The following is a 254,579-nucleotide window of genomic DNA, read 5'->3' as shown; positions in this document are numbered from 1 at the left end:
GGCGAGACCAACTCCCCCCCCCCCCCCCATTTTCTTATTCTTATTTCTGTTGCGTTAACAAAATATAGAGAGGGGCACCAGAGGGGGACGCGCCCCCTCTCGATCCGCGATTGCGTCAACCGCAAACGTCAAAATTGGATTAACCACAAATGTCATAAGACGTCGACCACTTAATAATGTCAAAATTTCCAAACGTAGTACTGCAAATGTCATAACGCGTCACATGGGCGCATCCAGTAGTTTCGTAAAGAGGAGGCGCCTTTACAAAAAGCTGCCGCAACCCTTCCCCCATTTTTTCTTTTTTTTTCTGCTGTTTTAACCAAAAAAACAAAACAAAAAAAAAACAAGATAGGGGGCACTAGAGGGGGATGCACCCCCCCCCCCCGATCTGAGATTGCGTCAATCAGAAGTTAATGTCAAAACCCATTGTTTGCATTCCAGGAGCGGATAAAGGATTTCAGGAGAGGGGAGCCGCCTCTACAAAATAATTATTATATGGCTGTCGCACCCCCCTTTTTGTGTTTTATTTTCATTGTATTGGGATGCGCCCCCTTTTCGATCCGCGATTGCGTCAACCACAAATGTCAAAACTCATTGCTTGCCTTATAGGGATGGATCCAGGAATACCGCAAAGGGGAGTCGCCTTTACGAAATCAAGGCTGGCGAGATCCCCCCCCCCCCCCAATATTCTTATTTTTATTTCTGTTGCGTTAACAAAATATAGAGAGGGGGCACCAGAGGGGGATGCGCCCCCTCCCGTTCTGAGATTGCGTCAACCACAAGTTAATGTCAAAAGCCATCGTTTGCATTCCAGGGGCGGATCCAGGAATTCAGTAAAGGGGAGCCGCCTTTACAGAGGGGGATGCGCCTCCTCTCGATCCGCGATTGCGTCAACCGCAAATGAAAAAATTGGATTAACCACAAAATAATGTCATAAGACGTCGACCACTATTGTAATGTCAAATTCCAAACGTACTGCAATAATGTCATAACACGTCACAGGGGTGGATCCAGGAGTTTCGTAATGGGGAGGCGCCTTTACAAAATTAAAGCTGCTGCAACCCTACCCCATTTTTTGAAATAGTCATAAGACAAGTTGACATCGGTAGTGTTGTATACAGAAGACCAGTCGATTTCTTTTAAACTGTTTTGGAGACTTGTAAGATTATCTGCAGTAATCTTACGACGCTTATAATAATTATTTTGTTTAATCAGTTTAATTGGAACCTGAGCAAATATAGGAAAATGGTCAGTGATGTCTGAGAGGACGATGCCAGACTCAGGAAGTGGAAAAACATTACAAAAAATGTTGTCTATGAGGGTAGCCGATTGGCTAGCGACACGGGTAGGCTTGGAGATTAATGGTAAAAACGAAGCAGACATTAATGTTTCTATAAATTCTTTTAAACTGTTTTGGGAGTTACATTTCATGAGATCGATATTAAAATCGCTTATCAAAAATGTATCTTTATTAAGTATCATAGGATTTTGTAGTAAATCCTGCAAAACTGTCAAAAAATCATTCAAATTCGAACGAGGGGGCCTGTAAATTACGCCAATCATAATGTTTTTTCCATGTGGATTTATCAATTCAATAAAAAGGGATTCAAGTACATCGCTCATAACACTAATCTCCTCATGTATAATATATTTAAATTTTTTCGAGATGTACAAACCAACTCCACCACCAACTCTCTCGCTTCTATTTCTAAATACAAATTCGAATCCGGGTAAAGAAAATAAATGACTGATGTTAGAGTTCAACCATGTTTCTGTTAACCCTATGATGGAGCAAGATTTATGATCTGGGTTTTCTAAAAGTAAGCGCAACTTATCAAATTTTTTGTTGATACTGCGTATGTTAAAGTGAGCTAACAAAAATGCTTCACCAACTGTATTCGTGATCCGATTTTTATACTGATTTTCGGTCAAATAAACACACGATGGACTCTGGACTGGATCATTTGAGTCAAAGTTATATTCAAATTCTTGTGCTGAGGTATTGTATTTATCGGATATGTAATCTTCATATACACTGGAAATAATATTTACATGATCAGATTCAGAGTGCCTTACTGTGTTATAGAATTCATCACTATTCAAAGAATTAAAAGCAAAATTTATTGTGTTAGCCATGGGTTGAAATATAAAACATTCGGGAATTAATAGCTGGCTTCCCGCCTGGTCCTAGCTCAGCAGCTACGTGGGGGTATGCAGACCTGTAAGAAAGGAAACCGAAATGCGTACAGAGAAACATGAAACACACAAAAAACAGGGAAACGAACATGAACACAGATGACACGGAATCAACATCGTTGCGGATGGTACACAAGGCCATGGCCTCGTGTACAATGCCTAACATGAACTTATTTAACAAGCAAGGACGTGTGCTACACGTACTAGGCAGTGGAGAGTGGAAGTGGACAGAGCTCCCACTGACAAGAAAAAAAAAATGTAAACAATCAGCTATTTACCGATATACATTTGCTTGGCAGAAAAAGAAATCATCCATATTTATCACTGAATTATTCTTCAAACATATCAAACATTTACCTGTATATGCATATATAATTATCTCGCAATCAATAATCACTAAACACCTCCGGTCTCCTACGTCACAGAAATCCCAAGGGGGGGGGGGGGGGGCGGCAGTAGCCCATAGTCATTTCATACGTTTCGGAAAGTATAACAATCTCTGCTTTGTAATTTCCCTCATGGAAAACAAGAGCAAAGAGACAAACTAAAATACAGCTAAGTGATACGCAACTTGGTATATTAAAATTAACCTAGGGATAAATACCAGTCGAACACCTCATAAGAGGTGAGCACCCTCTGAAAGGGTGAAACTTTGCAGCCCCATGTGCAAAAGATTGAACTGAGCAGCTTTGAATAGTAAGGCAACGACCAGCCAACCATAAATTTGATTGATTGATTGATTGATTAAAAGGTCTTTATTCAAATAAAATCTGAGTCGGCGACTAAAAGTCGAATTACACAGATATACAGAGATTATACAGCAAAACAGATGAAATAATAACATAATCATAATACATAAAAAAATACATTACATTCAAACATTCTGTATACACAACTAATACATTTTTAACGCTACAGATTGTTATATAAATACAAAAAGAAAAAAATGAATGGACATTTTATAAACAGTAGCGGTACACTCCTAATTTTTTTTTCACAGAAAAAAAAAGAAAAGGAAGAAACACTCAGGGCTACTCAACTCATTGTCGAAAGAAGAAGAAAAAAAAAATGTAAGCTCTTCTACAGATACAAAAGGGAGTACAGGAGTTTGCAGTGTGGTTGGAAAGACGCGTCAACAACCTACACTATACATTGCACAAATACTTGCAGTAACATTATTTTGTTGGTGAGGTGATCATCCCCCTCCCCCGTAATGTACACACATTCACTACCCACTCATACCTAAAGCATTTCTCACTGGCATACTCTCTCTCTCTCTCTCTCTCTCTCTCTCACACACACACACACACACATGCACACATACAGTACTGTACATTGATGTGTAGATCGCATATCTGTACAACACTCACAAACGCGCATGAGCATAAACACAGTGCACATGCTCGATGTACAATACAACGTATGTACACACTCACATTCACGCGCATACATTTACATACATATACACTATACGTACACACAGGGAAAACACACACACACACATATTGCAGCTACAAACACACACACATAAACATACACACACATACATTACTCACACACACACACACAAGCACCGTCATGTCCACAAGACCACACCCAACACACGCCCATACAATGTACCTGTGCTAAGTGCACGTTTAAAGACAGGCCCACCTACATGTATTGTACATTGTGTAAATGTCTAACAACTAACTTTGAGTGCAGTATGGAAAAAGTGGGGTTTCCTAACATGCATAAAATACATAAAAATTTCCTAATCAAATGTATCATTTGTCTTCCCTACCCACCACGCTGCAAACTCCCATACATATAACTATATAAATAAATTTACCAACACATTAGACAGTAGCGAGAATAAAAAACTCTACTAAGAGTCATTGCAGTAATAATCATTCAGTATATCAATAAAATACGGTATTGCACTTTTCTTAAACCGATCAGTTTTACAATGCAGTTGAGAATATTTTGTAGTATTTCTTAAATTGATTTTAACATCTCTTTGATCCGGTAACCACAATGAATGATTGGGGTGCTTTTCTAACTGCAGAGCAAAATCTAAACACAATTTCCTTCTCCTTTCTTTTAAAGATAATAAATTGCACACTTGTAAGGCCATATCATATGTAACATAATTACAACCTAATATGATTTTCAATACACGTTTTTGAATCTTTTCTATTACCTCTGTGTGTTTTTTTGTAAGACTCGAATGAAAAAGTGGGGCACAATATTCTAGAATTGGTCTGATATATCCTGTATACACTGTAATAAGATCAACTATTGATAAATTAAAGTGTTTCAATTTGCGTAACATGAACAATCTCCTATTGCATCTTTTCACCATTTCAGAAACATGTGCATCCCATTTGAGATTCTGCTGAAAATACACCCCTAAAATCTTAACAGTGCTTGTTTCTTTCAAAAAAATTTCGTTGATACACAAACTTTGCTGAATTGATTGCTTCATAAAAGAAATTGTCATAAAAACACATTTCTGAGGGTTAAGTTTCATGTTATTCAACAATGACCAACTTGCCAGTGCATTAATTTGTCTTTGTATCTGAGATGGTTGATTTCTATTCCTAGCCTCTACAATAGTCAAATCATCAACATATTTATAAAATGAAAAAGGACAATCTTTACAAGCATCATTTATCATAATCAAAAACAAAACCGGTCCAAGTTTTGTTCCCTGCGGAACCCCTGCATTGCATTCTCTAATATCAGAGATACTGCCATTGTATTTAACAACCTGTTGTCTGCAATATAAAAAATCCACAACTAATGAAATAACAAATGGGCGCACATTCATAAATACCAACTTATGAATCAGAATGTTATGATCAATTCGGTCAAATGCTTTCGAAAAAGCTGTTAAAACCATAGTTGATACATTGCTTTGCTTTTCAGCATTTTTATACAAGTTATGAAGCATTGCAATCAAATAATGACAAGTTGAAAGACCAGGGCGGTTACCAAACTGATTGATATCGATTTGGTCCCTAATGCCTTCTAACAGCCATTTAACTATGAAAGACTCAGCAATCTTAGCAAAATAAGAGGTCAGAGCTATTGGTCCAAACTCAGATACTACTGGGGGAAAACATTTGGGAATTGGAATAATTTCAGCATATTTCCACATTTTTGGGAAAGTACCCTGCTTAAAGGCAATGTTGATAATATGGCATAAAGGAAAACATATCTCATAAGCAAATTCTCGGATTATTCTCACTGGCAAATCATAAGACACAGTTGATTTTCGTAAACTCAACTTACGTAACTTATTGAAAACATCATGTGGTTGTATGACTGGGCATTCATAAGGTGAAGGCAGATATGCAGGTAACTGTGATCTGTCCAGTTTATAAAAATCGGTTGTTACAGATAAAAACAATTCATTAATATAATTTGCTACATACTCAGAATTGTGACGTTCTTTTTCACTAATATCAGGTACATCAATCTGCATTTGACATTGAACTCCATGAGTCATCAATTTAATATGTTTATACCAATCAGCAGGATTGTTAATTTTCAACCTTTGTATTCTTTCATTATAAAATTTATCCTTGGCTACTTTTACTGCTCTTTGCACTTTGTTTCTAAAATATTTCCATAATTTAACATTCTTATCAATAAACGCTTTTTGTCTTTTTTTCATCAATATTTTAATTTCACAGTTCATCCATGGTTTATCATTCTCATAAATACTTATTTATACTTATTAATGAATAACAATGATGTGTTTTACGTAAGACTTCGTTGCCAAAAGATATACCGTATGAAATATGTTGGGCACGTTAACTCTCACTTTTCGAATAGATTTGTAAATGGCGAGAGTCATTGATTTGAGCTTTTCTATCGAATCCAGGATGTTACGTATACATAATGCCCCAAACGAAAACTGGCCTGTTACACGTGATATGCAAAGATGATACAATGTTTCGTGTCGACGACCGTGTGTTCGGAGTAGCAAAAGAACAATATAATATAACAGCTAAACCAGGGAGCTGGCCAAACAACCTGTTAGCTATCAAACAACAATGCTTTGTTACGTATTACGATGACACGTGTCCCCATTTTAGCACACAATAGTAATGTTACAATAAACGAAATTCACGTTTGAATCGCAAACGTTTCGCTCTTGGAGCCGGGGTAGCAAAACTCAAAAGATTGTTACGTAAAAGACTCTTCGTGGTGTTCAAGCCAGTTTTTACACGTTTCAGAACGAATAAACAGCATTGAAATTAACGAGGGAAGTGGAGCAATAACCCGTCAACTCTAAATCATTGAGTCTATTTTTACGTAAATTACAGTGAGCGTCTTTGTAATGTTTGTGGAAGAATAGCCAACAGCTTTTACAGCTTAGAGGCTATTATTTGTGAGTGGCGGGAAATGAAAATAAAAGGATCAGATGAAAAAACAAAACAAAACAAAACAACGACTTCAAGGAACGTGACCGTCGGAAGAAGCAATACAGTCTATGGAGGACGGTTGGGGCGAAGACCATTAACTTCTATAATAGCTATGCTATATATATCGTGATTCATTGGCAAGTTTTAGAATAACCCACATAGAATTACTTAATAAAATGGCTGAAATAATATGATTTTGAGTGGCTAATAAAAAATAATTGTTTCTTTTATAAAACAAACATTCAATTGTTTAACAGGAGTAACATTGGAAAAAACTGTTCTACTGTAAAATTTCCTTATCATAATTCATTTCGCTACGTATATATTAAAAAAAATTTAGAATTCATTCACAAAATCAAAGACTTTATGAGTAATAGTAGCTATATGGCAACGATCAACCTGACTGTGAGCGACGATGGTGTCTTACGTAAGACTTTATTGCCAAAAGATACTATGAGGTATTGCTGTACACATTGACTCTCACTTTCCAAATAAATTTATAAATAACGAGAGGCGAGGCCAAGATATTGTGCGTACATAATGCCCCAAAAGAAAACAGACCTGTAGCACGTGACATGACAAGATGATAAAATGTTAAGTATCAACGACCATGTGTTAAGCAGAGTAACAAAAGAACAAAATAGTGTAACAGCAGAAGCCAGGGAGCAGGCAAAAGAACCTGTTAGCTATCAAACAACAATAATGCGTGACATAATATTACGATGACGCGTGTCCCCATTTCAACACACAGTAGTAATGTTCCAAAGAACAAAATTCACCTTTGAATTACAAACTTTTCACTCTTGGAGCCGGGGTGGCAAAACTCAAAAGATTGTGACGTAAGGGATTCTTCATAGTGCTCACGCCAGTTGTTACTTCAGGTTTCAGAACAAATAAACAGCATTGAAATTAACGAGGGGAGTAGAGCAATGACCCGCGAGCTCTAAATCATTGAGTCTATTTTTACGTAAATTACGATGAGCGTCTTTATAATGTGTGTGGATGTGTAGCCAACAGTTCAAACGGCTTGGAGGCTATCGTTTGTGGGTGGCGGGAAAAGAAAAGAAAAGAAAAGAAAGCAATTGGATGTACAAACAACAACAAAAAAAGAACTTCAGGGAATGTGACCGTCGGAAGATGCTATACAGTGTATGGAGGACGGTTGGGGCGAAAACCATTGACTTCTATTATAGCTAACGTAATTCACTGCCAAATTTTAAAGTAGCCCTAAAACCCGCTTTTAATAACAATTGTTTAACAACAGTAACATAAAAAAACTGTTCTATTGTTACATAGGATTTCCTTATCACGAGTCATGTCACTGTGTATGCAAACACAAGCACATTGGACCTACATCTTCAAAAATTAATATACCAAAATTTATGACTTGCAAGGCATTCAGTGTTCATGTGCAAAGTCGAGGACTTCATACTGTAAATAATGTTAACAGTCTAAATATATGATGCAGCTGGGGCAACGACCAGCCGACTGTGAATGACGATGGAGTGTTACGTAAGGCTTCGTCGCCAAAAGATACCGTATGAAACATTTAATACACGTTGACTCTCACTTTTCACTTTTCAAATTGACTTGTGAATGGCTGATAACCTTTCTCACTAAGGCCTGGATGGTACATACATTACGCCTCAAACGAAAATGGCCTATAACACCTGACATGATGAAGGTGACAAATTGTTTCGTATCATCATGTGTTTCAGTGTTAAAATCACGGAATTTTGCTCTTATTCCGAATGTGCACCATCTGTGTGTATGTATAAAGTCTCGTGAGGTAGAGCTTAGGGGAAGGGGGATTCCCCCGTTTTTAGAATTGAAATAAAGCGATCTGGGTATAGCCACAGTCTACTTCTATGTATGGCGGAAGGGGGGGGGGGAGGGGCGGGCGAGCAGGGAGAAGGCGTGGGCGAGTGTTATCTCCACCCTTCCCTTCCGATGGAGCTTTTGCCTTTTTAAGGTTGAAATTGAGATATCTCGTATACGCATATTTGATGGAATCAAAATTTGGGAAATCACACACACACACAAAAAAAAAACTGATGGGGGAGGGGTACTGAGGGAAATTCCCCTTACAAAATTATGAACATTTTAACAATAACAAATACACCACATTTCTCTATGATTCATTCAATGCAATATACTCAATATTCAAACTGCAATACGAACCAACAGCGTCCTTGGAAGATGTTTCCTCGGATTCCAACGTAAAAGACAAACAAGACTGACGTATACACTGACAAATGACAAAAAAGGAGGACAGCTTCCCTCGACTGGCGCAGCTAGGACAGCGCCATTGTCGCAGTGAGGGTGCGCCAGCCTTTGATTTTGTAAAGGCGCCTCCCCTTTACGGAATTCCTGGATCCAACCCTGTGACGCGTTATGACATTTGCAGTTAGTTTGAAAATTTGGCATCTGTGATCGACTTAATTGTCATGACATATGTAGTTAATCCCCAATTTTGACATTTGTGGTTGACGCAATCGCGGATTGAGAGGGGGCGCACCCCCTTTAGTGCCCCTCTCTTTATTTCGTCAACACAACAGAAATAAAAAGAAGTAAATTAGGGGTGGGGATCGCGGCAGCCATTGATTTTGCAAAGGCGCCCCTCCCCTTATACGGAATTCCTGGATCCGCCCCTGTAATGCAAGCGATGAGTTTTTCCATTTGTGGTTGACGCAATGATGGATCGAGAGGGGCGCATCCCCCTCTGGTGCATCCTCACTATGTTAGGTTAAACCGACAGAAACAAAAATAAGAAAATGGGGAGGGGGGACGGTCGCGCCCGCCTTTGATTTTGTAAAGGCGCCTCCCCCCCCCCCTTACGGAATTCCTGGATCCACCCCTGTAACGCGTTATGACATTTGTGGTCGACGTGTTATGACATTTGTGGTTAATCCCCGATTTTGACTTGTGGATTACACAATCGCGGATTGAGAGGGGACGCACCCCCTTTAGTGCCCCTCTCTTTATTTCGTCAACACAACAGAAATAAAAAGAAGAAAATGGGGAGGGGGAGGGTCGCGCCAGTCTTTGACTTTGTAAAGACGCCTCCCCTTTACAAAATTCCTGGATCCGCCTCTATAATGCAAGCAATGAGATTTTCCATCTGTGGTCATGTGGTTGACGCAATTAATGGATCCAGAGGGGGCGCATCTGGTGCACCCTCACTATATTAGGTTAAACAAACAGAAACAGAAATAAGAAAAGGGGGGTCGCGCCAGCCTTTGATTTTGTAAAGCCCCCCCCCCCCCCCCCTTTACGGAATTCCTGGATCCGCCCCTGTGACGCGTTATGACATTTGTGGTCGACGTGTTATAACATTTGTGGTTAATCCAATATTGATATTTGTGGTTCAATTCAATTTAATTCAATCCAATTCAATTCAATCATAGTTTATTCCCAATCAACGAAAATCAAAACGTAGTACAAATTATAGGCCTACATGTCATGAAATAATATTGTTCAAACATTTGCAAAAGATTCATGTAGTATCCGAGATAAATCTCTGGTTGACGCAATCGCGGATTTAGGGGGGGGGGGGGGCGAGGGTCGCGCCAGCCTTTGATTTTGTAAAGGCGCCTCCCCTTTATGGAATTCCTGGATCCACCCTTGTGACGCGTCATGACATTTGCAGTAAATTTGGAAATTTTGACATTTGTCGTCGACGTGTTATGACATCAGTGGTTGATCCGATTTTGACATTTGTCGTCGACGTGTTATGACATTAGTGGTTGTTTTGACATTAATGTCGTCGACGTGTTATGACATTAGTGGTTGTTTTGACATTTGTCGTCGACGTGTTATGACATTAGTGGTTGTTTTGACGTTTGTCGTCGACGTGTTATGACATTAGTGGTTGTTTTGACATTAGTGGCGATTTTGACATTAGTGGGCTCTGCAGCATGCGTCTGGGCCAGGTACCGCAGGTACAATGAAAACAGATCGGTTTCGAAGCTCTCACGCGTGTCACACTGAATACACGCAAGTACTAGTATAACAGGATGTTAGTACGCGTCTAGCAGTAAGACGTAAGTATACGGAACTCGCTAGCCCGACCAGACGCCGTTTTTACAGCGACTGGGCTGCGTATAGTTAGGAACTCGCCAACATCCTTGTCCGCCCGCAGAAAATTCTCCTGCGTGCCGGAAAATCCCAACTCGCAACAAACCCTCGTAGCTTAGGCCCTACCCGGAAAGGTCTGACAGCTCAGGGCCTTCAGTGTTGTAGTTTCCATGAGCGTCACCAGGGGGGTGCGTTGGGTGTAGTGTGACGGGGCCTTGAAGGCCCCGTCACACTACAGCGTATAAATCAGCGAATGCCTAGCGGATGGGCAAAATTTGGCAAAGTCCAGATACGCTCAAATCCGCTCGAATTCGCAAGCAAAATGTGGTTTTCGAACGTTTACCTAACGAATGATGAGCATATGCTAACCGTGTTACGAGCGGATAAAGTAACGAATAAAAGCGAATGCGTACAGTCCAGCCAACGGATGCTTTGCGGACAAAGCGAATGGGCAGCGAATGCCCAACATGTGCAGAGCGATACTGCGGCGTTCACGTGACGGATCTCGGCTGACGCACACTTTACCAAATCATTTTGAGCAGTGACAATGTCAGGTAATCTTGTGACTGTGAGAATGGCCCCCGAAAGAAGGATGCAGAAGTCACCACCAAGTACTAGTACTCTTGGGGGGTGTTTCATCAATTTAGTCAGCGCTGACAAGTTGTCAGTCTCTGACAATTTCAGCAAAATCATCGGTTTTGATTTGCTGAGATCCTCTGATCACTGACTGTTACTATGGTGATTGTCAGAGACTGACAACTTGTCAGCGCTGACAACTTTAATGAAACGGTGCCCTGATGTCACTACCCTCGACAGTCCTCAAGATTCCCCTATTAAAGTGCACTTCCTTCTGATGAACACGTTGACGCATGATGTTGGTAGTCCAACATCCTCCATTGCGTCTGGTGCCTCCAACTGGAGTCGAACTTTCACAATTCCAAATTTCCATGCAGAGATTCTCATTTACTACAGGTTGACTTTTATAGCAGCGGTTTAGAATAATGTTCTCGATACAAGTACTACAAGTGCGGTTATCTACCATTTATTACTTAATGCCAGAATACGTGTAATGAAATGTCTTGTAGGGGGTGTGCCACAGCGGATAAGACTCCCGACTCCCGAACCGACGACCCGGGTTCGAATACCGTCCAGTCCTTACCTCCTTAGGCAAGATGTTTTACCTACGATATCCTTCTCGACCCAGGTGTAAATGGGTACCTGGCAACGCTAGGGTAATGATAATACCAGGGCCACTGGTAGAGCAGTGACAACACTGAAGAGGCTACCCTGAGTAAATAAGACCTTTTTCTTTTATTGTTATTATTATTATTATTATTATGTGTGCTAAGAATATTTATTTGTTTTTTCCTAATATACGTTAAATTAACGTGTGTTGCTGTGCAGATTTGGTGGGCGAATTTGGACGAACTGCGGACGAATAAGAAACGCAGGCAGAGCGACCAAAACTTTCGATCAGCGGATGCTAAGCGAACACAGAGCGGATTGTCATTCCGTTCGTCATCCGCTCAAGATTTTGGACATGTCCAAAATCAAAATTTGGCTCTGGCGGATCTCTGCGAATCTCTGCGAACAGCTAGCGGATACAGCGAACGTCAAGCGGGTCACGAACGACGAGCAACGGATGTGAGCGTATCTCCAAATTTTCGGATCCGCTGGGCATTCGTTGGCTCGATCCGCTCTAGTGTGACGGGGGCTTCAGATCCTTAAAAAAACAAAAAAACAAAAAAAAAAAAAAAACAGTCAGCGAGCGACCTCAACGCCGGACGCTAAATAATTATTCTTTTCCATTTTTTTTTTAATATTTTGCACCGGGGCCAAAAAATATAAAAAATATTAAAAAAATCGTCGGCAAAAACAATTCGCACCCCTGGTTCTGGCAGCACTGATTTTATACATATCTACTAGTATTCTACAGTGTTTACTATTTATCGACCATACTGCACATCCGTACGATACAGAGTACTTATACACGTTTGCATGTACGTGTGCTACTTACAAGTATGTAGGGTCTATGTACGTTACTACGTTATGGAATCCTGGCATGGGGGAACTGCTGTACAACTAGACTTAATTCTTTATTATTGATACAGAAAAGAGCTATACGGATAATTAACTTCGCCACATTTTTGGAACACACTAATGTCTTATTCTTTTCCAGTAGAACACTTAAGATCCAGGATTTATATCATTTCAATATCGGGTCATTTATGTATCAATTAAACTCAGGTGGTCTCCCTGATGTGTTTTCGTCGATGTTTGTCAAAAATACTGAACTTCATTCTTACCCTACTAGACAAAAAGATTCTTTTCATCTTTCTCCTGTATCCACAAGGGTTAAAAACTCAGAGAATTCGTGGGCGAAAGACAACAAGAGACCCGCGGGTCTAGCGCTCACCTGAGTATCGCAAGTTCACCTTTCACGCAGTCACTAATCTAAATTATTCACAGCTCTACCAAAATTTGACGAGGCATTCTCAAGTGGAAGATGAAAATGTACAATAAGGGCCATATTTTTTCAAGATTCCTTAATTTGGGGGAATTGGGGCCCCCTGGGGCCCTCTGGGTGGGGCATGGTGCCCAGTTTGATAAATTGAGATCCTGACCACCTAGGGATGCTACCTGCCAAGTTTGACAAAAATCCATCATGAGGTTTTCAGGAAGAAGATGAAAATGTGCAATTCAGGCCCCCATTTGGACCCTTCCAACCACCCCCTACCCCTACCCCCAAGAGGGGCACCCCTGGATCTCCTATGAACAAACTTGAAACTACAGTCATTAATGTACTCACTCATAGTATTATCTCAGCTCTATAACTTCTGATTCTAGAGAAGATTTTTAAAGATTCCTTCATTTGGGGGGTTTGGGCCCCCTGGGGGCCCCCTGGGCGGGGCATGGTGCCCATTTTAACAAATTGAGATCCTAACCCCCTAGGAATGCTACCTGCAAAGTTTGGTGAAAATGGGTCATGGGGTTCTCAAGAAGAAGATAAAAATGTACAATTTAGGCCCCATTAGGACCCCTCCTCACCCCCACCCCCCCCCCGGGTCCCAAGGGGGGCACCCCTGATTCTGCCATGAACAAACTTGAAACTACAGTCATCAATGTGCTAACTCATAGTATTAACCTAGCTCTATCACTTCTGGTTCTAGAGAAGAAGGTTTTTGCAGATTCCTTAATTTTGGGGGGTTTGGGCCCCCTGGGGGCCCCCTGGGTGGGTCATGGTGCCCATTCTAATAAATGGAGTTCCTAACCCCCTAGGGATGCTACCTGCCAAGTTTGGTGAAAATGGGTCATGGAGTTCTCAAGAAGAAGATGAAAATGTACAATTTAGGCCCCATTAGAACCCTTCCCCACCCCCCTCCCCTGGGTCCCAAGGGGGGCACCCCTGATTCTGCCATGAACAAACTTGAAACTACAGTCATCAATGTACTAACTCATAGTATTAACTTCGCTCTATCACTTCTGGTTCTAGAGAAGAAGATTTTTACAGATTCCTTAATTTTGGGGGGTTTGGGCCCCCCTGGGGGCCCCCTGGGTGGGGCATGGTGCCCATTTTAACAAATTGAGTTCCTAACCCCCTAGGGATGCTACCTGCCAAGTTTGATGAAAATCGGTCATGGAGTTTTCAAGAAGAAGATGAAAATGTAAAAAGTTTACGCACGACGCACGACGGACGACGGACGACGGACGACGGACGACGGACGACGGACGACGGACGCCGGACGAAGGGCGATCGCAATAGCTCACTTGAGCCTTTGGCTCAGGTGAGCTAAAAAGCTTTAAAGACAAATTCAAGTTCAATTATATTAGTATGAAGGTGATTCATTGATGCCAGAAAATATATGGTCGGTGGTAATGTCTGATGATCCTAGGCCTACTATGGCGAGCTATCACATAAAAGTGACGGTGATCAAATCAAAACTAGCCGTGAGCAAACCGAGTTTCAAGTTTGGAAGTTCAATTTAATAACGATCCTGAATTCCAAAACCCCAAAAGGGGTGAACAAGGATACAACAATTAAAACAAACAATAATGATGGCAACCTTGAAGCCGTCAGGGGCCTACGCCCCTGTGGTTCAACGGCCCATACAATGACATTTTGAGCAAAGATCCTACACTATGTTGATTGGAGCACAGCACTGGATCTAAAAACAAATGCGATAATAATGTGAGCCATGTGCATATAAATTAGGGGAGGGGCGGGGACCCGGTGGCCACAAGGTCAAAATATATATAACAAGATTACGAGAGAATACATTGTAAGGACCGAAAACCATAGGCGTAAATCCCAAAAATCGAGGAGGGGGATTGCCTGTACAATCATCCCCCCCCCCCCCCTTGAAATTTTGAAGAAAAAAAAATGGAAGAAGCAGAAATGTGATTGTATCATTCTCGGCATATTGCTTGTCGTTCTCTTCCCACCTCACTGTTCTTACGCCCGCCTTCAGAGAGCTAACAGAGCTTAACAGTATTCTATCTTTTACGATGTGTACATAATTTTCTCCAGTGCTCTCTCGCTTCGTTCGCTCGCGAAAATAGGCCCAGTTAAAGGCATATATGGTCCAGACGTTTATAAGGTCAATTAATGATATATATGCTTACATGTATACATGCTATGACCCGCGCAACTATGGACTATCTGCAAATTCTACTTACTAAAACAAACAAACAAACAAACAAACAAACAAAATATACCGCCATAATTGACGACCCCCCCCCCCCCTCCATTTCTGAATAATAATGAGCAAGCGACGATGACGCTGAAGACTCAGTCAGGAAACATCTATGGGCATACACAGGGATAATCAGGGGCGTCGATCCTGTAAGAGGGGGGAGGGGGATGCAAAGGGGCATTTACCCTGCCCCATGGAAATGTTGAAATATGCAGTGGCGTCGATGGGAGGGGGGCATGGTTCCACCCATAAAAGTATTGGGGGCAAACATATCGTTTTGCTTCGCGTATTTCCCGAGATGTGGAAATTTCTTGCTTTTTTGATAGAAAACTGTCTAAATATTTAAGCCAAAGACTGCTGAATTTTAATTCTGAAAATACAAAATCTCCCTAGCGTGAGAGGGGGATAGGCCTACCCCCTTCCATACTTAATATACTTTTAGTTTGACAGATTTCCAGATGTTTCGTCTAAAGTGTGCAACAGGTTTGTCACTTCGGTTAAAACAATGCAAAAGTTCCGTCGGGTATAGGTGTGAGGAGATATCTAGATACTTTTAACTGACGGAAGGTCCCCCCATAGTTTTAGTACACTTCTAGGATTGAAATTTTCCCAGATTCCATCATAAATGTGTTAACGAGGTTATGTTCATCTTAATTTCTGTGAATATTTGTTTTTCTCACTGTTTGATAGGGAAAAAAATCCAACAATTTCACCCAAAGTGTGTAACAGATCCTGAATTTCAGATCTAAAAAAGCAAAATCATTCTCGTGTGGGAGTGGCAACAGTCACCCTCCCCCCCCCCCCACACACACACACACACATTCTCCTATAAAATTCAATTTAAAAATTAAAATCATTACTCTTTTCATAAAACAAAACTCGAATATCTCACCAAAAGTGTGCACCATATCTCGGAATTTCAGGAATGAAAATGCAAAATCTCCTTTATGTGAGAGGGGCCTCTCCCCCTCCCACACCCTTTCACAGCACATTTTCCTGAATACAAATGCTTCTTACTTTTTTGACATAAGCAAAACTGGAATATTAAAAAAATGATGTGTGCACCTAGATCTCTGAAGTACAGGTCTGAAATTGCAAAATCTCCTTCATGTTGGAGAGGATAACCCCCTTCTCATGAAAATATTTGAGGGGCAAACATATATATCATTTTGCCTTCCCCCCCCCCCCCGTAATTCTCGAGATGTGAAATTTTCTTGTTTCTTTTTATAGAAAATTGTCCAAATATTTCACCCAAAGTGTGCACCAAATTGCCGAATTTCAATTGTGAAAATGCAAAATATCTCTCGCTTGGGAGGGGGGATACCCACCCTCCCCTATTCGGTCCTTTTCCAGGAGACTTAGTATTATGTTTAGATTGACAGATTTCCGAATGTTTCATCTAAAGTAATTTTCATATGAATTCTAAAAATGCAAAAGCTCCCTCGTATGCAAGGGCATCGATCCTGGGCAAACATCATATTAGCTCCCCAATTATTCCCGAAATGACGATTTTTTTTTTTTTAATATCTCGCACCCCCTCACACGCCTTACCTCGCCAAGAATTATTGGGAGTTCAGACTCACGGTATGTGGCTAAGTTTAGGTCTGTTAGCTCGCCACTACCGAGGTGAGGGTCGAGTTAACAAATAAACCACCGAAAAAAAGAGAGAATAATTTAGAAAATTAATTAGTTAAATACAGTCAAATAAAACAGTTTGTGGAAATTAATTTGGGATCACAATAATCAACTTTATTCACCCGCCACCCAGGCGTGAAATATCAATGACAGACAGGTTGGTATAAATTATTTAACAAAAGGTGATCATTTCAATACATAACCAAACGGCAACTTATCAATTCTCACACACATCACACTCTCAAACACACTGACCTTTTAGTTGTTTCTATTCGGGGAAGGGATAGGGAAAGTTAGTGGGGAAATGAAGTTAATATGTGTGGCCACTTACTATTATTATTGTTTGACGCGAGTGTCCAAATGTCCGAAGTAATGTGCACAGAAAACATGAACGCGAAGGTCCTCCTTTGACGACACGGGTGACAGCAGGGATGGGGTGTCTCAACTCCGGGGATGGTGCATCTACTGCAGGGAGGGGGCGTCTTCAGGGATGGGGCGGCTCTGGGAGTGGGGCATCTCAGGAACAAGGCATCTGCTGGGCTGGATTTCCTTTGCTCGTTGTATACACGTTTAACACGGGCGTTGCCGATTGGGGTTCTTCTTCTTTGAATAGATGTATTAAATTAATGAAGGCGTGGAGTTTCGATGAAATAGTCCCGTTGACAAGACTGGTATTATTTTGTTGTTCCGAATGAAATTACTGGCGTTCACAAGAGTCCGATTTTCGTTGCTTAGGTTACTTCGAAGGAAGTTACTGATGTTGATAATTACAAGTTCAATTTCCAGTCGAAACTTGGACTATGTTTCAAAGATATGCAGCTTCGGAAAAAAATTAGTAAGTTACAGATGAATAGTGGAGATGAACGGGAACTGGAATACGGGAGCCGAGATCTGGGCTGGAGTTGGGGCTGGGACTGGGACTTCGGCCGGGGCGGCTCTGGGACTGGTCTCTCTGCTTCTCGACTCGACTCGACTCCACACTACTTTGGATTTGGGGTAAAGGCTGGGGATATATAGGTCATTACACATTCATTAACACACCCACTAAGACATCTCACTTCACGCCCACATCACTCCTCATCTTAATCTTACTCTTTATATTTCCATCCCATAATGATTGCTTTTTGGGGAGGTCCTGAGATTAGCTTAGAATGATTGTCATCTTGGATAAGTTATCTCATTGGTCCTAAGTATCATGATCCGCCTACAAGGGATGACAGATTAATACAAAAAATGTTCCAGGAATTAACCAAGTTGTCTTGGACATTTAAACCACGAGTCATTAGAGGGCTCCATTGGGATAGTGGTAAAAACAGATGTGTGGCAGGTTGGGAGACAGTCGACGCCATCACCACTCAATATGGAACAAAAATTTGGCAGAAGTTTCCTCTTGGAGTTTGGGATAATTTATCTAAATATCAACACTTTGGGCTTTCAACATTGCCGCTTGCATCCGACGGTGGATGACGCACAATGGCTGTTTCTGGCTAATGTTATGATCACTCCGGCCAGTCCATCTGAGCTGCCTGTCTATAAATCAAAGGGTCTTTGTTTTGGGGAGTTACGTATAAAAAGGGCAATGACTGTCGAGGGTCAAGAACCTGCTGGCAGAAAATTTAACCTTGCACGTAACAGAATTGGGGGACTAGTCTACAAATTCAGACACAAGAGGGGGTATATGTCTGTCGCCTTACATATAGAAAACTGTCCAAATATGTAATCCAAAGTGTGCACCAGATTGCTGTATTTCAATTCTGAAAAAGCTAAATCTCTCTCGCGTGGGCCCACACCCTCCCACGTTCGGTCCTTTTTCAAGAGACTTACGATACTATACGCTGTATTTAGATTGACAGATTTCAAAATGTTTCATCTGAAGTGTGCACAAGGTTTGTCACTTCAGTTAAAAAAAAGTTCCGTCGTTGCTGTCTTGGTTTCACTTTAAAATCTTTATTACACTTTGGGAATTGACACATTTACGAATTCCATCAAAAATGTATTTACGAGATATTTTCATTTGTATTTGTATTCTAAGAATGCAAAAGCCCCCTCTTATGCAGGGACGTCAATCCTGGAGAACGGGGATGGGAGGCAAAAATGTCATTTTGTCCCCCAATAATTCCCGGAATGAGGACAATTTTCTTGCTTCCTTTAAGAGAACTGTCCAAATATCATTCAAAGAGTGCACCAGATTGCTCGGAATTTCAGGTCTGAAAATGCAAAACCCCTCTCTCTCCACACCCTCCCCCGTTCGGTCCTTTTCCTACTTAGACTTGCTACACAATTAGATTGACATACATTTGTATTTCAAAACGTTTCATTTAAGTCTGCATCAGATCTATTACTTCAGTTCTAATAAATTTAAAAGTTCCCTCATCCTCTTTTAATTTACCTCTCCCCGCTCAGTTCCCATCCATTGATTCAGACTCTGCACACTTTGGGATTGACAATTTTCCGAATATTCCACAAAAATGTGCATCAGCTCGCTCTATATCAATCCTAAAAAAAGCAAAAGCTCCGTCGTGTGGGAGGGGGCTGCTCCCTCCAACACTCTCCCCCTTCCCCTGATAACTTCCATGTATCATTTAGTATGCCTACACAGTGATGTCGCACACGCGGTACAAGAGCTGAGATACCATGTACGATTTAGTCCTTCAATTATCTGTGAATATTTTTTTCTTGCCTTTTTGATAGGAAAAAATCCAAAAATTCACCAAAAATGTGCACCAGATCGCTGAATTTCAGATCTGAAAAAAAAAAAAAATCTTCCTCGTGTGAGGGGGATACCCCCTTCCCACAATCTCCCCCTGCTCGGTCGCTCCGCTCCCTCGCACACCCAACACAAAGCCCCCCCCCCCCGTCCCCCATCGTGAAAACGGATCGACGCCCCTGCCCCTGCCATCCCTTCTCTCTCTTGTTCGCTCCGCTCTCTCGCACATAGGGTTTATTTTCCACGTTTTTGCCCCACCCCCATCGTTAAAATGGAACGACGCCCCCGGGGATGATTGCTTGAATGGACGTAAATCAGGAAAATTGAGAAACACAATAGCTATTAAAAGGAAATATCTACTACATTATTATAGGCTACATTCAATGCAATAGATATCCATATTACCATTTTTATTGATTTCATTTGTGCATTATGCGCAGTGCGACGCTATTATACGTTTTTGAAAGTGGGGGGGGGGGGGGATGCCAAAATCGTCTTTCAAGCAAAAAGAAAGAAAGAGAAACAACAACAAAAAATCTTCATATTTCTGAAGTGTGATTTTCCGCCGAAAGTCGGCTGACAAGCAAAAACTCAATTCAATTCAATTCAATTTCGGTTTTATTAAAAAACACAAAATAAAAGTCCGAAGACTAACCATATTTGGTTTACATTAAACTTTACAGCTTTACAACAGGGAGACATAAAGAAAAGAAATAAAACAAACTGACATTTTACACAACTGATTCATATGGACCCCCCCAAAAAAAAAATGACAAACTGTAATCACATTATCATAAAAATTGATACCAATAATAAAAACAAAGATAAGGCATCAACAGAAGAGAAATTGCACACACCCTCACATACAGTGTACATGATATATGCTATATAATTCACACATTAAAAAACGTTAAATATTATCATATTGATAAGTAAATATTGGATTAAAAACCCAGCAACTGAAAATGAATGCAGTCATACACAGATATTCAAATTAATTTCATCCAACTGCAAATAAAGTTATGGGAAAATAAAACCCAGCATAATGTGAACATCATAATGTGCCATGACAAAAAAAAAAAAGAACAAGGAAAAGTAGAAATTACGCAGTGCGTAATATATGTCCCTGCCGGAAGTAGCATTTTGTAGCAAAATGTACAATATAGGTCAAAAATCAAGGTCAAAGGTCAAAGAAGTCAAAGGTGAAAATTCTGTGCAGAAGTTTTGAAGCGCTCACCTAGTGCCATCACATAAAGCAAACGGAATCGAAATCGGGTTAGAAATGGCAAAGGTAGCATTTTGTAGCAAAATGTACAAGAAAATGTAGGTCAAAAATTAAGGTCAAAGGTCAAAATTCTGTGTAGAACTTTTGAAGCCCTCACCTAGTGCCATCACATAAAGCAAACAGAATCGAAATTGGGTAAGAAATGGCGAAGGAGTAGGAGTAGCATTTTGTAGCAAAATGTACAATAGAGGTCAAAAATCAAGGTCGAAGGTCAAAGAAGTCAAAGGTCAAAATTCTGTGTAGAAGTTTTGAAGCCCTCACCTAGTGCCATCACATAAAGCAAACGGAATTGAAATTGGGTAAGAAATGGCGAAGGAGTAGCATTTTGTAGCAAAATGTACAATACAGGTCAAAAATCAAGGTAAAAGGTCAAAGAAGTCAAAGGTCAAAATTCTGTGTAGAAGTTTTGAAGCCCTCACCTAGTGCCATCACATAAAGCAAACGGAATCGAAATCGGGTTAGAAATGGTGAAGGAGTAGCATTTTGTAGCAAAATGTACAATATAGGTCAAAGGTCAAGGTCAAAGGTCACGACTGAAATTCTGTGTAGAAGTTTCAAAGCTCCCATGTAGTGCTATCATATAAAGCAAACAATCAAAATTGGCTCATAAATGACAGAGAAGTAGCAAATTGAAGATTTTGATCACACACGGACGCACACACGGACGGACACACGGACGGACACACGGACGGACGGACACACGGACACACACACGTACGGAGCCCGTTTCATAGTCCCCTGCTCGAACTCGTTCGGCGGGGACAAAAAAAAATCAAGGATATCAGTATTCGAAAAGAGAGTGAGAAAAAAAAGAGAAGAAAAATCAAGGGAGTTAAATAGGAGATGTTGGAATAAATATTCGCGAACAGGTGTGGAAGCGGATAAGAAATAAAAAGAGGACAACCAGAAAAAAGAGAGAAAGGGAGAGAGAAGAGACTAGCATAGGGATCATGAAAAGGAGGGAAACAAAGCGGAGCAGAGCGAAAAATAAGTACTCGCGAACAGGTGTGAATAAGTATTCGCGAACAGGTGTGAAAGCGAATAAAATAATGAAAGGATAGCAGCAACATATAGATCGAGAGGGAACGAACGAAGAAATCAAAGAGAAGGGGTAAAACAAAATGAAACAGAGAGGGAGAAAAAGTAAAAAAGAGCTTAGATAAATCTTTCAAATTGATTACAGATAAAAAAAGTACCATCACCAGCAGCAACGAGTTACACATATGAAGTACACATACGTAGTGCCACATGTGCATTTAGAAAAAAAAAATAGAAAAGAAGAAGAGCATAACATAGGAGGTAATCACAATGCGGATAACGCTACATAACATGAGGGATGTGACCGAGCGAATGCTATAGCAATTGCCAACAACAGTATACAATGCATTCAACCATTCTTATTTAAAGAATTATGATTAAACCATGAAATTATTCATTACTATTAAAACAAACAAAAAAAAAATGCTTGAAGTGAAAACTTCCTGACGAAATTTCCAAGAATTCAAATTTCAATTGTAATTGAGCTCGATACTGACGAAAGAACGAAGAAAAAAAGGGGGAAAACTGAAAGAAAAAGTGTCGAAATGAACGGAGGATGGACAAAGAGAGAAAGAAACAGAGGGAGAAACTGATAGGATGGAACAGACCACAGAAAAAGAAAGAATGCAATGCGTATTCAGGGGCGGATCCAGGAATTTCGTAAAGAGGGGGCGCGTTTACAAAATTAAAGGGGGGCGCACGCACCCCTCCCCCATTTTTTTCGTTTTATTTCTTTTGTTTCAACAAAAAATGAAAGGGGGGGGGGGCGTGCACCAGTTGCGGTCCTCCCTGGATCCGCCCCTGGTATTTCACATTTACAAAACAATTCTAGTGGGTTGAATTAAGCAGACAAACCAAAGAGGGCACTGTAGATTGCTGGTAGCTCTGTGTTCTACAGCATGGTAAAACCAAATAATGATCATTTCTAAGACTACATAGCGCGGATCTTAAGAGCGATCTCGCACCAGTTTCAACATTCATATTTTTACAAAACAATTCTAATGAATTGAATTAAGCAAACAAACTAGAGAGGGCACTGTAGATCGCTGGTAGCGATGTGTTCTACAACATGGTAAAATCAAATAATGATCCTTTCTACGATTACATCATGCGGATCTTAAGAGCGATCTTGCAAATCATATTTCACATTTACAAGAAAAAAACAACAACTAATGAGTTGAATTAAACAGACGAACTAAAGAGGGCACTGCAGATCGCTGGTAACGCTGTGTTCTACAACGTGGCAAAGCCAAATGATGATCGTTTCTTATAGATTACGACCAGTTTCAACATGCTGCGCGACAGTGGCAAGAGATGGCAGTGTCGTGCGGATAACCAAATCGTGACAGGATTTCAATGCGACGATCTGCAAGGGATTGTAGTTCAAGATGATCCAGAAGGTCATCATAACTAGCATTATAAAGAAGGGTATATATATTATGCGAACTACTCTCTAAACAAAAACAAGAAACAAAATCTTCATATTTTTGCTGCCACTTCCTTTCCACCTATTTCATGCAATGAAAGTGAGGGATACAAACATTCGATCCCTGTAAAGACGTGAGTGTGTGTGTGTGTGTGTGTGTGTGTGTGTGTGTGTGTGAGGGGGGGGGGGGGGGCAGCTCCGACCAAGCTCAACCCCTCCCCGCGTTGCGCCGGTCCGGTTGTGGGTTCGTAATCGTGATTGTAGTGATGGTGACATAATTATGGCCGATCATCCCCCATGCACTCCTCTCCTCGGTAAGGATTTACGCCGTTGTCGAGAACACCATCATTATGTCAAGGGATACTAGTAACTAATAATGAAAACGTGCACTACGCTATAAACAAGATAACACATTAGACAACAACAAGAAAAAGAGCAAAAGAGCAAACAATGGCAAAAGCAAAATAGAAATGAGATAAATCACTTCAGTTTCGAGGCAGCTAAGTTTTTCATGTCATCTAATGAGGTTGGAAGAGAGGATGCATTGTGAATGTGTTTTGACTCACTAAAACATTTAGAGAGGATTCCAAGAGCAGTGGCGTATCTAGGGAAAACGGTGCCCGAAGCATGCGCGAAAATTGCGCCCCAAATTTCTGAAAAAGTGTTCAACCTCAACCCCATCCCAGTACGGACTTTTAAAAAAGTCCACATGATATGCTTTTTCAAGCACTTAAGGGGTCTTTTGAGGGTGATTTAAATGTAATAAATTGTGATAACTTCTGGCGAGCGAGCGCAGCAAGCGAGCCGAACATTTTTGTATATATTTCAGCTTACAAAACATGGAATTCTTGTAATTTTTTGGTTATTAAATCTTACAATTCTAATCAAGATATAGTGACGGCCCTATATAGATAACGATTTATACCAACAAACTGTGGACTTGAAAAAATACTTTAAATTAGTACGAGCGAGTGAGCCGAAATTTGTATATTTCCACGTCATCATTACGTTTTGTTCTTATCTTGTTAGATTTGGTTTTTTTGCGCTCCCCCCCCCCCCCGTATGTTCGAAACCTTTGGCGCCCTCTTTTGATCCAATCGGCTATAGCTTCAGAACGAAAGAAATTGCAGTCGCTGCTCCGTGTAACATTTTGCCTGCTAATAATATGAAATGACATGTGTGAACACAATAGACATTGTCATTTTGTTTGCGTCATCATCATGTTTTGTTCTTATCTTCTTCTTTTTTGATAAATTTTGGCGAGTGAGCGCAGCGAGCCGAAAATTTTTGTATTTCAGCTTACAAAACATGGAATTCTTGTCATTTTTTGCTTATTAAATCTTACAATTCTAATAAGATATAGTGACGGCCTTATAGATAACGATTTATACCAACAGAGGACTTGAAAAAAATACTCTAAATAATTACGCGCGAATGGGCCGAAATTTGTATATCACGTTTTGTTCTTATCTTTTGTTCTTTTTTTTTTTTTTTGGGGGGGGGGATAAATTTTGGCGAGCGAGAGAGCCGAAATTTTTTGTATTTCAGCTTACAAAACATTCTCCAATTCTCCCTCCCCCCCCCCCCCCCCCCCCCGGTCCGGCGAGGTTTGTTTGTTTGTTTGTTTGTTTGTTCACTTTTGGCGCCCCCATGGAGTGGCGCCCGGGGCACGTGCCCCCCTTGTCCCCCCCCCCCCCCCCCCCCAGATACGCCACTGTCAAAGAGGGAAGTTCTTTTTTTGGATAAATACAGGAACAAAGTGAGATTCGTCACCGATCCCTGAGTTACAAAGAGTACACAGGCCTACTAGGCCTATATGTACTAGCCTATTTTCTCTGTACGCGATCAACTCAAGGTTGTTCTTTCCGCGTTCCATACATTTGCTAATATAATGGTGCGAGCCCGAAAGCGTGTTTTTTTTTAGACGGCACAGATTGGGGAAACTACAAATTTATCGGGGACCCTATGCCTAAACCTAACCCTAATCCTAATCCTAACCCTAACCATCAAACCCTAACCCTAACCCTAACCCTAACCCTAACCCTAACCATAACCAAAAACCCTAACCCAACGTTTTTCCCATAGGTTTAACACGCGCCATGCCCCAATCTGTGCCGTCTTTAAAAAAAACGCAGCCCGAAAAGCGCAGGCACTTGTACCAACTCGTGCCAGGATCGCAGCGCAGGCCGTGCGCAGGTACAATCCCAAGTAGGCCTAGCCTACGTACAGGTAAAAAGGTCGGAGCTTCATACATTGGGCATTGAATGAGCGTTCTGCCCAAAGAGTGGTCCAGCCTACATCAGACACAGCTCAGAAGCTGAGTTAGAACACGTACGTCATAACGTCTAGTCAAATGATATTTGACCTATACGAAGATGGACTCCAAGAAGGTACACATCTTGCCAACAAGCAAAATTCCAGATGCAGTGTGCTCATTTGTGGCTGAGGCAAGCAGAGAAGCCATTGCGAATCGTGGGGCATTTTATATAGGCGTGTCCGGGGGCAGCGTGGCCAACTTCCTGGGTGACGGACTACCCCATTTGACCGACATCCATTGGGAAAAATGGCACATCTTCTTTTGCGATGAGAGACATGTTCCTTTTGACCACGCTGACAGCACATACAGAATTTACAAGGTAACACCAGGTTGATACAATTTAAAGACAAAGTAAACATGTACCGTTGACTCGACTGGTGTTGTTTTCACCGAGGATTTAGCCTTTGGTAACCCCGGCCCCGGGGCGCCCCATTGCACTGTGGAGTCGAGAGCGGTGGTGGTGGTGCACCGGTACCGTGTGGGAGCCCAAACGCTAAGCGTTCGGGCTGCTGGTCGCAGTTAGGGTAACCTTGAGGTAACTACTGAGTATACACAACCCAGTCGCTTACGGGGCGGGCGCATCGCAGCAGGGACACAACCCCCTGCTCCCCACCCCCCCCCCCCCCCCCCCCCCCCCCCCAGCAAAAAAACACCCCAAAAACCAACCAACCAACCAAACAAACAAACAACAACAATAACAACAACCAACAAACACGCACACAGGACAACAAACACACACGCATGCATTTCTAAAAAAAAAATAAAAAAATTGGGACAATCTTGTTTGTAATTAGAGTAAGTCACAACATTAGTGCCCGGTATTTTAATCACCATGCCCGATATTTAAATCACATCCCCTGATTTCCAGCCTAATAATGCTAAAGCTCCTTACTGTGGCAGGGGGAGGGGAATCCCCTCCCACACCCTTCCCCCCTGGTCCCTGTACTTCACATATGCCAGTGAACATTTTTGATTGACTATGTACTATATTGTACACTGTACCATTAAGCAGAGAAACAACTTGTCTGTCATGTACTTTGTCAAATGAATTGCTAAGAGAAACAAATGGCTAAACTAAGCTCAAGGACAAGGTGGATGAATTTAGTGTTTTCCCCTTGTACTTAGATTGTGCATGGCCATTTGAATTGATTATGCATTAATGCACATTGCTTCTTTGAAGACAGATTTTCTTGTGATTTTAACCTAAATGGACAAACTTGTACAATTTAGACATTGTTGCCAATGGAATTCTCTCATGCATTAGTGTCTTACCTGTGGAATTTTTCCAATCACTGTTAAAGGAAAAACTAGTTGGAAAAACCAACCTTCAAGAGAGTCAATTGTATGGCATCAAGCCAGACATGTCTGTTGAAGATGCAGCCAAGGACTATGCAGAGGTGGTGAAGAAAGTTCCTGCAAGTAGTGGGGGATGTTTGCCAGTGTTTGACCTCCTGGTACTAGGAATGGGCCCTGACGGCCACACATGCTCCCTTTTTCCAGGGCACATGTTACTAAATGTAAGTATCTGTGATGTCATTTTATCATGTGTCTTTGTTTAAATGCATATTGGAGAAAATGTAAAGGAGAGCTATATACAGTTATCATATTACACCATTTATTGTCATTGCATGTTATAAATTTCCCAGTTTTTGGCAATGAAGTATTTGTTGCACTTGATGAAATCTCTGTTATTCATAAAGAGTGGAATTAAACAAGATGTCATGTGACATTGCCACTTTTCTTTCCAAAAATGATATGGTGTGTTGTATAATACTTATGTCTATATATATAAAATACATAGGAAAATACATTACATAGATCAGTTATAATGCACATTGTATGTTGACAAGATTGTCAATATTTTCATTATAGATACATAGGAAAATACATTACATAGATCAGCACATTGTATGTTGACAAGAATGTAATTGTGTGACCTTGTGTGGAACTACATGTACTTTTAATGGCTCAATTTTCTTTTTTCACAGATGTGTCTGTAATAACATGGATTTGTGTTTGTGTGAAAGTTTTTATAGTGTGTAACTCTGTAACAAAATTTTATCATTTACATGTCTTTAAAAATAAAAAATAAAAAATCAGGAGACATCTCTAATTGTGGCACCTATTTCTGACTCGCCGAAACCCCCGCCCTGTCGAGTGACTCTGACATACCCTGTGATAAACGCTGCCAGGAGTGCCATGTTTGCTTCAGCCGGTGCCGGAAAGGCAGTCATCCTCCAGGTTAGAAAAAAAAAAAATGAAATGTGTGAAAGCCATATTAGTGCTATGGAAGAGCAACTAAGCAGAAACAGACAAAAAGGGGCAAACAATACCCACATGCAAGCAAACCGTAGATACTATATACTGCAAGGTTTTTCTGTTTTAAAGGGATCATATAGTTTTGGTTGAGACCTAATTTCAGGTTTCTAACATTTTTCGGTGAGATAATGAGAAACCTCTTATGAAATATGAAAGAGCATGTAATTCTATGAGGAATGCAACGTTTATTTGATGAAAATTGGTTTTGAAATGGCTGAGATATCCAAAAAAGGGCGATTCTAATGAAGTGTGGGACCCACACTTTATTACGATCGCTTTGTTTTACTTTGTTTTTTGATGTTCCAGTCATTCCAAATCCGATTTTCATCAAGTACTACAGTGTATATCATAAGTGTTTTCTTTGTATCGCGCAAAAAGTTAAAAGCCCAATTCTCATCTCCACCAATACTGTACCATCCCTTTAAGATATATCTTGTACGAATGATTGGCCATGGGTTGTAATGAAATTATACATGAACTCACACGACATGACCAGTTTTAATGTTCCTTTACAAAACCCTAGCACAACTTGCATGTGAGAATATCGTTTTGTTTGTTTATGTTTGTGTTTAAGAGCATGTTGAATAGTAATTTTGTAAACATGTACTGATAAAAACTTACATTTCAAGCATCCAATATTTTACTCGGTTTATATTGTGGTCTACATGAATGTAAACATCGTGTGTGTGTGTGTGGGGGGGGGGGGATGTTCTTGCTTCCTATGACAAGCATAGTAGAAGTGGAAGTTGAGATGTGCACCTGGTTGTGAATCCTCAATCATTCCCCTCCCTTCCACCATCCGTATTTCACTCATATTAAACAGTCTACAGTTTCACCAAGGAGATTTGAGAAATGGAGTCACAACAGTCTTATTCGCTTTGATCCCATGCTCGAAGCCGCCACTCAAAAATATTTGAAGTACAACTGTATGTGTCAAACTGGATCTGCCGCTCAGATGCAAAGACAATTGACTCGTGTCTCATTGCATTTCACCAGCCACTTTCCAAGGAAGATACGGAAATTACTTTTCGCTATCCCTACTTAGAAATGATGGGCATTAGACAATGGTAAAGGCACGGGGGTGCGCGAATAGAAATTGCTCAAATATTGCTGAAATAGATATCAAAATTACTCGACTGTACGTGTCTCTACGCTAGTCTGACATATTAATTTATAAAGAACTATTGAAGATGATACCATATTAGTTTCATTTTGCTGAAATAAGGAGAAAAGTGATAAAACCGGCTTTCCATGAGGGTAGAATTTAAAACACTTTCACAAAATACAGCTCAGATTTACACTTTTGCACATATTTTCGAATGGAATTGACTTTTGTCTTATATGCTTTATCATTAGGTGAAATTTCATTGCATTTGATATATAAACGAGCAGCATATACCCGATATTATGTTAGCGTTAAAAATGAATCTTCAGATTGCTCAGAAAGATGGCGCCTTCAAGCATCGAACATCAAAGGCACAAATGCACCTGTGGAATTCTTTTGTCCATCCATAGAAAACTGACAGCTGATTGAATAATTATAGTCAGTTGTAACTCCATCTCTGGAACCTCCTTGGTTTCACTTTGCACATGAGCAAAAAAAGGTCACTGTAAAATTAGGCATGTTGGTTTTTTTAAATTCACTGAGATCAGCAGCTCAGGAATGTAATGATAATTGTATCCCCCGGACAGAGTTCGGAGGATACTGTGGATTTGGCCTCGTTGCACCGCGTCCGCCGCAGAGATTTTCTTGTGAGCGCTCTACTGGCTGCAGTTCTTCTTCGATCATCTTCAAATTTGGCATGAAGGTGTATTATGGTAATTTGCAAAGACGCCTATTGTTTTTGGTGATGGCGCCCTTGCTTGTTCCGTCTTTATATCTGAAAAGGTAAATTTAACAGGGTCTGCTTGTATGTGCGACACTGGCCTTGTTTCTTGACCGATTTTTTTTTCAAATTTGGTATGTAAATGTATTATAGTCAAATCTATACACTTATACCTATTGATAATGCTGCCCTCACTGTTCCATATCATACATGGTCAAAGGTCACCCTGATCATGTCAAAATTTGCAAAAATGCTTATTTAGGCAATAACTTGATTGTTAATCACTGGATTTTACTCAGACTTGCTAAGGAGGTGTATGGGTGGTCATTCTACATGAAGGACACAACAGTTTGTGGTGATGGCGCCCTCGGTCTTCCGACATAGAGGCCATTTCACATTCTGGTATATGCTCTATGAGCCACATTTCTTATCGGATTTTATTCAAATTTGCTATGGAGGTTTGTGGGGGGTTATTCTAGGTAACAAATGTTTCCATTGACAGCGCCCTCATTGTTTGGACTTTTAAGGATGCCATGTCATATTTCTTGTATGCGCTATACTACATGTAACCTCATTTTTCATGGGATTTTATTCAGACTTGCTAAGGATCGGTGAACGGATGGTCATTTTACATGTACATGTAGGAGACAACAGTTTGTGGTGGTGGTGCCCTCAGTGCTCCAACTTGGATGCCAGTCACATTTCTTGTGCATGCTCTATCATCAGCCACATTTGTTGTCGGATTTTATTCAAACTTGCTAGGGGGTTTATGGGGAGTTATTCTAGGTAACAAAAGTTTTCATTGCCAGCGCTCTCATTGTTTAAACTTTTATAGGATGACATGTCATATTCCTTGTTTGTGCTACTACTAGCCTCATTTCTGGTCGGATTTTATTGTATCCTGCGACAGTTGCCATATTATACAACATTCTGGCCTAAAAATTAATCCAGATGGGTATGGGAGACGGGTTCGGGGGATACATGTGCTCAAATGGGTCTCCTGTGCGAGTGCTCTAGTTAATGTAATCCTTTCGAATGGTGTTTCCTATTACATCCACCTGACAGCAAGCTTGATACAGTATTTGGCAAAATTTATAGAAAAATACATTCAATACAAAACAAGACAGATGCCTGTTGAAGTGTCAATTGACATCCTACCATTCTGGTCATCTGGGGTCTTTTCACATGTACCAAGTTGCTTAATTACAAACTTCATTACAAACTTGTTTGCGATTAAGTTTCAAATCACAGTCTGTTCACACACAGAAAGGAGCTTTGCAGATTCTGCGGTTTTGAGTCTTTCAGTGCGAGGAGGGGAGGTGTGGCTTCTTTCCCAGTGCCCATCAATCACTCTTGTTTGTAGCCTGTGTAGTGGTGCAGATTTTCTCTGAAAGTAGTAGTGGTTGATGGGTCAAAAAAAAAATCAATTGGAGGTCAATCACGTTCAGACGCTAGTTTCGTTGCTTAATTCTGGTGAAACTTAATTGAAAAACACTGATTTGAAACTTAATTGTAATTTTTTTGTTTCAAATCACCCTCCACAATTTCAGTTTCCATTCAGACAGCAAATTTACTTGATTAGAAAATTGATTTGCGTTTGCTTAATTACAAGATTATTTAAATTAAGCAAACTTGGTACTTGTGAATGCCGGGATGATATAAATGAAAATTCCTTCTGTTTTTTGAGCATGAATTCCATACATTCAGATTTGTCACATCAGGCAAGCCAAGTATGCAGTGTGATGTTTTGAAAGTGAGTAAATCGCCTAATCAACTGAGAAAAAAAAAAGGGTCATTTCTACAATGTACCTATGTGCACATTAGCTTATTGTGAACTGGCTTTTTGTAATGAATGAAGCAAGGTAGGGAAATACGATGTACCGGTACTATTATATATTATATATATTTTTTTTCCCGGATTGATGCGCTTAGAAACGTCAGTATTAAGCGCTATATAAATGTTATTCATTATCATTATCATTATTGTACGGTGTACCAATAACATCCCCCTTTTCAAATCACATTAAAGTGCATGAATTGAATGGCGTTAGAAGACATGGGGCAGTGACTGGAAAATTGAGCTGTACTGTATTCCTTATCAGCGAGTTGATAAGTGTGCAGAGAAGTAATGTGTCATGTTCTCTGTGTCAGTACAGTGAAACCCCATTATAACGAGGTCCGTGGGACCGGCGATATTACCTCGTTATAACCGGTACCTCGTTATAACCGTACGCATCAAAAAGAAAGAAAAACATAAGCACGACATCATATACCCATCAACGAAACTTAAGAACATCCTTTGCGTTGTTATTACACAATTATGGATCATTATCATTGAGAGAATAAAGGGAAATTATTTGTGATTTGGACGAAGAAATAGGGGCTGAAATGAGTTAATTCTTTATTGTAATTCTTGTTTGTTAAGTTTTTTTCTAAACACCAGCGCAAATAGAGTAACATACAAACATTGTTTACCGTAACTTGCGAGGTATTTTTACGCTGTTGGTGCTCAGCGGGAATGCGATGATTTCATGAGTGATTTCGGCTGTAATCTTGTATAATGTATGATCGTTGCGCCCGAATGGATTAAAAATGCTTTCTTTATTTTCTTCCGAAAAATCTCTTCGGGTTTTGTACAACCGTTCTTGAAAAATATGCGACAGGATTGAATGTGGAAGGTTGTCATCCTTTTATGCAAATCTGTACCTGGTATAGACCATTCTGAAAGAAAGAAAAATCTTCATTGTGAAATGCAGTGTTAGAATTGTGATAATGAACAAACCAAGATCTATTCAAACTAATAAATGCGTTTGTTCCTTTTACTGATTTAGGTTAACATGCGTCATTCAACTATTTACGTTACTGTCACCTGGCGAGATCGCGATGATTTCAGAGTAACATACAGGCGTTGTTTACCGTAACTTGCGAGGTATTTTACGCTGTTGGTGCCCAGCGGGAATTCGATAATTTCATGAATCATTTCGGCTGTAATTTTATACAATGTATGATCGTTTCGCCCGAAGGGTTTAAAAATGCGTTCTTTATTTTCTTCCGAAAATCTCTTCGCTTGTACATCCGTTCTTGAACTGTTGAATGCGTTTGTTTCTTTTTCCGAACACCGATTAAGTAGGTTAACATGCGTTATTCAACTATTTTTACGCTACTGTCACTCGGCGAGATCGAGATGATTTTATCAATTATTTCGGCTTTAATCATACACACTCATATTCAAACTATCATTTGTTAAATGATAATGAACAAATCCAGATCTATTCAAACTAATAAATGCGTTTGTTTCTTTTTCTGAACACCGATTAAGTATAGGTTAATATGCGTTATTTAACTATTCTTACGCTGTACTGTCACCCGGCGGGATCGCGATGATTTCACAAATTATTTCTGCTTTAATCATGCACACTCATATTTCATCATTTGTTAAATGATAATGAACAAATCCAGATCTATTCAAACTAATCAATGCGTGTGTTTCTTTTTCTAAACACCGATTAAGTAGGTAAACATGCGTTATTCAACAATTTTAAAGCTACTGTCACACGGCGGAATCGCGATGATTTCATTATTTCGCATTTAATCATCCAAACTCATATTTGCTAACCAGCAAAAGAACTGGAAGTCGGAACTAAAATTGGAAAGGATATAATGATGAGCTTCACACGCATTCCAATTGTCCATTTTTGGCCACAAGTGTCGCTACATGAAAAGTTTTTGAATGCGTTATCTAATTTTTTTCTCGTTGCGCTGTGGTCTGACCTAATATCACGAACGCGTTTCTCACGAAAAAGAAAATCGAATGATTATGTTCAGTAATTTAGTAGGAGCATCGGAAGGCATTCCTGTGTTTTATCGCATGATTTAGAAGGAAACACGGAAGGAACGGTTCTCTGCAAAACGGGAAAAGACGTGGATAGCGTGAATTCGGTTTTCAATGTTTCGTTTGTCGCGTGTTTGAAAGCGGCAATTTAGTCAAGAAAAGGAACCTTGTTATATCCGATCAAATTGCTCATGTTTTTCTTTATCATGATTTACTGAAATTGTCCTCGTTATAACCGAACTCGTTATAACCGATTCGTTCTGCCATAGGTTTACACACAAAGGAAAATGGGACCGACGCGATCACCTCGTTATAAGCGGTTCCTCGTTATAACCTAACTCGTTATAATGGGGTTTCACTGTACTCTCTCTCCTCCAAGCCAAGCATTGTATTCTCAGAGTTTGGTTTGTTTTGTTTGTTTGTATGACATACAAATGTAAATTTACACCAAACAATGTTACTCATGTCAGTTCCTCACTTCTTTGTCTTTCAGAGGGTGTTAGAAGGCAAGGATGACCCACCCCTTCCAGCTGCCAGGGTCAAACTCTCTGAAGGAACAGTACATTGGTTTATAGATGAGTCTGCTGCAAGCGAACTCAAGTCATCCTACTGATATCTCCAAGTGCTGAATATGAACTGAAAAAGTGTTACATCCCTTGGCTCTGCACTGAATTTCAAAGGAAAGGAAAAATTTTCTTGATGTGTCAAAGGCATTGGTTCTCTGCAAAGCAAAGGAATTTTGTAACAGTGAACCCTGTTACATTGAAAACAATAATTGCTTTACAACAAAATCTTGTCAAAGCAGACACCCATAGGTTGCTATATGCAATGCATACATGTGGGACTTCAAAAGGTAGTAAGAAATTAAGGTCTACTTGCAGTTGAGAGATTAATTTTGTTAGCATATTTGTGTCACTACATTTACATGTATGTCAATATACCACTGTATGTATATGTATTTTGAAGATTTAGTTGAAGATTTTGCAGAAAAATGATGGGTCCATTTTTTTTCGATTTTTTTTTTCAAATCAAGATTTTTTGTTAAACTATGTTGCCATAGCACACAAATGATTAAAGGCTTGTTACAAATTTCCGTTACCTACATAATAGAAGTTCTAATTTTCTGGAAAAATATACTGTATACGCCGTTATTTTCGCAAGGGTTTTATTTTTGCGAGTTTCGCGAGCTTCGGGCTGATCGCGAAATTAAAGACACGCGAAAATATTACCCCGTCATACCTTATGTACAAATTGATGACAAAATGCATCCAATGCTGGCTGGACCAGAACGCGACTGTTACACCGGCCAGTACAGTATGTACACATACTATATTACTAGTACCTACGCTACAGTGCGACCAATTGTGGAAGTGCAGAACGATGCTAAACATGCATTAAAAATGTGCAATCTCCGTGCTACGTTACCCTACGCGAACGAACACCGGCTCGACGTGGTTGATGGGTGAGGCCTAGGGATGCATGTAGCCCGACCAGATGCCGTGTGCGCTGGTTAGGATGCATGTTAGCCCGACCAGACACCGTGCGCTAGCGCGACACTTGTGTATGTACAGCGACAGGGCCGTGAATAATAGGATGCATGTAAGACTTTCGCTAGCACTAGCACAGCTCTGAAACTTTGTCTATTTGTTGCAACATTTGGTAGGTAGGCCTACTGAGTACTTGTGAATGCTGTGTGTGAATGTCTCACTGCAAGTTCCCGTAATTGTTTCATTTTATAAATCTTCTACTGTGTCTTTTCTATTTTCACATTTGGGAAGTCACAATGCAAATGGAAAAACGTTACGAGTACGTGTACGTTGGCAAGTGTTTCTCGGGCTTGGCAGTAGACCCTACTACTACCTATACTAGTATCAATCGCGAATTTAACAACACGCAAAAATGCCACTGATACTGTGATTCGCGAAAATATGTGTACGCAAAAATATTGGCGTATACAGTACACTGGTCAAGAGGGAATGCGAAATGTACTTTTAAATGTATTTTGTGACAAAAGTTAATAAATCCACTTCTTGTTTTGCTGCAAGAGCTTGTTTCTAAGTCAACAGTGGGCAGTCATTAAATATGGCACATTTGGTGTGGAATGAAGATGTGCATGACATATTTGTTCATTTTTAGAAAACTGGGCTTTATGGTAACAGAATTGTAATGGCAATAAATCATGGCAAAATATTGTGGATCAAACTACTTTCGCACTTTCGAGCAGTGATCATGAATTTGGCGGTTCCATGACATTTGCTCCTGCGACAATTGCTCCTATTAAATACAATGTATCTGCATGCTAAGTCAAACATAAATTCCACCCACAAACATAACCCAAACCTTAATCCTAAACCTGACATCAAACTAAACCTAAACCCTATCACAACCCTAATCCTAAGTCCTTGGAGGAAAAAAAAAATCTGCACACTAAGTCAAACATAAATTCCAGCCACAAACATAATCCTGACCCTAATCCTAAACTTTACATCAACCTAAACCTAAACCCTATCACAACTGTAACCCTAACCAAGAGTCCTTGGAGAAAAATAGAAACAGAGCAAATGTCAAAAGAGCAAGTGTTGTGTCACTGAATTTGCACACATAATGGTCTTGGGGCAAAATTTACATTGCTTTTTAGCATTCCTCCCCGTTTCCAGCATTTCCATACACTTTCAACATTCTGCAGTCTTATACATTTCTTTATTTTACATTGTGACGTAATTTATGCATTCAATTTTTGTAAAATGTTAATATGTTTCTGCTGGAAATGGAAAAGATAAATGAATGAAATGAATGAATGTGCAAGAGATATTTTTAATGTGCCAGAAAAAATATTTTTGTAAACTCTAAAACCAGATATACATGTATCATAGATATATTTGGCCTAACTTAATTTCAAAGCTGTTCAAATCTAGGTTCAACATGTTGCATTATAGCAGACAGGTCATATAACCCTTGACCAGATATGATTCAAGTCTAAAATGTATGCTGCTAATAAAGTTAAATTCCCCATGATACCTGTGCGGCTCTGACAGATTCTCACGATAGTTCAGACCCGCACTGAGCTGGAGTGAAGGAAAGAAGCACTGATCATGAGTAATAAAATCGAAGCAACCTAAGATGACATGTCTGCATGGATCATTTTGAGTGAAATGCATGACTGTAATTGATGTGCATGGACAGCGTTGTTGTAACCATCTACCTACATTGACTGATCGTAAACCACTGTATCGAGACTGAATCATCGAATATGTAACAGTGCAAACCCCATAAATGTCATCTAGTTTTTCCCGTGGCAAAGTAATACTGTAAAAGTGGTTTCTTTCGTGGTGGTTTTATTTTCGTGCTTTTCGCGCTTCGAGGCTGAACTGCAAATTCAACACCATGCCAAAATGTTTTGAGAAGTCGCGCGAAATTAACCACACAAGGAAATGTTTTGAACTCGCCACTAGTGGCAACGCTATTGCGCACATGCACACACGAAGATTCCGCGCATTAAAGGACAAGTCCACCTTCATATACATAAAGATTGAGAGAATGCAGCAATATTAGTAGAACACATCAGTGAAAGTTTGAGGAAAATGGGACAATCCGTTCAAAAGTTACGAATATTTTAAGTATCTGTGCAGTCACTGCTGGAAGAGAAGACTACTACAGTGCATGATGTCACATGCGTACAACTATATAAGGAAAATAAAAAGAGAATTTCACAAAACTTTACTTTTTGAATAAAGTGGACATTTCTTCGACTTGCTACTGACGTATGTTAAGGGTAATATTATTCCCCCTGCCTTCTGAAAGAGAGAAGTCGAGTGTTTTTTAGTTATGCGAGAAAAATGGAAATATGTTGAATTTTCTTTATTCTTTCTTTATATCGTTGTACTCATGTGACATCACAAGCTATAGTAGTCTTTTCATCCAGCCGCGACTTAGCAGAAACTTCAAAAATTCATAACTTTTGAACAGATTGTCCGATTTTGCTCAAACTCTCATTGATGTGTTCTACGAATATTGCTGCATTCACTCAACCCACATGTCTATGAAGGTGAACTTGTCCTTTAAGTGTATTGATGGTCAACACACACAGCGATACCGCGCAATGTAGGTACAAGCATGTCATAAAGTACTCAGGAGACGGAATTTCAGGTAAGCCTGCATTTAATTCTAATTTCTATTTAATAAATAAAAGAATAATTGGATTATAGATTGGGTTTTCATGTGCAAAATAAAAACAGTTTTTGCTGACCATGAATTTAAACGCGAAAAAGTTGGCACCGATGGAAACCGCGAAAGTATCTGTACATGAAAGAAACCACTTTTACAGTATGCATCGATCTACTGTGGTATCCAAATGAAACCAAAAGAAACTCCAGTCTTGACCTGGGCAAAGTACTGACTTCTCAGGGTGAATTACAAACCCAAACTCTGTTAATATATTGGTGGAAGCTGAAACAGCCCTTTGGAATTAGGTAGCGTCCTTTGATCTCCCAATTATCAGAGTCTCAAATGGTTGTATCGCATAACTGCATGCCCTTCTGTCCGAAGCCGGGTAGACTATTACGAAGGTTCTTGTATTAGTACAGTTTACTTTGCCAATAGAAACGCAAGTACTTTCTCTATGATGGATAGATGGGAACTGAATAGTATGCATCTTGCAGATCAATCGGTGCGATGTAGCATGATATTCTTAGTACATGTAGTTAAGAGGTTTGAAATCTCTTCTTATCTGACTGTTGAGCTCTGAACTGCGAGACAAGTTATACAACCCTTTTTCTCTAAAAGTGGAGAAATTTTGGGGATCAAATTCGAGTTTGTATCCAGCATTCAAATTGTACGAGTCTGAAGTCATGTTATTCCATTTGTCAAAGAATAGTTTTAGTTTTCCACCCATCATTGCTGCACTGACCCTGACTGGAGGAATGGTCTGGTCCACCTCGCTGATCTCATTCTTTGGGACCGAGTCTTATTCTGTTTGCGGGAAGGGTGATACTGAAACTACGACTGCAAGTGTGAATAATACAGTGGAAACTCGATATAATGAGATGGTCGGGACCGAGTCATTTTCCTCGTTATAGCCGATATCTCGTTATATCAGTAGGCATAAAAGAAGGCATAAAATAAAGACATTAATTTGCACATGTGGGACTACCCATCATATTTCAATCAATACTGATAACTTGATATTGTGTGTGAGGGAATTACTCACCTTTATGGGTAAGAAGATGTTTTTCGCCAAGGAAATCCAATATCAAGAATGTGTTTCTCATTAATTGTAGATGTTTGAATTTGTAAATTTATATAGCTTGCGATTGTATCAAGATCGTCTGTGGATTGGTATGTGGTTATCGTATGGGTGTGTGTTGTGTGGAAAGCTTGAATATGGTCTGCACAATGCTGTGTGTGTGTGTGACACATTCTGTACATTATGACTGAGTGTGTGTGTGTGTGAAGACGGGGAATTCCCAAAGTAGAAGGCCAATCACGGCATCAGATTGCCTCACACCTGCTAAACGTCATGATGATGTCATGTATACACATGGCCGTCCCACCACATTTTCTGCATACAGTGTGCGTGCACACACACACATCACACGTACAACATGCAGTGCTAGCTGGAGTGCACTGAAGAAAATGATTATGTGTGTACAAGACGCATCAAGCTTTATAATCTCGGAAGATGATAGCACAGGCGAAGTAAAGCACTACCGAAGGCATTTTGCTTTACCTCGCTATAGCAGGTTTGATTTACTATGTTTTTCTTTGTTTGGAAGTCACAAAATTTATCTCGTTATAGCAGTTATTTCGTTATAGCCGATCTCGCTATAAGAGTAGCATTTTACATAGACTTGTGTGGAAGGAAATTTGGGACCGAGAAAATTTCCTCGTTATAACCGATATCTCGTTATAGCAGTGTTCGTTATACCGAGTTTCCCCTGTAATAATAATAATACATTCTGCTTATATAGCGCATGTTACACTTAAGTCTCTATGCGCTTTACAAAATTTTCTATAATAACAATACAATTAGAAAATACATATGTAATACAATACAACTGACTACAACAACAATAAAGAAATTAAGAAAAGTGATCAAAGTATTGATTAAATAAATACGTCTTTAGTTTAGTTTTGAAAGTCTCTTGTGTTGGTGCGGTGCGAACAGAGTTGGGTAAGGTGTTCCATAGGGTGGGTGCCATGACAGAAAAGGAACTTGAGCCATAGTATTGCTGGCGGGAGTTCTCAACTGGGAAAGGTTTGGGGCCTTTCACAACACCAGCAGCTACTCCTTGTTCCTCCTGAATGTCTTTGACTTTCCTCACCAAATTGTCCCCAAACAGCTGTTTCGTCACAGGATTCTGAGGCTTAACAAGTGAGCAAACTCAGCATTCAGACCAGGCTTGACGAGGCAGTATTTGGACTGTCTCGGAAAGGTAGGTGACTTTCATGGGCATTTTCATGTTTAAAAGTCAATATTTGTATGCAATATTGTCCAAACCCAACACTCTGTTCATCATTTACGAAGTCTTCGTGTTGTGGATCGCCTCGCTGTCGCATGGTATGTACAGTATGTATGTACCATAACATACTGTATGCATTGCCTGCACATGTATTATTATAATGTGTGTGTGTGTGTGTGAGAGTGCATAGTTACAATGTGGCTTGTACGATTACTTGAAGGCATGGAGAAATATCTTTCATATACAGTCAACCTCGCGTAAGTCGACATAATCGGGACTGAGAAAAACACGTCGACTTACGCGTAAGTCGTCAATTTGTCGACCTATAAATGAAATCTAATTTCCCCCATACAGAGTGAGATCACGATGCGGATCGCTACCCAAATCTTACTCCTTTTGCCGCCAAAACATACCTACTGACATTAACAATTATGTTTTAGTTCATGCATAAATCTCGCACGGATTAGTAACGACAACGCACAATTCCCAAATCTCTAGAGAGATTTTGAGAGAGCGGGATCGGAAACCTGGGTCCGTTTCTAGACACTGTACGTTTTGAATTTGATTTGAAAAATCAAACGCATATTCCCCAAATTGCATGCAACTTGCGATTTAAATTCAAATGCGTTGCTGCGAAGATATGCGTGTGAATTCGTATGATTCTGTCGAGATAACTTTTCAGTGCCGACTGAGTTGAAATATGAAGTGTGATTTTCCTTCCCTAAGTCACCATATTTGTTTTGCTTAAATTTCTATTGCCACACTCTGAAAATGAATTGTTCTCGCGCTCCGATTCGCAACATTACCGCTCTGTTCGGCGCGGGCCAGTCTTAAATAAAAAGAATGACATCTCTCGGATTACTAACCTTCGTAAAAACAAATCTCTTCCCAACGTCGGAATAATTTAACTTTGGTCTGAGATTTAAACCTTCGGCATAACGAACTGTAATTTGCTACTATATTTTCATTGACATTTCGTGAAGCAGCATGCGTTTCGGTAGTTTGAAACGTGTAAATGTTGCGATGTCTTTCCCCTGCTAGTGCAGACTTAAGTTCAGTCATGGCGAAAGTTCCGTTACGAAATAAAAAATAATGCAAGTCTTTTCAATAATAACGCACTTCCGTATAGATTTTTATGCGTTTAAACGCAATGTCTAGTTTCGTACAAAAACCGCAAGTCTTTTCTGCAAGGCTCTTGCGATTTAAATACAGCGTTGCTTGTGATTTGATGGACTTGCATTTGATTTTTAGAATTGCGTTGAAACGCAATTGAGTTTAAGTTTAGTTTCGGATGATTATCAAACAAGTCTTTTCAGCGTTCCGTGTGATTTGATGGACTTTCATTTGATTTCCGGGGTTGCGTTTAATTTTTAATTTTGCGTACGAAATAAAAAATGATGCAAGTCTTTTCAACAATAACGCACTTCCGTAGATGTTAAGAGATGTGTTTAAACGCAGTTTCTTATAGTTTCGTACAAAAACTACAAGTCTTCTCTGCAACGCTCTTGCGTTTAAACACAGCGTTGCATGTGATTTGATGGACTTGCATTTGATTTTTAGAATTGCGATTAAACGCAACAGAGTTTTTAAAGTAGATTTCCCTAAAATTTCCTAGTTTCGTATGATTATCAAACGCAAGTCTTTTCAGCGTTCCGTGTGATATGATGGACTTGCAATTGTATTTGATTTTCAGAGTTGCGTTTAATTTTAAATTTTGCGCACGAAATAAAAAATAATGCTAAGACTTTTCAACAATAACGCATCTCCGTAGATGTTAAGAGAAGCTTTTAGACGCAGTTTCTAGTTTCTTACGAAAACTGCAGCGTTGCGCGTGATTTGATGGACTTCATTTGATTTTTAGAGTTGCGTTTAAACGCAATTGAGTTTCAGGTTCAGACAACTATTTTCTAGTTTCATATTTATGATTATCAAACGCAAGCGTTTCAGCAACGCACTTGCATTTATGTGCAATGTTGCACATGATTTGATACACCTGCATTTGATTTTTAGTTGCATTTAATTACATGTAGTTGCATTTTAATCAATTTTCTAAAAATGGGACCAGATTTCTAATACCGCTTCGGAATAATCAACATAAGAATATTCGGATAAACGGAAACACCTATTTTATGTTCTGATAATGATTCTCTACGAGGACCTATAGGTTTACAAAATTTGGGCGTTTTGAGAATAACGAGAAGGAGAAAAGGGGGAGAGTGAACTACTTTTGGTACATGTAATTCTCCAACGTACTAGTAAATGAGTGTATGCCCTTTCTATTCTGGCGTACAAGACAATGGACGCATGGCGCGAACGCTACCGCGCCGTACACTAGCGAATTACCGAGTAGAAATGCTGCGAATCGGAGCGGGAAAACAATTTTTTTTTCAGAGAATGGCGATAATATTTTGAGCGAAAAAATTATGTCGACCTAGACGAGGGAATTAACACGTATTTTAGCCCAGTTGGCACTCAAAAATCAGGTCGACTTACATGAGTTGTCGACTTATAAATGTCGACTAAGACGAAATTTTCAAGGAATAACAAAGGCAAAAATCGGGACTTTTTTATCGTGTTAACTTAAGCGAGTTGTCGACTTAAGCGAGGTCTACTGTATACGCATTTTGTTAACATGTAAGACATGAATGTGGAAACAAGTCATTTTGTCATTGATGTTTATCTCTTCTATCTTTCAATGTATGGGAACAATATCACTTGAGCATGTCAACAAACCTGAACAAAAAAGAGGCTTGGCCAACGACCTAAGTTTTGTTTTAGCACATTTTCAAAATGCACTTCCATTTAATGACTCATCAATGAAATTCAAGGGAAGTGCACACAGTTAAAAGACAATATTCACGCTTAAATAATGACAAAACGCAATAAGAACATGCCTAGAAACAAAAGTAGTACAACACATATGAACATATAACCATGGACTGAATAAGTTACAGAAAAAAAGACAAAAATCCAAGTCAAACATATAAGACTATCGTGAGAGGCTAATATCGCTCAAGTTGAAGTACTTTCTCCAATCCCAAGGACCTCAACTCATGCAAATTTTAGTGTACAATCACATTTGTTATCTACTCTTGGCAATGACAGTTTCTTTTTCAAAGATTACAAACTGAACTGATAACACGTCTACTATAGTAGATTTATGTCATTAAATAAATAGAGATACTTACAGTATCACCAGTCAACGGTAAACGGGGTGCATGGACATACCTAACACGTATACAATGTCAGTGAGGTACTGTAAATCCAAAAACATTCATGAGAAAGTCATGAAAGTTTGGTGAATCGCTACTGCACTGAACGTACTGAGTAGACAAGCACATTCACTCACTTGCATTTTAGTTGCGCAAATATTGGCTCATTGCAAAATCTGTGAAAGCTTCATGAACATGAAAATTTCTGGGTTCACAGCATGGATAAGATATGACTCCCACAAGGCAACCATTTCGAGCAAGGCATTTGTTCCAAGTGTCAAAAGATACAAAGGGTGAATTATTCCAACAACGACTGAATGATCAGAACAAAATATGAGCGTATCACATAACAAGGCAAGTGCCGTAATGTGTCTCGCCCACAAACGTACCACACCTTTTTTTATTTTGTTCACAAATGGACCTATGGATCAAAAGTTAGGAGTCATGATTAAATGCACAGTACATTGGGCCCTAAAATTTCATTGACCCCTGTCTGTGACCTTTGACCTTGTGGTGACCATCAACTCCCCAAGGTACATCTACCATCCAAGTTTGGTCACAAACAGACTTGCGGATCAAAAGTTATGACTCATAATCAAAACGCGCCCTAAAAACTTGACATTGGGCCCTAAAAGTTCATTGACCCCTGTCTGTGACCTTTGACTTTGTGGTGACCACCAACTCCCAAAGGTACATCTACCATCCAAGTTTGGTCACAAATAGACTTACGGATCAAAAGTTATGGTCCATAATCGAAACACGCCCTAAAAACTTAACATTGGGCCGTAAAAGTTCATTGACCCCTGTCTGTGACCTTTGACCTTGTGGTGACCACCAACTCCCAAAGGTACATCTACCATCCAAGTTTGGTCACAAATAGACTTACGGATCAAAATTTATGGTCCATAATCGAAACACGCCCTAAAAACTTACCATTGGGCCATAAAAGTTCATTGACCCCTGCCTGTGACCTTTGACCTTGTGGTGACCATCAACTCCCCAAAGTACATCTACCACCCAAGTTTAGTCACAAATAGACTTATGGATCAAAAGTTAATGACCCATAATCAAAACGCGCCCTAAAAACTTAACATTGGGCCCTAAAAGTTCATTGACCCCTGTCTGTGACCTTTGACCTTGTGGTGACCACCAACTCCCAAAGGTACATCTACCATCCAAGTTTGGTCACAAATAGACTTACGGATCAAAAGTTATGGTCCATAATCGAAACGCACCCTAAAAAACTTAACATTGGGCCGTAAAAGTTCATTGACCGATGCCTGTGACCTTTGACCTTGTGGTGACCATCAACTCCCCAAGGGACATCTACCACCCAAGTTTAGACACAAAGAGACGGATTGAAAAACTTATGACCCATAATCGAAACGTGCCCTAAAAACATAACAATTGGGCCCCTAAAAGTTCATTGACCCCTGCCTGTGACCTTTGACCGTGTGGTGACCATCAACTCCCCAAGGGACATCTACCACCCAAGTTTAGTCACAAACGGACTTATGGATCAAAAGTTGACCCATAATCGAAACGCGCCCTAAAAACTTAGCATTGGGCCCTAAAAGTTCATTGACCCCTGCCTGTGACCTTTGACCTTGTGGTGACCATCAACTCCCCAAGGTACATCTACCATCCATGTTTTGGTCACAAATACACTTATGGATAAAAAGTTATGGACCATAATCGAAACGCGCCCTAAAAAACGTAATGGGCCCTAAAAGTTAATTGACCCCTGCCTGTGACCTTTAACCTTGAGGTGACCTTCATACTTGGTAAAGGGTAAAACTTTGTATGACCATTCTTCCCTTCAAGTTTGATTCAAATTGAAGCCCAGAGTACAGAGTTATTCAAGTTTTTATAGCGTTACAGACGAACGATTGACGGACAGACGCCGCAGACGATCCTTAGTCTCCCCTCACCTCCGGTGGGGCTTGACAAAAAACTGACATCTCTAAAAACATGACAAACCTCCACCTCCATTGACATCTTCAAAAAGAAACTTAAGACTCATTTATTTTTGGAGCAGAATTAATGATTATGTAGGCCCTGTATGCATTTGTAGTAAATTATTTGTTATTCTAAGCTGATTTGTATGTTTGGTTGTTTAGCATTGTAAAGCGCTTAGAAACATGTTGTATTAAGCCGCTAAATAAATATTTTATATATTAACAATCCCATGGCCCTTGATATTCAACTGGGTGTGTATGGGGGGATCATTATGCATAGAAGATGATATACACTTCCAATTCAAGAGGTTACCAATGCTGGGTTGAAAAAGAAATAGTGTGAATTGATGACAGCGCAGGGTACTTAGTACTAAATAATATCAAATTTGAACATTGCTGATTCCATTCAAAACCTATTTGGTGCATCTGTTAGCATCTACACCTTGTATGGCCAGCTGTGGACTGGCTCCTAGAACTTCTACTCAGAAAGTAGAAATAATGCCCAGTCACATGGCAATCATTTGATGAAAATCCAGACCACATATGTTACATGTATGGCATTTTAAACTTGGTCCACCAATATGCTACTTCCAAGACTTAATGGACTGACTTTGTATGAACATGATACACTACTGTACCTCTTTCGCTCAGTGTGAGAAAATTATTTCCTTTTTTTTCAAAGATGTGTGCATGGCTTTGGCAATTACAAAGAGTAAAAAGTCTTAAAATTGATTCATATTTACAATAAATATTTGTTGTTACCACTCTGTGCATTGACGTTCTGGAGTTCAGGTTGGAGGGGAGGCTCCCAGAGAGCGCTCCTGATTATCTTTGTACTTGATGAATCGCCCAAGGTTTGTCCTCGCATTCATGATAATTGGCAGGTGCTCCCCTAGCGTACCTCTGTTTTGACGTAGCTGTGTAAAAATAAGGCAGCATTAGGAAAACAAAATTAAACCCCATGTTCAAATTAAAGGACATATGTCATGCAAATGCACATAGACTTGTGTTGACTCATAATACCCATCATCACTGATGTGGATAAATGAATGTCTTCTGTGTAAATACATGCCACATATTTTGTAATAATTATTCTACTATTTTTCCTCAGATTACTTGGACAGGCCAACAGAAAAACCCTTCCAAACAAAGATTCTGAGAGTAACATCGTCATCTGTCAATCATTGCTAAAGTAATATAAATTATGACTATATAATTAACAAAAGACATTGGAATGCACCTGTAGTGATGTCAAAATTTTATACAGTACTCACTGCATAACCGTGAAAGGCTGGTAGCAGCAAACACAGCAGGCTTCTTAATTTTGTTCTAATATGCCTACTGATGGATTTCTTTCTCTATGATCATTCATAGCTTGGGCATGTAGGATCTTCCATATGAATCCATATCTTATGTCATATTTCTCTGACAATTATTACAAGATCCTGCTCACCCATGAGCAGTCAATTTACTGTGCACATGAATACACTTCTAGCTGGGAAAGCAACATTCCCTCATCACTCAATATACAGGGGAATTCCGTAATAATGAGAGATATATAATGAGAGAATAATAACCAGATTGGTAAAAACAAGAATACACTATTAACGAGATAAATCATCCAGTACCGACTAACTTTGCATGGTAACCTATGGGAATACAACGTTCCATTAATAGTTAGATAATTTTTAGGCCTAAAAACAACAAAAACAAAGACAAAATTGTGGGGATATAACAACATCTTTTTTTTTTTCTTTTACCGAACTAAACCAATGGGCAAAATCGCACACTGTTTTAAAAGTGGGAAAGGTCAATTCTCATATAACTGTTTGAACTATCATTGCGTGCAGGCAGCAACTAACATCTGTCAGTGCCAACAGAATGCAATCAAGGAGCACATGAAGTCTCTTTCTTAGGGCTGAGATGGAACAGCATAGGAATATCTAGAAGCTACAATGTATAGCCTTTGATAAAGAATGGGCCTACACTTTATCACAAACGCTACAATAGATGTTCTTGTTGTTTTTTTTTTACTGAAACAAGAAGAAAAAAATTAATGTATTTATGTATCCCACATGTTAAGTGACCTTTTCTGCAAAGATACATAAAGGGAGTACCTGACCTAGAGCGGAGAATTTTGATTATGTTCAAAATTTCTTTGTGATAAGTAAAAACTGGTTGCAACAAAAAAAAACTGTTAAGTTTGACTGCAACTATTACCGAACTCTGACGAAATCTAAAATTTGCTACAAATTTGCTACTTTTGCAAACAATAGCTACTTTGTTAGGTACCCATTTACATATCTTTTGATTATGAGAGAAATTGAATACAATGAGGTCGTATGCTAAAAACAAAACAAAACATTTAACTAACTCATGTGTATCTAATCTAAACACTATTTCAGTTGATTCTGCGATCAACAGTTAATGGATAATAGTTTTTTGTTTTCGTAAATGGCATCCGTCAATCTCCTCCTCGGGTAAAACATTCGCGCAAAGCATGTATTCAACCTGATGCATCGCAACAAGCTCGAAGCACATGGCGCTCTGGCAGTAAAAGTAATCTGGGTAAAGTATGCATTTCGCGGATTGCACTGTACAGCAATAGCGAGAGAAAAATAGGATGTTGGGCATGGTTTCCTTGAATGAAATAAAGAATGAGAGTGATGTAAACTTTGACCATAATGCATGTGAGTTATATCAACAATTTGTCATAAAATGAAAAAGGTAACTTCAGACTTTTAGTCACAGCTCTCATCCACACAAGTTACGCTAAACGCAGCTCCCATCCTTAGCAGTTATGCTTAAAGTAGTCATCACATAAAAAATAGCTTGATATTCATAAATACAGTGAATTATACATATCTTGAAATCTTAAGTCTCTGTGAATATGAATAATTAAGTTTCAGAACATGAAAACATCTCTAGAACGATGGAGAGATGGTGTTTTAAGACCCTTTTCTGATCGCTAGAACCCGATTTGACAGCGAAATTTTGGGGCCCGAAATTATGACGTCATGCAAGGAACAAATCAGCCCTGCGCTAATGCGCTGTTGCTACACAGTGCCGCGGTTCAAAATGTGGATTCTGTACGTCTCTTCACAGAATCAAGGACAAGTTGGGAATAATTTTTGCAAATTTTTACTTATTGAATCCATCTTGCTTAGAATTACTAGTAAGTATACACATGATATCTTTTTAGACTTCTACTTGCACTTTTGCACATTTCCGCCCCCCCCCCCCTCGACGTTTCGTGTGATAACTCCACAACGCATGATGCTCTCGCCGCGACATTTGATGACTTTCTTCTTTCAAGTATCGCGCAACTTTTGAGACCAAATTTGGCACTCTCGGGCATACCGTTTAGAAGCCATGCCCCTTTGAAAAAAAATTTGTCAACCCCAAAATTGCTCAAAAACATGATTTTGTGTACAAATCCAATGTAAATTGTTTTTGCAATTAATACATATAAAAATAGATATTTTTCCTTGCAATGGCTGATAATGATTTATTTCAGCCTGATTATGCTTTAAAAAGTTTCTGCGACAAATTTTGACGAAAAAAAAACAAAAACAAAAACTAAAAAGACGAAGAAATACATAAGAAATTCAATAAACAATAAAATACATAAGAAATAATTATGAAGTGCAATTTTTGCTTCAACATTATTGTTGAGGATATTGAAAAGAATATGTTTAAAAAATTAGAAGTCTTGGAGCTTTATTTTTTTATTTATAGGCCAAAAAAAATCACTTTTACATAAATTAGCAGAAATTTATATGAAATACATAAATTAACATTTGAAAAATCTAACTATACAGTCCTGTAGGTTACATTGTCCTCTACCTTAGGGTAAATTTTTGTGAGGATCGTGCAAGCCATAAGGGGGGGGGGGGGGGGGGGCCAGGGGGGCCAAAAAGCCCCCCACCCCGGTGGTTTCAAGTCCCTCAAAAAAACCTGGTGGGATTAGGGTTAAAGGCAATCAAGACAGGACTTATTTCTTTGGGACCAAGAAATCATGTTGATATCGTCGGGTGCCCGTGCATTGGCCGCTAACGCAATACAAATTGTATTGCGTTAGCGGCCAATGCACGGGCACCCGACGATATGTAAATGCCTATGTCCAAAAAGAGTTTTAGATGTCAGAATATTTTGATTTTGTCAACTTGTGTGACATCAATTTATGCAAAGGTTAACATATCTGCAAGATTTTTTTTTTTGTCATGTTCCTTTGTAAAAAAATCAGATATTTTCAAAATGTTCATCCTTCAGAATTGTTCACCTTCCCTTTATTTGGTATTACGTTGTATGATCTCCTATCTTTTTTTTTCTTTTTTTTTGGGGTAAAATAGTTGTTTTAATCAATGTGCTTTACACGAATAGTTGAATAGCTGCTGTGGTGTATATCCTTCTGATTACTTCATTCCCAGTTAGACTTACCTTAGACTTAAGCTGAGGGACCAGGGCTTTCAGGCGCGCTGTAAGTCCAATTTCTACGGCGACGTGGTCTGCAGTAAGACCATCAGCAAAAGTGTCAAAAATGGCATCAAGAGACTCTGCAGCCACCCAGAGAGATGCATCTTTGGTGGCAACCTCTAAAAGTTGGTGGCCTACAGCCTATTGAGAGTTGAAATCAAGCAGACATTCAAGAAAAGTATTACCACACATGGCTTCAGCACACTATAATTTCCAAGCAAGAGGAAATTGTAATTGTATAGCAAGGCAAAAGACATAGCACAATTTTAACATTCATCAGAATCAAATTTCCCCCTAATGTAAGTTTCAAACATCCTGTTTTTTCATAGTTACAGTCAAACCCGCCTTAACTCAATGGCCCGAATTCACGAAGGTGGTACAAATGAAACCATGGTTTAAACCATGGACAAAAACCATGGAGCACCAAGTGTCCCACGGAATATTTCGTTACGAAATTGGTCATTTCATCGACAAAATGACCGTTTCGTAAACTTCATGGACGAAATGTTAATTTAGTTACAAAATGTTGTCGTTTCGCTACAAAAGTAATCATTTCATCGACGAAATGACTGATTTCGTAACGAAATATTCCATGCGACACTTGGCGCTCCATGGTTTAAACCATGGTTTCATTTGTACCGCCTTCGTGAATTCGGGCCTTTATGTGCCACGTTCGCACATCCGACTCAGCCGACGGCGTGCCAACTTCACATATTCCACTCAAATGCACAAACCCGCCCAAACCGATCGATAAATCGCCAAATGCCACAGTACGATGAAAGCGTTTCTCGTGATTTCTTTCTTGCATGTTATGTGGTGATTGACTAACAAGCAGTGTTTTATACTGGATTTGTGTGCAAATTCTAAGTTTCTGTCACTGCTTTGTGTGCAAAAGTCATATATCTACAGTAATATAGCTACTGGGTATTCGAAAGAAAAGCAGTTATAGATTTGTCATAGAATTTACATAAATGCAAAGCTTGGCATTTTCTCTCCAACTTTGCTCACTTCGTCTACAATTTAACAGAAATCTACAAAAGTTGTCAAGATTTGAAGAACATCATGTTTTCTCAACGCATGACTACGTTGGTGCCTCAGAATAATGTGGAACATGGGGGTTTCCACCATGGCACATAAAGAGTTAATAGCAGACACCTGTCTATCAGTGGCCATCTGCCATATTCAACCACTGAAAAATGCCCCCCGAGAGAAAAGCCCTGTTAAAGGCCCTGTGTGCGGCGGCCAACTGTCTAACACAGCCAGCGGCCACAAATTTTATTTTCCGTTGTAGATTTTAACCTGTCTGCAGCAGCCACAGACCCACATGGAGCCACAGCCCAGCAAATAATCTAGCGTGTTTTTCTGCCTTGTAGCCATGCCAGTCATTCATGGGTAATGGTCACTGATCGCCACCACTGCATTCTTTACTCACTCAATCATGATAATGCACTAATGTAAAGCTTTCTTCACGATTGTACAATTGCTACTGCAATTGCTACTGCAAAAACTAGATCAGCACCGGCATTGTTCAATGCATGAAACACACGAGTGCATAAATACACAAACATGTACATGTACACTGTAAGTACTTAGAGATGTACATGTATACAACGATGATACGCACATGCACATGTAGGCAATGCACACAAAAGTCGGATAACCTGTCTATAGCGGCCACCTGTCTATAATACCCACTCTTTTCATCTCCCTTGGGTGTCCAATAGACAGGTTTGACTGTAATTTCAAATGAGTACAAAAGAGGTGAGAGAAGTGCCATGACTAACAGTGAGAAGTGACTCCGTGTCTTTGCGTTTGGCCAGGATGCTGCCAATACCTCCAAGGATCCCAACAAGATTTACCCTGATGTGGGGTGAGGCGTTCCCTCCAGCAAAGGAGCACAGCTTGGACAGATGAACCTCTTTGAGTGCCTACAAAAAAGAAATGTGTACAAGTGAGGCACAAGATACATTTCACCTTCACAGTCACCCCAGTATAACAAGATTAGCTTTTACTAGATACTCCATTTCAAATGGTTTCTGCTCTGTTTTCAGTGTCTCACACAAACTTCTGTGTATTGCAGTACTTGAAATGAAGTGAGTATAGAAAGATATTGGTGGTAATAAGGTGAAACTTAAGCTTTTCATACAAAGATAGGACATAGTCTCTGACCTGACAGCAAGATAAATTCTCATACTAGGCAATCCTTCTTGGGGAAATTGACAAACTACTTGGTACCAGTACTACAGAAGAACTGCAGTGAACTACACGCTGATTGGAAGCATCCTGTCTGCTCTTGATCACAATTATGCAGTAGTAGTTGCAAGAGGTGAATAAATAGCCATTCACAGCAGGTTGACTTCTCTTGAATGAAACGTATGCTGTGTAGGCTAATGCTGTATGATACATGAATGAATTATGTGTGTATGACTCACGCTCGTTTAATTAATGCCCCAGTCACATATAAACACGGATGCTCAAGGATCTACACGGTGATCCGGGGAGATCCAGGGACGTCCGAGGAGATGCGGGATTTTGGTATGACTGTACACAGGGTATCAACACGGCATCTACATGGATAAGGCTGGAAGAGTGCGGCATCTACACGGACAAACACGGCATCTACACGGATAAACACGGCAGCTACACGGATCAGCACGGCAGCTACACGGCAGCCACACGGACCACCCCAGATTGCTCTGCCAACACGGCAATCCCCGGAAGACGCCGGATCTTTTTGACCTCCAAAAGTTGCCGTGTTGGCCTCCCGGCGTCAACACGGATCTCTCCCCAGATCAGATCCGGGGTGGTGCGGGGTGATCCGGGATGTCTATGTGACTGGGGCATAAGCACATTCAAAGAACCACATGGGACAGCACACAAGTTCCTTTGCTGAAATCTGCTGGCTAAGTGACTATTAACCAGTTTTAATTGTTGCTTTGCATGGACTTGCCTGCTGATTCAAATTATAATATATAACCATTCATAAACCGGATTATCATAACAAAACATTTTGGTACATGCAAATGAGAAAACAACTACAAATGTCCATTGCCATCCCCCTGCACTAGCAGCAGCTTTTGCTTCATCTGCACGTTTGAGCGAGGGACAAAGATCCCCTCCCCTTCTTCAAACATGAAGGTGAATATTGTGAAACTAGACACAGCTTCACAAAACAATATCTTGTATAGAGTATAATGCATCTGTATACAAAATTCAAAAGTACTATCTGAAGATACGTCACCTGCATGCAGAGTGGCTACAGGATAGCCGCTAATGCCCCAGTCACACAGTTGCTCAAACAATGCTTTGCGTCCGGCGTTGCATTGTAAAAAGTGTAATTTTTAATGGATTTTTTGGATGCAACGCCGGACGCAGAGGATTGTTTGAGCGACTGTGTGACTGGGGCTTAAATTGTGAAATTTGACCATATACAGTGAAACCCCGTTATAATGAGTTCGGTTATAACGAGGAAACCGCTTATAACAGGTGATCGCGTCGGTCCCATTTTCCCTTGCATGCAAACCTATGGCAGAATGAATCGGTTATAACGAGTTTCGGTTATAACGAGATCCCGGTTATAACGAGGACAATTTTGGTGCAATCATGATAAAGAAAAACATAACAATTTGATCGGATATAACGAGGTTCCATTTCTTGACTAAATTGTCGCTTTCAAACACGCAACAAACGAAACATTGAAAACCGAATTCACGTTATTCACGTCTTTTTCCCCGTTTTGCTGAGAACGACCGTTCCTTTCATTTTACTTCCAAACCACGCAATATAAGAGCACACGGAATGCCTTCCGATGTTCCTACTGAATTGTAAAACATAATCATTCAATTTTCTTTTTCGCGAGATACACGAGCGTGATATTACCGGTATAGGTCAGACCACAGCGCAACGAGGAAAAATAGGATAACGCATTCAAAAACTTTTCATGTAGTGACACTTGCGGCCAAAAATGGACAACTGGAATGCGTGTGCAACTCATAATAATATCCTCTCCATTTTTAGTTCCGAATTCCAGTTCTTTTGCTGGTTAGCAAATGTGAGTGTGGATGATTGAAGCCCAATTAATGAAATCATCGCGATCCCAGCCGAGTGACAGTAGTGTAAAAATTGTTTTAATAACGCATTTTAACCTACTTGATCGGTGTTCAGAAAAAAGAAACAAACGCATTTATTAAGTTTGAATAGATCTGGATTTGTTCATTATCATGATAACTGAATATGAGTGTGTATGATTAAAGCCAAAATACTTAATGAAATCATCGTAATCCCTCCGGGTGACAGTAGCATAAAAATAGTTGAATAGCGCATGTTAACCTACTTAATCGGTGTTTAGAAAAAGAAACAAACGCATTTATTAGTTTGAATAGATCTGGATTTGTTCATTATCATTTGACATATATGATAATTTAAATATGAGTGTGTATGATTGAAGCCGAAATAACTGGTGAAATCATCGCGATCTCGCCGGGTGACCGTAGCGTGAAAGATAGTTGAATAACGCATATTAACCTACTTAATCGGTGTTCGGAAATAAAAACAAACGCATTTAACAGTTCAAGAACGGAGTCGATGTACAAATCGCGAAGAGATTTTCGGAAGAAAATAAAGAACACATTTTTAATCCCTTCGGGCGCAACGATCATACATGGTATGAAATTACAGCCGAAATGATTCATGAAATTATCGCATTCCCCGCTGGGCACTAACAGCGTAAAATACCTCGCAAGTTATAAACGGTAAACAAGGCATGTATGTTATTGTTACCCTGAAATCATCGCGATCCTCGCCAGGTGACAGTAGCGTAAACAAAGTTGAATGACGCATGTTAACCTAAATCAGAAAAAGAAACCAACGCATTTATTAGTTTGAATAGATCTGGGTTAGTTCATTATTACAATTTTAACGCTGCATTTCACAATGAAGATTTTTCCTTTCTTTCAGAATGGTCTACCAGGTACAGATTTGGGTCAAAAGGATCACAACCTTCCACATTCAATCCTGTCGCATATTTTTCAAGAACGGATGTACAAAAACGCGATGAGATTTTTTGGAAGAAAATGAAGAATGCATTTTAATCCCTTTGGGCGCAACGATCATACATGGTATGAAATTACAGCCGAAATGATTCATGAAATTATCGCACTTCCCGCTGGGCACAAACAGCGTAAAATACCCTCGCAAGTTAACGGTAAACAACGCATGTATGTTACCCTGAAATCATCGCGATCTCGCCAGGTGACAGTAGCGTAAAAAAAAGTTGAATGACGCATGTTAACCTAAATCAGAAAAAGAAACCAACGCATTTATTAATTAGAATAGATCTGGGTTTGTTCATTATTACAACTTTAACACTGCATTTCACAATGAAGATTGTTTCTTTCTTTCGGACTGGTCTACCAGGTACAGATTTGGGTCAAAAGGATCACAACCTTCCACATTCAATCCTGTCGCATATTTTTCAAGAACAGATGTACAAAACGCGAAGAGATTTTTTGGAAGAAAATAAAGAACGCATTCTTAATCCCTTCGGGCGCAACAATCATATAGTTGATACAAGATTACTGCCAAAATGATTCATTAAATCATCGCATTCCCGCTGGGCACTAACAGCGTAAAATACCTCGCAAGTTACGGTAAACAAGGCTTGTATGTTACTCTATCTGCGCTGGTGTTTAGAAAAAAACAAACAAACTTCACAACCTAACTCATTTCAGCACCTACTTTTCGTCTAATTCACAAATAAGTTCCTTTTATTCTCTCAATAATAATGATCCATAATTGTGTAATAACAACGCAAAGGATGTCCTTAGGTTTCGTTTATTAGGATATGATGTCGTGCTTATGTTTTTCTTTGTTTTATGATGCGTACGGATATAACGAGGTACCGGTTATAACGAGGTAATATCGCCGGTCCCACGGACCTCATTATAACGGGGTTCCACTGTATAAGGAATATCAGGGAGAGCATCAAGAACTGTGGAAGAGTAAACTATGATGTACACTATATATAATCTGGAAGAAGTAAGTATAAAATGTGATTGTCAAGTGCATGCAAGAAAGTGCACCAATATGCGACATTTTACCTGTAAAAGATGGAACACTGGGGCAGCATCAGAATAAAATTAGGTAAAGTACATGTATGGCACTCCTTACAAATCGTAATGGAATCAACTGAAAAAAAGTGATTGCCGGAGAGGAAGCAAGACAAAAATTAAAATGTGATACTTGTCCCTATAAAAAAAAAGAAAAAAAAGTGGATCCATAAGATAGAGCATTACATTAAGTATAGACATGTATGTAGATTTGACCAAGATAGACCAGTTTCTGAAAAGTTTTTGTGTGATTTTTTGTTTTTGCAAATTGAATCTGATGCAATTACAAGTGCACTATTACTCTATTAGGCTCTGGAGCCTTAGAAAACTGATGAAAAACTAGAAATGTCGCTATGGCGACTGATGCCTCCGCCATAATGCATGATTCTCCCAATAGGCGTATAGTAAAATGTCTTCACAATGTGTGATCCATGACAGTTTCACATAACAAATATTGAAATGACAGGTTTGTCAGAAATGTCTTGAACTGGGTTTGCCTTAATTTTCTAAGAGTGCAGGTACACATATTTGGGGAATTGAGAATTTTTACTTGAATTCTGACAGACCTTTTTACAAGTTTATGAATTGAGTAATTTCCAAGGTATGAAGAAAGAGTGTAATGACGGTACAAAATTCATTTTTTTTTTTTTTTTTGGGGGGGGGGGGAGGCAGGGCATCGAAACCTGGCTTTTGACCCTTAACCTTTGACCTTTGACCTTCCGGCTGGAAATTTCCCAGAGAATCTCCATTAGGTAATGCATGTATTAAGTTTTGAAACTAATAATGCAAGCATTGCATATACTAGTATATGAGGGAAATTGTAAAATTTTGAGATGACCTTGACCTTCGACCCATGACTATTGACCCATGACCCCTAAATTCCCTAGATAATCCCTGCCAGTCAGTACATGCGTATGTACCAAGTTCCAAGAAGATACATTGAACCATTTGCAAGAAAAGTGATATTGCAACATTTTCACCTACCCTTTGACCTTTTGACTTTGACCTTATGACATGAAACTCTCTCTGGAGAATCTTTACGCAGTAGTACATGTCCACACCAAGTTTCAAGAAAATACCTTTGGGCATTGCATAGATATGGGGGAAATTGCAACATTTGTAGCATTTGACCTTGATCTTTTGACCTTTGACCTCTTGCCAATGTCACTAAAATCTACTCAACTAATTGTCCCATCATACATCATCCTTGGACCAAGTTTGGTGAAAGCTGCTTCATCCAGTTTTGAGTTATCACGTAAACAGATAAAATTAGGATTTGACCTTGATCTTTGACCTTTGACCTCTGTCTGATTTCACTGAAAAACTAATCAAGTAATTGTCCCATCATACATCATCCTCCAACAAAGTTTGGTGAAATTTGCTCTATCCAGTCGAGTTATCACGTAAACGGATACAATTTCATGATTTGACCTTGACCTTTGACCTTTAGCCGATTTCACCCAAAATCTAATCAAATAATTTCTCCATCATACTTCATACTTGGACCAAGTTTGGTAAAATTCCAGTGAATATTACTCAAGTTATCGCATAAACGAAAGCGGACGTACGGACGTACGGACAGACGGACAACCCGAAAACATAATGCCTCCGGCACCACTTCGTGGCGGAGGCATAAAAATTGTTGCAAAAAATTATCCACTCCAGTGCATTTGTTTTCGCTCAAGCTCATCTCTGCAACCCTGGGGTCACAGTAATACCCGGGGGTCACAGTAATACCCAAATGTCTGACCAAAAGACTAGTATTCATTTCATTTGCATATAATTTGCTTATAAGAGGTATTAGGAAAGTCTGCTATGTCGAAATATTGGATCCCATGAGATTTTTGTGCCAAAATTGGTTTTTTTGGCTAACTTGGTCAATTTCGGGGTGCTGAATCCAAAAAAACTTTGGTTCCATTTTTTCCGACGTCTTCAGCCGCAATTTTGAATTTCAAAATGGCCACCATAGCAAACTGTATTTTGACCCAATTCTCATAATGTGAGCATCATAGAAAGTTCAAATTTGATGCAAGAAGCATGTTTATGATGTCAGACATTCTGATACACCATTTTCTGATATTGTAGATTGTTTTAATACAATCTGTAGGCTGCCATCTTGAAATTCAAAATGGCCACCATAGCTAAATGTATTTTTACCCATATCTCAGGTTGTAAGCATTATTGAAAGTATGAATTTGGGGCAAAAAGCATGCCTGTGATGTCAGACATGCTAATATATACATTTTTTTTGTTTTAAATGATGGATCATTTTGGTTGGTAGCCATCTTGAAATTCAAAATGGCCACCACAGCAAATGTCATTGGGCTTATATCTCATATTGCATGCATTGTGTAAGGTTTTATTTGGGGCAAAGAGCATGCGTATGCTATCAGACTTTCTGAAACATCTTTTTCTGAAATGATGGTCCACTTTGATATCATTGATGTTGAACATTCAGATGAACTTTTCCCCTCCCTCAAATTGCAAATCATTTTTAGGCTGCCATCTTAACATTCAAAATGGCTGCTTTTCAGCTAATATCTCTGGTTACAAACAACTGTTAGGCATATCAATGTTTATGGTGGCGTACAGTGTACATTCTTTTAAAAACACACACACATGATTATATACATTCTGTAATAACAGACTATTCGCATTGGCTGCCCCTCTTGAAATTCAAGATGGATTTCAACCCATATTTGGTGCTGTAAGATCTTTAAACTGCAAACTCAACCATGCTGGAGCACTCATGTCTAAGTCAATCATTTCAATGAATAGTATCATTATTGCATACGCGGGACTGTTTCCTGTAAACTTCCATGTTGAAATGCAAAATGGTTGCCATGGGAAGCATTCCTTTAACAGCATTGCACTTGGGTAAAATTTGTAAATGGGAAATCATGTGATTCTGGTGTCAAAACAAATAACTTTCAGAAGTACCTCAATAACTATGTCTGAGTGACTAAATGCCCCCATTTAGACGATTTGGGGGCAGGGTTTAAGTAAACAATATTACCCGTATACCGGTACTCAAAAACTCATGGGATACCCACATTTAGTTGATGTCTTCAAGACTCATTCCTTGCATGTGTTTTTGAAGTCACAGCACTTACTGTATATAGGGCTGTACATAGGGGAGAATTGGTTCTAAATTCTTCCAGAAACAGTGAATGTTGCATTTCTTCCCATCGAACATGATTATGAATTCTGTGGCTATATACCGTTGGTGTAGGATGCTCAAAGCATTTAATTGCACAATTTATGTATATCCTCTGGAAATAACTACATAATATTCCCCTGTAGTAAAAGCACAAATTAGGTTGTGGTTAGTTCTCTGGATGTGTTGTATCGAGACTCTACGAGGGTAAAGTGGGAGATTGTCCTGGTTGAAGTCATCCATGGCCAACTTCTAGAAGGCATGAACTGTATCATTGGACATTCTGCAAGGCTTAGATAATTCTTGGTCCATCTGCTCTTTGAGACATCCTCAAATTTTCAACCTCAGCTGGCGCCACAAAAGACATGACCAAGCAGACCTTTGTTTTTCCGTAACAAAACTGTAGAACGTAATCTCTTAAAATGTCAATTGTACTTTATCATTTCCTTTTCCAGTGATGGAGCAGACAACATGCGATGCAGTAAATAAAGCAAAGATCCATCAGGAGAATGAAAAATACTATTAATGTCAGTGTAGATACATAATAATCATCAATACAAATATCTCTGATTTTTCCTGTTGCTCCTGAAGAAGCATCTGACACATGCAATGAAATGAGGATATCTCCTTCCTCGTGACGGGTGACAGCTCCCATGGCATCTTTGGTGAACCCTTTGCTTCTTTTCTTTTCATGATGTGGTATCTGTGTCAGATGGAATTGACTGCTCAGTGTTTCAACTTTCAGGCTGATTATTTGGCTCAATTTTGTGGGTTTCTTAGGCATGGGTATGAAAAATGAAATTTTGTTAGTGAGAATTAGGCGGCCATAAAATTAGAAGATGACGAATGATTGTGTAATTACTTAGAACTTATACCTTCCGATAATTTATCGTCTAGCAATGACTGGATAATGACAGGTCTACCAGACTGTTGAACCAGTGGAAGTGTTATGAGAAGTTAGCGATCCTCTTAAGCTTAAAGGACAAGTTCACCTTCATAGACATGTGGGTTGAGTGAATGCAGCAATATTAGTAGAACACATCAATGAGAGTTTGAGGAAAATCAGACAATCCGTTCAAAAGTTATGGATTTTTGAAGTTTCTGCTCAGTCACGGCTGGATGAGAAGACTACTATAGCTTGTGATGTCATATGAGTACAACTATATAAAGAAAGTATAAAGAAAATTCAAGATATTCTCACTTTTCTCACATAATAAAAGGACACTCGACTTCTCTCTTTCAGAAGTCAGGAGAAATAATATTACCCCTAACATAAGTCAGTAACATGTCGAAGAAATGTGCACTTTATTCAACAAGAGACCCGCGGGTCTAGCGCTCACCTGAGCATCGCAAGTTCACCTTTCACGCAGTCACTTATCTAAATTATTCACAGCTCTACCAAAATTCGACCAGGCATTCTCAAGTAGAAGATGAAAATGTACAATAAGGGCCCAAATTTTTACAGATTCCTTAATTTGGGGGGATTGGGGCCCCCTGGGGCCCTCTGGGTGGGGCATGGTGCCCATTTTGATAAATTGAGATCCTGACCCCCTAGGGATGCTACCTGCCAAGTTTGACGAAAATCCATCATGAGGTTTTCAGGAAGAAGATGAAATTGTACAATTCAGGCCCCAATTTGGACCTTCCCAACCACCCCCCCCCCCCCCCTGCCCCCAAGAGGGGCACCCCTAGATCTCCTATGAACAAACTCGAAACTACAGTCATTAATGTACTCACTCATAGTATTATCTTTAGTAGCTCTGTAACTTCTGATTCTAGAGAAGATTTTTAAAGATTCCTTCATTTTGGGGGTTTGGGGCCCCCCCCCCCCCCCCCCCCCCGGGGGCCCCCTGGGTGGGGCATGGTGTCCATTTTAATAAATTGAGATCTTAACCCCTTAGGGATGCTACCTGCCAAGTTTGGTGAAAATGGGTCATGGGGTTCTAAAGAAGAAGATAAAAATGTACAATTTAGGCCCCATTAGGACCCCTCCTCACCCCCCTCCCCTGGGTCCCAAGGGGTGGCACCCCTGATTCTGCCATGAACAAACTTGAAACTACAGTCATCAATGTACGAACTCATAGTATTAACTTAGCTACATCACTTCTGGTTCTAGAGAAGAATATTTTTAAAGATTCCTTAATTTTGGGGGGTTTGGGCCCCTGGGGGCCCCCCTGGGTGGGGCATGGTGCCCATTTTAACAAATTGAGTTCCTAACCCCCTAGGGATGCTACCTGCCAAGTTTGGTGAAAATGGGTCATGGGGTTCTCAAGAAGAAGATGAAAATGTACAATTTACGCCCCATTAGAACCCCTCTCCATCCCCCTCCCCTGGGTCCCAAGGGGGGCACCCCTGATTCCGCCATGAACAAACTTGAAACTACAGTCATCAATGTACTAACTCATAGTATTAACTTAGCTCTATCACTTCTGGTTCTAGAGAAGAAGATTTTTAAAGATTCCTTAATTTGGGGGTTTGGGCCCCCCTGGGGGCCCCCTGGGTGGGGCATGGTGCCCATTTTAACAAATTGAGTTCCTAACCCCCTAGGGATGCTACCTGCCAAGTTTGATGAAAATCGGTCTTGGGGTTTTCAAGAAGAAGATGAAAATGTAAAAAGTTTACGCACGACGGACGACGCAAAGACGGACGCTGGACGAAGGGCGATCGCAATAGCTCATTTGAGCCTTTGGCTCAGGTGAGCTAAAAAGTCAAGTTTTGTGAAATTCTCTGTTTATTTTCCCTATATTGTTGCACGCATGTGACATCATACACTGTAGAAGTCTTCTCCTCCAGCAGTGATTGCACAGATACTTTAAAAATTCATAACTTTTGAACGGATTGTCGGATTTTCCCCAAACTTTCACTGATGTGTTCTACTAATATTGTTGCCTTCACTCAAACCACATGTATATAAAGGTGAACTTGTCCTTTAATGACTTTGGATCCAATCTCACATGGTGTACAATATTGCAAGAGCTGAATGTCTGGCCTGTCTCATATTATCCCAGATAGATTTCTTTTTAATTCTTTCAGATACAAATTCTTAGTACAGAACATGAAAACTTCCCTTTTCATCTCTTTCTATTAATATCTCCCTTGAATGTTTCAGATACCTGATTGCCAAGCACCACATTCATCAGCTTTTGCAGTTACTGTTTTTGTAGATTAACCTCGTGTGATGGTTTTATAAATTGCTGAGGAATTCTGATGCATCCAAAGTGCCACAAAACTGGGCTGTCATTGCTCCTTTGTAGTTTTAGAATCATTGGTGGTACAGCAGTAAATATCCTGATAATTGATGACCCACACAAGGGCAATCAGAAAAAAAAACCTATTAATTCCTTATTCATTCTGTGTTATTCCAGAATACATCCATCAATTATGAGCTCCCTGATGAGCTGTTTCAGTTTGTGGACAACAGGCTTGTGAATGAGATGTCTGGTAGGGTGACCATAACATGGCATTTTTTGCCATTGTGAGACTTTTCCTCGTTTGTCTTCATTCTCTCTAGGCAATATCAAGTTTTTGAAGATCACATTCAATCGTATCAATGCTTGCTTTTGTACAAATATTTTAATAACTGGGGTTAAATATAAAATTGATGAGGTTCCAAGATGCCAAACAATGTGCTGCCTGAGAGGTAAAAACAAATCATGTGTGTATAAAGCACATAGCTGTGTAGCATGCAGTATGTTAACTGTATAGGCCTACACCCACCTAGCTACTATGGGACTTGGGATGTAACGCATACACGTATGCCCACACCGGTCATATTGAAAGTGGTATGGACCCCCCCCCCCCCCCCCCCACACACACACAAAAAAAAAACAAACCCTTTTTTTGCCCCTCAGCATGGCTTGATGATGTCATTGGAATCTCGTCCTTACATTTTGAATTTATGGCAGCCATTCTGAATGGAGAGATGGCTGTCATTCTGCGTGACCTGGAAATTAATTTGATTTAACTAGGACAATTTTGTCAAATTCATCTTAGGTGCTTACCACGGTATCATTTGTTTTTCTATGGCCACCAACTTGAATTTCAAGAAGCTTCAAATTTGGTGCAAAATGCATAGTTGTGATGTCAGTCACTCTAATATATTTTTTTCTGATATTACGGATGATCCACAATTTTGACAATTCTTTTCTGATATTGTGGATGATCCACAATTTTGACAATTTGACAAAATTGTCCTAGTTAAATAAAATTCATTTCCAGGTCATGCAGAATGACAGCTATCTCTCCATTAAGATCAGATATTTAATGATCCACAATTAGGAAACAGCTGCACTGGAATGTTGGAAACAACAGGCATGTGCATTCTTGAAAATTTGATGCTCTGATAATATCAATTGCAACCTGAGATATGGGTAAAAATTCTGTGGCAGCCATTTTGAATTTCAAGATGGCAGCCTACAAATTGTATCATACAATCCACAATATCAAAAAAAGATATATCGAGTGACTGACATCACAACTATGCATTTTGCACCAAATTTGAAGCTTCTACAATGCTCACCATATGAGATATGGGTCAAAATACTGTTTGCTATGGCGGTCATCTTGAAATTCAAGATGGCAGCCTACAATTCATATCAAAACAATCCACAATATCAGAAAAAGATATATCAGAGTGTCTGACATCACAACCATGTATTTTACACCAAATTTGAAGCTTTTACATTGCTCACTTTATGAGATATGGGTCAAAATACAGATTGCTATGGCGGCCATTTCGAAATTGAAAATGGCGGCTGAAGACGTGGTCAGAAAAAATGGAACCAACTTTTTTTTGGATTCAGCACCCAAAAATTGACAGAGTTAGCCCAAAAAAAAAAAATCAATTTTGGCACAAAAATATCACGGGATTACATAGTAGCCTCTATTATGTCTAATTCAAGAAGATATAAATATGTTCGCCATCAATAAAATCACACTAAGCTTAAGAACAATGTAATGAATCTCCATACACAAGTCGCATGTAAGCGCAGTGTGACTTTGGCAAGTTATTTGTAAATACAACTCTTTGTGAAACAGGGTCCTGGTCTCTTTTTAATAGCATTTCACATGGTACATGTACCAGTTACAACAAGGTAAAATCGCCTTCATTTTAACAGGTTTCCCCAGTATGTGATTAGCCTAAATGAAAAGTAGAAAAACAGAAATCAGATTTTCCTGCAACTCCATACCCTAGTGTATAAAACAACAACAAATAAACAAACATACATACACAAGAAACAATATATAACTCACAGTATTTACACTATCTAAATCAGATATTGTATACAATGAAAAACGAGATGACAAACTATAGACATACCTGACTACACCATGCAATATTCACTCAAGGTAATGAAAGGTTGAAAAGCAAACAAGAAAGAAATTTTTACATTTTGAGTGGAGTGTAAAAAGAGCGTAAGCAATTTACCTCTGGTACACACTGGATTTGTGCCATCTTTTGAAAAACAGCCCTCAAAGCACTTGTCAGAGCTTCTATTAACTCATTGCCCACTGGAGCTGTTGTAGAATAAAACAGATACACACCAGCAAATATGTCGGTATTCATTCACATCCACAAATATTTCTCAAAGGGAAATGGCCATTATATTACATTATTCAATAATTTCTCTGCACATTCTTTATGAGAATTGACAAAGTCACTGCTCTAATATTGCAGGTAAATGTCAATTTCATATGTGTTCTCTTCAGCCAAGTTACATACCTGTATCTGCATCAGTACTGTCAATACATTTTACTGGCATTAAAATTAGAGATCTTCTTTGAAATGGGTTTCTAACAAAATTACAATTAATTTCAAATGTGTGACATCTTTGTCATTCCATCAGTAAACTAGCTTTAGTTTCACGTAGCAGTATAGGGTTTTGCAATTCATTTTATTTTTCATATAGCTACATTTTTCCACTTTCCATCTTCACCTATTGAAAATGATTCATCTTTATTTCTATATGATATACTTTTGCAGACTTTGCTAATCTAGACTGCTAAATGTATTTAAGTATGTAATAACGTATGATAAATGATCAAAGGGGGTGTCGCTGGATGCAAGCTGAATTAATTAGAGCTTGTCTGTACAAACATGGTGTGATAAAGAAATAACCACAAACCAAGGTGCATGCAATCTTCCAAGATGACAAAAGCATAAAATTATGGCACACATATCAGCAGCATACCAACATATATTTACACACACACACACAAACACATACAGTAAACCTCGCTTAAGTCGACGTCGCATAAGTCGACAACTCGCATAAGTCAACCTGATTTTCGTTGCCAACTGAGCTGAAATACGTGTTAATTTTATCGTCTAAGTCAACATAATTTTTCGCTCAAAATCTTATCACCATTCTCTGACAAAGAATTGTTTTCCCGCTCCGATTTGCAGAATTTCTACCCGGTAATTCGCTAGTGTACGGCGCGGTAGCGTTCGCGCCATGCATCCATTGTCTTGTACGCCAGAATAGAAAGGGCACACACTCATTTACACTGGAGTATTAAATGTAGTACCCAAAGGCAGTTCACTCCCCCTTTTCTCCCTCTCGTTATTCTCAAAACACACAAATTGTGTACACCTATAAGTCCTACTAGAGATTCATTATCCGAACATGAAATAGGTGTTTTTGTTAATCCGAATATTCTAACATTAACTATTCCGCAGCGGTATTAGAAACCTGGACCCGTTTCTAGAAAATTAATTAAAATGCAACTACATTGTAATTAAATGCAACTAAAAATATCAAATGCACATGTATCAAATCACACACAACTTTGCATTGAAGGGCAGGTGCTTTGCTGAAAAGACTTGCATTCGATAATCATATGAAACTAGAAAATAATTGTTCAAACCTGAAACTCAATTGTATTTAAACGCATCTCTAAAAATCAAGTGCAAGTCCATCAAATCACACGCAATGCTGTATTCAAACGCAAGAGCGTTGCAGAGAAGACTTGCAGTTTTTGTACGAAACTAGAAACTGCATTTAACCCTATTCCAACTGGGGGAGGTCAAATTGACCCCCCCCCCCTCGACATTTCGTGCCACGATTCCGCAACGCGCAAAGATTTTGCAGCGTCATTTCATGACTTTTTTCATTGAAGTCTCCCACATATTTTGAGACCAAATTTGCGACGTCCAGGTACACTGTTCTGACGTTACGTAATGTTTTGCATATGCATGTCAACCCAACAACGGCTCAAATTTATGCTATCGTGTGCAAATCCAATGCAAATTGTGTTTTTTTGTTAAATTGATATGAATCAGATTATTTCAACTTTTAACCATTGAAATTGATCAATTCTAACATAGATAAGCTTGAAAAAGTGCCTGCAACAAATTTTGGCAAAAAAACTATAGAAAACAAAAGGTCAAAAGAACAATAAAATACATAAGAAATTAACAAAACAATAAAAATCAAAAGAAATTAATTTTGATTTCGCTATTTTTTTAACAAGAAAATAGTTTGACGTGTCTTGAGGAACTCTGACACAAAAATTTAGGGATCCTTCAGTCATTCTAATGGAGTTATAGGTGAAAATGATTTCATGCATAAATTTGCATAATTAATTTACTAAAAATAGAAAGCCAATATTTTTCTATTGTATGACCATATAATCTTGTAGTTGACATCCAGCTCTATCTTCAGGCAAAATTTTGCAGCGATCGCCAGATTGGCGGCCGAGATCTGAAGGGGGGGGGGGGGGGGGGAGCCAAATTGACCCCCCCCCCCATAAAAACTTGGTCTCAAATAGCCCAGTTGAAATAGGGTTAAAAGCATCTCTAAACAATTATGAAAGTGCGTTATTGTTGAAACGACTTGCATTATTTTTTATTTCGTACACAAAATTAAAAATCAAATGCAACTCTGAAAATCAAATGCAAGACCATCAAATCACATGGAATGCTGAAAAGACTTGCGTTTGATAATCATACGAAACTAGAAAATTGTAGGGAACTTTTTTTTTAAACTCAATTGCACTTAAACGCAACTCTAAAATTCAAATGCAAGTCCATCAAATCACACACAATGCTGTATCTAAAACCGCAAAGAGAGTTGCAGAAAAGACTTGCGGTTTTTGTACAAAACTATAGAAACTGCATTTAAACAAATAAAAATCTATATAGAAGTGCATTATTGTTGAAAAGACTTGCATTATTTTGTATTTCGTAACGGAACTTTCCCCGGAGGTAACCAAACTTAGTCTGCACTAGCAGGGGACTAGCATCACAACATTTAAACGTTCAACTACCGAAACGCATGCTGCTTCACAAAATGTCAATGAAAAAATGGGAGCAAATTATTGTTACAGTTCGCTATGCCGAAGGTTTAAATCTCAGTCCAAGGTTAAATTAGTCCAACAATGGAAAGAGGCTTGTTTTTACGAAGGTTAGTAATCCGAAAGATGTCGTTTTCGGATGAACAAACTTTTCTTCTTCTTTTTATTATTTCAGACGGGCCCGCGCCGTACAGAGCAGTAATGTTGCGAATCGGAGCGCGTGAACAATTTATTTGTTTTTGTTTGTTTGTTTTTGTCAAAATGATGTCGCAGAAACTCTTTCAAGCATAATCAGGCTAAAATAAATCATTATCAGCCATTGAAAGTAAAAAATATATTTTTATATGAATTAATTGGAAAAACACAATTCACAGTGGATTTTACACAAAATCATGTTTTTGAGCAATTTTTGGGCCGACAAATTTTTTTCAAAGGGGTGTGGCTTCAATACAGTATGCCCGAAACTAGAAATTTGGTCTCAAAAGTTGGGCGATACTCGAAAGAAAAAGGTCATAAAATGTCGCGGCGAGAGCATTATGCATTGCGGAATAATCAAGCAAAACATCGAGGAGGGGGGCCAAAACTGCTAATCCAAATCTATCAATTTCTATGGTGCAAAGATGCTTTTGTGATGATGAAGTTAAAATACAAATGTATGATTATTTTTACTTGATTCCTATCCCATTGTTTGACGCATCTTCATTTCACAAATATTTTGCAATTCATATTTCCTTATTTCGATGTTACCTCATTTTATTTTTGTGTCTGTGTATCCATCTATATCATTTTACATAATGGATACATAATATGTACCTCTACTACATATTTATCAATAATCAAGTAAATTCCTTTCAATACCAAACATGTATGAGCTCAAACTTTATCCATGAAGTAGAACACATGGCTAGTGCTACCTGGCTCATGCATGGAGATGGACAAGAGCCTGTCCAGCAGAAGATTCATGGCTTCTGGTCCACCAAGAGACTCCAGCTCCATGGCACCCACCATGTTGTGCAGACACAGCAGGGCTCGGCTCTGAACTTGCAACAGCCTGTTGAAGATATCAACATAAAACATGTATCAATCATTCACATGACAAATCAGTTTCCACATTGTTTCTGATAGCCCACAATAAAATCTGCAACCATTCCTTTATCCAGTGCCCAACTACCTGTCATATGTTCTATCCTTCATGCTTTATGACCCTGCTACCTCTGAAAAGGACTAGTGATTTCTGATGTACATTTTAATTCGTAATTCTCCGTACAGCATAATATAAGATCCTGCTCACGCATGTGCCAACAATTTGCTCGCAATATGGCGTCGTTCTAAAATGTCTCTCGCCGACTAGTTTTCTAAATCGTGTTCAATCACCGTATTCCCTTGACATCAGCATTATTTTAAGCTCCTACGTGTTTGTTTGGATGCTAGTAGTTTATGTGTGAAGCTGATTTGATTATATTCGTACTGTATACAGGAAAATTTTTCGTCTGTTTGTTCGGACTTTTCAGCTCGTATGGAAGGGAATGCAGCAGCGGAAGTTTAAGGCCAGCACAGCCGAGCTCTACACCGGGAACTTTGGCCCAGACGCCGGCAAAGCCAGGCGCAGGCGCAGACAGCACGAAAAGCAAATCGACTGTGATGCATTCATTAGTGCCCACGGCAAAAGCTAGTGATAGTAAAGGGAAAGAGCAAACTGGCAAAGGAAAGAGCATTTCTGCTGCTACAGTGGTTTCTTTGGACACTTCTAGTATGGAGAAAAGACTTCAGAACCTGGAAGGTTTGCTAGCAAAAGTGATTGACCATCTCCCATCTACTCCCTCGCCTAGCAGCAGATCGGCTTCAAGCTCACGTCTCTGTGGGCCACAATGTCCACTGCTCTGCCTATCAAGGAGGTGCATATGACTATGAAAGAGAGCATGACAGTGATTATGATGATTAGTACGATGAAGAGGAAAGTAGTTCTACTATTTCTTTCCCCACAGGAGAACATGAGATGGATCCTGATGCAAGCGTGCCCTCTCTCGCCGCAAAATTTACATGCCCACCCCAGGTCGGTGAGGTTGTTGATGTCAATGTCGCACAATAAGTCACGTACATGCTTACTCATCAATTAGAAGAAAACTCTCCGGAAGAGACTGCCAAGAAATATCCTTCCCCTATCAACTGCAGCATGCTTGATGAGAGTTAATCCTCCTATTTGGGAAAACTTGAAATCGGGCACTAAAAGCAGACACTTGAAACTCCAGCAGGTTCAACACTCTCTCTCCAGAGGTCTTGTTTCCTTCATGTGCACGATTGACTCCACATATATCTCAGAACAGCAGCAGTTTTGAGCTGAGCTGCATCAGAAAACACCTCATCCACCCTGACATGAATTCGCGATTCACACATTTGTGCAAACCCTCAACACCAATCGAGAAATTTCTGTTCGGAGATGACTTGCCCAAACAATTAAAGACCTGCAAGAACAAAAAAAGGCCATCGCAGGTGTCAGGACAGCAATACAGAGATTTCTGAGGGCATCGCAGATTTCACCCATATTCTCGCAACAGATATCAAGATGCAGGCTGGACATCCCACAGGGATACGCCACAGTCATGGACCTCAAATCAGCCTTTTTTAGGGGCACGCTTTCAGGATCAGACGCACAGATGCCAAGCGGCACCCCCAGCCACAAAGAGCAGACCTCAGCCCCACTCCTCACAGCAGAGGCCAGGGTCAGGCCAGGCTCCAAGGAGAGTCTAACGGGAGCTTGCCTTGAAGAGGGAAGTTATCCAAATTCTCAGTCTATGCATAATTCTAAAGTTGGAGGTCGACTGAAGCAATTTTATGATGAGTGGTGCAAAATAACATCCGACCTGTTCATTTTGTCAGCTCTAAAGGGGTATGAACTTGAGTTTGACCCAGAACTGGGACCACCATCAAGATCCTATCCTATCTTTGAATATCAAAAAGACAACAAAGAAAGAAAAGCCATTCAGGAAGAAATACAAAAACTTGTGGCTAAGAATGTGATTGAACCATGTAGGGTACACATGAAAATGGAGAATTTGTGTCTAACATTTTCAAGAGGCCTAAGAAAAATGGCAAGCCTCAGAATATTCTAAATCTGTCTGATCTTAAAGTGAAAACAAAGTTCTGGTAAGGGCTTGAGAACCCGTCTGGCATCATTTCATATTTGCTTGCAATATATCGAAAGAGTCTACAAAGAAACTTACCTGGCTGGCGCGGTTTGCCGGAATGATGAGTTGTTTTGGAGTATTTTGAGAAAAATAATAAAAGTAGGTAGACTGACTTTTATTCCAGAAGGCTCCAGACTAACTCGGTCTCAGGGAAAACTCGACCCTATTTCAGACAATTTACACACAGTTCGTGATCGCCATGTTCATCAGTACTCTATAATACTACGGGTACCAAACGAGGCCTTACTGAGCAGACAGGAAAGTGTGTGCTAATCCTGTACAAAACAAATGGACAGCGCGCGGTCCTCAAGCTTACTAGCATACGCACATCACCTCAGTTGCTGAGACGCGCGGTCTTTGAAGTTTTTGTTGTTGTTTATCCAGCGTCTTTGATTGTTTTTAGAGGTGCTTGAGAGGCGCACACTAATTTTGCATGCGCGCCAAAGAGGTTTTTGATGCGCGCGTTGTAACAATTCGAACCATTACTGCAAGTAGCCAGAACGCTACAATGTAGTTTATACAGGCTGCTCCCATATGCATAGTACAACACTGTACAATCCAGAGGGACAACCAATACAACTCATCCCGCCGTCAAGCAAAGCGAGGCCGAGTTATCCCCGAGTCCGAGTCTAGCCTGACCCCGTTCGGGTAAGTTCTGAGACTGAACGTTTTGGTTAATATTTCCCATTTTCGTCGTTGCCCATCGAATATCTTATTATTACAGCGTTATTCCGCACATTTCCTAGGCATACGTTCACATTTTGGAGCAAAATTTGACAACTTTTGCAGGCGTACCAGAACTTTGTTTGGGCTTTAATAAGTACTGTAAAAGTGGTTTCTTTCGCGGTGGTTTTATTTTCGCGCTTTTCGTGAAAATGTTTTGAACTCGTCACTTGTTACAACGCTGTCATTACCGACCTCAAATTTAAACACACGTGAAAAAGTCGGGCACCGATGGAAACCGCGAAAGTTTCTGTACACGAAAGAAACCACTTTTACAGTACATGAGTTACCAACATTTCAAAATGGATGGTATTTACGTAGCCATGGATTTGATCTCGTCCAGTTGTTTCCTTGCTTCAGTCAACCTCCAGGATGCCTATTACTCTGTCCCAATCCACCCTTAGCCATAAGAAGTACCTGAAGTTTGTATGGCAAAAGCAGTTTTATCAGTTTAAGGTTCTCCCAAACGTCTGAGCACAGCCCCGAGATTATTCACTAAACTCTTCAAACCAGTTTTTGCTTCCCTGCAGCAGGAAGGGCATGTGGTTGTCAGGTACTTGGACAATACCATCATAGGAAAAGATGCAGAGCTTACTCATAAAGTACAATTTGTTCAAGCGACTACAAGCTTATTTTCTCGGCTTGGTTTCCTTGTTCACCCTGAGAAATCAGTACTTCAACAACCCAAGTGATTCAATTCTTAGGATTTACTTTGAACTCCCCTCTTCCCTCCCTGGGATTACTCAAACTTCAGTAAGTTCTTGTAGTTATCTCCTGACAGGTGCGCCGGAAGCAGTTTTGGATTGGGGGAGGGGGGGTGTAAATATTGGAGGGGGCTCATGATAGACCATACATATGTTACACAATATACACATACACACACATACATTACACACACATACACACACATATATATATATATAAATAAGAAGAAAGAGTCTCAAGTACGCCATGGATCCAACGAGAACTTTTTTATTACAAAATTTTCGCTCTGCCTCAGACCTTCGTCAGTGTAAAGACATATATATATATATATATATATATATATATGTACACTGGCGTACCGTGGGAACATTGGGGGGGCACCTTGTGGAAAAGTAATTTTGAGGGTGTGTATGCTTGTGCGTGTGTGCGTGCGCTGTCAGTCTGCTAACTTAATGGGACTACAATACATTACAGAATGTGATACATTCAACAATGCAGTCATTGAGCAACATTGTAAGTTTTCCTTACATGATTATGGAATGACGGTGTGTGAAACGACAAATTACTGTCAGCAACATCAGGAGAATTGCATAACAATAAAATGCAAGCGAGCGGAGCGAGCAAGCTTGAAAATTTTGACATTTTACAGTCAAAAACTGCCGTTTGTAGCTATGCTTTTCGCTTTGGAAATTAAGGGGGAGGGGCACTGGGCTCAACTGCTGGCAATTACCGGCGAGCAACGTAGGAGAATGGCGAGGAGAAAATGATTAAATGCTAGCGAGCTTGAAAATTTTGACATTTTACAGTATAAAAACTGCCGTTTTGCAGCTATACTTTTTTCACTTTGGAAATTAAGGGGGGGGGAGGATGCATAGGGCACAACTGCTGGCAATTACTGGCAGCAACATCAGGAGAATGACATGGCGATTGAATGTGAGCGAGCTTGAAAATTGTGACATTTTACAGTCCAAAAACTGTCGTTTGTAGCTATATTTTTTCGCTTTGGAAATTAAGAAGGGGGGGGGGGCGGTGTGGGCGGGGGTTAAAACTATTTTCTGGGAGCGCTACCTACATCAGGTGTCACGTTAGTAACAACTAGCGGTGGAAGAGGGACGTATGGAAGATTTTTTTTTTTTTTCTCAAGGGGGGGGGGGGGGGGCACACATATAAAAATTACAAAACAAAGGAGAATTCTTTAAAGTTGCTTCAAAAGGAGAGTTGGCATGGGCCAGTTATGCCTGCCTCTATAGTCTGGTAGGAATGGGGGTCCCCATGCACCCTCCGAACACATTTTTTTAACTTACTTTTTTGTAACCCTTAGGGTGTCTAGTTAATGAAATTTTTTGTTCCCAAGAAAAAATCGTTGTCCCATGGGGGTCATTGGCGGCCATCTTGGCAGCCATCTTGGATTTTCAGGGAAAATCATGAATTTCCATAACTTTTGAACTACACAGCATACAATTACAAATAAAGCATTTATTCAGGATAAATGTGACATGAGGAATCAATTGAAGTTGTTATTTACATGATTAAAGCAAGTTTGAAATAAGGAAAAGCCTAAAAATATGACAATTTCAGTGTCATTTACACCAAAAAAATACCCAAATAGTTTTACTTTTGAATTACATAACAAACATAACAAAGAAAACATTTCTGCAGAGTAAATACGGCATGAGGAATCGTTTGAGATAGTTATTTACTTGATTTAAAGCAAGTTTATACTAGAAAAGTCAAAAATAAGCGAGAAAAACTAGTGTCTTTTACTCTAGAAATTGACCAAATAGTCCATATACATAGTACATGACAATCTCATACCTCATAAGAGTGACTGACCTCTTTGTCTTAATAGTCTTGTAGTAAAGGGGGATCTTCATACACCCTCCTTTTTGGTATCCCTTAGGGTGTCTATTTAATGATTTTTTTTTTTGTTTCCAAGTAAAAATCGTTTCCCATGGGGTCATTGGCGGCCATCTTAGATTTGCGTGAAAAATCATTCATTTCTATAACTTTTCAACTTTCCAACATACAAGGACTGAGAAAACATTTCTTCAGGGCAAATGTGGCATAAGGAATCGATTGAGATGGTTATTTACATGATTAAAGCAAGTTTGATACAAGAAAAGTCCAAAAATATGAAAAATTCAGTGTCGTCTTTATCAAAAAGTACCAAAATAGTTCAACTTTTGAACCATACACAACATACAGGGACACATAAAACATTTGTTCAGAGGAAAGGTAGCACGAGGAATTAATTGAGGTGGTCATTTAAATGATGAAAGCAAGTTTGATACAAGAAATGTCCAAAAATATGAAAAATTTTCATGAAAACACAAAATGTTCAGTCGATTTCAAAAATGTAGCTGGCAAAATGTTTTTATTTAAACTTATCTAAGGCTGGGTTATAGAAGCAGTTCATTCAAATGTATTTGTTTAAAGCTTATCGTCCGAAAACAAAGAGCAAATTTTCACTTGACAGCCGGAAATCTACCCTGTGTAAAGGGACTGTTATACCAATGTTGATTGCTGCTACTTTTATTTAGGAATATTTGCATATGAATCGCTTTTCTGCTTACATTCTGTATTCAAAGTCAACAAAATACAGTTCAAATTGATTGGAATTAAGTTTTTTCTTTTCAAATTCTGTTAAAAGTTGTCTGATACAAGACACAATATTTAAGCTGTTATCAGAAGACAAAGTGATTACATCTGTGACGTGTGTATATGCTTTCCATGAAGCATGGAAGTAACGTATATTGAAAAAATAAAGTAACACAGTGTGACTTCACTTTGCCAAACTATTCTGAATTCTCATCCTGTGTAACTGTACAAACAAAAGAAGCGGTAAGTGTTACGACCAAAATCACTCTGAGAAAGAAAAAAGAAACAATAAACTAATGTTCAGGCGGTTTATTAACAGTGATATTGTGGGTACAGACTCGTAATCGTTTTTAACATCAGTACAATAATAATCAATATAAACAATTATGTATCAGTAATGGAATCACTTACATGTATTACAGCCAAATCTCAAATCACAAAATCCATGTAATCTCCTGGAAATGTCCAAATACGATGCTCAATGCACAGATGAATGATCCGCGATTCACCGATGAATGATCTGTGACTCACTGATGAATGATTCCTCCGACGTAAATCCAGAGGCGCTGGTTACAATTAATAGTCCACATTAAGTATATCCAGGGTATATGTCCACAGCGAAATATGTACAAAAATCCAACGTTATGACGACCGCGTCTAGTCGATGCGTTGAATGATGATTCACTTTAATAATATCCAGCTAGGAATCCAGCCCGTCACAGCTTTGCCGTAGCAATGTCCGTTGACATTAAAATATGGAGTCTATCTCAAATGAAGGCAAAATAATTATCTACAGGCAAAATGTCTCCCTAGCCTAATCTCCACAAACACAGTTTGTATAGCAGGTCAGCTGGTAACACAGGAATGACTATAACAAGTCGCTTCAGAGCCAGAAGTGACGTAACTCTCAGAGCAGAGGTGTTGGGTACTCTGCCTACCTCAGAATTTCCCCTTCTTACAATACTATCCATTCACCCCTTTCTTGAAGATTCTGTAATTTTCTCCAACCTGGGGCCACACACTTGTATATACTAGCAAGTCCAAGACGGTTCTAGAAATCCGAGCTGACTCACTGCCTAACTATGTGCATAACAGCCTACTAAAAATAACTACCAATCACATTGGGCTACAGGGACAGTGCATCACTCAGCCAAATATGTAAGCACTTCCTGGAACATTCTAGATTGGGTGAGATACCATTCTAGATTGAGTGAGCTATAATGTACATGTATTTCCTGTCACATGCATGTACTGTAGCTACATTGTATACCACCTAGAAAATTCTCCACTAATCTGGTCAGCCTGTATGTACTATATCTATACCAAATAGAATGTTCCTCTGGTCAACCTGTGTACATACACATGAAAACAACCTTGCATACAGTACATCATAATAATTATGTACATAACTACTAGTGTGTATACATTTGTGACATAAGCGATATGTCAGCTTTTCGTTTCACACTTCTGTAACAGGGGCGGATCCAGGAATTTTCTAAAGGGGGGGGGGGCGTGACTAATATTTCTGGTGCCACTTCCGGGTTTCATTTCATTTTTTTTCTTTTTATTTCTTTTGTTTTTAACGAAAAATAAAGGGGGGCGTGCGCCGCTTGCGCCCCCCTCTGGATCCGCCACTGTGTAATTTCTAGTCATTAACAAAACCATCATCGTAATCAATATCTAGCTCATCCTCTTCATCCTCCTTCATCTCCTAAGTAATTTTCTGAAGCAAGTCAATGAGGGAGGTGGGAAAGATAGGGCCACTTGACCACACTGGCTCCGTGATACCGAAAGCTGTCTTCTGCCATCCTTATCCAGAATCAAAGGGGTCATGCAATACAGAGCACCAGAAGATTGGCTGGTCAACTCTCTTTAAGATGTAAGGCGATGGATCACACATTAAATGTGTGAGATAAGGTTGTCTCTTCAAGGTTGGAGCATGGAGAAATCCACTTTGGAGTTGATCGTCATTTGTTCGCCTTCTCCCACCATCTGTTTCAGGATGATGCTGCTGTTAATAGACTTCTCCCAGGCCTCGTGGCCATACATTCGGCATGCGAACGCTCCAATCTCATCTGTCACCTCTGGCTCTACAGATCACCAATCACCAAGATTTATGAGGGGGGAAAAACATTGGCACATTATAAAGTCATATTCTAAGATCTTAGCAGTGTTTATCAAATGTTATATTGAACAATTTAATACATTTCAGTAAAATATTGCTGAAATTATAATATCAGACTACTCTCACCTGAATGCTGTGTGGTACATGGGGTGGCTTTGTAGATTCTTTAGGGGTCCGACTTTGTCCCTACCCTTGAAGGCACTTGTTACATCTTCCCCGGCAAACACTTGTAGTCCAAGTATTTTGGTACAGTAGTTAGCTCCCTTTGATTCTGTATGCCAGTTCACCGACATTTACAATCTGGCAATGTTCGAAAATCCGTTTATCAAGGAATATAGAGCGAGTGACGGAGTGAGCATGGTGCAAGAGGATCAAGAAAATGTCTGTGTCTGGCGTCCTCACCACAACTGCTTTGTACCCATGCTCAGTGGAATACTCAAGGTAGAGCACTACCCTGGTGTCCATCTCCTGGTTGGACAGCAGCTCATGGATAGAGCTGATTGTCTCCTGGGACGCATCATTGTGTGAATAGAAATAATGTAACAGGAATCACTTGAGCTTCAGAGAATGTGATTTCTGTTACATTCCTTTTGTTTACACAATATGTTCCAGGAGACGATAAGCGATATCCATGAGCGGCTGTCTAACCAGGAGGATCAGACGGACACCAGGGTTGTGCTCTACCTCAAGTGCGCCCCTAAGCTTTGGTACAAGGTAGCTTTTGTGAGGACTCCTGACACAGACATTTTCGATCCCCTTGCTCCATGCTTAATCCATCGCCCTCACTTCTACAATGTAGTATCTTCCTTAATAAACGGACTGTCAAGTATTGCCAGATAGTGAATGTCAGTGAAATTGAATGCAGAATCAAAATGAGCTGACTACTGTACCACAATACTTGGACTGTATGTGTTTACCGGGGAAGATGTAATAATCAAGTACCTTCAAGGGTTGAGCAAGGTACGTTGGACCCCTAAAGAATCTACAAAGCCACCCCATGTACCACATAGCATTCATGTGAGAGTAGTCTGATATCATAATTCCAGAAGTATTTTACTGAAATCTAGTAATTTGCTCAGTATTATCATAATAAACACTACTGAAATCTTAAAATATGACTTTATTATGTGCCAATGTTTGTTTGCTTTTTCCTCAGAAATCTTGGTGATGGGCAGTCTGTGGAGCCAGAGGTGACAGATGACATTAAAGCATTCACATGCCAATGTATAGCAAGGCCCGGGAGAAGTCTATTAATGGCGTCCGCAGCATCGTGCTGAAGCAGATGATGGGAGAGGGCGAGCAACTGATGACCAAATCCAAGGTGGTTTTCTCCATGCTCCCACCTGGCAGAGGCAACCTTATCCAACACTGTCAATGTGTGAACCACCACTTTGCCATCTTTAAGCGAGCTGATCAGCCAGTCCTATGGCGCGCTAACCCCTTTGATCCTGGACAAGGGTGGCAGAAGACAGCCTTCGGTATCATGGACCCGGTGTGGTTAACTGGCCCTATCCTTACTACTTCCCTCATTGATTACTTCAGAAAATTACTGCGTAGATGGAGGAGGATGAAGAGGAGCAGCCAGACATTAATTACAATGATCGTTTTGATGATGACTAGAAATTACAGAAGTGTGAAACCAAAAGCTATCATATCGCTTACCGCTTCTGTGTTTTGTATAATTGCACAGGATGAGAATTCAGAATACTTTTGACAAAGTGAGGTCATATTGTGTTACTTTTCTCGATATACTTTAAGTCCATACTTCATGGAAAACACATACTGCAGTACACAAGTAACAAAATGTGACTAACCACTTTGTCTGTTGATCAAAGGTTAAATATTTTGTCTTGTATCAGACAACTTTTAAAAGAATTTAAAAGAAAAGTTAATTTCAAACAATTTGAAATTTCTTTTTGTTGAAATAGAATACATATGTAAGCACATCAGCGATTCGTATGCAAATATTCCAAAATCAGTTGCCGCAATCCACATTGATATAGCAGTCTCTATTCACAGAGTGGATTTCTGGCTGTCAAGTGAAATTCATATGTTTATTTTCAGACAGAAAGGCTTTGAACAAATACGTTTGAATGAATCACTTTTAACTTAATCTTCAATAAGTTTTAATGATAAAATTTTGGCACCTAAATTGTTGAAATCGGCAGAGCATCTTGGCAGAGTGATTGTTTTCATGAAAATACCCCAACTCAAACTCTTCATATGCAAATTAAGTGAAATAGAATGCACACAAAAAGTATTCAATTTCATTTTAGGTTCTATTTTTGTCGATTATCAACGGTCACTTTCACATGTTGTGATCAAAATCTGTATGTTCACCTCTTTTGATCTGCTATTTTTAGGGTATTTGCATATGGATTGTCATAGTGCTTACATTCTTCATTTGATTTCAACAAGTGAGAAGTCAGAATGCTTGGAGTTGATTTTTTAAAGATAATGTTGAATGTTCTTTTTGATGCAAAACACCAGATCTGAGCTATGATCTAAAGACAAAGTGATAAGTCACTTTTGTGAAGTAGTTTGTGTCATGTATATAAACGGATTATATAGTGGGTACTCTACAGTGTAAACGACACTAAACTTTTCATATATTTGACTTTTCTTGTATCAAACTTGCTTTAATCATGTAAATAACCATCTCAATCAATTCCTTGTGACACATTTACCCTGAAGAAATGATATATTTGTCCCTGTATGTTGTGAAGTTCAAAAGTCATGAAAATTAATGATTTTCCTTGCAAATCCACGATGGCCGCCAATGGCTCCCATGGGAAACGATTTTTACTTGAAAAAAAAAAACAATCATTCAATAGACACCCTAAGGGATACAAAAAAGGAGGGTGCATGGGGATCCCCATTCCTTCAAGACAAAAGTGGTTAGTCACTCTTATGAGGTATGAGATTGTCATGTATATTATATGGACTATTTGGGCAATTTCCAGAGCAAACGACACTGCTTTTTTTTTTTTGCATTTTGGGGACTTTTCTTGTTGCAGACTTGTCTTAATCATCTAAATAACCATCTCAAGCGATTCCTCATGCCACACTTACCCTGAAGAAACGTTTTATTTGTCCTTGCATGTTCAAGTTCAAAAGTTATAGACATTAATGATTTTCTTCGCAAACCCAAGATGGCGGCCAATGACCCCCATGTGACACGATTTTTACTTGGAAACGAAACAAAAATCATCATAAAGACACCCTAACGGATACAAAAAGGAGGGTACATGGGACCCCCCCCCCCCCCCAAATTACTACCAGACTGTTAAGACAAAGTGGTTAGTCACTCATATGAGGTATGAGATTGTCATGCATGTATATGGACTATTTGGTCAATTTCTAGAGTAAACGACACTGGTTTTGCTCGCATTTTTGGACTTTTCTAGTATGAAACTTGCTTTAATCATGTAAATAACTATCTCAAACGATTCCTCATGCTATATTAACTCTGAAGAAGTGTTTTATTTGTCCCTGTATGTTGGAAATGTGAAAAGTTATCGAAATTGATGATTTTCCTCGCAATTCCAAGATGGCCGCCAATGACCCCCATGGAAAACGATTTTTACGTGAAAACAACAAAAAAATCATTTAATAGACACCCTAAGGGATACCAAAAAGGAGGGTGTATGAAGATCCCCCTTTACTACAAGACTATTAAGACAAAGTGGTCAGTCACTCTTATGAGGTATGAGATTGTCATGTATATGTATACACCAGTGTATATAGACTATTTGGTCAATTTCTAGAGTAAACGACACTAATTTTTCTTGCACTTTTGGACTTTTCTAGTATGAAACTTGCTTTAATCATGTAAATAACTATCTCAAACAATTCCTCGTGCTGTATTTACTCTGAAGAAATGTTTTATTTGTCTCTGGATGTTATGTAACTCAAAAGTAAAACTATTTAGGTATTTTTCGGTGTAAATGACACTGAAATTGTCATATTTTTTGGCTTTTCTTGTTTCAATTTTTCTTTAATCATGTAAATAATCGTTTCAATCGATTCCTCATGTCACAATTACCCTGAAGAAATGCTTTATTTGTAATTGTATGCTGTGTAGTTCAAAAGTTATGGAAATTCATGATTTTCCCTGAAAATCCAAGATGGCTGCCAAGATGGCCGCCAATGACCCCCCATGGGACACAATTTTTTCTTGGGAACAAAAAATTTCATTAACTAGACGCCCTAAGAGTTACAAAAAAGTAAGTTAAAAAAATGTGTTCGGAGGGTGCATGGGGACCCCCCATTCCTACCAGACTACTAAATCCACCAGTGCTTAAAGCTCACATTTTTATATTAACACGATTTTCCATAGCCAAAGGCCTCTAAAAACTGCAACGGTTACCGTTGAATGCGGTTGAGATAATCTGCTCACACGCTATGAAAAATGAAGTTCTAAACATATATGAGAGTTAGAATTACTAGTCTTAGCTAATAAATTTCCCTATTTTATTTATATATATATATTTATTTTATTTTATTTAGTTTTATCTATTTATTTATTCATTTGTTTACTTTCTTTATTTTTTACTTTTTTTTTGAGGGGGGGGGGGGCTTTTTGGGGGGCAAAAATGCGTTTTGCCCCCCCCCCCCCCCCCCCACACTTCCGGTGCCTATGTCTCCTGATTCTTGTGACTGTGGGCACATTGTTGTTTTGAATATTGTTGGTGCATGCGTGAGCAGGATCTCATATTATACCTCCCCTCAAATTACTCATTAAAATAAATCTCAAACTTCGAACGATAAGTTCTCGTTTAATCTTTCTATTTTAATGCACACTGTACCAACAAGCCCCAGATAGATTTGAAATATGCAACATCTCTTTCATCAGAGTACATGGCAAAGAAAATTTATCATCTTTTTATGAAGGGACAGAAGTACATACAGTAAACCTCCCCTAAGTCAACATCGCATAAGTTGACAACTCGGTTAAGTCGACACAATAAAAAAGTCCCGATTTTTGCCTTTGTTATTCCTTGAAAATTTTGTCTTTGTCGACATTTGTAAGTCAACAACTCGCGTAAGTTGACATGATTTTCAGTGCCAACTGAGCTGAAATACGTGTTAATTCCCTCGTCTACGTCAACATGATTTTCGCTCAAATTCTTATCGCCATTCTCTGAAAAATATTGTTTCCTGCTCCGACTCGCAGCATTGCTACTTGCTAATTCGCTAGTGTATCGGGCGCGATACCGTTTGTGCCATGCATCTGTTGTTTTGTACGGCTGACTATAAAGGGCATACACTCATTTACACACGAGTGCTACACGTAGTACCCGAAGAAGTTCACTTTCTTCCTTTTTCTCCCTCTCTCTATCTGAGTGTTTGTGTCTGTATCCTTGGTGCAGGTCAGCGTGATGCAATTTACAGTACAAAACATGGAGCTAAAGCTGCATGGTCCGATGAGGGTGCAACAGGAATTTGATCTTAAACATTTTTCTTCTCACTTTTTGTCTCGTTTAAAATTACATGCATTGTACCGTGGGATGTACACTTGTTTTCTGAGCCAAGTCAAAACGATATTTCGTGTGATGACAGCCAGTAATGTATACAATTTTGTCAAATATACTTACTGTATATCACAAATCTCCGCATGCTCATGATTTGTTCACGCATCTTGCAGGATATGTTTGTTATGGGTGATTTTGTTTATCCGAAAATGCAATAAGGTTCGACCGTTATTCTTAAAATACACAGATTCGTACATATAGGTCCTAGTAGATATTTGTTATCCTAACATAAAATGGGCCTTTTCATTACTCCGAATATTCATACGTTAATTTTCCGTAGCAGGATAAGAAACCTGTGCCCGTTTCTACAAACTTCGCGTTTATTGCAACTAAAAAAAAAAATCAAATGCAAATGCATCACATCACAAGCAACTTTGACTTTAAACATAAGTGCGCTGCTGAAAGACTTGCATTTGATAATCAGAAACTAGAAAATTGTATGAAACTGAAACTCAATTGCATGTAAACGCAACTCTAAAAAAAATGCAAGTCCATTAGGCCTAAATCACACATGCGCAACGCTGAAAGACTTGCGTTTGATAATCATACGAAAGTAGAAAATTGTACGAAACTAAACCTCAACTGCGTTTAATTGCGTTTGATAATCACACGAAACTATAAAATTATTGTACGAAACTAAAACTCAACTGCATTTAAACTCAACTCTAAAATTCAAACGCAAGTTCATCAAATCACACGCAACTTTGCATTTAAATGCAAGTGAGTTGCTGAAAAGATTTGCGTTTGATAATTTATATAGCAACTAGAAAATTTTACGAAACCAAAACTCAATTGCGTTTAAACGCAACTGTAAAAATCAAATGCAAGTCCATAAAATCAAACGCAAGTTCATCAAATCACACGCAACTTTGCATTTAAACGCAAGTGTGTTGCTAAAAAGATTTGCGTTTGATAATCAGAAACTAGAAAATTTAACGAAATTGAAACTCAACTGCGTTTTAACGCAACTCTAAAAATCAAATGCAATTCCATAAAATCACACCAAACACTGAAAGACTTGCGTTCTTATTCATACGAAACTAGAAAATTGTACGAAACTAGAACTCAAAAGCGTTTAAACGCAACTCTAAAAATCAAACGTAAGTTCATCAAATCACTGCAACTTTGCATTTAAATGCAAGTGCGTTGCTAAAAAGATTTGCGTTTGATAATCAGAAACTAGACAATTTTACGAAACTGAAACTCAATTGAGTTTAAATGCAACTCTAAAAATCAAATGCAATTCCATAAAATCACACCAAACACTGAAAGACTTGCGTTTTTAATCATACGAAACTAGAACTCAAAAGCGTTTAAACGCAACTCTAAAAATCAAACGCAAGTTCATCAAATCACATGCAACTTTGCATTTAAACGCACGTGCAGTACTGAAAAGATTTGCGTTTGATGATCATATGAAATCAGAAAATTGTACGAAACTGAAACTCAATTGCGCTTAAACGCAACTCTAAAAATCAAAATGCAAGTTCCTTACAACACAGCCAATGCTGTATTTAAACGCAAGAGCGTTGCAGGAAAGACTAGCATTTTTTGGGTATGAAACTATAAAGAAACTGCATCTAAACGTTATACGCACCTACGCAAGTGCGTTGACAAGTCTTGCTTTTTTTTTTCGTAAGCAAAATTAAGATATCAAACATTACTATAGCCGAGACCGAACATAGTAGTAGGGGAAAGACATCACAACATTTACACGTTTCAAACTACCGAAACGCATGGAAACGCATGCAGCTTCACGAAATATCAATGAAAAATGGTAACAAATAATTGTTACAGTTTGCTATACCGAAGGTTTGAATCACAGTCCAAAGGTTACTAGTAATCCGAAAATGAAATGTTGTTTTCGGATTAACAAACTTTCCTTTCTTTCAGACGGGTCCGCGCCATACAGAGCGGTACTGTTGTGAATTGGAGCCCGAGAACAGTTCTTTTTCAGAGTTTATACGGAAGGAAAATCATACATATTTCAACTCAGTCGGCACTGAAAAATCATGTCAACAGAATCATACGAAATCACACGCATATCTTTTCAGCAACGCACTTGAATTTAAACAGCAAAGTTGCATGCAATTAGGGGAATCTGCGTTTGATTTTTCAAATGAAGTTTAAAACGTGAAGTTTCTAGAGATTGGGCAATTGTGAGGTGTTGTGACCTCACTATTCGGGCGATATTTATGCATTAACTAAAATAGGATCATTGGTAAGATACAGTGGGCATGTTTCGATGGCAAAAAGAGTGAGATTTGGATTGCGATCGGCATCACGGTCCAAATCTTACTGTGTACAGTGGAAATTAATTTTCATTTATAAATCGACAAAATGTCGACTTACGCGTAAGTCAACGTGTTTTGCTCAGTCCCGATTACACTTGTATGTCGACTTAGGTGAGGTTGACTGTAGTTCTCATCACCATTTCCTCAAAGAATCCCTTATCCCACATGCTTCAGAGAGGACCATTAGGAGTATTATGGCCAATTTCATACACTAACCCAGTTGATTGACATAATAATACTGGTTGGTGACTAGTTCCAAGTATACTTGGGCATGCGTCTATGAAAAATACATGTTGTAGCAAAATCAAATGTCCTCAATGTGTTAATAACAAACCAGATTATGATGCAATAAAGAAATTTGTGATCACCCTCCCCTCTCCCACCAAAACAAAACAAAACAATACAAAAAACACTGTCCTGTACTCTAAGGATAGTGTCATGCCAAGTAAGATTTTACTATTCAATATTTGTGCAAATTTCCAATGGAATTTCACTCCATCTAACTTCAGTAACTTGGTACCTTCTGTTGAATATATAACCTTTAAAAACTCAGGACTACATGTGGTTATACTAAAACAAAAGCAAGGTGTAGCTTCTCTTTTTCTTATTCTTCCTTTCATTCCATTTATTCGTATATGACCCTACTGAAAATGAAGATGCTATGGTAGTCTTATGCAGTCTACCATATCAGTTGTTTTAAAGCAGTTGAAAATTGTCATATATCTCAGTATATAAAGTTTGAAATATACCTCTCATTCTGTATGAAATATCTTACACAAACAAAAGAAATAAATTTTCTGTTAATAAGACCAACTAAAAGAACACCACTGGAGTTGAGTCATACCCTTTGAAAAGAGGCTTCCCTTCTTTGAGTGACACAAGTCTCTGCAGCAGTGATCTATCAGGAAAATCAATCTTCTCCAGGATCTGAAAGAAAGAAAGAAAAAAGAAAAGGAATGCAATTATTTGTAAAGTGGTGTATTTCTAATGAAAATCTTCATAATTCAAAAAAGGGACAGTCTTAAATTCTGGGGCTAAAGTGCTATGATTAACTCATCATTTCTCATCACCTTAAAATAGTTCTAAAATAATGTCAAATTGCATGAATTTTGCTCATGAAAGAGGACAGCATTTAATCTCAGGCAGAATTCAAAAGCTGTAATTTGCCAAAAATCTACTACTCTTCAAAGGGACCTCTCACCTCTTGCCACAGCAAAGTGAGAATATTGCTTAGTACCTGTATGAGCAAATTAAGGAGCACTACTACCCGAGGAATATGTAAGTCACGTAGACTTAGAAATGATTTTCAATTTGCTGTGTAAGTTTGGGGTAGCACACAGCACATAGAACAATGACCTTCGCAACCCCTTCCTCTTTAAGTTGACATTTGACAAGTGGTCATTCATTCTCAACATGCATCTTTTTACAAGGAAATGAAATCTTATTTTTCAACACTTGGACCTACTGCCAACATGCTACCCCAAGAATCCAATCTGGCCACCATTGCCAGTGTCACTAAAAGTAGTGACATAAAATATGCCTTGGCTCTACAACTTTTTTATTTGGATTAAAAAAAAATGCTCTGCCTAGTAATCAGTCTTTAAAGATTCCGCAGAAGGCACTGATGAGAAACTTCTTCCCCTGATAGTAGTAATAACAAGAAGCACTCGCAATCGAGCACATGTATCCCCCGAACCCGTCTCCCATACTCCATCTGGATTACTTTTAAGGCCAGAATTTTGTATGATATGGCAACTGTTGCAGGATACAATAAAATCCAAATAGCTGTAGGTGTATAGATTTGACTATGATACATTTACATACCAAATTTGAAAAAAATTGGTCAAGAAACAAAGCAGGGTCGCACACACACAAGCAGACCCTGTAAAATTTACCTTTTCATGGATAAAGACAGAACAAGCGAGGGCGCCACCACCAAAAACAATATGGGCATCTTCATTTCACTATAATGCACCTTTTTGCCAAATTTGAAGAAAATCTTATAAGAAATGTGGCTGATAGAGCACACACAAGAAATGAGCATTGGCATCCAAAGTCGGAACACTGAGGGCGCCATCACCACAAACTGTTATGTCCTTCATATAGAATGATCACCCATACTCCTCCCTAGCAAGTCTGAATAAAATCTGTTGGGTAACAATCAAGTTATTGCATATATAAGCACTTTCGCAAATTTTGACATGATCAAGATGAACTTTGACCCTGTAAAAGGTGGAACAGTGAGGGCAGCATTATTAATAAATATAGATGTATAGATTTGACTATGATATATCTACATGTACCATATTTGAAAAAAAATTGGTCAACAAACAAGGCCAGCGTCACACCACAAGCAGACCCTTTAAAAGTTACCTTTTCATGTACAAAGACGGAACAAGCGAGGGCGCCATCACCAAAAGCAATAGGCGTCTTCGTCTTACCATAATACACCTTCATGCCAAATTTGAAGATGATCGAAGAAAAACTGCAGCCAGTAGAGCGCTCACAAGCAGACCCTATTGAATTTACCTTTTCATGTATAAAGACGGAACAAGCGAGGGCGCCACCACCAAAAATATTAGGCCTCTTCATCTTACCATAATACACCTTCATGTCAAATTTGAAGATGATCGAAGAAGAACTGCAGCCAGTAGAGTGCTCACAAGCAGACTCTATTGAATTTACCTTTTCATGTATAAAGACGGAACAAGCGAGGGCGCCATCGCCAAAAACAATAGACATCTTTGTCTTGTCATAATACACCTTCATGCCAAATTTGAAGATGATCGAAGAAGAACTGCAGCCAGTAGAGCGCTCACAAGCAGACCCTATTGAATTTACCTTTTCATGTATAAAGACGGAACAAGCGAGGGCGCCATCACCAAAAACAATACGCCTCTTCGTCTAACCATAGTACACCTTCATGCCAAATCTGAAGATTATCGGAAAAGAAACGCAGCTGGTAGAGCTCTCACAAGGCGGCAGCGGACGCGGATGCGGCGGATGCGGCGTGACCAGGCCAAATCCATAGTATCCTCCGAACTCTGTTCGGGGGATACAATAATAATCGTATCCGGGCAATTATCCCCAGAGGGCAATTACCCCCCGGCTAAATACTGGTTAGTGGGAAGGTTAGAATAAAGATTAGGGTTAGAATAAAGATTAGGGTTAGGGTTAGGTTTAGGGTTAGGAGTTTGGGTTAGGGTTAGGTTCAGGATTAGGATTAGGATTAGGGCCAGGGGAAGGGTCCGGGGTAATTGCCCAGGGGGTAATTGCCCTAGACCCAATAATAATAATCACGATAACAAGTAATTTCTTGTATAGCGCTATATCTAGTTACGAACTACCAAGTACTCAGAGTGCTAGCTGCTCTCTCCAGAATAATGTTAAAGAATGAGACATGTCGAGATTGATTCAAATCCAACTGTGAATTCTTCAGGTAAAAATGTCAAAATTGTATGGACAACAATCTGGCCCCATTTGGATCATACCCTGCTTGGGTTACAACTAAATAAGAATTATTCTTGCTACATATATGAGAGGATACTCCAGGTAAATGTTCATACTAAAAGAGGCACGAATTCAATGCATTCCTGATGATCAAATACTTCTCCTTGCATGCACATTTGTGGTAATACAGATACCTTGCTGGGTAAGCTATGATTGATGAGGGCACTGTGTATTTCAGCAGACAGGCACAAAGGAGACTGGAATGGGGAAAAAATAGGAAAAATACATTAAATGGTGTTGTTTAATATTTTGTGAAATAGTATTGATATCATATAATGTAAATTCTCATGTGTACGGCACATCCCTTTTTAGATGATATGCTATCAGCTAGCCTAGACTAGGCCCTGTTGTAGAAAAATACATAAAGACTAGCAATTGCTTGTGCTAGCATCTTGCTTGAATCTGTATGCACAGAAGCAAGCAACTGCTTGCGAGTTGAAGCATTTGCTAGTAAGCACAAGCAATTGCTTGCTGCCTGCAATCAAATGCTTAGAGACCAACCATTTGCTTAAAAATGTATGCATAAAACAGACCTTTTGCTTGTTCTTGCTAGCAATTGCTTACAATTTTCTTAGCTCTGTAAAACGAGCTTGAGTTTTTGCTTAACTGGGATGTTCGCTTTTAAGTGTCATTTTCATATTAATGAAAGAAAGACCAAACTTGTGCAGGAGTGGTATACATTGTACATGTAAGTCCACAAGAAATTCCTCCTAACTTTGGTAAAAAAAATTTTCGTTCAAACAACAGGAAAGTCCAGTGGTTAGCATGCAAAATGTAATGAGAAATAGGTAGGATGTCTCGACATCTGTGGAGAGCAAGGAGACCTCTCTCCAGGTGCAACCTGGCAGATCCGGGCTATTATAAGCAGTGATGGGAATCAGCCAGTACATGCATGTGTGTGTGTGCATTTATGAGTGCCATTTCTTAGCTCTTCTACTATGTCAAGAAATGTTTCCACACACACACACAGCCTTTCAGTTACATGCTATCGCATCCACGTTTGTTCTTGCGTTCCCACAGGCATGATGTCTCTTTTTGTTGAAAATGCAGGCAATTTTGTGCAGGGCAAGCAAAAGGTATAAGCACAAGCAAAAGTTATGCATATGGAATTTAAGCAATCGCTTGAATTTGATCTTTTGCTTGACAAGCTTGTGCTTGTGCTTGAAGCAATTGCTTGCAAGAAATTGTTACCTTTTATGCATATAGCCCAATGCAAAGCAGATAAGCATAATACTAGTAAATTGGTAATAACATGACTGTGTATACCCCTAGCATGATATGCTAGAAAGTGCTGTATTTGAGCACTACCATATATCTCTCTTATCTGGCCAAATTGATAATTCGGAGGCCCTACCAGTCCTGACATGGCCAGATAATCGAGGTCCTACTGTATTTACCATAACGGGATCTGGAACTTCTTTTGATGATTCATCCTGGATGTCATCACTGCCACTGCTACTGCTACTACTGGAATCCATATCCTCCCAATCACCATCCTCATCTGCCAATAGAGATACACACGTAAGAAAACAGTGATTACTGTACACTTCTGCTAGTGATTTATAATAACCATTTATGATTTCAATTACCAGGTGTGGTATTCTGAGGTCAGAAGAAAGTGTTTAATTAACTTCATAATTAAATTGGGAAATTAATAGCCCCTGAATCATGCACAAAATTGTTATTCTGAGGACTTAATTAGCATGTGATTAAGTCCCTTATTCTGGGTTCCTTCCATCTAAATGGTATTCTATCCATATGCATTGTTAAAGTGCATCTGCGCCCTGAAATTTATTTTTGAGAGGTGTGAGAGCATGTCTTAAGGACCCTAGAGAACATTATATCTCATTACAAAAAATGCCCTAAATTGTTAAATAGTAATTGTAATAAAGCAGCATGCACTAGTGCGCGCTGCATTAGTTACCAAAAATGAAAATAGTTGCCAAAAATGAAAATACTTGCAGCGCGTCAACCTTTTGTGTGTGCACGTTTTCTTCGTTTGCCTCCGTCTGCACACAGTATATCGAATACCGTCTATCGGTATCGCCTGGGTGGACACGCGTACACGTACGTGTGTCTTTCCAATGCCCGGATAGCGCGACATGACTAACGTTAGTATGTACTGAAGTACAGCGTACTAAGTACAATAGTGTACTAGACAGCATCGTAGCAGCGGAGCCCGGCCTGGCCGGCCCTTCCGCGAGGAGCTTAGCGTTTGGCGATCACGACTCGATCAACTCTTGATTTACGTTAAAGATGCCTATTATCTGCGTTGCACCACTTTGCCAGAACACCGGCTTGTAAACTCGAACGCAAGGTTCTGTGAAGAACAAGCCAGCTGACTTTCGACAGTCATTCCGCCTTCACACATCGTCGACATTGGACTGTACAGAACATCATCATCATCAAAACACCAGAATCAGGCTGAATTTGCATGCTATTCCCTCAGTGTTCATCAAGCCCGTTTGTCTTGTGAGTAGACTCAACAGTAAGTTACTGAGGTAGGCAGCCGTAACCAAAGATCGTACGATCTTTGCCGTAACTCATGATGAAGTGAAATTGGCACTGTCACTGAAAAGTGACGGTCACTAGAATGGTTACTAGAGTAGTCAAAAACACAAACTGTCACTAACCCATGAAGATCTAACGTCAGGTCTAACTCTAAGATGTATACTCTGTTGTGTGGTCTAGAGGTCTAACTTAGTAGATCTAGTACCTGGTACTTGATTAAGTACCAGGGTTAGGCCTAGGTACTACACCTATCAATGATTAGATCTGGGTGTCTAACGTTAGACCCCTATAACGTTAGCCCGACCAGACGCTGTGCAACAGCGATTGGGCTGTGTATAGACTCTAACAATGTTAGTTACTAAACGTCAGACGTCTAACTAGTAACAGTAAGTGAGGTGCCTGCACCTCGCCAGGGTCTCGAATACTGCCACCCTGTTTAAAATTGTTACAAGCCCAGTGAACAAAAATTTATGCCTGGGACTGTGTTCACTATCCCTTAAAAAGCTTGAAACTTGGCAGGGTTACCACAAACAAGCAAACTGTGGTGAAAAACGAGCAGTTTTTCGCGAAAATTTGAAATTAATATTGGGATTACGGGTTATACATGTAAGTACCCGTACGCATCTTTTACGTGCTTGTCTATGGGAGCATCATGGTCACCCGCACACGTCTTTTACGTGCTTTGTCTATGGGAGCGCGGGTAGCGAGTTGCGGGCCCCTTCCTCAGCGCGCAACTTTTTCGCATCGTTAGCATTTGAGGACGATAGCTGCAAATTTCCGGTATCGAACAGTGAATTTGTGGTTCCATTGGAATCTTCAGCATTTTTCCAGTATGTAAATGGGATTTCATAGAATTTCAGTCACGAAATGTGATTCAAATATGCATAAACATTAACTATGGCGAGGTGCGGGTCACCCAAGTATACTAGGGGACTACAGCTTCGGTGCGGCGCGGCGGCGGGGCGCGGCAGTATCAACCATAGCTGCGTACCATACGTTAACATTGGCGTGCATTTGTGTGTTTTGAGAGCACTAGTATCGTAGTACACTGATCGTACAAAAAATTATCGAACTACGCAATCGAATGCAGTCGATAACACTAGGCGACTACGGCACATGTAATTTTTGGCATTTTAGAGATTGCTCTATTTCTCTTTATGTATTGCTTTATCTCTGTATGTGAGTAACTTTGCACTCTTATATTTGGTAGGGATATTACCAGTACAACAACCTACAATGTCAGAAAAATAAATTTCAGGGTGCAGATACACTTTAAAAGCTAAAATGATGATTACGCACACAATATTCCCTCAATGCACACTCCTCCTACCCCTGTAAACACTAGTGTAATTGCAACCAAAGAACTCTGTGCGCACATTCCGGTCTTCAATTACAACCCTTCACCTTTACATGGGAAGATCTCATCCTCTTTGGTCACACAAAAAGATAAAACTCCTCAAAGTTTGCCTACTAATACAAGTTGTATATCTTTTTGTCTGAATTCTACAGCTCCCATGACAAGAAGATCCAATAGCTCCTTCATTACCAAGAACGGTAAACATCCTTGTGGGCGAGAAAAAAAAACGTACAAGGGGTATTTACTGACACTCATTGGAATCATTAAAGGGGATTATAAAATGGGTTCAAGAATGTAGCCAATTGGAAGCGCTGAAATGAGTCACGTGTGCGTGCATTAATTTCTTAGTAAATGCACGGCCGGGGCCTGACGTACGTCACAATGTTAACACTAGCAGTGCGCACTCAATCAGTTGTTACAAGTGCGTCACGCGCTACTATACGCGCTGTCAATCCTGTAAACAACTTCTAGTTCGGACTGCCACAACAGCCGGCGGCCTTTCTTGTGCATAACACGTGGCGTACGTATACTCTTAGGCCAAGTAAAAAAAGAAACCAGTTTCTCGTCCTCGCGCGCATCGATTTTGGCCGCCGCATCGATTTTTTTACTATTTACTATTTTCAAAATGGCGCTGAAAATACCAAGAAATTCATAATTTTTGTCCCAGCCCGCTCCCCGCCCGCATCGATTTTCAGTTGCCGCATCGACTTTTTTGATATTTACTATTTTTCGGCCGCCGAAAAAAAGATCAACAGTTCACCTACCAGTACCAATCGTGATGTCTCATTTCTAATTACGCCTTGCGTCCTCTACTTAGCTGTAGTATAGCTGTAGCTTCCGTAGTGCATATGTAATAACGCATGCATTTCATAGTGCGAGCTTGGCAAGAAGGAATGACCCACAAAGCAGTCGAACTGTAGTTGGAAGGGAGCGGGCGGGCGCGGGCCTGGGCTGTGATGGATACAGCGCACTCGGTACGTCGTGAACGCGATAGCGGCAAACATTTCTTTGAACAATCGCTGATATTCCACGCATACTTTGCGCATTGTTCGTATTTTCCCCGTTTCTCATATTTTAAGCGGATGAATTGTACTGTACAAATGCTTGTGAGGATTGTATCGAGTTTGTATACATGTTCATGTCATTGTGACTATGTGCATGTGTGTGCAGTGTCGAGGTACGGTGCCAGTGCCAGTCGCGTATGGCATGCGTGTCTGCACTGCACTGTCTATACCAAAGAGATTATATAATCTCTTTGGTCTATACCAGGTGTCAGCAGGGTCCCCATCCCCCTGGCCTGTCAGCTGTCTGCACGCACGCATGAACACAAGCATGTGAATGTGTAGAAGCCCGTACACTCTGCTCTGTAACGTTGCATCTGACGGCGATGACGGATTTGTTCTATTTTGAAGAGAAAATGAATGCGCTTTTCCAGCAAATGTAGAATTATTAAATGGGTGTATCCACAAAATAAATAACTTTTCCATGGATTCTGGTTATACCCCCGCCAAACGAAGTTTGAAGGGGGTATATAGGAATCAGCGGACGGTCGGGCGGTCGGTCCGTTGCAAATCTTGCGTCGCGAACTACTTCCTCAGTTTTCAACCGATTCCCATAAAACTTGGCACAGATGTGTGCCTTGGGTTGTAGATGTGCAAGACGTATTTTTTGACAGTACCCAAAAGTATGTTGCCATGGTAACGGCATATTATGGGCAAAAATGGGTACAAATCTTGCGTCGCGAACTCCTCCCACAGTTTTTGATCAATTTTTATGAAATTAGGTACAGATGTTCATCTGAATATGTTAATGTGCAAGACACATATTTCCGCAGTGGCAAAAAGTGCGTTGCCATGGTAACGGCATGTTATTGATAAAATATAGGGCAAAATGCTTCATGGCAAAACTGCTTCATCAGTGTTCTTCCAATTCTCATGGAATTCATATTGAATGTTTGTCTTAGGATATAGGTCAGCATGACACATTTCTTGACAGTGACAAAAAGTATGTTGCCATGGTTACAGCTCACATATTATGAGCCAAAATGATGGAAAATTTTGTGTTGCAAACTACTTCCTCAGTTTTTGCCCAATTTCCATGAAACTTGGTACAGATGTGTGCCTTTGGTTGTAGATGTGCAAGACGCATTTTTTGACAGTACCCGAAAGTACGTTGCCATGGTAACGGCATATTAATGGCAGAATATCAAGGAAAGATCTTGCGGATTTAACTACTTCCTCAGTTTTTTGACCAAAGCTTATGAAATGTGGCACACACCTTGATCTTGGTGGGAAGATGTGGAAGACATATTTTTCGGACGTGTCGGAAGCTGCGTTGCCATGGTAACGGCATATAAATGGCAGAAGATCAAGGAAAGATCTTGCGGATTGAACTACTTCCTCTGTATTCGACTGAAGCTCATGAAATGTGGCACACACATTGGTCTTGGTGGGAAGATGTGCAAGACATATTTTTTGGACGTGTCGGAAGCTGCGTTGCCATGGTATCGGCATATTAATGGCGGAAGATCAAGGAAAGATCTTGTGGATTGAACTACTTCCTCAGTTTTTGACAAAATCTTATGAAATGTGGCACACACAATAGTCTTGGTGGGAAGATGTGCAAGACATATTTTTCGGACGTGTCGGAAGCTGCGTTGCCATGGTAACGGCATTTAAATGGTAGAAGATCAAGGAAAGATCATTCCTTGGGTAAGACTGTCGTCACGGGGCGGGGGTATTAATCACCTTCAGTGATATTTCTAGTTTGTCTCGTATTTCTGCAGGATACATGTACTTTTCTTTACAATGTAAATTCAAGGACACGGCCGTGAGTCGTATCCCCTGTAGTGTAGTATACAATCATTCATCAAAATGTCTAGAACATGAAGAAACATCTTTAAAGGTTTAATGCTATAATGCCATATCAGCAAGTATCATTTTGACATCCATCTGCAATTGTACAAGCCAGTTTCCAGTTGAATGTTCTACAATATATTTGTACTGTGAAGAGATGCAGATATATACATACCAGCTGTGTGGACACAAAAAGTCACACTACCAATGATTAATAAATCAGTGTTTTGAATATCATGGAAATTATTTCAGTCGTACATTGGTATTTTGTTGAAAGACATATTTTATACCTGTTTCAATTAATAGCACAATACATCAGAATTGCAAGCTTACACTGGTACCGGGTATCAGAAATGCCATTACAACACTAGGCCTAGATACCAGTATTAAGATGGTCATTTTCCCTTGACATCTGTAGTGGAAAGAAAAAGCACATGTATTTCTGCATGCATGAAGTTCATTTCAAGTATGGTACATATATCTATTTGTTTGAAAATGCACAGAGTGCAGGCAAGACATACACTTGGGACCTGGTCTCTCATAACACAGCTACCAGAGTGATAGTCATTTCATAAATTGGATATAGAAAATAGTAAAGCCCTCTCTCATTACCTTTCTCAAAATTACCGGATGAGAAACACATATTACTTCCATTTTGACAATCCTCGAAAAAATAGTAAGATATCAAATAGTAAGGACCTCCCTCATCGCCTTGCTCAAAAAACCCGGACGAGAAACTGCTTTCTTTTTTTACTTGGCCTTATACGTACGTACAGTACTTATGTGCGGGATTTCCGAGTGCGACGTGCGTAAATGTTTGGGACGAACATCTTCGGACATCTTGACTTTTGAGCGAGTGCTACATGTAGCTGACTGGTATTGACCCACAAAGGTACGTGAATAATGCTGTTAGTTTTCGACCCATTTTATAAAACAAATGATGCACAGGATTATTTCGTGGCGTTAGTGAAGGTGCGGCTCACTCTCGAGTATTGACAACGGTTGCAAACATGCACTCGGCTGCGCCTCGTGCATGTCGCACCTGTGCATCATTTGTATAATACTGAAGAAATAAAATCATATATGAAGTCAAAGAGTGGAACACATAGAACAATTTGTCGTTTACATCATTTAAAATGGCCTTTTTGAAGTGGAGTTAGAGGACATTGAAGATTTACACCTGTCACCCCCCTGAAATCTAGGTCACAGCGTAAATTTCGAGTCTTTGCCGATGACGTAATGGGTTGAAGGGAATCGCGCAAGGTCTAGAGCGCCACAGGCCCCCGCGCGCATAGTGCATGCATTGCATTATACAAGTGGTTGTAGATAGTATTTGCATAAGTTTTGAAAGTTTGTTTTTCAATAATGCGCGACATCGTACATTAAGGCTAGTGATGATCAGGATGATTTCTTGGTGGAATTTGAATGTGGAAGCGGTGATGAACTGAGTGACACAGTACACACGAGTGATGATAGCGATGATGAAACTAGTGATGATAACCCTGGTGAAGTTGGAGAGATAGATGTTGATGACGAGCCGCACGGCGGGGCGCAGGAGGGAGACGCTGCGAGCGAGATAGTGGGGAAGGCCCAGGGTGGTCCGGTTGAAGCAGACGGACTTAGTGGAGATTGGCAATACGAGCCCTTGCCACACGGCAGGCCAGCAGGGGACAATGTTGGTGACGCAGGACCAATGCCAGATAGGCTTCAAAATTTAGATTGGTAAGAGTTGTTTTTATTTTGAACTGAAAATGAATCGAGCTTTTATAGTGCTGACCTGAACTCGTACTTCAGAGCAGCAGTAGGCCTAACTGAACACAGCCCAGTCGCTAGCCCTATAGGTAGTGCAGCGTCTGGTCGGGCTACGTATTATCATATCTTATCACATCACACTCACTCCGTACTCCCGTTCACAGCTCATCAGCATTCTATCCAGCTAGGTACCCTCACAAATTCACTGCACGATCCATTCATTACTTCACCGAGTCCATCAAAGTTTTATCACTATCGATGAAAATCGCAGTGCTCTGTATCGTTTATTTTATCACCAGATAGGCCGGCTGGCCTAGTCAAGACTTCGACTTAGCCGATGCCCGCGCATTGCGTGGTATCTAGTATTAGCGATCCACGTACGCCAAATGTTTCGCGAGGTTTTTTTTTTATTTTCGCGAACCTGGTGCTTTTTGCGAATTTAAAAAACACAAGAAAATATCAACTCTCTTTTCGTATATATTTTCCCCTTCCGTAGTGTACTCCCACTACTCCACAACCACAAATTTAAGCACTCGCAAAATTATTGGCAAGTTCCAATTCACGAAAAAAAAAAGACTCGCTAAATATATGGCATACACAGCTGTAGTACTACCGAGGAACTGCTGATATTGTACGTACCAAAGAGGTACGAAGCCCAGACTTCTCCGCTCTTTGATACACGGAGACTACTGCACTGCGACATAGGCCTATGCCGCCGGTGAGATGGGCGCATGCATGTGACTGATCGACTAGGAAGCACCACTACAGGCACTAGGCCAGACAACTTCTGTATTTGTGGCCTAAATAACACGTAACAGACTCTGTTTAAACGAAGAAATGTGTGATTTCACAGGAGACTTTCACAGAAAACAATTTTATTTCATTTTTTATGACATTCTAATAAAAAAATGTCTTGGGATTTTGGGGTACGAGCTTCGACATCTCGCTCTCATCAAGAGCATACATAGGTAAGCTTAGGCTGTTGTGTGATACTTTCAGGTTTGCCCTTCAACCCATGACGTCATGGACACACCCCCAAAATAACCACGGATCTTCCAATTGAGCATGATTCAGGAAACAATTTTTCTAAGCAGTCGTTCTCCAAAACGTAATTTTCTAAATGGATGAATTAAAGGCCGCTGTGTTTAACATGCTCTAAGCTTGAAATGGGGGAATAATCCAACAAAATATGCATTTCCTTTAGTATTCTGCTTTAAGTTTTTGATCAATTTTCACTGTTGATTGCACGCTCAGAATACTGATTTGTCATCAACTCTGTAATTCAGTCCTGTCAGAGGTGCATGCACATTGATTCGCACAAGCAGACAAGACTTTCCTACCAAAACATGTATTGTCACGGTAGTTAATACACCCCCACTTAATTAAGCTCTCAAAATACCAATTTGGTAATTAAGTACTAATCAAATGCTAATCAACCTCTCAAAATATGGTCCCACATACAGAATTAACACTTGAAACTCTATATTTTAAATCTAGCTTTAAAATCTCATTAAAACAAAATATAAATTTGTTTTCAAATGGCCTAAATCTGGTCCCCATGCATGGCACGAGGGGGGGGGGGGGGTGAGGGAGGCACCCCCTGGATCTACCATGAACAAACTTGGAACTATAGTCACCACTGTACTCATTCAAAGCAATAACTTACAGTAGTAGCTCTATCATTACTGGTTCCAGAGAAGAAGATTTTTAAAGATTCCCTATTTCTGGGATTTTGCCCTCCCCCAGGGCCCCTAAGGCTGGGTTCACAAAGAAGTATACGGTATTCACTATTCGTTATTCGCTATTCGCCATTTAGGCATGGTGGGTCACATAAGCAAGGTAGCACGCATATCCTACTTTATAATATTCTTTTGGCGTCGTCAAGTCGAAACAGTAGCTCTATCATTACTGGTTCCAGAGAAGGAGATTTTTAAAGATTCCCTATTTCTGGGATTTTGCCCTCCCCCAGGGCCCCTAAGGCTGGGTTCACATAGAAGTATACGGTATACGGTATTCACTTTTCGTTATTCGCTATTCGCTATTCGCCATTTGGGCATGGTAGGTCACATAAGCAAGGTAGCACGCGTATCCTACTTTATAATATTCTTTTGGCGTCGTCAAGTCAACCCAGTACACCATCACCTGCACCATCAACTCCCTACCCCATGCAGAGAGGATTTCTTCCTCCTACACAACCATCCTAGCAATCTTATAAAGAGTTTCTAAACTGAGATTACATTGGAACCGCACCATTTTTGTTACAAGAAAGCTATAAATTGAGTATATGAATAAAAAACTGACCCAACTCCATCCTGGGGTCAGTTTGGGTAAATCAATTAAAACGAGAGATGGTATATGCTGCACCAAAATCGAACAAGCACGATTCCCACTATCCTATGCTATACGCAGCAGTACGGTACTATCGAATAGTGCCCTCTTATGTGACCCGGTATTAGGAAATCCTATCGTTCGATTCAAGCTATTCGCGTGCCCTAGAAAACGTGCACCGTATACCCGAATAGTGTACTCCTATGTGAACCCAGCCTAAGTGGAGCATGGCACCCATTTGTACATAGATATATTCTATCATCCTAGTTAATATATCTGGCAAGCTATACAAAAATCTGAAGATGGATTCCTGAAAAGATGATAAATATGTGGTTCCCGTCTCAAGGGGGGGGGGGGGGGGGGGGGGGGGCACCCCCGGATCTGTCATTCAATTTGATACAAATACTTGAAACTGTACAGTCACCAATGTACCCACCCAAGGCATTAATTTCACTCTATTAAGACTGATTAACCCTATTCCAACTTGGGGAAGGGGTCAAATTGACCCCCCTCTCGACATTTCGCGCCACGATTCCTTAAGGCGTAAAGATTTCGCCGCGTCGTTTCATGACTTTTTTCATTGAAGTCTTGCGCATATCTTGAGACCAAATTTGCGAAGTCCAGGTACACTGTTCTGAAGTTATGTAATGTTTTGCATATGCATGTCAACCCAAAACCTGAAATTAATGATTTTGTGTGCACATCCAATGCAAATTGTGTTTTTTTGTTAAAGGTAGGGAATCCCATTTGCATGCCTTAAATGAAGAGTTGTATAAACACAGTGGTATGTTTAAGAGAGCATCATTTTAGAAACTCCCATAAAGTATTGAAAGTGGAAGGTAACATTTAGTACATTTTTATTGACCGTTAGATTTTGAATTGAATTCTTTTCGGGGCTCACCGTAAATTCCAATACATTACTAGGCTACCTTTGCAGACCCATGCACTGCATGTGTGTCCATCATGTATATTTTGTGAATAAAGTTCATCAAAACGTACAAACATTTCTATATACATTCTTGCCACACACTCTATATGTTATTACATCAGCTCTCATACTTTTAGATTTGTGTTTATAGATAAGAAAAATACAGAAGACTGCAACAAAAAGGCTTGAGTGTGGCTGACACATAGAACTAGTGAGTAGTTGAGTTTTGTGCATTATTCAAATTGTAGATAACTGTTGACTTTCAAATTTCTTAGCAGTAGCCTAAACAAGTCCCGTGAGGTTCAAATTTAATGTTTTGCTGCATTTTGGGAGTTCTGTAAAAGGTATCCCCTACCTTTAAATTGATATAAATTAGATTATTTCAACTTTTAATGATAGAAATTAATCAATTCTAATGTAGACAAGTTTGAAAAAGTGCCTGCAACAAATTTTGGCAAAAAAACAATAGAAATACAAAAGGTCGAAAAAACAATAAAATACATAAGAAATTAACGAAACAATAAAAACAAAAGAAATTGAATTTGATTTTGCTATTTTTTTTACAAGAAATTGTTCGACGTGTCTTGAGGAACTCTGACACAAAAATTAAGGGATCCTTCAGTCATTTTAATGGAGTTATAGGTGAAAATATGATTCCATGCGTAAATTTGCATAATTAATTTACTAAAAATAGAAAGCCAATATTTTTCTATTGTATGACCATGTAATCTTGTAGTTGACATCCAGCTCTACCTTCAGGCAAAATTTTGTGGCGATCGCATGATCAGCGGCCGAGATCTGAAGGGGGGGGGGGGGGGGTCAAATTGACCCCCCCCCCCCCTGTAAAAACTTGGTCTCAAATAGCCCAGTTAAAATAGGGTTAAAGCTGATTAAAGCTTCTTCTTTCAAGGAACTGCCCCTATCTAAATATTGGAAAGAAAGCACACACTCTGAGAATGTGTGTATTGAGAAAAGACGTTCTGAAGTACAGAGTCTAATCAAGCACTTAATCTTACCAAGCCCTGCAAGCTGTGTAATGAGTAGGACGAAAGAAAGGATGTATATTCACCATAGCAACAACAATGAAGAGATTTCAGATTAAGCTGAAATTCAGCATGCTCTTATCACATTTTCTATTCCTTGCCAATGCCAACTGTCAACTCAACAGTATCATACTTTTATCAGAGTTGAAAGTGGAAGTGTATGTACAGGATTTCTAAGAAATGAAACAAAGCCTCTAAGACATACCTCATCACACTATTCTACAAAAAAAAGGTGTTCCAGAAAAACTGCTGGAAACACAATTTCCCATTTACAGTAACTTATGGTCTCAAACTCTTGGATAATGTAGAAGAATTGCTCCTTCAGAAAATATGAAAAACTCTAGACTGACTAGGTTGACCCATTTTACCTATTTTGGATTCTCACACAAAATCAGGGCCTGTGATTTTTGTCGGTTTTGTGATGCACAGTCACATATGTGACCGTGCATCACAAAACCAACAAAAAGTCCCACCCCTTGATTTTACGAGAGCACTCAAAAAAGGTGCAATGGTTCAGCTGAGTCAATCTTGAGTTTTTCATATTTTTTGAAGGAGCTATTCTTCTTCTACATTATTCTTTAGTTTGGGATCATGACATGAGTGGGAAAGTGTGTTTTCAGCAGTTTTTCTACAACCCTTTTTAGGGGGGAGAATAAAATAATCAGGTATGTCTTAGAGTCCCCTTTTCATTTCTTGAAATCCTTTACACACTCTCCACTTTCAAGTCTAATAACTTTGAAAGGATATCTCTACTGCTTTGAAAATGGACAGAATGTGTTTATAGAAAATGCTCAGTTTACGCTTAATCTGACAATCCCTTCATTGTTGTTGCTCCAATGGTTTACATCCTGTGTTTTGTCCCTTTCATTGCACAGCTAGCACGACTTGGTAAAGATTAAGCGCTTGATTAGACCCTGTACTTCAGAGCCGCTTTTCTCAGTTCACACTTTTCAAGGGTATAGTCAAAAGGGGCCTGAGCTTTCAATCCTAGCAGAATCTTGTCAAAGGCAAAATGACAAACAAGCAGGGAAAGCAATCACATAAAGGACTTCACACAACAAGAACAGACAGGGACAGGCAGGGTACACAGAACAAAGAAAACAAAGGAGAGGGTGGAAGGTCATGGGCATGGAGCCCAACAGGTAAAGGGAGGGGGATTAGAGCAGGAGGATGGACAGTCAAAAGGCAGAAGAGGGGGGACAGACAAAAGGTAGAGGAGGGTCAGTAATGATCATGAGGATCATAGGGGAAACCACTGAAGGAAAAGGATGAATAGGGAGCCAACATCAAAGAAGATAAGGAACACCAGAGGGATAAAGAAAGGGAAAGAGTGAAAAAGCAACAGCAAGGGGAAGGGGGGGGGGGGGGGGGGCTGAGCAGACAGTGAGCCCTGAAAGGTGTACCAGGAGGAGGCAACAAAATGAAAGAAATCAAACATATCAAAGTATATATACACACACGGTAATGATAATAATGATAATAGGGTGTAAGCTTTCTTTTTAGTATTTACATAGGTATGGGGAGTCCATCTGAATTAAGCTATCATTAAGCTTAAAGTCTGCTCTTTAGGAATCTGCCCTCAATTAAAAATCCACGTCTGGTGACATTTTGTTGGTTTTGTGATATAGGGTCACATAGAATACTTGTGAAGAAGTTGACCATTGTATTTTATGATGCTAGTGGTAAAGATAATTGTTTGTCTTATGAAGAAGTCATATGATGTACGACATTTTGCTCGCTACTGCTGGTACGAGACAAGGTGGTGCATTCATGTAAGCTATGACATGTATGCGGAGCTAATTGCTAGAATGTTGTCTCCCTGGACAGGCTTGGCAGTGCGCCATCCTGCGTCTGTTGGTTGTCAGTCCAGTCTAGTAGCGCCTTTGTGGACGTCGAAGGTGGGATCTCATCGGAGATGTCAGCCACACCGTTGGTGATGGTGGATGGACGTCCCTTGTGTTGGTAAAGGCGAATAAAGCGCATCCATGACTTGGGGAACTAAATGCCAACACCAACATCTCTGTTGATGTCATCTTGGTTGAGTTGTATATGGATAATTAACTTCCTTCACTCTCATGGTGTACCAGTGTCACGCTGTGTCTATGCATTTCACGCCCGCCTCAGTTCTGTGGTTTGTGATATCCTGCCTGTGTTCCAATATCCTTTCCTCAACAGGCCTGTCAGTCTCTCCAGTGTAACTCTTGTCACAGGCCCATTCCAAGAGTCAGCAGCTGTCAATTGGGTACACATGCACGTTTAATATGTGCATGCACCACCGTGTCCCTGAGCTTCATCAGGTAAACCTGACGAAGCTAAGCAGTAGCAAGCGAAACGTTTAACATCTACAATTTCTTCATTAGACAAATGATAATCTTTACCCTAGTGTCAGAAATACATAACATCTGTTGAGAATGAGAAGGGCGGTAAGTTGTCTTGAACATCATGGTCCGAATTCACGAAGGTGGTACAAATGAAACCATGGTTTAAACCATAGACAAAAACCATGGAGCCCCAAGTGTCGCACTGAATATTTCATTACAAAATTGGTCATTTCGTCGACAAAATGACCATTTCGTGGACGAAATGTTCATTTAGTTACAAAATGTTGTCATTTCGTTACAAAAAAATCATTTCATCGACGAAATGACTGATTTCGTAACGAAATATTCCGTGCGACACTTGGCGCTCCATGGTTTTTGTCCATGGTTTAAACCATGGTTTCATTTGTACCACCTTCGTGAATTCGGGCCTATGGGTTTAGTGGCAACTTAATGCCCTTCTCATTCTCAACCGATGTTTCTTTTACCTGAGCTTCGTCAGGTAAACCTGACAAAGCTAAGCAGTAGCAAGCAAAACATTTTATGTCTTACCTATAATTTCTTCGTTAGACAAATGATCATCTTTACCCTAGCATAAAAGAAACATAATAACTTTTTTAAAAAGACTTACACAAAAGTTAATTTGGGACTAAAATCACTGGCAACATCAAATACCCTTCATCTTAGCCAGTTTTGCCTATCACAAACTCAAAGTGTACCAGGTACACAAAACATCAGAGCGCAATAAACTAACTACTTCAAGACGGAAAATAGCCAGAGCGAAAAACAAAAGATTAAATTACCTTCTGGGCAGCACAAATTGGAGATGATTTCCAGGGCAACTTGCTGAGCATTAAGTAATGCTTCTGCCAAAGCCATATTGCTGTCAAGCTTAGGTGGTATCTGCATACATGAATATTTGCAGAACGAACAATGAAGAGCAGTATTATACGGAAGAATACACACATGTATGAATGCACATACAGATGTATTTACTCTTTTTTTCACAGTATGTAACATCATCAGCTAGCCAATAAATGACTAATGAAAAGTTTAGCAAAATAACACATCATGCAAAGTTTTCCTTAAAAACACAGCTGCCATAAGTTTCTTGCCTCTGAGGCCCCCCCTCGATGTTCCGCGCAATGTATCGCTATTGCGAAAAGCTATCGCCGCGATGTTTCATGACTGTTTTCTTTCGAGTCTCCTGCATCTTTTGACACCAAATTTGCGATACCCAGGTGCGCAGTTCCGAAGTTATGTGTAAATATGTACATGCATGTCAGACCAAAAACTGCTCAAAAACGTGAATTCATGTACAATTTCAATACAAACTGTGCTTACAGGCAAATTTCATAAAAGCATGATTATTTTTGGGTTTTAGGGATTAAAATCAATTGATAACATACTAATTCTTATGTTCGGAACAATGTCACAGACAAATTTCATTGAAAGGACAATGAAAAACAAAAAATCGAAAAACAAAGAAATACATAAGAAATTCAAAAAAAGAATAAAATACTTCAAAAATTTTTTTGATGGCACAATTTTTTTCTCTTACATTTGTAAAGGACACTTATAAGAATATTTACGCAAAAAACGTGCCTGTTTTGAGCTTTATAGCGATTTATAGTGATTTATACCAAATAGTCTGATCTCATGCATCATTATGCATAAATTAGCATAATTTAGCATAAATGATAATTTTTTGAAAAATCAACTTTACCACATTTTAGATTACATCACAGACAATGTGTCAATTTTTGTCGTGACCGCGCGGTCGACGGCCCCCGGCTCTATCATCTACCTAAATAGCCCAGCCTACAATGTAGTTAGGGTTAAACACATGGAATTTTTAAACTGTGTTCTCTCTTTGTCAAAATACATCATTAAGAATGTTCATGGGAGTGAAGTTTTTAACCCATCCCAGTCACACCCCACAACCAGCGTGGGTTGCATTATTTATGACCAAAAGAGGGCGTCCTACGACCTCAGACTTGGCCAGGAGCTGTAAAATGATTTTAACCAATCACAGAGATCCTTACTGGGACTCTGAAAAATAATTCATGCAAAGAAATCTATTTTTGAATGTCTCTTATTGGCTGAAACACCTATCAGAGGTTCGAGCCTGCTGAGAAACTAATCAATATTCATGTTTACAGCGCGCATGTATCTTTGTTGCCCCAGCAACTGCAGTGATTTCTTACGCGTGGTATCGTGATATCGATCTCCTCATAGGGTGCGTGATGATATCTGATTACTCTGTGTGTTTTCGAATTACGTTAGTGCTAGTGAGTGTGGCGTAGCTTTTCTAGGTTTCCCATCCATTTCTCTCTTTTTTCTCTCTTTTGCTTTCATATCATTTTATCTCTTATTTTCAGAGTACAATCGTACTTCTGAGTGTTTTTTTTTTTCATTTTTCCAGTGATTATCTCGTTTGCAACAATTTAGAGGTGAACTTTTGTTCGAGTGTTTGTTGAGTTTTTTGATTGAACATGATGTAGATTATCTACGTGTGTGCGAGAACATCGTACTTTGTATGGTACGGTATACCCACTCGTTCGTTTCCGTGTAAGCATTTTTACCGTAAAGTGTCTTCATCGTTCATCTTCCAAGCATCGGGTTTTCACCCTAGTTTTCTTCATCGTAGTTTTTTACCTCGATTTTTTTTTTGCGGTGCAAGATGTTCTGTGTATTTTTTTCTACGGTAGAATGCCATTGTTGATGATCTTCATGTATTCATTACTAGTTTTCCACCTCCATTTCATTTTTGTGTATGACTAATGTCTAACATAGCTAGCTAGGTCTGCGATGTCTGTATCGTTTGCTGATGTGTTTTGTGAGCTGAGAGTGACTATGATGGGAGTGATATTCAGGGTTTTGCTGTGGTTGAGATGATAGTGATGATGATGATGATAATGATTCTGGTGATGTTGATGTACGAACCGTTATGATGATGCAATTTATTTCATGTGACCATGACGTTGATGATGGCGAGTACGACACCAGCAGCCTAGCCTAGGCCAATGACGAGAGTGACAATGAAACGGGGGCTGATGCTCGCTCGTGCACAGGAGTGGTCTAGATCTAGAGACCTGCATTTTATCATTTTTTTCCCCTTTTGCTTGTTCACTTGGGTTTAGTGCTACCAAAATTTGTGTCTCTGAAGAAACTCAACCAGCTTGACAATAAAGTTTGCATCAGGTCTATTCTGTAGTAAATATTAGATCTAAATGGCGATGCTAATTCAGTTTTCATTTAGAACTCGATGAAATCCCACTTTCTTTGCTCATTTTTCAACTGACAAATTATTTAGAACTGTACTTAAAGGGGAAGACTAGTAACTGATCAGTGGGAATCAGTGGAAATGCTGGGAGATGATTGCTCCAATCCTTATGGGATTCATTCAAGAGTTCATTGTATATCTATTGTTGTGTGAAAATGATTTGCTTCAGAACAGTCTCATATTCAAGTAATGTGCAGATTAATGCTCCGTCACTGACCAGGGACGCTAACCTGGAAGCATCAAACTGCACATTACTTGAATATGAGACCATTCTGAAGCAAATCATTTTCACACAACAATAGATATACAATGAACTCTTGAATGAATCCCATAAGGATTGGACCAATCATCTCCCAGCATTTCCACTGATTCCCACTGATCAGTTACTAGCCTTCCCCTTTAAATTCTGATGTACTGCATTCACCACTGTGTTAAATCAATAAAAAAAAGAGCCTGCTGAGCAGGTGTTTCATTCTATCCTTTTCATTTCCTCCCCATCCTTTTGGTTTCCTTCCTAGCTGTCACTTTCTTCTTTGACCCTGGATGAAAAAAAAAAAATCCCATCTTGCCATGTAAAGACAGCACACCATACCATCATGAAATATTATGACATTCAAATAATAAAAAAAAAAATATGTAAGTGATTAAAATTCTTGTTTGTGAAAATAAATAACAAATGAAAGTTGATTTCTTATGAAGCAGTTCTTTCAAATGTCCAACAGCTTCGATAATGAAGCAAGTGAAATCTGAAAACTATCGTGGCAACAAGTGATATTGATAGGGAATTCTGACAAAAACTGTCACACCATTTGATGTTTGAATTTGTCTTTTTTTTTATTGGATTAGGTTATAAAACTATACATGCCACCGATAAAATCACAATCTCTCTCAATTTGAACAGGAGCAGTAAGGTAGGTATGACTCAGTAGACAGCTGATTATTTATGCATCGTATCCATGGGCAACTGTGGGTAACTGCAAGAAGGTGCATAGAATTTAGACTTGAGTCAAGAACTATCAGTTGCTATTACTTTTTTATTCAATATAGTTTTTTTTTCTTGGACTAAAAAAAAAAAGCCAAAATATTTCATATTACGCTTCTAAAATATATGATGAATATATGTTGCATTTTTTTCATGAATTTATGAAGAAATAGAATTATTATAAAACATAAATACTAGACGGGCTGAACAATGAAGTCTAATTTCGCCCCAAGAATTTGTAGCACACCGTACCTGGTGCATTCCTAGCGTTCTTGCCGCACTCTCACAGTCACTTAGTGCATGCATGCAGTCACATGTTTTATACATACAGTATACATTGTAGCTAGTTCACCGATCTCATTCCTGATCTCGTGCGAGGAAAACCTTCACAAGTGTAGAAAATCCTCTCAAAACTAAGCCAGACATGATTTGGGAACATACATTACAGTGTCAAGACCTTTTCAGTGGACTTTGAATTTGCTATCTGTCTGTTTTAGATCTTGAATGTACGACTTCTTACATCCGATTTGTTTTTTACCACACCACGTGGTGCTGCGTGTTTTTTCAGCCCCATGCTTCTCGTCTACACATACGTAGAACACACACAAGCCAAGCCATCGCGATCGAAGTTTGAGCGATAGCGATAACATGTGCGGAGCAGACATGCGGATTTCAGCACAGGGTAAATGAGTAGTTGAACGTATCACGATTGTAAAACATATCTTTTTCTATGTCTCTGCAAATTTGAATTAGGTTATCTAAGCATAGATAGATTATGATACATTATAAAATAGATTAGCCATAGTAAGAACTTGCTTACATGAGAGTTATTTGATAACGTTGCAAAATAAAAAACCCATCATTGAATGGAATGTTCCCGAGCTATCTCGGGGGCTCGAGGACATTATGGACACATCGATTTGCAAGTGGGTAAGATGTGATTACAGATAGGTTGAAATGAAGAGGATTTATTAATAAAATACACAGAAACATAATATTTTTTCATAATTCCTTCACAGTTTATCATTTCTTTTCATAAAATTGACATAAACTAGTGCTGTATTGAGTCAACTAAGTGCACATTCGCACGAGTGTACACGTATCATCCCTCCTGCCTAGTGGGAATGACACAGGCAGTTTTTCAATGACGTATGAATGCCCCTCGCGTGTAGATCGCGTCATAGGGAAGATCGCGCCCAAGTTCACTGCCGACTTACTAGGCAGGCACGAAATTACAGATTACACAGATGCCCGTACGTGGATGGGTTAAACCAGTCTTATCAGAAATATGGGTCAAGACACAATGGAACAAGTTTTGCAGATGATAGCCAAAGACTCAATCCAGCTCTGAAATAAATTCAAACTGGGTTCCATCTCCAATGTCATGCCCTAACATGTATCTCATTACCTGAGACGCAGCACCCCTTAACCTGCATATTTTTGTATTGTTTGATTTACTCTCTATTTCTATGTAATTTGGTTTGTGCAATTCATGTACATATGTTCCATGTATTCCCATGTGCAAATACGTGCAAAACTGCAGAATATCTTTGGAAGGCAATTGTGTATACAACTGAAAAGGCCAACCCTGCCGGATAATACAAGAAATAATGAATAAATGAACTAAAAGATAGATTTCTAAGTTCCAACAATTCCTCCTCTTTGAAGATATCTTTTCTGCTGCTGAATACAGAAATTAAAAAATAATAAGATACAAAAGCACAACTTACTGTCTTGTATTTGTCATCCTCTGTCTTCTGTTCCTCTACAGTTGCGCAATTAAGTGCCTGCACAGGATATGATACACAAAAAGTCATATTGTAAAAGTAACCATTTTTGTACAAGTACCTTTTTGCACCCATTCTGGTTACAATGTGACTTTTCCAAAGTACATTGCACATCCATGAAAGGCTAGTCTGTATTGGTGCATGCAGGACCTTGGAATGGATTACCAATCACCCCTTTGCAGTCTGTCATCAACAAAGTATGGTATTCAAAAATTAATTTTGTCAAGTTTGTATGTCATTTTCGTTGAAAGTATTTACAACGAAATCTGGATTTCTGTGATTAAAGTCAGTTGTGTGACTTTAGACAAGGTGTGGTTGTAGTGACATATCTTGCTGTGCATGTTACAACAGGTGCAAAATCAGTGTAGGGTAGCTATGACATGAATGAAACATGATCTTCCATTGAGCAAGTACACTGCTTTTATAATCAGGTAAGAAATGTTCTGCACTACACAACCTGATTAAGTGGAGATTACTGTATACAATATTGACTTCATATAGATACTTATATAAGAATATATGTTAATACATTCATTCCCATATTACACATGTATATTTCATTATATATTTGATATGTTGTACAATGCATACATGTTAGTTTGCCTCTCTATTTTATTTCCTTCCCCCTCCCCTCCTTACCTAATTGACTCTTTGCTTTTGACACAAAAACCACCCGTTTTGTTTTCATTGTTCAGTGGCCCCTGCCCCTCCCAGTTAGAACATGACAAGTTTGTTTATAGTCCATACACCGGTGTCTGCTTAGGGTGGGATTTCACGGAGCACGCGAACGATTTGCGAAGGACGCGAATGACAAAATCCAACATTCGGAAAAGTTTTTCTCCGAATGTTTTCCGACAATGAAGCCGAAAACTATTCTTGCGCAATTTGTGCGAAGTTCCCACGACGTATGTGCGATTGTCGTGTGTATCATTGCTAAAGTACAGCATGTTACGTACACGAAGAACACGCGACGGAAATGCGAACAACGAAACATTTTCAATAATCATGGGAGAAAATGTAGCAAGGAGAGGTGGAAGCAAGAAAAAAATCAACTCAAAAAGCTTTCTTGAGTTGATTTTTTTTTTCTTTCCTGTATTTCTCCTTTCTTTTTCTCTCATTTCTCTATCGTGTGTTTGCCTACATTTTTTCCCCCTAGGACGTATCTCCACTAGTAAAGCATTTGTTCCTTTTTTTTTTGCAGTTCCTCCAACACATAATCTCTATAGTTCAAATGAAATTTACATACTTAAAGGGAAGGTAAACCCAAAGAACAATGTGGAGTGAGTGAAAGCAGCAACATTAGTAGAACACATCAGTGAAAGTTTGAGGAAAATCGGACAATCGATGCAAAAGTTATGAATTTTTAAAGTTTTGGATGAGGAGACTACTAGAGGATATGACGTATGAGTGGACAACAATACACAGAAAATATAAAGGAAATTCAACAAAAATTCACTTTTCTAGAATTATGAAAGAGCAATGGACCAACCGCTTTCAGAAAGCAGGAAGAATGATTGCAACCCTTAACATATGTCAATATCAAGTTGATGGAATTTGTAATTTTCATGAAAAATGGATTTTTGCAGAATTTTCTTTATATTTTCTTGGTATTGTTGTCCACTCATACGTCATAACCTCTAGTAGTCTCCTCATCCAGCAGTTCCAACATCAAAACTTTAAAAATTCATAACTTTTGCATCGATTGTCCGATTTTCCTCAAACTTTCACTGATGTGTTCTACTAATGCTGCTGCTTTCACTCAATCCACATTGCTCTTGGGGTTTACCTTCCCTTTAAGATTGATTTTAAGTGTATTCTGCGATTTTTTTTTTGTATATCAAATATTCTTTCTCTTTGCTAGTCTTTAATTTCTTTCGTTACTATAGTTGTTAATACTTAATTGGTTGATGTTTAGATGTATACTACGATTTTTATTTGTAGAAAACGTACAGGGCATCCATCCCTCAAACCTGCGCTAAACGTTCGCGAGAATGTCTCAAAAGGTACGCGAACAGTTCGCGATTACGTCGTAAAATGATCGGAAAAACTTCGCAGATTTCGCGTAACATACGCGAGACATTCTCCGAAGTTTCGGAGTCTGTTTGGGGTTTCACGAACATTTTGCGAACATCGCGCGTGTCTTGCGAAGGTCTTGCGCATATGACGAAGCTTTAAAGACACTTTCGAGAACAATTCACGAGCAAATCCCGACTAAGTGTGCGGAAAAGGTTCGCAAAAAATTTCAAACTTTTTTGAAATTATCGCCGAAGTAAAAACGACATTCGCGAACAATTGACGACGCTTCCGAACCCTCACGTTTGTTTGGCGACCTTTTGCAGACTAAAATGCGAATGCTGGATTTTGCCATTCGCGTCATTCGCAAATCGTTCGCGTGCTCCGTGAAATCCCACCCTTACCCATTTTGCTTGTCATTTTGCTCTCTCATGAAGATTCTGCTAGGATCAAAATCTCTGAGCTCTTAAACTCAATATTACTCTACTGGCTTACCTTCAGTGGATAAGCAGTTTTCAGCAGCTTTTTCTCTGTTTGCAGCCCCAAGTTTACATACAAATGATTTATCAGTATTTTTTGGATGTTGCCATTTCTCTCGCAATGGCTTGTATGAAGAAATCCTACATCAAACTTGGCACCCAATACTGAAATTCTGAAACCATAAAATAAAATTTCTGCAAGTTGACATAACTGTCACATAGACATGGTGGAAGATGCACTAAAAGTTCAGTAAAGAATAGAATGAGCTAAACAGAATATGATTGATATTTGCAACTATGCACAATATGAAAGTTTGACTTTAATGGGATCACATTTGTAAACTTACATTGCCATTGGGCTGCATGCTGGGAAGCAATTGTGTCACTGCAGAACTGGCATTTGGAAGTAAAGTAGTGGTCAGAACTTTGACCACTGCTTGAAAGCTCTGTCCTCGACTGGTAGCTGGAAGACTGCCTCGGATGTTAAACAGAATTCCTTCAATGTGAAAGAGGAAAAGTCAATGTGATAATCTTCATATGCCTAGAGGTGCAATCAATTATAGAGGAAAAGAGAAAGATAAGAAATAAGTTTTCAGTATATGAGTAGAAGAAAGGTAGAGTGGGAGAAAAGGTAAGACGAGAGGAGGAGAGATAGAAGTAGTTGGTAAAGACTACCTGAGGTATTCTCTCTAAAGGAGTTCTGAAAAGGACTGTGGTGGAAGACAGGAAGCATTTATAGAGAGAGATCTCGATGTTTCAGACAGGTCAGCTGTCCATTACTTTTCTGGGGTGATGCCTGCAGGAAGGGCATAGGAGGTCTAGTTAGGCTATTGCCGATTTTGGACAGTGGTGTCAGCAGTGCACCAGAAGCGCTGGAGTTTGGGGCACCACTGTTCTCCTGGTATTAAGTGTGGCACTGTTGTGGGTGCTGTGTTCATAGCCATGTGACAAATAAGGACAAATATAACCCCAAGCAGTAATTTTCATGCCCATGTTCCCAATAAACCGCACAGCACAGGAAACATAAGTTTGTTAGTCACTGATCCAGACGATGGAGTAGCAGAGGGACAAATAAGTTCTGTATAACTTTAACCCTATTTTAACTGGGCTATTTGAGACCAAGTTTTTACTGAGATCTCAGCGCCTGATCATGCGATCACTGCACAATTTTGCCCAAACATAGAGCAGGATGTCAACTACAACATTATATGGTTATACAAGAGAAAAATGATGATTTTCTATTTTTAATTATGCAAATTTATGCATGAAATCATATTTTTGCCTGTAACTCCATTAAAAAGGCTGAAGGATTGTTTATTTTTTTGCATCAAAATTCCTCAAGATATATCAAATAATTTTCCAATCCAAATTGTTTTTTGTTTCTTATTGTTTTGTTTATTTCATTGTTTTTTGACCTTTTGTTTTCTATTGGGTTTTTTGTGTCAAAATTTGTTGCAGACACTTTTTAAAGCTTATCTGCCACAGAATCAATCAATTTCAATGATTAAATATTGAAATAATCTAATTTATATCAATCTAACATAAAAACACAATTTGCATTGGATTTGTATACAAAATTACAAATTTAAGCTGTTTTTGGGCTGACATGCATATGCAAAACATTACATAACTTTAGAACGGTGTACCTCTGAACGTCGCAAATTTGGTCTCAAAATATGGGGGGAGACTTCAAAGAAAAAAGTCATGAAATGGTGCCGCAAAATATTTGCGCGTTACGGAAACATCACACGAAATGTCAAGGGAGGGTCAATTTGACCCCCCCCCCCCCCAAGTCAGAATAGGACTAATGCCCACAACCATGTATGTTAACCAGGTATATATGTATTGGTCAAGCACTCACAACGTGAACACTACCTAAATTGGGACAACAGATACCTTGTCATGCCCATCAAAACAGTACCAAGAGAACAATGCTACCCCTGACTCCATCTTACCACTGTCACCACCACCCAACTGTCTGCACTCCCTCTATATTCACAACAGCATGCCTTAACTTTCTGTGCCTTTCCTGCAGGCATAACCACAGGAAATGGACAGTTAACCTGTCCAAAACATCTCTCTCTTTACGCTTAAATCAATTCCACCACAGTCCTTTTGTAGGACTCCTCAAGAAACACCCTCGGGTCTTTACTGACTACTTCTACTTCTATCTCTTCTCCTCTTCTCTTCTCAGCTTTCCTCTGCCCCCATGCTTCACCTCCTTCATTTCTTCCTCTTCTTCCCTCCATTTTTCTTCATCTTTTTACTCAGTATTTCTTTCTCATTCTAACTTCCCATTCTAACTCTTTAACTTCTCCTCCCTATCAATAGGGACCTTTTTTTTCAGTCTACAAACATGGTGAACCAAAATGTCCAAATTTCTACATCTCTATAATATCACACACATGTACAATGTAGGTGTAAATTCACTTTGCAGTTTGAGGATTTGGGTTGCTTTATGCCACTGACAGAAAACCTGGTTCAGTATAGGCCCTATCTTCAATGGCAGTAGTTCTAATATGCAAAAGATTGCAGAGCTGTTATATAGAAATAGGTTCATTTTAGCCACAAAATAAAATACAGGATAGGCATAATAGCATAAAATATGGTTCACATATGTGTTTGAAGACATCTGTGAAAATTGCAAAGCCTTTTGGAACAACATATTCAACATGATCAAAATAGATTTGTGACATCACCTGAAGTAAATGTTCAAAATGTCTGTTTAACATCTGAGGCAGTCTTCCAGCCACTAGCTGCACATTTGCTCCTACATGTACATGTAGTTTGCTAATTGCTCACATATAATATAGTCCTGAGTACAAAATTAATTCATGGTTATAATGATGAAATTCTCAATGAGGGTTTTTCCCCGTTGTCAACAGATATTTTTTTTTTGTTTTCAAATGAAATCTGGAAAGCACCACTATAACAATTGCAGTAAAATGAAAGACTAAGCAAATTGCAAACTGATTACAGTATAAATGCTTACTTTAATACTGCCCTTAGTTTATCTGTGTAAAGAGAGTCACTTTTCAAATTCCTAAATGGGTCCTGTGTACAGCTTATCTGTCTTTATCAAAATTCTTAGCTCTAGAGACCTTCTTATCATCAACAAAGTAGGAAAACTACTTGAATTGATGTTTGGTAAATGAAACACAGATGGGGAGTTTGTATGTTGCAACCTTTCTCAAACATTTTAAGTAGATAAGGGTATAAATACTAGCAGATGGTCCTATCTTCTCAAACCTGCTGTCAAAGTCTGCAACTGTGTGTGCTTCCAGGATACATCACTACAGAGAAGAGCGTCCTCTAGTACCAGAAGCCTCTCAGGTCTGCAGAGTTCCTGTGCTGCCAGCGTATTGTCTTCAGTGAATGTGTGAAGGCACTGAGCTGTCAAATTAAACAACAGAAGGGGTGTTCCCTTGTAAAAGGAATATTACCTCACCCCTATGGGGACCCTGGCCCACGGCCCAAATGAGGACTACACATACCTTTTGGATATTAAACTACTGGTACATTTGTAATTCTCTATGTCTAATGTATGCCAATAACTGTACTTCCATATGATAGAGGCAATGGGTTAAATGAACTCCCACTGGGGCCTCATGGGTCCACCCTTGAACAAGTGAAAATACTTTTATCTTTCAAACATAACTCCACACAACATGCCAAACATGAACTACTACTTATATATACTGAAAATCTGTTTTGAAACCATCACATTTTTAATCAAGTTGCTTTTGTTTTGCAACGAGTGTGCAACATCGTCATCAAAACAAGGCAAGTGCCGTAATGTGTCTCGCCCACAAACGTACAACACCTGTTTCTTTATTTTGTTCACAAATGGACCTATGGATCAAAAGTTAGGTGTCATAATCAAATGCATAGTACATTGGGCCCTAAAAGTTCATTGACCCTTGCCTGTGAGCAGGGACCTTGTGGTGATCATTAACTCCCCAAGGTAAATCTACCATCCAAGTTTGGTCACAAATAGACTTATGGATCAAAAGTTATGACCCATAATCAAAATGTGCCCTAAAAACTTAACATTGTGCCCTAAAAACTTAACATTGGGCCCTAAAAGTTCATTGACCCCTCCCTGTGACCTTTGACCTTGTGGTGACCATCAACTCCCCAAGGGACATCTTCCATCCAAGTTCAGTCACAAACGGACATATGGATCAAAAGTTATGACCCATAATCAAAATGTGCCCTAAAAACTTACCATTGGGCCCGAAAAGTTCATTGACACCGGTCTGTGACCTTTGACCTTGTGGTGACCATCAACTCCCCAAGGTATATCTACCATCCAAGTTTGGTCACAAATAGACTTACGGATCAAAAGTTGTCCATAATCGAAACACGCCCTAAAAACTTAACATTGGGCCCTAAAAGTTCATTGACCCCTGCCTGTGACCTTTGACCAAGTGGTGGCCATCAACTCCCCAAGGGACATCTACCACCAAAGTTCAGTCACAAACGGACCTATGAATCAAAAGTTATGACCCATAATCGAAACGCGCATTAAAAACTTAACATTGGGCCCTAAAAGTCCATTGACCCCTGCCTGTGACCTTTGACCTTGTGGGGACCATCAACTCCCCAAGGGACATCTACCATCCAAGTTTGGTCACAAATAGACTTACGGATCAAAAGTTGTGGTCCATAATCAAATCGACGCCCTAAAAACTTAACATTGGGCCCTAAGGGTTAATTGACCCCTGCCTGTGACCTTTGACCTTGTGGTGCCATCAATTCCCCAAGGGACATCTACCACCAAAGTTTAGTCACAAACGGACTTATGGATCAAAAGTTATGACCCATAATCGAAACGCGCCCTAAAAATCTAACATTGGGCCTTAAAAGTTAATTGACCCCTACCTGTGACCTTTGACCTTGTGGTGATCATTAACTCCCCAAGGTACATCTACCATCCAAGTTTGGTCACAAATAGACTTACGGATCAAAAGTTATGACCCATAATCAAAATGTGATCTAAAAACTGAACATTGTGCCCTAAAAACTTAACATTGGGCCCTAAAGGTTCATTGACCCCTGCCTGTGACCTTTGACCTTGTGGTGACCATCAACTCCTCAAGGTACATCTACCATCAAAGTTTGGTCACAAATACACTTATGGATCAAAAGTAATGGCCCATAATCGAAACGTGCCCTAAAAACTTAACATTGGGCCCTAAAGGTTCATTGACCCCTGCCTGTGACCTTTGACCTTGTGGTGACCATCAACTCCCCAAGGTACATCTACCATCCAAGTTAGGTCACAAATAGACTTACGAATCAAAAGTTGTGGTCCATAATTGAAATGCGCCCTAAAAACTTAACATTGGGCCCTAAAAACTTAACATTGGGCCCTAAAAGTTCATTGACCCATCCCTGTGACCTTTGACCTTGTGGTGACCATCAACTCCCCAAGGGACATCTACCACCAAAGTTTAGTCACAAACGGACTTATGAATCAAAAGTTATGACCCATAATCGAAACGCGCATTAAAAACTTAACATTGGGCCCTAAAAGTTCATTGACCCATCCCTGTGACCTTTGACCTTGTGGTGACCATCAACTCCCCAAGGGACATCTACCACCAAAGTTTAGTCACAAACAGACTTATGGATCAAAAGTTATGCCCCATACTCGAAACGCGCCCTAAAAACTTAACATTGGGCCCTAAAGGTTCATTGACCCCTGCCTGTGACCTTTGACCTTGTGGTGACCATCAACTCCCCAAGGGACATCTACCATCCAAGTTAGGTCACAAATAGACTTACGAATCAAAAGTTATGACCCATAATCGAAACGCGCCCTAAAAACTTAACATTGGGCCCTAAAAGTTCATTGACCCCTCCCTGTGACCTTTGACCTTGTGGTGACCATCAACTCCCCAAGGGACATCTACCACCAAAGTTCAGTCACAAACGGACTTATGAATCAAAAGTTATGACCCATAATCGAAACGCGCATTAAAAACTTAACATTGGGCCCTAAAAGTTCATTGACCCATCCCTGTGACCTTTGACCTTGTGGTGACCATCAACTCCCCAAGGGACATCTACCACCAAAGTTTAGTCACAAACAGACTTATGGATCAAAAGTTATGCCCCATACTCGAAACGCGCCCTAAAAACTTAACATTGGGCCCTAAAAGTTCATTGACCCCTGCCTGTGACCTTTAACCTGGAGGTGACCTTCATACTTGGTAAAAGGTAAAACTTTGTATGACCACTCTTCCCTCCAAGTTTGATTCAAATTGAAGCCGAGAGTACAGAGTTATTCAAGTTCTTATAGCGTTACGGACAGACGACGGACGGACGATTGACGGACAGACGCCGCAGGCGATCCCTTAGTCTCCCCTCACCTCCGGTGGGCTCGACAAAAAAGAATTGAGTGGTCACACACACATATATACTAACATGTACCGGCACATATATGCCCATTCATTCATACGTGTACAGTTCAACCTCGATTATCCGGCCATGTCGGGACCGGCGCTCATCCGGATAAGCGAATTGGCCGGATATGGGAGACACAATGTTAATGTATATAGCTGCCGTCCAAGCTGCCTTCCCAGTGCACTGGCAGCTAGGCAGGTAGCGTACCCCACAACGGTGGTGCAATCTATGCTAGCCTGCACAAAATTGTAGTCCCTCCTTCACAAAAATAAAGTATATATCTTTATGTAAAAATTATACATGTTTTACCTCATTAGATATTGAGAAACCAATCATGCACATCTTATAAAATTAGTAGTTGTTCCGCGTATTGGCAGTACTAGAAATAGCAATAATAAAGTCACAACAGAGGAATGCAGGGAATGCATTAATAGCCAATCTTGATAAATATGAATATACAGTCAACCTCGGATACCTCGAAGTCGTCGGGACTGAAGAAATTAGTTCGAGGTACGCGAATTTCGAGGTACGCGTACGTCGAATTTTCTTCGACTTATCCGATTTTTGTCGATGTTCAACATGGTATCTGTTACAGTGCCTACCGATTGTTTGTATGCTTGTCAATTGGATTTTAATCGACTTTAATATGAATGAATTGAATGAAAATTGATGTTCTTCTTTCATCAGTGTTTTCTGGTGGACAATTCAATGACTTATCACCACAAAAACAAAAAGAAAATACCGGTACGTAATCGAGTGCAAGACAGGGTTGCAGAACAAGCGTGCTGAATGTACATTGTCACGTCGGCGTAGGTACCCCCTCGATCACTATTCGTTTTTCCTCCTTTTCTCTCTCTAAGTCATCATCTCTTACACAATATCCAACACAAGAATCACAGTCTTAGCTTTGTAAACTATTAAAATTTCGCACAACTATGGGTGTACATGTAGCTCACCAAGACTGTTTAGGGCTACAGGGAGCGACGGCAATGTCGCACCGCTACGCACCGGTCTTCCATGTGTCTACCAGCAGCACTCACAGTCAGCAGACGATACCGTTAATCATTTCCAAATGTAAAAGCAACAATCAGTTATTTATTTTAGTATCATACGGAGCAGAATATTACTGTTATTCATTTCTAAATTTCCAAGCAAACATCCGACATTCGTTTTACTATCATACGGAGCCCAATATTACTGCTGTCCACTTCCAAAAGTGAAATGAATTATCTGACAATCATTTTATCGTCGAATGGAGCTGAATGTTACTGTTTTTCATTGTTGAACGTCAAGGCAGATATCAGACATTTATTTTACCATCAAGCGCAGCTGAATGTTAGTGTTATTAATTTCGAAATTATAATAGCAAATATCCGACATTTATTTTAGCATCGTATGGAGCAGAATGTTACTGCTATTCACTTCCAAATGTAAAAGCAATCATGACTGTGATATTTATTTTGGAATCTTCCGGAGCCGAATGTTCTTGCTATTTACTTTCGAAAGTAAACAGCAAACATCTGACATTTATTTAATCATCGTACGGAGTGGAATGTTATTGTTATTCATTTCCGAACGTAAAAGGGATCATTCGACATTCATTTTAGCCTATTCCGGAGCTCAATGTTATCGCTATGTACTTTCGAACGTAAAAGCAAACATCCGGCGTTCATATTATCATCGTACGGAGTTGAATATTATTATTTATTTCCGAATGTCAAAGCAAACATTCGAAATTTATTTTAGCATCTCCTGGAGCCGAATGTTATTGCTATTTACTTTCGAATATAAAAGCAAACATCATACGGAGTTGAATACTATTGTTATTCATTTCCGAACGTCTAAGGGATCGTTCGACATTTATTTTTGTATCTTTCGGAGCCGAATGTTATCCTTGTTTATTTCCAAACGCAAAATCAAATATCTGACATTAATTTAAGCACCGTACAGAGCTGAATCTTACCGTTATTCATTTCCAAAAGTATAAGCAAACATCCGACATTTATTTTAGTATCGTATATATGGAGTCGAATATTACTGTTATTCATTTCCAAAATCAAAAGCAATCATCTGACATTCATTGCAGCAACTTTCGGGGCCGATTGTTACCGCTGTTCATCTCCAAAAGTAAAGGCAAACATCCGACTTTTTTTGGTGGCCCGACGTGCGTTTTGGTGGCCCCGGGCCACTGTAAGTGTCGAGCCCTGAATAAGTGCAGCACAGTACATGAAGGATGGGCTACTTGAGTAGTGAGTATTTTGCAAAATCAGATTCCGGCTATGGCTTCTGAGGACAGTGCTATTACTGTAATCATAAACATTTACCGAAGAGGATTGTTCGCATTAAAAAAAAAAGCGAAACAATCTTAGGGGGCCTTGACGATTGTGCTAGAAAAGAAAAGAAAAAAAAATACCGAAAACTAAAAAAAGATTCAAGTCAAAACAGGGGTAAAATACATGATGATTTTTTTTTTGGGGGGGGGGGTCTGAAAATCGTAAAGCGTATTATTCCGTTACTTCGAAGTTTATCAGAATAAACTGTTGTTAAATCATATCTATATACTATTCTTTATTATGCTAGGCCTATACTTCCAGATCATATACCACACTATTTTCATAATCGCATTGCTGGAAAAAAAAAATATTCAGAGCTTGCGTTCTCGGGGGAGAATTAATGAAACAAACTTCGTGAAAGGAAAAAAGTATTAAAAAAAAAACACTAGCGGAAGATTGATGTTTGGACAATGGACCGTAATTAATGCCAAAGATATAACTGTCAACACCTAAGCAGGTGCGCCACGACGGTTAAGAAATGTACGCGCACGGCATGACTTTCACGATCGCAAATCAAAACAGAGTGGTCAAAGAAAGATGATGGGCAGAGCGTAGTGCTATTGTAAGCACTCCATTTGCACGGCTGCTATATGCATACCGTGTACGTGTGTAGGTACAGTAGGTATTCAGGATTTTCCTTGTCTGCTGTGTACCGGGTATTTCTTTGAGCATACGATCGTTCTGGGGCTCAGAATATTTACAATCGAGTGTGAAAAGATTTGTGACATGTCTTCGCTGTCCACGCGCGCTTCATCGGAAATGCTGAGTGATGTTTGCAATTTCAATTCGAGCAACATGCTGGGAAAAACAATAAGTTAATTAAGATCGGGACATGAGATTTCCCTTCGAGGTAACCGAACTTCGAGTTAGTTTTTTTCGAGCTACGCGAATTTTAACACACAAAAACTCCATAGGAACAATCGGGACTTTCATTTTGCCTTCGAGGTAAGCGATATTCGGCTTATCCGAGTTCGAGGTATCCGAGTTTGACTGTATATATATATATATATTCTTGTGAATATTCGCACTGTCATCCCTGAAGAAGAGGAGGGTTCCACGAAAATTCGGATTATTCATTAAATCAAGATTGGCTATTAATGCATTCCCTGCATTCCTCTGTTGTGACTTTATTATTGCTACTTATAAAATTAGTGAAATAGATCCATGAAATGATGTTAAAGTCACTGTTTTTTCTCAATTTTTGGATGAAAAAAAAAAGTCCTTCACTGCGTGAACGCGTCCAGATAATCAAGATTTCTGGATAAAAGGAGGCCGGATAATCGAGGTCGAACTGTATATACAAATGTACATACATACACATACTTCTTGTACACGAGTGTGCATGACCATACTCCTGTTTTGCCTGTACTCCAACCCACCCCCCCCCCCCCCCCCCGAAAAAAAAAAGACACCCGGGGGTCTCACACTCACCCAAGTGTCACAAATTTAATTCCCATGCATTCTTGCAGACTACTGCAAGTACTACCTGAGAACATTGCAAACTTGGGAGAGGGGGGGGGGGCAGCTTTGAGGGCTTCTATTGGGCATGATGTTGATATGCATATTCCATCACAATGGTAAAAATATTTGCCAAGTACACTGTATTTAGAATACTTATCAAAGCAGTTTTTTAAAAAAACTGATCTCCACCAAAATGAAATGCAAATGACCTTGAAAATGCACACACTAAATGTATTTACTTGGAGTATTTCCAGTTTTAAACAATTTGTTTCTTTTTTGTTTTGTTTTTTCTTTGTGGAATGGGGGTTCTGGGGTCCTGTATCAAAAGTACATTAATTATCACCCTTGTGATAATGCACAGGGTTTAACAACAAATTTGATCATGTATTTTCAAGAAGATGAATAAAATGTGTTGGCCCCCTACTTGAATCCTCCCCCACCCCACACCTGAATCTGCCATGAACAAAGCAGAAACTATAGTCACCAATCTACCTACTCATACATGTAGCACTAACTTAGCATACCGTATCTAAAATAGTTCTACATAGGAGATTTGCAAAGCTTTTTTGATTTGGAAATTTAAAATTTTTGCATGCCAGACGGTGAGCAAATTGCAATAGCTCACTTCAGCCTGAGCCTTTGGCTCAAGTGAGCTAAAAAAAAAGGGGGGAGACAAGAATCCCTGCCTCACCTGCAGTAATCGCAAGATCCACCATAATCCGGTGTGTTTGCAGGCTGTGGAGGAAGACTGTTAGCAAGCCTTGCTGGTTGGCAATGGCAACGGCTGTGCTATTGTTCTCACTGCATAGAAAAACACACACACAAAAAGGAACCAATATTACACTTATCTCCCTCACGTTGATATATTTACACTCAGCAAAAAGAGAAAGTAAACACTTATACCAGTTGATATTTTTCAACGAAGATTTTTATAAAATCAATGTATTATATACAATATTATATTATATTCCATATTCTATGATGTGATTAGTTACTGTATCACCCTGGCAAGTCAATAAATAGGGAAACTTTATGCACGAGTGACCACATTTGGTTTTTTCTTTTAACGCACAAAAGTATAAATTGCAAAAACGAATAAGTTATAATTCATGAGTAAGTGGTCTTCTATATAACAATAAGAACTAAAGACTAATTTAACACAAAAATAAGACATTAATTAATTTGCAAAAATGAACCCATCATATCTAGGTCTTCATAACCCTTAAGATATAGAAATTCTGAAAATACTGGAGGTAAATGAAGAAACTTCTGTCAACTCCAAATTCACATGACATTGGAGAAGTAATATTAACAGAAATAGTAGACATTTGAATTGTTCCTTCAAATTAGGAAACTTGAAATTGAGTTTTAAATTTGTGTAGAATATGAATCTTTAAACTCCTATATTAAAAGATTGAAATAAGGAAATCCTGGTCATTTGATCACCTTTAAGACTTTACTAACTATGTTATTTTAAGTTAATTGACAGAAAATTTTAATCTCCCCCTTTAGTTTCTCATTTTTGTTTGAGACTATAAAGTGATAAAAGAGAATGATTTTTTTTTTTGCTATTTCATTCATGTCTCTTATTGCGTTGAATTTGTCTTTTGTTATAACTGTTATTTTATTAGGACATTTGCAAATGAATGACATCTCATTTTTTTGCAATTCTTATTCTTGTACCTTGGAGAACAAATTAAACAATGCGTTTACTCATGCATAAACTTACCCTTTGTACTGACCTATCAGGGTGATGGCCAATTAAACTAGAATTATCACTGAAGGTGATTAATACCCCCGCCCCTAGTGTTGCTTTATAGTATGTGATGTCATGAGGGCAATGACGTTAATACCAAGTTTGTGCACTTGTCGAATTGGAAACAGAACAATTTTAGTTTACTGTACAATTACAGAGTTGACACTGAGTATAAAACTTACAGCAAATGGAAACATGCTTTCCCCCAGCATCACTACACTTAAAGACCATCATACACACCAAATTTGACCTTCATAGTTTGTTTTGATACAAAAATGAGTGGTTACCATGGCAACACATTTTCCTTAAACTAACACATTGGTGTCTTGCAAAACTACACTTCTAGATCATGATACATACTAAATTTGACTTTAATTGCTTGAATGATGGAAAAGTTATTCGATCTGCAAGGTTTTGGTAAAATTGTGGTTATCATGGCAACGGTTTGTGTGACAAACACAAAAATTATGTGTTCCACATCTATACCTAAGGGCCATAATGCCTACCAAATTTGGTTTCAATTGCTTGAAAACTGTCGAAGAAGTTCACTCCATAGGATTAAAAAAAAATGCATTACCATGGCAACGCATTGTCCGATACAAATACAAAGGACATTTTGCAAAACTACACTTAAAGAGCATCATACACACCAAATTTCACCTTCATAGATTAAATGGTTCAATATGATACAAAAATGAGTGGTTACCATGGCAACATATTTTTCTAATATTAACACATTGGTGTCTTGCATAACTACACCTCCCGATCATCATACATACTAAATTTGACCTTAATTGCTTGAATGTTGTGGAAGTTATTCAATCCACAAGGTTTTGGTAAAATTATGGCTACCATGGCAACGCTTTGTCCGACAAACACAAAAATTATGTGTTCCACATCTATGCCTCAAGGCCATAATGCCTACCAAATTTGATTTCAATCGCTTCAAAACTGTGGAAGTTGTTCACTCCACAAGACTTCAAAGAAAACATGCGGTTACCATGGCAACGCTTTGTCATGCATAACTACACCTATAGATCATCATAGATACCAATTTTGAAATTGATTGCTTAAATACTATGGAAGTTATTCAATCCACAAGGTTTTGGTAAAATTATGGTTACCATGGCAACGCATTGTCCGACGAACACAAAAAACATGTCTTGCACATCTATACCTCAATATCATCATTTACCCTAAGTTTCATTTACATTGCTTCAAAACTTCAGGAGGAGTTCGCGATGCAAGTTTTTGCAACAGACTGACCAACCGACCGCCCGCCCGACCACCCACCCACCCGACCAACATCACGGTGATTCCTATATACCCCCTTCACACTATGTGTGGTGGGGGTATAATTACCTTCAAATTTAATGCATTGATTTTTATCAAAACCTTCTATGAAATACATGAACTGGAAAAAGTGTTCACTTTCTCTTTTGCCAAGTATATGACTCATTCCTGGCTGGAGCACGATGGATTTTATTACTGAGTTCCTCTTGAAATTAGCAGTTATACCAATCTTAATTTTATAAAAAAAAGAAAGAAAACCATGCCAAAAAGCAACCAACCAATGACCAATCACAACCCTCAAATTGGTTTATACACAAAAATATCTGAATCATGTTTCCGGTTGACGACTGAACAAAGTGCAATGTTTTTCCATCTAAAAATCTTTGTAAAAGTCTTTAAAAAATGTGCTTGATTACTACAACACAACACTTCAATTAGAAGAAAACCATTTATCAATTTTTCCTTTTTTTTAATTCAACTGAAATATAATATTCAAGGTTTGTGTACATGCCAATGAGAGGATCTGTGGTTGTGACCAATGTCACTGTTCAGAGGAAACAAGGGAAACTTAGTCTTATATAATTTTTTATACATAAACTTGTTTATATAACTTTTTATTTCATGTCCAGTTTTAATGAAACTTCTACCATTCTCCTTGTCTTATTTTATGGAGTCCATTAAAGGCAACTTGTGTACATAGTAGGAATGAATTTTGACAATATTTTCAGCCCTATTTCACTTTTGATCCACTTTTGTTTCACCAAATGGTGGCCATATCATATAAGATTTCATATAATTCTATTTCATCATCTCTGTGTAATATTGCAATATAGACATACCACAAATTCCAAACAAGATGCAGTGCTTGCATCAGAGGCCCCAATGCCGGAGGGTCATTCTTATGAGCCTTGCCTTCTTTCTGCTTCATTGCCAGTTCTGGGATTCCCCCTGAATACTGCAATGATGTGCATACATAACCAGAGAGAGAGAGACAGAGGGGTGAGGGGATGAAAGGTATCATAGACATACAACAAAATGGCAAAGAGACTGATACAGGATGAGCTATAGAGATAGAGTCAAACCTGCCTCAGCGGAAACCTGCCTTAGCGGCCACCGTCTATAGTAGCCACTGAAAAATCCCACCGAGAGAAACGCCCTGTTAAAGACCCTGTGTATAGCGGCCACCTGTCTAACACAGCCAGTGGCCACAAATTTTGTTTTTAACCTGTCTATAGCGGCCACAGACCAGATGGAGCCATAGCCGAGCCGATAATTCGGCGTGTTTTTCTGCTTTGTGTAGCTGTGCAAGTCATTCATGGGCAACGTTCAGTGATCGCCACCCCTGCATTCATCACTCATTCAGTCAAAATACAGCAATAGTGTTAAGCTTTCTTCACGACTGTACACATGCAGCAGCTACTGTGCAACAATTTCATACACACCGGCATTGTTCAATGCATGAAACAGACATGTGCATACATACATACATACATATACATGTAAGTACTTATAGATGTATACAACAATGATTCATGCACATGTACATAGAGATAGTGAATGGTCACGAGTGCAATGGTACAAGATTTCCCACGAGGTAAAAGATAGAGGCGCTCTATTCAACAAGGCAAAGCCGAGTTGAATAGTGCACCTCATCTTTCACCGAGTGCGAAATCTGGTTCTATTGCACGAGTAAAGACCATACACTATTTGTTTTATACAACACCTCGAACGTCAATAGATTTGGTACTCACACATTCTTGAATTTAGCACAGAAGTGGCAACCATTTTCCGTGAAAGATGAATGAGTAGCCTCACAGTCGCAGTCACAGTGTATGTACATGTACGTATACGTATGCGAAAAGAAGTTGTTTACAAAAATGAGTGACAAAAGTACGCGCTTGTAAGCATGCTTGTAAGGCCAAAAAAAAAAAAATTGTTTGTCTGCCCTTAATTGTCAAAACCCAAGAGGGTCGGTAGGTCGTTTCGTTTTTTTTTTTTTTTTTTTTTTTTTTTTAATACCCTTTTTACCCATGTAATTTTGTAACTTTGGCAGGGCATCTCGTAATACACTCATCCTTCTGGCAATACTTCGAGTTCTAGTTCAACTTTGTACAGGATGTGGCGCAAGTTTAATGCACTCAAAACTCAAAGGGATTCATTCAAATTTACGTCTTGCCAGGGCCCGGTAGGCGAGGCAGAAACACTCACTGACAAACACTTATAACGTTCATCTTTGTTAAATTTTGCAAACAGCTCCAAAAAAGTACCTTCCAGTGAGATGCTGGCAACTGAAATCCAAACAGTTTCGGTGCCATGACAGCTGGTAACGGATGCTGCAAAAGTAGCCATAATGGCAGTCGCGCTGCGCTGCACCGCGGCCGGTACGGTAGCTAGCTAGCTAGCGCACTACCTAAAAAGGTAGCTAGCATGCAATGCATGCTATAAAACGTAGCCTGCGGCCCCGCGCAGCCCGAACGCCACTACGCCGGGTCGATGAAATAAAAAAACATTTTTAGACTTTTTTTTCATTCTTTCTTTAGCTTAAAATGGATAATTTTGGGTTTAAAACTGTTCACAAATTTGCAGAAAATGAAATTTGTGGAAAAAAATACACTTGAAAGAGCAAAAAAAAAAAAAAAAATGAATAAAAAACCCAACCCGAAATTTCTGTGATTTTCGGTCGGTCGCGAAGGGCAAACAAACCATTTTGTTTTTGGGCCTAATTGTTGAGTGCGCGCGGCACACGTTTGTTTATTGTGACATCAGAGCACGTGCAATGGAACATTTTGGTCTAACAAAATTGCACTGCTGACAGCCAGAACGTGCAATGGAACTTTTCACTAAATGTCACGTGATGGGCAATCGACCAATCGGATAACTACATTCTAAATAGGTGTTGTATAATAGACAATGTAAACAGTTGGATAACCTGTAGGATATAACGGCCACCTGTCTATAACGGCCACTTTTTTCATCTTCCTAACCTCCCTCCCTAACCCTAACCTATGGGCAGGTTTGACTATAGTCAGATGATATAACAGTTTAACAGAAAAGCAATAAGCTGTGTAATACACACCTTATCTTTTCTTTCATATCAGTTGTAAGTGTAAAGAGAACAAGTCACAGCATGTCACATGGTATAGAACAGCTCCTTTCTCTCTCTATAGCATATGATATGTACACAACGTACATATATAAAGTGTAGTTATCACAGTTTGTGAAACATCTTCAGAGTAGCATCATACTGTTTTGCTTCTTACAAGTTATGATGTAAAGCAGAACTGTCAAGTTGAATAATTGAAGCTGTCATTTAATTCCATATGCACTGCTAACTACAAGACAGTATGAATGAATCTGTAATCCATATACAGACCTGCAACAGGAATGAAACCAGAGGTGTCATCACGTCTTCACACACCATGTGATCACAGATGTCATGGCCCCCAGTAACTGTAAAATTCCTGAACAAAATAAAACATTCAGTAGCTGAAATCTTGCAAGAGCTTAAAGACAAAAACAACAACAAAAAAGATCATGCACATATCCATGAATTGCTCATTTGGTCAAGATATTCATACATATGTGTTTATTACAAACGGCATTAACCCATATCCGTCGAACATGTAATACAGTTTAAAGGCTGTTGCTGCCGGGGTTTGTACGTTCAATAAACTGTGCCATCTCGAATTCAAGATAATGTCACCAACACTTATTATAAGTAAAATATGGAAAAACTATATATCAATTGAAAGAGAAGGAAATGCCCTTTCATATAAGATGTAAATCAACGTCATGTCATGAATTATGTGACGTCATATGATTTTAGTATTTTTGTATGATTTAGATATCTATGAATAATCACATAAATATGCAAAAGAAACCATTGAATAATCACATAAATATGCAAAAGAAACCAAGCTAATGAAAAATATCTATAGCCTTTATACAGAAAAACAACTAACGGGTATCAATTTTGAAATCTTCATAATGTAAGCTTTCCGATGGTATATAACTCAGAGGCTCAATGCTTACAAATTTGAAAAAAAAAAAAAAATCAAATAATAACTCAAAGATCTACACTTTGCGGACTAGTTTTGTCTATAAACTCATAGAATCAATGGGTGGAACTACAGTACACCTACATGTACATGTATACGTACAGCAGTGTTCGATCTCAAATAAATGTAGACCTATTCTGTAAGCAGCCTGCTGTAGAGCTCCGAAGTGAATACAAACTATTCAAACTAGTGTCACAAATGTACACACTAGTAGTTATGTACACGTACATGTATGATGTACTGTATGCCTGGCTGTTTTAATGTGTATGTACACAGGTTGACCAGATTCATGGAGAACATTCTATATGGTATAGATATAGTACATACAGGCTGACCAGATCAGTGGAGAATTTTCTAGGTGGTATACAATGTAGCTATACAGTACATGCATGTAACAGGAAATATATCATAGCTCACTCAATCTAGAATGATTTCACCCTTTCCAGAAAGTTCTGGGACGTGCTTACATGTTTGGCTGAGTGAGGCACTGTCCCTGTAGCCCAATGTGATTGGTAGTTATTCTTGGTAATGATGTTTTGTACATAGTTAGGCAGTGAGCCATCCAGGTTTCCTGGAACTTGGACTGGCTAGTAGGTTGGAGAGAGTTATAGAATGTGCTAGAAGGGGTTGAATGGATAGTATATAAGCCAGAGAAATTCTGCAGTAGGCAGAGTACCCAACACCTCTGCTCTGAGAGTTACGTCACTTCTGGCTCTGAAGCGACTTGTTATAGTCAGTCCTGTGTTACCTGCTGACCTGTTATGTTTGTGGAGATACTTGGCCTGGGAGACATTTTGCCTGCAGAGAATTAATGTGCCTTCATTGGACTCCATATTTTAATGTCAATGGGCATTGCTACGGCAAAGCTGTGACGGGCTGGATTCCTAGCGGGACAATATAAAGTGAATCATCATTCAACGCATTGACTGGACGTGGTCGTTGGATTCTGCACATTTCGCTGTGAACATTATACTGTGGATCTATTGTGGACATATACAGTGTACCCTGGATTTATAACGCAGACTATTGTAACCTGTGCCTCTGGATTTACGTCCAAGGAATCACTCATCGGTGCATCGCGGATCATTCATTTGTGCATCAAGCATCGTATTTGGACACTACCAGGGAACTGTAGGGATTTCGTGATTTAGTGAGTAAGTGATTCCATTACTGACTTATATTTGTTTCTAGTGACCATTATTATACTGATGTGAAAACTGATTACGAGTCTGTACCTACAATATCACTGTTAATAAACCGCCTGAACATCAGTTGATTGTTTCTTTTGTGCGATCATTCTCGGAGTGATTTTGGTCGTAACAAAATTGGGGGCTTGTCCGGGAATTGAATTTAAAGCCAAAATATAGAATTTGGAACGTTCCGGAATCCAGAATATTAGTACAGACAAAATACCGGTTGAGTTGATTGTTCAATTGTATATTGTGTGTAATACATTGTGACAATGTCAATCAGTACAATGGATGTTCAGGCATTTGTTCAGAGGACAGATTTGTCCCTCAAAGATTTGCAAAGGTTACGCAAATGTGATTTGACCGCTGTTGCACAGCATTTAAATGTTGATGTTCCACAAGGTGTAAGAAAGGCAGAGATCCTTGACTTAGTAGCTGGTCACATGGAGCTCAAAGAAGAAATTGACACTCAAGATCGAGCTCAAATTTCAGATCAAACGAGGCTTGAGCTTGCTAAATTGGAAATGGAGAAAGAGAAGATGAGATTAGAAATTGAAAGAGAAATTGAAATGAAGAAACTTGAGCAACAATTGAAATTGCGTGAGATGGAATTGGCTCATGCACAGACTGTAAGAACTCAGGAAAGGGCTCCCTCTGAATTTGATTTGGCAAAGAACATTCGATTGGTGCCAAAGTTTGAAGAAAACAGAGTTGATGCATATTTTGTGTCATTTGAGAAGGTGGCTAACAGTTTGAACTGGCCACAGGAATTTTGGCCCTTGCTCCTTCAAAGTGTGTTTGTCGGCAAAGCAGCCGATGTGTACTCATCTCTCTCTGAAGAGCAATCACGTGACTATGCTACAGTCAAGAAAGCAGTGTTGAATGCTTATGAGTTGGTGCCAGAGGCGTACAGACACAAGTTCAGAAATTCGTACCGCAAACCAGGCCAGACACATGTTGAGTTTGCTCGTGAAAAAGAAATGATGTTTGATAGGTGGTACAGATCCCTGAAAGTGGATCAGGACTTTGATAACCTACGTGAGGTTGTTCTCTTGGAAGAATTCAAAAAGAGTGTTGCTTTCAGTGTGAGGTCGCATTTGGATGATCATAAAGTGACAAGTTTGCATAAAGCAGCCTTGATGGCTGATGAGTATGAGCTGACCCACAGAAATGACAACAGACCACCTTTCAGGAATTTCTCTGGAAACAAGAGAGACAAAATTCAGTCGAGCAATCCAAAGAATGCTGGTTCTGAAAAAGGCACGAGTTCTGAAACTTCATCGGCACCAAAGCCTCAATCTGACAAAGGGTCCAGTACAAGTGCAAATGTCATCAAATGTTTTCACTGTAACAAGACAGGGCATGTAAAGTCACAATGTTGGAAGTTGCAAAACAAAACAAAGAAGGACTTGGGATTTGTCATGTCAAAAAGTGTCCTACCAGAAAACAGTGTCCCGTTCAGTGAAACACAGGCCATTGAAAGTCAATCTCCCAAATTCAAAGATAGGATGAAGCAGGTGGATGAGAGCTATCATAGCTTTTTGTTTGATGGTGAGGTGACCCCATGTACTTCTGGTGAGGCAGGTAAGCCAGTAGTCATCCTGCGGGATACGGGGGCCTCTCAGTCGTTGATGGTGGGTGGTGGTATGACTTTTCCACCAGATAGTGCAGTGAATGCAAAAGTCTTGATTCAGACTGTTGATGGCAGTTATATGTCAGTGCCACTGTATAGAGTGGATTTGAAGTGTGACCTAGTTTCTGGTCCTGTGACTGTTGGAGTTGTTCCTGAGTTGCCCATGGCAGGCATTGACTTCCTGTTGGGGAATGACTTGGCTGGGGACAAGGTGGTTGCGTCTCCAGTTGTTTCGGAGAAACCAGTGGTGGTTGCTGAAACTGAGCAGTTGCAGGAGAAATTTCCTGGGATTTTCCCAGATTGTGTTGTGACTAGGTCTCAGGCTCGTAGAGCTATTCAAGATGATGCGGATTCTGTTGATGTGGAGGAAAATTCCGGTGTTTGGTTGGCAGAAACCTTTTTCAAGGATTTGACTGATGGGGTTGCTGTATTAGGCTCCGAGGCTAACAGTGATGGGCTGTTTAGCAAGTCTTCCTTGGTTGAAGCACAGCAGGCAGACTCTGAGTTGAAAGGCTTGTCTCAGACGGCATGTTCTGAGGCTGAGGCTGAAAAGGTCCCTGAGTGCTATTATGTCAAAGATGGCATTTTGATGAGGAAGTGGAGACCTCCCCATAGGCCAGCTGATGAGGATTGGACGGTGGTCCGTCAAGTTGTTGTCCCTCCTAGTTACCGCGGTGAGATCTTGAGAATTGCTCACGAGTTACCTGTTGGCGGCCATTTAGGCGTCAGAAAGACAAAGGATCGGATCATGAGGCATTTTTATTGGCCGGGGTTGAATGTGGATGTGGCTGAGTTTTGCAAGACTTGTCACACATGTCAGGTGGCTGGTAAACCACAGCATTCGGTGAAGCCGGCGCCATTGATTCCGACACCTGCGTTTGAAGAGCCATTCAGTCGGGTTCTAGTTGACTGTGTTGGACCTTTGCCTAGGACTAGGTCGGGTCATAAGTACCTCTTGACAATCATGGATATGTCTACACGGTTTCCAGAGGCTATCCCATTGAGAAATATCACTGCTAAGACTGTGGTAGATGCTCTAGTGCAGTTTTTCACTAGGTATGGGTTGCCCAAGGAAGTGCAGTCTGACCAAGGGTCAAATTTCATGTCAGGCATATTTCAAGAGGTGATGTATCGTTTGGGTGTGAAGCAGCTGAAGTCGTCAGCTTATCATCCCCAGTCCCAAGGTGCGTTGGAGCGCTACCACCAGACCCTAAAGACAATGATTAGGGCATTTTGTGAGGAGTATCCCGAGGATTGGGATAAGGGCATCCCTTTCCTGCTGTTTGCAACGAGGGACTCCCCAAATGAGTCGACGGGTTTCAGCCCATTTGAGTTGGTGTACGGTCATGAAGTCAGGGGCCCACTGAAGCTCATCAAAGAGAAATTCATGACTGAGGATGATGAGGTCCACCTACTTGACTATGTGTCAAAGTTTCGTGAAAGGCTTTCAAAGGCTTGTGAGGTAGCTAGGGAACACTTGAAAGTGTCACAAGACTCCATGAAGAGAAAGGCAGACAAAAATGCCAAAGCCCGAACTTTCAACCCAGGTGACAAAGTTCTTGTACTGCTGCCCATACAAGGTGAACCACTGAAAGCCAAGTTCAGTGGCCCATATCGTGTCAAAAGGAAACTCAATGATGTGAACTATGTGATCAGTACGCCAGACAGACGCAAAGATCAGAGGGTGTGTCACGTAAACATGCTGAAAGAGTACTATGAGAGAAAGGCTAGTCAGCCGGTAGGTGTAACCCAGGTGGTAGAAGAAGAAGTAGATGAAGAGGGAGAAGCTCAAGATGAGAATGGAAGTGAGCCCTCTAGTGCCAGGTTGTCTAACTCAGAGATGTTAGGGAAAGTAGATGAGGCACTGAACTACCTACCTGATAATCAGAGGAAAGATGTGACTACTCTGTTACATGAGTACAAAGAACTGTGTAAAGACAAACCAGGTTGCACCCCTCTGGCTGTACATGATGTTGATGTAGGAGATGCTGACCCTATCAAGCAAAACCCTTACAGGTTAAACCCGAGCAAACTCCAAAAAGTAAGGGAAGAGGTTCAATACATGCTAGACAATGACATAATAGAACCGAGTAAAAGCAGTTGGAGCTCCCCAATCGTCATGGTGCCCAAACCGGATGGGTCTCAAAGATTCTGCATAGATTACCGAAAAGTGAATGCCGTGACAAAAACAGATTCTTTCCCCATTCCCAGACTTGAAGACTGCATTGACAGGGTCGGAAATTCTGCATATGTCAGTAAAATAGACCTTCTAAAGGGATACTGGCAAGTGCCCTTGACCGACAAAGCCAGAGAGATTTCTGCCTTTGCCACACCAGATGGCTTGTTCCAATGCAAAGTAATGCCATTCGGCATGAAAAATGCTCCAGCCACCTTCCAACGGCTGACAAACCAAATCATTGCCGGACTTGACAACTGTGTAGTATACACTGATGACATCCTAGTGTACAGTGACACGTGGGAGGAGCACATTACACACTTGCGGCAACTTTTCGATCGACTCAAGGAGGCCAGATTGGTGATTAATCTGGCAAAGAGTGAATTTGCAAAGGCCAAAGTGGTGTATCTCGGGCATGTAGTCGGTCAGGGACAAGTATTGCCAAGAGAAGCCAAGGTAGAGGCTATACTAGGCTTTCCCATCCCCCAATCCAAGAAGGAGTTGCTCAGATTTCTGGGCATGGCTGGTTTCTACAGGAAATTTGTACCGAATTTCAGCACTGTAGTCACCCCCCTAACAAACCTGTTGAAGGGCAAGGCAAAGTACACCTGGACTGATGAATGTCAAAGAGCCTTCGAGAAACTAAAGGCAGTCCTTGCTAATGAGCCTGTTTTGGCAGCTCCTGACTTCGCAAAGCCATTCAAGGTGGCAATAGATGCTAGCGATGTAGGAGTGGGAGCAGTTTTGCTCCAAGAAGATGAAGAAGGCACTGAACGACCAGTTAGCTACTTCTCCAAAAAATTGAACACATACCAGAAGAAGTACTCCACAATTGAGAAGGAGGCTCTCAGTCTCATCCTTGCCCTCCAGCAATACGAAGTGTACTTGACAAATAGCAAAGGGGAGATCACGGTCTATACTGACCACAACCCCTTGGTCTTTTTAGACCGGTTCAAAATGAAGAACAACAGGTTGTTCAGATGGAGCATGATGACGCAGCCATATGCACTCAAAATCAAACATGTGGCAGGCAAAAACAATGTAATTGCCGACGCTCTGTCAAGAGTGTAACATGAAGAGAGTATCAAAGGTGAGAAGTTTTCACCGCATATCATTTCCAGTGTATGTGTTTAGCATATTCATTAATGTGTGCAAAACAGTTTGATATGATTGTATAAGCTCCGAGAATCCAAGCAAGAGAACATGGAATTAATACAGCTATCAAAAAGGCATGTAATAGTATGTGATTATAGTAGCTTGACTTGGATTTTACCTCACATTCATTGTAAATAATAATGAGATATTGTGAAGGCAAAAGAAACCCTTGCTACGGCAAGGCTTTCTTTTTCCCATGGGGGATGGTGTCACAAATGTACACACTAGTAGTTATGTACACGTACATGTATGATGTACTGTATGCCTGGCTGTTTTAATGTGTATGTACACAGGTTGACCAGATTCATGGAGAACATTCTATATGGTATAGATATAGTACATACAGGCTGACCAGATCAGTGGAGAATTTTCTAGGTGGTATACAATGTAGCTATACAGTACATGCATGTAACAGGAAATATATCATAGCTCACTCAATCTAGAATGATTTCACCCTTTCCAGAAAGTTCTGGGACGTGCTTACATGTTTGGCTGAGTGAGGCACTGTCCCTGTAGCCCAATGTGATTGGTAGTTATTCTTGGTAATGATGTTTTGTACATAGTTAGGCAGTGAGCCATCCAGGTTTCCTGGAACTTGGACTGGCTAGTAGGTTGGAGAGAGTTATAGAATGTGCTAGAAGGGGTTGAATGGATAGTATATAAGCCAGAGAAATTCTGCAGTAGGCAGAGTACCCAACACCTCTGCTCTGAGAGTTACGTCACTTCTGGCTCTGAAGCGACTTGTTATAGTCAGTCCTGTGTTACCTGCTGACCTGTTATGTTTGTGGAGATACTTGGCCTGGGAGACATTTTGCCTGCAGAGAATTAATGTGCCTTCATTGGACTCCATATTTTAATGTCAATGGGCATTGCTACAGCAAAGCTGTGACGGGCTGGATTCCTAGCGGGACAATATAAAGTGAATCATCATTCAACGCATTGACTGGACGTGGTCGTTGGATTCTGCACATTTCGCTGTGAACATTATACTGTGGATCTATTGTGGACATATACAGTGTACCCTGGATTTATAACGCAGACTATTGTAACCTGTGCCTCTGGATTTACGTCCAAGGAATCACTCATCGGTGCATCGCGGATCATTCATTTGTGCATCAAGCATCGTATTTGGACACTACCAGGGAACTGTAGGGATTTCGTGATTTAGTGAGTAAGTGATTCCATTACTGACTTATATTTGTTTCTAGTGACCATTATTATACTGATGTGAAAACTGATTACGAGTCTGTACCTACAATATCACTGTTAATAAACCGCCTGAACATCAGTTGATTGTTTCTTTTGTGCGATCATTCTCGGAGTGATTTTGGTCGTAACACTAGAAATATCCATTGCCGCGCAATGCGATTGTATCTGTTAAGAAATGTAGCCTATAGAGCACACACAACCCGGCCACCAACAATATGACCTTTGACCCTATAAAAGATGGAACACTGGGGGCAGCACATCCAAAATCTATAGGCTGGTACAGTTGTAGATTATATCCTGGTAGACCTTCATACTAAATTTGAACAAAATCCGTTTACAAATGTAGCCTATAGTGCGCAAAGAAACCATCCACCAACAACATGACCTTTGACCCAATAAAAGACGGAACACTGGGGGCAGCACATCTAAAAGTGATGAAAAGGACTGTGGGATATCAGGTCAGAGTTTACAGGCTATAATAAGCTTTAAGAAATGACCTCATCGTCCAAGCCATATCTGCTACCGATTATCCTGTAGATAGGCGTTCGCAGCATTTGGGTGAACTACGGGATATCCCGTAGATTGGCGGATAAAGGTTAAAATTATGTTGGAAAACTGAATGCTTTATCCATGTTTTCTGGTGGTCAGGCATACCAGGTACCCTACAAAAGCCATTAAATGAAAAACATCACTCCTCAGAAAATGCTGAATTTTCATCATGCTTCAATTCCTTCAATTAAACACACACACACACACACACACACACACAAACTTATGTGGAATTACATCTTACAACAAGCACAGTTCCTCTCTAGGACTATTATTAGCTATGGATATTCTCGTATACAGTCAACTTCGGATACCTCGAATTTGTCAGGACTGAAGAAAATGGTTCGACGTACGCGAAATTAGAGGTACGCGTACGTCAAATTTTCTTCAACTTATCTGATGTTTATCGATGTTCAACATGGTATCTGTTATAGTGCCTACCGATTGTTTGCATGCTTGTCAACTGGAATTGAATCGACTTTTATATGAATGAATTGAATGAAAATCGGAATTGAAATCAAAATTTCAGAAATAAAGATTTTGGTGGTGGTGCGATTAAAATCGGATGTTTGCCTTTACTTTTGATAATGAACAGCGGTAACAATCGGTTCCGTAAGATGCTAAAATAAAAGTCAGATGTTTGCTTTTAAAGAAATGAATAACGGTAATATTTGACTCGGTAAGATACTAAAATAAATGTCAGATGTTTGCTCATACTTTTGGAAATGAAAAACGATAAGACTCAGCTCTGTATGGTGCTAAAACTAATGTCAGATATTTGATTTTGCGTTCGGAAATGAATAAGGATAACATTCAGCTCCAGAAGATGCTGAAATAAAAAACGTCGAATATTTGTTTTGACGTTCGGAAATGAAAAACAATATTCAACTCCGTACGATGGTTAAATAAGTGTTGGATGTTTCCTTATACTTTCGAAAGGAAATAGCAATAACCTTCAGCTCCGGAAGATGCTAAAATAAATTTCAGATGATCGCTTTTATGTTCGGAACTGAATAGCAGTAATATTCTGCTCCATACGATGCTAAAATAACTGTCTCATGTTTGCTTTTAAATTTCGAAATGAATAACAGTAACATTCAGCTGCGTTCCACGGTAAAATTAATGTTTGATGTTTGCTTTGACGTTCGGAAATGAGTAACAATAATATTCAACTCCTTACGATGATAAAATAAATGCTGGATGTTTGCTTTTACGTTCGAAAGTAAATGGCAATAACATTCAGCTCCGGAAGATGCTAAAATACATGTCGAATGATTGCTTTTACGTTTGGCATGGTTGGAAGTGAATAGCAGTAACATTCTGCCCCATACGATGCTAAAAAAAATATTGGATATTTGCTATTACATTTCGAAATGAATAACAGTAACATTCAGCTACGTTTGATGGTAAAATAAACATCTGATGTTTGTCTTGACGTTCAAAAATGAAAAACAGTAACATTCGGCTCCGTACGATGATAAAACAATTGTCAGATGATTCATTTCACTTTCGGAAGTGGACAGCAGTAACATTCGGCTCCATACGATGATAAAATAAATGTTGTATGTTTGAAATGAATAACGGTAATATTCTGCTTCGTACGACGCAAAAATAAATAACAGATTGTTGCTTTTACATTTGGAAATGATTAACGGTATTAGTCCGCTCAGTTAGATGCTGAAACAAATAGCGGATGTTTGCTCTTACGTTTGGAAATGGATAAGGATAGCATTCAGACCCGTAAGATGCTAAAATGAATGTCAGTTGTTTGCTTTTACATTTAGAAATGATTAACGGTTATATTCGGCTCAGTAAGGTGCTAACAGACTAATAAATGTTGGATGATTGCTTTTACAATAAGAAATGAATAACGGTAACTTTCGGCTCTTTACAATGCTAAAACAAATGTCGGGTGCTAACAAATGTCGGCAAATGCTCCCACTTTCTCATTTCAAAAGTAAGTTTTGACCTCCTAAATATATAGGCATCAACTTTTATAATAATCTCTACGCCTATTTGCTAAATCTTAAAACACAGAATAAGATGATTGAATTTTCTATTCATTTGTTTTAGACATGGGCATCTGTATCACTTTAATAATGCTTAATCTTAATTTTTCTATGTTTAGTAGGTCCGATTTAGTTTTTCTAATGTTTTTCTTGATTTTTTTTTGTGTCATCAGATTTTACTTTCGACCACGAAAAAATAAAAATCAATGATATTGATGGCCCAATAAAAGTTAGTGTGGAGCCCTGTCTATTCTATTCTTTATTATGCTCGGCCTAGACTTCCAGATCATATACCACACTATTTTCATAATCACATTGCTCAAAAAAAAAAAAAATCAGTGCTTGCGTTCTCGGGGAAGAATAAATGAAACAAACTTCGTGAAAGGCAAAAAAAAAAGTTAAACAAGAGACCCGGGGGTCACGCGCTCACCTGAGTATCGCAATTTCACCTTCCATGCATTCTTGCACACTCTTACCCGAGAACATTGGAAACTTAGGTCTGCATATGGATCCCCCCCCCCCCTCAACTCCAGGGTGGGGGGAGGGGGCAGGCAGCCCTGGATCTGCAATGAACAAACTTGGAACTAAAGTCATCAACGTACAAACTCATGGTATTAACTTTGCTTTATCATTTCTGGTTCTAGAGTAGAAGATTTTAAATATTCCTTTATGTTGGGGGGGGGGGGCCCCAAGGGGCCCCCAAGAGGGACATGGTGCCCAATTGAAGGAATTGAGATTCTAGGGATGCTACCTGCTAAGTTTGGTCAAAATTCATCATGAGGTTTTCAAGAAGAAGATGAACATGTACAATTCAGGCCCCATTAGGACCCATCTCTATCCCCTCTCCTGGGTCCCGGGGGGGGGGGGGGGGGGGGGGGCACTCCTGATTCCGCCAATCCCATGAACAAACTTGAATCTACAGTCATCAATGTACTAACTCATAGTATTATCTAAGCCCTATCACTTCTGGTTCTAGAGAAGATTTTTAAAGATTCCTTAATTTTAGGGGGTTTGGGCCCCCTGGGGGCCCCCCAGGTGGGCCATGGTGCCCATTTGAACAAATTGAGATCCTATCCCCCCAGGGATGCTACCTACCAAGTTTGGTGAAAATCAGACATGGGGATCTCGAAGTGAAGATGAAAATGTACAATTTAGGCCCCATTAGGACGTCTCCCCACCCCCTCCCCTGGGTCCCAAGGGGGGCACCCCTGATTCCCCCATGAACAAAATTGAAACTACAGTCATCAATGTACTAACTCATAGTATTCACTAAGTCCTATCACTTCTGGTTCTAGAGAAGAAGATTTTTAAAGATTCCTTAATTTTAGGGGGTTTGGGCCCCCCTGGGGCCCCCCAGGTGGGCCATGGTGCCCATTTGAACAAATTGAGATCCTATTCCCCTAGGGATGCTACCTGCCAAGTTTGGTGAAAATCGGTCATGGGGTTCTCAAGAAGAAGATGAAAATGTAAAAAGTTTACGCACGACGGACGACGGACGACGCAAAACGCACGACGGACGCCGGACGCCGGACGAAGGGCGATCACAATAGCTCACTTGAGCCTTTCGGCTCAGGTGAGCTAAAAAGGCACTATGCAAGAGATTGATGTTTGGACAGTGGACCGTGATTAATGTCAAAGATATAAGTGTCAACACCTAAGCAGGTGCGCCACGACGGTTAAGAAATCTACGCACACGGTATGACTATCACGATCAAGAATTAAAACACAGTGGTGAAAGAAAAGAAGATGATGGGGCAGCGCGTAGTGCTATCGTAAGCACTCCATTGGCACGGGTGCTATGTGCATACCGTGTAAGTATGTAGGTAGGTGTTGGGGATTTTTCTTGTCAGCCGTGTACCGGGTATTTCTTTGGGCGCGCGATTGTTCTGGTCTCAGAATATTTAAAGTCGAGTGTGAAAAGATTTGTGACATGTCTTCGCTGTCCACGCGCGCTTAATCGGAGATGCCGAGTGATGTTTGCAATTTCGATTCGAGCTACATGCTGGGAAAAACAATAAGTTAATTAAGATCGGGACAGTAGATCTCACTTCGAGGTAACCAAACTTCGAGTTATTTTCTTCGAGCTACGCGAATTTTAATACACGGAAACTCCATAGGAACAATCGGACTTTCATTTTGCCCCCGAGGTAAAGTGATATTCGGCTTATCCGACGTCGAGGCATCCGAAGTTGACTGTATATACCAAATGTGTAGACTGTGATAGAAATCCTGCTCTGGTCTCTGGCTATACCAAATTGAAAACATGTTAGAACTGCTGCAAAGTACTGTAAAAGTTGATTTTTACAGATGTGTTTGTGCAAAGTAATTTTTTTCGCTTTCTGCCAAGCAGAATGAACTTCGCATGTTTTCAGTTACAAGTGCAGGATGAAGACATTGCATAGTGGTAAATATAACAAGCACAGATATTTATGTGCTTTCATATTTGCACTAGTTTCTGCTCATGCGAAATGTGTGAAAATTTCCACTTTTACAGTAGGCTTTATCACCTCTCGCAGCAATATCAAAGTCTTTTTTTTCCCCCATCAAAACAAAAATGTATGATAAAACACAAACTGTATGTGGTGATCAACTATCAAAGGGCTTATGGAAGATAATTAAAAAGATTATCTGTACTTTCTAACAGTTTACAATGTAAATGATGTAGATATAGGGAGACAAACCTGAGAGCCCCTGCTGCTGCCTCCCTTATACCAGCAGAAGGATCAAGGAGAAGAGGACTGAGGCTTCGTACAGCCTTCTGTTCAACAAGGGTCTGATGTGCCTTAGGGTCCTGGACTATGTTGGCAAGAGATGTACAGGCACATTCACGTTCTTCTGCTGAACTGCTTTGAAGCTAGGGGGAAAAGCAAACACTTGTCAATAAGTCACTCAAGAAAAGAGTCATAAGATTTTTATCAACATCAAGAAAAAAACACATAGGCCTATGGGAACTCCTTTGACCTACAGAATATTGCACCATTTAAATAGAGTTATATATAATACTACTACCTCATTGACACACCCCTGATGGATGGCAAGTCAAAGGATAAAGAAGAAAAGCTTTTAAATATCATATCAGGGAAATGGGACAGAGATCCTCTCCCATCACAAGCAGCAGCAACAACAACAACAACAAAAACAACAATTCTTCCCCCTCCATATTCCCAGTATGGGCATTTGGGCAAGGGCCCCACACTCTCGACTAAGGCTGTAAGTTTGGGTGATGACAGGATCAGATGATCAGCCTACCTCCTCCTCCTATCTCCTAGTGCAGAACAATATATGACCTGTGCCAATCCCTGATGACAAACTGAAGTCAAACATGTCTTTCCATTCAGATTTTCATATCATATTCAGCCCACATTCTTAGCTGCCTCATTTAGAGCAGCTTGTAGATTTTGGTCTACAAAGTAGTTGACCTACAAAGTAGTTGTAGTTGACATTTACTAGTACATACCCGGTAAATCTGTCAAGGGAATTAAAACAACATTTTATTACAAAAGTCACTGACTGTTTTGATCATTCAAGTCTATTTTCGCTGAGCACATGAACAATTTGCAAAGGATGTGAATGTCAAACAAGAGACCTGGGAGCCTCGCCTTCACCGGAGTATAGCAAGTTTATCTTCCACGCATTCTTGCAGATTACTATACCGATACCTGAGAACATAGCAAACTTTGGGGGGGGGGGGGGGGCGGCAGCTTTGAGGGCCTTCAAGGGGGCATGGTGTCCATTTGCATTGTCCATCACACTGGTAAAAAATACCTGCCAAGTACACTATACTTTGAAAGTTGGACCTTGCAGTTTTTGGAGAAAACAAAAGCTTAAAGCTCTGTATCACTTCTGATTCTAGTGATGAATTTTATTGAATATTCCTTATTTTAGGAGGTTTGGGCCTACGGGGAGTATGGTGCCAATTCGAACACACTGAGATCCTATCCCTCCTGGGAATGCTATTATGTTGTTTTCAAGAAGATGAACATGAACAATTTAAGCCCGCATTTGGATCCCCCTCCCTCCCCCCCCCCCCCCCCCAACAACTCCAAGGAGAGGGGGGAGGGAACCCCTGGATCTGCAATGAACAAACTAGGAACTATGGTCATCAATGTACTAACTCATGGTATTAACCCGTTGAGGACAAGTCCCGAGTATACCCAGGCAAGCGTTTATGGGAAATGCGTGTTGTAGCAAAATCAAACCGTCCGCAACAGGTTAACTTCACTTTATCACTTCTGGTTCTAGCAAAGATTGGTAAATATTCCTTAATTGGGGGTGCGATGGATCCAAATGGGGACCTTAAGTTTGGATCCATCACACTCCCTCCTCTGGGTCTAAGGGGGGCACCCCTGATTCTGCCATGTACAAACTTGAAACAACAGTCATCAATATACAATAATTTTGGGTGTTTACCCCCTCCCCTCCCCGGGCCCCAGGTGGGGCATCATGCCCATTTGAACAAATCCAGATATTATCCCTCTTGGAATGCCACCTGCCAAGTTTGGTGAAAGTCAGTCATGGGGTTTTCAAGAAGATGAAAACGTAATTAGTTTACGCATGACGAACGATGGACGATGGAAGATGGATGACGGTTGACAGATGACACACGAAGAATGATCGCAATAGTTCACATGAGCCTTTGGCTCAGGTGAGCTAAAAATTTAAAAAGCTATCCTGGATCCAGACAGCTATCTCAGTCCGGGAAACCCGCTCACGAGGCCTGCTCCCCCATACGAGCACTCCTCCGCCTTACGAGGCCTCCGGAGAGCCTCATGATGCTCCCGGGGAGAGAGACTCAAGAAGCTCCCTGTTCACTTTTTATTCATCTCACATCTGACATACAAATTGTCACAACTTTGCACGGTGATTTTTTGTTACTCACACATGTCCACTATCCATGATGAAAAGAAGAAAAAATTCTGTCTGTTTTTTTTTACAACAATTGAGTTTTAATCAACCGATGCACAGTGACCCATCGAAACACGGGCGCCGGCGGGTTCGCTCAATGCAAGGCTGCCGCACCTAGCGGCCTGATCTGACTATATATTTTCGGTGCTTTTTTCTGCGGCTCTCACCTCTCCGTGCACGAATCAGTCTCGTGAAGCTGAAGTCTGACATCTTTTTACAAAAATTCGTAATGAGAAAAATAAAATCAGTACTAACCTGATCTTGTGCATATATTCCAAATTACTATTCCACCCTGATAGAGTAGGTGGGTACTCCAGTTTGTTAGCAAACTAATCACTTTGTAGGTATGACGGGTTCACTTTCTTCGTCGATTCGGCTGTCCGCTAACCTTTGATTGCTTTTTCTGGAATCCCGCGACGCGACGTCACATCACATCACGCATTACGCACATACAGTGTGCTAGCTGTGAGCTTTTCAGAGCGAGCGTGCGCACCCAACGGATGATACAGTATCCTCCGGTACCCGTGTGTGCGCAAGCTCGCTCTGAAAATCTCACAGCTTGCGCACTGTCTGTATGTGCTGGATCACAGAAATCTACACACAGTGTGTAGAGTTCTGTGTGCTGGATGCGTGATGTAATGTGAAGTCGAGTCGCGGGATGATTCCAGAAAAAGTGCCCAAAGGTTAGCTAACGGCAGAATTGACGAAGAAAGTGAACCCCTCATACCTACAAAGTGACTAGTTTGCTAACTAACTGGAGTACCCACCTACTCTATCAGGGTGGAATAGTAAATTGGAGTATATGCACAAAATCAGGTTAATACTGATTTTATTTTTCTCGTTATGAATTTTTGTAAAAAGATGTCAGACTTCAGCTTCACGAGGCTGATTTGTGCGCGGAGAGGTGAGAGCCGCAGAAAAAAGCACCGAAAATATATAGTTGGATCAAGCCGCTAGGTGCGGCAGCCTTGCATTGAGCAAACCCGCTGGCGCTCGTGTTTCGATGGGTTGCTGTGCATCGGTTGATTAAAACTCGATTGTTGTAAAAAAAAAACAGACAGAATTTTTTCTTCTTTTCATCATGGATAGTGGACAATGTGTGTAACAAAAAATCACCATGCAAAGTTGCGAAAATTTATATGTCAGATGTGAGATGAATAAAAAGTGAACAGGGAGCTTCTTGAGTCTCTCTCCCCGGGAGCGTCATGAGGCTCTCCGGGGGCCTCATGAGGCAGAGGAGTGCTCGTACGGGGAAGCAGGCCTCGTGAGCGGGTTTCCCGGACTGATCTGAATCACGACAAAAATCTTACTTTAATGTGCCACAATAGTGGTTGTTACAATATGTTTACTTTGGTTTGGTAAAAATTCATCATGGGGTTTAAAAAAAAAAAGATGAAAATGTACAATTTAGGCCCCAATTAGGGCCCCTCGCACCCCCTCCCCCTGGGTCAAGTCCCAATGAAGGCACCCCCGCTTACGCCATGAACAAACTTGAAACTACAGTCATCAATGCACTAACTCATAGACATAGTATAAACTTAGCTCTATCACTTCTGGTTTTAATACTTCTGATCCTATCCCCCTGGGCCCTAGGCAAGGCTGCACACTGGCACTGGTCTGATGGTCCCTGACCAGTAAAAATCACTGTCGGACCAGTAATTTTGTCAGGAATGGACCAGTATAAAACATGGAAAAACTGGATACCTACTGGTCTGACACCGCGAGTAATAACAGACAGGTCAGACCAGTACTACAGTAGAAAAAATGGGTTAGTGTGCAGCCCTCCGCTAGGGATCTACCTGCCAAGTTTGGTGAAAATCAGTCATGGAGTTTTCAAGAAGATGAAAATGTACGAAGTTCACGCATGACGCATCACGGACAACGACAGACAACATACAATTAAATTACAAGCAAGCCAGACAAAGAGTGATCGCAATACTACTAACGTTAGCTCACTTCTTTCCTCTTTTCAATCTTTATCCTTTTTTCCCTCCCTTTTATTCTTAAAAAGAATTCCTAATGTCCCTCGACTAATTCAACCAGGGGGTCTAACCAGTTACTACAACCCTAACCTAATCCTAACCCTAAACCTAACCTAACATTAGTAACAACCATCAGACCATGCTACCCAACCTTGCTTGCTAACAGTAAACACACGGATGTGCGCGCACTGCCGTGGGGCAATTTCACGGTTTTGTCCATGATACTTGATAGTCACAAAACTCTGATTGAATCTTAAAAGGTACATTGTCATTAGTCATGACATTATGAAGTAAGGTGGCCAAATACTTCTCTCAGATTATAATCCGTCGTCCAAAGCAACTGACAGTAAAGTTTACCCACGAAACAGCAATGGCCAATGCACATTGACAGTCATGATTGCAAGCCATGGCATGGGATGGGCCATGCCTCTGCTCTCCGGAAGCCCAGAGTCGGCCGAACGATTGCCGTCGGCGCGGCGTCGTGTCGTTGGCCGGCCCGGTTGAGCTTCAGCCCTGGTACGTGGTAGCTGTAAGCTGTATTTACCCGTTCAAGCAGTCCCACTGTCTTCAGCTGTACATCTGCTTTGGTGTTGACTGCTGCTGCTAATTCCTCCTCCTGTTGAGCATCCTTTACGCTTTGGAGGCCAGTAGGGGCTGATTTCTTGGTCCGATACTTTTTATTCCTTGCCTTCCCCATTTTTGCTCGGTATTCTGTATAGTAGGAAATAGTTATGTTTTTAATTTCATGCGCTCCTTTCTTCGTTGCTGTCAAAACATTCCTGACCGACCATGTGGATGAATCACGACCCTTGAACTCGATTCTGTAGTCGTCAATAAACAGCAGTTTACTGTATAGTTCGCAATGGGAAAATGGGGGAGGGATCATCCAAAGAGGCGTAGATTTTTCCTCTATCTTCTGACGGCTTGAAAAAGCCTATCGGACAGATCACAGCAGACACGGCTCAGCTCGCTCACGCTTTGGTTGGGCTCGGCTCTCCCCTCTCTATCTATCCCTTGGCCTTGCCTTGTTGGACTGATCTTATGAATTCTGCCTCTCAAGTAAAACTAGACCTCATGTCTTATGATTGCACAGCGTCGTCGCAGCAGACAAGTTACAGACCTAACCACTGCTTCTTTTCGAACTTACGTCTACAAGCTACATGTATACCTAGCTAGCTAGGGACAAGGGTACCTCCCCGATCTGCTGCCTGAATCTGAAGAAGCGTCTAACGTTATATGCAAGCAGTACCAAAACAAGCGCAAGATCGTTTGTGTTTGATCTAACAGTTATAACGTTAGCTGTTGTTAGATCTTCTGAGACTAGGCCTACCCCCAAGAACAAAAGGGAAGATGTCTTCTGCGCTCGAAGGTATTCTTCTGAAACTTCTCGTGCCGGACAATGCTGTCATTCAGCAGGTAAGTTAATCATGAATGTCTGCTTCTACGAGGAAGGTGACGGTGAACGAACCCGACCCGGGCCGTGGCCGTGTGGCGTTGTCAATGCCTAATCAGAATCGAATCCCCATATTCCGGCCATAACGTTAATAGAACTTAGAAGTAGGGTGTCTGATAGACAGAAAGATCCGTCTGTCCGGAGGAGTCTTTTATTTTTTTTACGTTATCGCTCTCCTCCGTAGACAGGAGGGGATCCTTGAAGCCAGACACAGTCTCCGCGGAACATTTCTCCGATGACCAGATACTTAGTTAAAGTAAAGAAGGACTAGATTCTAGGACTAGGTCTAACGGTTAGGTCTAGACTAGATGTTTCTAGCTTAAGTAGGGAGTTCGGTGAGATTTTGATTTTTTTACAGCATCCCCATAAATTTGGTATCATTGGAAAGAGCACGCAAAGAGATAAACAATGGTGGTAAAATCAGCTCAAACCTTTGAATATTGGCAAAGTTATGGGCAATATCAGTTCGGGAAACCCACTCACAAGGGGGGCCCCTCCTTATAAGTAACCCGTCCCCCTTATAAGTAACCCCGTCCCCCTTATAAGTAACCCCTGGGGCACCCCTTATAAGGAGTCTCCACGCTTTTTTGCAATGCAACGCGAAAATGAAAGGACTGCGGCAATTCGCTTGATTATGTCCATAAAGCTTCACAAGTTTCCTAGTTACTCACGAAATTTGAGCAAAATCGGTTTGAGGCATCATATCTAAAATCATGGATTTAAATGCGATGTCAAACGACCCATGCGAATGCTGAAATGCGAGCGATTACTGGCGCGAGTGTCGCCAGGCGCGGCGGCGCGGCAATGCTTGAGTGCAGACGTGGCGAGTGAGTACATGTCCTCAGTCGCCACGTCTGCACTCAAGCATTTGCCGCGCCGCCGCGCCTGGCGACACTCACGCCAGTAATCGCTCGCATTTCAGCATTCGCATGGGTCGTTTGACATCGCATTTAAATCCATGATTTTAGATATGATGCCTCAAACCGATTTTGCTCAAATTTCGTGAGTAACTAGGAAACTTGTGAAGCTTTATGGACATAATCAAGCGAATTGCCGCAGTCCTTTCATTTTCGCGTTGCATTGCAAAAAAGCGTGGAGACTCCTTATAAGGGGTGCCCCGGGGGTTACTTATAAGGGGGACGGGGTTACTTATAAGGGGGACGGGTTACTTATAAGGAGGGGCCCCCCTTGTGAGTGGGTTTCCCGAACTGATATTAGCTTCCTGAATCACCATAGCATTTCATGTCTGTCGCCTTTTACCCATTCTGACATGGGCAAACTTACCAAAGAATGAAAGTTCGATAGGCCTACTATAATGCAAAAAAAAAAAAAAAAACCTCCCAAAACCCAAACAAACTTGAATTCATTACAACTTACAAGGTAAAACATTCTACACTTTAGTAGACCCTATCAGGAGACAACAACAAACAAGGAATGATAAGTACCCTCAAAACAATCTCAGTCAGATGACAATGGAAAAGAGGCTGCAATTACATGTGACCCGTTTCAATGCTAGTACCAGTAGTATTTAGGTAGTAATAGGATGGCACATTTATAACAGTAATAATGATAATAATCATACAAATCTATATTGCATATAATGATTATATAATCGTATAGGCCTATGTATATATATATTGTATAATAATATAATATATCATATATTATATATAGAGTGAAACCCCGTTATAACGAGGAAAAGCTTATAGTACGAGGTGATCTCGTCAGTCCCGTTTTCCTTTGCGTGTAAACCTATGGCAGAACAAATCGGTTAGAACGAGTTCGGTTATAACGAGATTCCGGTTATAACAAGGACAATTTCGGTGCATCATGATAAAGAAAAACATAAGCAGTTTGATCGGATATAACAAGGTCCATTTCTTGACCAAATTGCCGCTTTCAAACAAGCGACAAACGAAACATTGAAAACCGAATTCACGCTATCCACGTCTTTTTCCCGTTTTGCAGAGAACCGTTCCTTCCATTTTTTCTTCTAAACCACGCGATAAGATACAGGAATGCCTTCCGATGTCCCTACTGAATTAGTAAACATAATCATTCGATTTTCTTTTTCGCGAGATACGCTTGCGTGATATTAGGTCAGACCACAGCGCAACGAGAAAAAAAAGGGTTAACAACGCATTCAAAAACTTTTCGTGTAGCGATACTTGTGGCCAAAAATGGACAATTGGAATGCGTGTGCAACTCATCATTATATCCTTTCCAATTTTAGTTCCGACTTCCAGTTCTTTTTGCTGGTTAGCAAATATGAGCGTTGGATGAATAAAGCCGAATTAATTGATGAAATCATCGCGATCTCGCCGGGTTACAGTTGCGTAAAAATAGTTGAATAGCGCAAGTTAACCTACTTAATCGGTGTTCAGAAAAAGAAACAAACGCATTCAACAGTTCAAGAACGGATGTACAAAACGCAAAGCGATTTTCGGAAGAAAATACAGAACGCATTTTTTATCCCTTCGAACGCAACGATCATACGTTGTATACAATTGCAGCCGAAACGATTCATGAAATTATCGAATTTCCGCTGGGCACCAACAGCGTAAAGTACCTCGCAAGTTAACGGTAAACAACGCATGTATGTTACTCTGAAATCATCGCGATCTCGCCAGGTGACAGTAGCGTAAATAAAGTTGAATGACGCATGTTATCCTAAATCAAAAAAAGAACAAATGCATTTATTAGTTTGGATAGATCTAGTTTTGTTCATTAATATCACAATTTTAACACTGCATTTCACAATAAAGATTTTCTTTCTTTCAGAATGGTCTACCAGGTACAGATTTGTGTAAAGAGGATCACAACCTTCAACATTCAATCCTGTCGCATATTTTTCAAGAATGGATGTACAAAACGCGAAGAGATTTTTGGGAGAAAATGAACAAATTTTTAATCCCTTCAGGCGCAATGATCATACACTGTACAAGATTACAGCTGAAATGATTCATGAAATCATCGCATTCCCGCTGGGCACCAACAGTGTAAAAATACCTCGCAAATTACGGAAATCAACGCCTGTATGTTACTCTATTTGCGCTGGTGTTTAGAAAAACTTAACAAACAATAATTACAATGAAGAAATAACTCATTTCAGCCCCTACTTTTTCGTCTAATTTACAAATAGTTTCCCTTTATTCTCAATATTAATGATCCATAATTGTGTAATAACAACGCAAAGGATGTTCTTAAGTTTCATTGATGGGTATATGATGTCATGCTTATGTTTTTCTTTGTTTTTGATGCGTACGGTTATAACGAGGTACCAGTTATAATGAAGGCCGGTCCCTTGGACCTCGTTATAACGGGGTTTCACTGTATATAATATATATAAAATATGTACATTTATTGGCTAACATATAATAATTGATATATTGTAATGATCAATGACTTGACTATTGATTATAATAATAATAGTAATACAATTTTGATAATGGAAACAAAGGGAATAAATGAAAGACACATTAAAATGTAGATTATTATAAAAATAAAATATAGGGCCTAGCCTAGTCTATAGATACACACTGTATGTAGACCTACATCACATCATGATCATATACATATAAATATAAGTGCTATTCCAAAGGGGTTTGGCTAAAAAAATTGAAAAATAAAGTGTGTAAGTTTCCAACATACTGTAGATTTCTGACTCACGACTGATTGGTTTTTTTTTTCTTCTGTGATTTATTTAAATATTTCTTCAAATGAGATATAGATTTCACATGTATCATGCTTAACCCACAATTATTTGATGGGCCATGGGAGGGTGCTCCAAAAATTTTTCAGTTATTATTTCCCAAGTAAAAACCACAATTTTTTGTCATTACTTTTATAGGCAAAATAGCATTTGGCTGTTGGAAGTATATAATTACAATAACGAGCCACGAATACACGAGATTCCTTATTTTCCAGTAGTGTCCGTTTTTTTTTCAAGCGCAGGGCGCTTCTATGCGCGAGCATGAATGCATTATCAATGCACACCGTTAGATTCAGAAAACTTCAAAGTTTTCAAAAATATGGGTTTCTAAGGGGTTTCTCCCTCTCCTTCATTCCTTATTTTTAAGGTTTCTAGCAAAAATAAGGACGGAAATAGACCCCAAAATTAAAAACTTACTTTTCTTCGGCTTTGAAAAGCGGAAAAAATGCTCTAATACCCGGCAATCTTGATACCACACGAAAGCTTAGAATCTCCCAAAGCGTGTGATTACAGTACCATCACAACATGCCTTATGAGAGTTTGATACCCCGCAAGTAATATCGAAGTGCAGAGGTCAGTCAGAAAATTTTTTCAAAATGGCGGCCTCCTGCGTTCGCGTAGTGTTCCGATGTAAGAGGATTTCAACACTCTCTATTTCCACTTTTCCGGAGATTCAATTCAAGTAATTGGTATCAAAGAACAAGCAAGTTCTTGGCTACACGCAGATGTCTCCGAAAAGGTAAAATACCATTGGAAAAAGTTTTAATCGGCAAGTTTGCAACATCGAATTTCACGTGTTAACAGATATAAATTCAGAAAGTGCCGTTTCATCGAACTCCCTAACTTAAGAAGGACTGGTGATCAGTTCTTATGTGCTATACTTATCAGAATAGCAGTAATTCAGCACAAGAACTGATCACCAGCCGGTCTTAAGTCCTTCTTAACTTTAAGAATGGCTTTGTGAAACACCCCCTGAGGTACTCAAGAAACCCCCTCCCGCAGTGTTCATGAGGTCTCCTCTTCACTAATCATCCATCTCACGATATATAAATGGTCGCAAATTCGCACTGTGATTTTTTATTACACACACATGTCCAGCACTCTCCATGATTGATGAGAAGAAGAAAAAAAAAAATCTGTTTTGTTTGTGTTGACAAAAATTGAGTTTTAATCAACTTAAGTGCAGTACGTGACCCACCGTCGCGCACCGAATCACGGGCGCCAGTAACCACAGGGCGTTCCTTGTAGGAGAGTGGATCGTATCACTGGACTTTTTTTTTTTTCGTGGCTCTGAATTCCATACTCGGAGGATGAAATTTCGGCCAAAAAAAACACCAATTATTCACAAAGTCCTGAAAATGATGAATTCAGGAATATTGCTAAAGTTATTCACTCCGATTTTTGGGAAAAAGACTTTAGACATACCCCTCTCCAAAAAGTTGTCTTTAATTAGCATGGTGAAAAATAGCATTATAATTCCGGACACGATTTTCGTGATGGAATAATTGACGTCTTTCGTATATCTTTGCCTAGCACCAGAATCACAATTTATACTCGTGATTCACCTTACACACTCTTACCAAGCAGACGGCAAAGAAAAAATCGGCAAATGAGGCCCAAATCTCATATTTTACAGTAAAATGTCTGACATGAAAATTTCGAACAGTTTACGCGATAAAATCTTGTGATAAATCAACAACTTCTTCTAAATCGTAGGTAAAATTTGAATTTCTTAGCATTTTTACATTTTTCTGTCGCCTTTTTTTTTTTGCAATTTCGGTCCATACAACGCTCTGTGAGGCTAATCCACAAAGTCCCGCGTGTACTGATTGTCATTATACAGTCAAACTCGGATACCTCGAAGTCGTCGGGACTGAAGAAAATGGTTCGAGGTACGCGAATTTCGAGGTACGCGTACGTCGAATTTTCTTCGGCTTATCCAATGTTTATCGATGTTAACACGGTATCTGTTATGGTGCCTACCGACTGTTTGCATGCTTGTCAATTGGAATTGAGTCGACTTGAAAATGTATAAATGGAATGGAAATCGATGTTCTTCTAATCAACACCATTTTCTGCTGGACAATTGACTCACCAATCACCATAAAAACAACAAGAAAATACAATGTACCGGTACGTAATCGAGGGCGAGAAATGCGTGCTGAATGTACATGTACAGTATTTGTATCTGCGTGTGGATGTAGTGTGTCTACAGAATACCGTGGAGGAACCTGTCGAAAACTAGATTTACCAAGCAGACAGATACACAAGAATCACAAGAATCACATTCTTAGCTTTGTAAACTTTTAATATTATGCACAAAGTTCAAAGTGTAACACGAAGCTCACCAAAAAAGTGACAATCGTTGACATTTACGTCCAGTGAAAACGTGCACGTGGAGCTACAGGGAGCGACGGCAATGTCGCACTGCTATGCAGCGCTAGCCAGCGGTCTACTGCGTGTCTACTACTAGCTACAACTGTAGCTACAAATATGTATGCTGTATTGACGAGATGAACACGTTGTTATATGGATGAGAAACTGGCGCAATAAACAAGTGTAGAGAACGGTAACGCACCTTGTACGTGGCGAACATCATTCAGTGTATGTGTATGTGTGTATGCGTGATTGGGAGAATAACGGTCGCGTAGAGGGTGACTCAAGGCAGACAGTACAACGCAAATTCAAACAAAACCAGATGTACTAATACAACATGTACAGTCGCAATCAGCAATAAGTGCAACACACGAAGGTTGGGCTACTTGGTTGCCAAAAACCAATAGTGATTTATATCGCAAGATCAGATTCGGTCTACGACTTCTGAGTACATTGCCACTGTAATCATAAACTTTAACAAAGAGTGATTGCTCGCATGAAAAAAAAAGAGAAGCAATCTCATACGATAGTGCTTGAAAGGGGGTTAAGAAAAATACATTACCGAAAACTCAAATAAGATACAAGACATAACAGGGTAAAGTAATTGTTTACAGAACTTTAGTGTAGACGTCTGACCTCATAAAGTCTGTTAATAGTTTAGTGGTCGTCATTAATTAGAATTAGTGCTCTGCCTATTCATAGACCGAGCAGGTGAACCGATGACAAAATTAAGCGAAAATTGGCCTTCGCGAGTTCATAGGGTGAGGTTGAAATATTTTTTATCATACAGTAAATGTACAGTATTTTCAGAAACAATCATTGATCACTCCAAAGGCCAGAACTGAAATCAATGAAACCCAAGATCGAGTTTTACGTTCAAACAACTTTGGGTTTATGTGTACTTACATTTTTAATACAGTGTAGTTCTGTTGCATGTTTCATGAGGTCACCACTTAAAATCATCATATTACATGTAAAGCCAAGCCTTACTTTAAGTACATGAGGCAGCAAATGGTACAATGAAAGCAAACGTTAAAATCCAACATTACAGATTTATATTTTCCCGTCGTATAATAATGGATATGTCAGTACACTGAAAAGCGTAAAGTAATGGAGGGGAAGTCATAAAAAGTTGTTTGATTTTAAGAACGGAGAAGGTTTTGCATAATCAGTACCTAGATAACTTCAATAATACAGTATAGGTATGACACCTTTAGAAGTTCGTTTGAAACATGTTTTGTGGCTTTAAATTAGACATGTACGAATCATATTTGTCTCATCACTCATAATCCCGTAACAGCGAAAGAGTCGGTGATTACATTACATTACATTACAGATTTATATTTTCCCGTTGTATCTAATGGATAAGTCAGTACACAGAAAAGCGTAAAGTAATGGAGGGGAAGTCATTAAAAAAAAAGTTGCTTGATTTTAAGAACGGAGAAGGTTTTGCATGATCAGTACCTAGATAACTTTAGTAATAGGTATGAAACATTAACAGAAGTTCGTTAGAAACATGTTTTTTGGCTTTACAACATGTACGAATCATATTTGTTTCATCACTCCTTAACAGCGAAATAGTCAGTGATGTTGGTTTGCTTTTTCTGACGTTTATAATTACTCATGAGATACAGCTCATAGTTCTCCACGAGCAATTGCAGCTCAGCCGGTGTTTGCTCAAAGATGTCAAACTGCCTGATCACATTCAGAGCTTGACACACTTCACTCATCGAAGGTGGTTTGCGCACACAATCCTCCCCATGTTGGCTACTGGTTTCACCATTACCGTTCTCGTCATCGCTCTCGCCGTCTTCTTTGACTCCTGTGATTTCAACAATCTGGTCATCCGTTAGGAGCTCGACGCCCGTGTCTGTTGCATCCACGTCTATGTATTTCTCCATGGCCGGTAGCGGGAAGAGGTCGCCCAATCTCTCCCAGATGCCGCGAAATTCTTGTGCGTCTTCAACACCTCCCTCTTCACCGCGATCTCCATCTTCCTCTACTTGCTCACACGGAAGAACGAATCCAACATGCCTGTATACATTGGCTATTGTCTGTTGGAACACCTTGTTCCATGCCGTCTTCAAAGCGATGATAGCGTCAAGAAGGTCCCATTTGAAGGGAATTCCCTCATCTGCCGCTGCAAGTCGTCGGAATGCAAGGATGTGCCGATAGTGTTGTTTCAAATTTCTGATGACACCACCATCCATTGGCTGGGTCAAGCTGGTAGTATTTGGCGGCAGAAACACAAGTTCAATGTTGTCCAGCTTAATGTGAGGATGGGCCGGGCAGTTGTCGATAACCATTGCAATTTTTCTCCCTTCCATCTTGCCGTCAAGTTTCCTCAGCCATGCCTCAAACAATGCCCCCGTCATCCAGGCCTTTTTGTTGGATTCGTAGGCAACTGGCAGTTTCTTCACGTTCTTAAATGCGCGCGGTCGCTTGCTCTTCCCGATGACAAAGAGGGGGAGTTTGTCGCTGCCATCCATGTTAGCGCACACTAGAACAGTGACACGTGTTTTCTGCTGTTTACCTCCATGGTAGGTAGTGCCCTGAAAACCGAGGGACTTCTCTGGTAACATTTGCCAAAATAAACCAGTTTCATCGGCATTGTAGATATCCTTCGGGTCATAACGCCTCAGAATATCTGTCAGCCTTCCATCTTTCCAGCCTTGGACAAGCTCTTCATCCACCCCAGCAGCTTCTCCAGCCTTTTTGATGTGGCCTATTCCGTGTCGTTTTTTGAAACGATCTATCCAGCCCTGTGAGGGAGCTGTCTCATGACCTAATTCTTTGGCAAAGTATTTGGCTTTTTCAAGCAGCATCTCCCCATCAAGCCGCAGATCGGGTAGAGATTCCCTTTGCCGAAACCACGTGATCAAAGCCGCATCCACATTGTCGAATGTCATCTGCCTCATTCTCTTGACGCCCTTCCGAGCATCACTAGGATTTTCAACTGCTTGCACAATTTTGTGGCGGTTTTTTATCATGTCCGACAGTGTGTTGGTCTTCACATTAAACTTTGCCGCAACATCTTTTTTCTTCCATGTTGGATTTTCATCCATGAATGTGAGGATTGAGTATTTTTCCTGATACGATTTTGCGTTCAATTTTCGCTTCGTTGCCATGCTCGAAAGTGATAAACGTGCTACTCTCTTCGACCAACAAAAGGAAAATGGCAGAGAAGTCTATTGCCAAGAGAATTTGTACCCAGTTTCTTTCACATTTTAGAAATTGAAGTTACGCAATTCATATTCTCGCCATTCGCTCCGGCAGTCTGTCTAACTTCATGAAAGGAAAAAGTTAGAGAAAGCACTTCGCAGGAAATTGATGTTTGGACGGTGGACCGTGATTAATGCCAAAGATTTAACTGTCAACACCTAAGCAGGTGCGCCACGGCGGTTAAGAAATCTACGCGCGCGGTATGACCATCACGACCGCAAAATCAGAACACAGTGATTAAAGAAAAGGAGATGCTGGGGGCAGAGCGTAGTGCTATCGTAAGCACTCCATTGGCATGGGTGCTATGTGCATACCGTGTATGTGTGTAGGTAGGTGTGGGGGACTTGGTTTTTTGGTGTTTTTTTTGCCAGCCATGTATTGTTTTGAGGGCATGATCTGTCTCGGAATATTTACAATCGAGTGTAAAAAGATTTGTGACATGTCTTCGCTGTCCACGCGTGCTTAATCGGGGGGAAAATGTTGCGTGCGTGATGTTCGAATTTCACTTCGAGCAACATGCTGGGAAAAACAATAAGTTGATAAAGATCGGGATATGAGATTTCCCTTCGAGGTAACCGAATTTCGAGTTAGTTTTTTTCGAGCTACGCAAATTTTAACACACGGAAACTCCATAGGAGCAATCGGGACTTTCATTTTGCCTCCGAGGTAAGCGATATTCGGCTTATCCGACGTCGAGGTATCCGAGTTTACCTGTAGTACGAAAAAATGTGCGTGTCTGGAATTACCATGCTGTCCGGTAATACCATACCTGTATGTGTACACAGTTTAATATACTGTATGAGCTGAAATTTTCGCGTACAGATATTTTCGCGAATTGCTACTCGGAGGACATTTTCGCGTGTTCCTTCCTTCGCTTTTTCAGGCGCGGCGATACGGTGCAATTAACTCGCCAAAAGCATATGACCTTGAAGCTTCATTTGCATAAAGTAGACAGCTTGTGTAAGCAAAACCGCCGGGGAAGTGTTGCAGGACAATTGCAATATCTGACCTCAGAAGCCATCAAATGATTAAATCTATACAGCAAATTGAAGAAGAAACTATTCTCTAGCTCGCAATGTTAGTTATTTTGGGTTGTATTGAGGGGCCTTCTGTGAAAATAACGTCGAAACTTAGCTTCCTAAACAGAAAATTTGGTCTCAAAGCAAGTGGTATTTTTTCACATTTTCCTTCATTGCCCAAAAATGAAACTTTGGCATATGACTTATGGTAGTATACTGTGTTCCAAATATCTTTTCTGTATCATTTGGCGCACGGTTATGTCCAGAAAAAATCTGAGATCACTGTCACTTGTGACCCACATAAAATCCATAGCGTGAGCAGTACGCAGTCCGATGTATCAGTTTTCGTGCTGCATGAAACAGTTGAAGTACATTGCAGGGTTCCTCTCTTGTCCACTCACCACTCTTAGACCGAAAACCGAACCTGACACCGCTGATTGGCTAAGCGTGATCTGACCAGTAGAGAACACATGCGCAGGAGGATGATCTAGTTGTGCATGTCCAGTATTTTCTCTTAAATTAGGTTGTCTTTTTGCTCTTATTTTCACCTAACTACTAGTTGCGCAAATGCAGAACTTCGCAGGTAGCGAGTCTGGTGTATACAGACTAGCAATATGTTAATCAAATGCATAGTTATTCATGCAGGCGCAGACTTGCAGCTTGTATGTCCAGAAAATATCTTAACCCTTTCCCACGGTTGACTCAAACAGAAAAACACATATCTCGAAAGATACATCAGCATTTTCGCCCAAAAATCATATGAAGGATGATATATCCATATTAGATATGTGTGAAGTTTCAAGGGATTTGGTGGTAAAATAAAGGAGATACATGTACGAGGAGGTGAACTTTCGAGATTTTTTTGCCCTTCCCTCTGCACAGTGCTTCGATGACCGTTACAAATTCAAAAGCTTTGACCTCTTATCAGTGAGCTTGATCACGCGTGTGTCGTAATGTAGGTTTGCTTACTGCGTGTACATATAATTTAGTTTTACACAATATACGGAGAAAAGAAAAAAAAACGATGCACATATTATTTTGTTCTTGTTGTCACAAGGCACTTCTCATAAAAAAAAGATGTATTTTCAAAATACCTATTAAGTGAGTCAGAGATTATTCACATTATTGCATTGATGATATTTCTTATGGGTATGAATACACGGTCCACGGCTTTCTGTCTGCATTTTTTCGCCAAAAACTTCGTGATTATGATGTTTTATGAATATCTGTCAATTGGACATTTCTCACATATATTCCTTTGATAGATTTTACACTGGATAAGAATACACTGTCCACAACGCAATTATGAATATGAAATATATCTGTCTGTTCATTTTGTCGCTATAATAGACATTATTTCATATCTTGGAAGTCTGTTCATAAAGTATCTTAAAGGGGATGGCTAGTAACTGATCAGTGGGAATCAATGGGAATGCTGGGGTATGATTGTTCCAATTCTTGTGGGATTCATTTAAGAGTACATTATGCTATTGTTATGTGAAAATCATTTGCTTCAGAACGGTCTCATATTCAAGTAATGTGCAGTTTAATGCCCCGTCACTGTACAGGCATGCTAACCTGGAAACATTAAACTGCACATTACTTGAATATGAGATCATTCTGACGCAAATAATTTTCACCAAACAATATATATAATGTACTCTTAAATAAATCCCACAAGGATGGGAACAATCATCCCCCAGCATTCCCACTGATCAGTTACTAGCCATCCCCTTTAACCTGTTGAGGATGAGTCCCAAGTATACTCGGGCAAGTGTCTATGGGAAATGCGTGTTGTAGCAAAATCAAACCGTCCTCAATGGGTTAAGAAAAAAGAAATCAAACATTTCTCGCATATTTCCTTTGATGATTGTTCATATAGTATATGAATACACAGTACGCAAGGCAAATATTAAACATGTTGAAAATTTCTGTCTGCGCATTTGCTCGCTAGACACATTCCATGGCTTGGATTTATGATCGAAACATCTCTCAGTCACACATTTCTTGCAAATTGCTTTCATGAGAATTCATATCCAGTATGACTACATTGTCCATAACGCAGATTATGAAAGATTCCTGTCTGCATATTTTCTCGCAAAACACAATGATTATGATGTCTCATCAAAATTTATGTCAAATTGGACTTTTTTGCATATATTCGCAGGGGTCGCACTTAAAGGCAATCGGTCGTCGCAGGCGATTCGCAGCTCAGTAGAAAAGCACGACAAGCTGCTCCTCCCGTTATTGTACCCCCGTACGTACCGAATGCTGAACACGACGCTACGCAGCGCACCAGCGAAAACCAGATGGGGCACGAGAGCCGTGCGAGCCGTCCACTGTAATTTCAACATGGACGCCCGAATACCTACCGAATGGGGCCGAATGGGTGCACGCACAAAACCGCACAACAGCCATGTGCATGAAAATCTCTCCTACGGGTCCCCGTCGCGACACAACAGTAGAGCTGTGTGGTGTACGTACGTACGTATCTGGCTGCAGTCTCTGTTTATTTGCACTATGGTGCCAATTTCAGCAATCTAAGCAATAATATTTTAAAATGTCTGAAAATATTATATAACAATATTTCAAATCATTCATATATTACGTTGTTTAATATTTGGTATTTATAAATATGCTTTGATGAAAAAATATTAAAACTCTAAACTTCATGTATAGCAAGTTGCAATGCTCATGGCCATATGGCGGGTTGTTTTGATCTCATTGGCAATTGTCTGCTGCGTCAGCTGTGTTACAGTATGTTGGGCCGGATCGGAACATAACAAAGTTGGTATAAAGTCGTCGGTACCGGTATGTCAATATCAATAATGTGTGTGGTATGCGTGTACTGTTTCGGATTAGCCTTGGCTTTGGTTTAGTAATGAAACCTCACAATGGAGATCAAAACAGCCGTCCAACTCGAGTAAAACGTATCTACTTGTTTGACGCTATCGACGAGTGGAGAACGCAGAGAGACGTGTTCTTAGCATGCTTAGGACAGGGAGGTTTCCTCTCACCTCCCTGCTTAGGACAAGTAAGAGACCAGTGGCAGAGGGGGAAGCTTCAGCGTCAGCGTGCCGATGAAAAATTTGCTTTCCACTTGCTGGAGTTGCATGAACAGTTTTGCAGGAATTTAGAATGTGCAAATTCGTGTTACGGCATGCACGGTGGAATTGTAATGCCACGGCTTATGCCAATCAAGCAACCCCAGCTGACCAAGTCAACAACTTCAAGGAATCCAGATCCAGATGATGTGTAAGTAACGTTAGAAGTCTATTACATGAATCAATGATTGAAGTGGAATGACTTTTTCTAATCTATCTTTAACTGCTAGGGCCTTTGCGTTTCATCGACAAGTAGGCCTATTTTTCTATGTATAATTCCGCAAAAAACTTCTCTAAGTTCTCATTTATGTCAAATTATGATATAACGCCGTAATCGAAATGACATTTGCTGGGTCAGTTTATCGCTTCTTAAAAACTGACCCAGCAGTAGGCAGCAAATGTCATTAGTCAGGGAATCACAAGTAGTGGTAAGTTTTTTGTCATCACAGTATTGAGAATTTAAAGTATTTCATGTGCAAATGTAGAATCTAGATAGATACAGAGAGGTCACTTTCCTGAGCAGCTAGCGTCAACAATCCAGCTTAAATTTGCATAGCCAGATTTCATGGCTGCGATTCAAATACTGTTTGTCCCCATTGATTTAACTGTATAGCAAAGTCTCCTCTTTCATCATATTTAGGGGCCCTACATTTTAAGTTTGGTTAAGGAATTTTGATAAAGATTGTAATTTTCATAAGCTTGGCAAAAGTTTCAGGCATCTATGTTGCATTTATAGTCAAACTTCCAATGCATTTGGTCCAATAATTTGAAACCAAATTCAAGTGATCCAGTGAAGTGTACATCTTTTCATGTGAATTTCTACAAGTATGTTGAAATGTAAATTCTGAAGAAAAAAAAATTGATCCTTTACAGTTGAAATTCGTTAAAGTTTGGTTACACCGACAGTGTCAGGTCAGTGGTAGTAACTACAGAGTTACAGTAGTGTACGTACAATACCCTTGTACGTGAAAGTTACAGTTTTATTTACCTTCACATCTTCATATAGGAGTGTCTAATAGGGATGTTGATTGGTGTGGAAGTTGTTGATGAACAACAGTTCATAAGAATCCATTGTTTTAATTCTAATACAGATATTGGTCATAGGTCAAAGGGCAATATGAACCTATCAGTTTGTAACATGCTAATATGTACAGGTATGAGCTTCATCAAGTACGATTAATTGGTATCCGTGGCACATCCCTTATTTGTTGATCAAAGGTACGCCTCTGATTGGTATTTTAATCAGTGTTTGGTAGAAAGCTAACCCATTACAATGGCTTTGCGATGTTACACTGAGTTGACTATGGACAAAGGTCTACTGTCCACGATTTTCATTAATTTGTAGGGCATTTTTCACACATAACCTCAAATACTGATACCTGTGATAGGTTTATTTATAATGGTTATCCTTCACACTGTATTGTTGAGACAATAGTGTTCTGTTTGTTTGTGTAAGAGGGAGATAGACAATAATTTCTTTATGCTCCTGTCTGAAGAAGGCATTACATCTTATTTGTCATGTACTTATCTATGAGTTTTAATGTTCACTTTGTGTGTGTGTGTGTCTTTTTTTTAAAGATTATTCACACCAGGCTAAGCTGACAGAACTATAACTGTGAGTTTACCTAGTCAAATGAAAGGGTTTCGGCATTGCTTGTTACATAATATTCCAGGCAGGTGATACAACGCTCACCTTCTTCATATTAGTTAGTAAAACAATGAAGAGTGCAAAAATACTGCATAAATGTGCAGTGCAACTGTGGCCGTTGGCCGTTGGCCCTGCACGGGCACAGTCGCTTCCCCGTCCTGAATTTATGTACACACGCCAGGGCAAGTACATGATACAGGCAGGGTCTCCGACCCAATCGTCCGCGTTCAGAATAGACAACTCGGCGGTAATATGCGCTACCCATGACGATGTGTCATCGTCCATGATGGCCACCCTATCTATTATAATGTGGTCTGCACTCACTAATCTGATCTGATCTGATGATTACAGTATAGTTGACGAGTGACGACGATCGACGATGCGATGAAGAGAATGCGTAGTCGTACGAAGTATACGCAGCTAGCTACTAGCTCATGCGAACATCACTCACATTACACAAAACGTACTGTCCCGCGCTCAGCAAGCGATCGCGAGCAATCGAGATACTAAAGCGCGATACATTGCTTTAGGGATGTCTTGCGCACACACACATTTCGCTTCGTAGCAACTTCGGAAGCGAGTTTACGTGCTGCCGCCCGCAGCTGAAATATGTCCATGTATCCTCGCGACTGGGTGTCTTTAACTTTTTTTTTAACTAGCCAGACGGACTACTTAGAATCAATTTTGACACTGAAGCAATATTTTGGCTAGCCAGACGGACTAGTTACTTCAGAATTTTATGATTTTTAGCTAGTCCGACATGATTTTGGGTGGCCAATGGCCAGCGGACCATTTATTGCGTATACTAATATTGCATGCCTCATCAAACTATCTCTGGAAAAAATCTGACATTTCTCGCATATTGTTTTGATGTTATTTCATATTGGGGATGAATACACTGTCCACAAGGCAAATTAAAGATTTCTGTTTGCACATTTTCTCGCGAGATACAATGTCATGACTCGATGACTGCATCATCAAACTGGCTCTAAATCGGATATTTCTCACATTATAAGAGATATCTGCGCATTCCAGTCATTCAGGACTTGGATGTCTCTTCAAAATTTTGATAAATATTGGTGATTCTCGCATAGAGTTATATCGTTTTGATCACATATTGAAGTGTGTGATGGTCCACAATAATGCAAATAGTATGAAAGACCTCTGTCAGCACATTTTCTGGCTTGGACTTACGATCAAAATATCTCTCAATCTGACGTTTCTCGCAAATTGCTTTAAAAAGAATTCTTATCCGGTATGACTACATTGTCCATAATGCAAATGTGAAAGATCTGTGAGAAAATGCGCACACAGAAATCATTCATATTTGCATTATGTACAATGTATAGTCATACCGGATAAGAATTCTTTTAACCAATTTGCGAGAAATGTCCCATTTTTGGTCTCATACGGGGTAGTATCATGCATAAAATCCAACTTTACTTAAATTTGCTTCAATTTGAATAGTACAAACGTAGTTGGCCTAGATTCTGGTTCAGTTGTTGACAAGCACTGGCAACGGAGAACATTCGGTTCCTCCAAGTCCCTTTCTGTCCAAATTGATGATTTTTCTTGATTCGGTCAAGCGAATCTGTGAGAACGACAGATATGAAACCTAGGAACGTGCACTAGCCGTGCATGGCTAGATAGGGGCCGGCTTATCAGTAGCATAATGGAGTGCAGTGTAGCCTTTTGACAAGGCCTCTCGCTGCATTGTGTTGCTTTCTGGGCGAGTGAGAAGCAAGCTCAGCAGAGCTTTCTGCTGGGCGCATTTCACTCGAACCCCATTCACTCGCCACAATACAGTGAAGGGACCTTGTGAAAAGGCTACAGACATTGTGACTCCTAATGCATGCATATCATATGGCCAATGCGCAAAGTGCCATGCAAAGGCCATTTCAAAAATGGAAGAAGGAACAGGGGGATGGAGATGAACTTGTAGAAAAATGTCTGTACAAGACAATGGGATCAGTCTGGAAATGAGCAAGTGTAAAATAGGTATGAATTAGATACAAAACGTAAGCCTTTTACTGGTGAAATAGGATTAATTTGTGTTTCTTTTTTTCATCACACAGAGACACCATTCTGTTGACTCGGTGTGCTCCCACAGTATACACTGTGTACAATGGAGCGCCCTGGGGTTACTTGGGCAATGTGCATTGGTTATGAGATAGCCTGACCAAGCTAAACCCCTCGCACAGCTGCAAAACTGTTGTCAAGTGTGGAAAATTTCTACATTCCAGCACAAATTTTACTATACACACATGGAATTAGAGCACGGTATGAATCATTCCATAGCAACCCCTTGCGCGATATCCACTGAGCAAAATTTCAATTTCTAACAGTATAGCCTGACTATCACTATGCTAATTCAAAATATCATATGTCATAACAGCTTTGACCAAAGACACACCCTTTACTCAGTGCTTAGTATCACAAGAGCGCAGCATGTGCGTTGAAAGAGTGGCGCAAACCTTGTAAGTTGTATACTTGGTTCAGTAGAGATAAGCGCTTGTAGTACCACTGTGCGCACGGTGGCCATATTCGACAATCCTCCCGATTGCAACTTATTAAACCAATCTCTTTAAACTGAGAATTGAGCGACAGGGTAGACAGCAATGCGAAAAAATTTGAATTACCCCGTACAGAGAAGTGGGAATTTAGTGTCCATATGATAGTTAAATAATTTTCGTTTTCGGTTAGTTGTAAATTGTGTATGTCAATATCAATAACAACTAGAAATGTCGCTATGGCAACTGGTATGCCTCCGCCATAATGCATGATTCTCCTATTAGGTCTAGTGCATGTGGACAATGTGAGATTACATTTTCACAAAATTGGCAAAATATTAAAATGACAAGTTTGTCACAAATGTGTTGAATGTTCACCTTCCTTGACCTAGGTTCAATTGGATGAATAGGAGAGCATGTATCTGGGGATTTATGGACTTTAGCTTGACTTTGACCCATTCATACGTTTATAAAAATGCATTGAGTAATTTTCAAGGTATGGAGAAAAAGTGCAATTTCTGTATTGAATAGTCTAGTAAATTGTTACCATTTTCATCTGGCCTTTGACCCTAAAATTCATGAGATAATCACTGTCAGGCAGAACATGCATAAACATGTAGTAAGTTTCAAGATAACTTGAAGCACTTCCAAGATATGGAGGAAAAAGTTAGTTCAGCACTTTCACTTGATCTTTGACCTTTTGACCTTTGAGGCAAAAAAATAAAAAATAAAAAACTTTTAAGAGAATCTCTATTAGGTTATACATCCATACACCAAGTGTAAAAAAAAATAATCCTGCTGGCATTGCATAAACATGAGCAAAATAGTAAAATTTTGAAGTGTTCCCTTGACCTTTGACCCCTGACCTTTGACCCCATGAACCCTAAATTCTCTAGATAATCACTGCCAGTCAGTACATGTATGTATACTTTGTTCCATAAGATACCTTGAACAATTTCCAAGGTACGGAGAAAAAAAGTGAAGTTTTACTATTTTTTTTTACCTTTGACCTTTGATCTCATGACCCAAACTTTCACCACAGAATCTTAATCGGGTAATACATGTATACACTAAGTTTCAAGAAAATATCTTCCGGCATCGCATAGATATGGTGGAAATAGTGAAATTTTAGGTATTTGACCTTGACCTTTTGACCTTTGACCTTGAGGATGTGCACCCACAAGTTGATAGGCACAACTTCACCCCCTACTACACATACATGCCAAGTTTCATTAGGATACCTCAAAAGGTTTTGATAGTTACCCTGTCCACAAAATTCATTACGGACGAACGGACGGACAACCCGAAAACATAATGCCTCCGGCACCACTTTGTGGCAGAGGCATAAAAATACCAAGCTAAATTCATAAAGATATCAAATATATAGGTCTCAAAAATCATGTAATGAATCCAAAATTCACATTGTCGGTCAAAATAAGGTGATGTTTCAGATCTCGACTGGTACAGCCCTGTCGCGACACTTGTGTACAGCGACAGGTCTATGTATAGGGTTTCTAGTTAGTTATGAGAGAGAGGAGAGAATTAACTTCATTTTTGCACTCTTGAGCAAACCTTTGGAAAACATGGGGTTTGAACCTGGTATCTTGAAAATTGAAGACTGATGCGCTCACGATGTAGCTATCATATAATGAGTTGCTGATGAAGTGGACTTCATCATACGCAGCATAGAATGTATTATGCTCATTACTAGATGGCGCCATTTACAGGTTTTCTTCCAAGCTATCTTACTTTCATTATTTTCTGTATTGCATGCAGTCTCGGCCAGTAAAGTTTCAGCCCAGCTCAGCATGACCTTTTATTGGTTAGCCCTTCATAGATTGGACTGTCCCTTCAGTCAACAGTCTATGCATTATGTGCCTAAAATCCAAACCCTGGGTCTGTGTCACCCTAGGACACCGGGGTCTGCGTCACCCATAGGCAGCGGGGTCCACGTCACCCTGGGACACCGGGGTCCGCATCACCCTAGGACACTGGGGTCCACGTCACCCTAGGACTCCCGGGTCCGCATTACCCTAGGACGCCGAGATCAATGTTACCCTAACCCTAACCCTAAAGCTATCTAAAGTTAATCATATTAAATCCTGATGGCAACGTCTTTATACATGTGAACTATCCTTGATGTTGATTTGCATTTTGGTCACGACTGATTCGTCTTTTGATTGTGGTGAGTATAGCTTCAGCAGAACCTTGTACGTGCAAACTACTACAGTACTCCAATTGTACAGTAACTAGCCCAGCTCCCGCTCGAGTGGGTCACTTCGTACAGTGTTCATCCATCAGTCTTTGGACTGTGCAATTCGCTAGTCATTAGTAACATCAGAATTCATCTTTTTTTACAGCTGCACAAGGTACTTAATCTGGAAGGAAAGGATGTGGTAAACCACACGGTCCTATTTTTATGCCTCCGCCACGAAGTGTCGCGGGAGGCATTATGTTTTCGGGTTGTCTGTCCATCCGTCCTTCCATCTGTCCATCCGTCTGTCCTTCTGTCTGTCCGTCCGTCCTTCCGTCTGTAATCAATTTTGTGGACAGCGTAACTAAAAAAAAACGTTTCAGGTACCCTAATGAAACTTAGCATGTATGAGTGGGTGAAGTTGTGCGTATCAACTGTTGAGTCCCCATGCTCGAGCTCAAAGGTCAAAAGGTAAGGTCAAATGCTCAAAATTTCACTATTTCCCCCATATCTATGCAATGCCCAAAGGTATTTTCTTGAAACTTAGTATACATACTACCAAATAAAGATTCTCCAGAGAGAGATTCAGGTCATGAGGTCAAAGGTCAAAGGTCAATCAAGTGAAAATGTTTAAAGGGACTGTACAGTACTGGTTGAGTTGAAGATTCAGGTTTTTGGTGAGATAATGAGAAACCTCTTGTGAAATATGAAAGAGCATGTCATTTTAAGAAGGATTGAACGTTTATTTGATGACAATTGGCCTTGAAATGGCTGAGATATCAAAAAAAGTGATCCTAATAAAATTGACAGGCCACGACTTTTATTAGGATCTCATTGTTTTACATTGTTTTTAGATATATATCAGTCATTTCAAAACCGATTTTGATCAAATAAACTTTTGATTCCCCTTAGAATTTTGCTCTTTAACATGTCATAGAGTGGTTTCTACATATCTCGCAAAACGAATCCTTACCTCAACCAGTACTGTACAGTCCCTTTAAATTTCACATTTTTCTCTCTGTCTTGCAAATGGTTCAAGGTATCTTTATGGAACTTAGTACATGCATGTACTGACTGGCAGTATTTATCTAGGGAATTTGGTTGTCATCAGGATGAAGGTCGGGGGTCAAAGATTAAGGTTAACTCCTCCAAATTTCGCTTTTCCCTCATACTTATGCAATGCCTGCAGGATTTTTCTTGAAACTTAGTATATACATGTATTACACAATAAAGATTCTCTGGGAAGTCTTGTTAAAAAGGTCAAAGGTCAAGTGGAAGTGCTCAATTTCACTTCTTCCATATAGGAAGTGGCTCAAGGTATCATCATGAAATTTAGTACATATTTATGCATTTTCTGCCTGACAGTGATTCTCTTTTGAATTTTAGGGTCATTGGGTCAAAGGTCAAGGGTCAAAGGGCAGGTTAAAATGCTAACAATTTACTATCTAATACTGAAATTACACGTATTCTCCAGGGGCCCGTTGCATAAAAGTTACAATTATGGTAACTTTGCCATCCAATGGTAACTACCATGGTAACAATACTCAACAGCCAATCAAAATCAAGAATTCCATGGAAGTTACCACTGGATGGCAAAGTTACCATAATTGTAACTTTTATGCAACGGGCCCCAGATCTTAAAAATCGCTCGGTGCATATGAGACTTACAAAAGGGTCAAGAGTCAAGTGAATACTCCTCAAATCCCCAAGTTCATAATTGTACATGCTCTCTTAGAAAATATAGTCATTCATCCAATTACACCTACATGCATACATGTACGTAGCTCAAGGAAAGTGAATATTCAACACATTTGTGGCAAACATGTCATCTTGATATTTTGCCAATTATGTGAAACCATGGACCCACTACACATATGGACTATGAACAGAGGTCTTTCTTTGATCCAATGTTCACCACCGCCACCTGATTATGTGCTTCTTAATGAGTACATTCAGACGTTTGGACAATGACGATTGCGTAATTGTGCATCATCACTGACAAAAGAACCGTTTTCCTCATTTCGGTTGTATTTGGCTGAGGTGCCTTTTCAGACTCAACTGCCTTTGAATAAACACCAATGATGGGGAGCAGCAAACCTCAGACAAGGACAAATTTTGGGTCACAAAATTGGTAATTACTGAAGCGGACACTTGCGGCCACCCACGTAACGTCCCTGAATGGTAAGACAAGCATGTCGTCTACTGTTACTGTCCATGTTTACTCTAAAACAATGTGCGACAAATGGAAAAAAATACATTACACAGCACAGTCAACCTGGCTAATTATTTGCTTTTTCTTGTAAAGTACTTGTATTGCGCAAATGAAATCGCTTTAGCGACGATTTTGCAATATACACTACAACTGTACATGCATTTTTCTTGATTTAAGAGAGTTATTATCTTCTGCGCATGTAGTTTTTAGATTTCTCAAAGTGCCGTCTTGTTTTTATCCAGGCTGGTTGGCGGTGGACAACACTGGATCAAAGCAGGAAAACATGTTCAAAATGTTTTTGTGACGCTTTTGATAGAAACAGGTGCATGAATTAATTAACGAGCGATGAATGTCCATGTGTAGTAGGTCCATGGTGAAACTGTCATCACACATTGTCAGGAAGTACTGTAGACCTATTGGGAGAACCATGCATTATGGCAGAGGCATACCAGTCGCCATAGCGGCATTTCTATTTTTTTTTTTCTATTTTTTCTAGAACACATTTTTAAAGTCTGACATAGGCTTTTTCAGATTTAAAGATTCTAAGCACAGGAAACCCTAAAAGCACATTTCAATTTCAACTCTAAATGTGTTTTAAAAAGATTGATGCTTTTGCATTGAAAGTTAGTATTAGTCATAAATAGACTGCACTTAATGAGTGAGCAAAATAGCAGCTTAATCTGATAATCCCTTCATAGTGGTTGCTACAGAGTTTCATATCCTGTTCTTTGTCCCGTTCTTTTCACAGAGCACCACTGGGTGACATGAAGCCCTTGAATAGACCCCAAACTTCAAAGGCTCATTTCTCAGTACCGGTTAACACTTTTCAGAGGGTGTATTTTCTTTCCATTCTTCAGATTAGTTAGAAATATGTTTCTAAATTGAATTGAGTTTCACATCATTGTCAAGCCCACCGGAGGTGAGGGGAGACTAAGGGATCGCCTGCGGCGTCTGTCCGTCGTCTATCCGTAACGCTACAAAAACTTCAATAACTCTTTACTCTGGGCTTCAGTTGCAATCAAACTTCAAGGGAAGAGGGGTCATACAAAGTTTCACATTTTACCATTTATGAAGGTCACCTCAAGGTCAAAGCTCACAGGCAGGGGTCAATGAACTTTAGGGCCCAATGTTAAGTTTTTATGGCGCGTTTCTATTATGGGTCATAACTTTTGATCCATAAATCCATTTGTGACCAAACTTGGTTGGTAGATGTCCCTTGGGGAGTGGATGGTCATTACAAGGTCAAAGGTCACAAGCATGGGTCAACGAACTTTTAGAGCCAAAAGTTAAGTTTTTATGGCGCGTTTCTATTATGGGTCATAACTTTTGATCCATAGGTCCGTTTGTGACTTAACTTGGATGGTAGATGTCCCTTGGGGAGTGGATGATCACCACAAGGTCAAAGGTCACAAGCAGGGGTCAACAAACTTTAAGAGCCCAATGTTAAGTTTTTATGGCGCATTTCTATTATGGGTCATAACTTTTGATCTATAGGTCTGATTGTGACTAAACTTGGATGGTAGATGTCCCTTGGGGAGTGGATGGTCACCAGAAGGTCAAAGGTCACAACAGGCCTAGAAATAGGATTTTGGAGGGGCAAGGCCATTTAGAAAAGGGCACTTTTTCCAAGAGACCAGGGCACTTAGGTCAGTCAGAGGGGCACCAAGGCCACATTGGAAAGGGCATGTTGGGTGTTTATACGTGATGTGAATGCCCCATAGAGCTGTATGCTATCGACCGTGCTGCTACACTCCAGCAGTGCACGCACGCATAAGATCTCTCCGCAGCAGACGACGTTAGGCAGTAGGCCATACGCAATACGATGTAGGTTCTGTAATACAGTACGTTCTCAACGCGTACGCCGCGCTCGCTTTGGAGCACTTCCGGCGCCATTTTGCTTTGAGCATGCGGCGCGGTGGCGGCGAGGCATGAATGCAGAGCGAGAGAGATGGCAATGCTCGCAGCTGTCCGACAGGCCTGGCATTTTTTAGCATGGCTTGCGACCACTTGCTCCGGCCCGCCGCTACCTAGCTAGTAACTCTATGGCCGCTGCGCTGCGGAGGCAGTCGGGACGGTAAAAGCCAGTCGGGCGTACATGTACGTAGACTTCTGCACGTCGTCTCGTATCTCGGAAAGATACTTTGAGTTTGAATCAGGTATATTGGGACGCGAGTGAACTGAAGGTATGATATTTGAGATCAGGAAAGTTGTTCAAACTTATTAAAGTGTAGACTTTGAGAAAGGGCATATTATACGTCATAAATAATAACTTTCATTCTATAAGGGCACCACGGCCGCAAGAAAAAGGGCACATTTTTTTTGGCCGTAACTTTGATCAAGGAAAGAAAGGCATTGCGGCCAACAAGAGGGGCACTGACGGCCATGGCCGTCGATGGCCGTCGGTTAATTCGAGGCCTGTCACAAGCAGCGGTCAACAAACTTTTAGAGCCAAATGTTAAGTTTTTATGGCGCGTTTCTATTATGGGTCATAACTTTTGATCTATAGGTCTGTTTGTGACTAAACTTGGATGGTAGATGTCCCTTGGGGAGTGGATGATCAGCACAAGGTCAAAGGTCACAAGCAGCGGTCAACGAACTTTTAGAGCCCAATGTTAAGTTTTTATGGTGCGTTTCTATTATGGGTCATAACTTTTGATCCATATCTCCATTTGTGACTAAACTTGGATGGTAGATGTCCCTTGGGGAGTGGATGGTCACCACAAGGTCAATGGTCACAAGCATGGGTCAACAAACTTTAAGAGCCCAATGTTAAGTTTTTATGGCACGTTTCTATTATGGGTCATAACTTTTGATCCATGGGTCCATTTGTGACTAAACTTGAATGGTAGATGCCCCTTGGGGAGTGGATGGTCACCACAAGGTCAAAGGTCACAGGCAGGGGTCAACGAACTTAAGGGCCCAATGTTAGGTTTTATGGCACGTTTCTTTTTTGCCATAAATTTTTACCCTTTTATATCTCTTTTTATCTGTTATATCTCTTCTTTTTAGCTGTTATATCCCATTCGTGTACAATTTCTTGAACGAGAATGGGCGAGACACATTATGGCACTTGCCTTGTTTTAAAGATTAGAGTCTGCTCTTTCAGAATCTGCCCTAATTAAAAAAATTCATGTCTGGTGACTTTTTGATGGTTTTTGGGATGCAGGGACACATTTGGTCTTACACACATACTTTACATGAATGCCTTTTTGTCTCTGACGTACATGTAGATTATTAACGTTGATGTGTCTGTCTAGATGTGTCTTAGTTCTATGTGAGCTTTATAACATATGCATTAACTGTAATCATCATACTCTCTTTGTCTTCCACACAAATGTAGGGCACTGAGGAATTGCGGCAGGCACTGAAGAGCTCTGGAGTTGTGCCAGAGCTGTGCTCGGTGCTTACGTCTTCGCAAAACCCGCAGGTATCGTTAGCCCTCCACTGACCTTCATCCTTCCTTCCTGTTCACTTTCCCCATTCGCCCCCTCTCATCTCCTTACAGTTTTCATATGCGGTCAGGGAGAGAGAGAAAGAGAGAAAGAGATTAAGGGGAAAACATTAAACTCTTGTGCTGCCGCTCTTGTAGCCCCTGACAGCTCTGTCATGTCATTTTGTCTCCATTCGTGATTGAGGTTTGAAAGTATCTTTAGTTTCCAAACCTTATGTTCTCAAGTTTAGCACAATTTATCATGCCTCTAGTAATTTTGACTTTTGTTTGTTTTTTTGTTGTTCATTTCTTTGTTTGTTTGTTTGTTTGTTTTTTGGAGGGGTGTTGTTTGTGCTGCCATCCAGTCAGCCTACACTTCACATTAAGAAAAATATAGACTTTTTTTTCTTTTGTGTAGAGCTCTACTCGTTTTGCTTATTCAGGCAAGTGATTATTCTGCATCACAAAAGTAAAACACCACAAGCCCCATTTTTGTGGCTGAGAATAATTGATAAGTACTTCTTTAAAGGAACCAGTGGATGTGTGTCAGGGTTATTCCTCATGTCAACTCTAACATTAGAAGAGAGAATCATCATAAAAAAAGGAATGACATTTTTTTATATATATTAAATATGCTTAAAAATCAAATAAAAAAATCTTGATTTAAAAAAAAAACATGATGCTGCAAAATTATGTGATGTGTTTTGTTTTTGATGATTTTTCCCACTTTGTAAGTTACTGGAAAATAACATGCTGCCTCATTTTTAGCCAGTTCTTTTGTATTTCACACCAATAGGCCCAAACAAAGTATTAAGCAAGTGGTATGTACATGTAGAACCCAACATTGTAACCGCACATTGTCATTTCCACCAAGATGTAGTAATAACAGTAATGTCATACTTCCATTCATCATTATTGATTGTAAATGCGCACGCACACACACACACACATACACACACACATTACGGTACTTTGTAAACAATTTGATAACGATTGAATGTAGATATGTTCTCTTGTAGAATTGTCATACTGCATGGTCAAAGGAGAATGAAATCACTAAATCGTCTGCTGAGAACGAGAAGTGCGTTAAGGTGCCTTGAACACTATGGCTTCAGTAGCAACTTAACGCCCTTATCATTCTCAACCGCCGAAATGTTGTACTGTAAAAGTGGAAATTTTCGCGGTGTTGAAATCTTCGCGCATTGATTCCATGGAATTATAAACACGCGAAACCCTTCTTACCCAGCCAAGCGCGAAAAATTAGTCGCGCGAAAATATCCACTTTTACAGTATTACATCTTCACAAGTTTTTTTCAGTGGATAAAAAATAAGCGAAAAGTTATTGCAAATTTACTATGTGGATGTGTGCTCGGAGAGAGAGATGTTAAGTCAATATCATTAAACATCTCTGGAGGAAAAAGGTGCAAGTTATTAAGGTACAGATTTTGTATTCAAGTTGACTCTAAAAAAACGGTATAAATCAGGGGCCTGTTTCATAAAACTTGTCATCAGTGACAACTGCAACATTTCTATGACAAATTTGCTCTCAGCCAATCAGATGCAAGGATTTCAGTAGCTTGTCACATCTATGACAACTTGTCACTGATGACAAGTTTTATGAAACGGGCCCCAGATGATCAGAATAGCAGGGTATTATGCAAATCAGACATCAAATATTAAAGGTATTAGCCCACATTTGCAAACCCACGAAAATCAAAACTGCATAAAACAGGTCCAATATGACTTCAAGTACAAGTTATAACAGTAACATACCTCACCTGTTGCTCTTTGTCTATACCATTCGATAAAAGAGAGAAAATCATCGTTTTAAAATTAATTTTCAAACCAGGTCAACCCGACCCAAAATCGAATTACGAGCGCGGGCTAGCTACGTACATGTAACTTACACATGTATCGCATGCATGTAGTACGTACGCGGACCGGAGCTAGCGAGCGTTATACGCATGCATACGGTGCATTTTCATTTATTTTTATGAAAGTAATGGACTAATTGGAACGAAATTTTGCACAGGTGTTACTGCAATCATACCCAAACTCCATGCTAACTATGAGACCAATTGCTGCAGGTTTACAAATGTGGGCTAATACCTTTAAAGAAAGTTAAATTTTAGTTATGAAGAGATATTGCTACAACCATGTTATGTAGATTAGCTGAAGTGATGATGTTAATCACGTTTCACTATTAACTCCTGCTGAAAGTTCTGAATGTTTAAAAAGATAAAATGCTTACACTGCTACACATGTGTGGTGTGGGGTGTTGTGCAATTCATGTTTTCTTCCAGTTGGAAGTGAGTGGGTCCCAAAAACTATCCCATAAACACTGCACAGAGCGATAACTTGACATCAGGGCGCTTTATGGAGCTGGAATTGATAGTGTCAAGTGTTACATACATAATGTACATGTATGTACAAAACTGACCCACTGGGTCTGTACACAAAAAGGTGAAGCAAAATTGAATTTGGGGCAATGATTGTGGCAAGAGAATGTCCCTTTGAAGTTATTGCTAGCTTTGAACATGCGTGGAAGAACACTTTACATTTAAAATCATAATTTGCTTGAATGTTTTATTATACCCCCGCCACATTTAGTGTTAAGGGGGTATAGGAATCATCGTGATGTTGGTCGGGCGGGTGGGCGGGCGGTCGGTCGGTCGGTCTGTTGCAAAATCTTTTGTCGCGAACTCCTCCTACAGTTTTGAAGCAATTTAAATAAAACTTAGGGTAAATGATGATATTGAGTTATAGATGTGCAAGACATGTTTTTTGTGTTTGTCGGACAATGCATTGCCATGGTAACCATAATTTTACCAAAACCTTGTGGATTGAATAACTTCCATAGTATTTAAGCAATCAATTTAAAAATTGGTATCTATGATGATCTATAGGTATAGTTATGCAAGACACTCTTCGTGTTTGTACTTGACAAAGCGTCGCCATGGTAACCGCATGTTTTCTTCGAAATCTTGTGGAGTGAAGAACTTCAAAAGTTTTGAAGCAATTGAAATCAAATTTGGTAGGCATTATGGCCTTGAGGCATAGATGTGGAACACATAATTTTTGTGTTTGTCGGACAAAGCGTTGCCATGGTAACCATAATTTTACCAAAACCTTGTGGATTGAATAATTTCCACATCGTTCAAGCAATTAAGGTCAAATTTAGTATGTATGATGATCGGGAGGTGTAGTTATGCAAGACACCAATGTGTTAATATAAGAAAAATGTGTTGCCATGGTAACCACTCATTTTTGTATCAAATTGAACCATTTAATCTATGAAGGTGAAATTTGGTGTGTTTGATGCTCTTTAAGTGTAGTTAAAGGTGCCTTGAACACTATGGCTTCAGTAGCAACTTAACGCCCTTATCATTCTCAACCGCCGAAATGTTGTACTGTAAAAGTGGAAATTTTCGCGGTGTTGAAATCTTCGCGGTGTTGAAATCTTCGCGCATTTCGCGCAACCAGAAAGTACCCCAAATAATTTTGCTTGCCATATGTTCCTGTGCGTGATGTATTGATTCCATGGAATTATAAACACGCGAAACCCTTCTTACCCAGCCAAGCGCGAAAAATTAGTCGCGCGAAAATATCCACTTTTACAGTATTACATCTTCACAAGTTTTTTTCAGTGGATAAAAAATAAGCGAAAAGTTATTGCAAATTTACTATGTGGATGTGTGCTTGGAGAGAGAGATGTTAAGTCAATATCATTAAACATCTCTGGAGGAAAAAGGTGCAAGTTATTAAGGTACAGATTTTGTATTCAAGTTGACTCTAAAAAAACGGTATAAATCAGGGGCCTGTTTCATAAAACTTGTCATCAGTGACAACTGCAACATTTCTATGACAAATTTGCTCTCAGCCAATCAGATGCAAGGATTTCAGTAGCTTGTCACATCTATGACAACTTGTCACTGATGACAAGTTTTATGAAACGGGCCCCAGATGATCAGAATAGCAGGGTATTATGCAAATCAGACATCAAATATTAAAGGTATTAGCCCACATTTGCAAACCCACAAAAATCAAAACTGCATAAAACAGGTCCAATATGACTTCAAGTACAAGTTATAACAGTAACATACCTCACCTGTTGCTCTTTGTCTATACCATTCGATAAAAGAGAGAAAATCATCGTTTTCAAATTAATTTTCAAACCAGGTCAACCCGACCCAAAATCGAATTACGAGCGCGGGCTAGCTACGTACATGTAACTTACACATGTATCGCATGCATGTAGTACGTACGCGGACCGGAGCTAGCGAGCGTTATACGCATGCATACGGTGCATTTTCATTTATTTTTATGAAAGTAATGGACTAATTGGAACGAAATTTTGCACAGGTGTTACTGCAATCATACCCAAACTCCATGCTAACTATGAGACCAATTGCTGCAGGTTTACAAATGTGGGCTAATACCTTTAAAGAAAGTTAAATTTTAGTTATGAAGAGATATTGCTACAACCATGTTATGTAGATTAGCTGAAGTGATGATGTTAATCACGTTTCACTATTAACTCCTGCTGAAAGTTCTGAATGTTTAAAAAGATAAAATGCTTACACTGCTACACATGTGTGGTGTGGGGTGTTGTGCAATTCATGTTTTCTTCCAGTTGGAAGTGAGTGGGTCCCAAAAACTATCCCATAAACACTGCACAGAGCGATAACTTGACATCAGGGCGCTTTATGGAGCTGGAATTGATAGTGTCAAGTGTTACATACATAATGTACATGTATGTACAAAACTGACCCACTGGGTCTGTACACAAAAAGGTGAAGCAAAATTGAATTTGGGGCAATGATTGTGGCAAGAGAATGTCCCTTTGAAGTTATTGCTAGCTTTGAACATGCGTGGAAGAACACTTTACATTTAAAATCATAATTTGCTTGAATGTTTTATTATACCCCCGCCACATTTAGTGTTAAGGGGGTATATAGGAATCATCGTGATGTTGGTCGGGCGGGTGGGCGGGCGGTCGGTCGGTCGGTCTGTTGCAAAATCTTTTGTCGCGAACTCCTCCTACAGTTTTGAAGCAATTTAAATGAAACTTAGGGTAAATGATGATATTGAGTTATAGATGTGCAAGACATGTTTTTTGTGTTTGTCGGACAATGCATTGCCATGGTAATCATAATTTTACCAAAACCTTGTGGATTGAATAACTTCCATAGTATTTAAGCAATCAATTTAAAAATTGGTATCTATGATGATCTATAGGTATAGTTATGCAAGACACTCTTCGTGTTTGTACTTGACAAAGCGTCGCCATGGTAACCGCATGTTTTCTTCGAAATCTTGTGGAGTGAAGAACTTCAAAAGTTTTGAAGCAATTGAAATCAAATTTGGTAGGCATTATGGCCTTGAGGCATAGATGTGGAACACATAATTTTTGTGTTTGTCGGACAAAGCGTTGCCATGGTAACCATAATTTTACCAAAACCTTGTGGATTGAATAATTTCCACATCGTTCAAGCAATTAAGGTCAAATTTAGTATGTATGATGATCGGGAGGTGTAGTTATGCAAGACACCAATGTGTTAATATAAGAAAAATGTGTTGCCATGGTAACCACTCATTTTTGTATCAAATTGAACCATTTAATCTATGAAGGTGAAATTTGGTGTGTTTGATGCTCTTTAAGTGTAGTTTTGCAAAATGTCCTTTGTATATGTATCGGACAATGCGTTGCCATGGTAACCGCATGGTTTTTTTTAAAATACTGTGGAGTGAACTTCTTCCACAGTTTTCAAGCAATTGAAACCAAATTTGGTAGGCATTATGGCCCTGAGGTATAGATGGGGAACACATAATTTTTGTATTTGTCACACAAACCGTTTCCGTGGTAACCACAATTTTACCAAAACCGTGCAGATCGAATAACTTTTCCATCATTCAAGCAATTAAAGTCAAATTCAGTATGTATCATGATCTAGAAGTGTAGTTTTGCAAGACACCAATGTGTTAGTTTAAGGAAAACGTGTTGCCATGGTAACCACTCATTTTTGTATCAAAATAAACCATTCAAGCTATGAAGGTCAAATTTGGTGTGTGTGATGGTCTTTAAGTGTAGTGATGCTGGGGGAAAGCATGTTTCCATTTGCTGTAAGTTTTTTACTCAGTGTCAAGTCTGTAATTGTACAGTAAACTAAAATTATTCTGTTTCCAATTCTACAAATGCACAAACTTGGTATTAACGTCATTGCCCTCATGACATCACATACTATAAAGCAACACGAGGGGCGGGGGTATTAATCACCTTCAGTGATAATTCTAGTTGATTAATAAGTCACCTTTCAAGCTTTAGTGGACTTCTTGTTACACAAAATTTATTTCGTAACAAAAACTTTTGTTTTCTAAATGTTGGTAAAACCAAATTTGCTATAAATGTTGAGCTGAACAATAGACACAGAACCATACATTATGTATGTGCCTTTTTATACAACACCTAAGAATGATATCAAATTGTGATTGGCCAAGCACATGTCACATCACATTCAATAGAAAATACCTATCAAACTCTTTAACAGAGACAGCCATACATTAGGCCCCTGGCATTGGCATAATGCACGGCTCATAATGTGCAAAGCGCCATCAAGTGCTGGCCTGTTCATTATCAGGCACGGCGGCCAGGTACTTAAACATTACGTGTGTGCGTGCAACTCATAAATTATTTGTATACTATTCTTTGCTGTTACTACCTGCATTTACCATCATTTATTAATTTTTTTAATGCAAATGTTTCTGACCAATTTTTGACATAGAGCTCTATGAATGGTAAGGCATATTACTGTGTCTATTTTTCAGCTCAGGTGTTACAGGATGATGATGTCACAATGTACTTGTTTTGAATTTGTAATTTTTTATTTGTTGTGTGAAGTATAACAGTCCGTCAAGATGCTCTTAGTTCCTAAAGAGAAGAAGAAAAAGGAAAGAAAAAAGGTATTCAAAGTATTTCATTTATGAAGAGATCTTCTGGTGAGATCACACAGTTAAAAAAAAAAAAATCAGATTTAAAAGTCTCTAACTGCATCAATTTTAGAATAATTTTCAGTGGATGACAGTGACTGAGTTAATGAGTGCATCATTTTTGTCCCCGCGGAACGAGTTCGAGCAGGGGACTATGAAACGGGCTCTGTACGTGTGTGTGTCCGTGCGTCCGTGCGTCCGTGTGTCTGTCTGTGTGTGCGTCCGTGTTTGATCAAAATCTTCAATTTGCTACTTCTCTGTCATTTATGAGCCAATTTTGATTCTGTTTGCTTTATATGATAGCACTACATGGGAGCTTTGAAACTTATACACAGAATTTCAGGTGTGACCTTTGACCTTGACCTTTGACCTATATAGTACATTTTGCTACAAAATGCTACTCCTTCGCCATTTCTAACCCGATTTCGATTCCATTTGCTTTATGTGATGGCACTAAGTGAGGGCTTCAAAACTTCTACACAGAATTTTGACCTTTGACTTCTTTGACCTTTGACCTTGATTTTTGACCTATATTGTACATTGGCTACAAAATGCTACTCCTTCGCCATTTCTAACCCGATTTCGATTCCGTTTGCTTTATGTGATGGCACTAGGTGAGGGCTTCAAAAGTTCTACACAGAATTTTGACCTTTGACTTCTTTGACCTTTGACCGTGATTTTTGACCTATATTGTACATTGGCTACAAAATGCTACTCCTTCGCCATTTCTAACCCGATTTCGATTCCGTTTGCTTTATGTGATGGCACTATTTGAGGGCTTCAAAACTTCTACACAGAATTTTGACCTTTGACTTCTTTGACCTTTGACCTTGATTTTTGACCTATATTGTACATTGGCTACAAAATGCTACTCCTTCGCCATTTCTAACCCGCTTTTGATTCTGTTTGCTTTATGTGATGGCACTAGGTGAGGGCTTCAAAACTTCTACACAGAATTTTGACCTATGACTTCTTTGACCTTTGACCTTGATTTTTGACCTATATTGTACATTTTGCTACAAAATGCTACTTCCGGTGGTGACATATGTTACGCACCGCGTAATTTCTACTTTTCCTTGTTTAGCTTGTTTTTATCTCCTTTCAACAAATCATGCACTTCAAATATAGTCTTTAATGTCCAATTGTCATGAATAGTTAAATGATAAATTGACCTTGTGTATGACTTGACGTTACACTTATGAAGCCCTGTGATTAATTTGCGCATTTATTTTGCCTTCTTCTCAGGTTCGTCAGTTTGCAGCAGTTCTGCTGAGAAGACTCGTCAGAAGATGGAAAAAGTTCTCACCAGAATTCCACGAAAGGTGCAAACCAGCTTGACTTTGTATTGTTATGTGGGAGTATTCTCCTGCAGCTTGGAGTGTTTACACAAGATCATGTCATAGTATGTTAAAGCATGAATATGGTAAATAGTTCCATCAGTCTTTTTTCGCATTAATACCTTGTGCTCCATAGTTGATCACATAGAGGAGATGACGTCAAGCTGTGATCTGAGACCATTGTATGTTTTCATAAGAGAACACTGGGCAGTCAATGCATTAAGCCAAGCCGTTTCGATTAAAGGTCCAGAGTAATCAAGAAAATGTCATTTCTTGCCATAGACACCATTCTAGATAATTTCCCTTACTGATTTTGATTTTCACACTCATTTCTGGCGATTTTGAATGAGGAACGAGATATTGAGAAAGAAAAACTGCACTTGGGAGCGCCCCTCAAAATTCTGTCAAAAGTGGGCAAACTATGCAAAATGCCAGGTGACGTCATCTCGGGAATGAGCTCTATGGTAAACAACACACACACATGCATGGTGTGCACTTTGTAGTATACATTTACCCTATCCTTTGTCTTTGAACCTTTGCCAATTATGACTTTTTTATCGACTAGGCCTATGTTGTTGTTGTTGTTTGTTTTTTTTTTTGGGGGGGGGATTTGTAATAAGGTTCGATAAAAGAAACAATAATTCTTTCATTACCAGCCAATAGAATATCAGGAATTGTAGACCTAGACTTAATCCTCTACTATTAGTACTTCTTTAGGGTAGCATCACTACAGCAATCCGCATTGTCATACATCGCTCAAACTGCATTGAAATGCAGTGACTGGGGACTCTGCTGTAGGCCTAGCCCAGTAACAGAGAATGATCCCGAATTCCTATGTCGTATTGATTCATAGAATGGGTAGCGAGAATCCTGCGATCTCATTGGTCGAGAGCTATGTGTTTATTTATACTGGCCGCACGCTGAGTCACAATGGTAAACATGTTATCGCGCACTTGTAATAAAGGTTCGCGCATTAAGCAAGTGTTCGCGCACTCAGTACGAGACGCCTATTGGCTAAAACAACCATGCATCAGTTTTTACTGGATGCATGGTTCTGAAGAGAAACCGTGCGTCCAGTAAAAACTGATGCATGGTTTTTGGGCTGTTGTCTATGGCAAGCCAAAAGGAAATGCACCCAGTAAATTTGTCATTGGGTAACACGATAGAAAAATGGGTTTTTGGCAAGAAAATTACCCATTCTATAAAACAGATGACACACATGTCTTTTCGTGCGTCAGTCGGAATATAGTGTGTATGCGGTAACCATGGAATTTAGCCTAAACCCACTCGGCTTCGCCTCGTGGGTTAAGCATTCCATAGTTACCTTATACACACAATTCCGACTGAGGCGCTCAGACCTGTGCATCATTTGTATATTATTGAATGGGTAGCGAGAATCCTGCGATCTCATTGGTCGAGAACTATGTGTTGATTTTTACTGGCCGCACGCTGAGTCACAGTGGTAAACATGTTATCGCGCACTTGTAGCAAAAGTACGCGTACTTGTAACAAAGGTTCGCGCACTCAGTACGAGACGCCTATTGGCTAAATCAACCATGCATCAGTATACGAATAATTTATGAGTTGTGAGTGCATAGGGCACGAATATCGCACGAGGCGCGAGATAAGCCACTGGTCTATTCAACAAGGCGCGTAGCGCCGCATTGAATAGACCAGTGGCGAATCTCGCGCCGAGTGCGGTATTACGTGCCCCAATGCACGAACAAAATCATAAATTATTCGTTTTATACAACACCTTGTCCACAATCACAGTACTAAATTAGTGACCGCCAACTCAGGAAGGCCTAAAAATAAATGTAACAATTAGGCCGAGAATTTTAAACCACCCTGTGTACTGCTTTCAAACACTCGTCATGATTCGACCACACAGTTACAGGAATCACAAACTCCGCAGGGTCTAGTGTTATACCCATTCTACGCTAACGTTAGATCGAGTTTAAAAATAGGCCTGACTGTTAGGCCGATCTGAGATGTCGGTAGATCTAGTAGTAGGTCTAGACTTTGTCTATTTCCGAAAATGATTTTGTATAAAAACACAGAAAAATAATCAAATTACGGTTTCTCAACTTGAAATGAAGTCTTGATTTTGGGATCACTGTGGTCCACGTACATTTGTAGCAGATCAGAGTCAAAAGTAAAAACACAGCAGTAGGTATAAAGGCCGCAATACATGCAACTATCTAGGTAAAGTAGCTGCGCGTACACGTATAACGTTGCAGTACTCCGCCGCGCCCGGTCTGTGAGACTTACCGGCAGCACAGCGCAGCCGGCCAGCACGTACAATGTAGTTTGCTGGCACTTTGCTGCTGTGAGCCACAGAACTCTGTGAGCGGCCATGCATTAGTAGCCCCCGCGAAGCCGTGCTATAGTACCTTCGAGCCGTGCAATAGGCCCATGCCAGGGGCCTATTGTGTGGCTGTCACTCTCAATGAGTTTGATAAGTATTTTCTATTGAATGTCATGTGACATGTTCTTGGCCAATCACAATTCGACATCATTCTGAGGTGTTGTATAATATTTACTGATGCATGGCTGGCCGTGCGTCCAGTGAAAACTGATGCATGGTTTTCAAGCTCTCGTCTATGCCAAGCCAAAAGGAAATGCATCCAGTGATTTTGTCATCGGGTAACACGATAGAAAAATGGGTTTTTGGCAAGAAAATTACTCATTCTATAAATCAGATGATGCACATGTCTTTTCGTGCGTCAGTCGGAATATAGTGTGCATGCGGTAATTATGGAATTTAGCCTAAACCCACTCGGCTTCGCCTCGTGGGTTAAGCATTCCATAGTTACCTTATGCACACAATTCCGACTGACGCACTCAGACCTGTGCGTCATTTGTATATTATAGACTGATGGTATTTGTCTCTTGTCGTTTGGCTTCTTATCAAACGTTGGTACATGTATGATCAGCCCCCTAGTAGGTGTAGAGTCAGAGATAGATGTTATCATACCACTTTGCTATGCAAAACTGCTTATCCACGCTGATCAGTAAAATTTTCAGCTAAAAACGCAGTAAAAAGGGTATTTCAGCCTCTCACTAAATCAGCACTAGTGGAACATCTAGGCCTAATCTATTCTTAATTGATGTTTGGCTAACAGATTTTATGAATTTGAAAAAAAATACTTGTTTTTCTTGGTTTTCTTGTTCTTGTTTGCACAGCCCACAGGTCTTGCAACTGCCTTCCAAACCAACTACCGCACTTTACGCACACCAAGTTGATTGATTCTAGACCGGTCTACTGCTTTTGCATGAACATTTGAAAGAAATTCAAATCTAATTAAAGAGGTCAGGATATAAAATTTACAACAAAACAGTATCCTCAGCCAGTCCAAGAACAAACTACCAATCCTCACACATCCAATCACAGCTAGCTAGATGGCCCAGCTAGCTACAAATGTAGCTAGATCAACAGTGTACAATACTGTACAGTAACCTAACATTCATAAGCACTTGCACTGTGCGGTATACGGGCTAGAGCATGCAGCGAGCGAGCGTGTGAGTAATTCATCTGGCTTTGTGCTTAGCCTGGATGCGTAGCTGGATATAAAACAATACCGTGGACTATCTGCTTTGGCAGACATTATTGCTAGAGTGATGGAATACATATTTGTAGAAATGGATACGGTACCATTCCCTACTTTGGGGCCCCTGGGAGAAATGCGGGGGGGGGGGGGGGGGGGGGGGGGGGGGTCAAACCCACTTTCTCCACGCAGTTCTTCAATTTTGGTGTAACTGACTATGATGTAGACTACTGTTGATAGGCCTGATTTCATCACAGCTAAATGGTCATCTGGATATTGTTACCAAGTGATAAACGTTTCTGTGACAACATTAGCCATCTCAAGTGGCCACTACGTCACATGTTGCGATCACAGAAAGTTTAGCTCTGTGCAGTGTTTTTGCTTTCTCGCTCTCCACTCGACCACATGTGCTGCAAAGGCATGAGAAGTGATACAACTGTATTGCAGAATTCATGTTCGTTCACATCGCTCATGAATGTGTGCAGAGCGAATATTTTCAGGGCGTCATTGTCACTGTCCTTTCCAGGCATTGTTTGGTCGTGGTTACACCAAGGAAATATCATACTAGTACCTCCATACACGGGTGATATTCATTATTCTGAAGGTTTGTTTAATCCAAAAAGTTGAATATGATTTGTTATTCCAAAGGTCTGGTGATCTGAAAATAAAAGGTCCGTACTATTAAAATGAACATTTGGACTAACAAAACTTATGTCTTTATCCTATGCCTTGTCCGCCTTGGACTACTTAACATAACAATGTCCGAATCTCAGAGCTTGGGTATTTGTTCCATGTTCATTGTGTCACTGCCGGCAACCAGGGACAGCCTGGTGGTAGTGTCGCTGCTTGGAAAGCAGAAGATGACAGGTTCGAGTCCCACTGGTTCCTTTTTTCTGACATGTTTGTTAATTTACAGATCAGCAGTTGCGATCTTAACAAATTTTCATTTGTAGAGGGAGACAAACTGAAGAAACTCAAACCAAAACTTATATCGTTTTCAGATTAACAAACCTCTTTTTTTTTTCATCTTCAGATTAATGAACCTTCTAAATAAAAGAATCCGTTATGGTATTATAATTATCATTTTCGAATTAACAAACCTTCAAAGTGACAAAACTAAAACCATTGAGGGGCCATCATGTTATTCTAACATTTCACTGGCAGTGAACTACATTGTAAACATGGGCTCACCTAATAGCCTCGTCTTAATGTGGAAAACATTGGAACTTTGACTGAATCATGAACAGATCTGGAAGCAGAATAACGCTTGGTAGCTCTATCCCTACCCTATCACTCTTCTTTTTTGTACATTTCTCTGTCTCATGCCTTAACTTATTGGCACTTCATCTCATTGCATCCCATTGGGGATGAGGGCTGTAAGGTGCATTGTACTTTACTAGTGAACATACCTTTTAGGTACATCTATGGACTTGCTGTCATTTTCTTTGATCACATTTTGGTTAACAGATTTAAGAATATAAGTGTCATAGAGCACGTAGTAGATGTTATATATTTATTGAATTTGAAGTCCATATTGAAACAGTATGCAGATAATAATAGATGCAACTAGTGAAGCTGCTGTGGAATGAAAGAGTCATGTGAAGCTCAACAACCATGATCTGCAAACATTCCACACATTATGAAATGGATGTATCTGATTCAAATTGCAACATATCTATAAAGTATGCTGCAACAACTTTATCAAGACTAACCTGTTGAAAACTAGTCCCGAGTATACAATGTACATTGGCAGGTGTCAATAGGAAATGCGTATTACAGCAAAATCAGCTCATCCTCATCAGGTTTAGCTGCAATGCCAAGACATAGATGAGTTAAAGCTTGTTAATTTAGGAGAAATTTGATATCTGTTACTGCAAATAAGTGAACAAGCAAAAGCAGTCAAAGAAATAGCAAAACTAGGTGACTGGATTTGAACATCAGTAATATATTTCATGTACCATTTTACAGGGTCAGTCAAATGAGTGTAGTTGGTCACCTGACTGAATTTGTGTGCCTTTTACTCCCATTTGTGTTTGTGATAATTAGCTATAATTTCTCAGTCTTAATTAATGTCATCACTCTGTGACTCTGTTTAGGGGTTGCTGTAATGATATTTACTATACCTCTTTTAAGAAGAAAAAAAAAAGACACTTGAGTCATCTATTTTCTTGCATCATAGAAGAAGCAATTGACTCCTTTATGCAATATCACTAAAAATGGAAGCTTTAATCTTAATGTTAGAAATACAATTTATTTGTGTAAGCAGACTCATTTTGTAAGGGAAGGTTCTGAAATCCAAGTCATAAAGATATTGAAGAGGTCATCTGACATGTGCTGTCTGCTGTGCTTTGTGTTTTGTGTGTTGTGCTTTGTATTTTGAAGGAAAATGTATGTCAAAGACAATGTTTTTCTTTGTCCATTAGATATCAAAGCAACAGCTCAGTTGAAGTGGAAGTGCCTGTATACATGAATCATGTAAAATGGCTTGTGATGGGCTTCTGTGATAAAATATGTGATCTATCAGCATGAAAAGCTCATAAAGTTGCAAACCATTTTTGTATGTGTGTGTGTGTGCTAGTAATATACATTGTAATTCAGTCCACTGCATTTTAAAAGAATATTTCAGGAACTGCTACAGTACAAAATTGGTCTCCATGTAAACACAGATTGGGGAAAATGAGAAAAGCCTAGATTTAGTGAAGTGTGCAGGGGGTTATATATTTTCGCACAACAGGCCATTTCAAAACAACCACACATTGTATTATCATTGTTCATTGTATTAAAACAGTCTTTTTTAACTTTTAAATTGCAATAGCAGTGGGGGCCACTGTAGCACAGTGGATAAGACTCTTGACTTTGAAGCAGAGGTCTAAGGTTGAATCCAGTGAAGTGCCCACATCCTTGGACAAGTTGTTTTTCTCACCATGTTCCTCTCAGCCACAGTGAAGAAGCTACCCTGAAAAAAAAAAGAAGACATGAGTATTACCATTCCCACCTGCCATTACTGTGATATAAATGCACCCTTCCAGCTCTTCCGTAATTCCAGTAGAGGGAGCAGTCTTAATATTTTCTGTGGCCCTCACTCACTGGTCATTGAAAAATGTGTAGCAAAATAATACATTTTTTAAATGTTCCTCCTGTAACTGTTAATTTAGGGTAGACTCACTTTACATCGTTGTGTGATTCACCATGTTCATCTGGACCATACTCGTACAGAATATCTTTTTCCCCCAGTTGACTCTCATTCATTGTTGTAAAGTGTTATGGAAAACTAACATATGTCTTCCGTGCAAGCTATTATTTTGTTTATTTTTTGTAAAATTTCAAAGTCATTTCTTGCAAAGTTACACTTTGTACATATTCTTTTTCAGCTTGAAGCAAATCACTCTCCAGCTTCTCCAGCATGAGAATGAGTAAGTCTTTACATTGTTCCATCTTGTTTCTCCTACATTGTGTATTTCAGATTGAGTGATTAATGCAACCATACATGTCAAGTTTTTTGGTCTAAATTTTGCTAAAAGCAATGGCATTATGTGATGAGGCACCATAAATATGCTAATAGTAAAAGAAAATTTAAAAAAAAAAATACTGCAAAGCCATCAAGTGGCCAACTGTGTAGATCCATAACACACAAGCATTGATTTAGATGTCTCTGTTCCACAGGGTGCCAGAGGTATTATATTTGTCTGTCCAAGCCAGATCTTGTTAAAATCACAAATTTCTGACATGGAATCAGCCCACACCTGAAAGATGCAGGCAGCGGAAAACTGGTTCATCTTGACTAGTGTAGAGGTTGGTCTATTGTCACGTGTACCATATTTTCATGAAAGGCTTTACAGAAACTGTAAGCCCCTTTAATTGTCTCCTAGTGAAGAAAGCCTTTCACTGGAAAGCAGAACCTCAGACAGCCTTTGACCCTGGCAAACAAATGATGATATGTACTCCCTTTCATGCTGAACACAGATGCATTGGTCACCGCAATTAGAGCTGAGCTGTTTCAAAACAGGAAGGCCAGGGAAAGGTTGAAATCTTTTAAAGGCTTCCGTGGCGGTAGAACATTGGTTGGTAGAAGGCTTGATTGTTCACCAAGCATTCTTCATACATACGTAAGAAAGAATACATGGTGTGCCTTAAAGCCTTCTACCACCCAGGGAAAGGTTGTTACCTACAGCAGCCTATTTCACTCTTTTGAGCAGCAGAGATGCTGCATGACATTAACGTGGTTTACACATTAGTGCTGCCTACCTTCTAGAGGTTGCATAGGCATTGGAAGTTTGACCTGCCAACTGCAGTAATTGTGGGAACCTCAAGACCAACTGGTCTAGTGGGCCAGAGGATCTGGGGGTATGATATGAAGATGAAGCACTGACTGTGCAAGAAGCATCAGATTGCTGATGCACTCGTAATGCATACTGGACAGTTCCTTTGTGAGAACTACTATCTGTGATTGCTCCCCTACTGCCAGAAGACCCATCAGTATTGGTCTCCTCAGTTAATGCAGTAGATCACATCATTTTATTGACAATAAAGCCAAAGAAAATCACAAGGGTCACTACTAGAAAAGAAGATGGTCTCAGCTACAGACCTTCTGGCATCTCCTGAAGAACTAGTAATTTGCATTAACAGAAGCAATGCTGATGATTCAGGAGGTGTCTACTGGAAACACCTCCCAGGGGTGTGAGTAGAGGTGGGGGTAATCTCTTGCAGACTGCTTAAGGAGAGAGCAGGAATTAAAGCTTCATTCAAGTCCCAGCATAAGTGCTTAGTTTGGCCGAAGAACAAGACAGGGGAACCATGATGTTAAAGTGTCTGGACAGGACATTTCCATTGGTAAAGAGGGATATGCTTATGAGGAACGACTTTGTCAAGTGGAGAAATGAGGGCAAACATGTTACTTCTAGTTCCCTTCTCTTTGTAAAGGGATATGATCCAATTATGACCTCCCATCCACAGGCCATTTTAGCAAGAGTGAGACCTGCAGCAAGATGAGATCCTACTGTTTCTCATATGGGGTGTGCACAGGATACTCAAAGAATACATTTAAGGAGGTGTCTTATCTGCAACCAGAGCAAAAAGCATGAGGTATGGGAAACATCACATTAACAGCTGTCATGCTTGGGCCCTCTTGGAACAGGGAAGGATATCTCAAAGGGGAAAGAGCATTTCTTCCTAGTAGTGAACCAGTTCAAAGAATGAGTCAAAGGTGTCCTTTGCCCAACTAGACAGCGGAAGTCACTGCCAATGCTATAGTGAGGAGATTTTGCTGGTTTGAATTGCCCATGGCAGATCTTCAAGGATCAGGGTAGAAACTGCTCAACACCAATGAATATGTTCATTTTTCCAATTGCAAGGGCTGTTCAGTCCAGGGTGAAAAACAGTGCTTGGTTGACTCTGACCAGCTAATCCTCATCCAGGAAACAAGTGGGCCTGCTGATTTAGTGTTCTCTCTTCTTTTGACCAGGCTGGATGGACTATTACATGAATTATCAAATCAAACTCTCCTTTAGACCATGAAGCTGCAACTCATGTTGCCTGTGCAATCAGGTTTGTCATGATGCCTGGTGGTGTGCACCAACTTTAACTGGGCCCCATCTCTGAACAGGACTACATGTACCTGGAGATTGATGCACTGTTTGCATAGTAGGATTTGGAAGGAGGTGTCCTTTCTCTGCAACTACATGTAGTTGACAGACCCATGACAGGAGATGCTGCAGCAGCTAGCCTTTGGTCAGGCCTCATGTCTAATGTTTGTGTTCCAAATGAGTGGCTTACTCAAGACTAATTTGTTATGATAGTTGAATGGTGAGGCAAGGACTGAACATGCTACTTGGGGGGGGGGGGGGGGGGGGGGGCTATCACCTGTTATAATCCAGCAGCAGAAGGACAGTTATCTCAACTCAAGACTGATGTAGGCAATATAAACTGAATTAGGGGAAGCAGCCCTTGGCCTTGAAGCTAATCTGATCTTGAACTAAAATTGCATTGCTTTTGTTTGTTTTTTGTGATTCAATTTGACAGGAGAGTTGTACGAAATAGTGTGTCCCAGCTTGCAGCTGCTATCGCTAGGTATGAGTTAGCTGAGCACAAATGGCCAGAGATACTGCAGTACATACAGGATGGGGCAGCAAGTCCCAACCCCTCTCAGAGGGAGGTAGGTGGAGCAAATTTAGAATGATTGGATTTCAGTACATGTTGACAGAAAAATGTATTTCTTTGTATTTTGTCTTTGATATGTTTATTCGTGATAGTGCATCACAAAATCACCAAAAAGGTACATGCCAAGATTTTATATGAGGACTCAAAATGGGTGAACCTACATGTAGTCACTTTTAATTTTTGAATTATTTTCTGAAAAAGCAATCCTTCTTTTACATAATGTGTAAATTTTGGGATCATAAGATGAGTGGGAAGTTGTGTTTTTGCAGTTTTTCTAGAACCTTTTTTTTTTTTGGTAGAAGTGTGATAGGGTATGTTTCAGAAGCTCTTCGTAGTGTTATTATTTTTTTTTTTTTAGAAACCCTTTTCACTTTCAACTTTTGAAAAGATAATGCTACTGCTTTGAAAGTTAATAGTGGTGATGAATAGAATGTGTTATAAGAGTGTAAAAATAATCCCTTCATTGAGGTTGCCCTGGAGTTTTACATCCTATTTTTTGTTTTGTTTGACACACACAGCACAGCTTGGTGAGACTGCCAAAGCACGTGAATAGACCCTAAACTCGAATGCCTCTTGTATCAGTAAGCACTATTCTAGGGCGTGTACTTTTTTCATTATTTGGATACGATAGGAAAGTCCATTTGTATTGAGTTATACATCATTTTAAAGCTTCAAGTCTGCTCTTTCAGAATCTTCCTTGAACTAAAAATCCATTCCTGGTAAATTTTTGTTGGTTTTGTGATGCAGGGTCACATTTTTTTTTTGCCATTTATGTTTGTGGTGTTCAATTATGCATGTAAATTTGAGCACACATCAGCATGTCTACTGATACCTAGATTAATTCTTCTATGCACATTCTTGGCCTACGAGTATTTTGCATCAAAGTTACTATTGCAATCCCCTTTAATTTGCCCCTCATGGTTTCACTCATGTATTTTTCCCCTCTCTTTTCATATGGTGCAGGTTGTAGGATATTTCCTTTTGTTGTATTACTTGAAATATGATATGAGATTGAAACACTGATATAATAAGTATGTTTTAAAAAGTTGTGGAATATCTACTATGTTATTGATGATTAATGTAATTTTGTCATGTGATACACAGAAATTAATACAAATTAAAAAGTTTTGGGGACTCAGGTACAGATATTCAGGGTATCACCAGACTAGGAAATGATTTGGCACACTTTTTTTTTAAAACAAATTGAAGTCATCAGCTTTGATATCATTGCATCTTAGTAAGTCTAGTGCAAATGCTATAACCTCCAAGCATTGTTTTTCAATTCCTGATTGATTGTCCAGTTGTCAAGCCTCCTGTTGAGCTGTGTGGTCAGCACTTCTGCCAATCACCTGCGCCCCTTCTACAAGGGTCTCTTCCATATGTTCAGCACCATGTTACTTGACACCCAGAGCAAGGATGTCCCATTCTACGCAATCAAGTGAGTCTTCGTATTTTAGAAATATTAGATAAAAATCTTGCAATAATCTTGCAATAATACCAGAAGTAGGCTGAATTATGCTATTTATTATTGATTACACAGTCCTGATGATATGAGTAATACACCACCAAACATATTATTGTATAACCATGTCTTGCCATGCTTCCTAGACGTCCAAAGGGAAAGTTTATTCCAAACTAATGTACATGTAGTCAGTGAAAGTGAGATTCCGCACCATATCTAAGTTCACTTTCACATGTTTTCCCTACAGGAGAAATATTGGATGCACTCACATAAAATGCAGATATGTCAGTGCCCCACAACTACTTTATTTGCTTCCATACAAATCATCACTCAGAGTTACATTATGACAAAGAAATGTTATCCTTTACATCAAATTGTTGTGGAATTGGAATGATTTTATTTGGCAAATATAAATCAGATGAGGAAGTGGTGTTTACACTATGAAGTTGTTTACTTATCAATGAAAAAAAAGGTAATATATTCATCCTCCTTACAAACCAGTTGAAGAGTTTATGAGTTAAAAGTTTCCTTTCTCTAAATTGAATATGGAACTCATTGTTTTGTTTAATATTATGTGAGATCAAATTCTGGTGCAAAAATGTGCAATAATGATAACACAGAGTGTTGGTTAGATTCAATAGTGTATATTTGCTGGTTAGATATACGAGAGAGTGTGTGTATTAGTGGAATGAGAGTTAGAAGAGAGAGGGGGGGGGGGGGAGAGAGATGTGCAAATATCAAACACTATTTTTGTATACATGTATTATAATAATTCGAATACCGGTATACTGTAAAACATGATATATTCGCGGCATGAAATTTTCGCGAATTGGAGCCGACAGCCTTGTTCGTGGAATGAAATTTTCATGAATTGCTACTGGCATTCAATGCATGTAGTATAGACAAAAGCTTTCGCGTGCATTTCAATTTCGCGAATTTTGGCGCGCGAAAATTCCTCGCTTTACAGTAGTATTTATTCATTCATAGATTTGATGTAATGTGCAGTGTGTAGATTGAATGTATTTTGATATGAGAGTTCATGTTTAGGAAGAAAAGATTGTGAGAAAATATTTTTTGAATCAAACTGATTACTTTTGCTGTGTAAAATGTGTTGATTTGAGCTGTATAACAACATCTGTATTAATAAGTAGAAATGACCAGCATACACAATTAACATAAACTCACAATTTATTTTTTAATAATTATTGAGAATAGTGATATTAGATATTGTAATTGTAATGTTTGTTATTGTTTTGTATTATAGGTTGATTTCAGTGTGCAGTGGTTAAGATGAATAAGATTGATTTTTGTCGAGCCCACCGGAGGTGTGGGGAGACTAAGGGATCGCCTGCGGCGTCTGCCCGTCTGTCGTCCGTCCGTCGTCTGTCCGTGACGCTACAAAAACTTCAATAACTCTTTACTCTGGGCTTCAATTGCAATCAAACCTCGAGGGAAGAGGGGTCGTACAAAGTGTCACATTATACCATATATGAATTTCACCTCAAGGTCAAAGCTCACAGGCAGGGGTCAACAAACTTTTAGAGCCCAATGTTAAGTTTTTATGGCGCGTTTCTATTATGGGTCATAACTTTTGATCCATAACTCCATTTGTGACTAAACTTGGATGGTAGATGTCCCTTGGGGAGTGGATGATCACCACAAGGTCAATGGTCACAGGCAGGGGTCAACGAACTTTTAGAGCCCAATGTTAAGTTTTTATGGCGCATTTCTATTATGGGTCATAACTTTTGATCCATAACTCCATTTGTGACTAAACTTGGATGGTAGATGTCCCTTGGGGAGTGGATGATCACCACAAGGTCAAAGGTCACAAGCAGGGGTCAACGAACTTTTAGAGCCCAATGTTAAGTTTTTATGGCGCATTTCTATTATGTGTCATAACTTTTGATCCATAACTCCATTTGTGACTAAACTTGGATGGTAGATGTCCCTTGGGGAGTGGATGGTCACCACGAGGTCAATGGTCACAGGCAGGGGTCTACGAACTTTTAGAGCCCAATGTTAAGTTTTTATGGCGCGTTTCTATTATGGGTCGTAACTTTTGATTTATAGGTCCTTTTGTGACCAAACTTGGATGGTAAATGTCCCTTGGGGAGTGGATGGTCACCACAAGGTCAAAGGTCACAGACAGGGGTCAACTAACTTTAAGGGCCCAATGTTAAGTTTTTATGGCACGTTTCTTTTTTGCCATAAATTTTTACCCTTTTATATCTCTTTATCTGTTATATCCCATTCGCGTACAATTTCTTGTACGCGAATGGGCGAGACACATTATGGCACTTGCCTTGTTTGTTGTTCTGTAGATGCATTTTTTTTTTTCATTGCTACGCTGTATCTTGTGTGTATTTTCAATGTATTCATGGCCCTTTGTTAACAATGTCTGTAATTCAGCCTCCGGGCTGCAATGGATATTGATGAATAAAACACAGGTCTTTTCAATTCAATTCAATTCAAATTGGTAAAAACAAAATTCCACATTTTTCTTATATTTGCCTCATTTGAAACTTTTGTTTGTTTTTACTCATCTCATATTTTTCTGTGGTGTTTCGTTTCAACATGATCATTAAATTGTAAATTTGGCAATGCTGCCATGTCTTAGAGCTACATTATGTAAATTCTTGATGTGAGCACATATTTGTAAATCATTAGCTGCTGTTATTTTGTGGTACATTCACACATGACCCAAAAAAAAAAGCGCTAAATAAAATTTCATAGCCACTTCCATATTACTGTCCTCTTCAGTGTTAGCAATTGCATTGCATCACACACTGTTGCTTCCAAGAAATAACCATACTCAAAGCAGGGACCAGGTGTAAAAGGATCTCAAATCAACACAGTGTTAGCCTTGCTTAGCTATGTCCAGTCTCCTCCACATATGCGCGCTGAATTTTGATTCTACCAAATGACTTGAATGATTTTATCATGGAGTGTTTTTCTATTCTGTTGTCTGTATGCCTCTTCTATTCTGTGTCTTTGTGCGTCTACCCCAAAGGGTTGCTGGAGGCACTATGTTGTGGAATAATGTCCGTTCATCCATCCCATCATGATCTGTTATCATGATTTCAGAGATACAATTCATTTTCTTGGTACCTGGTCCATGTATAATACATAAAATGTAGATGCACTGACTAGATTTGGGCAAAATCCCTCGAGGTCAAAGTCACTGAGCTATGACATCAGGAGCAATGACATGTAGGAATGCCACTGTTAAAGAGATTTGGTAGGAAGGGTGCAAACAAACCATTATTCCATGAAATTATGATGATAAAAGGTCCAATGTCAAGGGTCCCTGTGTCACTGTGTATGTCCAAGTAAAAGTCATTTCATATCATTACTTGTTCAGCTGGATATGCCCATAGATGATGTTAACTTGTTGGACAGGGTGGAAATACATTGATAATCATGTGCATAAACATGGTTGTGGTGATAATGCCAAGTTCAAGGACAAAGGTCACTCACTGTACAGTGTACCTTGGGTAAAAATGTCACTGTCCTTTAATAGGTAGTATTTCTCTGGGATGAAGGATAGCAACAAATCAATGAATGGAATGCCTGAAATAAGAGGCGTGAAAAGGATTACAGGTCAAGATCAACAAATTGAGATAAAATCTCATTTTGTGGCCTTAAATTATGTTCTTTTTAAGTCTGTGGCAAGAAATGTTATAAATTTGTTGTAATGGATAGAAATTGGAATTCCCAAAATAGCAGTTTACTTCATCGAAATGTACATGTACATGTACTACAAAATAATGAAGGGCCATATTCTTATGCGTATGGCAGATAGTGATTGTGTGTGAGAAGCGGAGGCATCCAAGTTGAATGTGTACAATAGTCAAAGTACCATTAGTTTTCGCTGTGGTTTTCTAATGTTGTTGCTCTCACTGCTGTTATTGTTGTCATTGATGTTAGGTTATTATTGCTATTTGCAAAATTATGCAAAATATTACAAAGACAAACTTAGACCATGTTAGTGTCAGTCAATAATGTCATTTACTGTCAGTCAGTCTGGTGATGTCCTTTGCTGCGTGGTGTACGTCTCTTAGCTCACCTGAGCCAAAAGTTCTGATAAGCTGTATTGTTCATTCATTGTGCGGCATCCAACCAATGACACTTAGATTATAAGACTGCACGTTTGTAAGACTGCTACCTCTAATGTTCATTTTGACAGTCTTGTTGCATCACTCTAGTATCTCCATCACAGTTTTGTAATCTGAATTTGGGGGTTTGACATTCATTTCTGCCACTCTTTGCTATGACCTGCCTTCTTTCTGGGCTGCTAGTACTATACACTGTATGTACATTGAGTTGGCACAAAGGAAATAAGTGAACCATTTGAATTTTTTTTCCCTTCGTCTTTGTATCTTTTTGGAGGATAATTTCTCTGTTGGCAATGTCAAATTGTTTGATGATTTGAAAGATCGTACATTTTACTGTAAAATGAATTGAAGAAATATATCCTGTAATTTCAAGCACTCTCTGCAGTTTTCAGCATATCTATGAAAGAGAAAGAAATAACATTGAGGATGCTTACAAACCTGACCAAAATATACCATTTGATTTAGTCTTTTGCTCACCAGAGCCAAGAGTTCAAGGGAGTTGCAATTGTTGTTTGTGTGTAAACTTCTTATACATTTGTCTCCTTTAATTTGCATTGTCACATACTTCCCTTTATACGAATAAGGAATGGTTATGAGTGCAATGGTCAGGACAAGATTTCACACTAGATTTAATAGGAGGTGCTATGTTTTATACAACACCATTCTAATAGATGTCAGGGAATGTGGTAAACACCAATTCTTAGATATAGTACATAAATGCCACTCATTTTTCATGAAAGGCCAATTATTCCTCTGAAAGAGTAACACACTGATGCGAGGGCCATGGTAAGATTGACATTTTCATTCCAAGAAACTGACCTGTCAAATTAATCTTGAAACAGGATTATCCCGAAGTAATGAGATATCCAATAAAGAGTTTTGTAAAATGGGTTCAAGAATGTAGCCAATTGGAAGCGCTGAAATGAGTCACGTGTGCGTGTATAAATTTCTCACTAACATGCACGGCCTGACGTCACAATGTTTACACTAGCAGTGCGCACTCAGTTGTTACAAGTGCGTCGCGCGCTACTATACGCGCTGTCAATCCTGTAAACAACTTCTAGTTCGGGCTGCCGGCCGGCCTTTCTTGTGCATAACATGTGGCGTACGTATACTAGTACTCTTGTACGTACAGTACTTATATGTGCGAGATGTGCGAGTGCGACGTGCGTAAATGTTTGGGACGAACATCTTCGGACATCTTGAGCGAGTGCTACATGTAGCTGACTGGTATTGACCCACAAAGGTACGTGAAAAGTGCTGTTAATTTTCGACCCATTTTATAAAACAAATGATGCACAGGATTACTAACGCACTCTATCCTGTGCATCATTTGTATAATACCTGTGCTTCACAATTTGGCCCAGAAATGGTGCCATGAAGTTATGCCCCAAAGATCCAACGTAGTGATGGTGTAGGTAGATAACATTTTGTCTGGGTCTAGTATGACACTCCTATGGTATTGTGTGTAGTTATGAATTTGATGTATGTATTGCAATATAAAATCAGAAAATGCTTTTCATGGCAGTTCTAGGGATGGCCCCACAGATGCAATTAATGCTGTGATCATTTTCTCTTCATATTTCATTCTGATCAGATTTGAAACCTCGGGACTTTACCAGTCTGATTATATCAAACTGGATGATGATTCTATACGCAATTCTAACAAATTGACTTTGATAAACAGAGCAAAAGCAAGCAACAAAGGAGTAGAAATTTTATCAAAATCAGACTTGATTCTAACTAGCAAGGTTTATTACCAGAATTTCCATGTGTGCATACTATTTTTTTCTTTCTTTTTGGTCATACAATGTTGTTTTCAAAGTCTATCGAAAAGTAATGTATATCAACTTAAAATTGAGGTGAGTATTATATTCAAGTGTCTCTTGATTGTTATCTGTCTCTTACAGAACAATGACTGCCCTGGTTCATTACACTGGCACAGATGAAATTGTGAGTTTGTCTTCCATATGATCAGTAGATTGTTGTTTTGGGCGCAATTTTAGCACTGACGGTAAAGAGCTAGCGTGAGGGCTTATATCAGTTGGCATTATGGGACAGACGATTTTTGTACTTTACAACAGTGTAAAATAATGAATGCAGAATATTGCATCTGCTACAGCAATATGAATTTTATAATAATAATGACAAGTGCTTAAGACATTCTACTCTCTATGTAGTGTTTAACATTGTGAATGCTAGACTTTTATCGCAGTGAGACACATTGAGTTTGAGTAGCATTCTTCCTTCCTCACTGTCACAACTGATTTTGTCTTACACTAAAGCCCTTATTCAGACCCCTGATCCCAAGGGTCCTGGTTGTGATTGGGCAGCTTTTGGTCCGTGATGAAGACCAAGGATGTGAGGCAATGGAAGTCTTTGATGAGCTGGTAGAGAGCGAAGTGTCCATCATTGTTCCTCATCTCAAAAGCGTCCTGGAGTTCTGCTGTCAAGTGAGTGGTACATGATTTATTTCCATTCAAACTGTGCATAATTTTTCTATTCTTTCTTGTGAGCAAGGATGTTTTCAATTCATCTACAATTTTATATATGATTCTTATGCTTTATAATTGTTCTTTATATAGTACATGGGGACCTTCACTGAATACAAGAGGGATTTCTCTGTAGACTGTCAGGGATAACCTAATGATATTGTTGAGATTTGTCGAAAGAAGTGATTCTGTCTTTGATTATTTATGCCAAATGAATCAAATAAGAAGCAACCCCTACTGTAGTGCCAATGGTAAATTCACACTTTATTCATGCTTATGTTTAAAATCTTGTCACACATCTGCAAATTGCAAATGTGCTCAGAAATCTTTACAGTTATATGTATGAATTTTTTTCTAATGATATTACATTAAGTGACATCAATTTATGTGAATATTAATCCACAAGATCCTATTACAGTACTGTTGTCATGTTTACACTTTTACTGAATAGCATTAGGACTAAAATTGTACTCCTTTCGTTAACTTGACAAAAAGTATTTTTGTATTGTTAAACTTAACAAATTACAAATAAATGCTAAGAAATCATGTTATATGATTTAAAGAAAAAGAAAATTATTGATGAAAATATTAATTTGTATTTGAATGATATGTCCATAAGAAAAGGTGATGGTACAAAATTTCTTGTTGTAATCATAGACTGTAAGCTTGTATGGAGAGATCATATCAACAACCTTAATTAACAAATTATCGAAAATTGTTGGTGTGTTGTATAAGGTAAAAGATATTCTCCCTCTTCGTATATTGGTCACTCTTTATCATGCGTCTTTGCCCCATCTTACATGTGGAATTACTGTGTGGGGACACTGTGCTCAGTACTTGCTTAAAAAATTAACTATATTGCAAAAACGTGCAATAAGGATGATTGGTAACTCAAACTATTTTGCTCACACTCGACCATTGTTTCTGAAACGAGAATATTATATTTCTGTATTTATGTACTTACTTTTACTTAACCTTCTTCTGTTTGAAATCCAGGATTATGTGCAATATAACTCTTCTGTCAATGTATATGCCAGCAGAAATTCAAAGCAGATATATGTACCCTTTTATAAATATGAGGTTTCAAGAAATAGTTTATTTTATTAAGGCCCTATTATGAGAGCCACTGTTATCTGTAGTAAAACTTCTTTGTCTGCCTTTAAAAGAAAATTTTAAAAAAAGACGTATTCTCACAAATACTTTGTAATTTCCCACAATGAAGTACTTTTTGGATTTTTTCTTTTTTATGTTATATACAGAGGCCCATTATCTGAGTTTATTACCAGTAAATCTTTGTCAGTACTACTTTTATTCTTTCTTACTTGGTGCTTGCCATGTCAGTGTTGTCTTCCCACAATGTCTTTAATCTTCATTTTGCCTGCCTGTCTTTCTCCTAGCCTCCGTTCTTGTTCATTTACATGTATTTCTTTTTTAAATGCAAACTTGTAAGATGTAGTCTACCAAGGGTTTGACCTTTGATAAGCCAAGGGCCTTTGTCATTCCCTCACATCTGCAGTTTTGTACTGTTTTACAATTTTTTTTCCTACTTTATGGTAACAGTCCTTGTACTATATGTGTTTTGAGATTGTTTTGTGTACTTACTTTTATATAATATTTCTGTGTTTCATTCTGTTTGTACATACACGTGTATATGTCTATGTTTGTGTATTTTTAAGAGATAAGAAATAAATTGAATTGAATTGAATTGAATAGAATTCAATCAATTAAACAGTAAAATATTGGAATGGACAAACAAAACAGAAAAGTCATGAATTCTGAAGTTCCATTTGCACAGTCAAACGTAACCATGATATTGTTCACAATTACAATGATGCAGAACCTCAGTGATTTGCACAAAAGTCTTTTGTACCCTCTATAACATCATTTTATATTCACATTGAACCAGAAAGCAACAAACCTCTGCACCTTTTTATCGTTAACTGTGATGATTTTTTTATACCCCCACCACACTTAGTGTGAAGGGGGGGTATATAGGAATCACCGTGATGTTGGTCGTGCGGGTCGGGCGGGTGCGGTCGGTCTGTTGCAAAATCTTGTGTCGCAAACTCCTACAATTTTGAAGCAATTTCAATGAAACTTGGGGTAAATGATGATATTGAGGTATAGATGTGCAAGACATGTTTTTTGTGTTTGTCGGACAATGCGTTGCCATGGTACCCACAATTTTACCAAAACCTTGTGGAGGGAACTACTTCCATAGTATTTAAGCAATCAGTTTCAAAATTGGTATCTATGATGATCTATAGGTGTAGTTATGCAAGACACTCTTTGTGTTTGTACTTGACAAAGCGTTGCCATGGTAACTGCATGTTTTCTTCAAAATCCTGTGGAGTGAACAACTTCCACAATTTTTGAAGCAATCAAAATCAAATTTGGTAGGCATTATGGCCTTGAGGCATAGATGTGGAACACATAATTTTTGTGTTTGTCAGACAAAGCATTGCCATGGTAACCATAATTTTACCAAAACCCTTGTGGATTGAATAACTTCCACATCATTCAAGCAATTAAGGTCAAATTTAGTATGTATGATGATCGGGAGGTTGTAGTTATGCAAGACACCAATGTGTTAATATAAGAAAAATTTGTTACCATGGTAACCACTCATTTTTGTATCAAATTGAACCATTTTAATCTATGAAGGTGAAATTTGGTGTGTATGATGCTCTTTAAGTGTAGTTTTGCAAAATGTCCTTTGTATTTGTATCAGACAATGCGTTGCCATGGTAACCGCATTTTTTTTTTTTAATCCTGTGGAGTGAATTTCTAGTTTTCAAGCAATTGAAACCAAATTTGGTAGGCATTACTGCCCAGAGGTATAGATGTGGAACACATAATTTTTTGTGTTTGTCACACAAACCATTGCCATGGTAACCACAATTTTACCAAAACCTTGCAGATCGAATAACTTTTCCATCATTCAAGCAATTGAAGTCAAATTTAGTATGTATCATGATCTAGAAGTGTAGTTTTGCAAGACACCAATGTGTTAGTATAAGGAAAATGTGTTGCCATGGTAACCACTTATTTTTTGTATCAAAATAAACCATTCAAGCTATGAAGGTCAAATTGAGTGTGTATGATGGTTCTTTAAGTGTAGTTATGCAAAATGTCCCCTTGTGTTTGTATCAGACAATGCATTGCCATGGTAACCACACTTTTTACCAAAACCTTGTGGAACCCAACTGTTACCATAGCACTCAAGCAACTGTTGGTCACATTTTTGTTTGTATGATAATGATTGTATAAATAATGTGCAAGACACATGTGTTCATGCCAGACACATTTTTCGACAATGGCAAAAAAGTGTATACTATAAAGCAACACTAGGGGCGGGGGTATTAATCACCTTCAGTGATAATTCTAGTTTTTTTCAGAATTGGAGATGTTTCAGTTGTTTTGTTGGCAAACACCTTGAATGATATCTTTGAAGTTCAAATCCTTAGGAAGATAGTTAGGTAATGGCATAATCTTGCCATATTATTTGCATACATTCCTGTCTAATGAAAGCACAATGAACTAAATGTAGCATTTTGATTTCAGGTTGTCCATCTGTCCGTCTATCCTTCCTTCCATCTGTAATCTATTTTGTGGACGATGTAGCTTTATACAGACCATTTAAAGCATCCAAATGAAACTTGGACTATGATGAGTGGATGAAGTTGTGCCTATCAACTTTTTGGTGTACAATGTACATGCTAAAGGTCACAGGTCAAGGTCATATTCCTACAATTTCATGATTTTCCCCACATCTCTGCTATGCCTGAAGTTTTTTTCAAGAACCTTAGCATATGCATGTATTACCAGGTTAAGATTCTCTAGGGAAGGTTTTGAGTGCACACACTCAAGGTCAAAGATCAAGGTCTAATTCTTAAAATTTTACTATTTTTCCCAATATCACTGCAATGCCTGAGGTTATTTTCATCAAGCTTTGCATATAAAGCATGTATTACCAGGTAAAGATTCTCTACAAGAAGTTTTGGGCCGTGGGGTCAAAGTTCAAAGGTCAAGTAAAAATGCTAAGACTTATTTTTTTCTTCAGATCTTGGAGATTTCCCAAGTTATCTTCACAAAACTTGATATACAATGTATGCATGAACTGCCTTAAAATGTTTTGGGTCATGGGGGAAGGTCAGGGATTAAAGGCCATATGAAAACTCAGGGATATGCTATTTAATGGTGAAACTACTCTATTTTCTCCATTACCTTGAAAATCACTAAGTGCATGTAATTAAACTGATGTATTACTGCACATGTTAGTGTTAAAATGTCATCCCCCCATACTTTGAAAATAACTCAAAGCATTATTATGAAAATTGGACATAACCAGTTAGTGATTATTTGAAGAAAGATGTGAGCCATGGGGTCAAAGAGCAAGGGTCAAAGGTCAATTGAAAATGCCCAAATACTTGCTTGATCTGAAACAATTTAGCTATCTGATGAAATCTGCTTCATATAAACACTAAAAACATTTGGGATTGTTCCATCTAACTTTCAGATAATGTCACTTCAGATATGTACCAATTATGTGAAACTCTCACGCTGTCAAGATGAATGACAGACCTATGGGAAAAAATGTGATGTGGCGGAAACATACCAGTCACCAAAGCGACATTTCTAAGGGTTTTGTGTTTTTTTTTCTTTCTTTTGAAGAAACTTTCATTTCATAGATTTTATGCCTCCGCCATGAAGTGTCGCCTGAGGCATTATGTTTTCGTGTTGTCTGTCTGTCTGTCCTTCCGTCTTGTCTGTCCGTCTGTCCTTCCGTCTGTCCATCCGTCCGTCTGTCCGTCCATAATCGATTTTTTTGGACAGCGTAACTAAAAAACCGTTTGAGGTATCATAATGAAACTTGGCATGTGTGTGAACGAGTGGGCCAAGTTATGCCTATCATCTTTTGGGTGCACATGCTCAGGGTCAAAGGTCAAAGGTCTAGGGCAAATGCTCAAAATGTCACTATTTCCCCCATATCTATGCAATGCCTGAAGGTATTTTCTTGAAACTTAGTGTATATGTACTACCAAAGGAATATTCTCTAGGTAGAGTAATAGGTCATGAAGTCAAAGGTCAAAGGTAAAGTGAAAATGTTAAAATTTCATTTTTTCCCCATATCTCAGAAGTGGTGCAAGGTATCTTCATGGAACTTAGTACATATGCATGTAGTGACTGGCAGTGATTAACTAGAGAATTTTGGGGTCTTGGGGTCAAAGGTCATGGGTGAAAGGTCAAGGTTAACTCCTCAAAATTTCACCTTTCCCCTCATATCTATGCAATGCCTGCAGGATTTTTCTTGTAACTTGGTGTATACATGTATTACACAATAGAGATTCTCTGGGAAGTCTTTCACCAAAAAGGTCAAAGGTCAAAATGTCAAAGTTCACATGAAAGTGGTAAATTTCAATTCTTCCATATCTAGGAAGTGGCTCTAGGTATCATCATGAAACTTAGCACATATTAATGCATTGTCTGCCTGACAGTGATTCTCTTAGGATATTAAGGTCATAGGGTCAAAGGTCATGGGTCAAAGGTCAGGTTAAAATCCTAACAATTCACTATTTAATGCTGATAAAACTTATAAAAGAGTCAAAAGTGACAAGCAAAGATCCTCAAATCCCCAAAACATGCTCTCTTAGAAAATATAGCCATTCATCCCATTAAACCTAGTTCAAGGAAAGTGAGCATTCAACTTATTTGTGACAAACATGTGATTATGATATTTTGCTAATTATGTTAAACTGTCATTGTACATTGTCAAGACGTACTACAGACCTATTAGGAGAATCATGCATTATAGCAGAGGCATACCAGTCGCCATAGTGACATTTCTAGTTGTGACATATTTTTCTCAGGTAAGTTTGAATATGGAGAAGAGCTTTTCTGTAGGAGGCCTCTCACTTCTTGTTGCTGAATTACAAAGAGCTTCATTCCATGTTAAGTTTGACTGTAACAAGTAGCGTGAAATCAAATAAATAGGGCAATGAAAGTTCAAGGCTAAAACTGACAACAAGGAACAATGTGAAGTGGAATGTAAATTCTTAAGCACCCAATCCATGACCATGTGGTGTCATGACCATGTGGATGCCCAGTCTGTTACGTATGTAGTATACACGTACATGAAGTGAACATCAGAGTTTTGACAGCATTGATGAGTTTTCCAACTTGTGCCATGAACTTCAGCCTTACACTATTGTCATGTGGAAACTTCTTGAGATGCATTTGTGAAAGTTGGAGTTAACTGTGTTAACATCTCAGGATACTCCCTCGACTGTCGCAGTGACAGAACTTTTAAGAACTAAGGAGACAAAAGCAGAGGACATATTGCAGTCTACTGCCTAGAAGGATTTGCCATATTCCGTGATTGCAACATTGACCCAGCAGACTTTAAGTTGATGTGATTCTGTCTAACTTTCAGGTCACAGACAGTACTGATAGCTGCAGTGTGCAGACCACCTGGTGCCAACTGCAATTTTATCAGCTACCTAGATACCACCACACTATCAAAACTCTCTATATTCAGCACACAGTCAGTTATCCTTTTTGGAGACGTCCACCTAAAGGAATGGGTTTTTAGTCATACAACTGATGTGCTGTGTACTTGAGATGTGCAACACACTTAGCTTGACTCAGCTTGTCAAAGAACCAACTAGAGAAGACCAGATACTTGACTACTGACCTTAATGTTAGGTGTAAGACATTTCCGAGGCTGAGAACATTGGATCATAATCCTGGTTTTTTTTAAGCTTAAAGTGAAAACATGGTTTTGGTAAGGGTTTGAGAACCCGTCTGGCACCATTTCATATTTGCTTGCAATATATGGAAAGAGTCTACACAGAAACTTACCTGGCTGACGCGATTTGCCGGGCTGATGAGTCGTTTTAGAGTATCTTGAGAAAAATAATAAAAGTCGGAAAACCGACTTTTATTCCAGAAGGATCCAGACTAACTCGGTCTCAGGGAAAACTTGTCCCTATTTCAGACAATTTACACGCAGTTCCTGATCGCCATATTCTACTGTAATACCAAACGAGGCCTAACTGAACAGACAGGAAAGTGCGTGCTAATCCTTTACAAAACAAATGGACAGCGCGCGGTCCTCAAGCCTATACGCACATCACCTCAGTTGCTGAGACGCGCTGTCCTTGAAGTTTTTGCTGTAGTTTATCAAGCGTCTTTGATTGTTTTTAGAGGTGCTTGATAGGCATACACTAATTTTGCATGCGCGCCAAAGAGGTTTTTTGATGCGCGCGTTTTAACAACTTGGACCATTACTGCGAGTAGCCAGAACGCGAAGTGCTAGTTTATACAGGCCGCTCCCATAGTACAATACTACAACACTGTACAATCCAGAGGGACAACCAATACACCATCAGCCCGCCGTCTAAGCGAGGCCGAGTTATCCCCGAGTCCGAGTTTAGCCTGACCCCGTTCGAGTAAGTTCTGAGACTAAACCTTTTTGGTTAATATTTCGCATTTTCGTCGTTACCCATCGAATATCTAGTTATTACAGCGTTATTCCGCACATTTCCTTGGCATACGTTCACATTTGAGAGCGAAATTTGACAACTTTTGCAGGCGTACCAGAACTATGTTTTGGCTTTAATTTCCCTCTGCATAGGGACAAACCTTTCCAGTGCAGTTTTGCAGTATGATTAGAACTAACTAGTCTCTAGCTCTTCACACAGAAGATTCAAAAGCTTGCAATGATGTTATTACATCATCTGTGATGTGATAGAAATCTACTTGTTACCAGGGAAATATGTGTCTAGGAAGACTGCTGACATCTTGTGGTTTAATGACAACTGCAGATGAGCAGCAAAGAAGTGCCGCTTGTTCAGGAAACTGGAAAGACCAAAGATAACATTGTCAAGTTCACAGAAACCAGGAGAGACTATAACTTTGCTGAAAACAGAGCAAGAGAGGGTATAATGACAAACTGAAGAAGGCACTGTCAGATGGTGGCCATAGCAGTTGAAGTAGTGGAATACTGTCAACATCTTGTCTTTAAGCCAACCAGAGCAGAGATCCCAGTGTTGAAAGATCACCACAGGTACAGTGACAGAAAAGGCACAGAAGTTTATCAAGACTTTTGCCACTAACTGTCAGCTTGACAGTAAACGGGAGTTTACCCCAGAGTGTCTGCCTTCGTCAACCAGCTCAATGAAAAAATTAACCTTTAAAGCCACAGATGTGAAGAGGCTTTTGTGGAACATTCAGCCTGATAAAGCTGCCATTCTCGAGAACATTTCATCCAGAATTCTGAAAGAATCCAGCACAGAACTGTAAGGCCACTCCCTTTGCTGTTTCAGCTATGCTTCTACTAGGGAATCTGTCCAAGACAATGGAAAACAGCAAGTGTCATCCCTATTCAAAAAAGAGATTCCTAGTCTAAATCAACTAAGTACGTACTGCACCATCTCACTGCCCTGCATTGTCAGCAAAGTACCTCCTGACATTATCCAGGAAAAGGAATCCAGCCAGGCTTGATCTACAGTTTGGTAGCACAACTTTGGCAGAGAAAGAAGAGCTGGAGACTCTGGAAGTGGCAACCGACACTAGCAAACTAATGTGGACAAAGCATATACATTGTATCTCCAACATTGCATCAAGAGCTGGACAAAACCGGGGGCCCATAAGGAGAATGGCTAACAGGCTGGATAGGAGAGGTAGAGCAATTGTCTACAAGACCCAAGCTCAAAGTGTGTTGGAGTAAGCTTAACTCCTATGAATGAGTGCCAGCCCAACAACACTTTGACTGCTAGACTTGATTCTAAAGAAATTGCTTTGATTGTTGGTGTGGAGGGATAAAACTACATTGGAACTAATCTCCTCTCTCCAACAAAGGCAATATTTGGCAGTAGCTACATTCCTCTACAAAATGCACACCAGCACTTGCCCAACAGACTTTTGTGCTATGCTTCCTCAGCCACTTGTCAGGAGAACCACCCATTCCAGCCTGTTGATGCCTTGCCATACTCTTGCAGTACATTACCATCTCCAGAACCATTTCCACTGGATAAACTTTCATCCACACAGCAGTACATGTCTAGAACAGCTTGCCAGACAGTGTAGTTGGTGACATCACTGAGAATTGTATTACATCCTTCAGTAGCAGGGTGCATATGAACAATTTATGTTACATGTCTGAGGATCCACCCCTGCTTTCCAGTTTTTCTTGTTGGTTGCTATGAATCAATGATTAGGTGCCAGAGAGATATTAGTAGAGGCTACTATGTACTCCCGTGAGATTTTCGTGCCAAAATTGATTTTTTTCGCTAACTTTGTCAATTTGGGGGTGCTGAATCCAAAAAACTTTGGTTCCATTTTTTCTGACCACGTCTTCAGCCGCCATTTTGAATTTCAAAATGGCCGCCCTTGCAGACTGTATTTTGACCCATATTTCATATAGTGAGCATTGTAGAAGCTTAAAATTTGGTGCAAAATGCATGGGTGTGATGTCAGACACTCTGATAAATCTCTCTCTGATATTGTGGATTGTTTTGATACAATTTGTAGGCTGCCATATTGAATTTCAAAATGGCTGCCATAGCAAGCTGTATTTTTACCCATATCTCATAAAGTGAGCATTGTAGAAACCTCAAACTTGGTGCAAAATACATCGTTATAATGTCAAACATTCTGATATATCATTTTCTGATATTGTGGATTGCTTTGTAGAGTTTCTAGGCCGCCATCTTTAAATTCAAAATGGCCGCCATAGCATTTTTACCCATATCTCAGTTTGCAATTATTGTAGAAGCATCAAATTTTTAAGAATACACATGCTTGTGGTGTCCAATGGTCCAGCACAGCTGTTTCCTAATTGTGGATCATTAGATAGACCACCATGTTGAAATTCAAGATGGCCGCCATAAAAACATAATTATGATACTGTGGTAAGCGCCTTAGATGAATGTGCCAAAATTGTCCTAGTTAGACTGAATTTATTTCCAGTTCACGCAGAATGACAGCCATCTCTCTATTCAAAATGGCCGCCATAAATTCAAAATTTAAGGATGAGGTTCTAATTACGTCATCAAGAGATGCTGAGGGGCAAGAACTGCGTAAGGGGGGAGTGGGCATACCACTGTCCGATAGTGTGGGCAAGCGTGTAAGCTATACATTCCATATAGCCAGGCGGGTATGCGGTATGCAAACTGCGCGCTAAAACGGTTCGTTTTTGCCTCTCAGGCAACACGTTATTTTGCGTTGTGGAACCTCGTTAATGATTATATTTAATCCCAATCATTGAATATTTGTATAAAAGCAAGCATTGATGCAATTGAAGGTGATCTTAAAAAACTTGATGCTGCCTCAAGAGAATGAAGACAAACGAGGAAAAGTCTCGCAATGGCAAGAAATGCTATGGTCACCCTACCAGGCATCCCATTCACAAGCTTGTTTGTTGTCCAAAACTGAAACACTTAAGGTTTGATAGATATAATTATTTCTGGAATAACACAGAATGAAGAAGGAATAAGTAGGCTTTTCCTGATTGCCCTTGAGTGGATCATCTTCAATTATCAAGACTTCCAAGATGCTTATTGCTGTACAGCCAATTATTCTAAAACTACAAAGGAGTAATGATAGCTCAGTTCTGTGGCGCTTGCATCCATCAGAATTCCTCCACAACTTAGAAGATCATCAAACAAGGGTAATGTAAGAAATTGACACTGCCTTGAAGCTAATAAATGTGGTGGTTGCCACTGGTTGGTAGTCAGATATCAGAAACATTCAAGGGAGATACTCTAGAAAGAGATGAAAAGGGCAGTTTTAATGTTTTGTACTAAGAATTTGTATCTGCGAGAATTAGAATATATTAATCTCCGGAATATTGTGAGAAAGGCCAGACATTCAGCTCGTGCGAAAAAAAAATACACCATGTAAGATTGGATCCAAAGTCATTAAGCTTAAGGGATCGCAAATTCTTCATAACATTTCTACTGGTTCTACAGCCTGATACATGTAGACCTGTCATTATCCTGTCATTGCTGAACGATACAATTATTGAAAGGTATAAGTTCTAAGCAATTCCACAATCACTCTTCATCTCATTGTTTTATGGCCTTCTCCTCATTCTCCCTATTAAAGGTTCATTTTTCCTACCCATGAATGCCTTAGAAACTCACAAAACTGAGCCAAATAATAAGCCTGAAAGTTGAAATACTGAGCAGTCAATTCCATCTGACACAGAGACCATGGAAAGAAAAAAAAAAGAGTTCATCAAAGATGCCATGGGAGTTATTGTCACCCGTCACTCACAAGAGATAGCCTCATTCCATTGTATGTATTAGAGCAACGAGAAAATCAGAGATATTGATGATTATTACGTAGACTCTAACATTTCAATTATCCTGATGGATCTTGTAGGTTTGCTTCACTTACTGCATTGCATGTTGTCTGCTCCATCACTGGAAAAGGAAATGATAAAGGTACAATTGACAATTTTGAGAGATTATGCTCTGCAGTTTGTTGCGAAAAACAGGAACAGCTAAAGGTCTGCTTTTTAATGCCTTTCATGGTGCTGGCTGAAGTTGAAAATTTGAGGATGTCTCCAAGAGCAGATGGACCAAGAAGTATCTAAACCTTGAATCATGCAGAATGTGGTATGACACAGTCCGTGCCTTCCAGAAGTTTGGCGTGGATGACTTCAATCAGGACAATTTCCCGCTTTACCCTCGTAGAGACTTGACGATATAACCAGAGAACGAACCTCGTAAACTCTCACAACCTAATTTGTGCCTCTAATACATATAAATATGATATATTAGATTGTAGATATTTCGAAAGGGTATGCATAAATTGTTCAATTACTATAAAATGCTTCGAACTTCCTACATCAACGGTAGCCACAGAATTCATTATCATGCTCAAAAGCAGGAAATGCAAAAGTCATTATTTCTGGAAGAATTCAGAACTAATTCTCCCCTGTGTACAGCTTTAGAGTGCTGTTTCTAAACATGTGCAGGAATGAGCCTAGAAAACATTTGGTTATCGAAGTGACTATCCCATGAATTGTTAGAGTATATAGGGCTAATATTGTAAGTTCTTACAACCAAATCGTCTAAATGGGGCATTATTTAGTCAGTCAGACACAGTTATTGAGAGGTGTTTTTTTGAAAGTCATTTGTTTTTAACATCAAAATCACATGATTTCCCATTCACAAATTTTACCCAAATGCTATGCTTTTAAAGGAATGTTTCACATGGCAGCATTTTTGCATTTCAACACAACAGTGTACCTACAGGACAGGAAACACTTGAAGTGATTGACTTATACATGAGTGTTTCACCATGCTTGGGTTTGCAGTTTAAAGATCTTACAGCACCAAATATGGTCGAAATACATCTTGAATTTCAAGAGTGGCGACCAATACAAATAATCCATTATTACAGAATGTATAGGCCCTATGTGTGTGTGTGTTTAAAGAATATACACCGTAAGCCACCATTAACATTGATATGTCTAAAAGTTAGCTGAAAAGCAGCCATTTTGAATTCTAAGAAGGCAGCCTTGAAAGTTAGGCCTATCTGCAATTTTAGGGAGGGGAAAAGTGCATCTGAATGTTCAATATTATGAGCCCGGTTTATGCCCGAAATGTGAACTGTCTGTATTGCGTACAACATGAGATATGGGTCAAAATATACATTCTGGTATGGCGGCCATTTTGATTTTCAAGATGGCCAACTTCAATATCAAAATGAACCATCGTTCACTCAGAAAAAGGTTTTCAGAATGTCTGACAACATACGTATGCTCTCTGCCCCAAATTAGAACCTTACACAATGCATACGATATGAGATACCGGTCCAATTACATTTGTTATGGTAGCCATTTTGAATTTCAAGATGGCCGCTAAGGAAAATGATCCATCATTAAATAAATAAATGTACATATTAGCATTGATGACTGACATCATAAGCATGCTTTTTGCCCCAAATTTATACTCTACATAGTGCTTACAACCTGAGATATGGGTAAAGACATATTTAGCTATGGCGGCCATTTTGAATTTCAAGATGGCTGCCTAAAAATGTATCAAAGCTAGCTACAATATTAGAAAATGGTGTATCAGAATGTCTGACATCACAAACATGCTTTTTGCATCAAATCTGAACCTGATATGATGCTCACATTATGCAAATTGGGTCAAAATACAGTTTGCTATGGCGGCCATTTTGAAATTCAAAATGGCGACTGAAGACGTGGTCAGAAAAAATGGAACCAAAGTTTTTTGGATTCAGCACCCCAAAATTGACCAAGTTAGCTAAAAAAATCAATTTTGGCACGAAAATCTCACGGGACCCAATATTTCGACATAGTAGACTGTACTATATCTGTTGTAGTGAATTGCTGCCTATACTAGTTTGTGTCATTTTGTATTCCTAGTGGGCTTTTGTTTATCTTTGCATCTTATATTTAAAAAAAAAAAAAAATGATCCAAATTGATGAGGTGATAATGACATGTCACTACTCATATTTTTTATATGGAAAATAAAATTGAAAAAAAAAACTCTTCTTTTTCACAATAAATCATCAACTCTATTTCCCCTTGAAATAGTGTAAATTGCCAGATTATGTTGTAATTTCATATGCATGAGGGTTTTTTTAAAGAAATTGAACTTCATCTGAAATTTGATTCATGCTTCTTTCACAACAAATACAATCTGCAGGTGAAATGTACAAAATGATAAAGCATTTCAAAAGAGGCAGCTACCATAGTGGGTTTTTTTTTTAATCTAAAGATCAGATATTGACTGAGATGGCTTATCTTCCATTGCTATGACTGTTTTCAAAGGTCACAATGAAGAATGGCCATGTCAGTCATTGCCCTTTTAACAAAATCATATGGATAAGCGAATTGGCCGGATATGGGAGACACAATGTTAATGTGATATATAGCTGCCGTCCAAGCTGCCGTCCCAGTGCACTGGCAGCTAGGCAGGTAGCGTACCCCGCAACGGTGGTGATGACTGCTTACTTTTACGATGATAATGTGGTGTGAATTTATGTTAGTTCTGTCGGGAATATTGTAGGTAAATCATGTGAGTTTTGTAGAAATTTAAATTGAGTTTAAAGTCACTGTTTTTCCTGAATTTTTGGATGAAAAAAAAAAAAAGTCCTTCACTGCGTGAACGCATCCGGATAATGGAGATTTCCGGATAAAAGGAGGCCGGATAATCGAGGTCGGACTGTAGTTGATTCTGACTGCTGAATTGTAAATGGAAAGTCTTTCCTGATGATGACATTAGAACTCTGTACTCACACTGCGGTACAAGCTGTCTCACAAAGTTTGAAGGCATGCTTCCTGCCTCGCTACATGAACAACTGTGGCTTTAAAGGTCGGGAGGAGTTTTGTATTATACATCAGGTTTATATATCAAGAAAATCAATGGCATGTCACTCATATGCTTACAATTACTTCAGTTTCTTGGTTATTTCAGTGATTACTGATTAAGTGAATTCATTATTGCAAGTTTAAAATGTGTATACTGTGAGTAAATGAAGCTCAAATGTAAGATAGTTCAAAACTGTAGGCCTACACAAATTATTTTGGCAGCATGAAGCCATGACAGTCTCGTTATTGTTCTCTGTAATTCAAACCATGGAGTGGGAAAAAGAATTTCTGACTATGGCATTCCATTTTCTAAGCAAGGAAATTCTGCTTTTGACGTGCTCTCTTTTATTTTGGATTCCAATATATTGTCAAGGATTGTTGCACTTAAAAACAAAGGTAACGAAGATTATCCTACCTCCACCTATGTTGTTGCGCATGCAGGCAGAGTTAAGTATCTAGACTGTCTATTAAATTGATTTGAGAGCCTCATCTGTTATTGCACAAAAAGTGAAAGTCTGATAGAGTTGAATAACTATACAACAGGCCCTTGAATATGTTGTGTCACCCTTTTCATTACCCACCAGTTTAATTCCCTCGTAAAAGTGCTGAAAGTGTGTCAGATTGGAGACAATGATTATCCATTAGACAATAAATAGCCCCCATGTGACTTACTGGCTCACCACCTGCCCTCATTGCTACAGGTCACATTTCCTCCTGTCAATGCAACAGGAGTCTGAGAGAGAGGTGGAGGCAAAATTCTGACCATTCTTTGTGTGGATCAGTTTTTACATAATGCCGTGATTAATTTTGACGTACAGGCCCATGTAGGATCGATGAAGTCAGAAGAAGAGTTCTCAATTATTCCTGATGAAATTTAATGATTCTATTCTGAGATGTGTTTAGTAGCTTTTCTTTCCTTTTTAAGCAGTTATAATTTTGTTTGCAGCAAGACTTTCTGTGATTTGGATATCAAGTCATGCATGTGTGAATCACAAAAATAAGAATATTACCCAACAAGATGAGATCAGGAGTACTTTTTCTTAACAGTGTGCAGGGAAGGACTTGTCTAAATTCCATGTGCATTAATTAAGATTCCTTTTTGAGGTTGTTTAAAGATGCCATTTATTCATTCTAAGTATAATCACTCTAATTTTTTACAGACCAAAAAAGATTGATCGACAGCTTGATGATATTCCATTAGAGGCATTAAGAGGGCACTTCTGGGTATCTCAAGTTGTCTCCAAGTACAATGGATATGTCCTGCTAGCTAGAGGGTAGAGCCAGTTTACTACTCCAGGTACATTTGTAGGTCACTCTATTCCAGCATCCCTTTTCTGATACAAGTACAGTATAGCTTGAAAAAATGAGTCACTCACAGCTCTATTGAAAGCGTAGCTCTACGTGTTCTAGTAGCACAAGCACCTTCCCAACCAAAGAAAGATTCAAATTTTTTTCAACTCATATTTGGTACAGATGATGATACATGAAGTAAACATTGAGATGTGGCTGTTGAGATGGTCAGGGTGTCCGTGTGCACACACGATCACGTGAGATGCCATGCAATACATTGCTACTTGTAAGTGAAGGTGACCTAGATATGTCAGTGAGATAATTGGATCTTCTCGGATGATTAAGGGATAATGGAAGTGTCTTAAGTTATTCAAGCTGGGATAGGAGAAAGCTGCTGTGGGTTATTTCTGTGACTCAGTCTTTACTTGAATGTTTCATATTTTATATTTACTTAGAGCTTTACTTTTTATACTCCAGACTTCTACAATTTGATATGTGCCATGTACACACATTTAGCATTAATTTCAAGATGTTATTCCTACTAACATATTTGACCTGAATCCTCACATTTTGTTGTCATTTGCATTTTGCTTATTCTCTCTACCTGTACTCAATGTCTATCATTGATAAACAAAGTTAGTGTTGTTACTTTATCATCATTCTTCCTTTTGCTGCCCTGCCCTGCAACAGCTGCTCTGTCACTGCTTCTCTCTTTCTGTGATTAGTTTATTAGATGACGGTTTCTATGGTTACGTATTGGTCTCAGTCCAAAACTGAGGAGGGGAAAAAAAAAAGGGGAAAATGAAGCTTAGAAAATGTTCCAAAGTACAGTCGTGACTCATCCAAACCACATGGTAAATGTCAGACTGAAAGGATTAGCAGTGACAGTGTATTATCGTCTTCTGCATTGTATGTGCATTAAGTCGTGCCAGGTACGCAGATGTAATAAGTCTATGACTGCAGCCTTACTGTAATTTTGAACTCCCGAAGATTGGTAGGCCTATTAAATATGTTTCCAGTCACAAACAGCAGATACATTTACAGTGCATATACTCAGGAGTGTCTAGAGAATGCATTATAATAACCAAATCATCCTAGATTTGATATTCACTTCTTTTTTATCATAGAATATTACCAAGATTTTATAAATCCCAGGTGAAATATATTTTGCTGAATATCAGTTCAAGACTTATCAAGTACAATGAAGTATGTGTGAAGACTATAATGTTCTAGTCTTTTGTATACAAAACAAGTGAATGTTGCTGCAAGATGACATCACACTCTCGAGCTCTCATTATCCAGATACCATTTTGGTACATAGAAGTTATATCTGTGTCATAACCAATGTAGGGAAAATTTAATCCCACAAAATTGCAGAGTAATTGAAAGGGATGATCTTCTTCTTTCTACTCAGAAAATGTGTAGGTACAATGTACAGTATTAATGTATAGTGAGCTTAATATCTGTACAAGTAAAGCTCCAGCCACAAAATTGCTTTACTATGTACTGTATGAGCTGAAATTTTTGTGATGGTTGTATTATTGCAAATTTTGCCTTTGAGCCATGAATATAAAGACACACAAAAACAACATCACTTGAGAGAAAAATATGAAGCTATGCCAACACTGCTGGATCACGCACAACAAGTAACTACGTACATGTACACTATGTAGGTCTAGCACACTGTGTGGGCCATTACATAGCAACATCTAGGGCATAACAACACACTAGTACTTCGTACTTCTAATGCAGGAACACACTGCTTGTTTATGTACAGGGAATCAACAAGTGGTAAATGTATTCAGTTTTATATACACGTAGTATTGTCGCTTGTTTCTCATTCTTAAATTGTTTCATGAAAGGCTAAGTTACAATTATTGAAACTTACAACATGCAAAATTTTCGGACAAGTAGCAATTTGTGAAAATATCTGCACGCCACAATTTCAGCTTGTACAGTGAGATGCTTTCTTCTTGGATGTGCGTGTGTGCAGCTGAATCTGGGTCTCATGTCATAAAAGATGTTATGATATCTATTCTTGCTGGAATGGCAAAAACAGTCTATCAAGAAGTGGGATTCTTGTCATTACCACGACACTTGTCCTTGCAACAAGAGTCGCAATCATAGCAGGTTTCTGTGAAATTGACCGAGTGAAAGGGATATCAGGATCCTGATAGCCCTTTCATATCACTGCAGCTGGCCCACAACCCTGACCAACTGCAGTAATTCTTATATCCCTTGTAGGAATCTTGAAACTGCTGCATGAAAATACCTCTCCGTAACAAATGCAAATCCATTAAGTGAATATACAATAGGCGTTTTCACATCAGCCCGATAAAAATCCAAGCTCAAGATATTTTTTAATGTCCCAAGTCAGAAAAATAGCGCGCTATTTCGAAACATCGGGCTGATGTGAAAATGCCTAATGGGTGATTTGAAGTTCGGTGCTAGGGCTAGTGCTAGCTCCCAAATAACAGCGTTAAATCGAGCTCCAACACCAACGGTCAGACTAACGAGGCGATACCGATCAAAATTATCGATCACCAGCACGAGGTGTTGGAATCACAGCACTGCGAGCTCTGCGGGAATTGCGCGACGAAAAAAGTGATGGTGTGTGATTACAGTCAAATATTAAAAGATGTAGGCGAAATTGCTTAGTTTAAGACACGCAGTGAGGAAGACGGATTAAAATGCCACAAATTTCCTCCACTCCCCAAAATACAACTATCTTAATTTTGCTCCCAGGCTCAGATTTGTAAAGCCATGTCGAGAGTGTTCGTGTATGTTACGTGGGCGACCACTGCGTTAGCATAAACTTAGCACGTAAAACGTGCATCTATCATGGACGTGAATATGAATCTCGCACGGCAACGCTAACACCAGCACCGAACTTGAAATGACGAAAATGATAATCCCTAGGGGCTAGTGTTAGTCAGTGGCGAAAAAGCACGTAAATCCCTAACACAATCGGCGGAGCTCGGTTCAGCAGACGACATTCAACACCGAGCCCTCGCACCAACTACCAGAAATACGTCATAATTTTTAGGTCAACTCCCAACACTGACGTGATTTCAAGTTCGGTTTTATCGCCGGTGCTCGTGCTGAGATAGCACTTGTGCAGGTGCCATGCAACTGCTGCACAGCATGGAAACATTCAGGGAAGCTATTGCAAGAGAGCTGTTCAACTATGCAGAGGCAGCATGGTGACACCTGCAATTATTTAAAAGAAAAAATGGCAAAGTAAACACCAAGATTATTGGATGTGTGTAACAATCTCTTTCCTCCATGTTCATAATCTTGCATGCTTGGAAAACAAAAATGTCTAGATTCCACATGTCAGGCCAAGGAATTTCTGCAAATCCACTTTAGACCAGCTGCAGAGGTGCACAGTAAAGTGCCCCTGAAGAGGTTAGTCCTAATTTAGTTAATGACCTACCCTTGAGGGGCACTGTAGGGAGGTTGCATCAGGTTTGAATTCATCATGAAGCTAAGGTGAGCATCAAGCTCCCATAGGCTCTCATTTTTCTTGGGTGTGTGTGTGTGTGCGTGTGTGTTGTCTCCTGACACCATTTTGTTTGTTCTCTTTCTATCCATCATAATTTCTTTGCGTCTTCCTCTTAGCCTTTTTCCCTCATATTTTTCCTTTTCCTCATATTTTTCCTTTTCTTCTTGCTTGTTTTCTTGTTCTTCTCTGCTTCTTCCTTCTTGCTGTCTGTTTACTCTCTTTGCCTAATATCACTATCATACTCTTGCTCTCTCCTTCTTTCTCAAACACTATTGCCAGGTAGCCAGTAATAAGGAACTTGGCAACAACGCCCGTGTAAAGGCATTGTCTTTCATCAGCTGGTTGACCAAGTTAAAAAAGAAGGTATTTGTCATAAAGACATTTGTATTGTTGCCTCCTCTTTATCTCCCTCCCCCCCCCCCCCCCCCATTCAAGGGGTTACTGTCTACCAAAGTGCTATTGGCTCACTTTTGGAATGACCTGCCTGAGAAAACTAATCACCTGACTGCAAAGACGTTTCCTCTGCTGCTTTTGTTCTTAAGCAGAAAATTGCTTGTTTCCCCATTAGCTGAGTACAGATTAGTAAAAACCAATGAAAAATAAAAGGATAGGGAAATTTGAGACATTACGCATACATGATTGTACATGAATAAGATGCAAAGTAGAAACAGGCTCCTCAAACTTTGAAAATCCATATACCAAGATTTTCGTGACACTATGTTTTGATAAGTGTGTCACTTCTATTGTAGTTGGTGATGTGAAGAGTTACTTCTTGTCTTCAAGTTTTTTGCATAGAATTGTTCTTTCATGTCTTAAAAATTAACCACCTGTCTACAGGTCATCTGCCAACAGGCTAGTCAGTGGTCTGTTGTAATGGGATCATACAAATCCACCTGCCTACTCACCTGGGGAAAGCTCATTTATAAGTTACAGGACTATGAGGATGCTTGATAACCAATTTAGCATCCACTTCAATTCCTTCACTCCAAAATTTTTCAGAGGCATTTCTTCTATCTTGGGGTTGATATTTTTCTTGTTCACCTGTTAGTGATTTTGGAGAAGATTGCTTGGGTTTGAACTTGCCCATGTGATTGTCCATCCATGCATAAGGAATTATTTTCATTGAAGTAGTACAAATGAAAAAGTTGGCATAAGTATGTGTTACCAAACAGATGAATGGATCTGCCCATACTGTTGACGTTCCAAGGGTTCATGAATGGCCATAGCAAGAGATTAAACTATGAATTACAAGCAATGATTGCAAAAGCACTTGATTAAAGTTCAACATTTTGGAACAATGATAATGCCTGAATCAGAAATTGAAGGCATTAATGTTTGAGTAGCACTAATGAAAATGGAAGATGAGAGGATATTTTTAAATGCTATAATACTGTGTAGATTATTGAGAAATAGTTGATAAAGTTTTATCAAACTGAGTGCAGTAGTAGACTGAGACAGAGTGGTGGATTTTAGTGCCTTTCTGATAGGTCTTGTGAAAGCTTGAGGTTCAGATAATTTCAGATATCAAACAATTTTTGTGATACATTCAAACTTGGTATGATTCATGAAATTTGACAGCAAGTTCCTGAGGTACTCTAGTAGAGATATATCTAAGGTACATGTAAGTGGGACTGAGGTCATTTTCACTGGGCCATGATTTTCTTCTTTTTTTTAAGGAGATTCCACAATCATTAAAAATGTGAGTGTTTTGTCACATTGTCACATTAGACTTGATTCAGGATGTGCTATATCAGAATAATTCACTATTTAAGTCTAAAATTTGCTCAGAGATTAAAAGTCATGGCAAGGTACATTTCTCAGGGCTTCACAATTGCTCACAGGGTTCTAGGGCAGTTACCCCCTGGACAATTACCCCAGACCCTTCCCCTGACCCTAACCCAATCCTAACCCAAACTCAAACTCTAAAAACCCTAATCTTTATTCTAACCTTATCTAACCAGTATTTGGGGGGGGGGGTGTAATTGCCCTGATACAAGTCACAGACATATCTAACTCATCAAGATAGGTTCGGTTGAAGCACAGGGCGGCAGGTGGAGGCATGCACTGTATCTGTTGCCATATTGCTCTTGAACATCTCTAATTCTATTGTGCACATTCATAGAAGATTCAGACATTATTTTCCCCATTGGGGCCAAGCTCTGTATAGCCCATATCAAATAATGGAGGAAGATACAAAAGAAGTGCATAGGTAGTAATTTAGTAATGACATTTTCTTCTGGATTTAGTAGTAAAAACTTACAGAGAGATTGAGGGCCTACTTTGCAAGATGCTCAACATGCTTGAGTTGGTGGAAACCCATTCATATAGATGTACATATTGTATCATTCTACGTACATCTCTTCTAACATTCTTTACAGACGATCCTGAAGAATCGCCTGGTGATGCCCATCATGAATGTCCTCTTTCCCATCATGTGCATGCCGACAACTAAGGAGGAGGAAGAGGGTGATGAAAGCGAGTCATCATCACCATCATCCTATGCCATGGAAGTGAGACATTTTTCTTAATTGAAACCATGCACATGTGTCGTAAGCAACCCCAGATTGGCCCAGTCAAAAAAAAAAAAAAAAAAAAAAAAAAACCTAACAAGCTTGAAGGCAGAGTAATTCAAAACGTATACATACAAGGTATCATCTCAGTGTTGGCCAAGAGACAGGACTCCAAAAACCCGATGAAAGTTAATTCATTTTTTCCCTGTCCAACAGTAATACAGTAAGTTATACTGTCTGTGGATAGCTCTATCGGTTGAAAGTGATGATTGTTCACAGTACCTGTAAAGAGGTAATCATGAAATAAGAAGAGGGCAAGAGGAAACTTGAACACACTCAACTGGACAAAGCACTGAATCAGATTGGAACATAACTTGCAGGAATCATCATTCAGAAATATTGGTGTATTCCTCAGAGTGGCCCAGGGAAAGATATTCTGAATTACAAACCCTCTCCTACCCATCATCCCCCAACCACTTCAACATCCAGCCAAATTGGTCTGGACTACAACTGCGGTGAACAGATTTTATGCACAACATGAGGAGGCTCTACTGTTTCTCATCTGGAAAGATGTTTTTGCTTCATTCTTAGCATCGGTCTGTGGAAGCTGTTGCACCCAAAGGAGCCAAATGAAAATCACTTTACATCCCCATCCTCCCCCACCTGTGATTCTACCAGTTAAATTGACATATTATTGTGCAATTAGAAAGAAAGAGTACTTCGTACCCCATTCCGGTGCCTTAACCCTAAAAAGGCCGGGGGGGGGGGGGGGGGGTTGAATCAACCCCCCCTCGACATTTTTCGCGACTACTCCGCTGCGCGAAATTTTTTGACCGCGCCGTTCGCGAACTTTTTACTTTCAAGTCTCGCGCATCTTTTGACACCATTTTTGCGAAAATCGTGCATACCGTTAAGACGCTACATAACGTTTTATACATGCCTGTCAGACCAAAAATGGCTCAAAAACGTGATTTTGTGTGTAAAGTCTATGCAAATGGAGTTTTCTCTTCTTATTCATAAAGATATGATTATTTCCACTTTCATAGGCTGAAACTAATTAATTTAGCATAATTATGCTTGAAATAGGTTCTGTCATAAATTTTGCAGAAAAAATGATAAAACAAAAGGTCGAAAAAACAAGGAAATACATAAGAAATTCATAAAACAATAAAATACATAAATTGATTTTGATATCAAATTTTTTTTTTCAAGTGCATTGTTAGGAATGCTACAAAGAATGTTTTCACCAAAAATTAGGATTCTAGGAGCTTTAATTTCTGATGTAGAGCAAAATGTATGATTTTATGCATAAATTAGCATAATTGATTATTACGACAAAAATTTCCATTTCTTTTTGTATAGCTTGGTAGATAATGGCAGGTAATGCACATTCCAAATTTCATGGCGATTGCGCGATTGACGGCCGAGATCTGGGGGGGGGGGGGGGGGGGTTGAATCAGCCCCTCCCCGGCCACAAAACGCCCAAAAAAGCCCAGCCTGGTTAGGGTTAAGGGATCATATTTGCAACTGTACATGCTTTATGTATTGATATATCTACCTACTTTAGTATTTCACCTTCAAGGGGCACCACTTGGAGGTTGTATTAATTTCAAATTAGTCTTAAAGGCCCAATGAGCATCAGGGACCTGAGCTTCTTTTTTTGTATGCCTTCATGTTGTTGGTTCTTTTTTTGTACAATGTTTCAACAAATGTAGCCCCTCCGTGGTATTATTCAAAATATACTTTTTGTTTCTATAGATGCCAAATATTTTGCAGGCATAATATTTCGTGAATTGTGAATTGTAAGACAATTTTGTAGGTGTTTGAATTTGCAGTTGGAAACATAATATCATCATGCATGTATGCACTCAGTGGCACTCAGTATATGGGCATGCATGTGCACACAGTAGGCTAGGCACCTGTGTGCAGCTGCTGCCTGCCTTTGTTGCGTGTACATACACCGTATACGTTGCTCTTACAAATACCTAGTACTTACATAACCGGAGGCAATATTTTAGCGAGTTGTTAGATTCTTGAATTTTTTTAATTCTCAAAATTTGCTTTTAAAAAAACCTCAGCAAGGTATTTGGCATCCACAGTATGTCCTAGAACATTCCCAGTCCCACAAGTCAACATCAATGTAATGCGTCTTAAATGACTCACTGACTTGTACATTTGATGGTAAATACTATAAATTTGTTCGCCAAATCAAATAGCCTGTAAAAGATTTTTCATCACTACACTAATATTTGTTGGTTCTTCAATGCTAAACAGGTCCTAAATACAATGGCACTGCATCTTCCACCAGATAAGCTAGTCCCTCCTTTGCTTCAATTAGTTGAGCCTGCACTGAAGAGTGAGGATCCTTACCAGAAAAAAGCTGGGCTTGTGAGTCTAGCAGTCCTTGCAGAAGGATGTGCAGGCTATGTCTGCAAAAAGTGAGTCCTGATGGTATATTTCCCACATAGTGTAAAAGTGGAAATTTGAAATTTTCGCGCATTCCGTGCAACCAGAAGCTAGCGCGAAAATAAAAGCACGCAAATATTTTTGCGTGCCATATGTTCCAGTAGCTGATGTCTTGATTCCACAGAATTAAAAACACGCGAAACTCTTCTTACCTGGCCAAGCGCGAAAAATTAGTCACGCGAAAATATCCACTTTTACAGTACGTTGTATGATATTAGTAGGTTTTGAGAGGAACAACAGGAAGTATTTTTTAGATCAGGACCATAATAATATGGTCCGAGTGAGTGCTATGCAATTCTTGTGACCCCCAAAATGGCCATCCAATATTATTATGTCAAAAACTGTATGCACCATTTGAAGTCTTCTTTCCAAAAGGTGCCAAATTCACTTTTGATGGTAAGGAGAAAAACCTGGATTTTTATTTCACATGCTTCTAAGTGTTTTCATGCAATGACTTTGTGTCTCATAATAGTACCCCCTGGCAGGAAGAAGATAATGTGCCTGGACAAATCTATATGGCCACACTGATTTTGAAAAGAAAGAAAGAAAAAAAAGTATATATATATATATATTATATATATATATATATACTTCTGTCAAAAAGTCCAAAATGATAAAAATGGATTTAGCACCTTTTGAAAAGGAACTCTTCATATGTTAGCAATTGTTTAATTTTCACTAAGTATGTTTTTAAATTGATATTTGTGAACTTAGCATGTGTGAAATTGTACATACACTCTATGCAATACACACCAGCAGTTATGAATGCCTGCACATAATTGGTATATATGCATAATGCAGGTATGATGTGAGTATAAACCACTGAGCTTCATTGTGTGTTGCATGCACTGTATGCAGCAGTCTAGAGTGTTAATAATGCCAGTCATTGTTGATCACCTCCATGTATTCACAAGTGGAAATGAATTATTTCATGAAGGGAAGCATTGTAAAAACACTACTGGAAACTATGATTCCTTGGCATAGGCTAAACTGGGCTCATTAGGATTATAATAACTTGAAGTTTTATATGTATTTCAATCTTAAAATCATGAATTTTGTCAAATTCCTTCTAAAAATAGATCAATGGAATATCAAGAAGACAAAGTTGTTGAATTTATTTGTATTTACCATCAAGCTTTGATTAAACTTTTCTCATACTCTCTAATATTTCATTTGGAGCTCATAGACTGTTGTCCTGTATTTATTATGCTTCCTGAATATGCATTCATAAGTGTTCCTTTGGTGAGAACTACTCTAAAATGCCATGACAAACGATTAGTCTGTTAATGATGATAATAAATAACAGTTATGTAGTGCATAATACTGACGATTCTAAGGGTATTAATACAGAAAAAATATTAAATCAAAATATAGCATTATTTACATATGATATAACAACAACAACAACAACAACAACAATTAGAAATAGATAAGTTTTCAGCAATGATTTAAACTTATCAACACTTTAAGCATTTGGGATATAAAGAGGGAGTTTGTACCAAAGAGATGGAGAAATAACAGTCAAAGCCCTGTCACCATAACGAGTGCTGGTGCGTGGACTGTGTGACAGTTGCAGAGTGGAGGAAGAACGGTTTGAAATGGAGGAGTGAAGAGAAATCAAGTCTTTGAGATAAGATGAGGCAAAATCATTATATCTTATAAACAATGAGAAGGATTTTGAAGGGGATACATTGATGTATGAGGAGCCATGCCAGTGGAGGGATTGAAGAACTGGAGTAATGTGGTCAGATCTTTTTGTGAGGGTCACAAGCTTTAATAGCAGCTGTATTTTGAATTCTTTGTAGTGCTGCGATACTAGAAGCAAGTTAACAGTCTTGATTAAGAAACTAACTTTAACAGTTTTCACTTGTAGTGTGAATGTTTGTTTGTTTGTTTGTTTTTCCCCAGGCACCTTGAGCAGTTCCTTGAGAGCATCTGCAATGGCATACGTGACTCCTGCCCCACAGTCTCCAGTGCTGGCCTGTTTGCACTGGGACAGTTCTCAGTCCATCTCCAGCCAGAGATCTCACGCTACCACAATCAGCTTCTTCCACTCCTCTTCAGCTTTCTGCCCCACATGTCATCCCAAAACACCGACCAGAAGCCCAAAAATCTAAGGATATACTATGCCCTTGAGACATTTTGTGAAAATCTAGGTTTGTCATGAAAGGAACGCTGCCCTGATGTAGTACCACAAAATATGCATATTGGTATTGATTGTTTCATGCTGAATGGAACAAGGAACACGTACAAGAATTAAATCAAAGAAAACACTTAGCTTCTGTAACTTGAATGTGGGATTATATCTCTCACTTTAGCCTTTTGAAAGAAATTCTAAAGTAAACATCAAGACGAAACATCATATATCATCATACACAAAGTACTGGTATTCCTTCTTGAGGGGTTTACAGGGACATTCAAGACGATATTCACATCATGTAGCACATAAATCGATAGTGCCATGTATAAATTTGTGGAATTTATTGTGGTGCTTGGGGAGATAAACTCTCTGAAAACCCAAAACAAAGATGATGACATTGAGGCTCACATATTCCAGAAATGTAGCACTGTAATTCCATTACAATACCACTTGCTTATTGTCCCCGCCGAACGAGTTCGAGCAGGGGACTATGAAACGGGCTCCGTACGTGTGTGTGTCCGTGTGTCCGTCTGTCCGTCCGTGTGTGATCAAAATGTTCAAAATGCTACTCCTTCGCCATTTCTAACCCGATTTTGATTCTGTTTGCTTTATATGATAGCACTACATGGGAGCTTTGAAACTTGTATACAGAATTTCAGTTGTGACCTTTGACCTTGACCTTTGACCTATATTGTACATTTTGCTTCAAAATGCTACTCCTTTGCCATTTCTAACCCGATTTTGATTCCGTTTGCTTTATATGATGGCACTAGGTGAGGGCTTCAAAACTTCTACACAGAATTTTGACCTTTGACTTCTTTGACCTTTGACCTTGATTTTTGACCTATATTGTACATTGCCTACAAAATGCTACTCCTTCGCCATTTCTAACCCGATTTCGATTCCGTTTGCTTTATGTGATGGCACAAGGTGAGGGCTTCAAAACTTGTACACAGAATTTTGACCTTTGACTTCTTTGACCTTTGACCTTGATTTTTGACCTATATTGTACATTTTGCTACAAAATGCTACTCCTTCGCCATTTGTAACCCGATTTCAATTCCGTTTGCTTTAAGTGATGGCACTAGGTGAGGGCTTCAAAACTTCTACACAGAATTTTGACCTTTGACTTCTTTGACCTCTGACCTTGATTTTTGACCTGTATTGTACATTTTGCTACCAAATGCTACTCCTTCGCCATTTGTAACCCGATTTCGATTCCGTTTGCTTTATGTGATGGCACTAGGTGAGGGCTTCAAAACTTCTACACAGAATTTTGACCTTTGACTTCTTTGACCTTTGACCTTGATTTTTTACCTATATTGTACATTGGCTACAAAATGCTACTCCTTCGCCATTTGTAACCCGATTTCGATTCCGTTTGCTTTATGTGATGGCACTAGGTGAGGGCTTCAAAACTTCTACATAGAATTTTGACCTTTGACTTCTTTGACCTTTGACCTTGATCTTTTTACCTATATTGTACATTTTGCTACTAAATGCTACTTCCGGCGGGGACATATATTACGCACCGCGTAATTTCTACTTTTCCTTGTTTAAACAAGTTCACCTGTGTAGAATTTATGCGTGTTTTCTTGTTTTGTTCTGCTCCTTTGAGCACCTAATCATGCATTCTTATATGAAGCTGCTATGTGATCATCCATGTTTATTTGGATTTATTATGAATTTTGAAAACATTGATTCTTATTCCTCATCCTAGTCACTATAAATTCTGAAACTCTGTACCCAGTATAACCAATTTATAGTTGTTCAAATGCAAAAGTCTGAGAATCAACTCGAGGTCTCCTTTAAATTCTGTTAAAGGAGGTTGTGAATGGAGGAACTTCAATCTCTCTATTATAGCATTTCAAATACAGAAGAAAGAACATTGTATACTGTAAAAGTGGATATTTTCGCGTTACTAATTTTTCGCACCTGACCAGGTCGGAAGAGTTTCGCATGTTTTTAATTACGCGGAATCAAGACATCACGCACAGGCACGTATGGCAAGCAAAAATATTCACGTGCTTTTATTTTCGCGCTAGTTTCTGGTTGCGTGAAATGCGCGAAAATTTCAACATCGCGAAAATGTCCACTTTTACAGTATATTTTGAACAACATACAATGTTAAGCCGTTATGTGTAATGTAAGTAATTGAGTAATCATTGAATATCTTAGCCTTTTTAGCTCACCTGAGCCAAAGGCTCAAGTGAGCTATTGCGATCGCCCTTCGTCCGGCGTCCGTCGTGCGTCGTGCGTCGTGCGTCGTGCGTCGTCCGTCGTCCGTCGTCCGTCGTCCGTCGTCCGTCGTCCGTCGTCCGTCGTGCGTCGTGCGTAAACTTTTTACATTTTCATCTTCTTCTTGAAAACCCCATGACTGATTTTTATCAAACTTGGCAGGTAGCATCCCTAGGGGGTTAGGAACTCAATTTGTTAAAATGGGCACCATGCCCCACCCAGGGGGCCCCCAGGGGGGCCCGAACCCCCCAAAATTAAGGAATCTGTAAAAATCTTCTTCTCTAGAACCAGAAGTGATAGAGCTAAGTTAATACTATGAGTTAGTACATTGATGACTGTAGTTTCAAGTTTGTTCATGGCAGAATCAGGGGTGCCCCCCTTGGGACCCAGGGGAGGGGGGTGGGGAAGGGTTCTAATGGGGCCTAAATTGTACATTTTCATCTTCTTCTTGAGAACTCCATGACCCATTTTCACCAAACTTGGCAGGTAGCATCCCTAGGGGGTTAGGAACTCCATTTGTTAAAATGGGCACCATGACCCACCCAGGGGGCCCCCAGGGGGCCCAAACCCCCCAAAATTAAGGAATCCGCAAAAATCTTCTTCTCTAGAACCAGAAGTGATACAGCTAGGTTAATACTATGAGTTAGCACATTGATGACTGTAGTTTCAAGTTTGTTCATTGCAGAATCAGGGGTGCCCCCCTTGGGACCGGGGGGGGGGGGGGGGGGGGGGGGGGGGTGAGGAGGGGTCCTAATGGGGCCTAAATTGTACATTTTTATCTTCTTCTTGAGAACCCCATGACCCATTTTCACCAAACTTGGCAGCTGGCATCCCTAGGGGGTTAGGATCTCAATTTGTTAAAATGGGCACCATGCCCTGCCCAGGGGCCCCCAGGGGGCCCAAACCCCCCAAATGAAGGAATCTTTAAAAATCTTCTCTAGAATCAGAAGTTATAGAGCTGAGATAATACTATGAGTGAGTACATTAATGACTGTAGTTTCAAGTTTGTTCATAGGAGATCCAGGGGTGCCCCTCTTGGGGGTAGGGTGGGGGGGTGGTTGGAAGGGTCCAAATGGGGGCCTGAATTGTACATTTTCATCTTCTTCCTGAAAACCTCATGATGGATTTTTGTCAAACTTGGCAGGTAGCATCCCTAGGTGGTCAGGATCTCAATTTATCAAACTGGGCACCATGCCCCACCCAGAGGGCCCCAGGGGGCCCCAATTCCCCCAAATTAAGGAATCTTGAAAAAATTGGGCCCTTATTGTACATTTTCATCTTCCACTTGAGAATGCCTCGTCAAATTTTGGTAGAGCTGTGAATAATTTAGATTAGTGACTGCGTGAAAGGTGAACTTGCGATACTCAGGTGAGCGCTAGACCCGCGGGTCTCTTGTTTTCATAATTCATTTCACATTTTGAGAATTCTTGTACATGTCAACAGATGAAAGTGCACCTACATTTATGTAACTGTGCAGTATTTCAAGTGCCCAAGAGCATTATCATAAAAGCAGCTATCAATAAGAATTTATTTTATGATTGAGATATATCCTGAAAGGAGCTGAAATGATATGAGACATGTTCATAGTGTAGGTCCTAGGCTTTATCACATGTCATCTAATACACTAAGGCACAGATTTGGTACACACATATCTGTTTTCATGGTTTCTCGACCCAAGTACACCTGTATGATGTTGTTAAAACAGTTTGAAACACAGAATGCTGGATATTATATCTGGACATTTTATATTTACTTCAAAGAGGGCTAAATTGTCTCTTATATTCTTATCTCCCATACAGGCACAGAATTAGTTCCATACTTGCCTACCCTGATGGGACACCTCCTGACGACACTTCAAAATGCTCAAGATGTCCACATCAAAGAACTTGCCATTAGTGCTATAGGTACAGGATGCACTCATGACATTCAAGCCACTAAATATTTTTTGTATGAGTGACTCAGGATGTTACATGATTATATTTCATCACAGAGATCTGTAGTGGAAAGCTCCAGCTTTCTTTCTCTGAGCTGAATATTGTGTATGCAGTGGCATCAATTCAGTTGTTCTCTCTGTTATATTTATTATGTAGCATAAGTCCATAACAGCTGAGAAAATTTTCAAATGATTGTCTACTTCATATGTAAATGCAGTGTCCTAATGAATTGAGAGCTAGGTTTAGAAATGTTCACTTGACTATAAATCAGCCTTTGTAGGGTTGATTCAATACTGTGCAGTCTTCTTCAAGGCTATCTGCTTTGTTTTAAAGTTATTCCATATCCAACTTTAGTGGTTTTTGGTTTTTTGTCAAGTTTTGTGTATTGAAAGTAATAGAGAGGACAACTTAGTTAACCATAATCTCAATGTTAGGTTTCATGTTATACAAGCAGAGTGAGTATATCTCTTGTTCTCGCCTGATAGGAGCTGTGGGTAATGCTGTCTCTGAACACATGCTGCCATTCTTTGTGCCAATAATGGATCAACTGAAGCACTACCTGACCAATGCCCATTCAGGAGACTCACTTGTCTTGCAGATCCAGTCCATTGGTCAGTACTACAGGCCATAAATGACTTCACAGTTTATGATAGATTTTAGTCAATATTCAGTGTGAGAGCATTTCATCAATGCCAAGTACTTATAGATTAAACCATGAATCTGCTGTTCTGGTGCGTTCATTGTAGTTCATTTCTCTACAATTTTTTTTTTTCAAGTGTGCTTTTCTCTTCCTTGTATGCCTGTAAAAGCCTTTGTTTTTCTTTTGCTGAGCGGTCAGTTATGAAGTTGAGTGTATTTCCAAATGTATCGCAAAAAACATAGAAAACATTTGAAATCATAGCTTTTATTACTTTTTGACAGAGTAAACATAGATGCTAAATTCAGATGTTAAGGAAAGTTTTTGAAGAACAGTACACAAATAGTGAGTGGTCACGAGTGCGATGGTACAAGATTACACACAAGGTGAAAGATAGAGGTGCTCTATTCGACGAGGCAAAGCCGAGTTGAAAAGTGTGCCTCATCTTTCACCAAGTGGGAAATCTTGTTCCATTGCACGAGTAAAGACCATACACTATTTGTTTTATACCACACCTCAGACGTCAACAGATGTGGTCCACACAGATTCTTGAAATTAGCACAGAAATGGCAACCATTTTCAGTGAAAGGCGAATTAGTAGCTGCACAGTCACAGTCGGCCATGAACGTACCATGTACAAGTACGTAAAACGGATGTGGTTGTTTGCAAAAAGTGTAATTGTTGAGTGCATGCAGCAAATGTTTGTTTATTGTGACATCACAGCCATGCAACAGAACAAAAACTTTGAGTCATTCGTGAGTTAAAAACAGGAGTCGATGGAAATTGTTGACGTCAGCCATGCGCTATCCATTTTTACTCAAACCAAATTGCACAGCTGACAGCCACAGTGTGCAATGGTACATGTACTTTTAACCTAATGCCATGTGATGGGCAATCGACAAGTCAGATAGCTACATTCTTTTTAGGTGTTGCACAAAGTTGCATGTATACATGTAGCTAGTGATATTTACTGGAATTTATTTGTTTATTTTTTTACGAGTTTCAATGAAAGGGATAGATATGCTTGGCACTGAGTTTCATATTGAACCATCCTCCATTTCATGGTGTTTTTGTCAGCTATCGGTTTGTCTGATCCATTTTTTAAACTGTTTACCCAGATACTCTTGGTGTTTTGGCGAAGCAAATTGGCAAGGAGAACTTTCTCCCACTCACAGAAGAGTGCATTCAACTTGGACTGAAGCTCATCGATGAGGTCAACGACCCTGATCTGAGGGGATGCACGTAATGATAATTACAGTTATCATGTATTGCAAGATATTTGAGAAAGTTCTTGGTGTTGTGGTAGTGGAATCACCTAATGCTTATACAGTAACCTCTCAATTTGAAGTAAGCCCATATGTCTTGATACATTGTAATAGCAATCTGTTTTGTTGTTTTGTTTTTTGATCAGTAGTTATACATGTATGTTTTTAGACGAACTGTTGTTAATCTTTAAAGCATATAAAGACTCCAACGGCTTCAAAACCATTCATTAAAACTCAAATTTCTGCCATCTGGTTGTATGAAAGAAATTGTGAGAAACTGGGAAAGACTAGAAAAAAGAATAACTAACAAGCTTTGAGAAAAGCAGTGATTTTTTCCCCTCTTTTTTTAATGCCTCTGCCATGAAGTGTCGCTGGAGGCATTGTGTTTTTTTGTGATTGTCCATCCATCCATACTTTAATCCGTAATCAAATTTTTATGCCTCCGCCACAAAGTGTCGCCGGAGGCATTATTTTTTCGGGTTGTCCGTCCGTCTGTCCGTAATAAATTTTGTGGACAGCGTAACTAAAAGATTGTTTGAGGTATCGTAATGAAACTTAAAATGTATATATGTATGAGTAGGTGAAGTGGTGCCTATCAACTTTTGGGCACACATGCTCAAGGTCAAAAGGTCAGTGTCAAATGCACAAAATTTCACAATTTCCCCCATATCTACGCAATGCATGAAGGTATTTTCTTGAAACTTAGGGTATACATGATCTACCAAATAAAGATTCTCCAGATAGAGTTTTGTGTCGTGAGGTCAAAGGTCAAGTGAAAATATGAAAATTTCACTTTTTTCTCCGTATCTCACAAATGCTTCAAGGTATCTTCATGGAACTTAGGACATATGCATGCACTGACTGGCAGTGATTATGTAAGGATCATGGGTCAGGGGTCAAAGGTCAAGGTCAACTCCTCAAAATTTCACTATTTTCCTCTCCTGTATCTATGCAATGCCTGCAGGATTTTTCTTGAAACTTAGTGTATGCAAGTATTACCCAATAGAGATTCTCTTAGAAGTACCTCGCCATAAGGTCAAAGGTCAAGTGAAAGTGCTAAATTTCACTTCTTCCTCAAACTTATGAAGGGGTCAGACGTCAGTAAAAATCCTCAAATCCCCAAATACCCGCACTCTTAGACAATATAGCCATTCATCCAATTAAACCTAGTTCAAGGAAAGTGAACATTCAACACAATTGTGACAAACCTGTCATTTTAATATTTTGCCGATAGGTATTATGTGAGACTGTTATCACACATTGTTGAGACATTGTACTATAGACCTATTAGGAGAACCATGCATTATGGCGGAGGCATACCAGTCACCATAGCGACATTTCTAGTTTAATACTGAAATTACACTTTTTCTCATGGGGTCAAAGGTCAAGTTAAAATGCTCAAATCACAGAATACCTGCCATCTTAGAACAATTTAGCCATCCATCCAAATGATACCGAGTTCAAAGAAAGTAAACACTCAACACATGTGACAATTGTATGTCATTTTGATTTCTTGCCAATTGTGTGAAACTGTTGTCTCACATCGTCAAGACGCACTCTAGATAGACCTATTGGGAGAACCATGCATAATGGTGGAGGCATACCAGTCGCCATGGCAGCATTTCTAGTTTTTCTTGGTTACAGTTTCCTACTGGAGGATTGAAAGGAGTGTTTAAGGTGTGGACATTTGTTGTGTTTCTCTTCTGCCATGCAGGTATAACCTCTTTGCATCCATCTCATCAGTTTTAGGCGAGAATATGTCCAACCACCTCATGGTCATCACACAGCTCATGTTAGACTCATTACGATCCACTGATGGTGTAGTGGTAAGTCTGGAACTTACAGGCAAGTGAGCATCAGAATATGATACTGATAGGGCTCCTTTCTGTTCACTCGATCTTGCAATTACTTTCATCTAATCTTTCATAATTTCTGTGTGAGAAAGATAAAGCTCATCCATCAAATTAAAAAGAAATAGACTTACCATTTAAGCTACTTAACATGCGACCTGAGAATTGCCTTTTCCTTAATGTAGTCATGAGGTGCTTGGTAGAACTTGGAACAGATGAAGTTTGTGACACACTGATTAGTAAATTTGTCATATTTGACTGACATGTGAACATGCAACTGTAGCTCATATGCATGAAGTCTTACATGTGTGTACATATTGTGTTTTTGTGTATATTTTGTTTGGTTGTCTGTTTGTTTGTAGCCTTATTTTGATGAGGAGGCAAGCAGAGTGCAATCCCTGTTTGAAGATGCCAACGGAAATGATGACACGTCCGATACATCTGACTCTGATGACGAAGATGAAGATGAAGATGACATACAAGGGTGAGGTATCTCTGATGGATCAAGCTAGTTACTTTCTGCCTTTCTGCCTTTCGAGTTTATAGAAAAGAGGAAACCTGTCAAGACACGTTGGTACTTTGACAGCTGTTTAGTAAGTTTAAAGTGGTACACAAGTTTTTAAGGTAAAAATAATTTCCTGCTTTTAGTTTTACTACAGAATTCAGTTGTCAGAGTTTACATCTGATGTTATCCACACCAGCCATGCATTTTAGTGAGTTGCATCAGTGTCTTGTGCTAGAGTGACTAAATGAATAAACTGCCTCTTGTCTTTCAGATATAATGTGGAGAATTCCTACCTGGATGAGAAGGAGGACACTTGTAATGCAATGGCAGAAGTAGCACTCAATGCAAAGTGAGTAAAATTCATATTTGGTCCATGTGAATTTGTGTGATATTTCCCTCAGAGCCCCCATTCTCTCTTTTAAATTTTTACTTGATGGTCTACTTTCTTATTCTCCTTTCTCTCTCTCTCTGTCTCTCTCTCTCTCTTTGTTTTCATTCCTACCCTTCATTCCTCAAGGTAGCATCCTGACTGATAACTGCACCCCTAAAGGTTGTCACTGCTTCAGACCCTTAAAGGCAGTTGTTTCTAACTCCAGAAAAGGCTGAGATAGGAAGGAAATGCCCCCAGTGGTTTTTCCAGGATCATTTAATTGAGAAAAATTGTGCCTTAGCCTTTCATGACTTTTGAACCGAGAGTCTTGTGCATCTTCTGATATGAAATTTTAAAATTGAGACCAACAGTTTTTGTGCCACAGGGCAGTTTACAGTCATACACATGCTGAAAATGAAGTTCACCACATGCAAACATTATATCACATCAATTAGCATGGAATGAGAGGAACTATAGTATAATTACAGAATCCGCCCCCAGATCTACAGTGTAGCATAGCCAAAAAAGTCCAGCCCAATAAAGGTTAAAAATGGAAGTGTTGATAACTACATATGTAATTTCTGTCATTGACTATTCATAGGATAAATATTCTGTTGGAGTAAGTTTATGTTGTAAAAGTAGCTTTTCAAGTAAAGCACTAAGTAAAAGACACTTAGAATCAGTGGAAAAGAGTATTGATATTCTTAATCTGAGATTTATCTGATTTTTTTTTTTCGGTGAGGGGGGGGGGGGATGTAGGGTGTTGTACAGTGTATATCAATATGGTAACTAATAATCAACTGGATGTTAGTTTGTTGGTTTTATCATGAGTCCATAACAAGAACATTTAGAATTCATAAACATCACTATATAATTGCACATAATCATGAGCATGAAATTCATAAAATGCTGTAGTTACAAAAGTATGGACAAATCACATTCAAATGCATGTAATTCAACAGATCCAAAGGGAGATTAGAAATATTTCTGATGTATGATTTTAAGTCAATGAAAAAAAAAAAAAGGTGTTGATTATGTACTATCTTGTTGATGTGTTCTTAAACAGGTTTTCATATCCAAGTTCTTAATGTAACATGAGAATTAACTGAATGAATTTATGCTGCAATTTAATTTTTCAGCTTAACATTCAACAGTCAATTCATGAAATGTATGGATTTTTTTTTTCTGTTATGTGTGCCACATACCTATAAATCATATGTAATGCCATGTTATAAATGGCCTGGAGTTTACTTACAAGAGTTACATTTAGTGTTCAACAAGATGACACTACTGTAAGCTGGATGATATTTTATGATATGTTTTATCCAAAGGAAGAGCTGTACTTCTGATTTACAAAAGAAAGAAAGGATGGTTACATTATAAAATATGCCCTTTTTCTATCTCTTTGTTTTTGTTTGCAGTTTTTTTTTCCCTCTTTAAGGATGAACAGATTTTTTTTTTTAATGTTTCTGCTATTTCTTACGCATATCATGTCCAGACCACTAGTGAACTACTTAGGCTTTATGATTCGGTATCAGTTTGGTCAAATTAGACAAATTTGTTCCCAATATCAGCATGATGAATAAGACTTGATACAAGAAAAATGTCATGTCAGATGTAAGTAATGGAATCACTAAATTCCACCCCTTCCCAAGAAAGCTCTGTTTTTTCTAAAGCATTTTGTAGCCTTGTTAGCACTGATCAGTGTTTATATGAATAATATATTTATCAGAGCTTGAAATGAGGACTGACTCGTGCAGTTTTCATGACACTGCTTTGAACTTGTATCCATATTGGAACATGTAATGAAGAAATCCCAAATAAGTTTGTATTTGTTTGTGGACTGTGCTGCATAGTTTCACTGAAAATGACATTTCAGATGAATTAGCATTATGACAGATTAGAGGGAGTGTATTTAATGGGAAATATGATGAATGCCATTTTGATGCCAATTGCATTCAGAAGTTGCAAAAGAAAAATTCAATGGGATCGTATGTAACTGTGTATGTAATCATGCAAGCTAATTTGTGTACCAAAATATTAGAGTTTGTATTTTTATTTCACATAGTGCTGTGATTATCGCAAAGTGTTACTATGCCATGCAAGTCTTAGGATGTTCATACTCACAGTTTGCATGTATACTGTGGAGACAATTTGTCATATCTACAGTGTATGTATGATTTTGGAAAAACTCCCAATTTTCTGTGTCAAAAGCATACTCAAATTTGCTAAGTTATGCCGTGGTCTGACTGATCTCATGGTACAATCATACAGTATTATTCATATCTGTTGATATTAAATCATATTCATAACCATTCTTTTGACAACAAATTATCATACCATAAAGTACAGAGTTGCTTTCAAGCCCTGATTCTAATCCTGCATGCTGTGGAGAGTTTACATGATAAGGTGAAGCAAAGCTCTCGCTTCTGTCATTTGAAATATTCTAGTTTTATAGCATACTACATGCAAGCACTCTGAACTGTGAATCAGCCAGACGTGAAAGGCTTTCAGAAAGGAGCATCTTCCATTTGTATAGCCAGAGCTAATGTCATCTTGCTTGTCTGTTCGCCAATCCTGTTCTCCACAGGGCAGCTTTTCTCCCTTACATTGAAGAGTGCTACAATGAGGTCTACCGACTGATGGACTACCCAGCCCCAGGCATCAGACAGGCAGCCACAGTGTGCTCAGGGCAGCTATGTTGCACCCTTGGGCAATGTGGTAACATGGCAGAAGTGTCACAAGCTGAAGGTATTGAGTACTTACAAAAACAGCTAAACTCGTAATACTTTTCTTCTAGCCCCTACCCCCTGGTGTCCACAAGTATGCAAATGTTGCAGGCATTTGGTACGAAAACAGCATTTCATTTTGTCTATCAGTATAGCAATTAGAAATGTAGCATGCCTCAAGTTTACTTTGGGTTTCTAGGAATATTTGCAAATGTACAGTGTTACTATGGGACAAAAACATTGTGTTTGTAAACTTTATGTTACATTTTATGAGCAGAATGACACTTAATAGTGTGATAAACCATCTAAAGTGACAGTAAATTGCTATGCATTTTCTCATCACTTTCCCATCCTTTTACCCTTCCCTTCTCCCTCTGATAAATTGTCACAACTCTACAATGATTTGATGTAAGTTGTGAAGGGTGTAATTTTTTTCTTGATGATTTCATGTCGGGAAGAAAAGGTGGTGAGGAGAATTTAAGAATTGTGAGGCCTTAACATCTAATTTGCATTTATGACGGTGACTATTATCACCAGTCTTGGAAAATAACACAAACCTGAGATTCTGTAACTTTTCTGTGGGCTTCTGTTGAAACTTGTGCTGATCTATTTGTTTGACATTGCTCTTTTAAAGTGTACCAGTACCCTGAGTATTGTGTTTGCTATATTTATTATTGTGGAATATACTTTAGACATGCCCGCCGCAAAATGTTATATATTTTTTTTTTTGTCTCTCTGATTTTTTAATGCCTCCGCCACAAAGTGTCGCCAGAGGCATTATGTTTTCGGGTTGTCCGTCCTTCACCACGAAGTGTCGGCGGAGGCATTATGTTTTCGGGTTGTCCGTCCTTCCATCCGTCCGTCCGTCCGTCCATCCATCCTTCCGTAATGAATTTTGTGGACAGCGTAACTAAAAAACCGCTTAAGGTATCCTAATGAGACTTGGTATGTATATGCATGAGTGGGCAAAGTTGTGCCTATCAACTTTTGGGTGCACATGCTCAAGGTCAAAAGGTTTAGGTCAAATGCTCAAAATTTCACTATTTCCCCCATATTTATGCAATGCCTGGAGGTTTTTAGCTCACCTGAGCCAAAGGCTCAAGTGAGCTATTGCGATCGCCCTTCGTCCGGCGTCCGTCGTGCGTCGTGCGTCGTCCGTCGTCCGTCGTCCGTCGTCCGTCGTCCGTCGTCCGTCGTGCGTCGTGCGTAAACTTTTTACATTTTCATCTTCTTCTTGAAAACCCCAAGACCAATTTTCATCAAACTTGGCAGGTAGCATCCCTAGGGGGTTAGGAACTCAATTTGTTAAAATGGGCACCATGCCCCACCCAGGGGGCCCCCAGGGGGGCCCAAACCCCCCAAAATTAAGGAATCTGTAAAAATCTTCTTCTCTAGAACCAGAAGTGATAGAGCTAAGTTAATACTATGAGTTAGTACATTGATGACTGTAGTTTCAAGTTTGTTCATGGCAGAATCAGGGGTGCCCCCCTTGGGACCCAGGGGAGGGGGGTGGGGAGGGGTTCTAATGGGGCCTATATTGTACATTTTCATCTTCTTCTTAAGAATCCCATGACCCATTTTCACCAAACTTGGCAGCTAGCATCCCTAGGGGGTTAGGAACCCAATTTGTTAAAATGGGCACCATGCCCCACCCAGGGGGCCCCAGGGGGCCCAAACCCCCCAAAATTAAGGAATCTGTAAAAATCTTCTTCTCTAGAACCAGAAGTGATAGAGCTAAGTTAATACTATGAGTTAGTACATTGATGACTGTAGTTTCAAGTTTGTTCATGGCAGAATCAGGGGTGCCCCCCTTGGGACCCAGGGGAGGGGGGTGGGGAGGGGTTCTAATGGGGCCTATATTGTACATTTTCATCTTCTTCTTAAGAATCCCATGACCCATTTTCACCAGACTTGGCAGCTAGCATCCCTAGGGGGTTAGGAACCCAATTTGTTAAAATGGGCACCATGCCCCACCCAGGGGGCCCCAGGGGGCCCAAACCCCCCAAAATTAAGGAATCTGTAAAAATCTTCTTCTCCAGAACCATAAGTGATAGAGCTAAGTTAATACTATGAGTTTGTACATTAATGACTGTAGTTTCAAGTTTGTTCATGGCAGAATCAGGGGTGCCCCCCTTGGGACCCAGGGGAGGGGGGTGAGGAGGGATCCTAATGGGGCCTAAATTGTACATTTTTATCTTCTTGAGAACCCCATGACCCATTTTCACCAAACTTGGCAGGTAGCATCCCTAAGGGGTTAGGATCTCAATTTGTTAAAATGGGCACCATGCCCCACCCAGGGGGCCCCCGGGGGGCCCACACCCCCAAAATGAAGGAATCTTTTAAAATCTTCTCTAGTATCAGAAGTTATAGAGCTAAGATAATACTATGAGTGAGTACATTAATGACTGTAGTTTCAAGTTTGTTCATAGGAGATCCAGGGGTGCCCCTCGGGGAGGGGGGGGGGTGGTTGGGAAGGTCCAAATGGGGGCCTAAATTGTACATTTTCATCTTCTTCCTGAAAACCTCATGATGGATTTTCGTCAAACTTGGCAAGTAGCATCCCTAGGGGATCAGGATCACAATTTATCAAAATGAGCACCATGCCCCACCCAGAGGGCCCCAGGGGGCCCCAATCCCCCCAAATTAAGGAATCTTTAAAAAAATGGGACCTTATTGTACATTTTCATCTTCTACTTGAGAGTGCCTGGTCAAATTTTGGTAGAGCTGTGAATAATTTAGATTAGTGACTGCGTGAAAGGTGAACTTGCGATACTCAGGTGAGCGCTAGACCCGCGGGTCTCTTGTTTTTTGACACTTGGTGTATACTTGTAATACCAAATAAAGATTCTCCAGAGAGTTTCGAGTCATGAGGTCAAAGGTCAGAGGTCAAGTGAAAATGTTAACATTTCACTTTTTTTTCTCCATATCTTGGAAATGGTTCAAGCTATCTTCATGGAACATAGTCCATATGCATGTACTGACTAGCAGTGATTATCTAGGGAATGTGGGGGTCATGGGTCAAAGGTCATTGGTCAAAGGTAAGGTCAACTCCTCATAATTTCACTCTTTCCCTCATACAATTGTATTTAAATGCAATACTTGCCGGATTTGTGTTGAAACTTGATATATACATGTACAGTATAACCCAATAGAGATTCTCTGGGAAGTTTCTTGACCAAAGGTCAAAGGTCAAGTGAAAGTGCTAAATTTCATTTCTTCATCCATATCTCGAAAGTTACTCAAGGTATCATCATGAAACTTAGTACATATCTATACAGATGCATGTTCTACCTGACAGTGATTCTGTTGGGAATTTTAGGGTCATAGGATCGAAGGTCGAGGGTCAAAGGCCAAGTTAGAATGCAACAATTTTACCATTTGATAGTAAAATCATACTTTTTCTCCATACCGTGAAAGTTAATAAATGCCTAGGCTTGTAAAAAACAAAAGAGTCAAAAGTGAAGTAAAAATCCTCAAATCCCAATATACCTGAGCTCTTCTTAGGCAGTATAGCCATACATCCAATTAAACCTAGTTCAAGGAAAATGAACATTCAACTCATTTGTGACAAACCTGTCATTTCAATATTTTGCCATTTATGTGAAACTCATGACACATTGTCAAGACATTGTAGTATAGACTTGGAATATTACGAGAACCATGCATAAGGCAGAGGCATACACATGTACCAGTCGCCATAGCGACATTTTTAGGTTTTCTTGTGTTTTTTTTTTTTTTTGAGGGGGGGGGGGGTGGATATGAATTTCAAAGAGTATACAACAACAAAATGGACTTGAAATGGGCTCGTTGATCACCTGATTCTTTCAATTGGATTGATCTGGCTATGAGGCTGTCAATGCTTTTTTCCAAATACGTCTGGAACGATAGTGATATGCAATGCGTGCCTGCGATCAGCTAATAGACCAACATGGAATCTCAATATTATTCGTAAAAACGTACGTATAGCTGGAATGGGCAAACATCTGTACTGGAGCTAATAGAGCAGAACGCGCTGAGCACAAGTGCCAATCTGTTACAGAGATATGATCTGATTTCTCAAAATATTTATATTTTCAGGGGCTATCACAGGTGAATTATGGCTGTTTTATGTGTACTCTAGCTGTACACAAATTTGATTTCCAGGGTATTTGTATGCTTTAATGATTTCAACACAAACATGGAATACATTTTCATGTTTATAATGGGCAACAAGATAGTACATGGAAATGGGTTCAATTTAATAGCGTATGGTATCAAAATGGGAGCAAATAGTTTGCACGAGTATTTACCTTTTGCTTTAAATTTACTCAGACTATTTCTCAGCATCTCCTGCTTACAGAAGCCAAGACTGCCATGAGTTCTCTCTCACCCTGCACAATTATTTAATGTATTATTGTAATGGAAACAGTGAAATTAATATTTTCAGAAGTATCTTCTGAATGAAATTGTTTTATTTGTGGTGTGGTATTAGATAAACAAAGGAAGAGCACACAAGTGATTGTCTTCTTACTTTGACAGCCTTGACAGAGATGCTAGATCAAGTTGTCCCCCACTTTGTGGAGAACATAGATTCAGACAGTGAGCGTCGGGTTGTCATTACAACGCTGGAGGTTTTGAAAGACCTGCTAGATGCCATTGGTCCATTTGTGGTCAAGAACCCAGAGTTCCTCACAGCAATTACAGGGTCTATCAAGAATGTTCTCCAGCACAAGGTAATTCAATATTTACACTTCATGGGTGTCATTGTAGGTGGGTGACAGAAGGATTTAGTTGTATTTCATTACCACAATGATAGCTTCTGTGTAAGATTTACATGCCTTATTTATGTCTTATTATCATGTTTGAAGTTTGTTCTTGTGCAAAATCTTATGGATACTGCGATAGTATTGTATTTGTCTTCACTTCATAAAATACACAGCGGCACTTAGCCAATCTATGGTGCCTATATGTATCACTGATTGAGTGTAATTACATGTACCAATCTGAGCCATTTACTCTATTTGTTTGTTTTCTTGACATAATGATTGTGGCTTCTCAAATCAAACCTGTGGTATTATAGTGGCATGGAATGCCTCTCCAATGTTTGAGGAGATTATGGGTGTGATACCAGTATATATATTTTATATCTTCTGACAAAAAGAGGAAAATTGCAAAGAGTATATGATTGTGTATACCAGATATGTGGGAAGAAATCCATCTATAGTTTCTCTGAGTGAATTTTCAATCCATTTGTCAAAACAGGAAGAAGAAGAATAGGAAAATGTTACAGTTTATCATTTGTGAATGTCTGATAGGTTGTTTTAGTGAAAAAAATGCCATACTACATGTACATTTTGTAGGTTCAGATGAAACCACTGCATATGATTGTATGATACTCTTTTCTTTTCTTTTTTTTTTTTTTGGGGGGGAGGGGGTCATATTTTTTAATTGCAAAGTCTGAGTATGTTTGTGATTACCCTGACAGTGCTTGAATGCCAACTCCTTTTTCTTTTGTGCAAAATATGTTAGTTTATTGCATTCATACTGTGAACATTGCTTCATAGGCCTTCATTTTAGTTCCCCTGACTTTAGAGTTTTGGTAATCCTTGGCCAAAGTGAAGATGGGGGGGGGGGGATGTTTCAGTGTTCTAATTTGAATCCATGTTTGATGTGCTACTGCCTGGTGGCTGAAGGGCAATAGCTGCAATCACACTGGCAAAATGTCACAAAATTTAAGTTCTATGAATTTTGCTAGTTTGACCACAAACTTCCTTAAAACTTCTTGCAAAACTTCTCATGAAACCATCCACTCAATTTAATGGGGAAATTTCCTGAATCCCCGCAAATCTTCTCGAAGTTTGTGCAGTCTGAACATTTGCAACTGAAACTGTGAAATTTGTCACATGGAAAGTCCACCACCTGTTTGTTGTAGGTGCCTCCAAAGAATCCACTCATTGGGGTGTGTACATTGTTTCATCACATTCATAATAGCTGTCAGATGGTGCACGCTGTCTTCTTTGTTGGGCATGTACACAAGTCACCCTAGCTGTGAGAAATGAAAAATTGAGAAGCTTGGCTGCCAGTATGAACGGACGAGCAAACTTCACAAAGGTAGAAGGTAAACTTTGAGAAGTTTTGCCGTTGTTACTGGGGCTAATGATACATTATTTAGGAATTATAGATGTTGAGTTAAATCAAACTGGTGTCAAAGCCATAATTACAGGAGTGCTGGTAAATTTGTTACACATTGACACCATTTTCTTCTGAAGACTGCATGTCAGGATGAGGATGAGGAAGAGGAGGAGGAGGATGACAGTGAACAGGCAGAGTCTGATGCCATTCTAATGGAATATGCAGGAGATGTCATTCCATCAGTCATCAAGGCACTACATGGGAAACAAGATGTTGCTGTCTCTATGGTTACTGAGATGCTTCCATTTTTGCTAGCAAAAACGGTAAGAATTCCCTGTAGTTTTATTACATGTTTGATTGTCGCAGTGTTTTGATCATGTTACCATGGCATTAGTAATAATTCTCACTTCCTCTTCACAGTACATCACTTATTTCATTTTTGTTGGAAAACATTTTAACTTCATGATTCCACTCAAAGTATATCCAGGATATATTGCCACACATCTCTAAAGCTAATGGATGTTATTCTGATTTACAACACCTACTGTTATAAACAGAAAATACTTATTTTATATCCTTCATATCTGAAATCCTTTTCAGTGATTGGTCTACATATTGCCATGTATCCAAACATAACATTTTTATGTGTTGAAAATGCCAATGGAAAAAAATATGCGATATTGTGATGACAGGACATCGGTATTTTACTCACAGTTCATATCATGTCATAGATAAGCAAGTGATCAGTGTGTTTTTAATCAGTGGCATGTGTAAACTGCTTGTTGTATCAAACTAAGACTATTGTGTAAATCACATCCACTGCAGTGCACTTTTCATTTGCGCTGCAATATGTAAATGTTTTTATTTTAACAAGTTTACCATTTTGATTGGAGGGATATGTAAGTTCAATATAAAGTAAATGTTGACCATACTCCTGTGAATTATGTGTTTTAGATTCAAAATGTTTTATCTTTTGTGTATTATAGAAAAAGAGCTGTCCTGCTTCTGACAAGTCATTTGCATGTGGTGTTCTGGCAGAGAGCGTGTGTGCCTTGAAAGGAAGCGTTGCCCCCTTTGTGGACCCTTTCCTGAAGATTTTCACTCACCTGACTCAGGATGAAGATGAGGAAGTGAGGAGCAATGCTGTCTTTGGGCTTGGTGTCCTAGCTGAGCATGGCAAAGATGCTCTCTATCAGTATCCTCTTTTTCTCTCTTACAACCAAGCACCATCTTCATTCTTTGATTGTGTCAATGGACCCGAGTTTTTCCTAGTGTTTTTCTCCACCCCTAGTATATATGCACATTCCTGACAAGTTGTAGGCATTATTGTGGTTTTGTGTTAGTGTATATCTTTTGTAGTTGACGATCTGCTATGCCAGGATGAGTTAATTCTGTGTTGATAAAGAATGAATTAAGTTCCTTAAATAATGTTTTGTGAGTCAGACACTACCCCAGCTTGCTACAGGTCCTGTCAGGTGTGATGGGGAGAGAATCCAATGGTCGGGTCATTGATAATGTCTGTGCCAGTGTCTGCCGTCTCATCACAACCAACCACACCCTAGTTCCTGTCAGTCAGGTAAGTTGTTAGAAGTCCCAAACCCAGCAAAGCCTTACATAGTAGGAAGTGGCCCTTGTGTTCAAGTCATCTCCTTAAACCTCATTTTCATCTTGATGTAACTTTTTGTGTAAAAGTGCAATTTGTCAGATTTTAGGTAAAGTTACACAGTCATTTATCAGTAAGACATTTAAAGGCACATGGTCCCGGTGGTTTAGTCAAATGCATACGCGGGCACATGGCGCAAGTTTCCTACAGAGACCTACGCTTTCGACTCCTCTTTAGCACTTATGCTTTGGCCCATTTCCCCGGTCAGAAGAAGTCCGATCCACTGTAGTGAGTGGTCCGATCACAGTTCGGCTCATGATTCGGCTGAGGGGGATGGCAGCTTTAGCAAACTTCTTTTGTGATGTCATACTAAGAAGCACATAAGCACGCTTCCTGGCATCACTATAGACTGCGTGACGTGCAGAGAAGACAAGGAAGGCGATGTTACCTAGCAACACCTACGCGCTTTATTCTCGATCACAGCTCAACTTCGACAATCTTCATATCATGCTAACGGTGATCGGCAGTATCGTCCAACAGCGCCCTCTAACCCACTGGGACTATGCGCCTTTAAAGCACTCCTCAAATATCCTGTAGTGTCTATAAATGCTGAAGATACTTTAAATTTTTCTATAAGATAAACAACATTTGCTGATATGAGATTAAGAATGATTATATTGCGCGGTTGAGGTACTGGTATATGCTTCATAGATTGAATGCATTTTGATTAGTTGTGAGTTGTTTTCTGTGAGAATGAGTCCAATTTTGTATGAGGTTTGCTTCGAGTGGGAACCATCTTGAATTGGGATTACTGTCCTGCAAGCCCATCTCATCTCTAGCTTTTGGCCACAAGCATCAGAGCAGCATGTATGAAATCATTCCATTACTGTTACTATTAAACGTCACAGAGACTAAAAAACTTTCATTTGAATGCATCTTCAGTTTCCTTGAGTTCTAAAGCCGCTGCTGATTGCTGAAATGCTCTCCTCTTATATCAGTGTTCCATGACAATGAAAATAAGATTGTTGTCGCATTTCCCGGAGCAGTCATCTTTGTATTAAAGTAAATTCTCTTTCAGACTTCTTGATGCTTTTGCTCACAAATCAAACCACTGTTCATTTTCTCAGGTTCCTTCTGGTACTCTTCTCACAGTCAACCATTTCAAGAAAAAGAAATGTGTGAAGTTGTGACACACTGAAAGAAAAGACCATTCAGCAAAAAGTCATAGATTGCTCCTATAAGTTTAAAATTTCTTGTTAGCATTGTCTTACATATGATTTCCATAATGTGTTTAAATGCTTAAAGGAGATTTCTGGATGATTCTCAAACTTTTACATTTGAACATCTATAAATTGGTTGTACTGGGTACAGAGTATTGGAATTTTCAGTGATCGGGATGAGGAATAAAAATGTTCTCAAAATTCATTGCAAATCACAATGAACAAAAGCTATGTTCAGACGAGGGCAGTTTTGGTCGGAGTATCTTCGTAGGAAGGGTCGGAGGAAGCTTAGTCGGAGTAACTTCGGAGGAAAGGTCGGAGTAGTGTCTGTCTGAACAAGGTCAGGGTAACTTCCTCCAGTCGGAGGAACTTACCACAACCTCTTCCTCCGACCAAGATACTCCTGAGTTTTCTTACGAGTATCGCGCTGACCACGACTAGCCCATTGGAGTAAATTGCCCGTGCGGACAAGCCCTTGGAGTATCTCTGAACTTACATGCCTTACGACCTAGGTAAAACTTCCGGGCTTCATGTTGACATTTTGCAAGTACGCGTGCATGTGTAGTGCAATTCTAACCTAGTCGATGGCGACGAAGAAGCTAGCGCTTAGAAATTTCATCAACAAGAATGGAGAAGACAAATGCCACTGATTAAAAAAAAATAGTATGTTCGATGTGCGCGGCGCTACCACTTCCGGAAGTTACACCGACCCTCCACGGTGATCCCCGCAAAGGCTATGGTAAATTGGTCGGAGTTTCTTCCCATGACCGTCGTGTTGACATAGGGTCGTGGTAAGATAAGTATAAATTTTGATTTTAATTTGCTGCGCCCATAAAATTTTACTCCGACTAGAAATACGTCTGAACATGGCTATGGTGATTGGGATGAGGAATAAGAATATTCTCAAAATTCATTGCAAATCACAATGAGCAAGGATAATGACATACAGCTTCATATAAGAGTGCATGACTGGTTGCTCAAGGAAGCAGAACAAAAGAAAGCATGCATAAATTTTACAGAGGTGTAGTTATTGAGCAAGTGCTATTGTAATGAAACTACATTACTGGATTTTGTGAGTCTCATTAGACGTTTTCACATCAGCCCGATGTTTCGAAATAGCGCACTATTTTCTGACTTGGGAACCGATCACGAAATAGCGCGCTAATTGTATTGCTCTGGTCGAGAAAATTTCTTGAGTCCAACTCTGGAAATTTCTGAAATAGCGGGATAATTGGTGAACTAGCTCGCTATTTGATAATGTGAAAACGCCTCAAGAAATTAGCGCGATGCATCCCATCATGCCTAGCGTGTGTGTCCCGATCGATCGATACAAACTGCACACAAAGCGTGAGAAATTTTTGAAAGTGCACACATTACTGATGCTGATTGCACATGCTCAGCTGTCGAATTAGCTCGAAAAGATTCCGACCAAATTCTCTTCTGGCCGATGTGAATAAGAAATGAAATAGCACGCCAATTCGCAATCGCCAGAAATATATCGAGCTTGGATTTTTATCGGGCTGATGTGAAAACGCCTTTTGGCATTATCCTTGTTCATTGTAACATGTCTTGGGTTTTTCAGAGTATTGGTTCATCTGCTCTAGGACCACAATAAATATTACAAATCTATACATGGCACTATCGATTTATGTATTACATGATATGAAATTATATAAATCTGGAATTTCAGTTAAGACCGACATCTAAATATCCCTAAATATGATATACAACATACATATAGGTCTGTCTCTGAAATCATTAGATTGTTGATGCTTGAATCAATCATTTCATAAACTTTGGAGTAGCATGATATGAAACGTGAAGGATTCATGTTGCTGGTGATATGCAAAATATGTCTTTTCTAAATCTTTTATTCAATGTCAAAATATCTTAACACATAATTTTTTTCTCTCACTCTCAGCTGGTGCCAATGCTCCTCAAGTATCTCCCCCTAAGAGAGGATATGGAGGAAAATGTGACTGTCTACACCTGCTTGGGTCGACTCTATGAAGCTGGTCAAGTGACCCTTGTCCAGTCCCTCCCCCAACTTGTCAATATCTATGCCCAAGTGTTAACTACACAAGAACTGAAAGATGGTAATTACACATTTTGTTATATTAGTGCGCCTGAGCGGAATGGCCCAAGTGAGCTATTGCTACTGTTTAGTGTGTGTCATCTGTCATGCAGTGTGCATCATTTTCATCTTTTGCTTTTTAATAATAGAAGCAGCTGACTTGATTTTGACCAGACTTGGCAGGAATTATCTGCAGGGGTGGGGGCATCATAGTTTGTACAAATGGTGGTTCCCAGATATTCCAAATTAGCTATGTTGCATAATTTTTGACATTATCATTTTCTTCTTGGAAATTAATGGGTGGAGTTTGACCAAACTTGGCAGTCATCAAAGTGGGAAGGGGATTATACAATGTAGTTAGTACAAATGGTGGCATTGCCTTAGTCCAAAATACCCCAAATTAAAAGGGATTGCCCAAGGGGCCTGCTACATTCCCTGAATCTCAACATATTTGTCTCGCCCACCGGAGGTGAAGGCGAGACTAAGGGATCCAAATGGCATCCGTCCATCGTCCGTCCGTCGTTCGTCCGTCGTCCATCGTCCGTCACAAATGTTAAAGTTTACCTGCAAGACTCTCTTATGATGCATAACTTGGCAACTATTACAGCAATGGCAGCCACACTTGGGTGATAGAAGCACTAGGGGTATCTCTATGTTATGGTGTTGTTGACGGTCATGTGATGATGTCAAAGGTCATTTGAGGTCATATATTAAAGAGTATGTGCAAGACTCTCTTTTCTCTGTTAAAGTTTACCTGCAAGACTCTCTTTTGACAAATAACTTCTCATAAGTTGCTTGGATTACAACCTAACTTTGGTCATAGATGCACTGGGGGTACCTTCATGTTATGGTGCCGTTGGAGGTCACAGGATAAGGTCAAGGTCATTTGAGGTCATACGTTAAAGTTTGCTTGCAAGACTCTCTTATCACACGTAACTCGACACATGTTGCTACAATGGCAATCAAACTTGGGTGATGGATGCACTTGGGGTACCTTCATGTTATGGTGCTGTAAGAGGTCACATGATAAGGTCAAAGGTCATTTGAGGTCATACGTTAAAGTTTACGTGCAAGACTCTCTTATCACACGTAACTCAGCACATGTTGCTACAATGGCAATCAAACTTGGGTGATGGTAGATGTCTCTTGGGAAGTTGAAGGTAACCACAAGGTCAAAGGTCACAGACAGGGGTCAACGAACTTTTAGGGCCCAATGTTAAGTTTTTAGGGCCCATTTCGTTTATGGCTCATAACTTTTGATCCCTTTGTCCGTTTGTAACCAAACTTGGATGGAAGATGTCCCTTGGGAAGGTGAAGGTCGTCACAAGGTCAAAGGTCACAGACAGGACAAACTTTTAGGGCCCACTGTTATGTTTTTAGGGCGCGTTTTGATTGTGGCTCATAACTTTTGATCCCTATGTCCGTTTGTGACCAAAGTTGGACGTTAGATGTCCCTTGGGGATTTAAAGGTCATCACAAGGTCAAAGGTTACAGAAAGGGGTCAACAAGTTTTTAGGGCCCAATGTTAAGTTTTTATGGCGCGTTTCGATTATGGCTCATTACTTTTGATCCCTTTGTCCGTTTGTGACCAAACTTGGATGGTAAATGTCCCTTGGGGTGTTGAAGGTCACCACAAGGTCAAAGGTCTTAAGCAGGTCAATTAACTTCTGGGAGTTATAAAAAATATTAATTCCTTGTACGCGATTGGGCTAGACACAATTTGGCACTTACCTTGTTTTTGAATAGTTTCCCACAGGTCTCTTATTTTTCTCTTGACTCCATTTGTCGCAGCACACTATTTGTGTCTGCTGTGTTGCTGTTTTTTGCATGTGAGAGAGTAACCCTTATCAATTATAAGCGGGGGGCATCACAGCACGCTATTAGTGTCTGCAGCTTTCACATTCATCCCTTGTCTTTTATTCTCCAATATTTTCTTTATTGTTTGATATCAAATTGTAGGAGGTCAGATATATGGCTCATGTGTCAGATCACATTTTATAACACTTAAAAAGATTTTTTTTAGAGTTGTAAATTTGCTAAAAATTACTGTTGCGCATTTTCACTGTTGAGCATGTAATTTTTATTGATCAGTTTTGAATAGCGCATGACGGCATTATCATGTAAATCAACTCCCATGATATGCTCTAAGTAAACTCGTAGTTAAGAACCATTGCACTTCTCAAATGTCTTGATATACATAATTTTTGCCATGTACCCTATCAGTCACGAGCATCCACCCAGTCAGTTACGACAGATCAGTTCAATTGATCCTTTCTTCGTTTAGCTGTACCATTTGCATGTCCTTGAAAATAGTTGTCATTACTGTACTACACTGTATGTTCCGATCTCGGCTTGGACCACACTTGTCAATGTCCATGGTGTTTATGAAACATACATGGGTACACAAGGATTTGAAATAAACAAAACCGTTTAATCATATGTAAAATCATATTTTGTTTATTCAAAAAATGTCATTCTGGCTGGACTCTGGTGAAATCAGGCTTTACTATCCTGTTGTGTGTATGCTAGTTGTCAGAAAAAGCTGGACTACCTATGTGCTCTCATTGTAATTCATCAGCCTTTTCCCTTGAACAGTCTTTTTCTGTGAAATTATGTTCATGATTCTGCTTCAGATGTGCGGCTGACAATGATCCAGACCCTGCAGCTGGCCAAGACCACTCAGCCAGACCCATTCAGCTCTAGTGTTGCTGCCCTCCCCCTGGAGGTTGTCAACTTGCTCAGCAACCTCCTCATGCAGGCCTCTTAGTTGGTTTCCTGGAATGTGACTGCATTGATGCAGTGGGGCAGTCAACAAAATAACCGTAGCAATGTAGGAAGAGCTCAATCATCTTCAGTTCAGTTTGAGTGTCATTTTTCCTATTTTAATTGTATTTTGATGTTGTAAAGCATTTCATTTTACGACATTTAATAAATAACTGGAGGAACTGAAGTATTTGTGTGTGCACATGTGTGTTATTGTCATTCATCTTATATTATGCTGTAGCAGTTATTAACAAATGCACAATAGTTTCTCCTTGTTTTTCATGATTCCTTAAAGAAGTACTCTACTACTTTCAGTTCTCTGTTTTGTTCAATATACCTTTCTTTAATCAGTATCTTATAGAAGCAGTTGAAGTATTTGATGATACCCACACCATGTCAACCCTATTGCGTTTCTTATACAAACTCTTGGTCAAAACTGAAATGCATAGAGCCACTACAGTATTGCTAGATAGCCCAGAATCAATTAAAAGTGCACAGTTTTGATGTCTTATGTTATATGAAGAGCAGCTGAATATTTGGGAGTGGTTAACAATACAATCAAGTTTCAAATTTGGAATTGAATTTAAGGGTGCCTTTGAACAGAACAGTGTAACAAATGCAAAGATGCTGTCATTTGACTGAACTAGTTTTGTTGGTTTGAAGAAAAAAAAAAGAAAATCTGGCAGTAGGACCTTAATTCTCTGTTTACCTTGTGAAAGTGATGATACATTTGAATTACAAAAGAAAATGAGAAAGTCTGCCTGGTCTGGTTAGTACTTTTTGCTGGACTGACGTTTTATATGATGTTTCCATTTTATTTAAAGGCTCAATGCTGAAATGATATCCATAAGAGTAAATGATAATACTTGACATTAATAGAGTGCTTGACATAGGCATTTCTATGCACATTAATACAGAACTGAAAAGTTGCAGTAAGATACAGAATATAATTTCAAATGTTCGGATATGTATATAGCAAAGGAATGAATTAAGATTGATTGAATAGGTGAATCTTTGGTTTTGTCTTTGATTTAAATTGTCTACACTCTGAGCATTGTGAATATGAGAGGGGGCATGTTTTGGTCCAAAGAAATGAAGCAGTGACAGACAATGCCTCAACATTCAAACTACAAATGTATCCAGTTCTGCACAGAAAGGGAAAATAATAAGGGAATTGTAAAGGATACTAGTCAAAGCATATGAGCAGACTTAGTGTGAGACAAATACATAGACAAGTAGGTTGTGAGAATTTTGCTTTGTTGGTTTGAAACCCCAATATGTTGATTGCTTGGTCAGCATTAGGAAAATAAATTGTCACCATATTTATTGTTGTAAAACTAAGTAAGTTGCTCACCGTGTGTGATAAATCCTCCAGTCTTCCATTGCATGTACTTTCTGTGCACTAGGTATTGGTGCAAAGGAACAGACAGTTCCGTAATGTGTTCAAAAATAGAGTGTAAAAGGTATTTTTATGCCTCCGCCACGAAGTGGTGCCGGAGGCATTATGTTTTCGGGTTGTCCGTCCGTCCGTCCGTCCGTCCTTCCGTCCGTCCGTCCTTCCGTCCGTCCGTCCTTCCGTCCGTCCGTAATGAATTTTGTGGACAGGGTAACTACCAAAACCTTTTGAGGTATCCTAATGAAACTTGGCATGTATGTGTATTAGGGGGTGAAGTTGTGCCTATCAACTTTTGGGTGCACATGCTCAAGGTCAAAGGTCAAAAGGTCAAGGTCAAATGATTAAAATTTCACTATTTCCCCCATATCTATGCAATGCCTAAAGATATTTTCTTGAAACTTTGTGTATACATGTATTACCCAATTAAGATTCTCTGGTGAAAGTTTGGGGTCATGAGGTCAAAAGGTCAAAGGTCAAAAGGTCAAGTAAAGTGTTAAAATTTTACTTTTTTCTCTGTATCTTGGAAATTGTTCAAGGTATCTTCATGAAACATAGTATATATGCATGTACTGACTGGCAGTGGTTATCTAGGGAATTCAGGGTTCATTGGGTCAAAGGTCAGGGGTCAAAGGTCAAGGCAATACTTCAAAATTTTACTATTTTCCTTATATTTATGCAATGCCAGCAGGATTATTTTGTTTAACTTGATGTATGCATGTATAACCCAATAGAAATTATCTGGGATTTTTTTTTTTTTTGCCAAGAAGGTCAAAGGTCAAAAGGTCAAAGTGAAAGTGCTGAACTTACTTCTTTCTCCATATCTCGGAAGTGGCTCAAGTTATCTTGAAACTTAGTACATATTTATGTATGTTCTGCCTGACAGTGATTCTCTTATAAATCAAAGGCCAGATGAAAATGATAACAATTTACTGTTCAATACAGAAATTGCACTTTTTCTCCATACATGGTACCTTGAAAATTACTCGGTGCATAAACTTATGTGTCATTTTGATATTTTGCCAATTTTGTTAAAATGTAATCACACATTGTCCACATGTACTATAGACCCATTAGGAGAATCATGCATTATGGCGGAGGCATACCAGTCGCCATAGCGACATTTCTAGTTGTTTTTAAGTCTCCAAAGTACATCAGAATCAAATCAGTAGGCTCAGTTTACAGTTACTGTTGGAATGTGACTTTAAGTAATGGATCTGATCCCAAATTTTGTCATGTTAAAAGTGTAGGTCAGAAGAAAAGCTCTCATCAAATGTGTTGGGGGGGGGATATATATATATATATATATATATATATATATGTTCACTTAATCAAATGTTTCTTTGATATTCTAGTTCATAAGCCATGATATCACAGGAAGCAGAAAGCAATTGTTTTACTGCCTATAAAGCAAAATGGATACCATTGCTTGAAATCAGTGTAATTTTTGGGGTAGCATGGAGAAGATTTTGCTTTGTATGTATTCAAGCTATTTTTGGCCATAAAACCCTGAAGGCAGTGTACTCAGTGCAGTTTGTTGAAAGGCAAATTCAGCGTCCCAATTTTGTCATAGTGTGTCGATATATGTATGAAAAACAAAGCATGCTCACCTTTTTAAAGAAACATGAAGAGACACAACAGTTAGAAAGGAAAGCTTCAGCAGTTGTCATTTCAGCTTACACCAAATGTAAAAGAATGATAAAATCATCATCTATATGTGGAAATAAGTTACTATTTGAAAAGTTGTGTAGATAAACAAACCTTTCAAATATGCAAATGCTCTTATTTCTGAAAGGATGAATATGTTGTTGAATCATGCTGTGAATTGTGAAATCATTTGAGCCATGTAAATATCATTGGACATGTAGTCCATCATTATGAACTTGATATAGATCAAATGGAAAATGATATGCAACAGAGTTTGTGGATAATAATTGAGAATACAGCACAAGTGCTGTAAAGATTACTTAAAATAGAAACTTCTACTGGTCAATCCTTCTATTTTTCAAAATAATCTTGTTATAAAATGTCTTGTGATACACTCTGTGGATTAACATTCTTGGATTAGAAGACTAGTGAGGCTATCACAAGGCTTGTGATACACTCAAGGGGTTTGTGTGCATGGAACAATGAGAGGATAGCAAGATTATCATGAAATCTGCCACAAGGTCACTTAAGAAAGAGAAATACTGTATTCCGTACAGTCCTTTCTCACTTATGTAATGATTATTTCTACATACATATTTAACATAGCTTTACTAGCAGTGTCTGTTGCACACAAGGCATCATGCAGTGTTCCTCTCCCCAAATAAGTTCAAAACAACACAAGCAAAATAAAACACATGTTGTAAGAAATAAGAGCATATTGATTAGCAACACTGTAGAAAATGTTAATTTGGTTCTGAACTGTTTTGTTCACTTACTACAGTATGGGAAGTAGGACATTATGGATACAGTGTCAGGACTCTGGAAATACTCTGGTATTTCCAGAGTCCTGACACACTGAATTTGGGAGAGCTAAGATGTGTTTCACATTTTATTATTTTTAAAATGGCTTAATCAGTGGATTTATGGAGTGAATGACTGAGTATGAGTTTATGTTGCAAGAAGAAGGGACATGCCTTCATCAATTTGTATCCTTTATTACCTGTTATGTTTTTGCATGTGCAATAAAGAATAAAAGTGACATGATACATAAATTTAAAAGCCATGTTGAATATTGCATTTATATGGGGAGGGTTTTCTGCAGTTTACTTTTTTTTCAATATTGGGGTGG

General features: G+C 39.4%; 4 protein-coding genes across 4 annotated transcripts; 2 read left to right on the top strand and 2 right to left on the bottom strand.

Annotated features, from left to right (window-relative positions):
- The first annotated feature begins 25,726 nt into the window (after positions 1–25,726).
- Positions 25,727–35,857, top strand: LOC139726954 (6-phosphogluconolactonase-like). Its single transcript, XM_071637942.1, has 4 exons — positions 25,727–26,109; positions 27,092–27,307; positions 27,891–28,031; positions 34,261–35,857. Exons 1-4 carry the CDS (start codon positions 25,849–25,851, stop codon positions 34,378–34,380), a joined length of 738 nt encoding a protein of 245 aa, XP_071494043.1. The 5' UTR covers positions 25,727–25,848; the 3' UTR covers positions 34,381–35,857.
- Positions 35,858–45,902: 10,045 nt separating this feature from the next.
- On the bottom strand, positions 45,903–146,669 carry LOC139726953 (HEAT repeat-containing protein 3-like). The gene is made up of 17 exons (XM_071637941.1): positions 146,408–146,669; positions 141,658–141,830; positions 128,371–128,458; positions 125,837–125,952; positions 122,640–122,749; positions 114,993–115,136; positions 112,091–112,239; positions 109,195–109,251; positions 104,000–104,099; positions 89,502–89,605; positions 88,239–88,301; positions 85,439–85,521; positions 68,345–68,481; positions 64,564–64,652; positions 51,656–51,799; positions 49,836–50,012; positions 45,903–46,312 (listed from the first exon to the last, which is right to left on the bottom strand). Exons 1-17 carry the CDS (start codon positions 146,558–146,560, stop codon positions 46,184–46,186), a joined length of 2,016 nt encoding a protein of 671 aa, XP_071494042.1. The 5' UTR covers positions 146,561–146,669; the 3' UTR covers positions 45,903–46,183.
- Positions 146,670–146,833: 164 nt separating this feature from the next.
- Positions 146,834–250,577, top strand: LOC139726945 (importin-4-like). Its single transcript, XM_071637933.1, has 25 exons — positions 146,834–147,279; positions 172,654–172,740; positions 180,976–181,052; positions 187,987–188,028; positions 190,634–190,766; positions 192,073–192,209; positions 198,262–198,304; positions 198,637–198,804; positions 218,275–218,358; positions 220,374–220,505; positions 222,780–222,943; positions 224,880–225,127; positions 229,149–229,253; positions 229,769–229,894; positions 231,039–231,162; positions 232,900–233,011; positions 233,398–233,519; positions 233,812–233,889; positions 236,501–236,661; positions 241,158–241,351; positions 242,888–243,073; positions 243,737–243,945; positions 244,194–244,326; positions 247,495–247,669; positions 250,281–250,577. The coding sequence occupies exons 1-25, from the start codon at positions 147,214–147,216 to the stop codon at positions 250,412–250,414; spliced, it is 3,240 nt and encodes a 1,079-aa protein (XP_071494034.1). The 5' UTR covers positions 146,834–147,213; the 3' UTR covers positions 250,415–250,577.
- Positions 154,414–156,229, bottom strand: LOC139726944 (tigger transposable element-derived protein 4-like). The gene has a single exon (XM_071637932.1). It carries the CDS (start codon positions 156,227–156,229, stop codon positions 154,964–154,966), a length of 1,266 nt encoding a protein of 421 aa, XP_071494033.1. The 3' UTR covers positions 154,414–154,963.
- Positions 250,578–254,579: the final 4,002 nt, after the last annotated feature.

The sequence above is a fragment of the Diadema antillarum genome, unplaced genomic scaffold (genome assembly GCF_040938485.1).
Source record: "Diadema antillarum isolate AM-2024a unplaced genomic scaffold, OU_Dant_1.0 seq00000105_RagTag, whole genome shotgun sequence".
NCBI lineage: Eukaryota > Metazoa > Echinodermata > Echinoidea > Diadematoida > Diadematidae > Diadema > Diadema antillarum.
Note: the sequence above shows the minus strand (reverse complement) of the source record. Positions and strands in the feature narration are given on the sequence as shown.

Bases quoted from the DNA above. Each gene is read 5' to 3' on its own strand.
- LOC139726954 (XM_071637942.1), top strand. From the start codon at position 25,849: ATGGACTCCAAGAAGGTACACATCTTGCCAACAAGCAAAATTCCAGAT. The intron at 27,308-27,890 runs GTAAGTATCTGT...ATAAAAAATCAG, and splicing joins CAGGGCACATGTTACTAAAT to GAGACATCTCTAATTGTGGC. The intron at 28,032-34,260 runs GTTAGAAAAAAA...TTTGTCTTTCAG, and splicing joins GAAAGGCAGTCATCCTCCAG to AGGGTGTTAGAAGGCAAGGA.
- LOC139726953 (XM_071637941.1), bottom strand. From the start codon at position 146,560: ATGGGGAAGGCAAGGAATAAAAAGTATCGGACCAAGAAATCAGCCCCT. The intron at 125,953-128,370 runs GTCTGTATATGG...ACATCATTGCAG, and splicing joins TGGTTTCATTCCTGTTGCAG to TATTCAGGGGGAATCCCAGA. The intron at 115,137-122,639 runs GTGAGGCAGGGA...TTAATTTGACAG, and splicing joins GGATCTTGCGATTACTGCAG to CTCAGTGCCTTCACACATTC.
- LOC139726945 (XM_071637933.1), top strand. From the start codon at position 147,214: ATGTCTTCTGCGCTCGAAGGTATTCTTCTGAAACTTCTCGTGCCGGAC. The intron at 198,805-218,274 runs GTGAGTGGTACA...CACTATTGCCAG, and splicing joins TCCTGGAGTTCTGCTGTCAA to GTAGCCAGTAATAAGGAACT. The intron at 233,012-233,397 runs GTAAGTCTGGAA...GTTTGTTTGTAG, and splicing joins GATCCACTGATGGTGTAGTG to CCTTATTTTGATGAGGAGGC.
- LOC139726944 (XM_071637932.1), bottom strand. From the start codon at position 156,229: ATGCTGCTTGAAAAAGCCAAATACTTTGCCAAAGAATTAGGTCATGAG.